The sequence below is a fragment of the Vulpes lagopus genome, chromosome 6 (assembly GCF_018345385.1).
Source record: "Vulpes lagopus strain Blue_001 chromosome 6, ASM1834538v1, whole genome shotgun sequence".
NCBI lineage: Eukaryota > Metazoa > Chordata > Mammalia > Carnivora > Canidae > Vulpes > Vulpes lagopus.
In genome coordinates this window covers 28634901-28867581 of record NC_054829.1, presented here as the reverse complement: position 1 = coordinate 28867581, position 232681 = coordinate 28634901, and the positions used below count along the sequence as shown (strand labels likewise).

At 37.9% G+C, this 232681-nt stretch overlaps 1 protein-coding gene across 9 annotated transcripts; it reads left to right on the top strand.

Moving 5' to 3' along the window:
• Window positions 1–37677: 37677 nt before the first annotated feature.
• On the top strand, window positions 37678–201328 carry PCNX1 (pecanex 1). Of its 9 annotated transcripts, none has more exons than XM_041759630.1 (37): window positions 37678–37843; window positions 72200–72408; window positions 83165–83270; window positions 90911–90956; window positions 91780–91869; window positions 98852–100558; window positions 105168–105218; window positions 110211–110340; window positions 115617–115801; window positions 127742–127832; window positions 129285–129342; window positions 131148–131365; window positions 137512–137665; window positions 140015–140047; window positions 142779–142950; window positions 143455–143565; window positions 146891–146982; window positions 153896–154005; window positions 154649–154754; window positions 156187–156279; window positions 157332–157482; window positions 160296–160437; window positions 161175–161352; window positions 164001–164109; window positions 164932–165061; window positions 168714–168772; window positions 170584–170799; window positions 176904–177157; window positions 179207–179437; window positions 180253–180353; window positions 181138–181288; window positions 187492–187722; window positions 188816–189090; window positions 190490–190695; window positions 194623–195065; window positions 195465–195605; window positions 195804–201328. In XM_041759630.1, the coding sequence occupies exons 1-37, from the start codon at window positions 37691–37693 to the stop codon at window positions 195942–195944; spliced, it is 7074 nt and encodes a 2357-aa protein (XP_041615564.1). In that variant the 5' UTR covers window positions 37678–37690; the 3' UTR covers window positions 195945–201328. The 9 variants fall into 9 exon arrangements, with proteins under 9 accessions (XP_041615564.1, XP_041615565.1, XP_041615563.1 ...); XM_041759631.1 differs by having other exon boundaries at window positions 110208–110340; window positions 131163–131365; XM_041759629.1 differs by having other exon boundaries at window positions 110208–110340.
• The last annotated feature ends 31353 nt before the right edge of the window (window positions 201329–232681 follow it).

The window sequence follows — 232681 nt, the reverse complement described above, 5'->3', positions numbered from 1 at the left end:
GTTAAATGCGTCCAACTCTCATTTAATCCTTTTAAGTACTCTATAAGCAGTATTGGTAGGACTGGGGCTTGAACCCAGAGACTTCAGCTCCACACCCCACACTGACACCCTTAATCAGAGAGAAAATAGTTGTCAGAGTATAAGGGATAGAGGTCTCTTCTCCCACTGGTCCGCCAGGCCAGAGCTTTAACCTCTGGGTGTTATCATGGCCTTGCCACACCTCTAAAGGGCCGGGCTCCTAGAGTTTCATCTGTGTGTCTCACATGTACACGTAGTTACTGTTTCTGAAGCTTATTCAAAGTCCCAGGTGACTAGGTCAGGCAAGGTTTTCAGGTGTATACACCTCACTGCCCACATGGGGCTTTCCAATATGACAATCTCTGCTGGTGCTGAGTACAAATTGCCATTCCAGGTTCCCCCACCACCACTGATTTAAGTTACCCTTTGGGGAGCCTTGGTGTCCCCTTCTGCCTGTTGACCTTAGCTGGGATCACCTGAGGCATCAAAAGTGTTGAATAATATTAAACCCCAAAGAAATGTTGTCTGAGTATTGGATCCCTTTCATTCAAGGAGGGTCCCTGGCCTCCAGTGCTTACTTCTCCAACCTCTCCCCAAAAGTCAACCACATACAAGGGATGAGACACAGCTCTAGCTGGGAAACTCATCTTGATTGCTTTCTTCCTCCAGGACAATTCCGTCATCCACTGGCTTTGTCTTAGGAAACTAAAAAAGACAACTCAGACAATTCTTGCATATCAAGATCTGCCCCAAATCCTTTGTTGTATCCATCCAAACATGGGTTTTGGTAGGTGCCTCTTTTAAAAGGCAGCTTCCCTCTATAATAAAATAATGAAGTTTTTACCTTCTTTGGGTCTTCCTACCCAAGCATTGGCAGTTTAACAGTGTTATCAGTCGAAATATAGTGAGCACCCATTACATTTAGGGCACTGTGCTAGGAGCAAGGGGTATTAATAAGATATATTCTGTCTAGGAGCACCTGGGTGGCACTGTTAGTTAAGCATCCAACCCTTGGTTTTGGTTCAGGCTATGATTTCAGCATCCTGGAATCCAACCCTGAGTTGGACTCCACACTCAGTGCAGAGTGTGCTTGCACTTCTCTTTCCCTCTCCCCTGCCCCTCCCCCCCCCATGCTTGCACATCACACACTCTCTCTCTTTCTCAAATAAATAAATAAGTCTTAAAAAAGATACAGTCTGTCCTAAATGAAAAGGATGAAAGGCTACAGCATCCACCCTGGATCTCCTGCCCCAAAGATGATGAAGAAGGACATGGGGTGGGGAGAAGGGGTGGGTAGATAAGAAGGAAGAGGCAGTAATCAGTAGTCTGAAGACTGTCTGTTAGTAAAACCAGAACAGCCTGACATTAATTCTATTTAAGGACAGCCTCAACAGAGAAGTCTTATTAGCCAAAGCTATCAAAACAGACCCACTTTCTAAATATGTGGCTAAACTTCACTCTCCAACAACTACGTACAGAAACATGCTACAAAAATAAATTTTTTCAACACACTCTCTATAATACATAATGATGTTCCTGTTTGAAGAGCAAAATAATTGAGGTGTAGATGGTGAGTGACTTGCCCACTATTATGATAAAAAATACTACTAAGTGGTTCTTAGGGGCTTACTGGCAACGGCCTTAGATTTCGCGTGTGGCTGGCCCTTGGGTGAGCATCGTAGGTATCTTATTACTACAAAACAAGCCACCCCCAAATTTAACCACTTACAATGACAATTATCTACTTGCTCATGATTCTGCAGTTGGGGCTGGGCTTATCCAGACTCACATGGGGTCACTCATGTGCTTGCAGTCTTCTGGTGGGTTGACTGGAACACAACGATCTAAGATGAGCTCACTTACGGCCTGGGACAGCTTGATGCTGTCAGACGTTCCTGTCCCCCTGATGTCATTCTGTAGCCTAATGCAAGCTTACATGGCTGCAAGAGTGTGCCAAGAGGGCCACTGGGGAGCTGTAAGAACTTTTAGGCCTAGGTTCTGAAACTTGCATATTGTGATTTTTGCCACATCACATCAGTTCAAGCAAGTCACAAGGCCAGCCCAAAGTCAAGAAGCAGGCACACAGACTCCACCTCCTGATGGCAGAAGCTGCAAAGTATTGTGACCATGTTTTTCATCCTGTGAGATAGCTGGGCCTCATTTCTTCTGCTCCAGACACCCTGGCTATTATTGTCACTGCTAGGGCATGGCCAACATCTACCAGCCCCTGCTGTCCATGGGAGAGGATAGATTCATTGGAGCTTCAGAGCTTGGGGACTTAATCTTAGCCCTTGGATGATACCCAAACATATTGGATGTTATTCCAAATATATATTGAAATGATCAATGAAGTTGCAGACTATCCATCACTATGTAGATGCATTAGTGGTAATTGCTGCCTATGCATCAACCCACAGGTGTACAGGTCAGACATCATCATACATTCAAAGGGCACGTGATTTCTCAGGTGATATCCTGGCATCCCCAGGCATGGCCTATCATTTCCCCAATGACCAGTTAATACACAGTGATAAATAAAGCCATATTAAATGTGTTTAGTAATTTTCTTCAGATTTCAAAATATGTTTTAGAAGAAAATTCTTTTCTACCCTTAATTGTTGTTTGTCTTGATAGGTAGGCAGACCTCTCAATATTTGGTGGAAAAGAAAGAAAAGAAAATCCTGGTTCAGACAAGGAGGCCAAGAGTGAGGGAAGAGCCAGAAATAGTTCTGTACAGGGTATGTAAGAGAGGTCAGCATTGCTACAAATGAATTAAACCCACCCAAGTGAGAGCTTATAAAATACAAATTGTTTTACAGCTTCAAGGTATGCTTTACAAGGTATGTTTTACAGCTTCAAGGTATGAGGTATGACTGAAATGGTAAGCTTCATGGGTTTCAAGCAGACAATATGATAATAACACCATTATCTATGAAGCCATCAGTATAATCAGGATAATGAACATAAAACTCTACAGATGCTCTTGTGCCACTTTGTAATCCTTCCCTCCTGTTCCACTCACCTTTCCCCATCCCCAGATCATCACAGTTCTGCTTTCTGTTGCTATTGATAGCTTTGCATTTCTAAGATTTTTTTTTTTAAGAGAGAGAGCATGTACCCAAGCAGGGAGAGGGGCAGAAAGAGAGGGAGAGAGAGAGAATCTTAAGCAGGTTCCATACTCAGTGGGAAGCCCAAAGCAGGGCTTAATCTCATGACCCTGAGATTGTGACCCAAGCCTAAAGTAAGAGTCAGATGCTTAACCAACTGAGCCACCCAGTGGCCTAAGATTTTATATAAATGAGATCACCTAGTATGTATTCTCTTTTTTGTCTAGCTTCTTTCACTCTGCATGATTATTTTGAGTTTTATCTATAGTGTTGAGTACATTGATAGTTCATTCTTTTGAATTGCTGAATAGTATACCATTGTGTGGACACAGCATAACTAGTTTAGCCATTCCTCTGTTGATGGATATTTGGGTTATGCTATGGACTGACATGTGACTCTTCCTTTCCCCAATTAATATGTTGAGACCCTAACCCCCAATGTGACTATATTTGGAAATAGGGTCTTTAGGAAGTAATCAAGGAAAAATGAAGTCAGAAGGGTGGGGCCCCGACTGGAGAGGATTAGTGTCCTTATAAGAAGAAATACTAGCAAACTCTCTTGCTTGCTTGTGCTCTTTATCTTTCCAAGCGCCTTCAGAGGAAAGGCCCCATGAGGACAGGGTGGCCATCTGTGGGCCAGACAGAGAACCCTTACGAAAATCTCAACCCTACTGGAACCCTGATCTTGGAGTTTCCAGCCTCCAGAACTGTGAGAAAATGAATTTCTGCTTTTAAAGCAGTGCAGTCTGTGGGTTCTTGTTATGGCAGCTCATATAGGATTAGATTCATATAGGTTGTTTATAGTTTGGGGCTGTTGTAATGAAGCTGCTATGAATGTTCGTGTACATAATTGTGTGGATATCTGCTTTCATTTATCTTGGGTGAATATCTAAAAGGGGAATATCTGGGTCATATGGAATATGTACATTTATTCTTTTAAGAAACTGTCAACACTTTTCCACAGTGGCTATATCATTTTGCATGTCCAGCAGCAGCATATGGGACTTCCAATTGCTCTACGTTCTTGCCAATACTTAGTATGTTTAATCTTTTTAATTTTAAAAAATTCAATTTTTTGATGGCAATTTAATTTGCCATTCCGGTGAATGTCTAGTGGTAGCTCACTGTGGATTCAGTATGTATCTCCCTAATGGCTAATAATGGAGCTCACCTTTTTCACGTACTTATTTGCCACCCTTATATCTTCCTTAGTGAAGTATCTTTTCAGATCTTTTGCCCTCTTAATCACTGAGAGCTAATTAAATGCAAATTCGAATAAGCAGAAGCATGGAATATTCAATTCTGAATCTTCCCAGCTGCCCAGGTTGGCAGGCTGGGAAAGGAGACCAGAATGTCCAGGAAGAGTATGTGGCATTGGAAACTTGGCAGAGGGGGGTGAGGGCTGTGAGGAGAGTGACAGGGCTGAGGATAAATTCTGCCAGCTTCACAGTTTTGTCTGAGTTTGGCCTTGTGACCTCCCTACCAGCCTTCTCACTGCGAGCACTGAATTTCAGCCCCCGGATCATCTGAGAACCCCAATTTCATGACACTTGCTGTGGGAGTTTCTTGTCACAGGAGTGCACCATCTGTGACTCTTGCCTGAAGACGCCAAGTCTGGAGGCAGAGACAGAGACACCCACAGAAGCACCTAGATAAGATCTGGCCCGGAGTCTTGTCTGGGGGCAGAGTTGAGCACAAAGTAGCATCTGACACACAAACACATTCCACTAGAGCACGGGCCTTGGAAAGGAGGGCCAAGGAGAAAGGACCGCGGGGATGATAGGAAGGAGAACTGGTGATAAGAGTCGGAGCCGTGCTCAAGCACACTGTGCTGGGTCCTGGCTCCCCCTGCGCCCGGAAAAGATAAGCAAGAGAGAATCCAGGAAAGAGCAGGATACATGATTAAAGAAAGAAGCAGCTGATTTATGAGGCCAACTTCACAGAGCTCGCTGAAGCTAGTTCATCTAATGAAATGTAACTGAAGTTAATTTTCCATCAGAGCCTGAAAAGCAATGGAAGCGCTCATATAAAAGATTAGGAAAACTGCAAATGTGAGAGTCAGCTTGTCTAGCAAACCCATTCAGTAAAATTAAAATAACATCTGTATGAATCAGACCAATTCCTGATCTAAACTTGTCTTCTCTGTATCCTGACAAGCCTCTTGTAGACCTTCTCTCATTCTCTTCCACCTCTCTCTCTTTATTCCCTCCCTTTCTTTTTTTCTGGCGAATGTCATAACTGTACACAAAACCTCAGCTCTGCAAGTTCTTATTGTTTCACTTGAGAGGAATCTTCCTGGTTGGCTGGCGTCAGTGGGTCTGTCCATCCATGGACGTATCTGTATTCATTTGGCTCCATCCAGCTCACTGGGGCTAAGGTTTACCCCTATCCCTTCTCTCACATCCCAATTGCTCTTTTTTTTAAAAAATATTTTATTTATTTATTCATGAGAGACACACAGAGAGAGGCAGAGACACAGGCAGAGGGAGAAGCAAGCTCCATGCAGGGAGCCCAATACGGGACTCAATCCTAGAACTCCAGGATCATGTCCTGGGCCAAAGGCAGGCACCAAACCACTGAGCCACCTAGGATTCCCCCAATTGCTCTTTGAATTAGGCCTTTCTTCAAGCCAGAAGCTTAGGAAAAGATAATAAATGACCCTTAATTCCACCATCCTGTTAAAAAGAAACAACTGGCCTCAAATGGAGTCACTTTTGCTAAGTCCCATCAACACCAAATACCTAACTGCAGTTTCTCAGAATGGAATTTTAAACCAATCAGTCTAAAATTTTCTGATTAGCACCACTGAGTCATGGCATAAGACCCTCTCTTGTCCCCACTCTGAGGGAAGGTGACCTTACCTGAAACAATTTTTTCTCTTGCTAATAACCTCCTTGTCTTGCCCCATTTCCGCCTATAAAATCTTTCCACTTTTTTCCCCCCTTTTTCCCCCAAGTTTTTATTTAAATTCCAGTCAGGGAACATAATAGTGTAATATTAGTTTCAGGAGTTGAATTTAGTGATTCATCACTTACAACACCCAATGCTCATCACAAGGGCTCTCCTACATGCCCATCACCATTTAACCCATCCCTCCTCCCAACATCTTTCCATTTTGTACAGCTGCTGGGAACTCCCTCTATTTGCTAGATGAGATGTTGCCGGGTTCAGGTATTGTTGAATAAAGGCAGCTTAGATGCTCAAATTTCCTCAGGTGAATTCTTGTTCAACAGGCCTCACTTTGCTCATAGCATCATGCTGTGTTGGCATCCAGAGAGTGAAAAAGCAAAAGGACTGACTCCCCTTGTCAGATGGGCACTTGGGGATGGGGCGCTGAGAGCACTGAGTAAAGGATCATCAGAGAGTCAAGTGTGGAGAGATTCATGGAGCCTCCCATCCCCCACCACCTAGGAAGAGCAGCACCAGGCAGGATGTTGGTGGCCCAGGAGAAGTTGAAGGGGAATAGGGCAGTCACGCTGTGCTCCTTCCTACTCTGTGAGTCTCACCATTCACAACTTTGCCTGGCTCAGGAACTCAAACAGCTTCCCCAGAGCCTTAGCTTCTTATAAGACAAGCCACCAGATGTAAGTGAAATTGTCCTTGACTTTCTCAAGAAGTGCCTCCCTAGTTATGGCAGCTCATATAGGATTAGACTCATATAGGTTGTTTATAGTTTGGGGCTGTTGTAATGAAGCTGCTATGAATGTTCGTGTACATCATTGTGTGGATATCTGCTTTCATTTATCTTGGGTGAAGATACGCCTCCTTTCATATATAGGCGTAATCTGGATATATAGCCCACTAACAATCTCTTCAAGCTTCTGTAGCTTTTTATTTTTTTATTTTTTAGATTTATTTATTTATTCATGATAGACACATAGAGAGAGAGGTGGAGACACAGGCAGAGGGAGAAGCAGGCTCCATGCAGGGAGCCCGACGTGGGACTCGATCCCGCGACTCCAGGATCGCGCCCTGGGCCGAAGGCAGGTGCTAAACCATTGAGCCACCCAGGGATCCCCTTCTGTAGCTTTTTAAATGATGAGTCAGTGAGCATTGAGTGAAATCCACTGACACTGAGAGTCGCAGAGTAAACATTTCTACTCCATGTTAATGATGCCAAAGTCTTGTTTCAACTGTTCAAGTCTAGTAGCATCTATATTAGAAGATAGGGATGTCATTTCTCCATTGTCTTGAGCAGCAGTGGAAGCCTGTTGTCATTTATCCAAATCAGCCCAGTTATAGCAATGGGTAGAGGGATGTTGTGGAAGTTTAGTGCTCTATCCCTGATTGGCTCTGTGACTCTAAGCCATTTTACTTTTTCAATTTCAATTTCTTCTTTGAAGAACTCAAAAGAGGGATCCCTGGGTGGCTCAGCAGTTTAGCACCTGCCTTCGGCCCAGGGTGCCAGATCAAGTTCCACATTGGGCTCCCTGCATGGAGCCTGCTTCTCCCTCTGCCTGCGTCTCCTTCTGCCTGTGTCTCTCCCTCTCTCTCTCTCTCTCTCTCTCTCTCTGTCTCTCATGAATAAATAAATAAAATCTGAAGAAATCAAAAGATTGCGTCAGAAGATTTCATCAGACCTAATCTGTATTGATTTCCTTGGGCTGCTGCAATGAAGCATCACAAAATGGGTGACTTATCAAGGAGCTGGAAAGGTTGGGGTTCTGAGGGAGAATCTCTCTTGTCTCTCTTCTAGCTTCTGGTAGTTACAGGTGTTCCTTGGCTTGTAGATGGCTTTCTCCTCCCTGAATCTTCACATTGTCTTCCTTTTAAATCTGTCTCTCTGTCCAAATTTGCCCTTTTCAGAAAGGAGGACACAAGACACGTTGGATTACCTCATCTTAACATGATCCTCTGCAAAGATCCTATTTCCAATAAGGTCACATTCATAGGTACTGAGGATTTAGGACTTCCGTGTGTTTTTAGGGATATACATTCAATACATAGCACTAACTTTGAAAAAAAAATCAGTAAGGAAGAATATATGCAAACCCAAAAGTAAACTGAAATATCTACCAAGAGAAGTCGGAATGAATGATGGGGTAAGTCTCCATTGCTGTCCACCTAGCCTGATCTTTGCCTAACTTAAAAAAGATTTTGCAGACTCCTTCCATAGGTTACAGGATCTATGGCAGCGATAGTACTCAGGAGGAAAATACAGTTTCAGAGGCTTCCTCAAATAATACCAGAAATACATACATATGAGTGCAAAGGTATATATGGATTGATTTGTCCTATATATCTATAGAACCAGTAACACACATATCAGTCTAGCCTTTCACACACAATGAAAAGCCAATGAATCTCTTATGTAAATATTCAAAAATCTGCCTCTGGACTATTTTCATTCATTCATTCATCAACTAGATCCACCTGCCTACATAAACTCCACCTTTATTTTTCCTGTGGGGTGAAAATGGAATTTTCATTGACTTACCCTAGCCCTTAAGTTCTTAGAAATAGTGAGGGGTGCCTGGGTGGCTCAGTCAGTTGAGCTTTGGACTCTTGCTTTCTGCTCAGGTCATGATTTCACCGGTTGCAGGATTGAGTCCAGTATGGGGCTCCCCACTCATCCAGGGAGGGGGGACCTGCTTGAAGATTCTGTCCGCCTGCCCCGTCCCCATTATCTTGCATGCATGTGCTCCCTCCCTCTCTCTCTCAAATGGATAAACAAGATCTTGAAAGAAAGGAAAGAAGGAAGGAAGAAATAGCAACACTTTCATCAGCCAGACATTTAAGCCAGAGCCTAGAGAATGGTTTGTACACTGACCAAAGGTCAGTTACTTTTTTGCCTTTGCCTTCTTTGCTCCTGTCATACTCTTTCCTTTCCCTCACCACACAGTTCTCTGTTGAAAGATGCAAAATCTTCGTTGAGTAGCAACCTCTGGAACAATGAGAAAACTCCTCCCCAGAAGACTTGGGACAGATTGGAGCCAAGCATTTCCTCCAGTCCCCGAGCACATTGTTCCCCTCCAGTGACTTCTGCAATCCAGAAACAGCTGCAAATTCCAGTAAAACAACATTCTGATCCGATCCTTCGAGCTATCCTTACCCTTTTGTTTTTCTCTAGGGAGGGAGGAAAGAGGAAAATCCTTGAAAAGCTGGCATGGTGCATTATTTCCAAGCATCTGTTGATAGAGGTGTGAGCCAAGCAGCCTTTTTTGTTAGAGGAAAGGAGAGGGCAAAAATGTAGGAAAGAAAAAGTTTTAAAATAATGGAGAAAAATCTGAGTGAATGAAAGAAAGTTGTACAATAGGAAAAGCATGGAGCACAAACATTGTTCATGCAACACAACTGAAATGTGCTCCTTCAGAAGGCTTAGGTTCACCTTGCCTTACACTTGGGATGAGCCAGGAAGTCAGTTAAGTTCAATATTTAACTTGAGCCATTCTTATTTGAAACTAACCTAACAGGAGAACAACAGGATATATAAAAATGGCACATAAAGGTGCATAAAGAATATATTCCTTCACAAAATAATTTACAGTAATACTTCTGTAATTAGCAACCTCTTTAAGACACTTAAATGGTATGCCGGTTTATGAAATTATCTTTCATTTCTCCTTTCAGATTCACTGTTTACCTTTTCTCATTCCTTTCTGTGCCTGGACTTTATGGGTCTTTATGAGTAGAATCAATGCCTGCCCTCTAGCCTCTGGTGGGGGTTGGCTAAGGGAAGCATCATCAGGATACTGAAGAGATTTATTAATGTGGCCCCCTCCCTGATGGATTTCCATAGGTTGGCTGCTTCTCCCTCCTGGAGATCACAGCTCCTGGTATAGGAGAATATCTTTTCCTCTTCACGCAGCTATGCTCTGCTCCATCACCTTGTCTTTGCATGTGTGTGTGTGTGGGGGGGGTGCGGGGAGTAGGTAACAGAATCCCACTGCTGATCCCAGGGCACTCACTGCATGTTCCTTCTCCAATTTCCTAAACCTCACCTGTACCATAAGAAATATATTAGTCTCTTAAACCCTTCTTAATTGTACAGTTTGAATATGTTCTCTGTTTCCAGGAGGTGCCCTGACTACTACAAGGCATAACTTTTTCTTGGAGCTAGACTGTCTCTTCAGTGCAGCCTTATAGGATGCCCTGTGTCTCCTTCAAAACATCTAGCTTGGTACTGTGTACAGAGTAAACATTGGTCATTCCTGCCATTGATGATTTGAGGAAAGCCTTCACTTCTCTGGTCCCTATTTCCAAGGTCACACTGCCAGACCCATTTAGTGAATCATATAATATTCTATCTGTTTACACAAAGACTGGCCATCATTGTTGCCCAAAACTTGCATTTAATGGGATTTTGCTGCCTCTGAAAACTGTGGTATACTGGAAACAGTAGGTGTTGTATAATGTGGTATAATGGAAACAGTAGGTATGTTGAAGCCTTACTGATCCAGGTTCAATTTTTGGCTCTGCTACTTACTAGTTGAGTAACATGAGGAAAGCTACTTACAGTCTCTGGGAACCACTGCCATCCTCTATAAATCTGAGACGCAGCATTGCCACATCTCTGCCTCCTCCCCCTTGCTCCTTTCCCATCTTCACTAGTGTGGCCAAGTAGAGTTCTTCATCCCTGGTTTGAGCACAATGTCTGGTGGTAGGATGAAGCCAGGTTCCTGAGGAAGAGGGGATAGAAAAGAAAGAAAGGGAAAATGATATAAATTTTAGATATATTGACAACATAGACCATATGGATGATTAATATGGAAAATGTTTTGGGGAGATGTGGAAGAAACTGAAGCTAAGGAAAAAACATAAGAAGAGGGATAAAAAATGAGCAAGGTGGAATATTCCAATGACGCCTGTCTGAAGCAATGCTGCTATATTAGTAGTCTTTTCATTGAACACAGATTGAAGAATAAATTTATCCAATATATAAAATAGGGCACTGAGTAGAGAACATGTTCAAAAGAGGAACATAGGAAGTGACCATAATTTTTTCCACCCCTCAAGTGAGTTGGTTTAGAAGTAACTGATAAATTCTGATCAAAATGGAATTTTTTTTTTCTTTTTCTAATCCCACCAATAAATTGAGCACCAAAATGCAGGACTCTTGGAACAAGTTGATTTACTCTTATATTATTATTTTTTAATAGATAATATCCCAGTTACTCTTTTTTTTTTTTTTTTTAAGTAGGCTCCATACCCAGCTCCCACACTGAGAGTAATGGAACACGACTCGGAACTTGAATTTATAACCTTGAGATCAAGACCTGAGATGAGATTAAGAGTCAGACGCTTAACCAACTGAGCCATCCAGGTGCCCCTACCCCAGTTACTTTTATGGAGTAGGGGAAGAGGTATCTAAGCGTCCCTATAAGGCAGCCTTGGTGTGGACTGAAAGACAATTCAAGAGAAAAGGATAGAACTGTTTGTATCATATCCAGGGCTCAGAGTGTCTCCATCACTGGCTACAGTTAAATGTGTTCTTTTGGGAATGGGCCAAGCCTGCATGCCTGCCTGGCTGTTACCAAGAATCATAGTAGGGTCACAGGGATTATAATACCTTCTTTAAAGGGTTGCTATGAGGCAGGTCAATTGAGACAATATACATAAAGAACCTAGTACCCAGCACATAGGAAGAACTTCATACCTGCTCTTTATTTTTTGTAGGGATTTAGACTCTGTATACAATTTAGATAAAAGACTTTTTTCTTTTTAATTTGGAAAATCATGATGGTTGACATTCTCCTATTGGTCATGCCAACTACTGCAACGCCTCCAAAGGGTTTTTTCCCACCTCCTTTACACACCTATCTCCGCAATAAACAATAAAGACATCTGATACCATCGAGGACCAAATAGTACAATGGAGTTAAGTACACAAGTATGTAAGTTGTTCAAAGTTGACTATATGTTCAATAAAAGAAAAATACAGATGAATATATACATACATGTCATTTCCTCCCCAACAATATGGCCCTTAAATCCACGCCAACTACTTCATCTGGTGCTTAACCAAAGAAACAGCCATGGCCATCTGTTCTAAATCTGGGGAAAAACTGGCTGTGTGGAACTTACTAAGAGATGGCACAGAATGCATGGAGCAGTGTAATCTGTACCGTAGGAGTGATTAAAGAGATTTTTAATGTAATTTTTCCATATATGATTTTAGAACCCCAACTCCAAGCAGTGGTGGTAGCCACATGCTAGTGTGTGTTATTTCAAGTTGTCGGACCCTAAGTATACAAGGAAAGTGACTCCTGACAATACCCAATATTACTTTCAGGTTAATTTGGAGACTGTTTAGGAAGCCTCATAGCTGTGAAGACATCTGCATGACCATGTTCCCTCCAATACATTCCTTCTGTCAATTCTGGCACTATTGGTATTTTTCAATTATTTATTTTAAAAATCTGTACTTAGTATCTACTACCTGCTAGGCCCTGTGATCATCTCTAGGAATATAGCAGTGAGAGAAACAAGCTTGGTCTCTGGTCTCACGAAACTCACATTCTAGGAGGGAAGTCAGATATACTGATCAATTAGTCACACAAATTCATTAAATCATTCATTCAACAAATATTCATTAAGAGCCAAGTATGTGCCAGGCATTATGTTAGGCACTGGGGATAATATAATCAACAAAAGAGACTCAAACCCCTCCTTCATGCCATTTATATTTTATTAGGGAAAATAGGAAATAAATAAGATAAATATGTGGGCAGCCCGGGGGGCTCAGCGGTTTAACGCTGCCTTCAGTCCAGGGCCTGATCCTGGAGACCCGGGATTGAGTCCCACATCAGGCTCCCTGCATGGAACCTGCTTCTCCCTCTGCCTCTCTGCCTCTCTCTCTCTCTGTCTCTCATGAATAAATAAATAAATCTTAAAAATATATATATAAATATGTAAACTATATTGTGGTGCTCGCTTCGGCAGCACATATACTAAACTATATTGTGTAGTAGATACTTGTAAAGCCCGAGGAGAAAAGAATAAAGTAGGGAAAGGGATCTTTAAATGTTGGAGGGTGGTAAATTTCAGATAGAATGGCTAGATAGCATCCCTGAGAAGGTGACTTTTGAGTAAAGCCTTGAAAGAAGTGATAGTTCTAGCCCTATGGGTATCTAGAGGAAGAATATTCTAGGCAGTGGAAACAATCAGTGGAGAAGCATTTGTGGCTGCTGTGGAGAGGAAATGTTAATAGTCTACAGCATTCTGGTCTCGAGGGATAGATGATCATTCTCCAAATGGTTTCTGGGCAGAGCTGGGGCATTGAAGACAAGGGACACAGGAGTGGTCTTTGCTGTGAGCTCTCAACTGCTGTAGAATCTGTGGCTTCAAACTGATTGGTCTTCTGTAACCTCTACAATGATGACGGTCTGTGTTCTCTTCATGTGCAATCATCACACTAACCTGCTACCATGATGGCATGTGCTTTCAATTGTGGTTATTGCTTTCTACCAAGATGATAGATCTGTACTGCTTTAATCAGACTCTTCCAATTGATCATCTTCTAAACAATGGATGTATTTACAGGCCAGGGTCAGGGGAGCAGTGTGCAGCTATAAAATAGATAAAGGAGGGTCACCATATTCTGGAAGTAAAGCCATGTTGAGCAAACTAGGCCTAGATTTTGAATTTGAACTTTTTGAATTTGAAATTGTCAGCTGGAAGATTCTTGTAGGAACTAGAACATTCTTCTCCTGCTCGCATATGTAGCACATATGTATGCCTTTCAACTGGTTTTGCACATGTTCATCTTTGCCTTAATTATATTCACTCTTTAAATACCCTGATTATAATGAAGAGACAGAAATGAAATGATTCCATTCTATTCCTCCCTAGAAAATTGATTCTGTGACTCTAACCTTGACTCTATTTCTGAACCATCTATCACTCTAGGATATAGCAAGGAAGAAGAGGATACAAAAACAAGGCACAATCAAAAAAGAATGAATGAAGAAGGAAATTAAAATAGTTAACCTTTATTAACCACTTTCCATGTGCATCATCCAAGGAAGTGTAATTATTAGGTATGATTCACCAATGAAACATGGAAGCTTGGAGCAATGATGTAATTGGCTAAAAAGTCACAGCTCAGGCTCAAAGTCAGAATTCCCAACCTGGAAGCCTGACTCCAGATTCTACACTCTTAATCTTTACTATGTTGCTTTCCTGAAATGAGCAAAGAGTAAAAGAACAAAAGTAGTAACAAGAAAAGGGTGGCTCAGTTGGTTAAGTGTTTGCCTTGGGCTTAGGTCATGATCCCAGGGTCTTGGGATAGAGAGTCAGGCTCCCTGTTCAGTGGGGAGTCTGCTTCTCCCCCTTCATTCCTGTTCTCTTTCACTCTGTCTCAAATAAATAAATAAAATCTTAAAAGGGAAAGAAAAGGGACAGTTAAACAAGAGAGAACAAAGAAAGGAAGAGACAAAGAAAGGAAAGGTAGATTCTACATTCTGGAAAGTAAATGAGTAGAATTAATGCTGCCTATAAAAGAGAACTACTTTTTCAACCTTCATTCTATTTTTTTAAAAAGTCATTGCATTCCATCCTTTTTCTAACTTTGCACAGTGCTTAGAATAATACTATCCAGACAGCATGTGTTCAATTAACCCTACTAACTAATCATGTATTTGCACAGGAAGCACTGAAGGACCCTTAGGCCAGCAGATACATTGTAATATCTGGGGCAATGAGATCTTTTGGATGACACATTTTCCACTGTTTAGTGCTTGTTTAAAATGGTAAGTTCAGGGCAGCCCTGGTGGCTCAGTGGTTTAGCGCCACCTTCAGCCCTGGACATGGATCGAGTCCCACGTCCGTGCTTCTCCCTCTGCCTGTGTCTCTGCCTCTCTCCCTCTGTTTCTCATAAATAAAAATTTTTAAAAATCTAAAAAAATAAAATAAAATGATAAGTTCATAAGAACAAACCCTTAATGGGAGTGGCCCGCATAAAACTGTCTGCTGTGTAATAAGTCTTGCATTGACTCTCCAATATGGGTTCTACCACAGTCCAGGTGGGGACAGATGGGGACAGGACAGTAGAGAAATGGAAAGAGGCTTTGAAGCCACCAATCCTGACCCCTCGCCTTATCTCTGACTTCCTGTATTCATTCCAATAAATGTATTGGCCATGGAAGCTAGGTTGAAGAGTTGGGTTTTCTTTTACTCATATTTTAAATTATCCTACTGATACAGCCTAGTAAACATTAAAAAAAAAAAAAACAACAACAACAACAGTGAACATGCCAGTCTGACTTTACCCCCAGCATGGTTAAGTTTTTCATCCTCTTCCATAATTGTGATGGCCTGTTTATCTGACAGACACAGCCTTTCTCCTGTCATAGCAGCCTGGTGAAAAACCCCAGCGAGAGTTTCAATACTTATAACCTCCCTTCCATGCATCCATCCACCCATTCATCTACTATCCAGCCGATAGATCAATAGATTTATAGCAAGCACTTATCAAGGCATTTCCTAGGCATTGTAATGCTACCCAAAAGGAAAAAGTCAGTCTAAAGGGGGAGAAAAATTATGTACATACTTACCTATGGTGAGATGTATAAAATTATTGTGTCACCAGAGAAGTACAAATAAAGTACCACAGCAGATCAACCAAAGGAAAGGATTATTTCCAGCTGGGGAGAGTAGAGCCATTTTTGTGCTGAAGATGGATTTTGAGCTAGATCTCGGATAATACAGAAATGGTGCAAAGAAAATGAACATTCCTGGCAGAGTGGAGAAGCAAAGGCTCAGCATTAAATGGCTGAGAATGGACAGGGAACAGTTGGCTGGAAAATAGGGCTGGTACTTGGATGTGTCATTGAGGCCAGATTGTGAAGAGACATGATTCCAGATCAAGGTGTTATTCTGTGAGCTGCAGAGTGGATTTTGAATCAGGTATGAACTGAACCATAAAATGTGGTTTTGAAAGAGAGAAAGAATGTTCAAGATATGGTAGAACAGGAGCAGAAACCAGAACCTAAGTGGAGTGATTTCCCTGTGTTAAGAGGTAAACTGAGGCACATTAAAAAATTTTTTTTCAAGGGTTTACTTGAGCATACATCCTCTCCAATTGGGAGCCAAACCAATGATGGTCAGGGCCACTCCACTGACAGGGGAAAGGTTTTTATAGAGAGGATAAAGAAGCAAAGCAAGGATACTATTTGGTTGGCTATAGCTTAAGCAGTTCCCTTATTTGGGAAAGCCTGGTTGGCTGTTTGGGATTGGTTGTTTCTTTTTCTCGGGTTTGAGTGCGTCTGCTTTGGCTTAGATTTTGGTTTCCTTATGTAGGCTGCCAAGGCATTAGAGCCACCTCAATCTAATGGCCTCCTTATTTAATTACTCTAACACCTGGAACATCCCGGAAACACTCTTCTGTAATCACAAGCCAGGCTAGAGGATATAGGAGACTCTACTTGTAAGGTGGGATCCCAGGGGAGGGACAGTTATCCAGAGTCTAGGAGTGTACATCTAGTTCTTTACTGGGCAGGCCCAGTCAGCACACCCATGAGCAGCGAGATGAGGAACCCCATAGATCACAACCACGTGGACAACAAGAAAGAGGTGTATGCTATATTTGTCCAGGGGCCAGACAGGTGGGCATCTGAGCAGAGAAGACAGGATCCAAAGGTGGTACACACCTGGGAAGGACAAGAGAAAGGCACTGTAGGAGCCTACTGGCAGTAGCATCAAAGATCCAAGGATGGGGTTCAGGAAGAAGGTCAGGAGCTTATTAAAGGAGTCAGGACAACAGCTATGTTGTGGACAAAGTGAAGAGACCACAGGCTTCTGAGCCAAGCATGCCCAGGTTTGAATCCAAGGGCAAGCATTTACCTGCTATGTAAACTTAGGCAAGCAACTTAACCTCTCTGAGTCTATTTCCTTGACTAGAAAGAAACATAATAATGTCTTCTCCACAGAGTTGTTATAAGGAGTATAAATAATTCATGAGAAGTGCTTGGCACTTGGAGCACTCAACAAATGAGGGCTATTATTATTATCAATACCATCCTCATTATTTATATTGAACCATAGAGATTTCTTCAGCTCAGGCTCAGAGGATAAAGCAAGGGAGAGGAGTGTTTGCCAAGAACAGAGAAACCAGGAGGAGGAGCCAGACTTCTCGTACCTCTCAGAGCCTAGGGCAGATGACTTCTCTCCTGTTCTGGCCATTTGTAATTGCCAGTATGTTCATTTGTCCTTATACTTGCTGCTGCGGTCATTGTCACCATTCCCTCCAGCAGAAAGGAAAAGAACCTTAGATTTATTTTAAACCAGCCACAGTAGCTCTGCTGCTGGCATATCCATTCATCTCTTCTGTGGGGTGAGCTGTCACTGATATCCAGGGACACCACCTGCTCGGGGGTTTCCAACACCCGTCTCCATGGTTTCTGGCCAGATCTCATTAGCTAAGTGAGGTGGAGCCCAATGGGGTTAATAGGTTAATGCTGGTAGGGGAGACCTCTCAGGGGTGGGGGGTGGGTGGGAGGCCAAGAGACACAGGTGGTTACAGGAGTCAGTGCTTGTGATGGGAGGGCATGACTGATCCTGCCTGGCGTCAGGGGATGCTTACTGAGGTAGAAAAGCAAGGTCATGACCTTCTGCAGCCTCTGAGGAATCTGTGACAATATATTTCTCAGAGGAGGATGTTCGTCACAGTGATCCTGCATGTTTCTAATTGAAGGGGTTTGCCCCTTTAGACTCAACTCACTCCACTCTTGGCGCTCAATCCTATAACGACCAACATTTATCAAGCCCTTATTGTGTGGCAGGAGGCACTGGGCTAATGTGTTTTACATACTGTTCCATTTAATCCGCACCATGACCCTGTGAAGTTGGTACTATTGTTTGCTCCATTTTACAGATTGATAGAGACTCAGAGAGGTTAAGCAACTTGTTCAAGGCCACAGTCAGTAAAACTATGGAGCCATGTGAAGAATCCAAGTTTTGCTGATTCCAGGTTTTCAGCTCTGAATTAGGATGCTAACCAGTGCCTCACACTTTAAAATGCATATGACTCATAGGGGATTTGTTAAAATGAAGATTGACTCAGAAAATCTGGATGGAGCCTGAGATGTTGCATTTGTAATCAGCTCCCAGGCCATGTGTATGCTGTTGGTCCATGAATCACACTTTGAGTAGCAAGGGGCTTGCATGATGGATGTCATTCACAGTAGCTGACAGGCTGATAGGTCTCTTGCCAGGGGAGGTTTAATTTTGGTCTTGGATAAAAAGCTTTAAAACCATTTGTGAGTATGCATTTGTTTTCTATGCTGAGTAACATATTATGACAAATTCAACACCTTAAAACAACAGTCAGTATTGCCTCACAGATTCCATGGGTCAGGTGTCTGGGAAAAGCATGATTCTCCATTCAGATTCTCACAAGGCTGGATCAAGGGGTCATCCAGGCTGTGTTCTCATCTGAACTCAGGGCTCTTGTCCAAGTACATTTGTGTTGTCATGAAATTCAGTGTCTTGCAGCTAGAGGACTGAGGTCCGCGTTTCCTGACTGGCTGTCACCTGGGGGGATGTGCTCTCAGCAGTCCTAGAGGCTGTTGCACTTCTTGCTCCCTTCCATCTTCAAAGCCAACAATGGAGTTGTTGAATCCTTCTCCCTTTTGTTGAATCCTCCTCAGACTTCAAATATCTTGGACTTTTTCTGTCTCTGACATCTAGATCCAGATATAAAGGGCCATGTGATTAGGTCAAGACCAGCCAGCCAAACTCCCTATCATAAGGTCAACTGATTTGGGAACTTAATTACATCTGCAAAATTTCTTCACAGCAGGAATGAGGTTAGTGTTTGACCAACCAGCTCAGAGAAGGCTTGAGCATGCCAGGGGCATCTTGGCATCCATGTTAGAATTCTGCCCATAACAAAGTGTTCTGGTTTTCCTGGTCGGGCTGTGCTGTTGATTGAGCAACATTTTTAGAGTCATGGAAATTGAGCTTGTGTGAACTGCCTTATTTCTGCTTTCATTTCTACTTATTTATTGTAAGCCTCTTCTCTAGCATTAACATTTACCAACACTTGTTTCAAAATAAAAATGAACTGTCATGAGGGAGATTCCAGCAAATTGAGCTCAGTCCTTTTTCTCGTTTGTGACATAAACTGAAAGTGCAGGAGAGCAAGTGATACATAGATCATTTGGGGCTTTTCGCTGACTCATAACCAATGTCCAGGAATAAGACTTCAGATGTGGTGATGTTTACATGCAAGCAGCAGCTTCTCACCAAGGAAGTCTAAGTTGCTCTGTAGATGCCGTGAGCTGAAAAACATTTTTAAGGAGAGTTTATAACACCCTGACAGCAAAGATCTCACTGAGGTCCCAGGACTCCTGCCCATCTTTTGTGAGTCTATCCTGTTTCCCTGCCAATGGCACTATCCTATAGTTACAGGGTTCTTAAAATGTTCACCCAGCATCATTTTCCTTATATGGGTCTAAAAGAAGACAAATCAAAGGAAGAAGTGAGGGGGAAAGCTATAGGAACCTGCAGGGGGAGGCAATTCATAAGGGTTTCCTACAGTAGGGAAAGCAGGGAGAGCTGCAATACCCCCTACCCCCATGGATTCTGGGTTTGGAGAATGTGGACAAAGGCAACCCCTTGTCAAGGTGTGGGGCTGGATGAGACCTAATCCTAAAGATGCTGCTTCCACTGCAATTCTCCTTAGTACCTCCAAAGCTGTTACCAGATCACCACCTAGGAAAAACTGCAATTTTCTTAGCCAGCTCCCAGCATAGAGAGAATAGTGAGGGAATGGTTGTAGGAAATCTGTTGTCCACTTGCAGTGAGGCAGGGATCGGGAGTGGTATTGCTTCCTCCAGAGGGTGAAAGGTTCAGTTGAGGTGACTGCCCTTAACTACATTTTTGCCAACACAAAACAAACTCTGATTTGCATTTTGGGTCTCATGGCATCATTTCTGAAATGTGAATCATAAAAGCAGTGCATTTCTGTTGTGCCTGCTGTGACTTGCTTTATCACTCTCCTATTTCAGTGTCAATAAAATGATGCTGTCATTCCAGCTGGGAGGTATTTTGATTGTTCCAGACGGAAAGCTGGCTGATCTCATTGAGGAAGAGAGAGAGACAGACAGACAGACAGACAAAGGGAGGGGGAGGGAGGGAGAGAGAATTTGTATGTGTCTCCTTTCAGGGGCCGTGAAGGAAATTATCTCATTTTAGCAATCAATGCATTTTGGTGGTAACTGATTACCACGTTGAGACCTCCTATAAAGTCTTCTAGTACCACAGTAATTTACTAACAGACAAAGAGAATTCCTTGCTAAAGTTATCATTAGCAAAAATCTTGTGCCACTGGCTTCTAAATAAGCATAAATGTAGGGTTGTAAAATAGAGACAGGGGATAAAATAAGAGGGTTGGAGTGAATGATCTCCTTTGATTTAAAGAAAATTCCAAGCTGGATGTTGGAAGACTTAGCAGTGATGAGAAATGTCAGAAGAGGGAGAGTATTAATTTAGGAAGGTAGTGGAAATCTTTTCAACTGATAAATGAATTTGTGAATATGGGTGTGTATGTGTGTTTGGTTCAAACTTTGAGGTATTTTTTTAGTCTCGGAATGATGGCTCAGTTGAGGGCAGAGTGGAAAGGACTCAGAGACCAGCCAGAAGCCCTGGAGCAAGACAGGCGTTTCCAGCAGGTCTTGGCAGAAAGAGTCAGATGGAGAGAGGAGACGGGCTAGCTGGTTAATGCCAGGGAGGGTGAGAGATGAGCTACAGGTGGGTGGAGCACACCCCACATGGTAGAGAGGTCTGGGAAGTCTGAAATTCTAATTAGTTGCTCTGGGTAGTGGGTAGCAGGGACTGAGTCTCAGAATGTGTGCTTCAGAGATGGGATTTGCGTTCTTGGGCAGGGAGGGTGGGGGGAGGATGGACAGATGAAGAGCACACACTCAATCCAGAACAAATAGGATACAGCATGGGTTGTGGGAAAGGGACTTGATTTCTAAGCATGCAGCCGGCTCTTAGAATCAGCAGAAAGGTTGGTAGAGGCCCAACAGCAAGGCTGATTTGATGCCATCCTCTTGAGAAACCAGCTTTGGGCTCCTTAATTCCCCAGGCCGCAGAGACACTGAGTACCCCAGCTGTTCCCAGCTGCATTAACTGCTAGGTCATAGAATCCGGTATGTGAGGGGATGCCTGGGTGGCTCAGCGGTTGGGCATCCTTCAGCTCAGGGCATGATCCTGGAGTCCCACATCGGGGTCCCATAGGGACCCTGCTTCTCCCTCTGCCTATGTCTCTGCCTCTCTCTCTCTCTGTGTCTCTCATGAATAAATAAATAAAATCTTTTAAAAAGTGGGGGAGGGCAGCCTGGGTGGCTCAGCGGTTTAGCGCCACCTTCAGCCCAGGGCCTGATCCTAGAGACACGCGATTGAGTCCCAAGTCAGGCTCCCTGCATGGAGCCTGCTTCTCCCTCTGCCTGTGTCTCTGCCTCTCTCTCTCTCTCTGTGTCATTCATGAATAAATAAAATCTTAAAAAAAAAAAAAAGAAGAAGAAGAAGAATCAGACATGTGATTTCAAGAAGTTTAAGATATGGTTCTGTCCTCCAGGAGTTTCTAAATCTATTTGGGGATAAAAGGTGAGCGCACATTAGATAGAAAAGAATATGTCTGTGTGCCCATTAGCTCTAGGTGTACAAGTTGCATGTGTTAGGAAAAAAGAAACGTCAAAGAAGCTTTCATGGGAGAAGCGAGCTTTCAGGGATGGCTTAAATTTTTTTAAGCAAGGAAGAACAGATTCTGGGCATGGGGGGGGCGGGTAAATGTTTATGGGGGTAGAGAGAAGAGGGTAAGAAATATCCTGAGATACTTTCCTCATCCTGTTCCTACCCGGGCAGGAATGGCTAAGCCACAAGGCGAAGAGCCAGTGGGCACTTAGAAAGTAGAACATAGAGAACGGAACTGGAGTTTGCCTGACAAGACAGGATGATCAGAATGACAGTGGAGATAGCTCCCAGATTCTGTGTCTGGGGCTGAGAGTCTATTTCAGACTCCAAGCTAACAGAGACTTGACTTGCACCTGCTCCCTGCCCTTATCGTGCCCACTCCTTATTTCCCTTCTATTGGTTTAGTGACTACTGTAGAATCACATTTTCCTTTTAACTAAAACCCTGGGGATCTTGGAGCCTCCATCCACTTTTCCCCCACATAGATGACATAATAAGACACACTGTGTTCCACTGGCTCTGAATCCCAGGGCTGACTGAATAGGCCACCTGCTTAGTATCATCAGGATGAGTGTCACCATCAAGATGACTCCTCTATATTGAGGGATATGAGTCAACTCAGCATATTTGTCTATCTTTGGGACTTTTACTGTAAAAAAAAAAATGAGTTTTAACATGTTTCTTTAACACTGGCAGTTGCGTTTCCCAGTCGGCTGCTGCTGAAGAAATTCCTAATGGCTCATGTCAGATCCCAGGATACCGGCCTATAATGCTGAGAAAGGAGTTGGTGTCAGAGTCTTGGCACTCAGCTATGGTTTTACTCTGTGGGAGCAGCCCCAAGTAGGAACTGGGATAATCCCTTTCCTTTAGCAGCTGCTTAAGCAGACCTGACATTTGGATTGGAAAAGTATTTCAACTCACCCCAAACTAGAGAAATTACTTTTTTCACCATCAGAAAATAACACGTGTACTGCATAACTAAGGAGGCTTTTCCTGGACCTGCAGCAGGAAAAAAGCCGGACACTGCAGGGCTACTGTGCGGGGTGTTGGTAGTACTAAGAGGCAAGGACAGGGATTGACACTTGTTTAGCCATTTATAGCAGATTGTTTTAAACCTCATTTAATCCTCTCAACAAGCCTGAGGTCATTTTATTATGTATTCTACAGGTGAGGAAACGGATGAACTTTCTTAAGCAAACACCAGTGAGTTGCAACCCAGAAATGAACCCAATCTCCTTGAATGCCATTCCCACATCCTTCCCAGTAAATTAGAGGTTCTATGCCACTGTGTGGCAATCAGCTGTGAGATGTGTCACACAATAGATATGTCAGTAACAACAACAACAACAAAATTAGATTAAATGTTGGGGCGCCTGGCTGGCTCAGTCAGTAGAGCACACAACTCTTGATCTTGGGGTTGTGAGTTCGAGCCCTATGTTGTGTGTAGATGTTACTGAAAAATAAAATTAAAACAAATTAGATTTAATGGAGTTAGACCATGTGGGATCTGAATCTTGGCTCCACCATCTTTTATCTGTGTGACCTTGGGCAAGTTACTTAACTTCCCTGTCTCTTAGTTTCCTCACTATTACAAGGGAGAAAAATAATAGTACCTACCTCATAGCACTGTTGTAAGAATTGAAAAAGGTAAAGCATGGGGAGTTCTGTAGTTCAGTGGCTGATACATAGCTGCTGAGCAAATAGCAAGTATTGACGTGTGGGCTCTATGAGTAGAGAAAGTATGCAATAAGCACATTCCTATAGAGAGGGATGTGTATACGAAGCTATAGGGATTCAAACAAGACAAAGAGCATCTGCCCTTAAAATAACTCCTGGTCTCCTGGGAAAGATAGAGATGTAAACAAATGACTATAATGCGATGTGACAGTGCTACAGCAGAAGTCTGTTTGTACTTGTCAAAGGATTTTTACTCAGCGGTGACCACGACATTCCATTGCTGTGGATAGATGTTAGTTTTTATTCCACTAGAGAATCACAATGCATATTCCATTCTCCTTGCAATAAAAGGGAGATGAGTAAGTGTCCCTGGGTATCTGGATTTGACCAATCTCCATAGCTTAGGAAACCAAGATATGTCTGCATTCTGTCTTTCCTGGCTGGGCTCCCCTCTCCCTAGGTATCATTGGAGGGGGGCTTCATACCCCTTGTGCTGCCTCTTGATTAAGACTCTGGGGACAGCATCTTAGAATGCACCCAGAAGTAAGCTACCCAGCCCAGGTAATCTATGGGAGATTAATCATTCCATGTCTAAAAAGAGCCTAAGTTAATAAAGAGAACTTACATTCAGTTTCAAGTGACTTAAATCACTTAAGCTATACTTTGTTGTTGTTGTTTTTTAAGATTTTATTTATTTGACAAAGCACAGGTGCAAGGGGATGGGCAGAGGGAGAGGGAGAAGTAGGCTCCCTGCTTAGCAGGGAGCTAGCCGATTGACTTGATCCTAGGACTCTGGGATCCTGACCTGAGCGGAAGGCAGACACTCAACCGACTGAGCCACCCAGGGGCCCTACTTTGTTATTTTCAATTGTTTATATTGTGAGTTCATGTCCTGAGCAAGGACATTTCCAAATAGTGATCATGATGAATATGCAACAAGCATTATTTCTTGTGTGATTTTAAGACCTTTTGATCCCACTGTCTCTCCAACCTCCAGCCTATATCATGGCCTAGGGTAAGTTATAGAAACTCTCAGAGTTACTGATTTGCTAATTAAAATCAATGAAAACTTAGATGTTTTAAAACATTTACAGAGAATACTGGCAATACCTACAGTGTCATAAAACAAGAAGGGGTATCATCATGAAACAGCATAAAATTAAAGTCAATCAAGTGGGGAAAAAAATCAAAATTGGTTTTATTCCTCATACTTGGCCAGGATAAATTCCAAGCGGATATATTTAAATGTATAAAAATGAAAACATCTTCTCTTTTAGAAGAAACTAAAATAGAGTTATTCACCAAAGAATAGGGGAAGGGCTTTTTAGTTATGACATTAAACACAGAACTATAAAAGATTGATATGTTCAATCTCATAACATTAAAATTTTCTCCCTGGGGGGATCCCTGGGTGGCTCAGCAGTTTAGCACCTGCCTTTGGCCCAGGGCGCGATCCTGGAGTCCCGGGATCGAGTCCCACGTTGGGCTCCCGGCGTGGAGCCTGCTTCTCCCTCCTCCTGTGTCTCTGCCTCTCTCTCTCTATCTATCATAAATAAATAATAAATCTTTAAAAAAAATAAAATAAAACTTTCTCCCTGGATAAAACCATGAGCTAAGTCAGAAGACAAACGGCAAATTGGATGGAAATATTTGCAGCTCTAATGCAGACCAAAGACTAATTTCCTTTATCATAGGAGCTCCTACAAATCAGAAAGCAAAAGACCAATGGTGCAATACAAACATGGGCAAATAATAAGAACAGGCCAGGCCTGGAAGAGCAAGAAATGGCTCTGAGGCACGTGAGAGTGGCTTAGCCTCACTCATAATAGAAGAGATTCAAATTAAAATTATGCTGAGATAATAGAGGCACCTGGGTGGCTCAGTTAAATGTCTGCCTTCAGTTCAGGTCATGATCTTGGGCTCCTGGGATTGAGGCAGGGACAGGCTCTCTGCTTCTGGGTCTCCATCTTCCTCTCCCCTCCCCCCTGATAGTGCTCTCTTTCTTTTTCTCAAATAAATAAAATCTTTTAAAAAAATTGTATTAACAATGTTCAGTGATCAGATTGCCAAAAATCCCAAAGTCTGATTACATGCTCTTTTGGTAAGGGTGCTCTGAAACAGGCACTTTCATGCCTTGCCAGTGGCAGTATAAATACATGTAATAGTAGGTAGGGCAATTTGGCATTAACTCCACTTTTAGGAATTTATGCTTTAGATATTTCCCAAATATGCACAATGAAATATATATGATATCATTCATCATAGCTGTATTTTAAAGGTGAAACATTATTAGCCACCTAAATGTCCCTGCATGGGTATTAAATAAATTGTGGTATATTCATACAGTATAATACAATGCAGTGAGAGAAGAATGGCAAAGCTCTTTAGGTGCTGATACAGTAATCTCCAGTATAAATTGCTCAGAAAAAAAAAAAAGGTGCAGTACAGTGTGTGTAGAATGCTATACTTTGTGTACAATGAGAGCTTATATGTATATACTCTTGATTTTTTCCTTGTATATACATAAAATATCTCTATGTGGCTGGGGATCAGCAATAGAAAGGATTTTTATTGTATATACTTTTTGTTTGGTTTTGTTTTTTCTTAAATATTGAACTATGTGAAGGTATCACCTCATAAAACTTTAAAAAATGAAATACTAGGGGACACCTGGGTGGCTCAATGGTTGAGCATCTGCCTTCAACTCAGGTCGTGATCCTGGAGTCTCAGGATAGAGTTCCACGTGGGATTCCCTGCATGGATGGAGCCTGCTTCTCCCTCTGCCTATCCTCTGCCTATGTCTCTGCCTCTCTCTCTGTGTCTCTCATGAATGAATGAATAAAAAATCTTAAGAAAAATAAAAATGAAATACTAAACAATAACAAGTCAAAATTTGCTGATTAATTAAACACAATTAATTTTATTAATAAATTAAATAAATAAATGGCCAAGTTTCTAAACCCATGTGTAGTTGTCCATCTGGTTAGTCTGCATTCATTCCCTCTGATTCTTAACATAATCCAGTTTTTATTTAGGGATCTACTGCTCTCAGTGTATGCCTTGTGTCTCAGTCCACACCTGGGACTGGCTGGTCTAACGGCAACTCCATTCTCATGGCCAGTAACTGGTTCAGGAACCCTGGCCAAAGTCAGTGTCTGGCATTGCCCTGAGAACAGGGCTTGACTCAAGAATGCTAGAGGCTCTTGGGAAAGAAGTTTCCTTGCTCCCAGATAAACTGCACACAGATGGATAGCATTTCTAGGTAAAACCAGTAACTGCTAACAGCCATGTTGCTCCATGAAGGGAGCAGCCTTAGGTGAAAGCCAACCCAGAAAGGAGGTCATCTCAGGGTACTGCAGAGCCGGAGATCCAGGGCCACTAAATTAAACTGCCCTTGAAGCCACCCTACCTCCTGGACTTATAGTTTTATGAAGCAATACTTTTCCTTATTGTTTACGTGAGTTCAAATTGAATTTTCTGTTACTTGAGGCTGTAGGCTAATACCCATGTCGCACAGAGGAATGTTTCCAAGAATCTAAGTGAAACACATGGGGAAGTCAGAAGGAAAAAATGCCTCCTGAAGTTTCTCAGACTTAGCAAACTGCCAAGGCACATGGCATGTGTTGACATAAAAACTTTCCCAATCAGGCTCTGAACTCCGATTAGAATATGGTACAGAAGTAGTTGGGGAGGGGGGAGGGATGGAATGAAGAGACAGTGTAGGTATAGGATACCAAGATTTTCAGTGGTTGTGGCTGGGTAGGGGTCTACTGGGTAAGTTTTAGCTCCTTTTTCTATATTTTATCTGGTAAAAAAAAATGCAAAAAAAAATTTTTTTTTGAAGATGATGAAAAACTAAAATAGCAGCCAAAAAGGCCACTTGGAAGCAGATTGGTAGAGAGGCTGTTAATGTCAGGTTTTCAAAATACAAGCCTGAGAGCTAAATAAATAAATAAATAAATAAATGCTTGTAAAAAGCTTTTCATAAATTAGAAATTAGGAAGTTTAAGAACTCCTAGTAACCTGAGGCTATCAGGAGTAAGGGATTTAAAGCAAACAAAACCCCAAAAGCAAATTTAGATCACAGCTGCAATATTTACAGCAGAGGTCATCTTGAGACACTAATTTTCACAAATACTTTCGAGGTGTTGTGTTTCTAATCACTCCTCCTCAGGACTTTGTTTTCATTTTCTAGTGCTTCACACTGGCTGAGGGTCACTAGAGGACTCAGGTTGGGAGGTGTTAGCATCTCCTGGAAGTGGATGATAGGAAGTTTCTTTCCTTCTTGATCCGCTGACAACCTTTGAGTAGTGGAAGAGGAGGACTCCATAAAGAAGACCAAGTCTAGGATAATCAGGGAAGGAGGTGAGAGGAAATCAGAAGAGAGAGTGATGACCTAGGAGCAAAAAATAGGCCCTGGACCATTACTTCCCCACGCTCTCAACCCATGAGTCCTGCTCTGGGCAAACACAGACCTCCTGAGCCCTCCACTGCCAAACCTCTCAAGCATTGTCTAGAAGTTTAAGCTCCTCTCCCGTCACTCACCTGACCTTAGACAGTATTGCAGTACAACCAGACTAATAGAATCAAACAGTGTACAGCATGTAGGAATTCTTGGGGAGCCAAGGCTGGAGCTGTGGGAGTGTGTAAGATGGCTCCAGACAGAATGTAGGGGAAGACAAAAAGAAAAAAAAATAGTTTAAATAGAGTAGGGACTGAAAAGTACCTGCTGGACTTCGCAACTAGGAAATCACAGGTGACTTGAGCTCAAGCGTAGCAGAGTCAAATTCAAGCAGGTGAAGAGCATCCTTCCACTCTTTTTTTTTTTTTTTAAAGATTTATTTAACAATTTGAGAGAGAGAGTTCACAAGCAGGAGGGGCAGAGGGAGAAGGATGGAGAGAAGCTGACTCTCCATTGAGTACGGAGCCCTACTCAGGGCTCAACACTGGGCTCAACTTTGGCTCAATCTCAGGACACTGAGATCATGACCTGGGCTGAAATCAAGAGTCAAACGCTTAAGGGACTGAGCCACCAAGGCGCCCCCATCATTCCACTCTTAATAAACTTGGCTGGAAAGGAGAGGAGAAAGGTGGATGTTGGAGCACATAGAAGGCTTGCAGAGGAGAGTGCTTGTTTGTAGCCTGAAGAAAAGAATCAGTAGAGAGAGAATGCTTTTTGTGCCCAAGGAGCCAAGGTTAACAGATTGAGTATGGTTCAGAGACTGTAGGAGAGGGGTCTAGAGAGTACAGATAGAATTCCTTAGGCAGAGTGACACCTGTTCCACTCAGAGAAGAAAAAAAAAGAGAAGGAAAGATGGATGAGTGTGTAGATAAATAAAGAAGTAGAAGGGCAAGAAATTGAGAGATGCCAATCTAATATCCTCTATTTTCTTTGTGATATGGGAGCAAGAGGGGTATATGAGAACATTGGTGAGCTTTTATTTTATTTTATTTTATTTTTTAAAGATTTTATTTATTTATTCATGAGACACACACACACAGAGAAAGAGAGAGAGAGAGAGAGGCAGAGACCCAGGCAGAGGGAGAAGCAGGCTCCATGCAGGGAGCCTGATGTGGGACTCCATCCTGGGTCTCCAGGATCATGTCCCATTGGTGAGCTTTTAAAAGTTGTGATGAGGCAGGGCACCTGGGTAGCTCAGTGGTTGAGCATCTGTCTTTGGCTCAGGTAGTGATCCCATGGTCCTGGGACCATGCAACTCTTGATCTTGGAATCATGGGTTTGAGCCCCACATCAGGTGTAGAGATTATTTAAATAAATAAAACTATTTTAAAAAAGACTATTTGTTCATTTATGAGGGACACAGAGAAAGGCAGAGATATAGGCAGAGGGGAGAAGCAGGCTCCCTGAGGGGAGCCTGATGTGGGATTTGATCCCAGGACCCTGGGATCATGACTTGAGCTGAAGGTAGATGCTCAACCACTGAGCCACCCAGGTGTCCCAAATAAACATTTCTTTTAAAAGCTCCTTCAGGGATCCCTGGGTGGCTCAGCGGTTTAGCGCCTGCCTTTGGCTCAGGGCGCGATCCTGGAGTCCCGGGATTGAGTCCTGCATGGGGCTCCTGGCATGGAGCCTGCTTCTCCCTCCTCCTGTGTCTCTGCTTCTCTCTCTCTATCAAAAATAAATAAATCTTAAAAAAAAAAAAAAAAAAGAGCTCCTTCAATGTTCTATTGGCTGCTTGGAATTCCACCTTTTAATAGCAAAAGAAGGAAAATAATAGATGCTTATATTAATTCTCTATTTTAGGGATTGCCAACCCTGGAGAAGTTTTTCAGTACCCTGTATATAGATGTATCAGAATTTGGAATTCTATGTTTTTAATAGATTGTGATGGGGGAGGGGGGTTCACGCACTACACATTGAAAAATATTTGTCACAGGATGTGAGAGCATAATGAGTTTAAAAGATGGAAATACTGAGAAAGAGAGTGAGAAAACTGGATGGACTGGGAGTTTTTACTTTGCATCATGATCTCTACTGATTTATTTGGGAGATTTTATTCTGAAGAGATCACTCCCCTGGAGTGATGCGCAAATATACTATTTGTGCATAATTAGGAAATGGTTATATATATTAACAGATGCTGAATCCCGGTGACAATAGGCAAAGTAAAAACAAAAATAAAAGACAAAAACCAAAAACCAAACCAAAGGAAAAAACAAAACTCATAAGAAACACATTCCCATATGCTGTCAAGTTTTCCATAAAGAAAGCTGTGAAAAATCTCCAAGGGAAGGATCATTTTATTACATCATTGTTTATTTTTGCATTAGAAAAAGTAACTGAGGGGTGTCTGGCTGGCTCAGTCAGTAGAACATGTGACTTTTGATCTCAGGGTCATAAGTTCAAGCCCCACATTGGGCGTGGCACCTCCTTAAAAAAATAATAAATAAAAAGCAATCGGAACTAACTGCAATGAGTTTGCAACATTGAATTCTCCAGGATTCTTCAATTCTGCTTGGATTTCACTTCTTTTGTTGTTTCTTTATGAGAGATACAAAGAGAGAGGCAGAGACATAGGCAGAGGGAGAAATAGGCTCTCTGTAGGGAGCCTGATGTAGAACTTGATTCCAGGATCCCAGGATTACAACGGGAGCCAAAGACAGACACTCAACCACTGAGCCACCCAGGCATCCCTGCTTGGATTTCTTGAGCTGGGGCTAGGACACATTTAGAAAGTAGAAAACTCTGGATTGAAACACAGGTTGATTCATGATATTCTACCACAACACCACTTTCCACCGAGAAATGTTCTTAGTGCTCCATACCAGAAGGGCCAGACATCTAGCTTCCAGAAGTGAAGCTCTCATTTCTGCATTACTACAGGCAGGTGCTCTGGATGACACTGGTAGCTACTAATCAGGTGAGCTCTTCAGAGAATCACCCAGCTAGATCACTTGGCCTAATAGGCCTTGCCAGAATTATGCTACCGTGACTGAGACAGAAAGGTAAGCAAGGTGTTTAATACAGTACAACTAAATGCATCAGACATCCGCTGGCATAGAAGAATCCTTTAAGGTGAAAAAAGATGGGAAATAATACATGTGTTTCTAATTTAGGGATTCCCAGCATTTGAGGAGTTTTACAATATCTTACACACTTCCCCTTTCCTTTCACTGCCCTGCCTCAAGAGTGTTGCATGTGAGCTTAAGAAAAGTGAATTGGGGGGGAGCCCGGGTGGCTCAGCCTTCAGCCCAGGGCATGATCCTGGAGACCCGGGATCGAGTCCCACGTCAGGCTCCCTGCATGTAGCCTGCTTCTCCCTCCGCCTGTGTTGTGTCTCTGCCTCTGTGTCTCTCTGTGTCTCTCATGAATAAATAAATAAAATCTTAAAAAAAAGAAAAGTGAATTGGGATTTTGAGATATAACAGAAGATACCCTCAAGATGACACAAAACCGGGGATCCCTGGGTGGCGCAGTGGTTTAGCGCCTGCCTTTGGCCCAGGGCGCGATCCTGGAGACCTGGGATCGAATCCCATGTCGGGCTCCCGGTGCATGGAGCCTGCTTCTCCCTCTGCCTGTGTCTCTGCCTCTCTCTCTCTCTCTCTCTCTCTGACTATCATAAAATAAATAAAAATTTAAAAAAATGACACAAAACCATAGCAAGAATTAAGGAACTAGTTACTGTCAATTAAAACATTTTCTAAAGTACTCCTCATATGGAATTGGCATTTAAAAATCCCAATAGAGGGGTACCTGGCTTGCTCAGTCAGATCATATGACTCTTGATCTCAGAGTGGTGAGGTCAAGCCCTATGGTGGCAATGGAGATTACTTAAATAAATGAGTAAATAAAAACTTAAAAAGAAAAGTTTTAAAAAACCTAGTAGATTGAGTTGAGATTTCCCAGAAGGATGAGCTACTTTACTTATTTAGCTACACATTCATTATATTTTATAATTATATAATGGAGGATTTGGGAAGTTCCCCTCCCCTGCTTTGACATTTACTTTCCTGATGTGATAAAAAGTGGTATATAGCAAATAACTATAAAGAGAACCAAGGAAGGATTCAAGGGCCCTTCCCTTCTCATCCAAATTATCCTCATCTTTATTCCAGACTCCTTCTGAGATGGCAATAATGTTTTTGAATGTTGAAGAATTACCAAATGAAACCTAAAATAGACAAGATCTTTAATGAAAAAGTCATTGTATTAAAAAAAAGGCGGGGGGGGGGGGGGGGGGAATCCCTGGGTGGCTCAGCAGTTTAGCGCCACCTTCAGCCCAGGGCATGATCCTGGAGTCCCCGGATTGAGTCCTGCGTCGGGCTCCCTGCATGGAGCCTGCTTCTCCCTCTGCCTGTGTCTCTGCTTCTCTCTCTCTCTGTCTCTCATGAATAAATAAATTTTTTAAAAAAGTCATTGCTTTCTGTAGTGGTTTATTTTTTCAACTTATATGGACGGAATGTCAATTGACTTTAACGGCTTTCTGCTAGGCATTATGGGACAGGCTGAGAAGTGCCTTGCCCTCAAGGAATGTACAGTTTGGTTGGAGGGATACAAAATAGTACCCATTTTAGTGCTAAATGAATGGAACATATGAGTTCTTTAGGCTATTCAAAAAATAGATGAACGGATTTGAAGTAGTCATAGTGGATTTTAGTAGGCAGATGGAGGAGTAAGTTTTTCTAGGTAAGGCAAATGTGTCAGTAGGAGCACAGAGGCAGAAATAAATGGATGGCCTGGTAAATAAAATTAAATAGGTATGCTGATATTTGCCAGTAAAATGGCTTATGCTTGGGAGTAGTGGGAGCTATGTTAGAGAAGACAGTATAATTCCCTTGTTGGGGACCTTGAATGTCTGGCTAAGGAGTATGCCCTGGGTACTGTAGGCACATGAAAAGAATTGGAAGCTTCTGAGGAGGGGCACAGAAAAAGTGGATTAGGGGGATTAATTTGTTGGTGGAATGTAGAATGATTTTTGAAGAGAGACTGGAGGCAATAGAGGCTATTTGGTATGAGTTGATGAGGGTATTCACCAGGATGGTTGATCGGCTTTGCGAAGGAAGGATTATGCAGGAGAGACTGCAGGAAACTAGACCGTGGGGGAGGGTATATTAGGTTTCAAGTCTGAGCTAGTTGGAAAATAGTGGTTTCACTAAGAGAAATAAATAAAAAGGGCTGGTTTGGGTTGAGGGAGAAAACAAGGATAACTGCTACATTTAGGTTGTTGGCAGGACGTGGGCTGTAATGTCCAAAGTACATAATTATTGCTGTATAAACTGACCAGAACTGCCAGTTTGTTCACCTCTTCTTCAAGGTGGGCTTGGGTGGGGGTTATTAGAAAGCTTTGCACAAGGGTGCCTGGGTAGCTCAGTCAGATAAGCGTCTACCTTTGGCTCAGGTGACCATCCTGGAGTCCCAGGATCAAGCCCTGTGGTTGGCTGCCTGCTCAGTAGGGAGTCTGCTTCTCCCTTTCCCTCTGCCCCTCGCCGTGCTCATTCTCTCTCTTCTCTATCAAATAAATAAAATCTTTTTTTTTTTTTTTTTTTTTTTTAACAAAAAGGCGGCTTTGCACACTCAGCTTTGTTCCTTTAAGGCAGGAGAGGAATACCTGCTGTTAGAGCATTCCCAGTCCTCAAGGGGCCCATGAAGTAGTCAGGAAGTATAATCTTAATAGAATTAGATGAAAGATGAGCAAATGTCAGGCGGTGGTTTGGTAGTATGTCATTGCTGCTAACTTTGACATGCTAAGTGTAACATTATTAATAGCTTTTATGCAGGGCTCAGAGGACTAACACTTAGCAAATTAGATTCCTTAGTTTTTGTCCTGTTCTTCTATTTTAAGGTATATTACCTTTGGGCAAACCATTTAACCTCTCGGTGCCTTGGCTTTCTGTCTATTAAATAGGAATCTTATTGTGGCAGCATTCATAAACATTTCGAAAGCTACAGATAAAAAGCATTGTAGGGTTCTCCCCTTTGGTCCCCACTCCAAAGACTGAGTCAGTCTTTCAAAAAGGTCATCCATTTTGTTGAATTCTTTCAATTAGCATTTTTCTAAAATGCACTTACCAATCCAGAGCCGAAAAAACATAGTCCATAGCTGCTTTTTCTACCTTTGGGGCCTGCTTATTCTGTTCACCCCCTTTTACTCAGTGGTTGGTATCACTGGACTCACATCTCTAGGCTCCTGGATCAGTCCCAGCCATATTAGAAGGGAATTAGAGTTCTGTATTAGCTCTATGGAACCTCAAAACAAGGCAACTGTGATCAATGTGAAATTGGGTCTCAGTTCTAGGCATTAAATTCCTGCTTTGTTTCTAAGTCTCCTCTGTCTATCAGATCTGCCCTTTGGATACTTGTGATTTAGCCCTGAGCCCAAGACCTTGCCCTGCAAACTTACCCAGCACATTATCTCAAGGACCTGAATTCTTTTATCAGTTCCATAGGGAGAGGAATCCAGACCTGGAAGACAGCACTGAAGCTGAGGCTTTGCTACAAGCAACATATTTTCTTAATGCTTGCCATGATTTCCTCATTTTTGTCTGCTCTTGGACTTCCCAAGGTTGTGTTCCAGCTGCCCACTGGCTTACAACATTTGCATTCTCTGTTTTGAACCAGCCTCGTGCTGGCTGCCTTCCTGGCTACTACCCATTCCACACCCTCCAGATACTGTCTTCTGGCTGCTTGCTCATCACGCCAGCTGGGTCTGCCTCCGATTCCATGAGGTATCTAGATCTGGTCTCCACTTCTTCCAGTCTACCTCACCCTTATTACAGTTAATCCTTTTACATTAAACTAAAGCAGATATTTGCTGGTGTGGAAACTGATGTGGTATTGGAATTTTATCCTTGTTTACATCTTTGTTTGGGTGGAAGAGCTTGGGATCACTTCCAAAACCTGCTCAGAGAGCTTTCCTGTCTCTTCTAGGTGGAACAAATGAACCCTTGACAATACCTTGTGTTTAAGACCAAGCCTCAAGGCCACTATTTTACTTTTTTTAAGTTTTTTTTAAAGATTTTATTTATTTATTCATGAGAGATACACACATACACACAGAGGCAGAGACATAGGCAGAGGGAGAAGCAGGCTCCATGCAGGGAGCCTGACATGGGACTCGACCCCAGGACTCCAGGATCACACCCTGGGCTGAAGACGGGGCTAAACCACTGAGCCATCCAGCTGCCCAAGGCCACTATTTTAATTATAAAGTTACATTATTTAAACTTGATTGTGCTTTCAGACATACTCATATATATATATTTTTTAAGATTTTTATTTTCTTTTATGAGAGAGAGAGCACATGCACAGGCACATTGGAGCAGAGGAAGAAGCAGACTCCCTGCTGAGCAGGGAGCCCCATGTGGAACTCATCCAGGACCCGGGACCCTGGGATCATGACCCTAGCTGAAGGCAGAGGCTTTACCCACTGAGCCATCCAGGGACCCCAGACATACTCACATATTTAAGTATATTTTGGCCAGTGTTAATTCGTGTCTCACAATTTGAAGGTACTTGGAATCTGTTGGCTTTGTGGTTATAAAGAAATAAACTAATCAAGGCTGGGGATAGTTTTCTACAATGGTATTTTCAACCTTTAAGGTACATTGGAGGGGCACCTGGGTAGATCAGTGGTTGAGCATTTGGCTTCAGCTCAGGTCATGATCCTGGGGCCTAGGATGGAGTCCTGCATCAGGTTCCCCATAGGGAGCCTGCTTCTCCCTCTATGTCTGCCTCTCTCAGTGTCTCTTGTGAATAAATAATCTTAAAAAAAAAAAAGGTACATTGGAATCTTCTGAAGGGCTTGTTAAAACAGATTGCTAGGTCCCACATCTGGAGTTGCGCTGGAGTGGCGCCTGAGAATTTGCATTTCTAACAAAGTTCTCAGGTGATGTTGACGCAATTGCTCGCGGTACTACACCTAGAGAACAACTGGTCATAACGTTTAAACTGGCACTGGTAACCAAAAGCTGCCGAGCAACGCGCTGATCAGTTCAGATTCTTGTCTGAATGGATAAGGTGGGGAGGATGCTAAGAAATTAACTAACTCCAGTCAATGCAGTTAGAATGACTATTGGTTTCAGAGGTCTTCTCAGCCACTATTACTTACGAGAACGTGTGCAATCACTTACTTCCTCTGCACTTCGGTTTCCTCAGCCATAAGATAAAATCGTCTATGCCGCCCTTACCTGAGTGGTGCGCGGGTCAAATGAAGAGGGTCTGAAAACGTTTGCGCTGTAAAGTGGGATGGCACTGGGAGGCACTGCATGGTTTTCCAATACCCCTTTTAAAATAGCACCAATTTCTTTTGGCTTTATAGCTTTTTTTTTTCTTCTTTCCATTAATTAATAGCAGCTTTCATCCAAGAAGATAGCATACTTTTATTGACATAATAAACTCAAACTTCAAAAGGAGAAAAAAAAAGAATTTCATTCGATGAGATCAGACATGCCTTCTAAACATGACAAAGAGCCAGCACCAATTCCCAGTCTTTACATCAGTATTAAAAAGAGAACCGTGAGACACTAATTGTGACTTGGGGTGGAGTCACAGTTAATCTTTTGAGGCTGATTGGTCCATTCATAAAGACAGCTACATGACAGCGCCTTACAATATAAAATCACCGTGTAAAATGCTACACCTGTCTACCCCATCCTGTTACATGTCTCCAAGTTGGCATTCATTTACCTTTGGGAGCAGTACATCCCTCCGATCCTGGCGATCCTGGCGATGCTAGGTTTCTCACCCTCCCTCCAAGGGCCAAGCCAATACGGTTCTCGGTCAGATTGGGCGCACTTGTCACTTTTCGTTAGTCACCGGCTGTGTCGGATTCTCCCGGGCTTTCCAGAAGCATCGCAGATATTAGGCTCGCCGTCCCCAGGTGTTTTGTGAAACCCCACAAAAGGTCAGGGGTCAGCCAGGGAGGCTGCTGATCAAGGTCGGCCTGGGAGGATGCTGCTCAAGGTTCACAAAAGGTCAGGGGTCATCCAGGGAGGATGCTGATCAAAGTTCACAAAAGGTCAGGGGTCATCCAGGGAGGATGCTGATCAAAGTTCACAAAAGGTCAGGGGTCAGCCAGGGAGGATGCTGATCAAAGTTCACAAAAGGTCAGGGGTCAGCCAGGGAGGATGCTGATCAAGGTTCTCAGGACAGGGTTCGGGCTGTCCCGGGGTTGGGGGCCGGTCAGGGCACGCGGCAGGCTGGTTTACTCGACTCAGAAAGGAGCGTCCCCGCCCCCGCCCCCCTCCCGCCGCCCCGTGCGGTCCGCGCGCGCTTCTCCAGGGCGGCGGCAGGAGGCGCTCGCGGGGTCCGAGGCGCTGCGCGCACCCGCGGGGGGAGGGGGAGGGGAGGGGAGGGGAGGGGCTGGAGAGGAGGGGCTGGAGGGGGCGCGGCCTGCTCCGGCTCGGTCGCGGGCGCCCGGCTTCCCTGTCCACCGGGCCCCGGGCTGGTGTCCGGCGGGGGTCGCGGCGGCGGCGGCGGCGGCGGCGGGCCGCGGGGCCCCGGCTCCGGCGCCGGGTGTTAGGAGACAAGATGGCGGCGGCGCTGTGGAGGCTGGTCTCCTCCTCTCCTCCGCTGTCCTCCGCCCTGCCGCTCGCCGCCTCCCCGGTCTCCTCCTCCTCCTCCTCCTCCTCCTGCAGCAGCCCTAGCGACCGCCGGAGCTCCGGAGGGGGATAGACGGGGCAGCTGCGGGCTCCCGCTCCGCGAGGCCGAGCTGGGGCCGGGGCGGGGACGGGGCCGGGGCCGGGGCCGGGGACGGCGGCGGGCGCGGCGGCGGCGGCGGCGGGTGGGGATGGGGTCGCAGACGCTGCAGATCCTCCGGCAGGGGGTGTGGGCCGCGCTCAGCGGGGGCTGGTACTACGACCCGCACCAGGCCACCTTCGTCAACGCGCTGCACCTCTACCTGTGGCTCTTTCTGCTCGGCCTGCCCTTCACCCTGTACATGGTGAGTGTGGGGGCGGGGAGGGCGCGGGCCGGGAAGCGCCCGCGCGGGGCTCCGGGGTCCGGCGGCCGCTCGAGCCTGCGGGGTCCGGGCCGGGGTCGCGCACGCGCCCTCGCTCCCCCTCCCCCCCTCCCCCTCCCCCCCGCGGGGCCCACCGCCCACCCCCCACCCGCTCCCCGCGCTCCCTCCCCACGCTCCCCTCGGGCGGGTGACGGCCCGCAGCAGCCCCCACCTACCTGGCGCCCCCGCGGGCCCCACCCTTTTACGGGGCGGCGGCGGGGGGGGGCTTGAACCCGCGGCGCCTCCAGCCCGTCCGGCCGGGGAGCGGGGAGCGGGGAGCGGGGAGCGGGGAGCAGAGCCCAGCGGCGGCTCCCTGCCCTCCAGGTTGCGGCAGGCGCCGCGCACTCGCTCCCGAGGCCCGCCGCGCTCATCCCGCGCCCCGTCCCCGGCGGCGCCCGGGCAGCCCTGCCCTCCCCGCCCCCCGCGCCCCCCGCGCCCCCCCGCGCCTCGCCTGCCCTCCGCCGCGTGCGGGCCCCGGAGCCCGGGGGGCGTGCGTGCTCGGCTCGGCCCCGGGAGGACGGGCGGGGGCAGGGGTGGGGGTGCGGGTGCGAATCCTGCCTCCTAACCCTCCTGCCTCGCAAACGCACTGGGGTTTGTTTTCTTGTTTTTTTTTTTTTTTTTTTCTTCTTCCCACTGGTTCTTTTCTGTTGGGCTGTGCGGGCAGTGGCTGCTGTGTTTGCAGGCCAGCTGGGGGGCCGGGGGGGTGGTGATACGGGGAATCTGGCTGGCATTTCAGATTTGTTTGGATTGGTTCAAGGCCGTGTACTGATAGGAAAAAAGGAAGTCCTGCCTGTTGCTGAATCCAGCGCGATCCGCTTCTCCGAATGATCTACGTTTTTACGCTGTATTTTCAGTGGAAGTTGTACTCACATTTTTTTTTTTTTTTTTGACACATTAGGTTAGGGTGGGGCATTCGGGGATGTGGAAGAAAGAGGATACTTAGACGCCGGTTAATTATTATTTTTTTATTTTTTTAAGCTTCAATTACATTTTTTAAGTAACCGCAAGGGAGGAAAGGATGATCACTTTTTTTATTTTAGGAGAATTCCTTCTAATTTGTTTCTGTTAACTTGGTGGTTCTTCATGGAGCTATATAGTAAGGGGGCTGGATTAGAAAGTCTGGGAGTACGCCTAAGAAGTGCCAACGTGAGGATGCCCAGTGCTTTCCCGTGTGCAGCTCGTTTTCACCGATTGGCAGGAAAAGTGCCAGCTTGGGGGAAGATGTGCGAAATTTCACATTCTCAAGCAGATTTTAGTTTTTCATTAAACTTGTTTGGAAGGGACTTCTTGCTGGAGGTAAAAAAAAAAAAAGACATTAAAAAATGCTGATGACTGATGACTTTTTTTTTTTTTTTTTTTTTAAGGGGACTTGTTCAGTCTTGTCCCATTCTGAAAATTTATCATGAAGTGTTAAAGTTTTCAATTAGTTCTGGCTTAGGTGGTTCTGTTTGTACTGCTCTACCTTCCAGGAACATGACATCATTTAAGGAACAGGTTAATTACTTCGGGTGTAAGAATCTTCAGGCTGTCCCAGAGCTTTCATAGCAGATTTCTCTTATATCCAGGAGGATTGTAAATTTAAAAGTGAAACTAGTACTTGATATGTCAGGATTACTTGTTGTGTGGTGGTGTAAGGTTTCCTTGCAAGCACGTGAACTGTGTTACTGGCTAAGTCCTTGTGTAATTAGCATACATTACTAAGGGAAATTAGAGCAAATAGAAAGCAATACATCGAGTTTACTGTTTCATTTTGGGAGTTCATTCAGTTAAATTTAATTCACAAATATTTGAGGGTCTACTATGTACTGGACAATTTGCTAGATTATAGGAAAATTGCTTCTCTGACTTTTCTTGTCTCAGTTAATGCCAAGTCTGCTCTTCCTAATCCTTTAAAATATCTCCTTGATTCATCTTCCTCTCTTTTCACATCCAGTTCATCAAATCTTGTGGTTTCTCTTTTCAAAACCTAACTAAAATCTAGCTAATCATTATCACTCATTTGTTTCAACCCACCATTATGGCTTCCCTGGATTATTGCAGGATTTTAATGAGATTCACTTCTTTTATTCTTTATTCTCTATTTCTCTTAGCAAAGTCTGAGTGATTCTTTAAAACAAGTCAGATCGGGGATCCCTGGGTGGCTCAGCGGTTTGGCGCCTGCCTTTGGCCTAGGGTGCGATCCTGGAGTCCCGGGATCGAATCCTGCGTCGGGCTCCCAGTGTAGAGCCTGCTTCTCCCTCTGCCTGTGTCTCTGCCTCTCTGTCTCTCTCTATCATAAATAAATAAATAAATCTTAAAAAAAAAATTAAAACAAGTCAGATCACGGCACTCTTCTGCTTTCAGAGCCTCCCCTCCCATGTATGTCTATTATGCCCCCTTCCTTGCCTTCTTAGAATCTTTCCCACATAGTAGCTAGTGTTTCTGCCTCAGGGCTTTGGCACTTGCTGCCCCCTCCCCCCAGCAACCCCCCCCCCCCCCCCCAGGTATCTATGTGACTTGCTCCATTTACTCAGATTTTAGTTTTATTTGAGGCTCTCCCTGATAACCCTATGTAACATAGCAACCCTCCAGCTCCTACAATATTTTCTAGCTCTTCTTCACTCCTTTTTTTTTAAAATCCCTTATCACTATAATTGTGTGTGTGTGTGTGTGTGTGTATATATATATATTAATATCTCTGTCTCATTAGAGTATTAGCTCTGAGGAGGGCGGAGACTTTATTGGGTTCTCTGCTCTGTTGTCGCAAAGACCTAGATCAGTTCCAGGTACATAGTAACTACTCAGATACTGACTGATTGGAAATGTGTAAGACACAGGTTTTGCCTTCAAAGGCAAAACTTTGCCACTGTAGCTTGGGGGTAAGGAACAATTTATAAGCATTAGAACTGTTATGAAAAGGTAAGTACAGAGTGACCCTGAATTTATAGTTAGGACCAATTCTAGTCTAGGGGCAGTCAGCAAAGATGATCTGTCAACATTTTCATTTATTTTATTTTTTAAAGATTTTATTCGTCTAAGAAAGCACGAGCAGGGGCGAGGAGTGGCAGAGGGAGAAGCAGACTTCTTGTTGAGCAGGGAGCTGGACATGGGACTTGATCCCAGGACGCCAGGATCATGACCTGAGCTGAAGGCAGATGCTTAACCAACTAAGCCACCCAGGCGCCCCCGATTTGTCAACATTTTCAGAAACATTACTACTTCTAGTACACTATTGAGGCAGAGAGTTGGAAGCATACACTTGAGGCAAAACCCAACATTCCATGTAAAAATAAAATCTCTGACAGTTATAGATTATTATTATGATTTTTTAGAAGATTTTATTTATTTATTCATGAGAGATACAGATTGTGAGAGGCAGAGACACAGGCAGAGGGAGAAACAGGCTCCCTACAAGGAGCCCGATGTGGGACTTGATCCTGGATCCTGGGATCACGACATGAGTTGAAGGTAGATGCTCAACCGCTGAGCCACCCAGGTGCCCCTATAGATTATTACTTGTATGTTCTTCCCATAATAACTGTCAAGGATAGTGACTATGAAGTATATAGGTTCTTTATCCCAAATGCTGTGTTCTCATTTTACTGAGGACACCTGAGGTCAGCCGCACATATGACTTGTTTTGTGACCTTCGGCAGAGAAATTGCCGGTAGCCACTGTATAGGTAGTGTTTGTTCTTAAATTAAAGACACACAGTCTGTGAAGAGGTAGTATGTTAGGTAGAGTCTCAGCGCTTTTTCTGTAGGAATAAAATGCTTTTGCTGTTAGTAGCTTTTGTGAATACTTTGAAAGGTAGAATTTATAGTTTCTGCAATTATAAAACATTTGAGTAGTGAAAAGTAATTTTTTCCTTCTTCCTTTCACTGTCCCTTCTGTTTCTCGTAGGGCACTCACCCCATTTTTTTCTTGCTGTACAGTTGACCCTTGAACAACATGGCAGTTAGGGGCACCAACCCTCACTCAATTGAAAATTCCACCTGCAACTTTTGACTCCCCCCAAAACTTGGCTACTAACAAGGCTACTATTGACTGTACATAAACAGTCAAGTAATACACATTTTAAATATGTATTGTATACTGTGTTATCATCAAGTGAGCTAGAGAAAAGAGTGTTAAAATCATAAGAGAGAATAGGGATCCCTGGGTGGCTCATGGTTTGGCAGCCTGCCTTTGGCCCAGGGCGCGATCCTGGAGTCCCAGGATCGAGTCCCATGTCGGGCTCCCAGCATGGAGTCTGCTTCTCCCTCCTCCTGTGTCTCTGCCTCTCTCTCTCTCTCTCTGTGTGTGTCTATCATAAATAAATAAATAAATAAATAAATAAATAAATAAATAAATAAATCTTAAAAAAAATAAAATCATAAGAGAGAATAAATACATTTATCGTTCTGTGCTGTATTATCAAGAAAAATCTGCCTATTAGTGGACCTGCGTACTTCAAGCCCGTGTTGTTCAAGGGTCAACTGTAATCATTTTTGCACATGACATGTGACAGATGGTAAGCTTTGTAGTCATGAGGTTTGTGGTATATTTGTGTTGTGGAAAGCAGATTGGAATTGGTGTCATTTTTGATTTGTGAATGTTGGCTCTTCTTGATTACAAGTTCTTTGGGCAGGACTACCTTTCTGAACCTTGATTTACTCATTTGTGAGTATTTCGTGTATATTTTGTAAGCAAATATTTATGAAGTTAAAAATTATTCACCTTCAGAATGGTCTTCAGTAAATGTCATTAGAAAGAATGGCTAATTAGAACAGTGTTTCCTCTATAATGCAGTATGACTGGAGTAGATTAGATAACTGTCAATTTATTAGTCAAACCATTTTCTTATTGCTTTTTTCAGAGTTCTTTCCCCTAGGTGATGAACTATATAACATTAAAATCTATTTACATAAGTGGTTCTCAGACTCCACTTGAAATCAGAATCACTTCAATTGTTAAAAATGTGCATGTGCACATGGTCATTCTGATGCAGAATATCTGGATGGTGGCTCTATTGTTTGTATTTTATAGACATCCAGGTCAGTTTAAGGAACTTGATTGATATGCCCCTAAATCCCATCCCCTAACCTAAGTCTAGCTGCCTAATCATCATATCCTCTTGGCTGTCCCACAAGGATCTCAGAGATACCATGTCTGAGAGGCACCTAACTCTGGGAAATGAACAAGGGGTGGTTGAAAGGGAGGTGGGTGGGGGGTTGGGGTGACTGGGTGATGGGCACTGAGGGGAGCACTTGGCGGGATGAGCACTGGGTATTATGCTATATGTTGGCAAATTGAACTCCAATAAAAAAATTAAAAAAAAAAAAAAGAGATACCATATCTACATTGTTCCTGATTCCCTGCTAAACCTTCCCCATACCACCATGACCAAACTTGTTTTACTCTTTGTCACCTTAATGGCACCATCCTGTATATAGTTGCTTGTACTGTCTCCCCCCCCCCTTGCCTTATGAGCAAATCTTACCAATTCTACTGTCAGAATATCTCAGACCTTTTCACTTCCTAGTTCACACTTTTTTTTCTTTTGTCTGTATTACTACTTTAGCTTCTATTCTTGCCCTTTACAACTCTTTCTCCACAAAGTAGAAGGTGTCCATCTGTTTGTGTCCTTCTCCCCCTTTTTAAAAAATATTTTATTTATTCATAGAGACACAGAGAGAGAGAGAGAGAGAGGCAGAGACACAGGCAGAGGGAGAAGCAGGCTCTATGCAGGGAGCCTGATGTGGGACTTGATCCTGGGTCTCCAGGGTCACACCCCCGGCTGCAGGCGGCGCTAAACCGCCGCGCCACCGGAGCTGCCGGTCCTTACCCCCTTTTAATACCCTTCAATGATCTTCTTTTATACTTAGAATGAAATCCAACGTTCTTACTAAGGCCTCGCTGAAACTAATTCTACCTTTGTCTTCAATTTGTGCCATAGTTACATCACTGGACTTTTGGTTACTTCTACCAACTGAACTTCTCTTCCTTCTGGGCCTTTTTACCTGCTATGACTTCTGAAGGGATGTTCTTCCCTCTGCTGTTTGCAAAGCTGGCTAGTGCTTGGTCATTAGAGCTGGGCTTAAATATCCTCTCCTCAGAGAGGTCTGTCCTGATAACCATAAGTGGGTTCTCTCTCTTTTCCCCAATTCCATCTTGTAACTTTCTTTCATAGTTCTGATCATAAACACATACTTAGATATTTGTTTGTTTACTTATTTGCTGTCTGTAATACCCCTCCACTACCAATATTTTGTAGGTTCTCTGAGGGCTGGGATCATGTGATTTATTTGGCATTGTATGTCCAGTGTCTGTTCTCATGCTTGGCTGATAAAAGCTTTGATAAATATTTGTTGAAGGAATTTTTTTACAATATATGTGAACCTTCCTTAGACTTCTCAATGTAAATGATAGAGAATATTTGGGGATAGGGAATTACTATGGTAGACTGTATTATATTGTGGAGTTACATCTTACTTGGGGGTAGGTTCAGTGTCTGTGCAAGACAAAAATTAAATATAGAATTATTAAAAAATCAAATGTAGAATGACTCTTGAAAAGTCCTTAAATCACTAAAGTGTAGTGTATATATATATATATATATATATATATTTTTTTTTATGTGCAACTTCATAAACATCGATACATATATAGTAATATGTACTATATAAATCTATGGAAAGATTATATTCAGAAAATAACTTACCCATATCAAATTTATGAAGTATTCAATTTTTTCTTGTAGGTTATTTTATTGTATTTTCTGTAGCTGATCTTTATCATCTATAGAATAGATGTTAGAAGGGATATACCCTTTATTAGTAAGGATTTCTCTGAGGCCCTCATGTCATTTTCTTTTGCAAAGATTTAAAAATATTTTGAAGATCAATATAAACAAGATTTTGTTATGATTAGAAGACTAAAACAATTTTCATAGTTTATGTTTCCTAAGAAGTTTTTAGTTAGGAAAGTTATTGTATTATAAATTAGCAATTAAACATGGTTATTATTTTCTGAGTCCTTTAGGAAAAAATTGATGAATATTTGGCTGTTTTGACCTATATCCTGTGCCTTTTCATACCACTATTTTCAATAGTTAGTATCAAGGTGTATGTAATTGTTTCCGTAATTGGCTATGACATAGATATAGTTCTTATCTCTTTATAATGTCACCTTTAATAAATTAAGGATACAGTGTGCAAAGATGGCATATAAATGAAGTTTCCAAGAAAGCAGCCATATTTGTCAACTTGTAGAAGTGCTTGTGAACTTACAAAAATGTCAACTGATTACTAAAAATCTTCTAGTGTCTTCTAGTGAAAGATGGAATGTTTTCTGCCATTTGAGAGATTACTTCCAAGTTGTTGAATCATTTGGTAATTGAAAAACTAGGAGAGTTAAATTTTTCCAACATTTTGTTATGAGGATTTTCGGACATAGAGAAAAGTTGAGGGAATTATGCCCACCATAATGCTTCTATAGTTTTTTAAGTTACATGGCATTCTCTGTCTATGCTTCTATTAAGACCTTTTTAATAGGGGGGGGGATCGATGCTTGTGGGGTGAGTTGCAGACATCAATAGAGATCACCCCTAGACATTTCAGCATGCATACCATCACCTAGAATTCTAATAGGCACAAGTCCTAGGGAACCATTGAATGAGTTTTGAATTTTGATAAATGCATGTACCTGTGTAGTGCAAACCCATCATGTTGTTGAACATTAATGTCATCCCAGAACTTCCTGCTTGCCCTTCCCAGTCAACTCTCTCACCCTTAATTCTGATTTTTTTCCTCATTGTATATTAGTTTATCCTGTTCTAGAACTTCATTTAAATGGAGTCATGTGGCATTTTCTTTGTGTAAGCCTTTTTCTTCAGCATGTTTTTGAGATCTATCCATATTGTATATATCAATAACTTGTTCCTTTTAACTGATGGGCAGTATTCCTTTATAGGACCAAATTAAAGTTTGTTCATCTTTATCTAGTCTCCTGTAGATGAGGACCTTATTTCACTTCTTGGCTTTATGTGAAAGTTGTCCCCCCTACATCAGGGTAGGTTTTTTTTTTTTTTTAAAGATATTATTTATTCATGAGAGAGGCAGAGACATAGGCAGAGGGAGAAGCAGGCTCCATGCAGGGAGCCTGATGCAGGACTCGATTCTGGTGCTCCAGTATTACACCCTGAGCCGAAGCAGACATGCTCAACCGGTGAGCCACCCAGGTGTCAATTTTTATTTTTATTTTTTATTTTTTTTATGATTCAAGGGTAGGTTTTATCACAACTCAAAAGAAATGCGAAAAGTTTATTAAATATCAAAAGCATTTTCTCTCCTCAAATAACGTTTTAAAGTAAATTAATGATAATTGCATATTTTATCCTCATTTCAATTTTTGTACTCCTCAATACTGTACTTCTCTTTGCTCAGTATTTAGATTTTTGTGTCAGTGCAATAGAGTCTTTGTTCAATTATATATGTGTGTGTGTGTGTGTATGTATTTGTGGGTGGGTTTTTTTTGTGTGTGTGTGTGTGTGCTAAATCTGAAATTATAGAGAAGTAAAAAGAAGAAAATAAAAACCACTTGTAATCCTGTTCACCCAGTCTGTTTAACGTTTTAGTAACCAGAGTGTTATTTGGAACTTATAAATATGTATTATGTTTCTTTCTTACAAAAATGTGCTCCTGAAATTTGTACTGTTTTGAAGCTGCCTATTTTTGCTTGACTATAAATTGTGAGTGTTTCCATGTGGGGAAAAAAGTTAACAGTTTTAATAGCTCTGTAGTAGGTCATAGTATAGATGTGTTACAGTGTGTCTAATCATTTTCTGTTATTAGTTTTATAGGTTGTAATTTTCAGCTATTTAGAAAATACTAGGGTGATTATTCTCACTGTTAAATCTTTGTACTAGTCTTTTGTATAAATTCCTATAAGTAGACTTGATGGATTAAAGGGATATGCCTATTTGTGTTTGATAATCATTCAGTTTACAATGAGAGAATCTTTCGTTATATTGAGAGAAAACAAGAATGAGAGAATGGTGGATAATAATGCAAGGTTCCTGAGAAGGCAAGAGAGGTTTGTGGTCCAGAGAGCACAGGTAGTAAGGCATCATCCTCAGAAAGGAGGAATGAGGAGAAAGAGGGGATGAACAATTGGTGGTGAAAGTTGAGGGAGGTCTTTTTAAATTTTTATTTCGATAGTCTCCTTGGAGTACAGAGTGTATTCTGTCGAGAATGAGTGGGGAGGTGAGGAGGATATTCAGGATTTGAGGAGGATTTCCAGAAGGTGAAATGCTGCCCTAATTTTTGGAGAGTGGGGAAGTGAACTGACTGGCAAGGGATGGTAAGGTTGCTGGGCAATTTTGAGAATACATGTGAAGATTGAGTTGAAGAGATGATGTCAGATTGTTGAGAATTTGGAGTAAAATTTACTCAGAAGTTATGACCTTTGTACAATTGTCACCTACCGGGGATAACTCCAAGCCACAAATAGATAAGATCTGGGGAGAAAGTGTAATTCATTAAAAAGAAAATGGGTCAGAGAACTCCACGCTTAAAAATCAGCTGCTAAGAATCAGCAAAGAAGACAAAAAAGGCAAGAGGAAAATGAAGAGAAGAGCTGGTTACAGAAGCCAAGGAAAGAGAGAGTATTTTGAAAAGAAGAAAATGATAAAAAACAAAACAAGTTGCCCTCTCAAAAGGCTGTACTAATTTAAATTTTCATCAATAACGTTGAGGGTACGTCCCACCTCCTCTCAACACCCCAAACGGGTGCTATTGTAAATTTCTTATTCAGTGGAACGGTAAATAAAACCATTTCAGTAATACTCTGTTTTTGATAATAGAGTTTCCCTGGAAGTAGTTTTTTTTTTTTTTTAAGATTTTATTTATTTATTTATGAGAGAGAGAGAGAGAGGCAGAGACACAGGCAGAGGGAGAAGCAGGCTCCATGCAGGGAGCCTGATGTGGGACTCGATCCCAGGTCTCCAGGATCACGCCCTGGGCTGAAGGTGGCGCTAAACCGCTGAGCCACCGGGCTACCCTCCCTGGAAGTACTTTTTAACTCAAACTTAGTACAAATTAAGGGTGTTTATGGTACTAATGTGTATCATGTAACATCTTTCTATCTAATCTTTTTTTCTATATTCTATACTCAGGTAATTTTCATGGCAGGCAACTGATAAATAAGCAGAAATGTGTCTTTGAGAAGAAATTGTTTCTCTCTGTTATCTAATTTAAGGTAAATCAAATAGTTTTCCTGTGTCTGCATAGCTGGGGAGAGCAGAGAGTTGTTTTGTGGGCTAGGACACCTGAGACACCTGGGAGTAGCAACAAGAATAACATTGACTAATGGTGTGGAAAAGGGCAGATTACAGCACATATTTTCCGACTGTTGTCTTTAATATATAGGTGCATTTTACCAGATCCTAGTAAAATTAGTAGCTAGTGAATCTCATTGCTCTGCTTATTTCCTAAAAAAGTTGGTTAAATGCTTCCTTTGGTAGGATTATAAAATGGTTCAGAATTTTCTTTTCTTCTTTTAGCATTAGAACCTGAGGGGTTGTTTCTTTTTTAACTTGCATTGCTGGTGCTAGTCTCTGTTGCTTTATGTTATGATAAGAAAGAAAAAACCTAGGGAAAGGCAAGCCATTTCCTTTTGAGGTTTTTAGGGGGAAAAAAAGTCCTATTCTGTAGAGCTTTGTACAAACCAAATAGAACCCTGAGTGCCAACTGTGCTGAGAATAGACAGGAAGATTAGTCACAGATTTGAGAAGCTTGAATTATGTATCTGGGTGTTTTCCTTTTCCTATACTCCCTGAGTGTTGTCTAGACATAAACTAAACAGATTTAACCACTAAAGTTCTTTAAAATTTTATATTTTGAAATAATTTTAGATTTACAGAAAAGTTACAAAAATAGTATAGTTTCCCCCAGCTTCCTCTAATACTGAAATGTTACATAACCATGGTGCATTTATTAAAAGGAAGAAATTAACATTGGTACAGTACTGTTAGCCAAGTATTGACTTTATTTGTATTTCACTAGTTTTCCCACTAGAGTCTCCTTTCTGTTTTAGGATCTAATCCAGAATACTTAATTCCATTTCGTATCATCATCATTAATATGGTTTTCTTAATGCTTTCCTTTACCATACTGGGATTCTATTTTTTTTTAAAGGAATTTTAGTTTATAACAACTTACCAAATTGTATAAGAAAAGTTAGTGAAAAGTTTTAGGTCTGGGATCGATACATTTGAGATGGACACAAGAGGAGTGTATTCTGAATGATTTTTGAATCCGGCATTGACCATTAACCGGTGTTATGCTATCTTAAAATTGAGATATTTCACGTATGAAAAATTGTGTGAAATGAAATAATCCTAATGGTGAAAATGACTTACTGTAGACATCATTCAAGTAAAATGCACAGCAGTATCTTAACTTCCTGTATAATGCTGTTCTTCCTAATTTATAAATTAGACGCCATGAGACAAATATACAACCATATTACAGGGTAGAATATGACTAATCCCTTATGTGTCATACAGTGTGCAGGAATTGGAAGGAGGATGCAGATATTTCCTAGAAGGCTTTATGCAAAGGATCATTCTACATTCAAACATTTACTGTATGCTGGGCACTGTAGTAGGCCTTGTGGTGGGGGGACCTTTATGAGATTTGTTATTTGAGTTGGAGCAGAGTTTTCTTTTCCATAATCTTCCCACCAGGGAAATGAATCTTTGTTCTGGAGAAAAGATTATTTATTAAAAGAAAATATGTTCTGAGATGTAGTGATTTGCTCTGCTAAGGAGTATTTTATTGTAATATGTCCAACATGTTAAGTCTTTCTCAGTGAATTATTTTTTTAACTTCTCACAATATCATTTATGCCCATAATATTACTGTCTCTGAATAAGTATCTGGAATGATTAAAGGAAAAGATATAAAAATAGTTAAGAAGAACCCAAAAAACCGATTATCATTTGCACTATCTTATTTATACCACAACATAACGTCACAGAGGAACCATTGCACATCCTTTCCACAAGCGTCATAGACCTTTAAGACAGAATCCAAGTGAACTTTGCAATGGAATAAAGAGGGCTTTTGGGGCATTTTAGTAAGGAAATCCTCAGTTTAAAGATTTTCAAAATGTGAGAATAAATTTAGTTGATCTAAAAAAATTATATCGTATTATCAAAAAATCTTTTTTCAGTCCTTTGTGCCATAGTAATATTAAAATATGCAGTATGTGCTATTGAAGAATAAGTTTAAAGTAATTTTTTCAATTTCTTAGTATGAAGAATTTTCATATGAACAAGAAAGTTGAAAGAGTAACGTATGATCTTCCATATGCTTAGATTCAACAATTATGAATCTTTTAAAAAAATCATATTTATGAGGAGCCTGGGTAGCTCAGTCAGTTGAGACTGACTCTTGATTTTAGGTTAAAAAGAGAACCTCAAACCCACCATCTAAAGATTCTAGTTGCCTAAGATTCTAGTTTGCTTCATTCCAACGAATCCGTACCTGTAGAGATTCTGGATGTGCATATTTTGAAAAACTGCTACTCCTAAAAGTACCAATAGAAAAAGCCCATAAGTGGCTCTGATAGATACTTCAAGTTAACAGTCACTAGCCTGAGAGGTTTTATTTTTTTTGTGAATGTGTGAAAATACCTTATTGTTTCCTGGTTAGGTTGTTGGTGTAGGTCATCTACATTTTTTAGCAGTGAATATATTACTGAATAACTTTAATTCAGGTTGTAGTGGAAACTTTAATAGTATCAATAATAGCAGTGCTTACATAGTGCTTTTTACCCAGTATAGTATATTCCTTGAGCATTTCACTTTCCAGGTAAAGAACCTCTATTAGATGTTTATCATGAAAATAATACTGTAGAAACCATATGAGTGTATACAGTCCATAATAAAAGGATAGATCAAAATAAGAGCAAACAATGCTGTGGTGCATATTTGTGTATATAAAATCTTGCTTGTGAGAGTATGCAGCATATGATTCTAGAAAAGAAATTGCCAAGTCAAAAAGTATGCATATTTAAAATTCACCTAGATGTTGCCAAATTACACCTCAAAAAAACCCTATATCAATTTATATGTTTACCAGTATGAAAGGATCTGTTTCCCTTTGTTCTTACCAATGTTGGTTATTAGGATTTATTTTAGTGTGATAGTGTAAAATGATATCTTTTTAAAATTTGTTTCCTTAATAAGTTCAAATATCTTTTCACATGCTTAGTAGACAATTATATTTTTAAAATTGCTTTCCGTATCCTTTATCTTTTTCTGTGAGTCATGTTGTCATGCTAAGTGGTTTTTTAAAGATTTTATTTATTCATGAGAGAGACACAGAGAGAGGCAGAGACATAGGTACAGGGAAGAGAAGCAGGCCATCTGTGAGGAGCCTGATGCAGGGACTTGATCCCCATCCCAGGACCTTGGGATCAAGCAAGCCCTGAGCCGAAGGCAGATGCTCATCTGCTGAGCCATCCAGGCATCCTCTAAGTGATTTTTGAGAACCCTTTTGTGTATCAAAACCAGTATTTGGTCATATATTCAATTTTCTCCTTACATTGTCATTTAATTTTATGATTGGGTTTTTTGAAAATAGAAATTTAACATTTTTAGTAGCCACATTTATTAGTTTTCTTCATGCTTATGAAGACCTTCCCTATTAAAAGTCTGTAAACAACAATAACAACATGTTTTCATTTAATTTTTTAAATTTGGGAATAAATTTGCATGGTTAGGTTAACACACACACACACACACACACACACACACACACTACTGTAAGGGTAGTAAAAAGTTGCCCTTTTATATCTGCCCACCATCTTCCCAGTTCTCCACCTGCACTACCTCCCATAAGAAACCACTCTGAATTTCACCACAACCTACAGATTCAAATTCCCCCACCTACAGTATTCTATATATTGTTCCCCCAACATTTGCTATATCTTAAAATTACTTAAACTTATCTTACGATATGTGCATCAATACCAAAAGTGCTTCTTCAGTGTTGTTTTTTTTTTTTTTTTGAGATATACTTGGCCTGTAGGATTATGTTATTTTCAGGTGTATAACATAATTTGGTATTTGTATATATTTTGAAATGCTCACAATAAGTCTAGTTAACATCTGTCACCATGCATAGTTATAATTTTTTTATGATGAAATCTTTTAAGATGTATTCTCTTAGCAACTTCCAAATATACAACAAAGTATTACTAACTGTACATTATATCCCCATGACTTATTTATTTTACAGCTGGAAGTTTTTGCCTTTTGACCTCCACCCATTTTGTCTTTTACCTCCCCCACCCCCCCAAATCTGGCAATCACCAGTCTGTTCTCTGTATCCATGAGCTCAGTTGTTTCAGTTTTGTTTTTAGATTTTATGTATACAGGAGATCATGTGGGGTTCCCCCCCCCCCCGTTTAACTTAATTCACTTAGCATACTGCCCTCAAGATTAATCCATGTTATGGCATATAGCAAGATTTCCTTCTCTTTTATGGTTCAATAACATTCAGTTGTTTCGTTATCCATTTCTTTATCCATTCATCCATTGATGGACCTTTAGATTTTTTCCGTGTCTTGGCCATTGTGGATATAATGCTGCAGCGAATGAAGGGTTGCATATATTTCTTCAGGGTAGTGTTTTGTTTCCTTTGGATAAATATCCAGAAGTAAAATTGCTACATTATATGTCAGTTCTATTTTCTACTTTATGAAGAACCTCCGTACTGTTTTCCATAGTACCAATTTGCATTCCCATCAACTGTACAAAAGTTGCCTTTTCTCTACATCCTTGCCAATACTTGTTATTTCCTGTCTTTTTGATAATAGCCATTCTAACAAGTGTGAGGTGATATCTCATTGTGGATTTTATTTGCATTTCCCTGGTAGTAATGTTAAACACCTTTTCCTGTACCTGTTGGCCATCTTTAGGTCTTTGGAAAAATGTGAATTCAGATCCTCCACCCATTTTTTAAATCTGGTTGATATTTTGCTATTCAGTTCTAGGCGTTCTCTATTTTAGATATTAGGCCCTTACAATAGATAGGATTTGCAAGTATTTTCTCCTATTTTCGTTTTTGTTGATGGTTTCCTTTGCTATGCAGAACTTTTTTAGTTTGGTATAGTTCCACTTGTTTATTTTGCTTCTGTTGCTTTTGCTTAAAGGTGTCAACCCCCCAAAATACCTTGCCAGGACTAATGTCAAGGAACTTACTTCCTGTGTTTTCTTCTAGCAGTTTTAGGGTTTCAGGGCTTAGGTTTCTAAGTCTTTAATCCATTTTGATTTACTTTTCCTGTGGTGTAAGCTAATGGTCCAGTTTTATTCTTTTGCACCTGATTGTCCAGTTTTCCCGAAACTATTTACTAAGGAGATTGTCCTTTCTCATTGTATATTTTGGATCCTTTATTGTAAATTAATTGACCATATAGGTGTATGTGTATTTCTGGGTTCTTTATTCTGTTCCACTGATCTGTTTTTAAACCGATATCATACTGTTTTAATTACTTCAGCTTTGTAATGTAGTTTGAAATCAGGGAGCATTATGCCTACAGCTTTATTCTTCTTTTTCAAGATTGCTTTGGCTCTTTTGTGGTCCCATACAAATTTTAGGATTGTTTCTTCTATTTCTGTGAATAGTGACTATTGGAATTTTGATAGGGATTGCATTGAATCTAATTGCTTTGGGTAGTATGGACATTTTAGCAATCATTTTTTAAAAAGATTTATTTGAGAGGAGGAGGGGCAGAGGCAGAGGCAGAGGGAGGAGAGAGAGACCTCTAACACGGAGCTCTGTCGTGGGACCTTGAAATCATGACCTGTGCTGAAACCAATAGACCCTTAACTGACTGTACCACCTAGGTGCCCCTAGACATTTTAGCAATATTAATTGTCTTAACCCATGAGCATAAAATATCTATTTATTTGTGGTTCAACTTCAGCTTCTTTAATCAGTGTTTAATAGTTTTCGGTGTACAGGTCTTTTACTTCCTTGGTTAAATTTATTTGTAGTTATTTTATTCTTTTTGATGCAGTTGTAAATGGGATTGTACTCTTAATTTCTCTGATAGTTTATTATTATTGTATAGAAACAACAGGGGCTCCTGAGTGGCTTAGTTGGTTGAGTGCCCAACTCTTGGTTTTGACTCCAGTCATGACCTCACAATTTATGGGGTCAAGCCCTCTGTTGGGCTCCATGCTCAGCAGGGAGTCTGCTTGAGGATTCTCTCCCTCTGTCCCTTTGTGTGTGCACTTTCTCTCTGTGTTTTTTTAAAAAAAAATCTTTTAAAAAAAGAAACAAATTTTTGCATACTGATTTTAAATCCTCAACTTTGTTGAATTCATTTATTTGTTCTAATAGCTTTTTTTGGTATTTTGGCTTAAACAGTCTTTGAAATTTTCTAAATATAATATGTCATTTGCAAATAGTTTTATTTCTTCCTTTGCAATTTGGATGCCTCTTAGTTACTTCTTTTTCTTACCTAATTGCTCTGGCTAGGACTTCCAATACTATGTTGAATAAAAGTGGGAAGAGTAGGCATCCTTGCCTTGTTTTTGATTTTAAGAGGAGAAGCTTTCAGCTTTTCACTGTTCAGTATATTAACTGTGTGCTTGTTATATAGGGCCTTTGCTATGTTGAGGTATGTTTCTTCTATACCCACTTTCTTGAGAATTTTATAAATGGATGTTAACTTTTATCAAATGCTTTTTCTGCATCTATTGAGCTGATCATATGATTTTTATCCTTCATTTTGTTAATGTGATCTATCACATTGATTTACAGATATTAAGCCATTCTTGTATCCCTGGAATAAATCTCACTTGATCATGTTGTAGGAGTCTTTTAATGTACTATTGAATTTGGTTTGTTAGTATTTTCTTGGGGATTTTTGCATCTATAACCGTCTAGGATATAGGCCTGTAATTTTCTTGTGGTGTCCTTGTCTGGTTTTGGCATCAGGGTAATGCTAGCCTCATAAAATGAATTTGTAACTGTTTCTTCCTTTTCTCTTTTTTGGAAGAGTTTGAGAAGGATTGGTATTCTTCTTTAAATGTTTGGTAGAATTCACTAGTGAAGCTGTCTAGTCCTGGATTCTTGTTTGTTGGGTTCAGTTTTTTTTTTTTTTAATAGTTGGATAGACTTCCATTGAATAGATATATAATTTACTGTCTCCTGCTGATAGACATTTAATTTGTTTGCCAACTTCTAACACAAACATACCAGGATAAATAATTTGTACAAATGTCATCCCCAGATGTGTCCAGGTATAGTATTAAGATAAATTCCTAGAAATGAGATTGCTTGTTCAGAGGATAAATTTTGAAAGATATGCCAAATTGCCCTTCAGAGGGGTTGTATTACTCACTTAGCATGCTTGGAAACAATATGTGAGGGTGTCTGTGTTCACATGTGCCACAGCCTCACATAGTTTTGCTATTTTCATGGGTAAGACTTAGTATCTTAGAGTGGTTTTGATTTACATATCTCCTACTTGGAGTGAGGTTGAGCGGCTTTTCATAAGCTTAAGAGTCCTTTTTTTTTTTTTTTTAATTTCTGTAAAAAGTTCATGTGCTTTATCCATTTTCTCGTAGCTTGTTTCTTACTGATATCTGAGCAGTTACATATTAAGGACATCAGTCTTTTGTAATATAAATGCAAACATCTAATAGTTTTATATTTTAACCCATTTGGAATTTATTTTGCTGTAAGCAATGTATGAGTGTCTAGTTAAAAAAATTTTTTTTGGTAGTTGTCCCAATCAACCTAATTTATTTAAACCATCTCATATTCTTCTTAGTAGTTTAAATGCCATCTTTTTCATAATCTAAGTTCTCATTGGGATATTTTTCTGTTTTATTAGCTCTTACATGAATACTATATTTTTTGGTAACCCTTTATATATATATAAAATCTTTTTTTTCTTTTGTAGTAGGAGTCTTGTTAAGACTTCTTAGTTTTGGGGGTTTGTTTTTACTATCCTTTTTTTTTTTTTTAGAAGTATTGTTTTTTTTTTTAAATTTTTATTTATTTATGATAGTCACACAGAGAGAGAGAGAGAGAGGCAGAGGGAGAGGGAGAAGCAGGCTCCATGCACCGGGAGCCTGACGTGGGATTCGATCCTGGGTCTCCAGGATCGCGCCCTGGTCCAAAGGCAGGCGCCAAACCGCTGCGCCACCCAGGGATCCCCGTTTTTACTATTCTTGAATGTTTATCCATTTTGTTCTTGAATGTTTATCCATGTTGTTCTTGAATGTTTATCTGTTTTGTTTATCCATTTGTTCAAAAATTTTTTGATAGTTGTTCCAATCAACCTAATTTATTAAACCATCTCATATTTTTCTTAGTAGTTTAAATGCCATCTTTTTCATAATCTAAGTTCTCATTGGGATATTTTTCTATTTTATCAGCTCTTACATGAATACTGTATTTTTTGGTAACTCTCTCTATATAAAATCCTTTTTTCTCTTTTGTAGTAGGAGTCTTGTTAGACTTCTTAGTTTTGGGGGGTTTGTTTTGTTTTTACTATTCTTGAATGTTTATCCATTTCAGTTCCCTAGGGATGCTATTGAATTTGTGATTGTAAGACATTGAATTTGTAGATTACTTCAGGGATGGAAATTTGACATGCTTATAATAGTGAGTTAAGGTGATCTCTTCCTTTCTTTTATGTCCCTAAAGAGAATTTTCTTTTTAAGTTTTTTTTTTTTCTGTTAACTTTGTACATTTTCCCTTAGGATTATTATTCTTAAATTTTAATTTCTGATATTGTGTAAAGAAACCATTTTCCCCCCACTGTTTCCAACTGGTCATTGCTTACATATGAGAAAATGATTGATTTAAAAAAAAAACAAAAAAACTTCTTTTAGAGTAGTAGAAAAGTTGCAGAGGTAGTACAGGAAATCCCGTATATCCTGCACTCATTTTCTACTGTTGATTACATCTTGGATTACAATGGCACATTTGTTACAACCAATGAGCAATATTTGATACATCATTATTAACTTAAAAGTCCATATTTTATTCAGATTTCTTTAGTTTTTACCTTATGTCCTTTTTCTGTTTCAGGATCCATCTAAAATAATTGATTTTAATGTATTGGTTTTGCAACCAGACACTTGGGAATTAGCTTATTTTTTTCTAATAATTTTTCTGCTTTTTTAAAAAAGATTTTCAGATATGCAATTATGCTTGAAAAAAATAATTTGAAGTTCTTTCCAATATTTATACTTTTTTCTCTTGTGTAATTATACATGGTACTTTATATATCTGTATTGGGTAATGCTGAAAATATAGACAGCCTTACCCTGTTCCCTACTTTAATAGGAATGCTAGTGTTTTACTATTAAGCATGATATATCTTTGTTTGAAGTATAGATTCTTTTTTCTTTATTGTGTTGTAGAAACTTTTTGCTATTTTTTAATGACTTTGTGCACTGTCCAACAAAATATTTACCTCTGGGCATTCTGTGGTCTCACAGGTCTTTATCTAGCTCATCTTTTTTGTAGCTCATCTTTAGTTCCTTTGAACCATTTCTATTCAGAGGTTTTTCTGTTTGCTTAGCTTAGTTTTACCACTACATTGCTTAAACATGATTAGAAACATCTCATAGTTATTGTGCTATGCATGCCATGCATGCCCATGCATGCCCATGCATCCACCGCTGTCAAATTTTACCCCATTAACCCTCTCAATAGCCCTGTGAAATGAAGTAAATGTTATTCCCCCTTACAGCTGAGGAAACTGGCTCAGGGTCCCGCACTTTGCCTGCTGCTTTTCCCCTTTGACCTCAGGACCACCACCACATTGCTCTTCACCATCCCCCTCCACACAGTGCACAAGATGCTTTCCTGATTCAGCTCTTGAAAGCCTACCTGTGATGGATGAATTTGAGATGAATTTAGCATCTCCTGATCTTTTTTTGCTATGTATTCTGAATATGAAACTCTCAGAGCTGCCCTTCCCATCACTATCTAATTATATCCTTCATCTTGGCTCCTCTTGACCAGCATATTGTGTGACTACAATGGAAGCCTATTATAAAACACAGTGTTCTCTGAGGGATTTCGTTATGGTTCTCATCTATACTTAAAGTGAGATAATTTGTCTCACTCATCATTTTGGAGGGAGGGGTTACTTAGCCTTATTCTGTGGCATTTATTATAAATGGATTTTATTAAAATTTAATGTCCTTTCACTTACTGGTCTAATGTGGAGTTCTTTCCCTGCTATGTTTATATGAAATACTATTTTTTTCTTGCTGCTGCTGCTGCTGCTGCTGCTGCTATTACACATGCTCCTTCATGACAGCTACAGAAATACAGCATTTGCAGTCTGCCTGCATCCCATCCATTCCAGTTTTTTTTGTGGTCAAGATCAGGAACTGTAGTTCTTATGACTGTGTAAAGTAAGGGCAGCAAGAGAAGCAGTTGGTGCTATTGCACATTTCTAGGGCCGAAAGATTTTAACCTAGCTTTGCTATAATTACCACTCAGTTTCTAGTTGGTGGAGGCCAGGGATGGTGCTAAACATCTTTTCATGCATAGGGCAGCAGCCACAACATACGATTACCGGGCCCCAAATGCCAGCATTGCTGAGGTTTAGAAACTTTGCTTTAGACATCATACTTTCTCAGTGGGTATGGTGTTGCCCTCAAGGGAGTGAAAATGAGTTACTTGATAGGGAAGTGTGGGTGGTGGTGGTGGTGGTGAAGAGATCTTTTTATGTGTAAAGTATACATGTACATATAGTACATACAGAGTTGATATATCTGGTGATAAAATTTCGTGAGGGGGAGTGTTTTGAAAACCTATATACTTCCATGTGTTTTTCTTTTACTCTTATGCTGCTACCACACTTAAACCATTTCTGATACCAGATGTGGGGGGTTTTCCCATAGCAAGTGATTCTCTGAGTAACCAGCTGAGTGTCCTACAATTTAATTCAATTCTGGGCAGCTGGGTGGCCCAGTGGTTTAGCACAGCCTTCAGCCCAGGGCGTGATCCTGGAGACCTGGGATGGAGTCCCACATCGGGCTCCCTGCATAGAGCCTGCTTCTCTGCCTGTGTCTCTGCTTCTCTCTCTCTCTCATGAATAAGTAAATGAAATCTTAAAAAAAAAATTCAATTCTCACACCACCTGGAGAGAGCATCAGATCCCAAAGGTTAAGGACTCATTCACCCAACCCAGATGCCAGTAACAGGGCCAGGATGTCACCTGTGCTTCTGACCCATTGTCTATAAATTGGATGTTCCCATGACCCCATTCTCAGATTCAATTAATTTGCTAGAGTGGCTCATAGTACTCAGGAAAACAGTTTACTTACTGTTTACCAGTTTATTGCAAAAGGATATGATAAAGCATACAGATGAACCTCCAGCTAGAAAGAATATGTAGGGCAGGGTATGTGGGAAGGGGTGCAGAGTTTTCATGTCTTCTCTGGGTGCACCATTGTCTAGTAGCTCCACATGTTCACCAGTCTGGAAGCTGTCCAAATGCCATACTCTTGGATTTTGTGAGGGCTCATCATGTAGGCATCATGAATTATTAACTCCATTTCTAGCCCCTCTCCATCTCTGGAAATCCCAAGTTTCTAATTATGGCTTGATCTTTCTGTTGACCAACGCCCATCCTAGAACCCACCAACAGCTACCTCTTTAGAACAAAGACATTTCTATCACCCAGGAGATTCCAGTGGACTTAGATATCAGGAACCAGAGTCAAAGGCCAATATTAGAACAAAAAATGCTCCTAGGGCTCTTATCACTTAGGAATTACAAAGGTTTTAGGAGCTCTGTGCCAGGGACCAGGTGCAAAACCAATATATTTATTTTCTATTATTTCACAGGAATGATTAGTAAAAAAATGTCTGAAAAGACTTCTTAGGGTGGTAATGAAAAAAAAAATAGTGAAACACTGCCTTGGAGGGAAGACTGCCTAGTGTAGTGGTTTAAAAATTGATTCTTGGGACACTTGACTGGCTCACTCAGGAGAGCCCACACCTCTTGATCTTGAGGTCGTGAGTTCAGGCCTCATGTTGGATGTAGAGATTACTAAATAAATAAACTTTAAAAACTCCACAAAACTCAGATTCTTAACCACTGGAGTTAGATTATTTTTTACCACTTACCAGCTGCAGGCAAATGACTTCATAGCCTCAAGTTTTTTTATCTATAAAATATATTTTATTCAAAGGATTGTTGTGAGATAATTCATTTAAAGTACCTGGTTCTGGGTAGAACACTAAATTAGTCATTCCTCTAAGAAGCTCAAAAAGAGTAAGGATCTTGTTTATTGCAATATTATCATTCTTTAGACATTAGTATAAATATATGTTGAATCAACGAATAAAGCTCATATTCACTGAGTTAAGTGTGTCAGAGTTGCCTTTATGGAAAATGAATAAATGGTGATATTAGATATGCTATATTTATTCATTAATTCATTTTTTTCTGTTAGGCATATTTATCTCATCTTAAATCTAGTGTGTATCATACCTTGCCTGATTTTAGCATTTACTTTTTTTTTTTTTTAAGAGAAAACATGTGCATATGAAAGTGGGGAGGAGGGGCAGAGGGCAAAGGGAGAGGGACAGAGAGAATCTTAAGCAGGCTCCATGCCCAGCACAGAGACTGATAGAAGTGGGGGTGGGGTGGTGAGCTTGATCTCATGACCCTGAGATCATGACCTGGGCTAAAATCAAGAGTTCAGTGCTTAACTGACTGAGCCACCCAGGCGCCCTTAGCATTTACTTTTAAAGCTAGAGATGGATTATACAGTGTGCGATACCATCTTTCTGTTTTAAGCAAATTTATTGAGCTTAAGCCAAAATGATATATGGGTTCTGTTAATATTCTTGAGAATATGCATTTAATTTATATATCTTACTGATTTACATTATTTTTATTTTTATTTTTTTTTGAGAGCTTGTGAGTCTGGGGTGGTGGGGGAAAGTAGTGGAAGGAGAGGCTTCATGCCCAGTGTGGAGCCCCATATGGGACTCCATCTTCACAACTCTGAGATCTTGACCTAAGCCGAAATCAAGAGTCAGGCACTTAACTGACTGAGTTACCCAGGCACCCCCTGATTTACAATCTTATATAAAGAATATACAGCTTGCAATTTGTTCCACTGACTTTTAGTGAAACAAAAGAATACAGATAACTTTTGATAACCTAATTTTTGGTGTATATTAATCTTTTATTTAAAAATATTTCTTTTTAGGGTGGCTCGGTGGCTCAGTCCTCTCTTTTCCCCCAGCATTCTCTGTTTGCCAGAAATGAAAGGTAATTTAGACAGGGAACTCTTCTACACATGGTAGGAATTAACTTACCATTTATATTCTTTATGTGAATAAACTGAAAGGGATTTTCCATCAGGGTAAGTAAGCAGAGGTGTGTCCCCTGGTGTTTTTTGTTTGTTTATGTGGGTTTTTGGTTTAAGAATTATTTATTTTAGAGAGAGAGAGGGAGAGAGCGCATTGGTGGGGAGGGGGAGAGGGAGAGAGAGTTCCAAGCAGACCCTGTGCCCAGCACTGAGCCGAATGTGGGGTTCAGTCTCATGACCTGAGCAGAAACCAAGAGTGGATTGCTTAACCAACTGTGCCACCCAGATACCACCCCCACTTTTGTCTTTTTACATATTTTAGGGATTGAAAAAAATCAAAAGAGTAATATTTCATGCTATGTGAAAATTATATGAAATTCAAATTCCAATGTCCATAAATAGTTTTATGGGAAAACACCATGCTTGTGTGTTCGTGTATTGTTTAGGGCCGCTTTCACACTGCTGACAGCAGAGTTGAATAGTTGTGACAGATCCTGTGATCGGTAAAGCATGAAATATTTTTTGTTTGGCCTTAAACAGGAAGTTTGCCAACCTTTGACTTAGAGGCCGTTAGGTGTCATGATTAATAGCAAGGACTCTGCAGTCAAACTGCTCTTTCCTTAATGCCTCAGTCTGAGACCTTAGGCAAGGAATTTAACTCCTTGTACCTCAGTTTCCCTATCTATAAAACTAGAAGAATCACAGTGCTGACTTCATTAGGTGATCATCACTTAGAAATGTGCCTGGTACATGGTAATCACTAAATATTAGATATCAGTTGATATCTAAGTATAAGATGTTAGTTGTCACTAAGTATTAGATAGCTGATAATCACTTTGTAACAGGGACTAGAAAATATGCATTGAAATCATTTCTGTTTGAGAATAGCTACAAATTTATTAAGGAAATACTTATTTGTTAACAGTATGCTTCCACATTTTGATTCAGTGGTGTTCAAAATGGTGAAATTTGAATTCAAAATATGAAATTAACACAAAGCATAGATAGTGAACATATGTTTTTATATTTTCGCACATAAAATGAGTATAAAAGATTGCTTTTTACCATGTAGTGTGCTAGCCATAGGGGAGAGTTACTCAATTTTTGACATGAAATATAAGTAAGATAAATTTATTTCATGACTGTGATAAAACTAGTATTATTTTTGTGATTCCAAGTGGCTTTCTCAAGAACCCTATTGGAAATATATTTGTCATGTTGAATAGCTTGAACCTATCAAAGTTTTTTTTTTTTTTTTTTTTTTTAGTGTTGAGGATAAACTATCAGAATTTAAGAGACTTAACTATGTATACAACATAAAATTTACCATTTTAACACATTTTTAAAGTGTATTATTTGGTAATGTTAAGTATATTCACATCATTGTGCATTGGATCTTCAGAACGTTTTCATACTATGAAACAAAATCTATACCTATTAACTCTGTTTCTTCCTCCTGCCAACCTCTGGTAACCACCATTCTGCTTTCTATTTCTACAAATCTGTTTTAGATACCTCATACACCTCAATCATCCAGTATTTTGTCTTTTTGTGATTGACTTATTTTACCTCAAGGTTCATCTCTGTTGTAGCATATTCCTTTTAAAGGCTGAGTAATATTCTGTGATATGTATAGACCACATTTTGTTTATCATCCACTGATGGACATTTGCATTGTTTCCACCTCTTGGCTATTGTGCACATTGTTGCTATGAACAAAGGTACACAAATATCTGAGAATCTGCTTTTAATTCTTTTGGATAAATATTCAGAAGTAGGATTGCTAGATCAAACATAGTAATTCTACATATATATATATATATATATATATATATATATATATATATATATAATTTTTATTTTTATTTATTCATGAGAGACACACAGAGAGGCAGAGACATAGGCAGAGGGAGAAGCAGCTCCCTGTGGGGATCTTGATGCGGGACTCAAGCCTGGGACCCCAGGATCACAACCTGAGCCAGAGGCAGACCACTGAGCCACCCAGGTGCCCCTACTTTTAATTTTTGAGGAGCCACTGTACTGTTTTCATAGAGGGGTACACCATTTTACATTCCTATCAACAGTGAGTGAAGCTGCGTTTCTCCACCTCCTTGTCAACACTTGTTATTTTCTCATTTTTCCTCCCTTCCTTTCTTGATAGTAGCCATCCTAATGATGTGTGGTAGTAGTTCATTGTAATTTTGATTGGCATTTCTGTCCATCCAACTTTTAAGAGAGATGATCTTATTAAAAGTATCTAACAGTATCTCAGTAAGGAGACTTACCATTGTTTTGGGGTCTATATATATTTTTAAAATATTAATTATTATTTTAGAGAGAGAGAGGGAGAGAGCGCATTGGTGGGGAGGGGGAGAGGGAGAGAGAGTTCCAAGCAGACCCTGTGCCCAGCACTGAGCCGAATGTGGGGTTCAGTCTCATGACCTGAGCAGAAACCAAGAGTGGATTGCTTAACCAACTGTGCCACCCAGATACCACCCCCACTTTTGTCTTTTTACATATTTTAGGGATTGAAAAAATCAAAAGAGTAATATTTCATGCTATGTGAAAATTATATGAAATTCAAATTCCAATGTCCATGAATAGTTTTATGGGAAAACACCATGCTTGTGTGTTCGTGTATTGTTTAGGGCCGCTTTCACACTGCTGACAGCAGAGTTGAATAGTTGTGACAGATCCTGTGATCGGTAAAGCATGAAATATTTTTTGTTTGGCCTTAAACAGGAAGTTTGCCAACCTTTGACTTAGAGGCCGTTAGGTGTCATGATTAATAGCAAGGACTCTGCAGTCAAACTGCTCTTTCCTTAATGCCTCAGTCTGAGACCTTAGGCAAGGAATTTAACTCCTTGTACCTCAGTTTCCCTATCTATAAAACTAGAAGAATCACAGTGCTGACTTCATTAGGTGATCATCACTTAGAAATGTGCCTGGTACATGGTAATCACTAAATATTAGATATCAGTTGATATCTAAGTATAAGATGTTAGTTGTCACTAAGTATTAGATAGCTGATAATCACTTTGTAACAGGGACTAGAAAATATGCATTGAAATCATTTCTGTTTGAGAATAGCTACAAATTTATTAAGGAAATACTTATTTGTTAACAGTATGCTTCCACATTTTGATTCAGTGGTGTTCAAAATGGTGAAATTTGAATTCAAAATATGAAATTAACACAAAGCATAGATAGTGAACATATGTTTTTATATTTTCGCACATAAAATGAGTATAAAAGATTGCTTTTTACCATGTAGTGTGCTAGCCATAGGGGAGAGTTACTCAATTTTTGACATGAAATATAAGTAAGATAAATTTATTTCATGACTGTGATAAAACTAGTATTATTTTTGTGATTCCAAGTGGCTTTCTCAAGAACCCTATTGGAAATATATTTGTCATGTTGAATAGCTTGAACCTATCAAAGTTTTTTTTTTTTTTTTTTTTTTTTAGTTTTGAGGATAAACTATCAGAATTTAAGAGACTTAACTATGTATACAACATAAAATTTACCATTTTAACACATTTTTAAAGTGTATTATTTGGTAATGTTAAGTATATTCACATCATTGTGCATTGGATCTTCAGAACGTTTTCATACTATGAAACAAAATCTATACCTATTAACTCTGTTTCTTCCTCCTGCCAACCTCTGGTAACCACCATTCTGCTTTCTATTTCTACAAATCTGTTTTAGATACCTCATACACCTCAATCATCCAGTATTTTGTCTTTTTGTGATTGACTTATTTTACCTCAAGGTTCATCTCTGTTGTAGCATATTCCTTTTAAAGGCTGAGTAATATTCTGTGATATGTATAGACCACATTTTGTTTATCATCCACTGATGGACATTTGCATTGTTTCCACCTCTTGGCTATTGTGCACATTGTTGCTATGAACAAAGGTACACAAATATCTGAGAATCTGCTTTTAATTCTTTTGGATAAATATTCAGAAGTAGGATTGCTAGATCAAACATAGTAATTCTACATATATATATATATATATATATATATATATATATATATATATAATTTTTATTTTTATTTATTCATGAGAGACACACAGAGAGGCAGAGACATAGGCAGAGGGAGAAGCAGCTCCCTGTGGGGATCTTGATGCGGGACTCAAGCCTGGGACCCCAGGATCACAACCTGAGCCAGAGGCAGACCACTGAGCCACCCAGGTGCCCCTACTTTTAATTTTTTGAGGAGCCACTGTACTGTTTTCATAGAGGGTACACCATTTTACATTCCTATCAACAGTGAGTGAAGCTGCGTTTCTCCACCTCCTTGTCAACACTTGTTATTTTCTCATTTTTCCTCCCTTCCTTTCTTGATAGTAGCCATCCTAATGATGTGTGGTAGTAGTTCATTGTAATTTTGATTGGCATTTCTGTCCATCCAACTTTTAAGAGAGATGATCTTATTAAAAGTATCTAACAGTATCTCAGTAAGGAGACTTACCATTGTTTTGGGGTCTATATATATTTTTAAAGATTTTATTTATTTATTTGAGAGGAGAGAGAGAGAGGGAACGCATGAGCACCAGTGTGGGGGACTAGGGGAGGGATATAGGGGAAAGGAGAAGGAGGCTCGATTTGGGGCTCAACTCCAGGAACCTGGGATCATGACCTGAGCCAAAGGCAGATGCTTAACTGACAGAGTCACCCAGGTGCCCCAGGGGGCATCTATATTTGATCTGAATGTCTAGATTAATACTTGGTGCCATTCTTAGGGATGTATATATAATTGAGAGTTAAGATATTTTTTTTAACTTTTTGCAAATAAAGAAGTAAGGTGAGAAACTGTCTTGATTGGCTCTTGATCTATTGCCAAGTCATGCGTTATTGAGATGAATATAGATCATCTCTGTAAAAGATGAAAGGTAATATGAAAACTTTTTTATCACTATTAAAATTTTAGCTCTTCTAATTATAAAAGAAATACATGCTCAGTACCAAAAAAGAAAAATCAAGAAAATACAGTAAAGCCTAAGTTTATGTTTAAAATGTAATATATACTATATTTGTACAGTTAATGTGGCTGCATTTGGTTGCAGTTTTCACTGTCATACTCCCCTAGTCTACAGTTTTCCATTTTCCCATTGATTTTCAGCTGACTTTTTGCTCCATTTTTTGTATGAAAGTCTTAGAGTGTTGCATATACACAAGAGTTTATATCAATTTTATACTTACAATAGGAATTGCTAGATTTTGGGTGATTTACCTATCAATTTGTATTTCTACCAGTAGTTTTTTTTTTTTTTTTTAAGAGTTCTGGTTCTCCATACTTAGTTTTTGTCTGTACAGATGGCTGTTAAATGATATATTGTGGTTTTCTTTTTTCTTTTTTTTTTTTTTTAAGTAGGCTCTACTCCCAACATGGGAGCTTGAACTCACAACCCTGAGATCAAGAGTCACATTCTCTACTAACTGAGCCAGCCAGGTGCCTATACTGGCACCTTTTAAATTCTGTGCTTTTAAATTCTATTTTGCTTATTACTGATAAAGTTGAACATGTTTTCTTTTTTTTTTTTTGAACATGTTTTCATATATTGTTTTTATTGGCTATTTATATATTTTTTTCTGTGTAAGATCTATTTATTGTCCTTTATTTTCATTGGTTTGTTTGCCTCTTTGTTACTGATTTCAAAAAAAAATTCTTCATACATATTTACTCTTTATGTATTATATCTATATACGTATATAAGTATACATATACCTACATAATAATACATGTTTTAATAGATTTAGTTTGTAGCTTGTTTTTTCACTCAGTTTATAGTGTCTCTTGAACAGAACTTAATTTTAATTCATCAATTCTTTCTAGTGTGTGCTTTGAAAACCATGGTTAAGAAATATCCTAAAGGTCAAAAAGATATTCTTTTACAATTCTTCTAAAATTTTAGAAGTTTTTCTCTTTACATTAAAGTATCTAATCCATCTGTCAGTTTAAGAAATTAGGATGTAATTAAAATGTGATGAATCTTATGTAAAATACATAGTTCACATGTTTGCTTGAATAGCCCTTCAGGCTGTGATGCCAAAAGTTTGCTAAACATTGCCTTAAATAATAAGGTAGTTTCAATAGTGGAAAAAACCCCAAAACGTATAAGGTATTTTACATTAATAATAGCTATTTTAAGAGATTTGTTAAATTTTTTTTCACAGCCTTGACTTCAGTTGTGGGTGTTAGTCAGTCATTCCGATAACCTTAAAGTTATAGACGACTGATTACTGACTAAACGGACCTGAATACTTGAGTGTGACTACATAGATAAGCAAATTCCCATATTAATAAGTAGATCATAGAATAATAGAGCTAAAAAGATACCCAGCTTGTCTTTTCATAACTTTTTGATACATAAGATGTGTAAGATGCATAGATGGTTAAGAACACTTGAAATCTGTGATGACTCTGCAGGTCTTTATTGTGAGTTTGCAGTGCTGTGACCTTTCTGGGTTTTCAATGAGGGCCTTATTTGTCCAACATCAGTAGTATGCCACCTGCTACCCCATCTTCATTTGCTGCTGTCCACTGTTTGTTGGTATTTTAGGGAAGAAGTAGAATCAACTTTTCAATATAAGCAATTTTTACCTGTAGATAGACCTTGGAGTGAAGATAAAATAGATTGGTTTTTATGATCAGAGAGCGGTTAATGTGCTTGGTTGCATCAGCATTAACTTTAAGATAATATCTTTGATAAAATATAATAACTAGGATGAAACATGACTTTTGGAAATATTAGTACTTTTTTTTAAAGTATTGTTTGTTATGGAACATAATTAACCTTAAATTGATAAGTACCTGCCAGGGGCACCTGGCTGGCTCAGTTGGTAGAGCATATTACTCTTGATCTCAGGATGATGAGTTCAAGCCCCATATTGGGTGTGGAGCCTACTTAAAAAACTAAAAAAAAAACTAAAAAAAAAAAAAAAAGCAAACTAAAATATTTAGAAAATATATAAATAGGTACCTGCCAAAACATTTCAAACTAAAAATTTTAATTTAGAGTTGGATTGTGGAATGGGATATAAAAGTTGTATTTTTACCAGAAAAGTAAGCAATTTTTCTTATACAAGTTTTTTCTTTAGAAAAAGAACCCGCTTTCTCACAAGATGCTGCTTGTTGATGAATAGAATTATGAATGTTTCTGAAAATCTTTCTTTGAAAACAGTATCAGTATATCTAATTTAATAAAATATAAAAGCAAATAGTAAATACTACTTGGTTTGCGCTTTGTGTATATAATCCAAAAACTGAAAAATAGGTGACCTAACTGGTCTTTAGTTGTTTGGTGTTTGATTTTAGGGAAACCACACTGAAATTATGTAAAGGCAGATACCATTTAAAATTTTCATGTAACCTTAGTAAGGTAGTTATAAGAAGGTTTATAATATATTTATGATCATACTAATATTTTCAGCTGTGCTGGATTTCAGCTGCGATCCCAGTGAACTAATGTAAGTAGAGAACAAGTTTGAATAAAATCACACAACAGCCCAGTTTGTGTCCATGCATTTTTATCCTTCCTGGGAAATGTAAAACTTACAGCACAGCTGTCCTCTGTCATCTAGTAATCTCCAGAGTAACCATTGACATGGCTTATACATTTAAACCACAGGGTGTGAAATAAGTAGATAGCTTCTATAGTTTGAGTAGAAAATACAAGGGTTCATCATTTGATACTAGTTTCTGGTCTGAAATGATCACTTGAATTTTTTTTTTTTTGTCACTTGAATTTTTATTTCTCTTTCAGTCTTTTCACTGTTCAATGTTTTAAGAAAAATTCTGTACTTACTGTATAGATTGTGTATATTTTGTATGTTTTATTTTTTAAAAGATTTTATTTATTCATGAGAGACAGAGAGAGAGAGAGAGGCAGAGGGAGAAGCAGGCTGCACATAGGGAGCCCAATGTGGGACTTGATCCCAGGATCCCAGGAACATGCTCTGGACCGAAGGCAGCGCTAAACTGCTGAGCCACCCAGGCATCCCAACATTTTGTATGTTTCTTAGCATTCAATAATCTACTATTAGCAATATAATAGTAGGGAGAGAGAGTTTATTTCAATCTGTTTTAAGCATTCATAATCTTTGACTTTTTTTGTAGAGACAGATACAGTAGACCATTCAATATCAAGTAGTCTCTTTTCTCTTTTCCCATTTGGAGGGGCCATTGACATTTCCATTGAATTTGTCTACCACTCTGAATAATAATGCTGAGGTTGTTCACTTCCTATCCGCTTAATTAATATAATCAATAATTTTTATTTTAATATTCACTATGGTGAATAATGATAGAACTCTGACATATTTTTCATTGATACTTTACATTTGAAAATGAAATTGGGATTGGTGTGTAGTAAAGCATTCAGTGACTTAGGCAGGATATTTAACCAATATTGGTTAATATTTAACCAATATTAAATATTGGTTAATTTTATCATTAAGATGGATAATCTTGGCTAAATCATTCAAAGTTAATAGGTCTTAATTGGTTAACCAATATTGGTTAATATTTAACCAATATTAAATATTGGTTAATTTTATCATTAAGATGGATAATCTTGGCTAAATCATTCAAAGTTAATAGGTCTTAATTTTCTGTCTGAAAATGAAGGTGTTGAACTAAATGATTACCAAGAATTCTAATTCTTATGTGAACATATTGTATAGAAACCAGCATCATGCTGAACTTCTGTAAATACACTAAGCAGTATATGTTTCTATATATATTTATGTGTGTATTTACTTTGAAATATTTATCAATGTAAGTGTGTGTGTATATGTGTGTTTTCTGTTCAGGAAAGGTTATTTGGGATGCTTTTTTTTTTTTTTTTTACAAAAAAATTATATTAAAGTTATAAATTAAAACAGTTTCAAACTCACATTGAACATATTTTTAACAGTTATGATTTAGAGGTTTGGTTTTTTTTTTTAAATATAGCTTAAGATCCCTTTAAATTGCACTTAAAATCTCTTTAGTTTAAATTACACTTATAAATTTAGTATTCATTTTTAAGTAAATTATCTAGTGAATCAAAGTACTTTTCTAAACCTGATATTTATGGATTTTCTAATTTTTTTTTTTTAAGATTTTATTTATTCATGAGAGACAGAGAGAGAAAGCGGCAGAGACACAGGCGAGGGAGAAGCAGGCTCCATGCAGGGAGCCCGATGCTGGACTCGATCCGGGCCTCCAGGATCATGCCCTGAGCTTGAGGCTGTGCTAAACCGCTGAGCCACCTGGGCTGCCCGGATTTTCTAAAATTTTAAATACATTTTTCAATTTGAAATCATAAGTCCAAATCAGTCATTCAGTGACAATTAAATTGGGATCACAGGGTTTCCGTTTTTAGATAAACTAACTTGAAGGATTTCTTAATCCCAGTTTTTAAAATACCACATGTATGCATATTATGCCCATATCCAACTCAAAAGTAGTAAACTGTGGGATAGACTTACTCCCCCCCACATTTCCAACCTACACTCTTTCCTTCTGTCTCCCCACCAAATAACTTTTTTTTTTTTTAACTTTTATCATATTTGTATTCTGAACTCCCCTAGTTCACTAGGATCTTTTAAGTTTTACCATCTCAAGCAATTCGAAGTAACCATTCCAAGCAAATTTGGAGCCATGTTATCAGATGACTGAGGTTCAATCTTACAAAATCTAGAGCTACAGACACCGGGAATGATTTGTGTCTCACGAAAGTGGGCATAAATTGACCCCAGTTTTATAATTTCTGCCAGCAGTGACTCTGAGGCCATGCCTTCCAAGTTCGCTGGTTGGTCTTCATACCTGTCACCCCTGGACTCAGGTCCACATCAGCAGATCCTCAGGTATGATGGATCTTCAATCCTCATGCCCAGGAAGCATCTGAGGTTCTTCAATTAACCTTTTTTTTTTTTTTTGATCAGGCTACAATTTTTAAGTATTTTAAAAGAAAATATATTTGGATTTCGCATGTCTCCCATGTCTCCCCTGCATTTTAAGTCATAATTCAAAGGTTATTCTTTTAACAGTTTTAACTAGAACCACTTTCTAGAACCCAAAGAATGTTTATATCCTGAAGAAAGTTACAGAGCACATAAACAGGGCTTATGTATATTTGGACCACAATCCTGTCTTACTCATGTATTACATAATGTGACATCTAACTCTTTAATTGTATCATAAGCTTTTAGGCATGGACTTTTTTTTTTTTTAATTTTTTTTATTATTATTTATGATAGTCACACATAGAGAGAGGCAGAGACACAGGCAGAGGGAGAAGCAGGCTCCACGCACCGGGAGCCCGACGTGGGATTCGATCCCGGGTCTCCAGGATCGCGCCCTGGGCCAAAGGCGGGCACTAAACCACTGCGCCACCCAGGGATCCCTAGGCATGGACTTTATACTGTGCTCTCCAGTGAAAACATAACACAAGCCACATATGTAATTTAAAATCTTCTAGTAAAAAAAATAAAAAATAAAAAAAATAAAATCTTCTAGTAGCCACATTAAAAATAAGTAAAAAGAAACAGGTGAAAATCAGTTTAATAATGTACGTTATTTAACCCAGTATAATCTAAACATTATTTCAACATGTAATCAATATAAAAATTATATTTTACATTCTTTTTTTCTCATACAGACTCTTCAAAATCCAGTGATACTTTATTCTTGTGTGTGTGTGTGTGTGTGTGTGTGTGTTACTTTATTCTTAGGGCACATCTCAGTTCACAGTAACCATACCTTACTTACTCAGTAGCTGCATGTAGCTAGTGGCTACTGTGTTGGGCAGTGCTGTCTTATACTTTTGCACTTTAGTGCCAGTAACATAATTGTTGCTTTGAGTGTGAATGTGTCTATCCTTTTAGTTACAGATTTCTCTACTTGAATTAAATCTAAAATATTTTTAAATGCCTGTCTTTATTTTCTTTCTCTTAAAGGCCCTTCCTTCTTCAATGATTATAGTGGCAGTTTATTGTCCTGTGATAGCTGCTGTATTCATTGTTCTGAAGATGGTCAACTATCGACTCCACAGAGCACTTGATGCTGGAGAAATTGTAGATAGGAATGCAAATGAGTTCCCAGATCAGCGAGCCAAAACTGAGCAAGGCAACTGTTCAACTAGAAGAAAAGACAGTAATGGACCGAGGTAAGGAAACCTATGCCGCTCAGTTTGTAATGATGTGGAACATGTGTGCGTATAATGATGTGTTTATTGTGTTCTGATTTTTTATGTTCTGATATATGGTTTTAAGACAGTGTTAGGTCTAGGTCTTACCATTAGAGATATGATAACAAGGACAGATTGTCACATTAGACCCCAACAAGGCTAACTGGCATATTTGGGATTAAATAAGTGCATTTGGTCTTATTACTAAGTAACATGCTATAACAATAACAGTTATAATTGTGGAATAGTTGTTCACACCAAAAACCAAAACTGGTGAAAAACAGTGTAAAGAAATAAGACATGGCTTATAAATTTTAGCATTTATATTTTATTTATATGTATAAGTAAAATGTGGCTATACCTTAAGCAAATTGTGATAATTTTTCCTTGATATTTATAATCCGCATTTTTTTCACTTAATCTGATGTAAATATTTTTCAATTATGTATTCTCACCTTAGAAACTTAGCTGTTCCTGCATAACTTACCTCTTAGCATTTAAGTTGGTGTAGATGTCCCCTCCTTTACTCTCTCAGCTGAATATTCTTCCTACCTCTCAGTCACATTTCCCTTCATTACCTTGGCTTCATCCCCTTTCTCTTGTTGACCAAAGGATTTACTTTATTCATAATCAGAAGTTTATTGTGATTTTATAGAGATGGCAGGTGCCACTAGAAACAGTTACTATATGAACTTCAAAAAAGTTACTATATGAAAACTTGTGTCTAATAGTCTTCACAACAGTTCTTTGAGATGGATGCTGTTTTTATTCCTGATTTATAGATGTGGAAACTAGGGTGAGAAAGATGAAATATTCCAGGGACTCTGATCTGGAGCCTATGTTTTTAACCACTCAGTATAATATGAAAAGTGGGTACTTATCTCTTATGATAGGTAATATTTCTATTTTCCAGTGCATCGAGTTTATCCCTTTTCAGTTATGTCTTTCTCCACCCTTAACATTAAACAAATGTTTGTTCATTGAGCAAATATTTTACCTCTGTAATAATTTTGTTTGTAGCATTAATCATTACCTGAAATTGTCTGTCTTAATTGTTTGTTTGCATTTATAAGCTTCTTGAAGGCAGGGGTCTTGTTTTTCCTGTGAACTATTTTATTCCCAGGATCTAAAACAGAGTCTGTCACTGATAGGTATTCAGAAAATATGTAAGGTAGTGAAAGCATTTTTTTCTGCAATACTATCTTTAATAACTGTGCAGTATTCCATTTTGTAGGTATGTCATAATTTAACTTTCTTGATTTTACTTCAGTTATTTTCAAATTTAATTTATATGTTAGATCACTGTGATGTTTAAATTTTTTTGTTTAAAAATTCAAGTAATCACCATTCCCAGTGGTGGGACTTGAACTCACAACCCCAAGATCAAGAATTGCTTGTTCCACTAACTGAGCCAGCCAGTTAATTAATTTAATAAAATTAAAATTTTAATTATAATTTAGCAGAGGCAGAGCACTAGAAAGCTACATGTATTTTTAAGTTTTTCAATATATATTGCCACGTCCCAAAGATTTTACCTTCTAATTACCATGACCAGCAATTTTAGGGTTTCTTTTTCTGTACTTCTGACAATATTGAGTATTTAGCCAAAACTGTGGTTGATCTCTTATTGTTTAATTTTTAAGTTTTTGGATTACTAAATAGGTGGTTTTTGCTATTGATTTGGAGAAGGTATTTATGAAGGATATTCTTTATATTTCGTGTCAAATACTTTTCCTCAGTTTATAGCATTTTATTTATTTATATACCACAGTTTATTTTTATGTGGTCTATTCTGTGAATGTTTATTAGTTCTGCCTTTGATACCAAGTTGTGTAAGATTCCCTTCATATTAAATAAATGTTCACATGTATCTACTTTCAGCATTTTTTGTAATTTTTCATTCTTAAATTGTAATCAAGCTAAAAACATTGTTTTTGTTTTTAGGTTAGTCCCAATGCTATTCAGTGAATAATGCATTTTTCCCCAGTAATTTTAAATGCTTTTCCTTTTTGGTTACATGTAGCATCCTCATATATACTTATGTCAATTTCTGGGCTTTGTTTTCTGCCCCACTGATCTCTTTCTCTTTTGTTTACACCATACTATGTTTTGTTTAGTTATTTTTTGTTTGTTTTTCATTTCATGCTGTTTTTATGATTTACTAATATGCTTAATATTTAGCATTGTGAATCCCTTTTCAGTATTTTTCTATTTCAGTATTATCTTGGTTCTTCTCATGTGTAAACAACTGACCCTGAACCACGAGGGGGTTAAGGGCACCAAACCCTCTTCCCAGTGCAGGTAGAAAACTATGGTATAGAGGTGCCTGGGTGGCTCAGGGGTTAAGCATCTGCCTTCGGCTCAGGTCATGATCCTAAGGTCCTGGGATTGAGTCCTACATTGGGTTCCCTGCTCTCAAGGAGCCTGTCTCTCCCTCTGCTGCTCCCCTTGCTTGTGTTCCTTCATTCTTGCTCCCCTCAAATAAATAAATAAAATCAAAAGAAAGAGAGAAAGAAGGAAAGAGAAGGAAAGAAAGAAAGAAATCCATGTATAACTTTTAACTCCCCCGGGCCCCCAAATTAACTACTAATAGCCTACTATTGACTGGAAGCCTTATTGAGAACATAGTCAACTAACAGGTATTTTGTGTGGTATATGTGTTATATATGTACTGTATTCCTAAAGTAAGCTGGAGAAAAGACATTGTTTTTAAGAAAAGCATAAGGAAAAGATGATACGTGTACAGCCCTGTAAAATATTAAAAAATCCACATATAAGTAGACCTGTTTATTTCAAACCTTGTTCAAGGGTCAACTGTACATAGTTTTTTGTGAGATGCCCCCTTTGTATGCTCATCCTCTAGAAAATTCCATTAGACTTTGATAAGTGTATTCAGTATGGAGAGAACTTGACCTTTAAAATATGAAGTCTCATCAGAAACATGGTGTATATATCCATTTTTTTTTACTTGCCTTTTATGTCTCATAAAACTTCATATTTTTTCTAATGGATTCTGTGTATTTTTTAAGTTTATTTTTTATTAGGAAATGCATATTCTTGTATTATGGGTAAACAAGCAGAATGTGGACTCTGTGCTTAATCTGCTAGGCCTTGAATCACTTCCTGACTGTATGACCTTGGGAGATTAAGCCTTCTTATGCCTTAGCTGCCTCATCTGAATGATAAGGCAAATAATAGTACTATATCCTATGGTATAAAATACAAAGCATGAGAAATAATTTATATAAAGCATTTAGGATCATTCCCTTTTACAAAAAAAATTTTTTTGAAGACTTTATTTATTCATGAGAGACACGGAGAGAGAGAGAGGCAGAGACACAGGCAGAGGAAGAAGCAGGCTCCACACAGGGAGCTCAGTGTGGGACTCGATCCCAGGTCTCCAGGATCACGCCCTGGGCCGAAGGCGGCGCTAAACCACTAAATTGCTGAGCCACCGGGCTGCCTGTTTTTTTTTAAAGGGGGCAGAGGGGCAAAGGGAGAGGGAAAGAGAATCCTCAAGTAGACTCCCTGCTGAGCACAAAGCCCAATGACAGGGCTTGATCCCAGACCTGAGATCATGACCTAAGTCAAAAGGAAGTGTCATATGCTTAACCAACTGAGCCACCCAGACACCCCTAAAACCATTCTTGATACAGTAATCACTTGGTAATTGTTAGCTCTTATTTTTTCTGGATATTATATTGCTTTTAATTCCTTTCGTTACTGAATTGTTTTTCCATTTTCTTTTAGTTAAAAAAAATTTATTGTGAAATATATGTATTTCAAAACAGCTTATCAATCATATCATTCAGTGTAATTTAGAGAATAATAATCAAGTGACTACTTGATTACCTACCACAAAACTTAAGAAATGAGATATTATACAAATATCATAGAAGCCTTTATGCACTTCTTTCCCATTTCATTCTATTTTTTCCTTCAAGAATGACCATTATCTTGAATTTTATGTTAATAATTCCCTTGCCTTTCTTTCTTGTTATACAATCTTAGTTCATATTACTAAACGTATATTAATTTTATCTGCCATAGGATATCCTGAAGAGAATAATACTGTATGTATTTTTCTGCAAGGGGCTTATTTGTACCAAATACTATATTTTTTAGGCTTATAGCTATCGTTTATTCATATTTACGTTGCATAGTCTACCACTGTAGGAGTAGACTACAATTTTATTTATCCATGTCTTCTGAAAACATATTATTGTGTTTCCTGATATACGTGTGTATATCTAGTGACTATAAACTGATTCATAGGGATTTTCACATTCAGTTTTATTAGGTAATTCTGGCCTATTTGCCCAAATGATTGAACCAGTTTACACTCCCACCATTATGTGAAAGTCTTTATTGTTCCATATCTTCATCAATATTTTATTTTGATAAGCTTTAAAACTTTGCCATGCAAATAAGTGTTAAATATGTCTCATTGGGACTTCAGTTAAACTTCCTGATTACTAATGAGGTTGAGCATCTTATCATACATATTTGGTCCATTTAGTTTTTCTCTTTTTTCCAGTGCCCATTCATGTCTTGTTTCATTTTTCTTTTTTTTTTCTCACTGAATAATAGGAATTTTAAAATTATATTCATGATACTACTACTTTATTGTTTATATACATTGCAGACATTTTCTCCTAGTTTGTGGTTTGTCATTTTGCTTTCCTTAAGGGGTTTTATGATTAGCATACATTCTTAAATTTAAGAATTACCATTTTTTGGTAATTAGCATTTTTATGTCTTATTTAATAAATTTTTTCCTACACAAAGATCAGAAATATATTCTCTTATATTTTCTTTCAAAAGTTTTCTCATTTCAATGCAAATTATTTTAATTTATAGTGTCAGGGATTTGAGACTTTAGTTTCTTATGAATAACTGGTTTAATCAGTATTTATTAAGTAGACTGTCTTTTCCTTGGTGATCTGTGGTACTCGTTCTGTCATTAGTTAAATTTCCATCTATAATGGGTGTGTTTCTGGGCTCTCTGTTCTATTAATCTGGTTGTCTGTGCCTGGGCCATTACCATACTATCCTAGTTACTGTAGCTTCATAACATGACTTTTGGGATCTGGTGGGAAGACCTCCTACTTTGTTCTTTTTCAGGAGTGACTATTACTCTTGGCTCTTTGTTCTTAGATATAAAACTTACAGCCTGTTGTACAAGAACTTAGGATTTTTATTGAAATTACATTGAATATGTAGATTCCTCTGTGAGAACTGAGATCTTTATTTTATTTATTTATTTGTTTGTTTGTTTGTTTGTTTGTTTATAGACACAGAGAGAGAGAGTCAGAGACACAGGCAGAGGGAGAGCAGGCTCCATGCAGGGAGCCTGATGTGGGACTCGATCCTTGGTCTCCAGGATCACACCCCAGGCTGCAGGCGGCGCCAAACCGCTGCGCCACCAGGGCTGCCCATGAGATCTTTATAATATTGAATCTCTCCCATTTATTTAGCCTTCTTTAATATCCTTCAGTAAAGATTTATCATTTCTTCATTAAAGTCTTGCATAGCTTTTGTTAAATTTGCCAAATTATTTTATAGCTTTTCTATTACAGAAATTTTTTTAAATTACCCTTTGGGATTTTTTTCCCCCTTTAAATATAACAATTTATTTTTTTCCTTGATTTTCTATAAATGATGATGGTTTTATTTCTTCCTTAGCCTCTACAATTGTTTAACTTTCATGGGCTATGATTTCTAGCACATGGTTAAAATAAAATAGTATTGGCTTACATCTTTGTCTTTTTCTAATATGAAAGTGTTTTGAAGTTTCACCATTAAATGAAATCTTTGTTATAGATTTCTGTTCTTGATATCTGTTTTCCCCCACCCTCCCATTTGGGACTCGCATTCTGTTCTGAGGAGAAGTGAACAAGAAAATACTTATTCTCAGAGCCTATCACTGTACTTGGTACAATGTAGTTGTCAGTTTGTTGCATGAATGATTGTATTAGAGCTACTTGAGCCTTATGGTTTTCATTGGTTCTGGTACAGCAGTTCAAAAATCCCTATTAAATCTGTTTCTTAGAGAGAGTGAAAGTCATTTATGTCTGTGTTACATTTCTGATGTTTCAGAAGAGGAAATTAACACATTGGATTTTAGAATTTGAATACAAGTATTTTGGAGACCATATTTTCTGTTTCTCATGGCGGTAATGCTTGGAATATTGTGAATTAAGACCCATTTAAGCTATATGTGGGTAAATTTTAGGCTGAATTTTTTGAAGAGGATTTGTTTAAAGACTTTGTTTTTACCTATTTATACTTTTATGAACATCATAGTGATCTAGATTAGATTTGTAAATTTAGTACTGTAATGGTACTGTGAAGTTTCTGATTAAAGCCTGAGCAGTTAATGATACTAATCAACAAATGAGTTTGTGAAGTGTCCTTTATAATTCAGATTAGACCCCTTCTGCTTTTCTGCCTCTTCGTGTACCTGGTATTTTTTTTTTTTAACAGATGGGGAAATTAAGGCATAAAGGTAGAGATTCCCTGAATTTGGTGTATTGCTTACTGCAGTAGACCACTTTGCTTCTGTGAGAATTGTAAACTACTATACTTTCCAGGTATGTGCTGAAATTGCCATTGCCAAAAATCTGCAAGTCTTGCTAATAAAGAAAACTCTTACTCAGCCATTTTGTGTGTTTAGCTATATTTAGGGCAGTGACAGCTGGCTAAAAGTTCTACTTCTGAATTCATAGAGAAGAGAGGGATAGTAATTTTGCTAGAGGATGATTTTGTTACAAAAGGAACTGTCCATTTTTTCATTCATCCTTTTTTGCTCTAATACCTCCTTCCCACTCAGTGTTGGCCACTGGGCTCTAGTTCTGGATCACTGTTTCTCAGCTGGGGGTGATTTTCCCCACAAGGAGACATTTGGCAATAATTGGAGACATTTTTATCACAACCAGGGGAAGTGCGGCTGGCATTTAGTGGGTACAAGTCAGAAATGCTGCTAACCATCCTACAATGCACAAGATAGTTCCCCACAGTCAGGAATGAAGTGGCCCCAAATGTCAGTAGTGCTGAGGTTAAGAAACCCTGTTTTAGACACTGGCATTTATTTTCGGTTCTGAAATGGAAAGAAAACTTGAATGCCAACTTTTTTGAAAGATAGGTGTTGGTGTTTTAGAGTGGACTTTAGAGCTGTACAGACAAGGTATTCAAATCTTGTCTCAGTTCTCATTGGCCATAAGTACCTACATTCAGATGTGTGTATGGGGGAAAAAAGATATAACAGATTGTAGACTACTGTGTAAATATTTGTATCCTTCCTTCCCACTTGAACTCCATTTACCAATGACCCAGTTTATGGTGTTCTCTCCTTTGAGACCTTAGATTTTTACACCTTTTGGTTTCAGCTTTTTCATTTGTAAAATGAGGTTAATAATATTTATTTCTTAGATTTTAGGAGAAAATTTCATGAGAAAATGCAAATAAAGCACATGCCCCTATGACTGGAATGTATTCAGTACTTAGTAAATATTTGCTTTTATTTGTTAATATAATAACTTTACCTTCAGATTATAATCCTTTGTACTTACTATCAGAAGTGATGTCTATAGCTAGGCAATATTGTCTATCAGCTGATGAATAGACAAAATGTGTTCTGTCCATGCAGTGCAGTATTATTTGGCTATAACAAAATATGAAGTACTGATAGTTGTTACAACATGTATCAACCTTGAAAACATTAGGCTAAGTGCAAGAAGCCATTCACAAAGACCACACATACTATGATTCCATTTATATGAAACATGCAAAACAGGAAAATCTATAAAGACAGAAAACAGATTTCTGGCTACTTACGGCTGAGGGTGGATGGGATGGCTAGGGGGTAATAGCTAAAGGGGTTTGTTATGGAGGTGATAAAAATTTCTAAAATTAACTATGGTGAGGGTTGCATGACTTTATAAATATATTAAAAACTTGATTTGCCAAGTTTAAATGGATAAATTGGATAATACATGAATTATATACCAATAAAGTTGATGTATATATATTAGGGAAGATGGGGCCTCTTTATCCTTTCTCTGGGCTTGAATATTTTATTCCTTAACCTTCACGTTGCTCTTCATCTTCTGATTTCCGTGGACTCTGACTTAGAGAATGCATTCTGGACAAGAGTGGAGACAACACTGATGTTGCTGGTTAGTACTCACCACTCATTCAGTGTGGTGATAGCTGTCTATACATACATACTCAAGATTTTGCCAGATTAGAAAAAGATTTCTCATTCTGGCCTACATATCCATATGAGTTAACACCAAACAGCTAACACACTTGAACATGTTTCACTTTTTTCACACATGGATATTTGTGCACTGAATTGCTACCAAATTTGTAACTGAGTTGCAGTATATTTTATTTGTATAAATGGATAGCAAGTTAGGAAGCTAATTTTTTTTATTGAACATAAATTAGCTAACTGCAGTCAGTGGCCTAGAGTTTAAAACCCATGAATTAAATAGGGACATAATAGGAGACCATTAATAATAAGTCACTAGAATTCAAACAGCTGTAGTGATAAATATTTATTAAATGGAAGGTTTATTTGTAAGCAAATTCTATTCTGCCCATACGTTTGTGTGTGTGTGTGTGTGTGTGTGTGTGTTTAAGATTTTATTTATTCACAAGAGACACACAGAGAGAGAGAGGCAGAGACACAGGCAGAGGGAGAAGCAGGCTCCCTGCAAGGAGCCTGATGCGGGACTCAATCCCAGGACCCCGGGATCACAACCTGAGCCAAAGGCAGCACTCAACCACTGAGCAACCCAGGTGTCCCCTGCCTATAGTTTTGATTGCAGCTGTCAGAACATTATTGAACTAGGCTTTGGGAATTTGTGGCACACACTACTGAGAAGTCTGTGTGTGAGGGATGTCTTCAAATTGGCAACATGCGGTTTCAGTTACTTCATGATCCAGCTTCCCTTGACCAGGCTGGGCTCCTTCATTTTCAGTTGACTTCTTAGACAGACAGTGTCCCCCCTTATGGTTGTAAAATGCCTACAGCAGCACCAGGCCTTAAATCTTCTCGGCATTTAGACTAGCAGATACAGAGAAATATCCTTTCAACAGTAGACCACTCCTGACCTGATTCATACTAGCCTGAGTTGGGTCCTATGCTTGTTCTAGAACTAAGTTTTGTGACCGAAAGAATGGAACATGCTAATTGGCTTTGGCCAGTGGTGCTCACCCCTGAACCTGACCATATGGTCAACATTACCCAAAACCATAAGGGAGTTTAGTATGAGGTGGCTCAACAGAATAATTTTGGATTGCTTTTTAGTGGTGGTATTAACCAGATGATTGAATTAGAGGCTGGATGGCAGGATAGTTTATATCTGCTCTAATTCTAGCCTGTATACTAGAACTTTTATCTTTGATAATAGTAACTTAATAGTTACCAAGTACTTTCTCTCTATAAACCAGGTAGAATGAGTAAAAATCTTTGGGTAAAAATAGGATTATGGTAACTTTTAGGCCTGGGTTGTTGTAAAAGTTATGTTCCTAAGGAAGCTTATTATAAACTTTCTATAAGTTTTTTGAAATTTCTGTGATCTTTTCCCCTAATTTTAGGATCCTCTTATCTTTATTTTTTTTTTTTTTTCCTCTCCATGGCTTCGAGGTCTGTGGTGTGACAACCTGGCTGTGGGAGGGTGGGCAGTAGAGTCCGGGGGAGAAGGGACTCCCCATGGGCTGGGCCACACTGACCCGAGGCTGATGGGTAACCCCAGAGAGTCTTTAAACCTCCCCACTGGGTCACCTGTGCTAGGTACCTGGACATGAGGTAGATCCTCTTATCTTTACTCTTTGTAGACTTCCTCACTTCTTTGAACTTAGTACGCTTCTCTCTTGTCTTTCTTTTTTTTTTTTTTTTAAATTTTTTATTTATTTATGATAGTCACAGAGAGAGAGAGAGAGAGAGGCAGAGACACAGGCGGAGGGAGAAGCAGGCTCCATGCACTGGGAGCCTGATGTGGGATTCGATCCCGGGTCTCCAGGATCGCGCCCTGGGCCAAAGGCAGGCGCCAAACCTCTGCGCCACCCAGGGATCCCCCTCTCTTGTCTTTCTAATGCCTGTTTTACTACATCATTTTGTTTTTGAAACTTAAGCCTTTCTAACTCATTACAAATCTAAAATCTTAGCTTTCTATTTTTGTAAAACAAGTTAGTATCCTAGTTAAATGCTATTAACATAAGAAATACAGGTGTAATTAGCTTGACAAGGTGGACTGTTGTTCTGAATGTCCATTATAGTGTCCTGCAGCTCAGTCAGCCTGTGCTCTTGGAGAGTTGGCAGTGGAAGATCTGATTGCTTTCTGTGTTTGCCATGGCCAATTTCTCTTTGCTCTTGAGAAACAAAAGGCAAATCATGTCTTTGCTAGAGTGGTTTTATGGCACATGTCATAAAAGATGTGCTATATTTAGCATCTATAATTGTAATTAAGGCTAGTTTCTAATGTTGGATTGAGTGTAGAGCGTTTGGGAGACTTTTAAATATTTTCAAGTAGTGATGTGGTTATAAAATAGTTTAGATTATAAGACTTACACATGAATAATGATCTTTTTAATTGCTATGTGCTCTATAGAAATTAGAACCTTTTAGTTTTATAGAGAAAGGTATTATAATTTAAAATTAATAAACAAAAAAACATTGGTGGCAGAATAATGACAATTACTCTCTTGTTCTCATTTTTTTCCACAGTGATCCTGGTGGAGGGATTGAAATGTCTGAGTTCATTCGAGAGGCCACACCCCCAGTTGGTTGCAGTTCAAGAAATTCTTATGCTGGCCTAGATCCAAGCAACCAGGTAGGAACCTGTAATTTTGTTTTGTCTTTTTCCCTCCTCCTGATGGTGGTCTCAGGTAATTCTGTCTGTAATAGTTGGTGTTTGGGGTCATCATGCTGATTAATAAGTTTTTGATTGTTTATTAATAATATCTTTTGCTAGTATTCTTATTTTTTTTTCAAATATTTTATTTATTTATTCATGATAGAGAGAGAGAGAGAGAGAGAGAGGGAGAGAGAGAGGCAGAGACACAGGCAGAGGGAGAAGCAGGCTCCATGCAGGGAGCCCGATGTGGGATTCGATGCTGGGACAACAGGATCATGCCCTTGGCTGAAGGCAGGCATTTAAACCGCTGAGCCACCCAGGCTGCCCTGGTATTATTATTTTTAACTAATTTTCACATTAAGTACATTTTTGCTATGCACACATTATGTGCTCATTGCCTAGGGTACTTTTGATCACAACAGTTGTGGTGAATGTCCTTGGGAAAATTAGGTCCTAACTTTCACTGTCTTATTTACCTTCACATTTTTGGTATTAGAGGGGGTAGGTGTCTGGGGCTATTCCTAGCTTAAGCATGGCAAAAAAAAGTAACTTCTTCAAAATCTACACTTATTGGGGTGAGCACTAAGTAATTTATAGAATTGTTGAATCAGTGCATTGTACACCTGAAACTAATATATGTTAATTATATATCATAAAACTTCCTCAAAATCATGCTCTTCAAGGTGTTCATGGTAGAGCTAGATGTAGAACACAGAACTGTTTTTGCCAATTTTAATGTCTTTTCTGTGGCTTTTAACTTTTTATTTTTATTTTTTAAGATTTTAGTTATTTATTAGAGAGAGAGAACAAGGTGGGTGAGGAGAAGGGAAGAGGGAGAGGAAGAGGAAGAAGCAGACCCTCCTGCTGAGCAGGGAGCCTGAAGCCAGGCTCCATCCCAGGACCCTGGGATTGTCACCTAAGCCCAAGGCAGACGCTTAACCGACTGAGCCACCCAGGCACCCCTATAACTTTTAACTTAAAATAGTAACTCTGGGGATCCCTGGGTGGCGCAGTGGTTTAGCGCCTGCCTTTAGCCCAGGGCGTGATCCTGGAGACCCGGGATCGAATCCCACGTCGGGCTCCCGGTGCATGGAGCCTGCTTCTCCCTCTGCCTGTGTCACTGCCTCTCTCTCTCTCTCTGTGACTATCATAAATAAATAAAAATTAAAAAAAAAATAGTAACTCTGAAAATACGTTCTCAAGACTTGGCTGACACCTGCTGTACTGTCATTCTGTCTAACCCTAGCTGGGCCTTCACTGCTGCATTTCTTTCTCTCATCCGGAGCCTCTCCCACACAAATCAAAGTCCCACTTATGCTTGCTTGCCTTCTCAGCAAAGTCTGATAGCTGGAGTAACGCTATAGAAGCCTAAGGGAGTAAACCTAGCCAGATGCTGAGAGCTCTTGTCATAGTGGAACTTTAGCTAACTTTGGGTTGTGTTGGGTTCCTCTGTCAGTCCTTACATTATATAGAAGAGGAAACCGCTGATTTTTATCAGGGTCTAGACCTCTGCTTCTTGATTTTCACTGCAGTCTTTCTACTGTTCTCCTGCACTGCTTGTGAGTTGAAATCATTCTTCCTCCTTTCTGAATCAGAGACTTCATTTTTTAAATTTTCTGGCCTAACTCTAACTTTTGTTATAACCATCCTGTTTCTCAAGATTTTCAGAGACCTGTGGTATTGCCTCTTTTCTGTTGCAGATGGAGTGCATATGTATGTATGTGTGTACGTATGTATATATTTATTTTAAAGTATTATTTATTTATTCATGAGAGACACAGAGAGAGAGAGGCAGAGAGATGAAGAGGGAGAAGCAGGCTCTTCTCAGGGAGCCCGATGTGGGACTCCTCCCTGGACCTGGGATCATACCCCGAGCCAAAGGCAGACACCGCCAAGCCACCCAGGCATCTCTTATGTATTTATTTTTTACTTGGTTTTTGTGTAATCACATGTAGCAATCTGTAAGCCTCTGCAGAATAAGTTTTCCTCTTTCCTCCATGGCCTAATAGACTGCCTTGTGCATAGTTGACTTTCAGTGAATGGGTGCTAATTGTCTTTATCTATATAGATAATATAACTTTAGAGGTAGAATCAGACCTGGCTCTTCATTTAACCAGTGATCAAGAAGCAGACCTAATTACCCTGACTGCCCCACAGTACTACTGTTCCACATTATTTTGCCCTATGCTGTCTCAGAAGAGTACTAGGGAAAACACCATGTTCTGTGAATCAAAATCTTGAATAGGGTCTTGTTTCCCCAATATATTTTGATAGAAGACTTGCCTCTGTTTGAATTGTGTTTCATGATTCAAATTTCCAAGGGGATGAATTTTTGGTAGCAGTTTCAGTTGTGATTAAGTATGGTATAGAATAAATAGGTCCTTAAATTTGTGTTCTTTCCGTAACAAACAGATGGGAAATGTTGGAGTTAAAAACAACAGCAACAATAGCAATGGGACACCTGGGTGGCTCAGTTGTTAAGTGTCAGTCTCTTCATTTCAGCTCAGGTCATGATCTCAAGGTTGTGAGATCAAGCCTAGTGCTCTGGATTCTCTCTCCCTTTTCCTGTGCCCCTCCCCTGTGCTCATGTATGTATTTTCTCTCTCTCTCTCAAAAATAAATAAAATAAAAAAGAACCATTATTGCAAAGGGTTATGACATTTTAATTAGATCCATACCTTTAAATTTTTAATTTTCACAATACTAGTTTAAAGAGAAGTGTTACTATCCTTGATCCTCTTTTGGTTGGCCTTGCTTTCTCATTCTCTTCATGAAGTGAATGAAATGGCTTAATCTTTAGATATGGCTGCATATTTTGTATGCTTAATTAACCCTGGCCTTTGTCCATACTGACAGATGTTGGCAATGTCAGATTACCAAGGGAATTAAGCCTATGTTTTTCCCACAATCTTTTGGAGAGCCAAACTACCCCCCCCCCTGCCTTTTTTTCAGTAAGACAGCTGAAAGGGTACAGCAGTGACCAGCCATCTTCAATAACTCGACCATAGCATTGTGTCTTTTGGAACTTGCCCTACTTCTTTAGGGAGGGACTCCCATCTTGAGTGTTATTAAAGCTTGCCTGCACATAAATGCGCAGCATACCTAATTTGGTTTTCCTTAAAATATTAACTCTTGGATAAAAATGGGCAAATATTGAAAGTTACTATGCTACTTAGATTTTGGTGTATTAGTTTTATCCTGTTTATAACAAAATAAATGGTTGACATAATTACTCTTCCCCCTTAGGGTAGTTGGAGTGAAGAAGTAGAGTCAGCCTTTCTGTATATTGGTGGAGATATTACCAGTAGACATACTGTGTTTCTTGTCCATATTTTATCATATAGCATTTGTTACACATTATCATAATTGTTTATGTAAGTGTTTTCTATACTAGATAATGAACTTGAGCATGGTGACTACGTCTTAATCATTGTGGTCATTCTTTCCTTCTTGCCACCTTTTCTCTTCTCCCTTCCATCTTCCACTCTCTATTTCCTTTACCTTTCTTTTTCCTTGTTTTTTTTGTCCTGTACCTCCCTCTCTTTCTTTTTGTCACTTGTCTTCCCTCTAACATTTCAGTGCCGGATAGTTTTCAAGTCAATTTAATGGGGAGTGGGTCTTAGCCTCAGAGAGTTTACAATGTCAGGGTAGATGTGCTATAAGTGACCAAAGTCATAAACATGATATATGCTACCAGGGAACTATAAATCTAAGATGCAAAGTAATCATTGTCATAGGAATTGTACAGAAAAGGGGTTAATGATTTTAGAGGTGAAAATAATTGTTTCCAGCCAGAGAAGGGGCAAAGCCTTCATGGAGGAGGTAGCCTTGCCTGATTGTTCTTTAGTTGGAAGAAATTTTTCTTCTCTGACACCTATAAGCCTTTCTGACCTTTCCTATGGCACTTACCAAGGAGAAGAAACAACCAAACCATTTTTGGTTTGTACAGACCACTTTTTTTTTCTTAAAATTTTCCTTTTCTAAATGTGCTCATTTTTAGAAAAATAGCTAGTGAAGGAAAGGAAACAGAAGGAAAAAAATCATCCATAATGTCATAATAAAAAACCATTTTTAAAAAAGTTGGGATTATAGTGTGCATGCTGTTTGGAATTTGATTTTCTTTGTTGAATATATCATGAGTGTTAATGTCACTTGGTGTTTTTCTGCAGTGACATTTTTGCGAATGCATTTTTTTATTTGGATGTACTCTAGTTTGTTTTTTTTTTTAAAAGTTTTTATTTTTTATTTTATTTTATTTTTTTTTAAAGATACATCACTCCAATCTCTTCACATTGTCTTGTTTGTATGTCTTCTTCTATCTTATTTATTTATTTATTTATTTATTTATTTATTTATTTATTTATTTATTTATTTAATGATAGTCACAAAGAAAGAGAGGCAGAGACAGAAGCAGGCAGAGGGAGAAGCAGGCTCCATGCACCGGGAGCCCGATGTGGGATTCGATCCCGGGTCTCCAGGATCGCGCCCTGGGCCAAAGGCAAGCACCAAACCGCTGCGCCACCCAGGGATCCCTAAAGATTTTATTTATTTATTCATGAGAGACAGAGAGAGAGAGACAGAGAGAGGCAGAGACACAGAGGAGAAGCAGACTCCATGCAGGAAGCCTGATGTGGGACTCGATCCCAGAACTCCAGGATCACGCCCTGGGCCAAAGGCAGGCGCTAAACCACTGAACCACCCAGGGATCCCTGTACTCTAGTTTGTATTCTGAGTCCTCTGTGTCTTTTTTTTAAGATTTTTTTTTTTTAAGATTTTATTTATTTATTTATTTATTTTTTAAGATTTTATTTATTTATTCATAGACACAGAGGGAGAGGGAGAAGCAGGCTCCATGCAGGGAGCCCGATGTGGGACTCGATATCCCTGGTCTCCAGGATCACACCCCAGGCTGCAGGCGGCGCCATACTGCTGTGCCACCGCCACCAGGGCTGCCCTGAGTCCTCTGTTTCATATGTAAATAGTCCCGACTCCTTTATATTAAAGGGGCATAAATTTAATAATACAGAAAAGCATGAAAAGTAAAATATAACCACCCATTGTATCCATTTCAAAGGCTTTTGTCAGCAAGTAATAGAACTCAACTAATTAAGTGACTTAAAGAAATAAGAGTTTATGTTTGTCCTCCAAGTCTGGAGGTGGATGTGTGGCATTTGTTCAGCATCTCAATTCATGTTAGGGCTTGGATCAGCTTTTCCCTCAGGATTGCAGGATGAGCATGGAATATTTTTCCATCTCTTTGTGTCTTCCTCAATTTCTTTCAGAAGTGTTCTGTAGTTTTTAAGGTATAGATCCTTTACCTCTTTGGTTAGGTTTATTCCTAGGTATCTTATGCTTTTCGGTGCAATTGTAAATGGGATTGACTCCTTAATTTCTCTTGCTTCAGTCTCAGTGTATAGAAATGCCACTGATTTCTGAGGGGGGCACTTGGCGGGATGAGCACTGGGTGTTGTGCCGAATGTTGGCAAATTGAACTCCAATAAAAAAAAAAAAAAAAAGGATTGCGGGATGAGCACAGTAGCTTCAGTCATGAATGACCCTGTTGAAAGATCAGAAGCAGGCAACAGTGCGGGCGGAGTTGTCCTTGATTGTCTCCTTTTCAGACATGCAAAGATCTTTCCCTGGAGCCCTCCAGCAGACTCTCACACATGTTCATTGACCAGAACCAGAACACATATCTAGACCGGGGACTGGGCCACTTCTCATAGATCAAAAGATAACCCAACATCTGAACAAAGTGGGAACCTTGTTAAGGAAAGAAAAGGGAACACTTTGCAGTGGCAAACAAGATAACTACTATACCCATATTCAAAAGTTGTTTCTTAAGCTTAAATTTCCAGAAGGATGTGCATATAAAGTTAGGGGTTTTTTGTTTGCTTGTTTGCTTACTTGTTTTTTTTTGTCTAGGAAGTTATGTATATTATTCTAGCTGAAAAATAACATATGTTCTATAACTTGTCTAGCAGGTGTGATGAGAATGAAACTTTATTTTGTAGTAAAATGCTTTTTGACCTTTTTCTGTCTAGTTGCAGTGCCTTTAAAGCTAATTGAAAGCAGGAATTAGGAAAAATCAAGCTTAATAGTTCAAAAAATGTTGCAAAGCTTATTTATTTATTTTTTTGGCCGCATGAAAATGTAGTAGTTCTAGCTTGTTTGTATATGCTTATTTTTTACTCACCTTTTCACTGACATATAACTATTATATAGCATAGTATGTACTACTTAAGTGTGTAGCACAGTGGGTTTTTGCATATATATACACCCTTTAATTGCTGTCCAGATCAAGAAAGTCTCTCATGCCCCTTCAAACTCAATATTAACTTATATTTTGAACAAATTTCTTACTTTATATTCCTCTATCAGTTGAATCAGTAAAAGGAAAGATTTGGGGGGGTACCTACTTGGCTCAGTCAGTAGAACATGCAGTTCTTTGATCTCGGGGTTGTGAGTTTGAGCCCTAGTTGGATGTAGAGATAACTTAAAAATAAAATCTTAAAGGAAGGAAAGATTTGGCAAAATACAAAATATTATATGAGTACTCTTAATTGTATTATAAAATATTAACTTTGCTTGACTGTGTTCTTAAATCCCTTGAAAACAGGTTCTAGAAAGTTAGTAAGATTTGTGGATTTAGTAACTATCATGTTATGTTTGGTTTCCTTAATGTGTTTGTGGAATCGTGGTATTTATTTTTATGATTTTTATGGTGGTATAGTGAATGATGGCTGAGATTTTAGGGAGGTGTTATATCATCTGGGAATATAAGCATTAAAAACTCAACAGATTTTAGTTTTCTTTTTACAGTTAGTGCCAATCATTTTTTGTGAATCCTTTAGTTTTTAAATTTTTTATATATATGTTATAGTAGTCTGCAAAGAAGTACTTTTTGTCTAGAAGTCAGGAAAGTGTATATTGATACACTAACGGTTTGACAGCAAGAGTTAGGTTGTTTTTTGTAACATATGTTTATGTTAATGTTTTGTCCCAAACCTTTTTTTTTTATGTGCCCTGATAAGTCTAAATTTGTTTCAGATAGACTCAACACCTAGTTTTGCTTTTTTTTTTTTTGTTAAGATTTTATTTATTTATTCATGAGAGACGCACAGAGAGAGGCAGAGACACAGGTAGAGAGAGAAGCAGGCTCCATGCAAGGGAGCCTGATGTGGGACTCGATCCTGGGACTCCAGGATCACACCCTGGGCCGAAGGCAGATGCTCAAAACCACTGAGCCACCCAGGTGTCCCTGCTTTTATTTATAATATGAACATGTCACAACACAATATAAAAAGTGATAGTAATTGCATGGCATGTATTGCTTGATGTTGGCGGCATCTTGCTCTGTGGGCTCCCCATCAATTCTAAACATGCAGAGGGATTCAGTGTCATCATTCATGCACATCGTAATGTATATGCAGAATGTGCGACAACAAACAGGTTAGGCAGCTCTGATACAACATGCCCAGCGGTGTCTTTTAATACTGGTACAAGTGACTGATAGCATGTTTTGATAATATGATAGTTTTGCTTGATAATCTTGCTAGTTTATGTTGATAATGACATAGCATTTTAATTTATTTTACTTCATATCTTATTTTCAGATTGGATCTGGTTCCTCTCGTCTTGGAACAGCAGCAACTATTAAAGGTAGACATTATCTAAGTTGAAAGTTGCCTGTGACTTTCCATTTCATTTTTGGATGTAATAAAGATAACTGAGTACTATATATTCACATGTAATTAAAAATCATTCTTGAAATTATTTTGTAGATGTAATATGTATCTTACACTAAGAGTTACTTGATTTAAATTTGGGTTCTCTTTTCATCATCCGGATTTCACAAATGTATTTGAACATTTGCATTACATTGCAATTCATAAGAAACTGCCTTGCCTTGAAGGAAAATACTTTGATGGGTTTTGGTGAAGTTTGCATATAACTGAGTAATTTAATGTGAAACCTTTAAATTGGAGTTCAAATGAAATAGTAAAAAAGAGGGAAAGTGGTTTTTTGTAAATCTTATATAGCCTTTTACATACACTATTTCAGATGAATTTTTTTACCATATACTTTTTTAGGGGAATTTTTATAATTTTCCCTGGGAAGGAAATTTATATTGCTGCAAGTTATTATAACATAATTTGTTTCTTTTTAAAAAATGCGTCTTTTTTTTTTAAAGTGTGTCTTTTTAAAGAAAGTTTTATTAGCTAACAGTATGAAGCTTTCTTTATTATTTGGTTTATAGTGCTGTGAGAATAAAGATGTGGTCTGATTGTCCATGATGCTTCCTATTAGTTCAGTGCATCATCCATTATTATAACGCCTGGTATACAAAAACTACTCTAGTAGGCATCATGTGGTAGTATAGTATATAGTACGCTAGAGCAGTTGCTATCCTTTCTTGTTATGCCACACTCTGCAGCCTTTACTTTTAATGTAATGCTTTTACATGTTTCTCTTAACTTTGTAGGAGATACAGACACCGCTAAGACTTCTGATGATATCAGTTTAAGTCTGGGCCAGAGCTCTAGTCTTTGTAAGGAAGGAAGTGAAGAACAAGGTAAGAATACTTCACACTGATGTTATATATTGTAGTGGCCAGGATAAGTTCGTAGAATATGCCACTCACGTTTTGGCAGAAGTTTATAATAATTCAATATGATATTTTTAAGAAATATTAAAATAAATTAACTAGGATAATAGTAAAACAATGTTATAAGTACTTTTAGCTTAATGGAATTCAGTTACACATGTTCTGCCAAGTAGACATGGAGAGAAAAATTTTATGAGTCTGTGCCTTGGAGTGAGTATGAGATAGGAGGTTATCTGCCAGTCTGTAGTGTGTCAGAGCATCTTGACTAGTTTAGTAACCTAGTAAAACTGTTATTTTCCATCTATTATGACCTCTAAATGCCAATTGCTCCATATCTTGCCCAACAGTATATTTTAGTAGAGAAATAAGTTGCTTTTGGACTTAAAAGAAACCATGTCTGCCTCCAACATGGTACTTCTTATAGCAGATTTTTAATAAAAATTTGGTTTTTAAATGTTTTTTTCCTCCTACGTATTCAATTCCATTATAAATGAGTATTTTGGATTTAATGGAGTTTTTTTTTTAAGACCTGCTACATTTTTATGTTTCATTTTTAATTTTCAGACATGAAAGGATGGATATGTTATCCCATTTCCAAATGGAGATTATCCCAAGTTACATAATCAGTGAGACAGAAACCCATTTCCCTATTTCTGACCTGTTGTTTATTAGCCGATGTGTGATTTTTGGAAGGCAGACAGGCTGATAAATTTTGTAATTAAGTACAGGAAATTTATGAAGTTACAAATAGATTACTGAATTATGATATTTTCTTATTAATTTAATATTTTATCCTGGTCCAGTTCTTATAAGCATGTTTTATTCCTGATACTTGGAATATAAGTTTATTGTGTTGTAACTCTGCTTTTTAGAATTGCAGTATCCTGTCCTTTATTTGCTTTTGTGGACAACTACTGCTGACATTGCCCTCTCCCTCTAAAAAAAACTTCTAAACATATACTGTATAATATAGAAATTATTTTCTTATAAAAGGCTAAGATGAATTGATTAGTTTGAGAATTACAGTGTCCCTTTCTGTGATATGTAATCATCAGAATGTCTCAAAAATTAGGTAATGATCTTGGGCTAGTGCCACTGCTTTTAGGGTCATATTTCTTTATTTTGTATCTGGAAAGTACTATACTTAAGAATTTTGTAGTACATTGGGTTGGGAATTACATGCACACAGACCTCCCATGCAGATACATATTGACATAGATAGTGATGTCTAACACTCACTGAGCACACACTATTATTTAGGCTAGAGGTCAGTAGACTTTTTCTATAAATGGTCAGATAACTTTGTAGGCCATATGGTCTCTCTCGCACCTACCCAGCTGCCATTGTAGAGTGCAAGGAACCATAAACAGCACATAAATGGGTAAGCGTGGTTGTGTTACACTAAAACCTTATTCAAGAGCAGGCAGAGGGCCAATTTGGCTCCATGGGTCTCAGTTTGTCAGCCACTAGTTTAGGTCTTCTTTTAAGCATTTTATATGCATTCACACCATTAATTGTCACTGTAAGCATTTGCTGTTAATAATATGATTCGCACATTACATATAAACATATTATGGCTTAGAAAGGAGTTATAAGAAACTTCCCCAAAGTCACACAGCTACAAAGTGGCAGTCCTATAATTGAAATCTAGTTTGGTTTTTTTAAAGATTTTATTTATTTATTCATGAAAGACACGGAGAGAGAGGCAGAGACACAGTCAGAGGGAGAAGCAGGTTCCCTGCAGGGAGCCCGATGTGGGACTTGATCCCAGGACTCTGGGATCACACCCTGAGCTAAAGATGGATGCTCAACCGCTGAGCCACCCAGGCGTCCCTGAAATCTAGTTTTGAATCATGCTTTTAATTGCTATGTTACACAACTTTTATACAGTTTAGGAACTTCTATCATTTTAATATGATAACATTTAACACATAGATAACATAGTTAACAATTAACAGATATTATTTAGTATTCATTATATGGTCTGAGCACCATTCTGAGTACCGGAAATAAATCAGTGAACAATCAAAAAATTCTATCTTTATGTGGCTTCCATACTACTGGTATGGAATCATACCAGTATAAATCAAATATATATGCAATAGAAGGGACAGAAGATAGGGAATGGTGGGGGCTGGGGAGTGTTAAAGTTTAAATAGAGTGGTCAAGGGAGGAAAACCTTGCAGAAAGCAAAGACCTGAAGGAGGTGAAGAAGTGAGCTATCAGGATATTCAAGGGGGTGGGGAGAGAGGCTGCCTCTAAGTAGAAGTAATACTATTGGCAAAAGTCTTAATGTAATAATATGCCTGTCAGATTTGAAAAATAGTGTGGTTGATGTGAAGTAAGTGAGGGGACAAATCGTATAGTCTTGTAAACCATTTTAAAGATTGTGGTTTGGGGTGCCTGGGTGGCTCAGTTGGTTGGGCATCTGCCTTCAGCTCAGGTCTTCATCCTGGGAGCCTGCTTCTGCCTCTCCCTTGCACCCTCTCTTTCTCAAATAGATTTTTTTTTTTTTTTTAAAGAAAGGTCATTGGGATGCCTGGGTGGCTCAGTGGTTGAGCATCTGCCTTTGGCTCAGGGCATAATCCCAGATTCCTGGGATCAAGTCCCACATTGGGCTTCCTGCATGGAGCCTGCTTCTCCCTCTGCCTACATCTCTGCCCCTCTCTCTCTCTCTCTCTCTGTCTCTCATGAATAAATAAATAAATATTTTTTTTAAAAAAAGATCATAGTTTTAATTGCCAGTCAGATGAGGAATTGCTAAAGGGATTTGAGCAGAAAGAGTGTCATGATCTCAATTACAGTTTTATAGAATCACTGTAGCTTCTATGTTGAGATTAAAAGGGGCAAAGGCTGAAGCAGTAAGCTCAGTTAGCAGATGATTGCAATAATACAGGGCACAGATCAGGGCAGAAGAAGTAGTCTGACTGTGGATAGAAGATAATCAATGAGAGGCTATGTTGATGTTGATGGCTTTGGATATATTATGTGAGAGAAATAGTACTCATGGATTACTGAAAGGTTTTGGGTTAAGTGATGGGGAGGATGGGAAGAGGGAAAACTGAGAAGGAGCAGATTTAGGAGCAGGGAGAGCAGGGAGGAGGGTAAGATAGGGAGTTCAGTTTTGAGCATCAGTATGAGATGCTGTTGGACTTCTAAGTAGCAATAATTAGTAGATAATTAGGTAAGTCTGGATTTCAGGTAAGAAGTCTGGGTTGAGGTGTTAAATTTAGGAGTTTTCAGTGTATAAATACCAAAAAAATCTAGTCTCTAGTCATGTCAGCTGTGGGTTGGCTTATGATGAAGTTCATAAACTAAGTGGGCAAGCCTGCATGGTTAGCCTAGGTTAGGTGTCCTTGCTAGGTGTCCTGGCTGCCCTGATCCAAATTTGTTGGTCGTGGCTATGATTTGGCACCACCTAGTGGCAGATGCTCATTCTCGCTTCATTATCAGTTAGGGCTCTTGGGGTCCTCTGGCTGGTTTGGGTTTACTGGACAGTGATATTTTACTTGATTGGCAGGCAGTTAGTGATTAGTTGGCACTCATCTTTGTATCAACATGATTCAGAGTGATTGAGAGTGAACCAACGATGTAGGGATGTATGCTCTGCTTTTTTACTTTTAAGAAGGGACTATCTATCATTTCCCTCTCCAGTTGCACTCATGTCTTCCCTACGCAAAATCAGTACTTCAGCCTATTCCCATATGAGTGTGGGGGCTGGGTAAAAGATGGAGGAACCTAGATACAAGTATTTCTGAATTTTAGTTATCATGGGACCAGAATACTGGATGAGAGAAAAGAGGGAGTGTAGATGTAAAAATGAGAAGCTGCTAGGATTGAACTTTGAACCACTTCAGTTTAATAGGTGCAGGAGACTGAGTAGGAACACCAGGTAGGGCGCAGACGACCTAGAGTGTTATATCCCAGTTTTTCAAGGAAAGTGCAGTGCTCAGCTTTGTCAAACGTTGGTCATAGACCAGGTGATACGACTTGACCATGGGATTAGCAGGGCAGAGGTTGTGGGTGACTTTGATGAGCATATTCATGATGGGGATCAGAATTAGAGGAGGAGAGCTGAAGAGAGTGAATACAGACTATTCTTGGTAAATTTGTGTAAAGGGGATCAGAGATGCAAGGTGTGAAAATCAGCAGGGAAAGTGAGGATAAAGGAGAGATTTGGATTTTGTAAGAATGCATAAGAGAACAGCTTGTTTTTTGTAATTGATGGAGATGATCCAGAAGAGAGGAGGAAAATGTGGTTTTTGTTTTTGTTTATGAAAGGAACATATGTTAATTTTAGAAAAGATGGTTAATTTGAGGAAAATAATTCATACTTTTGGCACTGAAATAACTTGGTTTTTTTGGTGTATCACTTTTTAAAATTATTTTTGTATTGTGCTATAATTCATGTACTGTAAAATTCACTCTTCTAAAGTGTACAACTCAGTGGGTTTTTTTTTCTTTGTAATTTTACACAGTTGTGCACTCATCACCACTGTCCAATTCCAGAAGATTTTTATCACCCCAACAAGAAACCCATACCCATTACACTCCCCATTTCTTCTTCCCCCAACCCCTGGCAACCACTGATCTATTTTCTGTTTCTATGCATTTGCCTACTCTGGATATTCCATATAAACGGGATTATAGAATATGTGACTTTTTGTGTCTGGCTTCCTTAGCGTGTTGTAGCATGTCAGGATTTTATTAATTTTTATAGCAAAATATATTGCTTTTAATATTCCTACAAACATATGCAAATATACTCTTAATATTCTTTTTAACTCTTATAGATTGGAACCATACATCTTATATAGTACTATCATTTTCACTTAAGTATTTTCTCATATGTAATCTTTGAAAACATTTTTAGTACCTTTGTGATATTTTAATAGATAATTTATTCAATCTTTTTTTTTTTGGACATTCTCATACTTAAAACTTTAGGTTTTAAGAAGTTTTCTAATAACCTGAAATGAACAATTTTTTGCTAAAACCTTATGTATATACCTGATTTTATCCTTTAGCAGCAATTTCTAAAAATAGATTACTGATCATGAGTGAGTATACTTTTGAAAGGCTTGTGGCCATATTGTTAGATTGCTTTATAGAAGTTACACCAGTTTGTACCATGATGAACATGCGTTTCTTATCCTAATCACTGGTAGCAGTCATTGAAAAAAGAAGTTTAATTGGATGAAAAAATAGTATCTCTGTGTTGATTTGAGCCTCTTTGACATTGTTATCAGTAAGAAAAATGTCTAAGCAAGCATAGTTACTTGAAAATTTCCTAAAACCACCTAAGGTTCTTCCTGACATGATTAAATCTTTATGGTATATTTAGCAACATTGAGTAAAGTACATATATTAAAGTTATTTTGGGTATGTCTTTTTAAATGAAAAACTTAGTTTCTGGTTTAGTAATGTCTTAGAAGGAAATCAGTTTTGATTATTAGCATTTTTTAAAAAAAGTCTTGTGTGTTAGAATTAGTGGTTTTTAGCTACTTGTTCAGTTAAGTTCTATAAAATTCATGACTTTGAAATTTGAATATCACACTTTTCATAATTTTTATGAAGGTTATAGAGTTTTTAGAAATAGCTTTACAATTTAATACTACAAAAAGTAAATACAATGCTAAATTTTAAATTTTGGTATTTAGAGATCTAAGAACTAAATACAGTGGCAGCTGTTTTGGAAATGATAAAGAACATGTATTTTACTTATAAAATTGAAGACTTTAAAACATAAGATAGAGCCTGGTAGGTCATTTATAAATCATTTATGTGATACATTCTAGAGTCTGTTTCTCAGTTTTTAATTATTTAAATTTAGTCCAGATTTAGATTTTTAAAAAGTTACACACACAGTTTTAATAATTCATTTTTATTGTATATTAATCTTCGGGAGAAAGATATACTTTTATTATTGAGATTCTCCTCGGAAGAGTCTTGCTTGACTACAGAATCTATCATTGTATTATTTCTATGCAGTTATAATAAATAAGATAGTAACTTTTCTTTTTATTGAACTAATAGCAAATTCAGCCATCCTTGTCTGTCAAAAAGTATATACAAAGTCAGCTATTATGCAGTTCAGTTGCCAAGCTGTATTTCATGATAAATTACCAATGTAGATAGGTAGGTGGATTTATTTATATCTGTATACATAGTACATACAGTAATTCAAGTCACTAATCACTGCCTTAAGTTGAGAGTTAAAGGAATAGTCTTATAGATATATAAGGATAATGTAGTTTTTCATGAGGCATTTTGTAATTGTTGCATCAATGATGAAAGAGAAAATGCAGTATTTTGCTCCACAACTATTTTAATCTTTCGGTCATTGTGAATAACAAGATCTTATCAGGTCTTCTTGGGGGACTGTTCAGTTGTCTGTCTTTCTTTAAAGATTTTATTTATTTATTTATTTATTTGAGAGAGAGAATGAATGAGAAAGAGCACAAGCAAGGAGTTGAGGGGTGTCAGGGGGAGAAGCAGACTCCCCAGGGAGCAGGGAGCCCAATGTAGGGCTCCATCCCAGGACCCTGGGATCATGACCCAAGCTAAAGATCGACACTTAATCAACTGAGCCATCCAGGTGCCCCCTGGAGAGATTACTTCTAATAAAATCTTTAAGAAAGAAAAAATCCAGGGCTATTTTAAATATAATCCTATGTTGCCTCTTATTGTTGATAGTCTATGGAACCTTTTCTTTGGCCATTCGAGAATTTGGAAGTTCAGTTCATTCTGTCAATAGAATGCTTTCTTTGTGCAGCTATGAAATAGAAATCAGCTCTTTGGAATGACAGGCCAACTTTTATTCAGTGAGCTACTTGGGAAATTGTTTTTCCTCGATTTATTGTATGCTGTGAGTTCTTTCGATGGTTAAACGGTAGGGAAAGCAGATGATAGATGTGTGTTAACATTTTCAAATGTGTGTTTGAAACAGATCTGGCAACTGATCGGAAGCTCTTTCGTCTGGTCTCCAATGATTCCTTCATCTCCATTCAGCCTTCCTTATCCTCCTGTGGACAGGACTTACCAAGGGACTTCAGTGACAAAGTGAGCTTGCCAAGTCACAGCCATCACCACCACATTGATCAGTCTCTGTCCAATGCCTGTGACACAGAAGTAGCTTCTCTTGTCCCTTTACACTCACACTCTTACAGGAAAGATCACCGGCCACGAGGTGTACCACGGACTTCTAGCTCTGCTGTGGCTTTTCCGGACACTTCACTGAATGACTTCCCTCTCTATCAGCAAAGACGAGGCTTAGATCCAGTTAGTGAGTTAGAATCTTCCAAACCTCATTCTGGATCCAAAGAATCCTTAGTGGAAAATTCTTGTTTATCTGGGGAATTTCAGCTCATTGGTGAGCTTAAAAGCAGTAATTCTCAGCCACCTACAAAAAGTGGGAAGAGCAAACCTCTGAAAGCAGACAAAAGCATGGATAGCCTGAGGAGCCTCAGTACACGGAGTAGTGGGTCAACAGAGAGCTATTGTAGTGGAACGGACCGCGACACCAACAGTACCGTCAGCAGCTACAAAAGTGAGCAGACCAGCTCGACTCACATAGAGAGCATCTTGTCAGAGCATGAGGAGTCTCCTAGAGTAGGAAAGAAAAGTGGTAGGAAGAAAGAGTGCTGTGCTGACCCCGAAGACAAGAGTAACTGTACCAGTGACAAAAGGACTAGCAGTGAAAAGACTGCCTTGGAAGTGAGTACAAATAGTGGAGTTCAAGAGGCCAAGGATTCCAGTACCTCTGATGATATGCACAATCAGAGACGGCTCAGCACCTCTGCATCTGAAGAAGCCAATAAAAACCCCCATGCAAATGAGTTTACTTCACAGGGGGACGGACCACTTGGCAAAACTGCTGAAAACAAAGAGGAACAGAGTGATAAGCCAGCTGTTTCAATGGACTCCAAAGTTGGGAAAGAGGGTGGTGGCAAACAGAAGGAAGGGGACGTACGACCTAAATCCTCTAGCTTGATCCACCGAACAGCCTCTGCCCATAAGTCGGGCCGGAGACGGACAGGAAAAAAGCGGGCCAGCAGTTTTGATTCAAGCCGGCATAGGGACTATGTTTCCTTTCGAGGTGTTGCTGGTACAAAGCCACATAGTGCTATATTCTGTCACGATGAGGACTCTAGCGACCAAAGTGACTTGAGTAGAGCATCAAGTGTTCAGTCTGCCCACCAGTTCAGCAGTGATAGCTCTTCTAGCACCACTTCTCATTCGTGTCAGTCTCCTGAGGGCAGATACAGTGCCCTAAAGACCAAACATGTCCCTAAAGAAAGGGGCACTGACTCTGAGCATGTACACAAAGCCCATTTGGGTCCTGAAGGAACTGGCAAAAAGCGGACAACACGTCGGACTTCCAGCACAAATAGTGCCAAGACTCGGGCCCGGGTGTTGAGCCTGGACAGTGGCACAGTGGCTTGTTTGAATGACTCCAATAGGCTGATGGCGCCCGAAAGTATAAAACCTTTAACCACTTCAAAATCAGATCTTGAGGCCAAAGAGGGAGAGGTGCTAGATGAGCTATCTTTATTGGGCCGGGCTTCCCAGTTAGAGACAGTCACTCGGTCTAGGAATAGCTTGCCAAGCCAGGTGGCATTTCCTGAAGGTGAAGAGCAAGATGCAGGCAGTGGAGGTAAGTAAATTATAGGAAGAGGTTTCCTCTTCAATCCATTCTTCTTGATTAGAGTAGTACTTACTCATATATGCTTTGTGCTACTACCCCTCCTTTCATGATGTTAAGAAAATAAACTTTCTTCCATGTAGAAGGAGATGGTAGTCTCAGAAAAGGTTTTGGTCTGCACACTAAGAAAGTTTTTTTTCAGGTGTATTATTTGAATATATCAATTTTTTCTTGGCCTGGAGTTTTCCTAAGTCAATTGCCACCACCTAATGTTTTACCAGGAATAATAAAAATCCATTCTCTTCTTGCCTTGTACAACAGTAGTGACAACAAAATGTAGAAATTTATTAGGTCACAAACCATTTATAGTCATCTCGTATGTGGCATGTGCCACTGAGCCTTCAGAATTAGATCACTTAATCTGTAATATAAGATTTTTCCAAATATTACTTTATCTCTGACTACACGCTTTGAAAACTTGTGCTTCTTTTTTGTCTCTTTGGTTTTTTTCCTTGCTTACTCAAGTATCAGGCATTAACTTTTTTTTTTTCTTTTAGCTTCACACTTAAAGTTTATTAGATTGATGTTTGTAGTTTATGTTGGCATTTAGTGTCCATCCGTGGATACATGATACTCCCTATGAAACAGTGATGGTGTTTTGTTTAAAGTAATAGTTTATTTATTTGAGATGTATGGGAAATTGTGTGAAATTTAGTGGGTGATTTTATGTTGTCAGTGTGTTTTGGCTATTTTATTTATTTCAGAGCTGTTTTTTGCTGTTTTCTCCTACCCAGAATAGTAAATTTATTCTGTTGTGCTTATTATGGAATCTGGTTCTTGAGAGGATTGAAAGAGTTCTGGCATCTTCTGTTGGTGCCATCATGAGCTTTTTTTTTTAATCCGCTGCCCCATTCCCTATATTCAAACTTATATCTTGTAAATATTCTCTTATTTCCTTTGGTATTGTTTCTAATAAAGATTAATTTGTAATTGGAATGTAAAAAAATGATCTTTAGTACCTAAAGAAGAAAATGTTCTATCACACTTAAATATAATTAATTATATCTGAAGTGATTATCACCATTTGGTGACAATATAGTAATTAGATTCCCTTGAACCTTTGATGATATAGCTATCATTTTGTTTTTTTATAAAAGTCTTGAAATGCTTTTAGTGATTTCTCACACAAATCATACCACAAATGTTCACGACATGGAAGAAACCATTGGGTTTTAAAATATCGTTTAATTTTTCAAGATGTCATTAAAATAAACTTTAAGAATGAACATGCTATGGCAGAAAAATACTGCTGTTCCAAATACTATGGAAATTTAAATACTAAAAAAAATATGTACAAGAGCCATAGTAAGTCCTTATGTCTTTGTATTTAAAATGTCATTTCCTTTCCACAGGGAATATGAGGTGTCCTGATTTGTAGGAAAAGTTACATAGAAGGTTTTATTTATTTCTTGGTGCAGATCTTTGACTAAATACAAGCCCTTATTTTTCCATATTCCAGGTTTTGTCATCTTCTGTGTTCTTGTATTTAAAAAAATAAAAACACGTCCTTGAATATTAATAAGAAGCAGATAACGAACTCAGAATTTCCACATACTTCGATGGAATAAACATGACTTTTTTTTTTCCAAAGGAAGAACATTGTAGGGGTGGTTTTTGAGTTTCATTGTGTTTAGAATGAAATAAGAGGAAAACTAAACTGCTTAAATGTGTGGAGAATTTATACTGAGTTGGTTTTTATCATTTATTAGGGTTTTTTTTTTTGGGCTTTGGGGAAGATTGAAGGTAGTGAGAGGGGACATGTTTTGGTTCTCATTTTAAAAATTACATAAACTGTCAAGTAATTGGTAAATATTTGTTTATATTAGAATTAATTGCTACAGTCCTTTCTGGAAATTTAGAAGAGATTTTTCTAGGCTGTTCTTACATACCATACTCCTAAAATGTATCAACCAAACAAGATACTGCTTGACCATTCATATGGCCATACATAAACTGTAAACAGATTTTATTCTCATGAACTTGGAGGTATTGATGAGTTTTCCAACGATTTGGTTTTATTTTTAAGCTGAACAATGTTGGCAGTGTGGCAGGATGAAATCTAGAAAGTGTACTTTAAAGTACTAAAATCAAATACTCTAAGACAAGAGGTGATCTAACATGATGATATGAACTCGGACACCCTTGCCCACATGTATGGGCTCCACTGTAGGAAAGCTGCTTCTCTTCTTGAAGCCTCAGCCTCCTCATCTCACAGAGTTATTGTGGGGATGGAAGGAATTGCTATATATAACATGCTTAGACACTGCCTGGCATGTGGGAAATGCTTAATAGTGCTACTCTTTCTATTATATAGACCAGTCTGTTATGCTCCTCAAATGTATCCTGTCCTTAAAGTAGAAATAAAAATGATTAAATAGACCTATATTAGAGATTTCGAATCAGGCCATTGTGAAACTCGACAACAGTAAAAGTAAGAATATCGGTATTCCTAATTTCTTATATAATACCAACAGAAAAACATTAACATCTAATCTGGTAATGTGGATTTTAATCTGATTTTGGCAACAGTATGTTGTATAACTTACCTATTGATATTCAGTCACAAGTGATTGTTTTCATAGGACTTTTCACCAATAGTCAAGTGCTTCAGTTAAAATTAGGTTTCATCAGTTTTCCTGTTTTGACAGGAAAAAAAGTTTCAGGTGCAGACTAAGACATTTTCTCTTGTTGATCTCTTTTGCATTTAGTTTTTCTTTTATAATTGTAAAGCATGGCTTCAGTAATTTGAATATTTCCTAATATTTAAAGGAAAAAATACAGATAGTTATATATGGTAGAAAAGTGTCTTGTTTTGTAGCCTACTTTTAAAAAACTATTTTCTTTTGCATTTTCCTTAATTTACTGCATGAATCAACAGATTAAAAAGAACAACCAGAATGGATGGGTTTATATTTGCTCTATTCTTTGTAATTTTTTTCTGAATTTCTTAACCTCTGTTTTTGTGTTCAAGAAAATTATTTTAAATATAATGTTTGGGCCCCTATTCTATAAGCATGTAATAGGATCCTATTATTATTACTTTTGTGTTGGGAACCAAAGATAATCTTTTGTCAAGGGAATATTAACTTTATTCAAAGAAAAACCAAATCTCAATAAATAATTTATGAGGGTTTGTGCCATTTGTGTAAATTGAAGGTCAGTTATTTGAACCCAGATATCATTGAACCTTAGAAATACCACTGAATAGGCAAGAACATAAGAATTAATGTTTTTGTACTTTACTAATTAGAGGGACTCTAAATTCTAATATATTAATTTTCTGATCCGTCAGTCCACATGGCAAGTTAGAAGCAACAAATTAGTAGAAAGGGATTGGTGCTTAGAAAGGCTGAAGTAACGACAGCAGCAGGAATGCACTAACATGAAAGGAGAAGCTAGAATGACCACACAAATAGGGTGGGTCATTAAAAGCAGGGGCAAATTGTCTTTTTAATTTGATAATGTTCAAAGGACAGTGTGGGATCATAACTGAATGCTGTATTGTAGTACAATGCTGTAACAAATGCATATGCAGCTGACCCTGATTCAGGGAAAGGTTATATTAGTTTATATGGAGAAGAAAGCTCAGGCATATAAAACAGAAAGATGCTCATTCAGTGTAGTAAACAGATTTGGATGCTTCACTTACTTGGAAAAATTATCTTCTCTTAAAGCACGATGAAGAAAAGATATTCTATTGATGTGGCAATTAAGATGTGGAATTATAGAATTCCCCAAACCAGCTCATGCCTGATTTTGTGTCATAGGAGCAGACATTACAGTATTTCTCTTTCTTAGCACCAAAAAAGTTCTGGATGAGGAATCAGTTACATTTTAATACCACCTCTAATTACTAACTGGATACTCTGGGAAGTCATTAAATATGGGCCTCAGTTTCCTCAGTTATAAAACAGGAATGATGACTGTCTAGGTCTGTCTCACCATTAACTGTCAGATTCTAGTGAGGTTATATCTGTAAAAGTACTCTGTAAATTGTAACTTTATTATAAAAAGTAAGATACTGATTTGTTAAGGAAATTTCCCTCTTCGGATGGATGTCACTTCAAATATATGTTCTTCGCTAATGAATTACCCCTTCTTAGATGAATCTCTAAAAATACATGCAAAATAGTTTGAATGCAGTTTTCTGGGAGGGGGTCTGTATCTTTCATCCCATTTACAAAGGATCAAAAACATTAGGAGACACCTCTGCAGGTAAGTGATCCTGAAACTAACTTTTAGGAACTGTTGTGTGTATATCATGACTCCAGAGTATCATTTGACTTCTTGAAATATTTTGCCTACCCATCTGTATTTGTTTGGGATTTTGGAAGATATCAGTGGGATGTGCAAATCTCTCTGACTCAAGACACAGCTAATCCTTTGTCATTGGTTGCTGTTGTTTGTTGACTTACTCAGAAAGTAGAGTAGTCCTTTAAAATGTATTCACAGTTTGAAATTGTTTTAATTCAGAACGAATCCTTCGATATGTTGCAGTAGATTCTCAGTGTTCTTTGGCCTCCCAGAAAATGACACTGATGAGTATTTGTTTTTATTTTAGAACAAAATCTTGGCATGCTGGTGTTAGCATCATCCTTGGCTGACATGGAAAGTAAGAAGGGGAAAGATATTTAGATCAAATGGGTTTCAAGCATAAACTTAAACTATATCTTTGAAAAAAAATTTTTTTGTAAAATCATTTGAATGTTTATTTCTTCATATAGTAACTTTATATTCTTAAATATAATAGTTTTTATCTTGAAGAATATTTCCATGTATTTCAGGATGTCTGCATATATATTTTATTTTTCTGAGAGATGTGTGTGTGTGTGTATATGTATATATATATGGGTATAAGTATAAAGATACTTTTCTCATATATATATATGCTTGTTTGTATTTTCATTTCTCTTTAAAGTCTCATTTCATAATAGCATTTGCTTCTAATATGTTTGAGGTACCAAAACCCAATTTTTAATTTTCACAATCGTTCCAAACTTTTTCCTATAATAAACACTTCCCACTGAAAATAACACCTTTCTTGAGTAGTTTCATCTAAATTTTTATTCATTTAATAGCAACTGAGCTATCACCAGAGGCCAGTCACGACTGTATACAGTGACTAGACAGTAACTTATTATATTTGAACCCTGGTACTAAGCAGTCAGCTGTATGATTTACATGTGGTGTCTTTTTCTGTACCTACCTACAACTTTCCAATTTTTCAAATAGAATATGGATAACCCTCACCTCCTACCTCCCTACATTTTGCTCTTTTATACTCCCCCATCCCAAAAGTACTCATTGCCTTTAATACTCTTCCTGTTTTCATTCACAGAGTAAAATGAACTGATAGTCTGTGGTTTCAGCATCCCCAGTATAAAAATAAAGAGTTGTACTAAAACAATTCAGTATAGAATTTAGAGAATTTTCCTAAACTCATTTAGGTAAGTGGGAAGTACCTTCTGAGGTGGGAGGTATGTATTGTGGATTTGGTTTTCTATTTGATCTTTAGGAATAGATCAGATCATGTAGCTAAAATGTCTTAGGATCTCTGTGCCTTGTGCATGAATTGCCCTTAGGCCCCCAGAAAATGTTTAAACTTAATCAAATGATTGTTTTAATTCCTCAAAAGTGAAGAGCTAAAAATGATCCAGGGTTCTCTCTCAAACTTGTTGTGCTTGTAATTTAGTCTCTTGAAGTTTCTAACACTAAGAAATGATTCGTAAATTTAAAAATTAAAAAAATTAAGAGTCAAAATTGTCAAAAAAATATATGTCCTTGAAAGTATTTTTAAATCTTTCTTGTTATTTAGGTTTTTTTAATCATTTAAATGTTTGTGGATTTTTTTCTTCCTTTACCTACACATGCTTTAAATTTAGTTGTACCCAGAGTGTTAGATTTTCGCTATTTGTATTTTATGCTCTTATTATTCTAGTTAATTTGATTATTTTGCCAGGAGGATACTGGGTTTTAAGCAATGTCAAAATGTCAGCTTCAAAACCAGGTTTTAAAGTGTTTTCTCTCTCCTGTCTGGTTCTTTAGTTCAAAGGTTTTTTGTGTGCTTTGTTTTCTTTCTCTTACAAAGTTAAAGGATTCAAAAAGTTTGTTATAATTGGGTTGTAGAAGTGAACTTTCATCAAGAGACTATAACTTATGTGACTATGTTTACAGCAAATTAAGTGTTAAAGACACTTTTCTTACAGCAAATTATTTTTATGAATTGCTTAGAGCAACTTATTTTAAGCTGTAAAGATACTTTTCTTTCCTTGGCACTAATAGAATTGGACCCCTCCTGGATCCTATTCCAAATAGAGATGTTTGGTATGAGTAGTATTCCTCAGGGGGTATGGTTTAGTCTTGTTTGTTGTGATCATAAACTATGGCATAGTGTTCTCAGTTGAATGTGAGATCCTAGCTGCTGTTAAAGTAGTTGCTTTGGTAAACATTGAAAATTCTTTTTTTTTTTTTTAAATTAATTTTTATTGGTGTTCAATTTACCAACATACAGAAAAACACCCAGTGCTCATCCTGTCAAGTGTCCACCTCAGTGCCCGTCACCCATTCCCCTCCAACACCCGCCCTCCTCCCCTTCCACCACCCCTAGTTCGAAACATTGAAAATTCTTTTAGCATTAGATATTTACACCCCTAATATTATAAGGACAACATAGGTAGTAATCATAACTCCATTTTAATACATTGTTCAGTAGATTATTATAAACTTTTGTCTTGAAATGTTTCCAAAACTATTGGATTAAGAGAGTAAGTAGTATTATGTAGTTCTTTTCCAGATGACAAAATGTAAATGGTGTGATAATAGCCTAAAAAAAAAAAAAGTTTCGTTCTGAAGTATCCAAAGAATATTTTGACTACAAATGGACACCTTAGTTTGTATTTTCATCTTATTATTATGGAATAACTGGCTTTTACTTAAAATTCACACCGTTAAGTCTTCAGTAGAAGGAAGATAGTAAAACTGTTCCTATTTCCCTTTTATTCTCAATATTCAATGATTACATATTGTTTCTATCCAAATCCTTCAGAGTAATTTTAGTTCATTTTATGGATTAAATTATTGTCCATACATTATATCTGGGTGAAGAATAAAAGTACCTAAACTAGATATCTAAAACTGGAGATAATGTATAAGTTTCTTAATGAAATGAATTGACCTGTAAATTTGAACAGTAGTTTCTTACACTAGAATAGAAATCTTCAATATAGGTTCATAAAATGTCTTGAGTTTTAAGAGTAATTTTAAATTCCATAACCTGAGTTAACCTTGCTGATGTCTAAGCCGTTAACAGGAATACCAGTCACTCATCTAAGTTTTGCTTGTCTTCCTGCAAGTCGCCTGTTTGCTTTGTTTTATCCTTTATCCAATCAATGACTGCCCTGCCAGTATGTTTTCTCCTTTGTGACAGTGCTGGTTGCAGTTTACTTCTGTTGAGGAGACAATGGTTAGGAGTAGGCTAAACACACAGTATGCTTTGTAGATTGTAGTGACAGAAAGATGTCCTTGAATTTCTACATCAGCATTGTCCAGTAGAACTTCCTATGATGATAGAAATACTCTGTATTGCCCCAATAATGGTAGCCACTAGATATGTAGTTTATTGAGCACTCGCAATGTAGTTCATGAATCTGATAAACTGAATTTTTAATTTTATTGAATTTTAATTAAGTTTTACAATTAAGTTTTAATTAAATAGCCACACATGACTAGTAGCTACCATGTTGGACAGCACAGGTCTAGATGACCAGGTTTAATGATCATTTGTTCTCACAGGCCATATGTAATTTTTGCATACGTGAGCTTTTGCATCACAAGTAACCTTTTTCACATTTTAAGTAATTTTCATTATATCGTAGTTAAACTGGAGGGAAAAAAACAAAAAAATATTAGCTCAAGGAGTCAAGTCTGATTTGGAGCCAAAGCCCCAACGCCTATTCTTATTTAGTTGCCTAACTTCAGAAGGTCACTGTAGCATATGAGCTGGGGGGAAAAAAAAACAATTGTCTTGTAATTTGTGACTTCTTACTGGCAGAAGCTTGCCAAATGAATAAAATAATTGTGTGCTTGTCATTAGTGCAATAAAAGGAAACGGTGCCTACATAGAAACACTGTGCCTTCTGGAGGTAGTGCGTACATTCCTAATCATAATAGATTCATTACACAAAGAATATTCCCTGGTGGAGTCAGGGAAAGAGATACAAAATGTAAACATTAAAAAGCATGCTTTATTAGAATCAACATTCACATTGGTAGAAATGGCTATTGCTAAGCAGAATAATGATTTGAGAATTAGTATCTATGCTTTTCAGATGTCCAGAAAGCTTGCAACAGAACTGAAATCTGAATACAACAACATTCTTGGATTTGTAATCCTCTTCATACTGAATAGAAAAAAATGTGTTTGGAAAGAATGTTTCTGTACTAAGTTGTTTTGTCTTTATTCATACTTAGTATGAAAATATCCTTTGTTAAAGTCAAAAATCATTCCTAAAATATTTAGATCACAGTGTTTAGATCACCAGGAAGCAATTGTTTTAAATTCAGATAAGCATGATCTTACATTTTGTGTAAGAAATTGAAATCAATTAGAATGGTTTTATAAAATTTTACATAATTCTGTTAAGCCATAGTGATTTTGTCATTGTTGTGTATTTTGTTTTCTTTTGTACTTTATAGTTTTTGGATTAAATCAAATGTCTGTGCTTGTCATCTTGGTGATACTTGCTCCTGATGTCGAGGGGACCTGTGCTGGGGCATAGAGTTGAATAAAATCTTATGGAAGCAAAATACCTTACCTTAAGATATATCCATGCTGTCTTGAATTAAACACTTAAAAAGCTGCCAGAGTTGTGGCATAGGGCAGTGTGGGATAGACTATTACTTTACTTCTCAGCATCAAAAATGAAGTACTATCATTGCTTGCTTGTACTGTCTTCTTTTTTTTTTTTTTTTTAAACTCAGGCATGTTTTTTTTTTTTTTAATTTTTATTTTATTTATGATAGTCACAGAGAGAGAGAGAGAGAGAGGCAGAGACATAGGCAGAGGGAGAAGCAGGCTCCATGCACCGGGAGCCCGATGTGGGATTCGATCCCGGGTCTCCAGGATCGCGCCCTAGGCCAAAGGCAGGCGCCAAACCGCTGCGCCACCCAGGGATCCCCATTGTACTGTCTTCTTGACAGGAAATAATGCTCCATTCCTATTAGTTGGAACTAACAAATACGGTACTTTTGAGGTTGACTTTATTAAAGGGGGGAATAGAGTATTATGGGACTAATTGAGGCTTTTAGAGAAAGATTTAAGGCAGCAGAGATAATAAAATAGGAAATTGAGTTTGAAGAGAAGATGGTGAGGCCAGATGCATCAAAAACATTTTTAAAGAAACTGTGATCCTTAAGTAATTTGACGTGTGTTTTGTGTATTCCTTGATACGATAGATTAACAGCATAGGTATGAAAACCATTTGGCTCAATTAGACAAATCCTCTTTACCTTTGAGGGTGGGAAGTCAGGGGAAAGGCAGGCTCAGCTGCTATTTACATCTCTGACCTAGGCTCCTATTTGACCTAAGTCTATCTTGATGCAGCAGCACAGGCCAGCGAGGAGGCAGTATCCTTTCGCCGTGAACGCAGCACATTTAGGCGCCAAGCAGTACGGCGCCGGCACAATGCAGGGAGTAACCCTACCCCTCCTACATTGCTCATCGGATCACCCCTAAGGTATGGTATTTTAAAATTCCACCAAGCTTAGCATGCATGTTAACAGACCTTCTAACCTGTTCTGTCAGTCTGAAGAAAGCATTCAAATAAGGCTTTTCTTTTCTCCCCGGTTTCTCTCCTATGGTTTTTAAGTTCTTGGAGCTTTCTCAGCATGTCATCATGAGTCTGTTGCATTATGCATGCCTTATGTTGCACTTTTTCAACAAAATGATCAGATTGGTGTAGCAAATTTTAAATAGCAAAATTACTTTAGGGTGGTTATATAAATGTAAATAGAGGCCTTAAGTCAGCTTTTCATTTTTTTCCTACTCCAAATTAATATTAATGCAGCATCTTTTCCCCAACATCTTGACAGGTTAATAAGAACAAATATGGACTGAGTGGTGAGCTTGTTGAGGAATATAGATAACTGACCTGAGCTTGATAAACTAGCTATTTTATTTCACTAAAATATGTATTTTGCATTGCTTAAAAATTGGTGTCCTTTATTTCATAATCACTAGGACCTGGTAAATTACATGGAACTAAATAAAATATTCCATTTATAGTAAAATATGGTCAATTGGATATATGTGTATGTATTTGTGTATATCTGTGTTGAATTTCTCAACTTCTGCATAGAACTGAAGAAAAAACATTTTTACTTTTCCCAATATTTCTAATTAAGAAGGCATCTATTTATAATATTGGGAATAGTTTTCCATTAAAATTTTAGTGTTTTATTCTCCAGTGTGTCTTAGGAGACAAAATATTTGTGCTCTATTTTAAGAATACAAATATGGACAAAAATGTTCTACTTGTGCTTGCTTAAGCAGCGCATGATGTCATATACTTTAATTCATCTCTGTGTTGAGAATCGCCATTACCAAATTATTTTCCTACATTTTAGTTTGACATTCAAAAGGAAGAGCACTTGATGACATAACTGCTGTTAATGCATGGTAGATTCCAAAAGCCAGACTTCTTCCCTTGATAAAATCTTGTTCTTGAGAGTAGCAAAATGTTTCCTTTTATATTCCCCTGGGATTTAAGACTTGCTTAAGACTTGCTTATTTTTCTGGATTTTACATTTTAATCAGGAACTTCATCTTTTGTAGGTCATGTTCCTAATTAATCCTACAGTAATACATAATTCTGTAAAAAGTAGTGTGGATTAGTTAAACTGACACTTAAAATATAAAAATGGGAAGGCAGCAGTTCAAAAAACATTTGGTCTAAAAACCTTTTCTGAACACTGTTGCTTTTTGTGAACCCTCCTTTTCTACGTGCCTTCTCCTCTTTTCCTTTGCTCCCTGAACTAATTTTTCCTTCTGCTACTGGATTGGGGGTGGAGTCCCAACCTACAGAAAGAGCTCAGCATTTCATTTTATTTTTTATTTTTTCTAACCGCTTCATTTTGCCTCTCGAATAATACTTGCCTTAAACATGTTTGCTTTCTTACTCCATGTTGATATTAATCGTTTTTTTAGCTTCCTCCTTTTAGTCTTTACAAATCCTTTCATTCTTTGCCACAAATAAGCCTGCTGGATCCTACTCACCAAACAAATGCAGACAAATTACTTTTTTTTCTTTGCCTGGTGGAATATTAAAGAACTCTAGCCAGTCATGTAGAATTTTGTAGGGTTTTAAATACATCACCATTTAAATGAGGATATGGTATGAAGCTTATTTGTAAAGGGCTAATGTTAGAAATTTCAGAAAGTCTAGTAGTCAGCATGTAGATTTCATTAAGGTTTCAGGATCTTTCCAGTATAAAGGTTGCATGTATCTTAAATAGGCTGACTTCATCATGGATGAGGTAAGATAAAATTTAGTGTAGAGAAATTAGAAGAAACACCAATTTGAGAAAATATTTTATTAATTGCAAAAATATTCAGGTAGAGAATACTGGTGTTAATTTTCAGTTTGACTTATGTAATAATCTCAACTTTAAGTAAATATAGGGTGGCAGGGTCATGGAAGAGTTGAAAACTTGTTTGTCTAAAGGAAATGGAATAGGAGTAATAATAATTATTTATGTAAATACCTGTAAAATATACTAACTTATTTTAAACTTTAATGAATAGTGTAAGTGATTGACAGTCAAAGCAACTTGGTAAAATATGTCTCCAAGGATTGTGAATGAATCATAAATTGCTTCACAAAGGGAATTTGCAAATATTTTTTATAATTGTTAGACTATCCTGTTCCATAATTATTTATAAATGTGGGGGTTTTTTTCATTAAGTTAGCTTTGTAGGTAGGTTTTATAGACCTTGACAGTTCGTCTCAGTTACTAGAGATAAAAGCAAAGATCAATATTAAAAATTTTATGATACTAATATTGAGTTAGTTCCGTATTTATCTATTTTTATCAACCCAGATATGGTATCTTTTAGAATAATTAATGAACTGGAATGAAAAGAAAGTAGTGCATTTTGGGGAAGGGAAAAAAGATTTACTATATTCCTAGGTTTATTTTTTAAAATATTACACGATTGAAAGATCTGGAGTCAAATAAGGTCATAGTAATAAAAACAGAATCCATGGTTAGAAATTTATAGGGACCATTTCGTGATGCTCAGGAATAAATCCACCAAATATTTGTGAACTGTGTTCAAGATACTCTTGAGTATTCTTTGGAATCTGGCAATTCATAAGAATAATGTGATCAAATTCTTAGAGTTTATTTTTTAGTTGTGGAGACACATACAAAAACAACCAACATATAGATAAGGCAGAATGTGCCAAATACTAAATAAGTGGTACAGAGGACGGAGACCAAGACCAGCTATATTTTTTCTACCATTTAAATTGGACATGTTAATTACTAAGATTGCATGTCAGTGATGCTATTAATAGGCAATAGTTAGACCTAAATTTCTACCTTTCCTTTTACTATGTTGTAAAATAGTACCTTTTCTCAAACTGGTAGTTTTGATATATAATTGGCACTGTAAAGAATATTAGTTCCTGTAAGTTATTGGTTAGATAAAGTACAACCTGCCCGGAGTAGTGTTCCTACCAACTTCTGCAAAAATGATGGACTTTGTTGTTGTTGAAGGATTTTGAAATCAGGAATTTAAGGGACGTAACATTTATGCCTAGCTTTTGATGTTCAGAAACTTGACAGCCACACAGATTTTCACTTGTTTCTTTGGTTTCTTTATTCTGGAGTTGATTTCTATGTGTTGCCTGTTATTTTGAAAACCTTTTTATATATTTGGATATGTTGAGGATTACTGTATTCTCAAATGTGCTCACAGTAAAATACATCTTTACTGTTATATACCACCTTTGACTTGAAGTGAAAAAAAAAAGTATAGGAAAATTTGTTTGTTGAGTACATATCGTATAAAGTTCTTCTGTCTTCTGAATCAGAAAGGACCTAGTACTTGAACTACTTAAAGGTTTTATTCATTAGAATTTTCTCCCTTGTGAAATTTGGTCATTTATGTAAGGTTTTGTGGATAACTTTAGATAGATTTTTGAGGAAGAATAGCAGACTTATTATGTATGTATAGAAGATACAACCATATTTAATTAGTTTCCAAGATCATCTCTTGATTTATGTTGATTGTACAAAGATTCTACTCCAAAGAAGTTAAAATACTTTCATCATTACTTGCTTTAAGAAAATAATACAAGTAAGCATCGACAAGTCAGCATTGTGTAGATTTCGTTTTTTTCATGGATTCTGTATATTCCTCTGCCCTACCTAGAATATATACTTTTCTTTGGCTCTAAAAGAAGCCTGAAATGTGAATGTTCCAGATAGTGATGGTTAATAGAACTTTCTGTGTGGTGGATATCTGTATAATTCACACTGTCCAGTGTGGTGGACACTTGTTACTAGCTCCTGCCCACTCTGGTAGGTTTTAGCTATGGCAGCCACAGGCTACTTTGTGTGGAGGAAAGGAACTAAGATTTGAGTTTAGGTAGTCACGTGTGGTTACTGTAGCAGATAGTGTAATTGCAGAGTATATTCTGTTGCCATAACCACAGGCTTTAGCAACATAAGCAATATTTTCTACTTAGTCTTTTATTATATGGTTACTTCAAATTACAGCTCTTTTCACAGTCTGTGCAGATAAGTTTGTTTTATAGGCATCATAGAAGCCATTGCATTGAATTCAAAACATTAGAAGTTGATACTCAAGAAAATGATAGAGTAATTGAATGAGGCTATCCTAAGCAGCATTCCTTTTTTTTCTAAAAGTCTAATTTAATAACAATGCAGAGTTACTTTGAACCTCATGTAGAGAATGACATATAAGTCATGAGTTTCATTACTTTAAATTGAGTATTATATGAAGAACATTAAAATTCATAATATTTTAAAATAAACATCTAAAATATAAAATGAGTTAATATAATAGTTTCTTAATCATAGATTTTTAGATGATTTTTATAATTTTAATAAATGACAAAACAAAATACTAAGTATTTTAAAAAACTCTAAGATTTTAAAAAGACCGTAATACACCCTGAGAAATTACTGGTTTTCAAATTACTTTTAAGATTTTCTAAAATGATGGGTCCTTGTTATTGAAACAATGAAATGGATCAGAGGAAGGTAGTAGCATGTATATAGAGCCTGTGGCCTTCTTTAAAAAATATGTAGGCTTTTCACAGAAAAAATGTTTAATAAATTCATCACTCTTCCAGCATCCCAGCATCATTTGTATTTCACTTGGTTGAGTCGGTGTTTGTTACTCTGCTTCTCTCGCATTAGTTTGTGATTTTCCTTTGATTCAAAATTGTCACTTTGGTTGCATATGATAAAGATTCTTTGGTTCTCAAGTGTATAAAACCTTTGTTTTATTGTGACTCCAAGATGCCAGGATATTTGAAAGAAGAATTCTAAAATTCTTATAAAGGTTATAAATAAAAGTACATATTTAAACTGAAAAAGAGGATTTATTTGTCAGGGACCAGCTACAACCCACATATATTTAACGTGCTTGTATTTCTTTGCTGCTTTCTTTGTCCTCGTACTAGAATTTTGTTGGCTTGCTGTGGGAAAAAGTCACAGATTGATTAGCTTACATGTACGTTAAATGTTTGCTGTGTTCATCACTATGAATCAGATTTCTAAGGACCAGAAGATTTAAGGGCCCAGTATAATCCCAGTATAATCTGTGTATTTTACAAAGTTTGTTAGCTCTTTCTTAGGTTATGTTGAAAAAAAAAATCAGGTTATGTTTCGAAATCAGTTTTCTATATTGACTTCATTCTAGCTGTTGTTTTTTTCTTTTCTTCCCTGTAATGTCTCCCCAATCCATGTTTTTTCCTAGCCTTCAAGATGGTCAGCAAGGCCAGCAGTCCACAGCCCAGGTCAGAGTCCAGCCCCGCCCCCCTTCCCAGGCTGCAGTGCTCAGTGCTAGTGCCTCCTTGCTGGTGAGAAATGGGAGTGTCCACTTAGAAGCCTCACATGACAATGCATCTGCTGTAGGCGGCAGCAGTTTGCACGATGAACTTGGTATGCAGGCCTTCTGTAATCTTGGTGGTAAAAAACTTGAATGCAGCAGATAATGGGTAACAATGATTGTTGTTCTTTTGTGAGATAGGTTTCTTTGGAACTATGCATAAGAGCACTTGTTATAGGATATGTCCTGTGTGTGAGGAAAATTTGACTTGCTTTCGCCTTTTTTGTTTCTCTCAACATTTATTCTACATTTTTTTTTAGCATATCTATTACTGATAGGTAGTTAAAAGGATTAACAAATGTTTATGCGTTAGTGTTCTCTTATAATGTGTCGGGCAATTCTGTTATTCTTTGGGACTTGTACCATGTAGGAAATGTTGATTTTTTTTAAAAAGTTATTTTGTTTAAACCTTAATTTCTTTGAATTCGCTGAACATGCTGCAGGAAAGGCAAAAGGCAAAAATACTTTCTAATGGTGTATTTCTAGAGAACCTTTCTTTTGGGTGTTCTATATTTCACTTCAGTGTCTGTCACCTAAAACAGACTTACTATACTCTTAAATGCAGTACTCAGAGGGTGCCATGGCTCTCTACTACTATCAATAACTATATCAAGTTTTTTCTTTTTCCTATTAATATATCTATAAATATAAGTTATTAAGTAGTTAATGCTCAGAGGAGGTGGTATAGTTTAAAATCTCATTAATGCATATCCACTTAAATAACTGTTTTGTCCCTTAAAGACAGTATTTATACTGTTTTGGTTTCTGTTTCTCTGTATAATCCATCTTTCTTGTGTTCAGAATGTAGATTAATAACATTTAAGTCAATACAATGAAGAAAATTTTGGTATTAAAAAACACACAGTTGAAAGCATTACATTTGCTCACTGTGATTTTGTTTATCCATGTTTAGAACTGCATTTCATTTATAAAGATGATAATCCACTTGACACTTTGGAAGGATGTGCAGTGTAATGGGCTCTTTATTGACTCTTCCTATTTTGTAAAAATCCTTATTAGTTCCAGAGAATTAACAAGTATTAGATATGCATATTGATGAAAATAATTATCTTTAGCAAATCTTAGGGAAACTTGAAAATGGTCACTAAAAGAGAAGGCAATAAAACATTTAGATTTTAGAGTGCTTTTGCTTTTGCATTTATAATTTGAAAAAGCAAAGGAGTTTATAAGGGTCCTTAGTTTTACTTGTGTTGAAATAGTGATACTTTTTTTGGTTGCAAATATATTCAATTAATGTCTTTCACTATTTCTCTCAGATTAACCCAAAGTCTTTAGGAACAGAGGATTTGTCAGTTTGTGCATATAAAATTATAGTGCCATCACTGTTGCCCTTTGGGTCTCTGGTAGTAGATTTGCTAAAAAAAAAAAAAAAAAAAGCTTAATTTTGATCCATTTTGGATTTTTTGACTTCTGTCAAATGGAACATAAAATGATGCAGTAGATGATTTTCCTCTATGAAACCTAGCTTACTTGAAAAACTTGATAAGAGAGCCTTCGTTGTAAAATATCATCCTTAATCCACTTGCAGATTATTGAGAATATGTGCATTCATGAACTCTACACAGTTCTGAAGATGAAGGTGACTTTAGCATCTGTGGGTGAATATTCAGAATGTTGTCTTGAAATTTGGATTTTTTTCTTATTGTTGGCCTGTGGTAGCTGGATGCTGCCAATTGAATGTATTGTGATAATTAGCACAAAACAAGCAATCGGTTGGACAGCGTATACCTGTTCCATAGTAAATGAAATTGGCCAAAAAAATCCTGAAAATGGGCTGAAGTTGAACTTAAAGGATTGGGTAGAGACGCTGATTTTTGTAATACATTCCACTAGAATATTTTTGTTGCAAGGTTTAATTTCTACATTATAATTAACAGTAGTAAGATAATTTTAGATAAATGAATTTGGATACTATATACTCAGATGTTAAAGTTAGTCTTAATATTCCCTAAAAAAATGAAGTATTCAGAAATAATTGTTTCCAAATTTAGCTGCTTCAGTTGAAAATTTTTAAGTGTATAATATTTACACGTGAAAATGTATATATACACAAAATATGTTTATATAAAACATTCAAACATATATATATATATACACACTTTTACATATATATGTTTGAGTGCATTTAAGTGTTTGCATCTGTACACATGTATAGGTAATAATTGGCTGTTTAAGCAGAGGCATAGCTTTGTGGATTAAAGGAAACTTGCAGTCAGGCACTGTTTAATTCTAAGCCTAGGTAGTTTTCCTTAACTATTTTCTACATCTTTACTTTGTGGTGCCATAGTAGATAACCACATTCATTTCCTATATGAAGCTCTGAGAATTCTTATTTCTCTTTTGAATTTTAACTAGTGCTTCAAGGCTACCAGGTAACATTAGACATGGTGGAAAAATTCACTGAAGATAGTATTTTATGGATTTTATTAGTAGCTTTTTCAGCAGATGAGACTGTGTTTTCAGCATACTTAACTCAGCAGGCATAATTGATAATCATAATTAATGTTAAAAACTGAATTATAAGTATATAATTTAGAACCTAGTTGGAAAAATTTGGGTGGTTTTCTTTCTTATTTATAGACTTCTGTGCAAAATAAAAAAGGTTCAAGTGATGTAAGTGACAGATAAGTTTTGAAGTTAACACTTGAAAAAGGCAATTACTATCTAAGAATTTCTCAAGTCTTCAGTGTAACCTGTTACTTTTTTTTTTTAAACCACATCTTAAAGGTTAATTTCCTTCTCAGTAGTCTTTTAGTGGACTCATTTTTTTGCAGTTGATTTCCTCCTATATTCTGAATTAGGTTGCAGTTACACTTAATAAAATAAGTTGTGCTTAGTGCCCAGATAAGTCACTTGGGAGACTGAATTCAGGTAGCCTTAAAGTTCTATATCTTATAAGCTTTTCCTATGAAACTTGACAATCCCTTCACAGTTTTTATGTTAATCTCAGCATCCTCTTATAAATTAAGACTAATAAATTGATATAATGATGCCTGTATTGTTGATAATTAAATTCTTTAATATGTAGCTCATCTCAGAGGAAATGTTCTAGATAAGATCTGGTAAAGCAGGAAAATTTATGTGGTTTTTTCTTTTTCCTGTGTATGAAATTAGCTGTGGTCAGTGGTGAGGATATGCTTTGAAAAAGTATATATAAAATTACATAAAATGCTCATGTAAAAAATAAACTGGTATAGACAAGAAATAAGGACAAATTTGTATCTATGTTTAAAATATAAAATATGTAAATATAGGTGATAGTCTTTTGATGAATTTAAGACTTTCTTAATTTCGTTAATGCATTAGAGGTTTAAAAAGTAATGTGTGAGTTGATTTTTCTAAGGTTTTCTTTTGTTTCATTGCTATGTAAGGATTGACAAAGAAGGTATTCTTTGAGATAATCTGCTTTACTACAGAATTTATTAACTTGAAAATGTGGTCAGCTCTAGAGAAAGTCTTAAATCTGGCTATACCCTATTGCCCTTTTTATTAAGCGGTTTATAACAGCTATGCATTATTAAGCAGAAAAATGATTTGGAGGCTTTTAAATTTTTTACTTTAAAAAACAGAGGCTTAGATGATACTTTCAGTGGTTTTTATTAGAGTTAGTCTTGGTGTTTAAAAAAGGTTATATATATTTATGTACTAGTCTTAGCATTTTGTGCTACATTATAGGCACTTTTCCTTGTTACTATAAATACAGTTATGAGGGTATAAGGGATCTGATTCTATACTTCAATGCCCTGTGTTATGGCAGATCATTTTCATTTATCTAAACAAAGAGTCTTTTTGTAGCAACCTTGACCTTGTTCTTTATTGTTCTTCATTGTTATTTTTAAGTACAAAAAAGAATACTGAATTCTATTTTATTTTTTGGGGGGAAGAGTGCAACACAAAGTATATATAAATGAAGGTAAATGTTTATTTTTATTGAAGCAGTAAAAATCCTTTATTATAGCTAAAAGGAAGAAGTGTTAATAAGTTTGGGGATATATTCTTCCTTTTGATAAAGTTAGAATGTGCTTTCCCCATTCTTAGGAATATAAGTTTAGAAATAGAAAATATAATGAAAGTGAAGTCATCTGTAATTTCATCACTTAGAGATATTCGCTTTGAAATTTTTAATTTTTTCCTTCCTGTCTTTTTTAATGCATACAATTATATACTTTTCTGAAATGTACTTGGGATCATGATGTGTGACTTTTGTGCTACTATATGAGTTTTGTATTTTGCTTTTTTCACTTAGCATGTGTGTAATATACCCATGTTATTAATTGTTCTTTAATTTGTTTGTGACAGCAAAATATTTTCTCTCTTAAATCTCCATGAAAGGCAGTGTAGCATAATAGACTCCAGAGTCAGACTTCATGGATTCCAATCTACACTCTGCTGCTTACTAGCTGTGTGACCTTTTTCAAGTTATTTTCTCTCCCTGTGTATCAGTTTCCTCATTTATCAAAGGGTCAGTAGAGGTTTATGGTGAGGATTATATCTATTAAAATGTGCAAAGCAATTAGAACAGTGCCTGGCAATAATAAGTCAATTACATAAATAATCATTGCTATCATTATTAACATTATTTAATCATAATATATGCTTTAGGCATTTTGTAGAAGATAACTGGAGAAGATAACTGAGTCTGGTTGAGATACCCAGTTTGTTTTTTGCTTGTCCATGTTGTGAAGAACTCACTAAAGTACTAGATTAGATTATCTACTTTTGAATATTAACATTTTTAAGATTCTAAGTTAAACCTGATTAATATATGCATTAACTGAAATCTAGGTTGGATTCTTCAGTGGAGGACACCATCCCCCTAGCCCCTCACCAGTCACTTACTGAAATAAAAGAGAAGTTTGCATGTCTCTCAGACAGTTTAATGGGAGCTATCCCTAGCAGATGGATTGGTTCTGTTATCTTCCACATGTGGCTTCCCTACTAGTCCATGGTAACTGTTCTAGTTATTGACTTTATCTGAAAAACAGGAAGGGAGGTATTGCTAAAAAATGTAAGAACAGTTAGCCTGTATCTTTCACATTGTGACTTGAGACATGTGCCTGTCACTTTCTCCCACCTCCTGTGGGCCTATACATAGTCATACGGCAACTTCTAGCTGCAGGACAAGCTAGCTAGCAAATGTCCCTAACTAGGTGGACATAAGCCCAGCTGAGATTCAGTGAGGAGAAGGTCATATGAAAAGGAAGAGGAAAGGATGAATACTAGAGGTCAGTCATCAGTCTTTGCCACAATAAGCACTTCAAATCAGTAAGATAAAGATTAATAACTAGAAAAGTTGAGAGTTTAAAAAATAAAATGGTTTGCAATCATAGGGAAATAGTTCCACTTTACTCAATTTTTTAAATTGCAAATTAAAAACAAGGTTGAGATATTTTTTTTCTTTGAATGTGTAGTATGTCTATTATTGGAAAAGGCCTGAAGATTAAATGTTTTTGGAGGGCAGTTTAGAACTATAGACTAAAAATGCCGACAGCTGTTAATCTACATATTTTACAAACTGGCAAAGATATATGTACATGGATATTCATTGTAGCATTGCTTGTAATTTTGAAAACCTTTAAGCAATCTAAATGTCTATTATTAGAGAACTCCTAAAAGAAATATTACATAAACATAGTATAATACTTAGAACTTGATGCATCTTTATTATTGATAGGAAAAGTTAAGCTAGTTAATAAACAAAAGAAGTAAATTTTAGAAAGTCTATATGAGGAGAGGGGTCCACTTGTCTTAGAAAAAACATACACAAAAATTATTCATGAGAACACAGTGGCTATCTCTAAAGAGTGGGGAACTTTTTTTCATTTTATATACTACTTTGAATCTGATGACACATAGTATTTTTAGAAATGAAATGCATAAACAAAAGAACAAATATCACTCTCCAAAATATTGATTTATATTTTGTAGGAATTCCATGTATTGTCTCATACTCTTCCATCTACTTAGACTTCTACCTGACCAGTCTTTTTTTCTTTGTTTTTAAATCAATTTTATTGATACATAATTTAGGTGTGATAAATTGCATCCATTTAACATCTACAATTGATGAGTTGTAACAGATGTGCACATCTGTGAAATACTACAATGGACATACATTTCTATCATCTTCAAAAGATTCTTTGTTGCCTCCATTGTAATCCATCCCTCCTCCACCCCTGCCACAGGCAGCTGCTGCATTCTTTGTCATTATTGTTTTCCCTGTTTTAGGAGTTCATATAAATGCAGTTGTAACATGGCCTTTTGCACCTGATGTGATACTTTTGAGTTCATCATGTTGCATGAGTTAGTTTATGAGTTTATTCTTTTTTGGGCTGAGTATTATTCCATTGTATAAGCATATGTGTATTGTATATCCATTCATCTGATAGGCGTTTGTGTTGTTTCCAGATTTGGGCCATTGTTAATAAAACTTAACTGTCTTCAGAAGTGGTTTTACATTCTCACCAGCAGTGTATATGAATTGTGCTTGTTCCCATTCTTGACCCCGTTTGTTATTGTTGGCCTTTAAAGTTTTGGACCCAGTGATTTTTTATCGTAATTGTAGTTTAAATTTACATTTCTCTTAGGACTAAGGAAGATGGGCATCTTTTGATGTGTTAACTGGTTATACATATATCTTCTTTGTGAAATGTGTCCAAATATTTTGTTCACTTTTAAAATTGGGTTGTTTTATTATTGAAGTGTCAGGTTTTTTGATAATTTAGATGTAACTAATTTGTCAGATACAAATTACAAATATTTTCTTCCATTCTGTAGCTTGCCTTTTTGTTTACCTGATTATTTGTAATGTCATCAGTATTTTTGTTGTGTTGTAGATTTTACCAAGATAAGAAGGATATTTCTTTGAAAAAAGATGTGAGCAGATGATGAAATCATAGCAGAATATGAATTTATCCATTCACTTTTAGAAGGTTCACCTGATCTGGGGATTAGGCAGTGAGAATGGAGACTTAAAGAACTGAGACTTGTGGTGTTAAGTCAGAATTAGAAGACAATGGCCATGTCAGTAAAACATATCAGTATATAAATCTACTTTACTGTTGCCAAGCGATAGAGACCTCAAAAACTCTCTTCTAAACCATTAGCCTCTTTCTTCTCATACCTGCTCTTTTCCTTATTCTTCTGTTTGAAGAACCTAGCGTAGTGTTGAACATCCGAGGAAGAAAGACTGATTCTCAGTATTTAAACTTTTAATTACAAGTAGCATAGTGATTTGATTACCATTGTAGTACAGTAGTTAAAGAGTTTTTAGAAGCCTACAGCTTTTTGTCCAGGACAGGGGTTAGCAATGGCCCATGGGGTAGATCCATTCAGCTTGATGCTTATTTTTATAAATGAAGTAAAATAAACATATGTGTGTTCTGTGGCTGCTTTCATGTTACAGTGGCAGTCATATTATTGCATCTGACCGTCTGGCCCACAAAGCCTAAAGTATTTCTTTTCTGGACTTCTATAGATTAAGTTTGCTAACCCCTGGTCTATGGAGGAACGAGTCCATTAACCTATAAGCAGAAATAAAATGAGCTATTTCTGTCAAAGTGAAAACTCATGTTTCCTGGGAGACTCCTAGGTACCGTTCATGAAGATAAGGATGGTGCTATCCAGGAAACTGGAACTAGTCTTAAAGGTCTTGTCTCTTAAAAATATAGTAATATATTCATTGAAAGAGCATTGTGAACACAATATGCCTCACATCAGAAATAAGCACTTTTTGTTGAATACATAAGTTAGTCATGTAGATGTGTGTGGTCCTCTAACAGCTTTCTAAAAAGCACTATATAAAGCTGCCTCCCTTGTGTCTGGCTTTGCTCTTATAGCAACTTCTAAGAGTTACTATAAGAAAAAAGAGAGATAGTTTAATAGCATACCAGGATTAGGCTTAGAGGATGCAGAATTAACAGAGGTGAGAAAGAAGGTCCAAAGAAAGAAATCAAGAAATGTAAGAAGCCTCCTTTGTTGTTGGTACTGAGAGGATTAGAAAAATCCTGCAGATGATCTGTCCTAGTCATTACCTCTTTCCAAGGGACATAAATGAAAGAAGTAACATCAAGAGTGCAATAGGGGTTTCCTAGCTGAGTGAGCAATCTTCATACAGTTTGTGCCAGGTAGTAAGGAATTTTATTGAAAGGATGAGTTAGAGAATCCCCTTGATTTCTCATGCTTTTTTATCAGTGTCATGCCAGTGTTTGAGTTTGTCTGCTGCACCATTCGTGATTTCAGGGAAGTGTTTCGAGTGTCCTTTTCTTTAAATCAGTATCTAATTTTGCTCATCTTCCTGTTGTTCATCACTTATTTATTGACTTAATGGTTGTTTGAAATTCTCCTACCTAAAAAAATGGTTTTGTGCAATGAAATGTAATTTTTTTAGGCATTAGCAATCTATTGAACATTCAAAACCAAGAAACACCAGATACCTTAACTTTTTTTTCTTTATCTGTAGAGGTGCTGTCTTGTGGCCAATACCATTAAGCCTGAAATTCCAGCCTCCAGTCTTGTTTATTTTGTCAGAAAGTAATTGTTTTCTTTTAAAATCATGACAGAGCTGTTCTGTCAGATATAATTAATTATGACCTGGGAGTTGACTATGATGAGATAACTTAGTTTTTAATCCTAATTCATGTGAGAAAGACACATTTCATTGATATTCTCCTCAATTTATATTACTTGTAGTACAGTAGTTAAACAGGTTTTAGAAGCCTAAGGCTTTTGGTCCAGGACAGGGGTTAACAATGGCCCATTGATTTTTTGAAAAAAATCAATACTTAGTCTTTTTCTTAATAGGGAGTAAAATAAAAATAGGATTATTAATTAAAGCCACATTTTACTTTGCACCTCAAGGATAACTACCTTATGGTTTTAATCCTAAATGAAATATATATAAAATTGTTACGTATGCTAAGGATATTTGTACAAATTTAGGATATTCTTAATCCTTTCTTAATCTTTTTAAACCAATAATAATATATGCTTCTTTATGTTTTGGTCATTTTTTAAGATGCTTTTAGTAGATAATTATACCTTAAAACATTACTAAGTTTTTCAGTGAAACCTTAGGCTCTTTTTAGTGTAATTTTTTCCTGAGTTGTTGATCCTCTGAATAAAATTTGCTGCTTTTGAAGTAGTACTGGTTGCCAAGCCCAAAGATATAAGGGGAGACAAAGAATCTGTTCTTTTGGTGGACTTACATTAGGAATATTATAGCATGAAGCCTTTATTAGCTTATTCTGACCTGAACATGTTCTTAAAGTTTGTAAGTAGACAGAAGCTTCTTAAGAAAAAAAAAAAAAACAAACACATTGCACATTTGTTAAAATTATAGCTGCCTTTTTCATATATATATATTTAATTTTATTATTTTAAAAAAGATTTTATTTATTTATTCATGAGAGACACACAGAGAGAGAGGCAGAGACATAGGCAGAGGGAGAAGCAGGCTTCAGCAGGGAGCCCAACATTGGACTTGATCCCAGGTCTCCAGGATCAGGCCCTGGGCTGAAGGTGGTGCTAAACTGCTGAACCACCTACGCTGCCCTCATAGATATACTTTATGCTTTGTTTAAATTTCTGAAATTTACAACTTTTTAGTCATTGGTTTGTAAAGCATTCAGGGTTCTAGATTTACATAATAATAAAACTACTCAGTTTCTCTAGCTTTCTTTGTCTAAAAAGCTTTTTTGGAGGGCATACTTTATTATGTTTCTATTTATTTAAAATGCAACTATGTTTCCTATGAGATATGTATACATAAAAGATAATACAGTTGTATAATGACTTAATGTTCTTTTAGTGTTTCATTTGAAAATTACAAAGAATAATATCTCTAGTCCATTTCAGTTGCATATAAATATTTATTATATTCATTATTCCCCAAACAGGACTTCTATTATTAAAAATCTGATACAATGTTTAATTACTTAATATATTTCAATAATTTAAATTCTATTGAATATAGTATTATTTCTAAAAATACACACAAATTAGGTGATATAAACACTTATATTTATCCATTCAGTTCTTACTGGATTTTACACATAGTAGCCAGGCCCTCCCAGCTCTTTGTTACTCTGTGATTTAGCCATTTACATGGGTTTATAATTCTGCATTTATGCAATCTGTGATTTTGATCAGATGTTTCTGTTTTCTATTAATATGAGCTAATTATAGTAGTACAGCTGATTTTTCATTTTCCATTGTAACTGAGGAAAGAGTACAGCATAAAAAAAATCACAATTTAAAAATAATTTTGAAATCTTGGTCAAGCCAGTATTTTTAATATTTTTCTTCACTAAAAATTTCAGCAATCACCTTATCACTTCAAAAGTTTCTCAATAATACACTTAAGAAGAAGCCAAACAGACAGCTATTATTATTTCATTTTAGTCCATGAATCTGGTGTGTTTAGAGGTGCTAAGAGCGAATGATTCATGACTAAAAAGATGAGGGCGGCACATGGGGGTGGTAAAAAGCAGAGTTTTAGATAATCCGCTTGCTGAATAATCCTCTGAAAAACAGCAAATGAAGAAAACATTTCACAGAATGCTTTTTTCCTCAATTTGTCACAGGAGTATATTATTCTGATTTGTAAAAAAAATGCTACTACAGAAAACATCATAATAAAATGTTTGCATATTTGACCCATAGAAAGTACTCAATCTTATTTAGTACTTTATAGATTCTAATCCTTTTAAAGAATGAAATTATTATTGAAATGTATTGCTATCCCTTAGTTACAGGATTAGTATATTATGGGGCCTATTATTGTTATTTTTCAAGGATTTCATTTAAATAATTCTTTATTTAAAGCATTTAAATAGTCTTTATTGTATACTGTGTTTGCATTGTAGTCATCTAAGGGAGATCTTTTAGCCCTGACATCCTGTTGAAATTGCCTTTAAGATTCACCATGTTTATAACATCAATAAAAAAATAATCAAAAGCAGCCTGAACTAGTCCTGGATGGTTGCAGTTATGTACCTCATCTCATTGCCCTACTGGAAACTTATATTCATTTATTTATGCTCCTTACCACTGATGATCTCCCATGGGTTGTTAAAGTGAAGAACTCATTACAATCTCCAGATTTTTAAAATTTCCCTATCAGAAATCATTTTATCTTAGAGTTCATTTTAAGAGTTTTTAAAGTCTATATTCCTTTGCAACCAATGTAATTTCTAAACTTTTTTTTCAGTTTTGTAGGGATATTTGGCTACAGCAAATGATATCCCTAAATTTTTTTCATAAAGTTCTTATAGGCTCATGCAACTAGTAATGTTCATTAAATACTGTGATTTAATTATCACCAAATTTATTATACTTCATTCATAGAACTTCCCTAGATCTATTTTGACACTTCATTTTTTTCTTAGAAAACTAAGCATGTTGACTATTAAGGAGGGCACTTGATGAGCATTAAGTGTTGTATATAAGTGATGACTCACTAAATTCTGCACCTGAAACTAATATTACACTGTGTTAGCTAAACAAGACGAAAATAAAAAATAAAACACAACAAAAAAAACCCCAAAACTCTGAAGGTAATCTCAGAAATTTGTTGTCTTGCAGTCTTTTAAGTCTTAAAACTTAAATAGCTTTTCAAATGGCCACGCACCAGTTGCAAAGTGGTCAGGTGCCTTTAAACATTAAATTAATTCATGTGATTACTTCAACTGAGAATGTCCTGGGAGGGGAAAAGAGGAGACTGGATTGCAAAGCTGACTTAAATCCCTTACTGTTAAAACCTGATTATGTATGTTGACATTTTGTCCTGCTGTTCAGCATTCCTTTTCAGTTCACATCATGCTGAATTACAGGCAGATCATTGTCTTAAAAATATTTTGGAGAAAGTTTATAGTACATTTTCTTAAATTGTAATAAGTTTGAAATGTAATGTTTCCAGATGGAAGAATTCTGAGTATTCTAATGGCTTTTTAAAAAAATCATTTATTTGCTAGGTAAGTTCTCTTCTACGCTTTATGAGACTGGTGGCTGTGATATGTCACTTGTGAATTTTGAACCAGCTGCAAGAAGAGCATCCAATATCTGGTATGTGTGAAGTCATATTAGGAGACATATATTTGCCATGTTTAAGGCTTTTAGGCCTTGAAATGGAAAAGTTATTTTGAAAACATTTGTTCATGTTGGCTTAAATAATTTGTCTCTGTGCATTTGTCTCCAAAGATTTAGGGTAGGACTTACTGCTCTGGAAAAAAGAAAACATTATTCTTAAAACAAAAGCTGTTCTGTATTTTAAATAATTAACTTAAAATTCCCTGTAGATTTTATAGTGGGGTGGTGGTTTCCCACAATTTCAAATTTAACTGTAAATTTCGTGCTACACACACACACTGCATGAGCAATAAAACTTATTTTAGAAAAGCTTATTAGAAAAATAATTATACAACTAAGTTCAAACTCATCAGTTCTCTTTGTGTAATTTAAAAGTTTTATTTCTATGTAAGGTTTTGGTCAAGTATCTTTTTACATAATCATTCTTATTTTGTTTTAAAATCTGTTTACTAGCTATAAGAAGAATTTCTTAAAATATGGGTCATATGTTACATTTAGTTTCTTTCTCTCCTTCCCTTATGAGGAAATGGCACTATAAGATAGGAGAAAAGCACGTAAGAAATAGAAATCTGGATCGTGCAATCAGTTACAACTTAGAATTTTAATCTTATTCACCTAATCAAGTTGTTGCCTTGAAATCCTTTATTAAGTGATTAGCTCACTTCTTTTACAGAGATTATTTAATTCCTATTTTGGGCCTTCTATTTAGTAATGAGACATATCTATTTATATGTTATACACCTGTGGGCAATTCACTTAGTTTTTAAAAGTTTTTAGGGGCCATTTAAAGCATTAAGATCTTGCAGTCACTTAGCTTGCTGGAAAGATAAAACATGCTGGCTAAGCTTTTTAGTCCAGTTTCAGAACTGACCCAGTTGAGAATGACCAAATTGGAGTGTTAGGTGATTTCTTAACAGTGGAAACAATAGAAAGATGGAGCAATGGAAACAGTTATGTGTAATATAATTTAAGGTAAGAAGAGTTCCTTACACCGTAAATGTGGTCAGGTCTCGGGTTCAGAATCTAAACTTGACTGTGGAAATGGAATGTTCACATTCTAAGCTGTTGTATTACAGCTTAAATTTGTTGTGGCTCCAGGCAATATGTTAATTGCTTTCTTAAGCACTTCTCTCAAGAACTTTGTGGCAAGGCATACTATTATCCTATGTTACTCATGTGGACACAGATATATAAAGGTTGGAAAACTTGTCCAAGATCTTTTTTAGCTAATGAAGAGATTTGAATGTAGGTACTGTGGCCCCAAGGTTATGCTCTTCATTACATCTGTAGGAAAATGATATTTTGCATTTTGAAGTACATGGAAAAGTGAAGACAGTATAAATATCATCTAATTGTTAAAAGATTTATTTTTCTTTCTGTTTCTCGACAAGCTATTTATTCCCTAAAGTTTTTTTTATTTTATTTTAGTGACACGGATTCTCATGTATCCAGTTCTACCTCAGTTCGATTTTATCCACATGATGTGGTAGGTTTTCCTTTATTTTTATAAAATGATGTGTGTTTGATTAGCTACACAAATCAGAAAAGTTGAAATTATAAAATAATAAATTTTGTTGAAAACTATGGCAGAATCACCTTTGCTTTTCCATAGTGGATCTCTTCTTGTAAGTTGTTGTTAGGAAACAAACATCAAACACCAGGAAGTTTCATTAGCTGTGTATGAATCAGTAATTACTCTTTTGAGAATATGTATAAGCCCTTTGTTCACTAGTGTCATAATCTGATTGTGCCATTTTAAAACTTAACTTTGAAAATTATGACTTTGAATATTATTTGTTAGCTGTAACTCATGTAGCAGTGTATATGGGAAGCTTAATGATGATATCACTGTGTAAAATATATACCATGTGAGACACAGTGGGAATATTTTAAAAAGATGACAGTGCTTTTGTCCTCAAGATGTAAATATTGTATTTAGAACAGACGAAATAAATGAAATTCTTATATGGAACACATAAGAGATACATATAAATAAATGTAGTGCCAAAGGGGTTGATTGTTAGTAGCTTCCTGCAGATGATTGGTTGTGAGCTGGGTTTTAAGACCATAGGCATGAGTTGGTACAGAATAATGGTTTTCAACATTTGGCAATGTTTGAAAACACTTCTACCTGTCACAGTTAGGGGAATGTTCCGTTATCTAGTGCATCAACAGAAGCCAGAGATACTATAAAATGACCTACAGTGGACAGTACAACCCCAAACAAAGGATTATCTATCTGGCTGAAAACATGTATGTGCCAAGATTGAGAGACCCTGGCATAGAGGATTAGGAAAAAGCTGTTTGGGGAGGTACCTATCAATGCTAAGGAGAAAATTACTATAGGAAGCAGATTTTCTTTACTATACCCACGTATGTGTTTGAAAAGTAAAGATTGTCTCTGCTTTTTTACTGGAGTGTATTCCTGGAAACTTCATAGGAAAGCAAAAAATAGGAAAATGATTATTTTTTTGTTTTCTACTGTTGAATGGTATGGGATAGTGAAATCCTGGCTAGGGCTGTGCTAGATAAGGGAAACTTTAGACTCTTTCAGCAGAAGGGGAAACTGGTGAACTGTTGAGTGGATGAATTAAAGCTAAAAGAAATGTAATGTGGTAACTTCCTGTGTAGCCTCTGAGGAGTAGCCTGCCAAAACAAAAGAAGAAAAGCGATGTTAGAGGGTCTTGAAAACAACTGTGATAAGAGACTATAGGAAGAAATGGGAGTTGAAGGCACTAGATCCAATTCAGGAGCTTAGACTTAGCATGATAATGAGGTTCAAACTTAATGAGAAAAGCCATAAATGTAACAGGAGAAGAGAAGCCACTAATGATTCACAGTAAATGATTTTAATGGATTCACAATCATACAGTGTTAAGATTTCAAATACATTTTCCAATACAACTCTTCCAAAACTATTAATTTGCTTTGTTTACTTCCTATTATCACCTTTTGTAGTTTATGATCATAAAATGTCTATAAGGAGGGATCCCTGGGTGGCGCAGCGGTTTGGCGCCTGCCTTTGGACCAGGGCGCGATCCTGGAGACTCGGGATCGAATCCCACATCGGGCTCCCGGTGCATGGAGCCTGCTTCTCCCTCTGCCTGTGTCTCTGCCTCTCTCTCTCACTGTGTGCCTATCATAAATAAATAAAATTAAATAAAAAAAAAATGTCTATAAGGAGTGTAGAGAATTAAGGGAGCTCAGATAATCTGCGAACTGATTGAATAGCCCCTGAATCATGACTTGATTAAAGATATTTTCAGCCTTTCAGTGCTGACTTTCTTTTAGCTCTCTCTTCCGCAGATTCGATTGAATAGACTATTGACCATCGATACAGATTTATTGGAGCAACAAGACATTGATCTAAGCCCTGACTTGGCAGCTACTTATGGTCCAACAGAAGAAGCTGCTCAAAAGGTTAAACACTATTATCGCTTTTGGATCTTACCCCAGCTATGGATCGGCATTAACTTTGACAGACTCACACTTTTGGCCCTGTTTGATAGGTGAGAATATAGTGTGATATTAAAGATACGCGTAGATTTTGTTTTTAACTTAAAATGTCTCTAATTAACCATTGAGGTTGTTACTTGGTTAACATGTTAGAAAATGTTTTCTGTTTTGGTCCTTTTGAGATAAAATTTAAGTATTTAAGGCTCCCAAACATTTAAAACTTTTTGGTGGCAATTTTAATATGTTTATACAAAAAAATCCTTTTTTTTTTAAATCATTGATAAGAATCATGGAACTGTGCTTAAAAGCCAAAGAATATGAAGTGTTAATAATCATAAGGTTATAGGTAATATAACTCTAAATATAAAAGGTATTAGAGGAAACTTCTGTTTCCCTATTTTGTAGTACTAGTCTTAATAGTTAAGAATATTAGTCCATTAAAACTTGGTGCTTCCTACTGAGAGGAGTAATAAAGATTGTATTTACTCTCCTATCTGAAACAATGAAAAAAAGAGACAAAATGCATGAAACATTTTAGGACATTGGATATAAGACAACAAAGGCATTAATTCCTGAGGGATGGGAAATACATTATAGGAGTCCTACAAGTGCCCCAGCTTACTACCATAAGAGAGTTCCCAGTTTTCCTTGTGGGCTCCAACACAGGGAGAAGGTATTGAAGTGGAGCCCAGCAGACTTTCTGAGTTGAGGAGATGGAGCTATGAGTCCAGGGAGACCCAGAGCAGATAGGACAGAATATCGGAGAGAGGACTGCTATTCACAGAGAGAACCTCAGAGTTCTGCATTGGGTCTCCACAACTGCTCAGCAGGGTGTACTGATCTATAAATGTATGTAAAGAAACTACTTGAGGTCAGAAATAGATGGACAGAAATGGACAAATAGATGTCCTGACACACAGGTACAGGAATAGTGCCTGTTCCCACCTGTCTGATTGAAGAAGTTCATAATTCATGTTTTATGGTTCATTGTATAGAGTACTCAAGAAAGTCTTGCCTTAAAAGTGGGGAGTAATTAGCCTTAACATGCATACTGCTCCAGACCCACCAAACAAATTATAAAAGCAAGACCTAAAATGATCAAACTGTTTCCAAGTAGCCTAACAAAGTTCAAGAAGATTTATAGAAATCTCAAAATTGTTACTTGGCATCCAGTGAAAGGATTCATGATGACATCTAGCCAAAAACGCCAAGAAGCAGTTATACATGATTTATGAGGAAAATAATGAATCAATTGAAACTAATCTGTAATTGTCACAGATGTTAGAATTAGCTATCAAAGACATTAAAACAAGTACAATTGTACTCCATATGTTAAAAGAAAGTTAAGTAGGAACATGAAAGATGGTTTAATTAATTAGAGAGACAGAGAGTGTGCAAGTAAGAGGAGGGGTAGAAAGAGAGAGGGGAAGCAGACCGCCATCTGAGTAGGGAGCCTGACACGAGGCCTCAGTCTAGGACCCTGAGATCATGACCTGAGCCAAAATCAACAGTTGGATGCTTAACTAACTGAGCCATCCAGGTACTCCGACATGAAAGATATTCTAAAACACCCAAGTCACACTTACTGAGATAGTTCTTTTATAGAGATGAAAACTGCAATGTCTGAGATGAAACACACAACAGATGGAATTAATGGTAAATTAGACATCACAGAAGAAAACATTAGTGAACTTGAAACCACAGCAATAGAAACTATGTAAAATGAAACAGAAAAAAGAATCCTCTCCCAGTCCTATCCCCCGGTGAAAACAACATATAAACAAGTGAAAGTAAGCTGTGGGACAACTTCAAGAGACAGGAAGAGAGAAAAAAATTTTGAAGAAATAATGGAAAACTTTTCAAATTTGATGAAAATTCTAAATCTACACAGTCAAGAATGTCCATGAACCCCAAGTACAAGAAGCATGAAGAATAACTACACCAAGGCACATAATTGCTCAAAATCGGTGGTAAAAATCTTAAAAACTGCAAGAGGAAAAAAAGACTTAGTTTGTACAGAGGAACAAGGATAAGTAAGACATTAGATTTATTGCTGGAAATAATGCAAGTAAGAAGAGAGTGGATCAGCATGTTGCAAGTATTGAAAGGGAGAGGTAAAAAACCTGTCAACTTAGAATTCTATACCCAGAAAAAATCTTTTAAAAACCAAGATGGAAAAAGACATTTTCAGACTACAAAAAAACTGAGAGAATTTTTCTCAGGCAGATCCTCACTACAAAATATTTTAAAGGGATGTCTTTCAGGCAAAAAGAATAATACAGTGGAAATATGGACCTACCCAAAGGAACAAAGATCACTGGAAATGGTAAGTTAACTACATGGACAAATATATAAGGCTTTTTTCTTGCTAATTAAATCTCTTTAAGAGATAAAAAAAGAATAACAATGTATCAGGTGATTTATAACAAATTAAAGTTCATGATAGTAGCATAAGGTTGGCAAGGGGCTTCCAGTACTATAAATTCTTATATTAAGTATGAATTGGTATAACATCACTTGAAGTAAACTGTCATAAAATGTATACTATAATCCTAAACTAACCACTAAAACGAAAGAAAGAGTTATAACTAGGATGTTAAAAAAGGAGATAAAATGGATTCATAAAAATGACTCTGTTAATCTAAAAGAAGGCAGAAAACAAGGGAAAAGAGATCAAGAACAGATCAACAGATAGAAAATGAATGACAAGATAGAAAAAGTCAAAAATTGAATTGGACAAAAAGCAAGACCCGACTTTGTTGTCTATAAGAAATGCTCTTCAAATATAAAGGCAGAAATAGGTTAAAAGTAAAAGGATTGGGAAAGGCATACCATGCTGATACTAATCAAAGTAATGCTGGAGTGGCTGTATTAATGTCAGACACAGTAGATTGATTGATTGATTTATATATTTATTTATTCATGAGAGACACAGAGAGAGAGAGAGAGAGAAGAGGTACAGACAGAAGCAGAGGGAGAAGCAGGCTCCATTCCATGCAGGGAGCCTGATGTGGGACTTGATCCTGGGTTTCCAGGACCACACCCTGGGCTGAAGGTGGCGCTAAACCGCTGAGCCACTGGAGCTGCCCAACAGTAGATTTTAGAGCCAAGAATATTACCAAGAATAAAGAAAGTCATTTTTTGTAATGATAAGGGGTCAGTTAACTCATAGGAGTCAACTATCCTGAATGTTTTTACACTTAAAGCAGAGCTTCAAAATAAAAACTAACAGAAATAGGAAAATAGAAAAATTCACAATTACAGTGGAATTCAGTACCCCTCTCTGAATAATTGATTAGAAAAAATATGTAGAAGATCAGCAAGGACATTGTAGACTTGAACAATCCTGGCAGCCAACCTAAGTTGACTGAACACTACTCAAAACAACAGACTACACATTCTTTTAAGTGCAGCTGAAACATTAACCAAGATAAACCATATTCTGGGCCATAATAACAGAGTCAAATTTTAAGGATTCAAGTCATACAAATGTGTTCTCTAACCATAGTGGAATTAACTATAAGGTAAAAACAAAAAGACTCAGGATCCCTGGGTGGCTCAGCAGTTTAGTGCCTGCCTTTGGCTCAGGGTGTGATCCTAGAGTCCTGGGATTGAGTCCCACATCGGGCTCCCTGCATGGAGCCTACTTCTCCCTCTGCCTGTGTTTCTGCCTCTCTCTCTCTCTCTCTCATGAATAAATAAATAAAATCTTTAAGAAAATTCAAAAAGACTCTTGGGAAATCTCTGAATATTTAAAGAAGCTAAATAATACTTCTACGTAACTCATGGATCAAAGAAAACATCAAGAGAGAAATTAAAAAGTATTTTGAACTGAATAAAAATGAACACAACATATCACAATTTTGGTGATACCAGTAACATACTACTCAGGAGAACTTACAGTACTAAATAAGAAGAAAAGTCAGTTCAATGGCTTTACCTTCCACCTTAAGAAACTAGAGAAAGAAGAGCACTGTGAGCCCAAATAAGCAGAAGAGAGAAAATAGTAAAGAATAAAACAAAAATCTGTGAGGAAACAGAAAAACAAAGAAAAATCAAGGAAACCAAAAGCTTGATTAAATTGATAAACCTTTAAAAAAAAAAAAAGATAAGCCTTTAGCCAGTCTAATTAAAGGGAAAAAAAGAGAAAAGATACAAATTGCTTTTAACAGGAATGAGATAAGATATCACCACAGATTCTACAGGTATTAAATGAATGAGAGTATTATGATCAGCTATATATAAATAAATTTGACAATAGACAAATTTCTTAAAAGCTAGAAATCATCATAGTTCATCATACATTACCTTAATGGTACTATATTAAATAAATGGGAATTGTGGCTAAACACCTGCCTATAAAGAAAACTCCAGGCCTAAGTGACATCAAAATAATATCCTAAATCAGTTAAGTAGAGAAATAGTAGTCTTTTCAATAAATGATCCTAGGACCATTGGATTTTGATATGAAAAACGCCTTTTATACTTACATTGTACCATATTATAAAATTATAAAAAGTAACTCAAAATGAATCATAGGTCTAAATGTAAAATCTAGAGCAATAAAATTCCAGATGCCTGGGTGGCTCAGTGGGTTAAGTGTCTGCCTTTAGCTCAGGTCATGATCTCAGGGTCCTTTAGAGCCCCTACTCAGCAAGGAGTCTGCTTCTCTCTTTCCCTCTACCCCTCCCCCCTCTTGTGTTCTCTCTTTCCCACACTCTCTCTCTTGCAAATAAGTAAATAAAATTTAAAAAATATAAAACACTAAAATTCCTGGAACAAAACAAAACACGGTAGGAGAAAATTTTTGTGACCTTGGGTTAGGCAAAATTTTGTAGATGACACCAAAAACAATAAATGAACAAGTTGATAAACTGGACTCATCAAAATTAAATACTAGCAAAAGCTGAAGGAGAGCACACCTACAGTGATGGGAACTATAGACAGTATGTAATACAGCAGAACTGCTGAAAGTCATTGGATTTGACAAATCTGCAATTCTATAATTGCTATGTAAAAATAAATGAAAATACCAGTGTTTATTGATTTGAAAATACTATCAAACTTGTTTTCATCTGAGAGAACTATAAAATGAATTAGTACAGAGATATTTGTGAATTTTTTAGGTCAATTGATTATAAATATGGCATTGACTTAATAAGAAACAAGTTAATAAAAAATTTTATGATTATAACAATAATTCTTTATCTTTTCTAGAAAATTTAAATATATATGAAGATTTTAAGATAGGAAAAGGACAACTATAATTCTTCTACCCAGAGAGAACCATTATTAATACTATCATTTTGATATATTGTTTATTAACCTATATGTGTATGCTTTTAAATAACAACTTGTATCTTTCTATACATACAGTTTTGTGTCGTTTTCTTTGTATAGCAGATATATTGAGCATGTTCCCATGTTGGTAAATGTTTTTTTAAAAACACGGCTTTTTACAAGTATTTAATATTTTATGAATAAAATGAGATAGATTCTTATTTTTCAGTACGACATATAAAAATCATCTTCATTGCTATGTTTAATAGCTGGGTCATCATATTATTTTGCAGTGTCAGTTAAATAAAATATAGAACTATCTCAGCAGCTTTGATAGAGGCAGCATTGATGGTTTTTACTACTGTCTTCATTTTCAATATATGTAAGTCTATTTTTAAGTAATCTAGTAAATAAGTTTTGAGGTTATTTCAGATGATTTCAGAATGCAGAAAATGAAATCACTTGGTATCAAAATTTGGTCACAAACTTTGTCATATAAAATAACTTTTCCATTTTAATTTTCTAGAAACCATTTTGAGTTTTTAAAAAATGTTTTCTTTGTATATCTCCTTTTATTTACTATTCAGGTTCCTTAGTTATTTGGCAACAGATGTTATAGAAAAGCAGATGTTAAAGAAGAGTAAACTTTTAAAATAGAAATTGAAACTAATATTATTATGTCTTATAATTAGAACTTTACTTACTGTGGCATGGTTAATCTGCACTTAGGGTTTTGTGTTAACTTTCCATATTACCTAGTTTCTTTTTCAGTATGCTCCAAAACCTTATTCAGAACCAGTACCAAAAAATCATGTCAGCAAGCGTAGTATGAACTTCTTCATGATGTCCTCCACTTTTTCACTCTTAATTTCTTATATTGATGATATACTTACTTACTCATAAATTTTTCTGTCTACAGAAATCGTGAGATTCTGGAAAATGTGTTAGCTGTCATCCTGGCTATCCTTGTGGCTTTTTTGGGATCTATTCTTCTCATACAAGGCTTCTTCAGAGATATCTGGGTCTTCCAGTTCTGCCTAGTGATAGCCAGCTGTCAATACTCACTACTTAAGGTACCAGCATCTCTCTTCTTTTCAGACTAGGGAATAATATTTGTGTTAAAAGGCAGAGGTTTTGTATCATTCATTGCATTATAGTAATATGTTAATTTTTAGATTTATTTTCCCTGGGTGATTACATTAGATTGGATAGAGAGCAAAAGGGACATATAAACTTCAGAAAAAAAAAAAAAAGATGTGTAAATGAAGCTTCCTAGGAACTATTGAAAGAAAATATTTGGGCATTTGTTTAAAATGAGAATTAACATTCTTGAAATTCATTTAAAAAATAACATCAACTCTCCTATCCCCATTCTGTAAGATGAAATTTATTCAAATCCATCAGTGGTTAGATATAATAATGTCAAGACTAGTATATAAATATTTTTGGGACACTGAAAGCCAGAAGATTGGTATTCCTTTAATTGGTATACTGTTTATAAACAGTAGCTTGAAAATACCAAATGTTAATAATTTTAAGCTTTCTAAAAATGGAAAAATCAAATACTTAATTTTTCACTTTCCATGCAAAATCGGTGTGGATTGTTAATGTGGATCATTTGCTTTTTTTCTGAGCTAGTAGAAATTCTTGCTTGTATTGGTTATTTGCCCAGTATATGCTAGCATGCAGAACTCTCCCCCATCCTGAAAACAATTTGTTTAGTTCCATTTATACTGTTAGCTGTCCTTTATAGATAGACATCCAGCAAAACTACCTGTGCCAACTTCATTTCTTCAAGTCTCATCTACACTTTTTTCTTCATTGATGTACTGAAGTTACAGTCTTTATGGGCTAATAATCTAATTGCCAAATCTGTGTCTTTTTTCATTCTTCATCCTTTTTGAGTGCTGTATCATTTAGTACCTATGAATACTATCTTCTATTTTTATATTATCCTCATTGTTCATCTGTGACTTTATCCTGCCCTGATGATTATCTTACTTTTCAGATAACTGTAATTTCCTTTGTTGATGCCTCTCTGGTCTTTGGACTACTCCATAGTTTATGAGAATTTTTTAGGGTTTTATTTGGCCCTCTTTTCAGCTTGCTACTCCTTGCCAGTGAAGTTACCCTCTTTTATTACTTTTTTGTTGTTCCTCCTATGTATGAATTATGTCCAGATTTTTTTTTATGTGTCCAGATTTATATCTCAAAGTCTTCATCTTTCTCAAAAGCTTTAGTCCTATATATCTAACAAGCAGTTCGGCACACTTTAAAAATAGCACATCATCATCTTCTGATTAATATTTCTCTTTCCCGATTCCTTTGCTTTTGACAGTAGTATACTGACTCAAAATCCTAAAACCTCTCTATTCCTTACTTCTCAATCCCTAATAACAAGTAATCAGGTTGATTTGATTAAATTTGATGATTCTCTGTCAAAATTTTTGGCCTCTATTCTTTCTATTCCAACTATTATAATCCATCTCTTTATTGCTATTTAAATTCATTCCTTTGCTTCAGTGTCTCTTGTCCTGTTAACTTTGTCCACTGTTTTCAGGTTAATCTGGTTAGATATAGGAAGATAAAGGATGATTGAGATTTAAAATTTTTTTTAGATTTAAAAAATCTAGTTGACTAGAAGAATAGTAATATAAAGAGAAGTAAGAAAGACTGGTCCAGAAGCTTTTAGAGGCCAGATGTTGAAATCGAAAGAGTTTAGTTTACCTGATCTCATACCCAGCCAAGAACCACATGCCAAACCTAGTGAGCTTGGCCTATTGTAGAGTTGTAGGGTGGTGATAGATCGTTTTAGTGAAATTGTTTGGTATGCTCTTAAAAATGAATTGGAACTTGGGAGAAAAGTCATGATTTGGGAAGTAGCTGTCAAATACGTTTTGAACATTTTTTTGGAAAGTTGATAAAATTTCTTACACGGAGACAACTTGATGATTTTGGTGTGAAAATGCAGATAATTTTTAAAAACAAATACTTTTGAATTATTTAGTAAGCTTGGAATTTGTGGGCTGAACTAAAATTCTTCTTATAAACTAACCTATATTTTGTGCATTTCCCGAATTGGAGTGGTATCATATAAGAAAGCTTCTACCTTAACTATACTTATGTGTAGTGATGAGCTAAGGAGTAAGATAGACTAGCTACCATATGCCATTTCAGAAATATTAAGCTAGATGCAAATCATTAATTAGTAATAATAAGCTTAAGAGTCAGGAAAGATTTGAGATCTCTTTGATATCATAGTGATTTGGAGTTTCATCTTCTGTTGATATTTCAACAAAATTAATATAGGTTATTTCTTAGCTGTGGAATATTTTACTTGAAATTATTCCAGGCATTTTGAAGGTTGCATATAAAGTTACCAGGATCTCAGTAGTATAATCTATCTTTTGTTTCATTTTTAGAGTGTTCAACCAGATTCTTCTTCTCCCAGACATGTAAGTTGTAATTCCCTAACATTCATCAAAACCTTCTTTTGGTCGTACGTCAGATTGAATTAAGATTTATGTTATTATTTTCTCATCTAAGTTTTGATGCTCTACTAAAAAGATAGATGATTTATTAGTGTGAAATAGCATTGTAATTGTAGACTCTAAATCTTAGTTGAAAATGAGCATAATTCATTTTTGGCAACCTTTTTTAGGAGGAGGTTATCAATTAGGTAGACATGGTTCATATAAACTCATAGTTATTTAATAACTTGTGTTTAATAAATTTTAAAGAATAAATCATGAGTAAGTATTAAAAAACAGAATTTTGAAGTAGGGAGAACTGTATATTATTTTGCTTAGGTAATTGTTAAGAGCAACAATAAAGAGGTAATAAGTTGATCTGGTGTTTAGACCTGTAGACCTGTGGACACTGAGGAGATTAAAAACTTTATTATTCACTTTGTGACTTTGGAAAAGAATATTAATTACTAAACAGTATTTTTTGTGAAGTGTGATCCAATTTTAGAACTGACCATAAAGTATTTAGCAGAAAGAATGCCAAAGGACATTCTCTTTAAAATAGTCCAAAAACAGACTCCCAAGAACAGTTTATGATGATGCCTTTTTTCTTGACCATAATTATTATTTTTACCCATACACTGGAATAGTGTAGATGAGCAAAACAGAACAAGAAAGCAAATGATTTCCTTTCAAGTGATTGTTTAATATTTTTTTAAGAATGCTTTTGAAGTGTAATGAATGATATATGGCAGCATTGTTTTCAACTTCAAATTTTTACATAATTTGAAATTTAGGGAAAAGTTATAAGGATTATACGAATAATTTTTTTTTCTTTAAGATATTTATTTGAGAGGGAGGGGGAGAGAGAGAGCATGTGCATGTACATGGGCACAAGTGGAATGAGGGGCAAAGGGAGAAGCAGACCCCGGGATCATGACTTGAGCCAAAGGCAGACGCTTAACCGACTGAGCCACCCAGGTGCTCCTGTGCAAAGAATTCTTGATGCCATCTACCCATATCCCTGTGTGAACATTTACCATATTTGCCTATTCCTTTATTAGTTTCTCTCCACCACTTCCCTCATCTATATTCACTCCACACACAGTTTTCTGAGAGTGAATTGTAGACACAGTGCCCTAGGACTTCCATGTATTTTCCTAGAAACAAAGGCATTCCTTTACATGATTAGTTTCAATATAATTATTAAAATCAGGACATTGAACATTGATAGAATACTATTTTCTAAACTACAGATCTTACTCAGGCATTTCCGTTGACTCAGTTGACAATAGAAAATCCCTGGTTTTGCATTTGTTCTTTTTAGCTTCCTTTAATCTGGAGTTCTTTAGTATGTATTTGTCTTTCATGCTTTTGACACTTTCGGTGGGTACCTGCCATTTATTTTGTAGGCCATCCCTTAATTTGAGTTTGTCTGATGTGTCTTCTTGATTAGATACAGGACATGCTTTTTTGGAAGGAAAATTATGTAAGTGTTGTGTTCTTTTCAGTGTGTCATACTGGGAAGCACATGATATTAATTTATCCTTTTGCTAGTCATATTAACTTTCACCTTTTGGCTAAGGGTAGTATCTGCAGGGTTTTCAGACGCTGCAGTACTAATATTTGGGCTGGATAATTCTTTGTTGAAAAACAGTGGGAGGGAGGAGAGCTGTCCTCTACGTTATAGGATGTCTAGCATTACCTCTGACCTCTACCCACTAGATGCCTGCTGGGAACACACTCCCCAGTGAAGACCACCAGAATGTCTTCAGACATTGCCAAATGTCCTCTAGGGGGCAAAATTACCTCCCAGTCCTTTGAGAACCACTAATTATTGTAATGTGAACTGTTTTTTTTCCAGTAGGTAATAAATGTCTCATAGCAAAATATTTGAGATTTTTATATTATGTCTCCTTGCCCCACAAACTTCCACCTGCTTGTTTTCAATAAATCTGTTGCTATTACTTGCCTGCATCATTTATCATTTGATGGTTGCCAAATAGTGATTTTCTAATCCCATCATTCCTTACACATTTATCAGTTGACTTTTTACTATAAGGGAGAATTTTTCCTTCTGTGCTTACTTATTTGTATTGCTATGGATTCATGTTTTATTCAGTGAACTATAATGTTATATTTATTTTGATGGACAAATTGTCCTTTGATTTGGCCATTGGAAGCCCACACTGCCCTTCCTGTCCTTTTGACTTATCCTTATCAGTCTTTAAGTACTTCTTTCCTTTTCACAATATGTTCCAGGCTAATCTATACTTTCCCTACCCTAGCCCAAAACCAGCCTTTTCTCTGTGAAGGCCTAGTTTTTTTAGTCAATATGTTATTTGTAAACTAAAATCTTGATGCTAGTAATGTTTATTACTAGAATGTCACTGCTTCTGGGCCCTCTGAATGGATAAAGCTAAGAAATATATTTGTGTATATACACATGCACACATATGTGTATACACACATCTTATAGCTATCTGTGCATTAAAAATAATAAGTTCATACTGATATGTCTGATTTCAGTCCTGTACCACAGGGTTCATTCTATTCTTCCTTCCTATATTTGTAATTTCCTTCTGCCACAGTCAGAAACTTTGCTTCCATGTGGATACATTTTGAATCCTTAGAATATAAGCTACCAAAGATTTCAATAGCTAGTTGTGATTCTTAAAATCAACTAACATTACTTTTTTTTTTTAAATATCATTTTCAGGGTCATAATCGTATCATTGCCTACAGTAGACCAGTTTATTTCTGTTTATGTTGTGGTCTTATTTGGCTCTTGGATTATGGTAGCAGAAACCTTACTACAACCAAGTTCAAATTATATGGAATAACTTTCACTAATCCACTGGTGCTTATATCAGCCAGGGATTTAGTTATAGGTGAGTTGTCTTTAAAGTATCTCAGATCTTAACATTAATTTATTTGTATACAAATAGTTCCCTGATAAATAGATCAGTTATATAGTTAAAAATGATTTTAATAGGCTTCCTTTGCTGTTTATTGTAATCCTCTCCACGAGGAACAAAACTATAGGGCTATTACAATGGAAAAAGTTAATGAAAAAGTTCTGTTCTTGAAGCAAATGTTCTTGAAGTTTTACTTTGATTCTACATCTCAGATAACTATTATACGAAAATGGTTGAAATAATTTTAAAAGCTGTTCTTTATCATTGAAAAATTTATTTAATACCCAAGCAGTCATGTAGAGATAAACAATTTAAAATGTTTTTTTAAAAATTGTTTTAATTTTTGTATTCATATACATTTTGTATTTTTTTAATCATTTATGATCTTAAATGATCTTAAGATCATTTATGATCTTAAAATGAACAAAAGGATGATTGTTATATATGTTTTTAACATGCTTTTCTTTTCTTCTGTAGTGTTTACACTCTGTTTCCCAATAGTATTTTTCATTGGTCTCCTGCCTCAAGTGAATACATTTGTAATGTACCTTTGTGAGCAATTGGATATTCATATCTTTGGTGGTAATGGTGAGTAGTTTCTTTTAAAAATTACAGATTATAGTTTTACAGATCATTAATAAAGTAACATTAAAATACCTTTCTAATTTTCATTTTAGAATTGAAATTAAAAAGAAAAAGGCATTTATTTAATAATTAAAGACTGAGCAGGAATTAATTTGTAGATAGAACAAAGTAGTCAGATCTGCCACTTTTTTGAAAGATCCAGGAATAATGGAATTACATTATAAGAAGTGATGAAGTACCATTATCTAAAACTAAAAGTTGTAGTGAGTTTAGATAAACTTATAAACTTATGAAATATTTGTGAAAGGCTATCCCAAATAAATTGACTTCTGACACATGACATTATATTTGGATTCTGTACTAGTTTATTTGGTATGTCTCTGAATATGGTTTCAGAGCTCTGTTATTTCTTTAGAATGGAAACACCAAAACCAGATGCTTTTAGTAAAATATTTTACTAGATAAGATTTTTAGAAGTATCTATGTGTTTAGAGTAAGATATATGGGTATGGATTGATACACTTAGAAATTTATTCCCCTCTTACATGTATATTTTACTTTGAAAATGAGAAAGACCATACCAGTATTACTCTGAAATGGATAATGGTTTGCAGAACTTGAAAATAGTTTTATGGACTCTGAGGTTAAAATACAATGTTATATAAATTAACCATTTAAAATTTTACTTGAAAGATGAGTGTACAACTAGAGAATAAATATGAAAGGGAAAGAATTACTATATAACTTTTGTGATCTGTTTCTCTTCATACTCCACATTTGTAGTCCATATCTTCCAAGCATATACATTGAAATCATCTCTGTTGATAAAATGTTATTATAGCTTAAATTTTAAGTAGAAACTAATCTCTTTCTGTGTTGCTATGAATCTAGGGCATTTTTAGTGTTTGAAAAATTTTTGAAGGGGTATGAATTAGGAGTAAGCAGGTCTTCATAGATTAATGGGTAGAAGACTGTTTCAGTATTTAGGGCATGGAGGGGGCTTCGGGTAGGTGATTTATAATAGTGGGCTTCATCATATTGTCATTTACAAACTTGTGCAAGGTGTTAGTTTTTTAATATTGCCTAAAGAAAATTTTTTCATGTAGATTTTTTTATGATTACCATATAAAATTACTATTAACAAAAATCTTGTATCCATATTTTAAAAATAAAGGGTAACTATCTTAGCCATCCCCTAGTCCTTATTATTAATAATCCCACTGAATCTATTTTTTTCCACTTATCAGAATAGAATTTAAGAAAAATTTCTTATTAAAATATAGTTGATGTTGACATACAATATTATATTAGTTTCAAGTATATGACATAGTGATTCAGTAATTATATACATTAAAAAAATGCTTACCACTGTAAGTGTAGTTATCACCTGTCACTCCACACAGTTATTACAGTATTCAGACTGTAATACAGACTGTATTCCCTATGCTATACTTTTCATTCTGTGATTTATTTATTTTATAACTGGAAGTTTGTCTCTTTATCCCTTTCACCTATTTTGCCCATCCCCTCCATTTGGCAACCACTAGTTTGTTACGTGTTCTTGAGTCTCTCTGTTTTTGTTTTTTGTTTTGTTTTTTAGATTCCACATGTGAGTGAATCATACAGTATTTGTCTTTTTTTGTCTGACTTAGTCTGACTTACTTCACTTAGAATAATGACCTGTAGGTCCATCCATGTTGTTGTTACAAATGGCAATATTTCATTCATGTTTGTGGCTAAGTCTTTATTCATTCATCTGTTGAAGGACACTTGTGTTGCTTCCGTATCTTGACTCTTGTAAATAATGCTGCAATAAATATAGTGGTGCATATATCTTTTTGAATTAGTGTTTTCACTCTCTTGGGTAAATAGCCAGAAATGGAGTCACTGGATCATATGGTAGTTCCACTTTTAATTTTTTAAAGAACCTCCATACTGTTTTCCTTAGAGGCTGTACCAATTTATATTCCCATCAACAGTTGCATGAGGGCTCCTTTTTCTCCACATTCTCGCCAGCACTTGTTATTTCTTGTCTTTTTGATGCTAGCCACTATGACTAGTTTGAGCTGACATTGATTGTGGTTTTGGTTTGCATTTCCCTGATGATTAGTGATGCTGAATGTCTTTCCATGTGTCTGTTGGCCAGCTGTGTGTCTTCCTTGGAAAAATGTCTATTCAAGTCCTCTGTATGTTTTAATTGGATTATTTATGTGTTTTGCCAATGTTGAGTTATATGAGGTTTTTTAAAAAATATATTTTGGATATTAACCCTTTATCGAACATGTCATTTGCAGATATCTTCTTCCCTTCAGTAGACTGCCTTTTTGTTTTTTTCTTAGATTCCTGCACTCTGCAAAGCTTTTTTAGTTTGATGTAGTCTAATTGTTTATTTTTGCTTTTGTTTCCTCTGCTTGAGGAGACAGATCCTGGGAAAATATTGCTAAGGCCAATGTCCAAGAGATTACTGTTTATGTTTATGTTTTCTTTTAGAGGTTTTATGGTTTCCTGTCTTATATTTAGATCTTTTATCCATTTTGAGCTTATTTTTGTGTATGGTGTAAGAAAGTGGTCTAGTTTCATTCTTTGGTGTGTAGCTGTCCAGTTTTCCCAAAGCCACTTATTGAAGAGATGGGTCTACTTTTTTTTTTTTTTTATTTATTTATGATAGTCATACAGAGAGAAAGAGAGAGAGGCAGAGACACAGGGAGAGGGAGAAGCAGGCTCCATGCACCGGGAGCCTGATGTGGGATTCGATCCCGGGTCCCCAGGATCGCGCCCTGGGCCAAAGGCAGGCGCCAAACCGCTGCGCCACCCAGGGATCCGAGATGGGTCTACTTTTTGTTGTTGGTAATTCGATCTGTACTTTTTTGTGAGAGTTAATTAACACATGGGAATATAAATGTACTTCTTTGGGTAATACTAGTTCTGCTTACAGAGACTAATATCTTTTGGTGAATACCTAATACATTGCCAGTTGTTTTAAGCCTCCACAAGCTTCATTTCCCCATACTTTTGTAAATAAGAAGATACATTCTTGAAGCATAATATAGGTACAGTTTTTTTCTGCTGTGTATAAACGTTTATTACTTATAAGGTGAATATATTTTGTCTTGTATCAAAAATTGTGGGTAGTAAACCTTTGTCACTTTAAAATCTTTTGAAAGGATAGGATAATGTAACTGAATTTAACTGAATTTTTAAAAATCAAATGAGTAGATATTTCATTGTAGTCAGTATTACAACATTTTACATACTTTTCAGTGGCCTTTTAAGATGTTTTTCCATAAATGTTTATAAAATGCTAAATTTTTTTCATTTCCTTGTCTAGCCACTACAAGTTTGCTTGCAGCACTTTACAGTTTTATCTGTAGCATTGTGGCAGTAGCCTTACTGTATGGATTGTGTTATGGCGCTTTAAAGGTGAGCAATACATGATAGTACAATTTTATGTTTAAGGCTATTTTTCTATGTGAAATTGTTTTTAATTGACTAATAATGATGTAAGCCCCCTTCCCTCTTTCTCCCTGGGGCCATTGTAGCATTGATTTCCATGATTTTTGTATTTTGAGCATTATTTTCATTCTTGTTTACTTTGAATTTGAAAGCAATTTCATGGTTAACGATTATTAAAAGTAAATCCTTTTTCAGGTAGTAATCATAGGTTAATATTAGAAACAGATTATTAAAACTAGGTTGGTGATAATAATAATATGAAATTAATTTTAGATCTTTAAAAATATATATATGTCTTATTCACATCAAGATTTCTTGAAGCTTCTGAGCACAAGTGCCAAGGACTGCAAGTTAAGATACATTCTAGTCAAAATTAATGCACTGAAATTTAACGTCATTATTGACTTACAAAGATCTGGATGAGCCTTAATTAGTTTCATTTTATTTATTTATTTATTTATTCATTCATTCATTCATTCATTCATTCATGAGAGACACAGAAAGAGAGAGGCAGGGACTTAGACAGAGGGAGAAGTAGGCTCCTTGCAGGTAGCCTGTTGGCAGGACTCGATCCTGGACCCCGGAATCATGCCCTGAGCTGAAGGCAGATGCTCAACCACTGAGCCACCCAGACATCCCAATTAGCTCTATTTTAAAAAGATTGTCACCAAGTTGTAAACATAAAAATCTTAAATTTCTTGTAAACAATTCTCAACCTCAAGTATTATTTTTTTTTAATCTTTAATGCAAGACAACCAGAGGACGATAGGGTTGAAAGGACTAAGAAAAGTGATCCATAGCATCCTTTTTTGCATCATTTATTCAGTAGCATTTAGGGAATGTTTACTGTGTGCCTGTTACTGTGCTAAACACCATTTCCTGCTTTTAAGTTGCTTGTCTGTTAGATGTGATTAATAAGTCAATCAACACTTTCAGTAGAGGATGATGAAGGCTATGAAAACAGAGTGATATAGGCATATAAGTTATCACCTTATTCAGCCAAAAGGAATTAAAGATAATTTTCCAAGGGAGTTAGCTTTTTAACCAATATTTGACAAACAGAAATTAGCTAGTTGAAATTAGGGATGAAGAGCCATGGAGCTCTCAAGAAAATGTGTTGTGTACAGGAAGCAGCAAATAATTTGAAATTGCTGGAGGTTTTTGGGTACACGAGGAAAGATGGCCTTTAGTAAGGCTGGAAACATAAGCAGTAGCTGGATTATGAAATATCTTACCCTGAACTTACTGGTGTGGAGATGGAAGGCCATCGTAATTTTTTTTTTTTTAAGAGACTATCAGAATATTTTAGGTAAGGTAAAGAAATGATCAGTGTTGCGTTTCAAAAAGATTACTTAGTCTCTGGTGTGAAAGGAGATTGAAATATAATCAAGAAAGATCAGAAATGGGGTGAGTCGTATTGCAATCTTGAAATTACGAGGGACCAAACTAAAATTAGATTCAGTGAATATATTTGGAGACTCTATGGATAAAGAGAAAAAAAGCCGAAAGAGAGTCCAGCATTACTTCTGGGTAGAGTCTGGCTTGAACAGCTGGTTAGATAGTGATACTAGTGCCTAAGATTGGAGATCTCTGAGTTTAGCGAGGGAGGTGGTTGTTTATAGATGGACACATTCATTTGATGACATCTATGGGGTATTTGAGAGATGCATACTGGGTAGTTTATGTAGAGAGGTTTGAGATAATGATGAAAAGATTTAGGATTCATCAACTCCGTGAAAATGTAAGTAAAAACTGCTAACCTGAGTTGACAAGAGGAAATGGATGCAGATGGAACCCTGGAAAATGCTGATATTTAAGTGATGGATAGAACAGAATCCCACAAAGGAAACTTCAGAGGCAGAATTGTCTGAAAAAAGTTTTTATTGAATTTGGCAGTTAACAGGTTATTGGTGACTTCAACAAACCACTTCTTTGTTTTTGCTGAGGAAGCTAGATGAATATAAAATTGGGTTTGAATAAATATTAAGGAAATGTAAGATACTCTTTCTAAAATATAGTTGGATAACGTGTACGTAATGGGGGTTGTTTTCAGGTTTTTATTTTTTAAAAAGATCTGAGACTTGATTTCATTTCAAGGTGGGGGGTACCCAATAGAGAGGGAAATACTTGATGGAGCTAAACCAAGGAAAGAATTGGAGGCAGCAAGATCCAAATGCAAACTTCTCCAAGGTGCACTGCCTGTAAACCATCCTACGGTACAGATTTTAGATCTGTGCTTTAAAACATGTTTTGGAAAGTGAATCATTATTTGGAAGTTGGAATCATAGAAGTTAACAGTGCAATAAGTTTTCTAGACCAGTGTACAATGGGCTATTTAACTCTAATTATCTAGCAGAAGAAGAGCAATTATAAAACTGCCAAAGAATCCTAAAAGTACACAGGAAGATAAATTATTTTCTTCTTTGTTGGATATGACGTTTCACTATACTGTTTTAGTTTTACATGTCACCCACTACAGTAAATCTGCAGATTTAGAACATTTTTATATGGTAATGTGGAGTGATTTTCAAGACAAGCCATTTGTTTTTTCAAGATTTATTGAAGTATAATCAACAAATAAAATGACAAGACATTAAAAGTGTATTTGATGATCTGAATCACTGTGAAAGGATTCCCCTCATCAAGTTAATACATTTATTACCTCATATTTATCTTATTTTGTTTTGTTTTGGTGAGAGCCTTTAAGTTCTACTCTTAGCAAATTTCGGTTATACAATACAGTGTTATCAACCATAGTCATTATGTTATACATTAGATCTTCAGACCTTATTCATCCTTGTAAAATATTTTTAAGTTTATTTAATTTTTTAATGACATATAATTGATATGTATCATTAGTTTCAGATGTACAACATAATTTAATTGTGTGTATTATGAAATAATCACAATAGGTAAGTATTGTTCATACAGTTACAAAGCTTTTTTGTGTGCATTCTAATGAGAACTTTTAAGATCTTTCTCCTAGCAACTTTCAAATATGCAGTGCTGTCTTATTAAATACTGTTGCCATGGTTTGCATTACATTTTTATGACTTAGTTATCCTATAACCTTCAGAAGTATTTGTACCTTTTGACCTTCACTTATTTCTCACCCCCACCCCCCCCACCCCCCGCCAGACCTTTATTGAAAGTTTATACTCCTTTACCAACCTTTCCCTATTTCCCCAACCTCCCAGTCTCTGGCAGCTATTTTCTATTCTGTTTCTATGAATTTGACTTATTCTTTGAAAAAAAAAATTTCACGTATACATAATACCATGAAGTATTTCTCTTTTCTCTGTCTGGCTTATTTCATTTAGCTAATGCCATCCAGTTTCATCCATGTTGTTGCAAATGACAAGATTTCCTTCCTTTTTAAGGTTGAATAATATTCCTGTATGGGTATGCTATATATATCACATTTGTGTGTGTATGTGTGTGTTTTAATAAAAAGGAAGGTAATATCCCCCCCCAGATGGATGTTTCCTTTGTGCTTTTTTTTTAAAAACATACCCAATGGCTTGTATATACATAGAATAATGATAGAAGAATATACAAGAAATTGATAACCATAGTTACTTCTGGGCAGTTGGATACATTGGGAAGCATTATTACATACCTTTAGGAATGGATTTTCTTTTTATCTATTAATACAGACTTTTATATTTGTTATTTCTGTTTATATTTGTTATATTTGATTCCTGTTTTCCTTATGTTTATACTTTCATTTTTCCTTAACTTTTTTAACTCATTAAAAGCTAAAAATTTTTTTCTAAAACAACTTTAGTGCATCCTAGTAATGTGTGTATACTTTCTAGATGCTTTCATATTTTTTATAAAGATTTTATTTATTCACGAGAGACACAAAGAGAGAGAGGCAGAGACACAAGCAGGGGGAGAAGCAGGCCCCATGCAGGGAGCCTGATGTGGGACTTGATCCAGGGTCCCCAGGATCACACCCTGGGCTGAAGGTGGCACTAAACCGTTGAGCCACCGGGGCTGCCTGATGCTTTCATATTTTTTTTCTTTTTTTTTTTTAATTTTTATTTATTTATGATAGTCACACACACACAGAGAGAGAGAGAGAGAGGCAGAGACATAGGCAGAAGGAGGAGCAGGCTCCATGCACTGGGAGCCCAACGTGGGATTCGATCCCGGGTCTCCAGGATCGCACCCTGGGCCAAAGGCAGGCACCAAACCACTGCGGCACCCAGGGATCCCTTTCATATTTTTTAAGAGATTGCTAGAATTTGGATGTTCAAACCCACTACAGTGGGTAGAACAAACCCATCTTTTAATCTGTCAAAGTAGGTCAACTTCTGTTTTGTTTTTTCATAGTTACTGAAATTTCTCCCACTTCTGACCAGAGTTCATTGAAAAATCAGGTGGTTTGGTTTGTTTTGCTATTTGTTTTTTTAGTTAGTGATTCAATAAAGGTTGTAGTTACTATCTATTTAAATATTCATGAATTATATTGAATGTATGAGTATTCTAAATTCTTGATATAAATAAGTGATTTTGAGATCAATTTAAGTATGCTTTTCTTTTGTCTGAGAGCAATAAAAAGTAGTGTCAAGAATTTGTCAGATGAAAGCAGAATTTTTAGTTTTCTCCAAACACTTGTTTTGCTTTAGTTGAGGAAGAATTTATATATTTCTTTATATAAGAAATTCATGTATCTTAGTTAGACAGCTTGATAAATTTTAACAAATACATATACCTTTATAATACACACCCTTACCAAGATGTAGTTCCATCACCATGAGAAATTTCCCTCATATTCCTTTTCATTCCCCCCCCTGCCCCCAACTACTTTTACTATAGCCTTGGCGTTCTTGAAATTCATACAAATGGAATCACACCTCTTTTGTAGCTGATATATTTTGTTCAATATAATGTTTTGAGATTCATCCAAATTATTCTGTTCCTTTTTCCTGCAGGAAAATACCCCATTTAGTTTTAAATCATCCCTACTCCCATTATATGTATATGTCAACTTCTCTGTTGCCTTAGAAGTGAACATCATTGTTGTTTAGACTTTAGGAATATTATGAATAAAGCTGCAATGAACACACACATGTTTTCATTTTTCTTGAGTAAATCCCTGAAATGGAATTGCCAGTTTTCTAAAGTAGATGTACTGGAAATCTTTTTTATTAGTTTTAATGTTTACTAAAGTTGTACATGTATATCTTTCAAAGAATCAGATATTTCTACAATACGTATTGCCAGGAATAACCATCCCCTCTCTATCCCTTCCTTAGAGTTGCCACTTTCAATTCTTTATGTTGATTGTTTTGGTATTTGCCCCCCTATGTCTAAGTAACTAACTTTACGCTTTGTGTATATTGTCAAGTTTTATGCATTATCCATGGACTGTGCTTTATGGAAGCTGTAGGCTAGCTTTCTTTCACCTCTCACTGCACATCTCGACCACACATGGTCTTCCTTGCCTCTCTCATATACCTGATATGTTTCCCTGATTATCACTGTGCAAATGCTATACCTACACACAGTTTCTCTTTTATTTCCTTATGTATTTATCTCCCTTTCATTCTCAAACTCCTATATTGCTTAACTTCCTTCTCAGTAAATCCAATCATCAGAAGGTTCAGTTCTTGACTTTATTTTACCACTTAACAAATTATTGAACCCTTTGTGCCTCAGTTTCTCATCTATAAATTGGGGAGCAGTGGTATATATCTCTAAGGATGGTCATAAGAATTGTTTAGGAAGGGGAACCCAGAGAGGCTCAGCGGTTGAGGGCCTGCCTTTAGCCTAGGGTGTGATTCTAGAGTCCCGGGATTGAGTCCCACATCAGGCTCCCTGCATGGAGCCTCCTTCTCCCCCTGCTTGTGTCTCTGCCTCTCTCTCTCTCTCTCTCTCTCTCTCTCTCTCTCATGAATAAATAAAATCTTAAAAAAAATTGTTCAGGAAATAGCAAAGATCTAAGAATGGGGCTTAATATATAGTGTTCAATGATGATAATGATGTTTTGATGTAGCCATTACAGAAAGATCTGTATGTTGTGATGTGTAACAATTTTCAAGACTTTATTATTAAATGGGAAAAAACCCAAGTACTATAATAAACCACCATTTAGATTCCCACTCCTACCATTCCTGCTTCTTGAGTCCCAGAGAAAGAAGGAATAGTATGCTGTTTACCTCACTGGCCATACTTAAGAATTTTTAACTATTCCTTTTGTCAGTATTATCTACTCTTTACCAGATATCTTGCTAGTAGACTCCAGAAATCTTGCAGTGAGCAGACATGACATGCATATGTACATCCACATGTTTGGTTGACTTTAGAAGCTAGCCTTTGCATTATTTATTTTGGGGAATATGGAGTTCATTATTCAAGAGCACTGAATGCCTACTCAGTTTTCTGGAAGATATAATGGCAGCATATTATGAGCAAAGGTATCAGGATAAAAGCACAGCGATGTCAGCATTCTGTTTTATCTAATGTGTTGTACTATGTGTTGCTTTTTCCCTCCTCTATTATATATAATCAAATGTGTGCACCAAGTTATTTCATTTTTCTAAAGGGAGAATGTAGTTTACCATAAGCTTAATACCACATGAAATATGAAAGAAATCAAGAGCGACATCTATCCAACGCAAATGTTTCATTCCTAGTGTATAAATAGAGCTTTAGTACCAAAAGAAACCTGAAGATGATCTAGTAAAGTTCTAGCTCATCAGAAAGTAATAAATCTAAATTTATCTAGAAAAGAATACAATTGATAATATGGCTAAAATTTTTTTGTTAAATTTAGTTATCTTCCTCCAAAATACTGACATGAAAGGATAATATAATAGATGATAAAGTAACAGCATATTGTTCTCTGAAACAGAACACTTTTTTCCAACAGGATTCTTGGGATGGCCAGCATATTCCAGTACTTTTCTCCATTTTTTGTGGTTTATTAGTGGCAATATCCTATCATCTCAGCCGACAAAGCAGTGATCCATCTGTACTTTTGTAAGTGCATTTGTTACTGAATTAAAGAAATTTAAATAAGTTTGGATTTCTTCCAGATTTAACTTAAGATCTGTTTTCCCACCACCTTGTCAAAGTGCTGTTGACTTAACTGTATTGGGTTTCAAATATATTAACTTTGGATCATTCTAATCAATTTAGCTGGGATTGTTTGTTAGCTTTTTCCCTTCTAAAAATTGTTTTAATAAAAATATTCTTATATGCTTATTTATAGTATTGTAAACTTTTTTAGAAATTATCAGTTACTAATGATAAAATATGCTTGGAATGCTTGATTTTTTTTATTTTTTTTTGTAAGATTTACTTATTTAGAGAGTGAGTGTGCCTGTGTGCATGAGTGGGAGGGGCAGAGGGAGAGAAAGAGAGAATCTCAAGCAGACAGAGCTGAATGTAGGAACCCAGCATGGAGCTCATTACCACCACCCTGAGGTCAGGACCTGAGCCCAAACCAAGAGTTGGATATGCTTACTCTATTGCACCACCCAGGCGCCCCGGAACACTTGTCATAAACTTCATTTGTCATTTGAAGTACTGGTTTTCACGTTATGAATTGATTTTTTATTCTTTTTCCTTCCTCCTTTCTTCCTTTCTTTTCTTTCTTTCTTTCTTTTTTTTTAATTTAAAGCTCTTTGGTACAATCCAAGATTTTTCCAAAAACAGAAGAGAAAAATCCAGAAGATCCTCTGTCTGAAGTAAAAGATCCACTGCCTGAAAAACTTAGAAATTCTGTTGTAAGTTTTAGCTTTTTACAATCATCTAAAGATGTAAATTTTAGACAGTTTGTCATGTTATATAATGAAGGCCTTTTGTAATTGGGGAAAATGTGTGTGCAAATAATATATTGTTGACTGCATTTATGTCAGATTTTAACCTGTTAAGAAATGCTCATTCTCAAAAGTTGTTACTGTATAAAAGAGTATGCTAAATATTCATTTTCAGATGAGGTGAAATGAAGCAATTTCATTGTTTATAGAATTCTTAATCCTATTCAGTTTAAATTAGGATTTGAAAGATCCATATATTAACATAAATTAGATTTTGTTGTTACTGTTCTTGTTGATAAAAACTGTCCTTGTAAATAACCTGCTAATCTTAGTGTGTTTTATTCCTCTACAGCAGTCTGAAAAGTGTATGTGTGTTTATTTTTTAGATAGAAGGAGATAGCAATTATCTCTACTAATTTTATTTATACTTAAGAAAATGTCATAATTTAAAAATTTTCTAATTTAGTAAATTCAATGTTGTCTATATTTTAGTAATTATTTGAAAAATGAATTTTATAGATGTGTATCTGTTTTATGAAGCAAAGCATATTTCTTAGTTATTTTAGATTATTTCCACTTGTGAAAAACTGAATTTATATAGGTCTTGAATTAGTCATGACATTTGCCTTAATGAACTTGAGCTGTTCATATGTTCTTCAAACTTGAGAAGTATAAAGCTGCCTCAGGATTTTTTCTGACTTCAGTTTCCATGTTAACAAAGCACATTTCGTGTTACATGTAATAACATATTTCTAAATTTAGTTTAAGGTTAGCATATACCTGTGGGTCAGTTGATGACTAGTTAAGATATTGAGAGGTTTCCGGTTTACTACAACCACTAAAAGAACCAAAATCCAGTAAGTAAAATAAGACATGCAGTTTCAACATTTTAAAAAACCAATGGGAAAGCATAACTTTGTTATCCAAAACAGTATTCCCCTATAACTGATATAGTGATTTAAGTACATCATTTCCTTTTGTGTAAAAATGAAACATACAGATCAATTGAGAGAAAGAAATCTTCATTCTAAAAGGCTTTGTTAGAGGAGCCCATGGTTGACTCAATTGGTAGAACACGCATCTCTTGATCTCAGGGTCATGACTTTAAGCTCCATTTTGCGTGTAGAGATTACTTAAAAAATAAAATATTTTAAAGTAAATAAATAAAAGACTTTGTTATGTTATACAGTGTGTAGAACTAGTTTCATTTCCTTGATATTTCCATTGTCAAACCAAAATATCAGGAAATTCAGGAAGAAAAAACTTATAGCTGATTATTATGTATAAGAATTATCTAGAAGAATAGGACCAATAAAATTAGTTTTTTTGACTGTGGGAATAAAAGAAATACATATTTTTGAATTTTGTGTAATTGTTGGATAATTCTGTTTTGTTCCAGAGTGAGCGTTTACAGTCTGACCTAGTAGTATGCATTGTAATTGGTGTGCTGTATTTTGCTATTCATGTAAGCACAGTGTTCACAGTATTGCAGGTAAAAAATCATTTTGATCTCTTGATTGGGGGAAGATAACGGTTTAGACTCATTTTTTATTTGATTGTAATATTTGTCCATAGTGCTGAAATATATGACTTTTCGTTCAGTTTTAAAAGTATTTATTTTCTTATGGTTTCTCTGGGTCATGACTCTGTAGCTTAGCTGGATGATCCCAGTTCAGGCTGTGTTATAATGCTACAGTCATATGGGGCTGGCATCAATCGAGGCTGTCAGCAGGCCTTAGTTCTTTCCTGACCATTGGCCTGAGCTCTGAGTTCTTCTCTATATGACCCTCACCATAGGCTGCTTGAGTATCCACACAAAATGGCAGTTGTGGTCTAGAGCCAGTGGTCTTAGAGTGAGAAAGCCTAAGACAGAAGCTGCAGTCTTTTATAATTGATATCTGGTGTGGCATACCACCACTTCTTTTGTACGTGTTGATCTACGGGGCAACCTTAGTATAAGTTTCAGAAAAACCACGTAAGAAAACAGTGTTAATACTGAAAGGGAATAAAGGGGAAAGGAGAAAAAACAAGTGGGAAATATCAGAAAGGGAGACAGAACATGAAAGACTCCTAATTCTGGGAAACGAACAAGGGATGGTAGAAAGGGAGGTGGGCGGGGGGTGGGGGTGACTGGGTGACGGGCACTGGGAGGGGCAGTTGATGGGATGAGCACTGGGTGTTATGCTATATGTTGGCAAATTGAACACCAATAAGAAAGGAAGGGAAGGGAAGGGAGGGGGAGGGAGGGAGGGAGGGAAAGAAAAGAGAGAGAGAGAGAGAAAGAAAGAAGGAAAGGAAAGGAAAGGAAAAGGGAAAGGAATGTGAGAAATTGAAAAAAAAAAAGAAAACAGTGTTAACTGTTTTTAACTTTTAACCACATAAGAAAACAGTGTTAACTGTCATCTTTGTTGACAGATGTTTGGTTTTTAGATTCGAAAATTGACTTTGCCATTTTCTGTTAATAAGTAGAAAATTGAATTGACAAATTAGAAGTTCTATGGATCTCAAAAAACACTTTTAATTTTCTCAATTTTATTCTTTTAGCCTGCTCTCAAGTATGTGTTGTATGCATTGGTCGGCTTTGTGGGGTTTGTAACCCATTACGTACTGCCTCAAGTCAGAAAACAGCTACCATGGCACTGCTTCTCTCACCCTCTGCTGAAGACAGTAGAGTACAGTCAGTACGAAGTTCGGAGTAAGTATTTTGTTAACATTGCTCTTTTTAATATTACGGACTTTTTTGTCGTTGGTTTTTGTTTTTGTTTTTTACTTTAGTAGATGACAAATAAGTATCATCAAGTAACACTTTGGCTTGTATTTGTTAGATTTGTTTTTTTGTTTTGTTTTTTTTAAAGATTTTAGTTACTCATTCATGAGAGACACAGAGAGAGGCAGAGACTCAGAGGGAGAAGCAAGCTCCTCGCAGGGAGCTGGATGCGGAACTCGATCCCCGGACCTGGGATCACACCCTGAGCCAAAGGCAGATGCTCAATTGCTGAGCCACTCAGGCATCCCTGTTATACTTAGATTTGAAGCTGTAATGAGTCAAGCCTTTTGCAGGATGCTTTAATTTCAGTTGAAGTATAAATGTCAGTGCCACAAGACTGACTTCCACAAAATAAGACTTCTTTCTATATTGTTCTTCATAGACCTCTCAATGACCAATCCTGTGCATGTCTACAGCTTCTCTCTCCAGTCCTTATCCTTTCCTTAAGTTTTCTTTTCTATGTACAGGCAATCCAGTCCTCCTTAAGATTTCTTTGAAATATTTTTAGCTCAAAGCATGGGGGAATAGAGAGAACTTTGTTCCTGTTTCTATCGATAACACTATGTCCCACTAGAGAAGGGTATAAAAGAGTTGATCAGATGAAAAGTTTAAAACACTTTTAATGTTCTTTCTTGTTCAGATTTGGAATAAAGTATAAAATGCCCCCCAAAAGAGGAAGAGGGCCAGTCTACTTTAAACTCTGACTTGACTTTCATGTTGTAAGTAGTTGGTCTTTGTTCATTGGCCCTATGACTTGTGATATACCATAATTCCTCATTTTAGAGAAATAATAGAAGTTCATAACTATGTAATCATTTATTATATATCTGTGATTAAACAAGCCAATAGTTTGACCTCAAACTTTTTCTTCAGTTAGTGCATTATGATAGAGGATTCCTCAGTTATTTGGAGATAAATTAACTCGTTTTGAGAACTCTGACGCTTTTTTTTTAAGATTTTTTATTTATTTATTCATAAGAGATAGACAGAGACACAGGCAGAGGGAGAAGCAGGCTCCATGCAGGGAGCCTGATGCAGGACTCGATTCCAGGACTGCAGGATCACACCGTGGGCCGAAGGCAGGCGCTAAACTGCTGAGCCACCCAGTGATCCCCAACTCTGATGCTTTTAAAAGCCTTCTATACCAAACTTGACTATTCATTCTCAAAGCAAATTTCCTTGGCCTTTTAGTAAAAGCTTAGAGCATCCTTTTGAAAGGAATCTCTTTTTCTGATCAATAGGCCTCAACAGTGGGCTTAAAAAAATCCAGTAAACCATGTCATAAATAGATGTGCTATCATCCAGACTTTGTTGTTTCATTTATAGTACCACGGGCAAAGTAGATTTAGCATTCTGAAGGGCCTGAGGATTTTTGGGATGGTCCATGAGCCCTGGTTTCCATTGAAAGTCACCAGCTGTGTTAGCCCCTAGCAAGATAGCGTGGCTTTCGAGGCTTTGAAGCCAAGCATTGACTTCTCCTCTCTAGCTGTGAAAGTCCCAGATGGCATCTCCTTCTAATAGAAAGCTGTTTAGTCTACACTGAAAATCTGTAGCCAGTTTCTTTAATGATCTTAGCTGGATCTTGTGGATAACTTGCTGCTTCTCCATCATTACTTGCTGTTTCACCTTACACTTTGATGTTATGGGGAGATGGCTTCTTTCTTTAAACTTCATTGAACTAGCTAGCCTCTGCTAGCTTCAGACTTTTTTTTCTGCAGCTTCCTCACCTGTCTCAGACTTCATAGAATTGAAGAGAATTAGGGATGTACCCTGGATTAGGCTTTGGTTTAAGGGAATATTGTGGCTGGTTTGGTCTTCTCTCCAGACCACTAACCTTTCTCCATATCCACAGTAAGGCTGTTTCACTTTCTTATCATTTGTGTGTTCACTGGAGTTGCACTTTTCATTTCCTTCAAAAACTTCCTGTACAGTCACAACTTGACTAGTATTTAGCACAAGAGCCCTAGCTTTTTGGCCTAGTTTGGCTTTTAACATGCCTTCCTCATTAAGCTTAATTATTTCCAGCTTTTGATTTAAAATGAGAAATATTCAATTCTTTCTTTCACTTGAACACTTAGAGGCCATTGTAGAGTCATTAATTGGCCTAATTTCAGTCCCAAGGAATAGGGAAGGCTGAGAGGAGGTAGGAGAATGGTAGAACAGCCAGTCAGCAGAGCAGTCAGAACACATGCATTTCTGGTTAAGTTTGCCATCTTATGTGGATAGAGTTCATATTATCCCAAAGATGATAAAACAGAAGCATTGAAGATCACTGATCAGGGACACCTGGGTGCCTCAGCGGTTGGGTACCTGCCTTCAGCCCAGGATGTGATCCTGGAGACCCGGGATTGAGTCCCGCATCAGGCTCCCTGCATGGAGCCTGCTTCTCCCTCTGCCTATGTCTGCCTCTCTCTCTCTGTGTGTCTCTCATGAATAAATAAATAAGATCTTAGAAAAAGAAAATCACTGATCATAGATAACCGTAACAAATATAATTATAGTGAAAAAGTTTTAAGTATTGTAAGAATTACCAAAATGTAACAGAGAAACATGAAGTGAGAAAATGCTGTTGTAAAATGGTGCCGATAGACTTAACACAGGGTTGCCATAAACCTTCATTTTGTTTAAAAAAAAAAAAAAAGGTAGTATCTGGAACGTGTAATAAAGTACAGCAAAATAAAATGAGGCACACCTGTATTTTATACATTAGATGATATGATCTTCTTGTATTACCTTGTTAGATGCAGCCACTATGATGTGGTTTGAGAAACTTCATGTGTGGCTTCTTTTTGTGGAGAAGAATATCATTTATCCATTGATTGTTCTCAATGAACTTAGTAGCAGTGCAGAGACAATTGCTAGTCCAAAAAAACTGGATACAGAGTAAGTACAATACTCGTCTCATCTATATTTAACTGCTAGGGGTTGTCATAAGCAATGTCTTAAGACATTGATCAAGTAGAAATAAATAATTTAGGGTATCTTTGGTGCAATACACTGTGAGATAAAAAAAATTCAGGTGAAATTGTGTCTTTAACTTCCCTTCCTGAACATCTGTTTCTGCTCTTGTGTATCATTACTCTGGACATCTTATTGTCAACTAATATTTTATGAGGAGTCATTTATTAATAAAGTTAATTTTTAATATTAGATGGTAAGTTTGAGAAATATGTTTTTGTGTACTGTGTAAGTCAAGCAATATAGGTGGTCATTTGCCTCTGCAATTATTCTATAGGCCTATCCACTGAGTAGACAAGGTAGATATTGTTGGGTAAGCCTTAATACCCGTTTTTTTATGTGCTAAATGCTATTAATATTAAAGAAATAAAAATATTCAGAAACTGGAGAACCATATGTTAGAATTACAATACTTACTTTTTAAAAACATTCTTATTTATATAAAAGAATAAGAATCAATTACATATTGTTAAAAGGAAATACTATAATAGTTTATTTTAGAATATGATTTGCCTAGCTATATAAATCATTTTTAGAAGTTTATATTTGATATATATATATTTTGTAAGCATAGTAAATGAAATAGTGATTTTTCTAAAGTTAGTATATTTTCTAAAGTTTTCAGTCATTGATTAATGAGTTGTGATTTCTTTATATTATAGATTAGGTGCTTTAATGATCACCATTGCTGGTCTGAAGTTGCTACGATCCTCTTTTAGCAGCCCTACATATCAGTATGTCACAGTCATCTTTACTGTGCTCTTCTTCAAAATTGACTATGAAGCATTTTCAGAGACCATGTTGTTGGATCTCTTCTTCATGTCCATACTCTTCAACAAGGTAATTATCACTCACTGAAAGGAATATCCCTATCTGTAAAAAGTATCGCCCTAGGTAATACTCTGTTTAGGGAGGGTTCTGCCTGCATATCATTTGCTTCATTATCTTTTAAGTAATATCTTTTTTCAGTCAATCAGTTATTTAGGAGCATATTAGAATCCCTAAGTAATGCTAAGTCACTATGATCCATGAAAGATATATTTCTTGCTATAGGTAGGAAGATAAGATTAAGCTATATAGAAAAATTAGAGAAGCACCATTAGCTATGTATTTTTATATATCTAGAATCTTCCAAAAGTGGGTGTGGTTTTGAATAATTCTGGAAATAGACATGGTAATAATGGAACTGGGCTGTGGGCTGCTGGATAGATGGAGGGAGGAAATAACCTGATAGCTAAGTGAAGATAGTACTGAGGCCAGGGAGGCCATGTGGGAGGAATCAGAAATTAGTTTGATGGTGACATTTGCAGAATACTCTGAAAATTACAGAATGCTTCTAAAGTTTATTATCCACTCTTCTAAGGTCCTTTTAGTCCTTTTACAAATGAGATGACAAAACCTGGGTCTTCTGCTTCCCTTTCTAACCATCTTTTTGCTGAACCCTACCACCTTTCTAAATGAAACAGATTGTGAAACAGTTGTGAGTCAGATTATTTATAAATTAAATAGAACTTAGATTTCATGTTAACGCTGACCACATACAAAGGACTTTGACATATATTATCCCATTTGATAGGTAACAGAGAGCTGAAGCATATGACAGCTACAAAACACAATGAAAGCCCAATTTTAGGCAAGTTAGCCTGGTCAGCCACATTTGGGATGAATTGGGGAAGAGAGAACCTAAAGGTATGGAGAACAGTTTAAGAGACTATGACAGTAATTTAGATGTGTTAGAAGTCTAACCTAGGATGGGAACAGTACATGGAAAACCATTAATTTGAACAAGGTTTTAGTAATAGTCAATTTCAAAATATTTTGTTAAACATTGTACTAAGTAGCTTCTAAAATACTGCAGTATTGTATTTGTTCAATCACTAATTTGTATGCATTTTTATCATTTATTTCCTCTTCTAGTGAGCATGGTTAACCAAAGAAGGAAGCCAGAAAGTTAATGAAAGAATTGTTTGTATAAAGAAGCATGTGGTTTCTCACAAATTTAAATATTTAGCTTGGAAATTTTATGGCATCTTATTTTACTGGTTGGGAAAAAAAGTGAAAATTTCAATAAAGTAGAAACAATATCTGAAATAGACTTAATTTGCATTAGTTCGGATATTCTTAATATTTTCATTTGCTAAGCAAATTGTTCTTGAAAGCATACAATGTTCTAGAACTGTTCTAGATGCTTAGGCTACATTAGTGAACAAATAGAGAGCGTTCTGCCCTTAAGGACTTTGTTTTTTTTTTTTGTTTTTTTTGTTTTTTTTAAGGACTTTGAATTATGTAAAGTTAGTTGACAGAACTTAACAGTGATAGTAAGTAATTTTCAAGGGATCTCTAGATATATTTTTTAAGATATCATTGTTAAGATGCACCAGCAATTTAAAAATCTTACAGGAAAAAACTACTACGAATGTATAAAAAGTGATTTTACCTACTAACCACTTGTCTGTAATTGCATATAATTTTTTCTTTAACATTAGAGTCAAAGTTTGAGTTCAATCTGACTCACATTTAGAATCTGAAGTTTTCTGAGTTACTGCTTTTAGGCAGTTATAATGACATCTTGATAATATACATGCTGCTTTTACTTCCTGTCATCCTGATCACATTGATAATCAAGGATTACCAGCATAATTTTGAATCATGGCAAAGAATGCAGAAGTTCATCTGCATTTTTTAATTGGTTGACATTGTAATTTCTTTTTTAAATTGGAAGTTAAACAGGTTCATTTGCAATTAGTTGAACAATTTAAATATGAGGTGTTTAGTGCCTGAATCACAGCACCGAATTAGTATGAACCTCTTGCCCCAAGATCCAGTGTCTGTTTTGTTGAGTTGGGCCTTGTATTGCCTGACATGCAGAGGCAGTTTTGGACAAACACAATAATTCTGTTTCAGTGTTGAAGATATATTCAACAACAAAACAAGCCCTAATTTATATAAAATTGTGTGTTGTTTTTGTACTGACAATAACAATTGAAGAGTATGAACAGATCCCTGATATGTTCTACTAAATCCTTAGGCAGACAAGCATGGACAACTGTATTACAACTTATTTCCTGCCTAGCTGCTTTCAGATTTCTTTTGACATTGCAGTTAAAACATACTCCGTTTTCAAAGCACTAAAATTTGATGAAAACGTGTCTTGGAATAAAAATATGTATGAATTACTTAAGCTTTATAAACGTCTAGATTTCCTACCTTTCTGTGTTTTGCTTGTAGTAGTAGTAATATAACCAAAAGAAGGCATTGAATTTTTTAAACAGATGAAACACAGGTCCATAAATCAACTAGCTGTCTTTATTTAAATATATGTTCAGTGTTTTGGCAGTTGATATGTCTTTTCATTTTATGCAAAGAAAAATAATTTTAATGCCATTTTCCTATTATGAAAAAAAATACATTTTAGAGGTCTTTCATTTTCTAATTCAAGTATCTAATGATAGGTTTTTTTACTGATTGTTTTTCTTTTCCTCCTACAGCTTTGGGAACTCCTTTATAAATTGCAGTTTGTATACACTTACATTGCCCCATGGCAAATTACATGGGGTTCTGCTTTTCATGCTTTTGCTCAGCCCTTTGCAGTGCCCCGTATCCTTCTAATAAAAATTGTGTAAGAAAGGGCAATCATATCCTTACTGTGAATGTGGTTTGTAGGCATAACCTTTCACAGGCATAGAATATAGGCTATTAATTGATAGATTATCAGATATTCTCAGTCCTTTGAGTCCACACCTGTACCAATTTTGATTGTTTAATTTGAATTTGTATCAGCATTGTTGACCTACAGATCATCTAAACATGAAGACAGTATTAAGGTTTTATAATTCAGTAATCTCATTTAAAATTTTTTTTTCATTTAAAAATTTATGTTTACATATATCAGTATTAAAGTCTAGGAAGTTTTAATAAATATGAAATCCTTAGAAATATTTTTAAATGAATGAAAATAAACATTCATAATCATTGTAATTGAACTATGTTTAAAATTTTATATTCTCATTTCTTTAAAAGTACTTTCTAAATAAAAGTAAAGGTTAGTGACCACATAGATGTTGAAATGCAGACTTTTTGTATACGTAAATTTTAGTTTGATCTTTTGGAAAATTAAACCCAAACGTATTTATTCAAGAATTAGTATATGGACTTTTACCAAATACATATTAGCAAATATTTATTCTGACTCCCCTCAAAGCATTATGCCAAGCTGTACTTTTCCTGGCTGTGTGTTTCTGCTTGTATCCCCTTGTATTGTCCAATGGCACCCCCTTCTTCACTCCACCGTTGAACCTCATTGTTCTCATTGCCGTAATCGCAGTGTGTTTGTGAGATGTATTTATGTGTGTATGTGTGTGCGTGCACACGTGCACTCACTCAGATGAGTGTTAAAATCCTTAACCAGTTTTTTCATAGATTCAGCTATGTTGTTTGTTCAGGCTGCTGTATCTGCCTTTTTTTCTACTCCACTAAATCCCTTTCTGGGAAGTGCAATATTCATCACTTCATATGTTCGACCTGTGAAATTCTGGGAGAGAGATTATAAGTGAGTACAATAAAACATTTGAAAGCCAATTTTATCTACTCTTTACTAAGAAAAACTGTCAACAGCATTATTATAGTAATACATGGCTAATAGTTTTTGTTGAAATATTTTGCTAAAACTATTGTATAAATACTCTTAAAGTTTTAAAGTCATATAAAATTAGAAGAGTTAGAATAACTACATCTTTCTCTGCCAGTTTTTCTAAGATTTCTTAAGACCAATTTTTTTAATAATATACTCATTTTTCTTTTTTAATGTTATTTCTTTGAGTTGGTTCCGTATTGCTACTACTCTGAATCTTTATGCCATATGATGTTATTTCATTATAGCAGTTGTTATTAGTTATAGCTTTCTTAGAAATAGCTATTTGCAGAGCTAAATTTTCTATAGATTATTTCTGTTTTTTCACAAGGATGACTTACTTTTTAATGACCATCTTTGTGCATAAAGTATTTTCTCCAAATAGATTTAGTTCCTTTGGCTAGCTGTTTCATCTGATGCCTGCTAACTATCCTTATATGTAATCTCTCCAAATTTCTTTTTTCTTTTTTTTAAATTTAAGAAAGATTATCCAGAAGGGGAATTACTGAGTCATGAAGCCTAAACATTTTAAGGCTTTTAACATGTATTAACCTAATGATTCAGAAAGAGCTTATATTAGTTTGTAATTGTACAGGCCATCTCCATGACTGCTTCTTTTCTGTCTATACTTTCACACATTAGTGTATATAATTGGTTAAAGTAGTAGTATCACCTGTTTAACAATGGACTAGCTTGGGGATATGAAACTTTTGCTCTGGTCTTTAATGTAAAACCACATATGGCATTGCTCTTTTAAAATGAATTTCAGTGTTATTTATATTCTGTTCTTCTCAGCTAACTTAAATTTAATCCAAAATAATCTCTGTGGCAGCAGTTTTGGTCTCAGGACCCCTTTATTCTTTTCACAGTTATTAAAGTCTCCAATGAGTTTTGTTGGTACAGGTTTTATCTACAGATAGCTACTGTATTAGAAATCAACACTCAGAAAAATTCAGATGTTTATTATTTCGTTTAAAAATAGCAACAATAAATCTATTATGTGTTAATATAAGTAATATTTTTGTAATGAAAATTACTATATTTTCCATCCCACCAAAAAAAAAAAAAATTCAGTGAGAAGAGTGTCACTGTTTTTGTAGTTCTATAAATCTCTTTAATGTCTGGCTCAGTAAAAGACAGCTGGATTCTCATATCTGCTTCTGCAGCCAATCTGTTCTTGCAATATGTTGTTTTAGTTGAAGTATATGAAGAAAATCTGGCCTCACACAGACACATAACTAGAAAAGAAAAGTATTTTAACAGCCTTTTTAGGCAATTGTGTATATTTTTCTTTGATCTTTCACTAGAAGTCGACACGTGATAGTTTTGTAAAGATCAGTTGCAATATAGAGTCTAAAACCATATCTGTTTTGGGGGAAGAAGAATTTCCTCTGCCCTTCAAGGTCCCTCTAGCTCAACTAAGAATCACATTGGCAGGAGACAGATAAACAGGAGAAAATCAAATTTAATAGTATACATGTGGGAAATCCACACAGATATGGAAATTCCAAAGACAGGTAACATGATGCTTCTGTGAACTCAGGAGAGGGGTAAGGGTCTTAGGAAAAGATGTTGGAGTTCGAAGCCAACAGCCAAGAAAGAATTCTTGAGACGTCTTTGGTGCAAAAAGGTGATTTATTAAAGCAGGAAGAAGGAGGACAGCACCCAGGGACAGAGCTGCACTGAGGTCTTGAGATGAGGGGGGGGTAGAGAGAGCATAAGTCTCTAAGGAATTTTGGAAGCAAGGTTTCCAAGACCTTGAGGGGGCTAGCTATTGTTGGGAAAAGTCACTTATCACTGTCTAGTTAACCCTTAGTCATGAGACCCTTCAGATATATATTGGTGGGTCATATGCTTGGAGGATGATTGCCAACATGTATTTTGAGGGGTTTAAAAAGAAAGGAATTTTTTTTTTAAAGAAAGGAAATTTCTAAAGGAATTTTAAATTTTTATATGTTAAAAGTAGGCTTAGAGGATCAGGGTGAAGGGGGAGGGGGAGCTGGCTAGGATTGCCCTTTTGCCCTTAGCCAAGTGTCAACATGGAGGCAGTTGAGGCCCTAGAGAAAGGTCACTCTGCCTGTCTCAAGGACTTGTCAGTGGGCTGTAGGTAGTAAGGAAATTTAATAATTTTTCTTCTGCCTTTGTTTCCCACATCATTAGCATGCAAAGGGGAGAAAGATCATTAACAAGAAAGTAAAAAGGTTGTTTGGAAAACAAAAGTTGCCCCATTATGTAGATAAGTTTCTTAGGTGAAGAAGAATCTCTGTTAATAGCTCTTTTGAGGATGGTAAAGATCTTTTCCTGAATCTGCTAGGTTTTGATTACTTTTAACTCAAAATACTGTTCATGTCAAAGTGGCCTATCTAGGGGCTTCCTGCCCTTGGACCTGTGAACTTTTGGAATTGTGTTGCATCAAAATCCACTTATATGTCTTACACTTTGAATGGATTTTTTTTTACCCATGTATAACCTTATAACAGCATTTATTGATCATCTAGAAAATATTGGTTTACTGGGTAATGTAGATCTTAGTAAGTAATACTAGTAAGCTATCAGGCTTGTTATGGTAAATATATATATTTTTTCCCAAATTCTAATTGTTGCTTAGAAACTTGAATTTTGTTATTGGTGATAGATAGGACAAGACTCACTTTCTTCATTTTTGAGAAGTATCTGTCAAGTATGCAAGTCTGAATAATCATAGTAAAAATGGTGTTCCATGAAAAAAGAATTGCTAGTGCAGCTTGCATTTCAAACAACTACACGAATGCTTGCCATTGAGACAGCCATCCTATTTCAAAATGCAGCAGACGTGCTTTATGTGTATTTTGCTACATGCAATATTGAAAAGACCTGTACTGAGGGGTGGATTGTGATTTAATAAAATTATTTTTTAATTGCTTTATTAAAAGGATTTTAAAGCAAAACTTGAATTTCTGTTCATTTTTTCTTGTTCGTGTTTGGCAGTGAAAAATACAGTTTGGTGCCACAGTCTTCATTCATGTTAAAGTGCAGTAGCCACATCCACTGTTTTTGCACTTTTGCACTATCCACGACATGGTGAAAAAAGTGAATAACAGCTCAGTATTATGAAAATCATTTTGATCTGGAAAACTCCCTAAAAGGGTCTTGAGTCTTCTGCTTTTGGGTTCTGTGGACCACATTTTGGAAACCACTGTTCTAGGAACACTGTACTACTGGACCTTAATAGATGGACCTTCCCCTAGCACAGAAGCACTATGTATTTCTGAGAACTGCATATAGTGTGCATGTTTCCTCCTGATCAATTTTTTTTTTTTTTTTTTGGCATTCAATTCATTAATGTCTTTCTACACCCTGTTCATTGAAACACCAGTTAGGAAATAACTCCTGTGTTTATGTATGATGGAGGTGGGAGAGTAAAAAACTTTACCCCTAAAAGTACACTAATGAGGAGTTTTATCAATATGCCAATCATAGATTTTTTTCTTAGAGATATTTGTGAAGCGATAATATTTATTTTATTTCTATTGCATAATTTCTTCCTTTTTAATTAAAGGTTACTAAAAATGTTCTGTTTTGCCTTCTTCAGCACAAAACGAGTGGATCATTCAAATACCAGATTGGCTTCCCAGCTTGATAGAAATCCAGGTAAAAGCTCTGTTTGTGAGTAAAGAAGCAAGTCTAAGGAATTTGTTTTATATATTTTAATCTTAACTTTTTGGGAATCCTGAATGAGTTCCAAGGTGTTCATTTTTTAAAGACTCTATATCCTTTGTTTTTTGTACTGCTTTAGCAAATGATATGTGAATTCAAGTATCTACAATGTATATACCCATCTTTTATAAAATGCATTTTAAGAATGCTCACAGGAATAAAAAAATGCCATTCAAAGATTTTTCTTACATAGGTTAAAAAGTAGAACAGTTAAATTAAAACTAGCCAAGTGTATCAAAGAGAATGCAATCTTCCCAATAGGTGTATTAATATATTTGCCTCCCCCACTTCCCAAAATATTTAGGTAAATATTCATTTAATTTTGTGTAGATTATTGTATATAGAGATATCATGTGGGGGGAACCAAATAACCACTCAAGATAGAGCTTCACTAGGTGACATTTTGGTGGTGATACCATTATCTAAAGTCTGATTCCTTAATTTTGTCGTTTGGGAAACATCTTTTGTCTGCCTACCTATTAGTAATCTGACACACAGAAGGTGAATCTCACTAACCCAACCATAAGAAATAAATCAGAATTCCAAAGTATTAATTTACTAAAAGAAATCTTACTCTCAGATAGATTGGAATATTTGTATCCATTTGACTCTCAAATTCCTTCAAATGCTGATTCCTTCAAATGCTGTACTTGAGAAACTAACAATAATCACATAGTTTTAGAATTATAAAATTGGTTTAAGTAGGACTAGTTCCTTGATGCCTGTCATTATCACATTCTGGTAGATAAAACAACTATCTCAGCCTTAGTATGCCCTTGTATATAAGGGGCTTAGAATTCTCACAATGCTAGTGATGCCATCTCACATATCAGAAAGACCGTGTCCTGAATGAATATGCACACTTCTGTAATGAATAGACAGGGCATTAGATATGACCATCTTACTGAATTTAGTGTCTGGAATGCCCTTTTCATTGTCTTACTGTTTAGGCTGAGTTTAAAATAAATATTAAGCTTTGTATATTTTGCTTTTCTCCACTATTATACTATGGGTACCTGTTTACAGATTACTGCTTTGCATGGGTTACTTATAAAGATGGTTAGTTTTATCCTATTTTTTTTCTTAAAGGATGACTAATAAGTTTTATAGGTTCTTTGCTGCTATTTATATATATGTATATAAATATGTATATAGTTTATAATATATAATATATATATATATAGTTTATTTCTATTAAACTAGTTTTAGCCATCTCAATATTCAGGGATTTGTTTTATGGGTTTTTGTTTTGTTCTTGGTTGTTTGGGGGTTTTTTTTTGGACCAGCTTCTGTTCATTTTGGATACTTTGTTCAAATTTTGTATTCCTTTACCCACTTTCTTTATTAATACATATTTTTGTTCTAGTCCTGAATTCCGTTTATCTTCCTCATTTCTCTTGTGTGGTTTTAATTGTAAATTGGAGTTCATTGAATAGTGATAGAGGAGGTTGTGGTTATTAAAGAGGTGAAAATCCTTAGATTTCATCTAATCTAGTTCCCACATTTTATGGATGGAAGCCAGAGACCCAGAGAAGTTATGTGACTTCTAACTCTAAATTTTGGAATTTTCTCATCACCCTGTGTTTCATTTTTATATAGTAATTGTATGGGTGTTAATATTAGTTTTCTTGTCAAAAAATATAGATACAATCCTAACTGAAAATTAGTTTTAATATTTTTAGTGATGTTGGTTGATATAATGAAGACTTAGGGTAAAACGTAACATATTTAATCTTTTCTTACAGGATCAGATGACAATAATCTGAATTCCATCTTTTATGAACATTTAACCAGATCCCTACAACACAGTCTCTGTGGTGATTTGCTCCTAGGACGATGGGGAAACTACAGTACAGGGGACTGTTTCATTCTTGCCTCTGACTACCTCAATGCATTAGTACATCTTATAGAGATAGGCAACGGGCTGGTCACTTTCCAGCTGCGGGGACTTGAATTCAGAGGTAAGATATTCACCTTCTATTTCTGTAACATATTCCTATGACATCTGAGTTTTATGTGTTTACATCTCAAATTAAAATTATCATGACACTAGATCCTTAGTCTTTGGAATTGTGAAATGAGAAGAGTTGTTAAAAGAGCAATTCTTAGATTTTTTTCCCCAAATTTCACATTCAAAGAAGAATCATTTTTATAGTATGCTAAAATATGTAAAGGTAGTATTCTTTTATAACTCACTATTTTCTTGGTGATGTTGAATTTTTTTTTTTTAATATTTTATTTATTTATTCATGAGAGACAGAGAGAGAGAGGCAGAGACATAGGCAGAGGGAGAAGCAGGCTCCATGCAGGGAGCCCAATGTGGGACTCGATCATGCCCTGGGCCAAAGGCAGGCACTAAACCCCTGAGCCACCCCGGGATCCCCTGAATTTCTGTTGTTTGTGGTTGCTCCCTTGCCATTCTCTTTATGAGAAGTTACCTGTATTTGTTTCGTGGCTGGTAGCATAGAATGCTGTGTTTTATGTGTGGCTTACCAAGTACTTTCATGTAGACACCATGCCTTTGTGTGCCAAACAAATTTTGGTTTTGAAAACGAAGTTCTCATAACATCAAAATAACAGTTTTAAAGTGAACAAGTCAGTGGCATTTAGTGCACAGTGTTATACAGCTGTGTTAGAATAGGCAATTGGTTAGGTTCTAACAGGATGCCTGGAAGTCAGTAAAGAGGAAGTCAGGGCCAGCTCTCAGGGAAGTTAGAGGCCTATCCTCACAGTACTCCAAAACAAAGAAGTCACAAGAAACCAGTTCAAATCAGATTGGCCCAAGATGGCTGATAGAACAGGCTAGCTAGAGGATTAAATCAGACGTATACCCCATAGGGTAGCCCGGATGGCTCAGCGGTTTAGCGCTGCCTTCAACCCAGGGCGTGATCCTGGAGACCCAGGATCGAATCCCACGTCAGGCTCCCTGCATGGATCCTGGAGCCTGCTTCTCCCTCTGCCTCTGTCTGTGCCTCTCTCTATGTGTCTCTCATGAATAAATAAATAAAAATCTTAAAAAAAAAAAAAAAAAAAAAAAAGACGTATACCCCATAGCTTTATTTTCACCCTGATGTTGAATCAGAAGGTTTGGACATTTTTTACGAAATACCTTTGTTAATGGAGCAAGTGCTTTTCTCAAATTACACACTGGAAATAAGATTGTACTTGTATGACACTCAAATTAAGGCAGTAAAAGTTGATGTTTGTTATTCATTTGTGATGTTTGTCATCCACTCCCTCTTTCAGAATGTCCTATTCCTGTTTGTTTCTGCCTCTCTCCCAAAGCCCAGGACCTTAATTCCATCCCACTAGTCTTACCTAATGTTCAAATCTAAACCAACTAGACTCATCCAAAAGTCAGTACCTCCTCACCACTACACCTATTACTGCCATGACTTTAACTTCTTTTTAAATTGTTGGTACCTGAAGATTTCATCTTTGTTTTTTAACTTTTTTTTTTTTAAACAAATTTGTGTGGGGAGGCCGTTTTATCTAGCATTTCTTTCTGTGTGAATTGGAAGAGGGCCCTTTCTAGGATTTGCTCATTTCACCATATTGGTCAGAAATTCTCCAAATTGGAAACTGATCCAAATACTCTCTCTCAGCTTTGACTCTCTGGTACCAAGTAGATTCGGGAAAATTTTGGACAAATTTTTTGCTACTCAAACTCTATCTGCCAAACAAAACTCAAACTGATTTGGGAACATAGTACATCTTACTATCTGAACCTGTGGTGGATTTGGATAGCAAGAGGTATCTCTTGCTATAAGAGTCTATAAGTCTTCACTCAGCCATAGACTTTTGTGTGTGTGTGTGTGTGTGTGTGTGTGTGTGTGTGTTTTGAGGCAAATTTGATCATATCCCTTTCATGCTTAAAATTGTCCGTGGCTTTCCATTGCTTTTAAAATAGAATTCATACTCCTTAACGTGCCCTACCACACTATAATCTAGTCTTTGCCAGTTTCTCCAACTCTACTATATACTTTCATCCTTACTCACTGTAGCCACACTGGCCTTCCTTCAGGTCCTAACTATGCTAAATTCTTTACTAAGGACTTCCTACTGCCTTTCTCTTTGCCCAGAAAGTACCAGCCATCTCCCCTTTTACCACCAGTCTTCCATCTGGCTAATTCTTTAATTATCTTTAAGCATTAGCCTAAATATCACTTTCTCAGAGAAGCCTTCTCTAACCATCTGTCCCACATGATTATCTCTTATACTGCCATTTTTACCTCCTTAGCACGTAGCATAATTATAATTTCATAATTTAATATTTATTTGTGTTTATTTGAAGCTTATTTTTTCTTTAGCCCAGGGGTTGGCAAACTTTTTCTATAAAGAACCAGATGGTAAAGAGTTTAGGCTTTTGGAGGCATGCACATTTTCTATTGCATATTTTTCTGTGATTTTTTTTTTTTTTTTAACAATGCTTTAAAAATATAAGAACCATTCTTAGCTTGGATTTGGCCTGAGAGTGTATTTTGCAAACCTTTAAGTTCTTCAAGGGCATGAATCCTACCTGCTTCATTCATTAATATGTATCTAGTTACTGTTCCATCAGTTAGCATATAATACACAATTAGTTAATTTTATAGTATGATTAAATGATGTAAGTAAATAGCTGTTTCTCCTTTCTCTGCATTCCAGAATTCTCATGAGATATGATTATATTCTTGTTCAAATCTTGTGATCTTTGGTTATTTTCTTTCCTTCAGGGTATTATTCCCTGTCCTATCTATCTCCTGCCTCTCAAAATATTAATCAAGAGTATCAGTATGTTGCAAGGCAGATATTTGGATCTCCTGAGCATTTTGATGTGTTTTCTGGGGTATTTGCCATTAAGCCAGTTTTTATTTTTAAGATTTTATTTATTTATTCATGAGAGACATAGAGAGGGAGAGAAAGAGGCAGAGACACAGGTAGAGGGAGAAGCAGGCTCCCTACAAGGAGCCCAGTGTGGGACTCAATCCTGGATCCTGGGATCCTGCCCTGAGCTGAAGGCAGACAGACACTCAACTGCTGAGCCACCCAAGCATCCCAAAGTCAGTTTAATTCCTTGATTTTATTGTGTCTTGTAGTGGATGCTAAATGCCATGTGACATTTAACTAAACAAATTTCTTGATCAGTTTCCTATATGTCTTGGTTAAATCCCTTTATATTTATTTCATTTCCATTTTTATTTCACTGATATTCTTAATATTCTTTTCCATGTAAATTTTATGTCATAGATTTGAGTTATCAATCATTTTTTGTGTATCAAAATTTTTTAACCATAGCTTCTATAGTGTTAACTTTCTGTTTGTAAATATTGCTTCTACCAAGTACGATTTTCCAGGTCAAAATTTATAGATCAATAATGTATTATGTTAATTGAATTCCTTTTAGTTTTTACTCAAATTACTTGTAACATGTCTAGTTTTCATAACTGCCAGTTTTTATTTTGTTTTACCAATAATATTCGCTATGGAGTGACTAAAAGAGCTAATCCAGGAAATAGTGATAATTCCTTACTAGTATTCTAGAATCCCTTTCCAAGTCTGAGTTCTTTTTTCAGTTGGTAATATTAATTCCTAAGTTTATTGTTGACTTCACTTCCTAAGAAAAATGTATTACTAGGGCATGTGGCAGTAGAAAATATTTTTGAGGATTTGTATGGTAGAGTAAAAAACGTCCCACATCAATTACTCTGTTTACTTTATTCTGGTGCTCTAAACAAGGATCTCATTCTGTCTTCTGAGTAAATGTCAAAATCTCCAAGTTCCCTCTTGCTGCATATCTTTTCTATACACTATTAACAAAGTGATCTGCATAAAATACAGGTATTATGTCATCTCCTTTACTTAAAAACCTTTGAGTGAACCTTTCAGAAAGGTGACAGAATGAATAAAATGAAGTAATAACACATAAAATCTAAGGAACAGATTCAGCCTCATGCCACAGTTTTAAAACCCCAATCTCATGATGATTTATTTATTTATTCATGACAGACACAGAGAGAGAGAAAGAGAGGCAGAGACATCAGAAGGAGAAGCAGGCTCCATGCAGGGAGCCAAGTGGGACTCCATCCTGGGACTCCAGGATCATGCCCTGAGCCAAAGGCAGATGCTCAACCACTGAGCCTCCCAGGCATTTCCAGGATGTTTCTTTTAGAAACTAAATCATTCTTATGCCCTCTTTAGCCTACTCTAGCACATGGGTAAAGAAGGAACATTTCTCCAGGCTTTTTATAAAGCCACTGTAATTCTGATGTCAAAATATGGCTAAACTGGCTAAAAACTAAGTGTAGTTTAACTCACTGTGACTCTAGATGCAAAAATCCTCAGAACCTAGAATAAGCAGAAATCAGTCCTTTTTTAAATATCTCTCCCTAGTTGAGCCATTTTTATTTCATTTTTGAAATTAAGTATTAGAAAGCAAATTAATAGAATTCATCTTTTAATAGGTTATAGGAGAAAAACAACAAAATATGCTCCTCTCAGAATATACCAAAAGATTTTATTGAATTTCATTTCCATTATTGGTTTGAAAAATACTTTATAAAATTACACATATCCTTATTCTAAAAAACTTTTGTGGATGTAGATCTGTAGTCATGACCCTGTGTGAGGGTCAGCTGCAGCAGGCAGCTGTTCATGTCAGGTTCAAGCCAGGGTTTTTCTTTTCACCACTGTGTGACATTGTCCTGGAAGTGCTCAGCAATGGAATTAAACAGAAAAGGAAATGATAGCATTGTTGAGAGTTTTAGAGCGCCAAACAATGCAGCTCAGTTAGCCCGGCCCTGCTTACCTCTTCTGCCTGTCTTTTATACCAGCACCACCTGAGGTAGGTTTCATGGCTCTTTTTTTTCTCTCAAAGCAGTGTTTTTCAAGCATGAATGATGTACATATTCTCTTTAAACGAAAAGATTATTGTGAAGTCCGTGTAAGTTACTATAACCTAAATATGTGCCTTTATAAAATTAAGTGTAATCCCCTTACAGTCCTTATAGAATATAAGGAATTTACTCATTAAGTGGAAGCAAGGCCACTAAGCAAAATAAAAATTAACACAAGTGTGACAGATGATATTTTGCTGGCACTAGATTGCTGTAGGTGTGATTCTGTATTTATTCTGGTTTTGTATTTTTACTTCAGTAACATTTATGCAGGAAACGCCTGTTTGGTGTCTTGTATAAAAAAGTGTAACTTCAAAGAATTGTTTGCTAGTGTTGAATAATCAGAGCTCATATCTAATTGAAACTTTATCAGCAGGTGAAGTTCAAATGCCAATGATGTAATTTTTTATCTTATTACTGTTGGACTTGGCAACAGAAAAAGCAATTATGGATTTAATTTTTTTTAAGATTTTATTTATTTATGACAGACACAGAGAGAGGCAGAGACACAGGCAGAGGGAGAAGCAGGCTCCTTGCAGGGAGCCCGACATGGGACTTGATCCCCGGTCTCCAGGATCACACCCCAGGCCGAAGGCAGCGCTAAACCACTGGGCCATCGGGGCTGCCCAGTGATGGATTTAGGATTAAATTATCATGAACCATTACAGTCTATATATCCAAACATATGTATATAACTTTCCTGCTTACCTTATGGACATGGTACTGATCAATAGAGCTCACAGTCCTTTAAGTTCTATATATCTGTCTATATTGTGTGCCCTGCAATGATTTACTTCTAATTCCATTCTTCCCTCACTGAACTAACTCAGACCATCATGACATGTCCCTTTACTCATCGGCCTTCATTTGATATGAATGCAGTTGTAAACTCAAAGTTTCGGATCAGGAAATGAAAATTAAGGTTACTGCATGTCAGAACCTTTCATGTGATAATACATATTGTAATTCTGCAGGAAGGGAATACATAATATGCCTAGTTTCTGGAGCTTCTTGCAGTCTACTAATGAACATGCCAAGGCAAATCAATCACATACTTTCAATTACTATAAAAGATGGTTTTTTTTTCCCCTAAATTTCTGTGTTTTTGAAGCATTCATTTTTCTACTTCATGTGGTTATTCTCTCCTATGTATGCAGTGGTCTCTCTCTCTCTCTCTCTCACTCTCGAAGGTACTTACTGTCAACAGCGGGAAGTGGAGGCCATTACTGAAGGCGTTGAAGAAGATGAAGGATTTTGCTGTTGTGAACCTGGCCATATTCCTCATGTGCTTTCATTTAATGCTGCATTTAGCCAGCGTTGGCTAGCTTGGGAAGTGATAGTCACTAAATATATTCTGGAGGGTTATAGTATCACTGACAATAGTGCTGCCTCTATGCTTCAAGTCTTTGATCTTCGGAAAGTACTTACCACTTACTATGTCAAGGTAAGGGTATGTGCCTCGCTGGATCTTCTGATAGTAGGAGGTTCTTGGGAAAGACTTTTTTTTTTTTTCTCACACTTGTGCTTTGCTTTCTAAGTAGTGGTGATTTAAATTCTCTAGTATTGGGGGACCTGGCCAGCTCAGTGGGTCGAGTGTCCTAGTCTTGATCTCAGCTCAGGTCTTGATCTCACAATCGTGAATTCAGGCCCGGCTTTGGGCTCCATGCCCAGAGTAGAGCCTACTTAATGGGTACTAGAGAACTTTTTTTTTTAAGTCAGTAAAGTATACCTTGCTATTTCTTTCTTTAGTGGAACTTGTTCATAAATAATAATAGCTACCATATGAAACTTATATTTTAGGCACTGGGCTAAGGAATATGCATATGTATATGTATCTGACCCAGTTCTCTGAAGGAATGTTATATCTCCGTTTTACAAATAAACAAGACTCAAAAGTTACCTGCCCAATGTCCTCTAATATCAATTGGAGTTAAGGATTTAAAATCTAGGCTTGTCCAACTCCTGAGCCCTTGCTGTTAACTACTGCCGTGCACTGCTTTCAATAACCTGAATAAAAGTGTTGCAAGATCTGGGAGATTCCCAATGCTACCCTCACTTGTAACACCAGCTACAATTTTGGGGTCTCCAAAAGCCACTCTCTGGTTCAGTAATTTGCCAGAAGGACTCATAAAACTCATCATACTTATGTTTAGGATTTATTACAGTAGAAGGATACAAATTAAAATCAGCCAGGGGAAGAAGCATATAGGGCAGAGTCTAGAGACACCAAGGCATGAGCTTCCAGTTGTCTTCTTTCAGTGCAGTTGTGCAAATAATGCCCATTTCTCCCAGCAACAACATATGACAGTACTCACAGACTGATGTCAACCAAATAAACTCACCTGAGCCTTGATGTGTAGAGTTTTTATTGGAGCATAGTCGCTTAGATGTGGTTGACTACCCACATGACCAGCCTTAGTTTCCAGCTCCTCTAGAGAGCATGGCTGTAAGCTCATAGGTGAACAAAGACTCTTAATCAGGTAAGACATTCCAAGGGAGTAGAAGTTACTTCCCAGGATCCAAGGGCAAAAACCAAACCTCTCTTTGGGCAAGGTTAGCTCTTTACAGGTGTTCTGTTTTTGCGAAATATTTTACAAGAATACAGCAAAGCTGTGCTTTGTCAGCTTGCTGGCAAAGCCACTATTTTAAAGAAGTAAATGTGTGCTAAATTTTAGTGACCCATATCTGGGTTTTTCCATAGCTGTGTTATTGCCTCTATGTACCACTTTATTTGCGCTGATTGCAATGAATGTTAAGCCTTTTTTTCTTTTAAGATTTTATCTACTTATTTATGAGAAACACAGAGAGGAAAGAGAGAGGCAGAGACACAGGCAGAGGGAGAAGCAGGCTCCAGGCAAGGAGCCTGACATGGGACTCGATCCCGGGTCTCTAGGATCACTCCCTGGGCTCAAGGTGGCACTAAACTGCTGAGCCACCCTGGCTGCCCGAATGTTAAGCCTTATAATTAATGGTTGGTTGAACACAGTCTCAGGACACTAAATAGATTGACTTTACATTTTTTACATGCTGTGCATGTGTGTGTGTATATATGGCATTTTCTATCTCTGGTTCTAAGTAGTTATATTTCCATTGCTTTACTATCAGTTTTGTTTCATAACTTGACCTAGAATCAAATGATTTAACAACTTTCTGGGAGAAATTTCTCAAAGTCAAATGCATAACATAAAGTTTTTCTATCTCTCTTAAAATATCCTAAATTTAAAAGCTCTAAAATCAATGGAAAGGAATTGTTTTGAATTTGTCTAGCTGAATTTATGGTTGGGACTTTTAAAGTATTAAATTAACTGTTCATTCAGACATTCAGAAAGGCCTGAGGTGTGTTTTTTACAGCATTCCTAAAGTGTATTCTTAGAGTTTTGAGTTAGAATAAAATAGTTTTTAGTTATACAATCAGTATAAACCATTGGAATTTATTTAATGAGGAATTGTAACTTAACTTGGGTTTTTTTTTTTTTAATCTTTTCCCCATTAGGGTATCATTTATTATGTTACAACTTCTTCTAAACTAGAGGAGTGGCTAGCCAATGAGACAATGCAGGAAGGACTACGTCTGTGTGCAGATCGAAATTATGTTGACGTGGACCCAACATTTAATCCAAACATTGATGAGGACTATGACCATCGACTAGCTGGCATATCCAGGGAGAGTTTCTGTGTGATTTACCTCAACTGGATAGAGTATTGCTCTTCCAGAAGAGCAAAGGTAGAGGTTGTTCACTTCATTTATAATTCTTTAAAAAAAAAAAAATTATTCATGAGAGACAGAGAGAGAGAGAGGCAGAGACATAGGCAGAGGGAGAAGCAGGCTCCATGCAGGAAGCGCAATGTGGAACTTGATCCTGGGGTCTCGGGATCATGCCCTGACCCAAAGGCAGATGCTCAACTGGTGACCACCCAGGTGTCCCTCATTTGTAATTCTTTGAGTCTATTTTTTCAGAGATGGAAAGAATATCTCCATTTATTATGAGATAGTTTTTCCAGATCTTCTTCTCTCTGACCATCTGAGGACGTTTAGTTGTTAAAAAGATTCAGAGGTTGAGGGGAAGCAGGAATCCACAGGTATCAATTTGATTTTCTTTACTCTAGTATAGTCATTCATAGGCTAATAGAGTTCTCACTAATAGCCTGCTTGCTGGACTATGTCCAGAAACAACTAATTGATAGTTAGAATATTGTATTTTCAGCAGAGGACGTTATTAGTAATGATGTATGCCATTAAGTACTTTGAGATGTTTTGCTAAGATCCTAATATTTTATAGAAGTCAGGTTTTTTTAAAAAAAATATGTTCCAGTATTGTTAAGCATTGGATTTTTCTTTAAAGGTTTCAAAGAAACTCCTCATATACATTCATACTTCATTTTATACTGATTTGTTAAGTTTCTTCTTGTTAGAACTATTTGAAGACCTAGAAATTATATGCTAGTTAAGTTCTTCATCCTCTGATTTATTAGCTGTCTTCTGATTTGTTAAATACCTTTTGCCTTTCTGATAACTATAATATTCTTTGTTTTTTAAAGCCACTGGATGTAGACAAAGATTCATCCCTGGTGACTCTTTGTTATGGACTCTGTGTTCTGGGACGGAGAGCTTTGGGAACTGCATCCCACCATATGTCCAGGTAAGGAAGGCATTTCTGTTTTCAGGAAGAGAGTAGGAAAAGCTGTATAACATAAATCTGAAAAATCTGAAATAGGTTTTTATGGAAGCATTCTGTGCTAGTTTATTACAAAAGTCTCTTCTCATACTGTTTTTTATAGATCTTTTGCTGAATACAATTGAGTTCTCCCAAGTGGTTAATAGCTGGCTTTTAAAATTCACATATGTGTGGGTAACTATTGATAATAAGAATTTAATGGATTTAAGACATTTTTAAAAGTAATTGCCCATAAAGTTTGATTGGTCTTCTCCCATTTTATATCTATTTTTCTAATGTTTTATCTCTTTTTCATTTTTCCATATTTCCTTGTAGTTTATTTTGGTCCAGAGCATTTATGCTTTTAATATAGTTAATATAGTACATTATATTTGGAAAGTATAAATATAAGCTGAATTTCTTAACATATACATCTGAATGAATTAGAGCTAAGAAATATTACATATTTTAGTTTCTTTTGTGATTACTACATGTTTTCCATTAGTCCCTCTATACATTTTTGTGGCTTATGTGCTCTATTGTTGATTTTCATGGACTTACTGTTATAGTTTTTCATAAACAGGGGTGTCAGGTCAAAGGGCCCCTCTTCCTTGTGATTCTGACTCAGAGGTGCTGACATTAGTATAATCATTGGAATCTGTATTTGCAAAACACTCCCAGATGATTCTGATGCACAACTACATGTAAGAATCAGTGTAATGGAAGTTCTTTGTCAAAATATGTAAACTTTTATCTCCAATCCTAACAGTAATTTAGAGTCATTCCTCTATGGATTGCATGCCCTATTTAAGGGAGATTTCCGTATCTCTTCAATTCGAGATGAATGGATCTTTGCTGACATGGAATTGCTAAGGAAAGTAGTAGTCCCAGGAATCCGCATGTCCATTAAACTTCATCAGGTAAGAAAAGGAGACTTATAATGCATTATTGGTATTTAATGGCACTTGTTCATTTGACTTCCAAATTACATTTCTTAGGAACCTTTTGAGAAATACTATGATTTGAAACACAGGGCAGCCCGGGTGGCTCAGCGGTTTAGCGCCACCTACAGCCCAGGGCATGATCCTGGAGACCTGGAATCGAGTCCCACGTCAGGCTCCCTGCATGGAGCCTGCTTCTCCCTCTGCCTGTGTCTCTGCCTCTGTCTCTCTCTCTCTCTCTTGATTAAATGAATAAAACCTTTAAAAAAAGAAAAGAAAAGAAAGAAAGAAACACAGAAAAACATGACTTAGGGCAAGATATTAGATCTTAGTAGCCTAAACCTGTGTTTCTAAGGGTGAATTTGCATATTAATAGCAGAGAGTGACTGATCTGGACATGCACTTGAAAGCTGTCAGCAGTGACAAACTGGAAATAAAGCTCTCTGGCTTGTATAATTCTTGTTTTGACTTCACATTTCACATGAGTGTAATTCAAACCTCTTCTGTAGGTGAATATCACTCTGTAGGTGAATGTTAGCCAACTCCCAGTGTAGTGCAGTAGCAACTCAGGAGGGTTGTTAGTGCTGCTGTTACTGAACTATGAGTTTCATGTAGCATGTTATATAGAATAATAGAGGATTAGGACAGATTTAGCCTCAGTTAAACTAGTAGGGTAATAAAATTAAAATGCGGACCCAAAATACATATCCAAAGCCCTGGATCATTTCAAGACTATATTAGGAAATTAAGTACTGGGACTTGCTACTCTAATCATTCCACTTGACAGTAGTCATCAGATCTGATGACAAAGACCACATGATAAACTTCACTAAAATGCATCTACTGTCCTCAAATGTTTGAATTTCTTTTCCTCTAAATAAAGGGTGAATTTACTCCTCAAGTGATTTTATTGTGATATAAACTGTTGGAATGAAGTCAATGTCCCATATTATTTAGGAAATTACTGATAAGGGATATATTATTAGAAAGGCTCTGTGGAAAATGGAGTACTATTTTGAGGATCATGGAGAACATACACATTTGGGAACAGAGTTTCCATCTTCAGACTAGCTTTATAGTTTTGAGCCTAATCAGTGTGTTTAAAAGAAAAAGATGACTAAATTAAAATGTTTTTAAAACTTCAGAATTTCTCAAAAGGCACTTGATCTATTAATATATCTGCTATATATATAAAAGATACAAAAGGCACTTAATCACTATTAATATATCTGCTATATATATAAAAGATAAATACTCTTTTATATAGCATGATTAACAGCTCTAGATAGACATCTTTAGTTAATTCTAAATAATATGACAGGTGTTTTCTCTGTCAGAGAAGAAGATGAGGCATAGGGAATCTGTATTTTGTGATACCTTAGGTCTTTGCCCCTATCTCTCCCTACAGTTGTTTTTACCTGTTGCTGCCAGATCCATTTCCTTACATGTTTCTTTGGGTATGGCATTATTAGTGTTTCTCACCTATATTTTGGCCCAACACACTTGGGCACAGCTCACTCTTAGTAGCCATGACTGACAGCAATGGTGGCAAACGGTGGGAGTTGGAATCAGGAACCCAGGAGCCACAGAAGGCTGGTGGGAAGGGGGAAGGTAGAGAACACAAATACAACCTGGAGAAATTCCATAATTCTGATTTACCTTTGAGGAGGATGAGATTGACCTATGCAGTAGCCAGAACAATATTTATTGAGCATCATTTTGAGCCAGATGCTGGGTTGTGGTAATCTCCAACATTCATATATTATACTCATATATTTCATATATTGTTCATAAAAGTGAACAATAGGCTTATATATCAAAAGAAAGGATATACATACACATTCCATACAACCCAGCAATTCTCCCTCTGATAATAACCTAAGAGAATGAAAGTCTATGTCTACACATGTGTGTGCCTAGCTGTTTTGGTTGTAATAGCCCCAAACTGGAAACAACTCAAATGTCCATCAACAGCCAAACATACTAATTATGGTGTATTTACATGATAGAATATTACTTAGCAATAAAAAGAAACTACTGTTAGATAACACAACATGAATGAATCTCAAACATTATGCACACAGGAGAAGCCAGACATAAAAAGTGTGTATGTATGTGTGTGTGTATATATATACATATATATATATATATATATATATATATATATATATATTAATATATTATCTGATTTTACTTATATAAAATCTAAAACAGGGATGCCTGGGTGGCTCAGTGGTTTAGCGCCTGCCTTTGGCCCAGGGCATGATCCTGGAAACCCAGGATCGAGTCCCACGTTGGACTCCCTACATGGAGCCTGCTTCTCCCTCTGCCTGTGTTTCTGCCTCTCTCTCTCTCATGAATGAATAAATAAAACCTTTAAAAAAAAAATTCTAAAGCCAAACTAGTCTATAGCCACAGAAAGCAGATTAGTGGTTCCTTAGGATGTGGAGATTGAATGCCAAAAGACAAGAAGGAATGTTTTGGGGTGATGGAAAAGTTTTATATTGTGGCAGTGATTATATGAGTGTGCATATTTGTCAAAATGGATCTAATTGCGCACTTAAGATGGTATAGTAAAATGAGGTATGTAAATTGTACCTCAAACTTGAAATGATCTTGTTCCCAGAAAGCTAGAAATATAAAATTTCATTTAACTCTTGCCTTGACAGTCATTATCAATGTGTATTTAGCACACTTTATAGGTGTTTTAATTTTTGCTTTTTCCTTTATAGTCTATTTTATTTTAAATTCTCCAATTGATTATATTATGCTTTTACTTTATAAATAAAAACTGCTCTAATCTGTGTGATATTTATAGTTGTACAGTGTTGTATAGCATATTAGTGCTTTCGTATACATCCAGAAGATTATTTTAGTCCAATTTGTAAATGAAGACTCAGAACTGGGATCCCTGGGTGGCGCAGCGGTTTGGCGCCTGCCTTTGGCCCAGGGCGCGATCCTAGAGACCCGGGATCGAATCCCACGTCAGGCTCCCAGTGCATGGAGCCTGCTTCTCCCTCTGCCTGTGTCTCTGCCTCTCTCTCTCTCTCTCTCTCTCTCTGTGTGACTATCATAAATAAATAAATAAATAAATAAATAAATAAAAGACTCAGAACTCAGGGAAATGAAGCAAAATTGCCTTTTTCATGTGTTCTCATGTTCTTGTCCTCTATTTAATCATGTTGTAAAATAGCTTACCTCCTTCTCTGTTTTACCTTTTTCATTAGTCTCTTTGAAGATTACATGGTTGTTAGAACTAAAATAAACTAATCAGAGTCTAGTTTGGCTTGTAAGTGATATATGATGAAAATCTTAAAATATGTGGTTGAAGACAGGGATCATTTTTTTACCACTCCTTGTCTTTCCATTGCTTAGCACAATGCTTGGTGGTCAGTGAATGAAAAATGAATGAGTTTTGTTATTTTCCTGTGCACTGGCTTATAACTTTTCAAGTATATTTTTTAAATGCCTTTGAAAACTTTTCTCAGAACTGGGAACATTTTTTCTGTATTTGAAAAATAATGAAAAACATTAAAAAGTGAGCTTCCCCCAAGAGTAAGTATTCTCATCACCCCATACCATTGTATAGCCCTTCCAAGAAGCAGTCACTACTAATAATTCGATGCACATCTTTTCTATTTCCCTGAGTTTATAGACATTTCCATCTATATATGCAAATATTTTCCTTTGTGCTACACAGAGCGATCTGTAACACATGATTTTTCCAACCCCTGTTTAATATAACACGGATACTTTCTAAATCAGCATATATAGAGGCACCTCATATTTTTAATGGCTCCATAGTATTCCAGAATGTAATTTTTAACTGTAGTATATTCAACCATTTCCCTATCCATGGACATTCTGCTTATTTCAAATACTTTGCCTCTAAAACAATACTCATGCAACCATCTTAAGCCAATGAAAAGAAATATTTGAACAAGATTAAACATATTCCATCTTGGCATGCCTAATAATTTCCAACTTTGTCCATTTATTAAGAGTATAACTATTGCCTATCTCTGCACTTTGATTTTTCCATTCAAAAGTTGCACCAACACTACTGTACAAAGATATGGTTCCTTTCCTAAAGGACTGTTTGTTGAAAGAGAGCACATCATCTGACATCTAGCTATCTGCTGGTATAAGAAAGTGAGCTCCGTATTTAAAAGAAAAGTCAGGATGGTTGGTGTATGATGTACAGAGGTACTGTAAGTGCTAGCTTAGGCCACGTTCTTTAGAAGCAGAGTTGAGAATCCAGGATTCCTGTGCAAGAGATTGACATGGTGCCTTTAGGGGAGTTTGAAAGGAAGGGAGAGAAGTAGGAAAGAATAGGGAAGGAGCTAACCAAAACTGTTTTGGCTGAATTCTAGCTCCTGCTGGATTTAGAGTGAGTTCTGGAGTGTCAGTGTCACCAAGAGTAACATTGTGTACCTTGAGCTCCCCCACAGTCAAGTGGTGACTTGATGTCAAATGCCAATGATGGCATTTCCTGCCCAGGCAGCTCCATCAACTGAAGGCAGTTCTAAGAGAAGGCAATGACTATAAGCTGTTAAGGGCCAGTGTGCAAAGCAGAGGAGAGGGGGGTGAGTGTACCAGCCCAGTAAAAGAAATCTAGACAAGGTACAAGGAAAGTGCTCTACAATCGGCTTAAAGCTAGTTTTCTAATTTTTTTTTAGTATTTTCTAACTAGACCCTGAGTTCCATGAGAACAGTGCTCGTATCTGTCTTACTACTTTTTCCCAATGTCTAGCACGGTGCCTGGCAACAACATGGAAACCCGGTTCCCACAGAGAGACTTCAGGTTATAATCACCCTTATCAGGTTCTTCCTTGACCTGTGCTTCTCCCCTGTAGAATGTCTTGACTGGAGCTCTCTCCCTTTCCTGCACGGTGCCTATCTCTCTATCCGCTGAAATTGTCTTCATTCTTTAAGATCCAGTTCAAAACCAGCTGCACTGTGTAACTTTCCCAAATCACATCAACTAGACTTGACAGGTTTTTCAATTAACATTTATAATCATATAATTTTTTAAAAGCAGAATGATACATTCTCTTTAAAAATGTGTTCAAGTTCTGGCTTAATCATTTACTAACTTTCTAAGAATTAGAAGCTAAGACTCTTTGAGCTTTAGATTTGATATTTGCAAAATGCTAGTATTATGTACTAAACCTACCTGGCAAGGTTTTAAGAGATGAAAAAATGTGTTACAGAACTTTTTACATTACATTATGAAGCATCATTTACGTATACAGAGAATACTTTCATTATTGTTATATAGGCCAGTTCCCAGACATGGAGGTGCATCGTTGGGGAGTTTGCCTTCTTACTCTCACCCATTTCCCCTCCAATATCACACAGCCTGGTCACTTGGCTTGAGTACAGATGAGTTTCTTTACCTGGATGTAAAAATCTATCAACCTCCCTACTATGAATATCTAAGATTGTGTATTCTTCATTTCAGAAGTTCAGATTTATGTTATGGTTATGTGGGTATATGTCCTGAAACCCTGTTAATTTGCAGGTTTCTGAAGGGCGGATATATTCCACATATTCCTTTTTCATCTTGTTCTCTGCCACAGGATCCTGCACATGATAGATATTAAGTAATGGCTTGTGGAATGCAAGAGTGGTTGTTACATAGACCAAGGGATTTCACAGGGAAGACTTGACTAGCTTCTTCAGGACAAGGACCTGTAATCTTATCATCTTCACTAGATGAGAGGCAGGGTAAAATGCTATATTGGAATCATTCTAGAGATGTGGCTTTATGTGAAAAGTGCCTTGTAAAGAAACACAACTTAGAGAACTTATGTGGTTTACTCTTCCTTAACTGATACCAGTGAGAGTCCTTTAACAGAAAAAATTATGTATGAATGAACACATGTAAAACCCCAGTTGAACGAGAAAAAATAAAAATTGGTAAAATATTTATATAAAGCTCAGAAATTAGGATTGGGTTGAAGAATTTTAAAATTCTTAAATGAGCTAACTCCTAACCTGGTTAAATTTAAGACTCTCTAATTTATCTCTAACAATAATATGTGGATATGAAATATTTATATTAAACCAGTATTTCAGAATTTTCATTTAGTAACTGATTAGTAACTCCAGAAGCTTTGATCATTCCACTGGAAGTCCTTCTTTTCCTATAAAATATATATTTTTATTTCTCTGTTTAGGATCATTTCACCTCTCCAGATGAATATGATGACCCTACTGTGCTCTATGAAGCCATCGTGTCTCATGAAAAGAATCTCGTAATAGCCCATGAAGGGGACCCTGCATGGCGGAGTGCAGTCCTTGCCAACTCTCCCTCCCTTCTTGCTCTGAGGCATGTCATGGATGACGGCACCAATGAATACAAGATCATCATGCTGAACAGACGTTACCTGAGCTTCAGAGTCATTAAGGTAAGTTTTTGAGGCATTTATTCATGTCTGGGGGAAAAAAATAGAACTTACATAACCTCATCCCAACTTTAAAAAGTGACTGGAACTCTTTTTATAGAAAAAAAAAAAGACCATACCACGTTAGCATTGATTGTTTATGAGCAGTCAATTTGATTTATTTTGTAATTTATTCTGCCCTCTGAAATTTTTACATGTGCCATAAAGCCTTGAAATTTTTACTTATTTCTGTTTTGTCAGTCTTTTATACTCTCTGGGCCACATTTCTTCTTAAAACATCAGCACTAATCTGATTTCCAAGTTGCAAAATAATATTATAGCTTGTACTTTTTGTGCGGTTTCTTGTTTTTTATTAGTTTTATTAATAGAATTTAGTGATTCATCAGTTGCATATAATACCCAGTGCTCATTACATCAAGTGCCCTCTTTTTTTTTTTCTCCTAGATTTTATTTATTTATTCATGAGAGACACACAGAGAGGCAGAAACATAGGCAGAGGGAGAAGCAGGCTCCCTGTGGGGAGCCCGATGCGGGTCTCAATCCCAGGATCCTGGGATCATGCACTGAGCCACGCAGGCCACCCCCATCAAGTGCCTTCCTTAATGCCCATCACCCAATTATCCCTTCTCCCCAGTCACCTCCCCTTGTTTGTTGCTTTTTTAAACATCTCATGGATTCAGGAGACATAATTTATGAAATTTTATTTTAATAGTTTTGTAACGATTCACTTTTTTCCACTTGATTTAATCAACATGCGAAGTCACATCTTTTTAACTCTGAATATTTGTTACTGCTCATTCCTATCAAAAATATTATCTCAGTTACAAAATTCAATGCATTATCAATTTGGAAAACTTGATATTTTTTACCAGACAGGCCAGAGAAAAGAGTTCTTTGTGTGCTTATTATTTAACAGTCCACTATGACAGTGGGAATTGATGAACTCCTATTCAAATATGACCTACTTGTATTTGTTAACAACTGCTTTTCATAGTTGGTTCCCGTATGTCTTTTGTATCCTTCCCTTTATACTCTTCTGTTGATGTGAATTTCATCCTTGGCCCTTAACCTACTTCCCATGTGTTCTGGTTTTTAGGTTAATAAGGAATGTGTCCGAGGTCTTTGGGCAGGGCAACAGCAAGAGCTTGTTTTTCTACGTAACCGCAACCCAGAGAGAGGTAGCATCCAAAATGCAAAACAAGCTCTGAGAAACATGATAAACTCATCTTGTGATCAACCTATTGGCTACCCAATCTTTGTCTCACCGCTGACAACTTCTTACTCTGACAGCCATGAACAGCTTAAAGAAATCCTTGGGGGACCTATCAGTTTGGGAAATATTAGAAACTTCATAGTGTCAACCTGGCACAGGTGAGCCATGCAGCTGCATATCATTGGTAGTGTGTCCTGACTCTCTTAATGGAGACAATTTACATGAGTATCACCTGGAAAGCTTATAGAAAAAAATGCAATTGCCATAACACAATATAAACCTATTATATCAGGAATTTCAGAAACTAGTCTGATGTCTTTAGACTCTTATTAGATAAATCTCATGTACAGCTCTGCTTAAGAGTCACTGATCCAGCATTTCGTAGAATCTTGAATAGTTCTCTTTTCTTTAATTTTTTTGGCTCTTTATTGCAGCACAGTGCCACTATTAGGATGTGTGGGCCAACAAACAGCAAATTAGAGAAAAACATAACCTTGTTTTGCTTACCTTCTGTTTTATTCCGTTCTAGCAGTAGGGGGAGCACGCTGTACTTACTGAAACTCCTAGTTAGGTGATACTATTGCCATTTTAACAATCCAGTCATCACTCAGATCTGAAATCTGTTGTGTCTTCAAGTAGGTAGATGAATTTTTTCTTTGCCCTTTTTCTAGTAAATTATGATGTTCAATATAGGAACATCATAGTTTGGTGGATGGTGAAGAAAAATTACAGAGTATCTTTTCAATTTCTTATGAGCTTTTGTTTAGATCCTTTAAATAACAGAACTTAAAAACAGAATGTGGGGTTAGGGTGGCAAACTCTAAAATAGGCATTTTCTGTTAGGCATACTCAAAAAAAAAAAAAAATCACCATTTTAACATCAGCCCCTATCCAAACAGAAAGAACATAAACCAGAGTGGTGTTCAAAGAAATTTCTTTTCAAAAATCATCTGTTATGCTGGAATTGCCTTAAAGAGATTGAGTTCTCTTTTCCCGAGAGAAATGATAACAGAGATTAGGATGCTCAACTGTCCTCGTTTGCCCAGGACTCAGAGGTCACCTGGGAAGTAGGTTTTCTAGTGCAAAACTGAGACAGTTGTGGGTAATCCAGGATAGTCAGTCACCCTAATTTAAAAAAAAAAAAAAAAAGGCAAAAATGATTAGAGCAACTCTCTTCCAAGTGTGCTACAGCAGAAATTAGGTTTTCAGGCACTGCACACTTCAGAGGCACCAACACACACTGGCAAGAATCCTATTTCCATCTTAATGTTACAATTTTGTTATGTGCAGTTTATTATGGTTAAGGAAAGATAATGGAGTATGTAAAAGTGAAGGTAGATTAGGAAGAATTGAAGCAATGAGTATAAGAGGGGGATTTTTAGGCCATGCTTTGAAAATGCAGCTGCCTTTTTTTGTTTCTAATATTGATTGCACTTTAAAGACTTTCAAAGATGAACATTAATAGCGTTAAACAGTCAGAATAGTTATAAATAGGATAAGACACCTATCTTGAAGTGATGGTGGGATAATGCTGTTTGCTCTGGTGTTTGTTCCCAGGTTAAGGAAAGGGTGTGGGGCTGGCTGTAACAGCGGTGGCAATATTGAAGATTCTGACACTGGAGGCGGAATGTCCTGCACTAGTAACAATGCGACAAGTGCCAGTGACCCTCATAGCAGTGTGTCCCAGGGAAGCACTGGAAATCCAGGGCAAGGGTCAGGAGCAGGACTCCATCCTCCAGTCACGTCTTATCCTCCAGCACTAGGTAATGTGAAAACAAAATTATGTGTCTAACCTTCTTAGAATGTGTGTATAAAGAGAATTATGTATTACCAGGGCTCCAGGGTGGCTCAGTCAGTTAAGCATCAGACTCTTGATTTCAGCTCAGGTCAGGATCTCAGGGTGATGGGATTGAGCTCCGAATTGGGCTTCACACTGGGCATGGAGCCTGTTGGGAGTCTCTTTCTCCTTCTCCCTCTGCCGCTCCCCATGCCTTTCTATACACTACTTGAGGGTACACACACGTTCTCTCTTATTCTCTCTCCCTCCTTCTTTATCAAAAAGAAAAAAGAGAGAAAGAATCCTATATTACCTAACTTGGAAATATGTAAAAATAACATTTTGATTGATTCTTGGTTGGACATTATCCTATTTATGTTAATTAAATATATTATTTAATTATAATATAATTCCAAATATATTATTTGGAATATCATTTCTTTGAAAATATCATTTTTAAAATTAATATTTAGTATAATGTATTTAACTTTTCTTTCATTGGACAGTGATTTGGTTTCTTCTGAATGTTATAATTAGCTTTTTTCTTTTTTTATAAAGATTTTATTTATTTATTCATGAGTGACAGAGAGGCAGAGGGAGAAGCAGGCTCCCCACAGAGTAGGGAGCCCAATGTGAGGCTCAATCCTAGGACCATGAAATCATAATCTGAGCTGAAGGCAGATATTCAACATGACAGAGCCACCCAGCACCCTATAATAAACTTTATTAACACTGTTTTCTTGGGTTAGAGACTTTAAAAAAATACAATAGCTATATCAAAGTTTATGAGAATATTTAAGATTCATGACATATAATGCCAAAACTATTTCTAGCAAGTTTTTGTTTTTGTTTTGTTTTTTTTACCAATTGGTACTCTGTCCAATCATACATTGGAATGCCCATCCTGAGTTCCCACCTCTGCTCCCTGCTTGCTCAGAGGGACAAGAGAAGGGTAGTCTTTAAGTCATTGTTTTAATTTGGATTGCTCTGATACCTAAGATTGGAAGATTTTATTTTATTAAAAGATTTTATTTATTCAAGAGAGACACACAGAGGGATCCCTGGGTGGCGCAGCGGTTTGGCGCCTGCCTTTGGCCCAGGGCAGGATCCTGGAGACCCGGGATCGAATCCCACGTTGGGCTCCCGGTGCATGGAGCCTGCTTCTCCCTCTGCCTATGTCTCTGCCTCTGTGTGTGTGTGTGTGTGTGTGTGTGTGAGACTATCATAAATAAAAATTAAAAAAAAAAAAAAAAGAGAGACACACAGAGAGGCAGAGACACAGGCAGAGGGAGAAGGCAGGCTCCCCGTGAGAAATCCTTGGATCGGGATCCCTGGGTGGCGCAGCGGTTTAGCGCCTGCCTTTGGCCCAGGGCGCGATCCTGGAGACCTGGGATCGAATCCCACGTCGGGCTCCCGGTGCATGGAGCCTGCTTCTCCCTCTGCCTATGTCTCTGCCTCTCTCTCTCTCTGTGACTATCATAAATAAATAAAAATTAAAAAAAAAAAAAAAAAAGAAATCCTTGGATCACAGCCTGAGCCAAAAGCAGATGCTCAACCACTGAGCCACCCATATTGGGGTCCCATATTGGAAGATTTTAAAATGAGTTTGGCCCCTTTTTCTTTTTTTGAAGTACCTATTAAGGCTCTTGCCCATTTTTCTCTTTGATTACCTTTTTTAAAAATCTCAAGTTAGTTAACATACAGTGCAGCACTGGTTTCAGTGCTTTATCAGTCACATACAACACCCAGTGCTCATCCCTACACATGCCTTCCTTAACGCCCACCATTCAGTTACCCCACCTCCCCACCCACCTACCCTATAGCAACCCTCAGTTTGTTTCCTAGAGTTGCCTCCCTATGGTTTGCCTCCCTCTCAATTTTCATCTTATTTTATCCTTCTTTCCCTTCTCCTATGTTCATCTGTTTTGTTTCTTAAATTCCATATATGAGTGAGATCACATGATATTTCTTTTTCTCTGACTCACTTATTTCACTTAGCATAATACATTCAGTTCCATGGTTATCTTATTCTTGTTTGTATATACTGTATTTGAATTATTTGTCAGTTTTCTGTATTACAAATACCTTTGCCCATTCTATCCCTTGGCTTTCCATTCTCTTCCTGAGAAGGGTGTCTCCTCCTCTTTTGACAAGAAGTTCTTTTTTTTTTTTTTTTTTTTTTTTTTTTTATGATAGTCACAGAGAGAGAGAGAGAGGCAGAGACACAGGCAGAGGGAGAAGCAGGCTCCATGCACTGGGAGCCCGACATGGGATTCGATCCCGGGTCTCCAGGATCGTGCCCTGGGCCAAAGGCAGGCACTAAACCGCTGCGCCACCCAGGGATCCCTGACAAGAAGTTCTTAATTTAGTGTAGAGCAATTTACTGATCTTTTCTTTTATGATTAGTGTTTTTTAATATCTTACTTAAGAAAATTTTTCCTATCCCAAGGCAAGAAGGTTTGGGGTTTGTTTGTTTGTTTGTTTTACTAATTTACCTTTTACACAAGATCTGTAATCCACCTGGTATGCAGTAGGAATCAGATTTCATCTATTTTCATATGGCTGGTTGGTTGATCCAGAACTGTCTTTTCTGCTCTGCTTCACATGAATTATATGAAGACTTAAGGCATTTAGTTAAATTAAGAAACAAAAAATCCAATAGCATTGGAATTAAGACTCTAAATAGGTGTATTACCAACATTTTATAACTTCTATTTTGACTTCTGAGTGAAAAGCTGAAACTTTCAGTGTGCTTTAAATGCTCTCATTTTGATCAGCTCTTTATTTTCAGATAGAAAGTATGTGAAGAATTTTTTAAAATATAATTAAAAACTATTTCCTAATCTTCACATTACTGTTATAAGTCAGGAAAAAGATGAACCTGATGAATCATATCAAGCCATTTGAAAAAGAACACAAAAGGACACACTATTCACTATCACTGATGATTCATATTTAGTAGTAATCCCTTAATGGGAAAATCACAGTGTGGCATCACCATCTCTCTGTAGACTGTGTAGTTTGTCATTGGAATGGATTGCAAGGACATTAGTTCTACGCTCTGAGAAATAGTAGTTACAGCTCTTGCTGCATACTAGACCCTTAATAAATATTTCTTGTCTTATTTCCATGAGATATTTCATTTCTGAAATATGAAAGAGGTGTTATTATCCTGAAACATTTCTGTGGAATATATTTTAGGATTTATCCCAATGTTAAATTCTGATAGCTGCTGAAATTATATTTTTTTTGTTCCAGAATTTTAATTTCATAAAGCTTTAGTAAATTATATTATCAAAACCACATAAGAAAAGAGATCTTAGATATTCGTTTCTTTTTGACAACATTAAAAGTTTTAGGTATAGGGTTGCTTGGATGGCACAGTCGATTAAGCATCCAATTCTTGGTTTTGGCCCAAGTCATGATCTTACAGTGGTGAGATCAAGCCCCGCATTGTGTTCCATGCATAGCAGGGAGTCTGCTGGAGATTTTCTCTCTCTCTTTCCCTCTCCCCCCACTTGTGCATGCACACTCTCTCCCTCTCTCAATAAATAAATAAATAAATTTTTTTAAAGTTATAGCTATATGGGCAGCCCCGGTGGCACAGTAATTTGGTGCTGCCTGCAGCTCAGGGTGTGATCCTGGGGACCCAGGTCGAGTCCCACGTCAGGCTCCCTGCATGGAGCCTGCTTCTCCCTCTGCCTGTGTCTCTGCCTCTCTCTGTGTGTGTCTTTCAGGAATAAATAAATACAATCTTTAAAAAAAAAAAAAAAGCTTTAGGTATAAATGTTAAATTCAGTGAATTCACTAAGTAATTACTTAAGGGAAAAACTCTTAGAAACTACCAAAAAAAAAAAAAGTGTTTGAATGATTCCAGTTAGAATGAGTGCTGTTGTTGTTTATCCTTCGCTAGGCACGAGCCACAGCTCCCATTCCGTACAGTCAAGCCTGGTCAGACAGTCCCCTGCTCGAGCCTCAGTGGCCAGCCAGTCTTCTTACTGCTACAGCAGCCGGCACTCGTCTCTCCGGATGTCCACCACAGGATTTGTACCTTGCCGGCGCTCTTCCACAAGTCAGATATCCCTTCGAAACTTACCATCCTCCATCCAGTCCCGCCTCTCTATGGTGAACCAGATGGAGCCCTCTGGTCAGAGCGGCCTGGCCTGTGTGCAGCATGGCCTACCTTCTTCCAGCAGCTCTAGCCAGAGCATCCCAGCCTGCAAACATCATACTCTGGTGGGCTTTCTTGGGACAGAGGGAGGTCAGGCCAGTGCCACTGATGCCCAGCCAGGCAACATCTCAAGTCCTGCCAATAACTCACACGCCAAAAGGGGGGAAGTGATTTACAGAGTCCAGGTGAGTAAGCACACCATTCTGGTGCTGTATGTGTCACTCGTTTGTCCTTATTTTTTGTCAAGTGAAGGATTCTGGTGAGAACACACCTTCATATTACTTAATGTGAAGATTAGAACATTTTTAATATTGAAAAAGTTTCTGCCAGCGTGAGAACTGAAAGCAAGTAGCTCTTCAGTGGTGATTTTTGTTCCCACTCAGCTTTTGTGTGGCCATTGAAGTAAGGTCTGCCAGTGGGCTAAAAAGAATTCAGGAGGTGCCCTTTAGATTGCTTTTTGTTCAGTTATAGGCAGTGGAAAGCTTGAGACACAGAGTCTAAAAGAAATTTTGTTTGAGATTATGTAATTGTCATCAGCAAGAAAAAATTGAATTGGAAATGACCCCTATTTATTTGTGATTTAGATTGTAGATCCCAGTCAAATTCTGGATGGGATCAACCTGTCAAAAAGGAAAGAGCTGCAGTGGCCTGATGAGGGTATTCGGTTGAAAGCTGGGAGAAACAGCTGGAAAGACTGGAGTCCTCAGGAGGGCATGGAAGGCCATGTAAGTTCTCTTATGAAGCTGACCTATGGTCTCACTTTTTTGTAGCCTGACTTGTGTGTTTTTAGCTAATTTTATGTGCTTGCTTTTTTAAATGTACCTTTTGCTAAATTACCAAAAGATACTACCTCTAATTTTAAGTGAATTTTGTCAATATTTTCAAGGTCTTTGCCACTAATCTATTGTATTCTGAATCATTAGGTGATTCACCGATGGGTGCCTTGCAGCAGAGATCCAGGTACTAGATCCCACATTGACAAGACAGTACTTCTGGTCCAGATTGATGATAAATATGTGACTGTCATTGAAACTGGGGTACTAGAACTTGGGGCCGAAGTGTGAGCCAGTGTTTTATAACTACATTTATTTTCCCTCTCCATTCCAAGATGTTGGAAAAAGAGAGGCGAGCGTGGAAGATGCCTGCAGGTATTCTTTGCTCCTGTATGGGAGAGACTTGGATGGAGAGCAGCCTTGGTTAAGCGCCTCTCCTTTGCCCTTCACCTTGACTCCTGTCACTGTCTCCATCCCCAAATAAAGCTGAAATATTTTTTTAAGTTAGCTGCTGAGAAAACATTTTGCATGAAGGATAAAGTTCTGTTACAATACATCTTTAAAAAAAGTTTTTTCCTATGTATTGCCTATGCTTTACATCAACAAACTCTTTATTTCTAAACTACGATCTCATATTTTTCTAATTTCTTTGCCAAAAATAATTGCCATGTTTGGTCACAGAACATGAAATACATTTACCTTGATTTTTAAGAACAGACCAGTATAGAAAACCTTCAGTTCGACGTTTAGCAGTATGAACGTTTAATGTACAGTGAAAGAGACTATGAACATAGATTTATCTTATTCCTTGAGCGCTAAAAACTTTAATGAGAAAACTGCACTAATTTTTTACAACAATGCACTAAAGTCTGAGATTTCTCAGAACATTTATTTATATATAAAAAAATAAAATACCATTATTTAAATTGCCTTTGGGATTAACCCCTTCCCTTTCCTTACACATACATAGCAGAACTGTGCTGCTTCTTTTCTGTTAGTAATCTGCACTTCATGCCAGTACATTGGGTGTTTTCTTTAAAATGAACACTAAATCTCAAGATATACTTAACTTCACTATTGGCATTTCCCGGAGACCATAGTCAGTGCATCGGTCCTGTGAACACCACTGCCAGCTCCTGTGTCCACATGTCAGATGAGCTCTAGCAACAGGTGTGCCCCAGGCAGTCTGCTTCTCTCCACTTGGGGCAAGCCCTGCTGGGGTCGATTCTGGGAAGAAAATATTTTCGTTTTTCAAAGAAGAAGATGAACATCCAAGAATTTAAAGAGAGAATCAATTGCTTTTCTTTTAAGAGTTATTAGCTCTTGATGTTACTCACGTGCAGTTCAGTTAATCAAGTAAAATTTTTTCAAACAAGATTATCCAAATGGTGCAGTTCTTATTGTTATATCCCTCTTGAATAACCTCACCTTTTGTTTTGCTCCTCTCTTCTTTTTTCTATTACTTGAATTTTTTTCCTGTAATTTATAGTGTGTAGGTGTAATTTGAAATATTTATAACTGTGAAATTGACTTCATATGTTGTCTCATAAATTTTATTGGTTTTTTAAAAAATATGCGTGTATTCAGGGAAATATATAATTCAGATTTACAATTGGGTTTGGTGGAAACTGCAGTTTAGATTTCATTTTCAACTCTTGGCATTTTTTAAACCCTTCAGAGAACTTTCCCCTTTTGTGTGAAACTCCAAAGACGACTGTGTATCTCCTCTGAGCATTTAGGAGCAGCCATCTTTCTACCCCTCTGTAAATGTGATGTGAAAAGAAGCAGGTGAAATTGACTTAAATCATATAATTTAGTTATCCAGTGCATCCAAAGTGTTACTAATTCAAACATGGCACGAGCCCTATTTCCAGTACTCACTGGCCACATGTGCCTGACCACATGTGTCTTGGATGGTAATAGGTTTAAGGTGTCTTGATCAGGTGATGGGGAGAGAAGCTGCCGCCTTCCTTGCTCCCTACTGCTGCTCCTACAGTATAGTGTAACGCTTCAGTAGAAGGAAGGGAAATTAAGGAAATCAGTAGCTAATATATGCCACCCAAATGCATTTTTATCCCAAAATCTATTTGGCCCTTTTCTAATTTAAAATTTCTATAGTAATTCAGGACTCAGTGTGCCACACACAGAGGTTTCCATACTTCACACTTTGCAAAATTTACTGTTTAAGAACATTTGTCGAATGATTTACTGAACCTTGACACAAAGGATATCCTTTCTAAATTGACCAGTTAAAAAGTATTTTCCTGATACTTTTGTGACATTCTGTATTTGCCTCATTTTGGCATATCTACAGTATGTCATTAAGGTTTAGGCTTTTGTTTTTCTCTTCTCAAACAGTATCTGATCTGTCTAACCATCTACATTTATTTAAAATATTCTCAAAGGAATTGTGATTCCTGCTGCTTGTTTTCTTTCTAAAGTGAGTATGATCTTTTCATGGTCATTACCTAAATGGAAAGATAGTGGAGCCCTTTCAGTCTTAAATGGAGGATAATTCATTTTCCTCCATGGGGGAAAAAATCAGAGCTTCAGGAGGGCTAGAATTATTTTTATTTCTAGCCTCCCACTCCCAATGTGTTAAACACATTATACACTCTAAAAACACAAGACTAGATTTTATACAGAATATATATATTGGGTCTTGATTTGGGGTGGTAACTATGGACATTCTTCTCAAAACAAGTTGAATTTTATTATCAAGTAGCCCTGTAGTGAAGTTATGAATTAGGAACCCTAACAGGATCCTTGTTCGTATTTTTTAAGTCTAAAACTGATAGTCTTTTTAAAGTCAAAATAGTTTTCTAATAATTACGTTGGAGGAAACAGTAATTATTGAAGGAAAGATTCACTTTTAATAATTGGACCTAAATCACTACATAGAAACATATGTGCTTCCATTAAGTAGAATGATCATCCTTAGTCTACCTTCTCCACCCCACCTTGGAGAGTAGTGAGCTGTTTGTTTAGGTTCCCTGATTAACTTTCTTCATCAGTGTACAAAAGCTAGTGTCTTTCATTCACAATTGCCAAAACTTTCAGAGTTCCATCATTTGAAAATAAGAATATGTAATTAAAATACTAGCTTTTTATGCATTTCCCTTAAACAGAGTTTCATTGATAGCTTTCTGGTCTTTTTCTTATTTGATTTTGGTTTTTCCTTCCTTTGAGAGTCCTGGAGTGAATTATAAATTGCTAGCTGTTTTTCTTATTTCCTCATTCAGTGGCAAAAATCTTTTTTTTTTTTTTTTTTTTGGCAAAAATCATTTTATAACTCAAATTTAAACTTTTGGTTAATTTTCCAGCTTGTAACGTGTGTGTGAGCCCTCTTTTTACACCATTTTCAGTACTTGATAAAACTTTAAATATTCACTTTTTTTCTAGAGAATTCTAAATTTTCCAAGAGTCTAGATTAACATAAGCTGTTGATATTTAAGGGGCTTGGGAGAGTAGGTGGTGAGACTGTATATTTTTAAGGTAAGAGGAGATTAATTACCTTTCAGGAAATTAATGAATAAACTTCATCAGTGTTCTGCCTTTTTGGGTTTCTATTATTGGAAGATGAGCTTCCATTAGATTTGAAGTAGTTTTAAAAATATTTCAAGTATATCTGAGATACTTCTACTAATCCTTGAAACAGAAGTAGACAATGTTTCTATCCTGAGTGAGGTGTGGAAAATCACTCTGTGCACCAAATATCAGGCAATGAAAATGTTAAGTTTTTATGTAGAGACTAAGCTTATTAGGAAGATGTGTTTTTCTTCCTGTGTTGCTTTATTTTTTTATCCTCTATCAACATATAAAAAACAGCCTCAAATCTAAGCAAGGGTAGCTTAGCCTTAATAAATTCCACTTTGCTTCTGCCTCTGCTTAGAAATTCTTCATTTGGTGGATTGCTGCACTGAGTCATTCATCCAGAACGAGGTCTTTTAAACTTATGATTTGCCCAGAGTCTAAAATTATCTTCTTTAACTTTCAAAAATCTTTCCTCCTAAATATATGACTTGAAAAAAAGATACCTTAGTAATTTTGCTTGAGAAGTCCTTGAATTTATGTTTACTAGCGATTAAGTTATAAACTGCTGTCCAGATTAATTACCTTTTTGTTTATCTTCCTTATTCTTTCATTAATATAGACAATCCCCCACCCCTTTGTTTAAGCCCTCAGGATTCATTCTTGTTTTCTGTAGTGTATAATGTAATCATGCAAATTACTTTGCCTAGACTTAGACCCAGTCCAGTTTTTCCTTTGATATGATAAATTGTTCAGATAAGGTATCCAACATCAATTTTTATTCCAGAGGCTTTTTCTTTAATTCTAAAATGAGTGGAAAGAATAATGTCAATCAAGGCTAAAATGATACTGGGAACTTGTTAGTGGACTGTGAACTTTTTGGTTTCAGTCTTATGTAGAAATTGAGTTTTATTGATCTAGAGAAAGAGAAAAGTCAGATATGACCATGTGTTTGTGCAGCGTAAGTTTGACTATTACATTGGGTATCTGTAGGGGTTTTTAAGTATTTAAAAACCAGCTTCTCTCTTCTTCATTTTTCTATTTAAAAAATCTGGTTGGTATACACCTAGGCCTTCTCATTTTTAGCTTGTGAAATGTTTAGTAAGAATTGTGACTGGAAAGGAATTAATTATTATACAAATAGATCTGGTAGGTATGTGAGTGGAGCATTAATTTTGCTTGAAACAAATATATTTTCTGCTTTGAATCACCTCACCAGGGTCATCTCAAGAATTACGTATAAGAATTTCTCTTTATTGCCTATCAGCTACATATTCTTTCTGAAGTAGAGTAAATAAGTTCTATTTACGAGCTGAACTTTTTTATCTGTCATTTTATGGAAGCAACACAACAACATTCTTTGGGGGAACCAGAACCGATTGTCATCGCAAGGTTACATGACAACGCTTTCGTAAGACATACCTATTATATAGGGTCAGACCTTTTTTCCTATGCCCCAGCTCTGCACCTGACAATTTGTGATTCAGTGGAGCCATGCTAGAAGGAACAATGATCATGGAAGATGATGGTAAGGATGTATACCTGCGTGTTACTTGCACATCTGATGTGATGCCTTGGTATTCAGAACAGAGTAGTAGGTAGAAAATGAGATGGCTGCTCCAGATGACTCTTGGGTTTAGTGTGACTGTGGTTGAACAAGATTTTTTATACCTGAAGCTTGATTCTGCAACCAAAATAACAGAAATGTGGGGGAAATCATGTCTGCTTATGCTTTTTAAAGCTTATAGTTTAAGTAAAAATAAATTGTAAAAACTGGTTACCTTAACCTTCTACAATGAGCTCTGCATGAGGAAATGGAAGGAAGAATACTAAAAATGGTTCAGGAAGATCTGTGTGAGGAAGGAAAATGGGTTTCCCTTTTCTGATCATGGGCTCTGAAAGCATTCATTGCCTTTACCAGCATTCAGTATAAACCAGAGATAAGAATATATGTACTCGCGTGGGTCCGTGAGTGTGTGTGTGTGTCTGGATGTTTGTTATTCTAAATAGCTTGTAAATATTGTAGTTGTTTAAAATGGAAAATAAAGCTGAGATTGTTTTTTTTCTTTGCAAATATATTGCATCAAAAATACAGTATTGACGGTGGATAAAAACACTGAGGAAATAAATTTTTTTTTCATTTTGCCTTCTGTCCATTTTTGTCAAATTAAGAAAAATTCAAGTGTTAAGCTCTGCATAGCATATTTTAAAACATGTACTTGGTTCTGAAATCATTTTAATCAGAAGCTTTGGCCTGTAAACATGAATCAGCTGACATGTACATATTTCATATTAAAAGGATATCTTTTCATACTTGGTAGAAAGGTGGTAGTTTATGTCTTTTATCTCAATGTGTCATATTAATGATATTAGATGGAACATGTAGGATAATAGTGTACATGTGTTCACCACATTACACTAAGTTACTATATAAAAAAGGAAGTGAACATTTGGATTATGGTCATCAAAATCAGGCAAACGCTAACCTGAGGCATGTTCTTAACCCACTTTTTATCTGTATAATACTTAGAGAAAGTACAAGCTGACCTAACAATGAGAATAGATACACTCGTGATCAAATCACTTAAGCCATTAGTGAGTCATTTTAACTATTAGTAACAACCCAAACCACCAGGCTGCAGATTATGTGCCATCTATATCAGAGTCCCAGACAGTTTGCTGTCTTCCCACCCAGGATCACAGTGGCACAACTGGAAATGTGGTATTTAGTCTTTTTTCTAGTGACAGGAAACCTGCTGGGTTAAACGAAACACATTTTCAAAGAAAGAAATTATTCATATATGTGAGCTGTATCAACCTTAAGAGCCAGAGACTCAAGGAGAGGGGGTAATATGTGAGTCCCATAAAACCTTTTCATCGTTCTTAAAGTACAGTTTACTGGATTTTTCCTCCTAAAGGATCCAGAAGTTTTGCTGATGGGTAGCCACTGAATCTCACCAGATTAGATGCATTTTCCTGTGGGGAAGGTGAAAACGGCCTTGTGAAGTAGGGGCATGACCAAATGGTGGTTTCTTGGGTATTCAGGCTGCATTCATTATACAAAATACGTGTTTCATTCCCCCTTATTGTGCTAATATGTGCTTATTAAAGGAAATTAAGTATAACTAAACTTCATAAGAGAATACCTGGATTGCTTTGTAACTTCTTAGGATACACAGAAACAGCAAGTGGCTAGAGATGAATCCATCTTGTCTGGCAGCCTTTTAAGAAAACATTCAATTTCAATGTGCAGTATAAACTGTGCCCAAAGGAAGAGTCCTTCTTTGGTCCAGGGCTCCCTATTGCTGCCCAGAATCTTGTGTGAATACATAATAATTGGCCTACATAAGAATACTCTAGGTCTCCAGTCCAATTCTAAAGCACATACTCTTGACCTTTTTTTTTTTTTTTTTTTTAAGATTTACTTATTTATTCATGAGAGACAAGGACTGATAAAGGCAGAGACACAGGCAGAAGGAGACACAGGGAGCCCGATGTGGGACCCAATCCCAAATCGCAGGATCGTGGCCTGAGCCAAACAAAGGCAGGTACCCCAACCACTGAGCCACCCAGGCGTTCCAACCATGTGTTTATCAGATAAAAACATCCCAGGACAATGATGAATTTGAGCTGACACCAAGTAGTGCCTCTGTGTTCATTATACTCTTTTTTTTTTTTTTTTTTTTAATTTTTATTTATTTATGATAGTCACAGAGAGAGAGAGAGAGAGGCAGAGACACAGGCAGAGGGAGAAGCAGGCTCCATGCACCGGGAGCCCGATGTGGGATTCGATCCCGGGTCTCCAGGATCGCGCCCTGGGCCAAAGACAAGCGCCAAACCGCTGCGCCACCCAGGGATCCCGTGTTCATTATACTCTTAATGGTTAATCGGTTTGTTCTCACACACCACCACAACTTCTTGGTTTTCTACCAATACAGTGTAACATAAATGGAGGGTGTACCTTTCTTCAGACAGAAGCAGGTTTGTCTAGCTTATAAATTTGGGAGTGACTACTTTTGTACAATTGCAATATAAAACTATTCATTTAAATAGTTTCAAAATACTAATTTATTTGGGATGCTTATAGTTGCAAGAAAGAAAACTCATTTCAAAGTTGCTGAATATAGGAAATTGGCTCACTGCAAAATTAAGGGCAGACTGGGCTTTCAGGATTGGTTTGTTCATGTTACTCCAACTCTGTATCTGTGATTTTTTTCCCTCTACCTCCTATGTATGCTGGCTTCCTTTCAGATTTTGGCTCTCTGTAGGTCTGGACCCCATTCTATACACATCAGAAAGAAAAAAACTAACAGTTACCTCTCTTACATGAGAAAATTTCCTAGAAGCCTCAGCATAGTTCTTGCACCTTTTTTTTTTTTTTTGTAAAGATTTTATTTATTTATTTATTCATGAGAGACAGAAAGAGAGAGAGAGAGGCAGAGACACAGGCAGAGGGAGATGCCAGCTCCATGCAGGGAGACTGAATCAGGACTCGATCCCAGGTCTCCAGGATCATGCCCTGGGCTGAAGGCAGTGCTAAACCGCTGAACCACCAGGGCTGCCCTCCTTGCATCTTTTTAATGTAAGATTTGACATAGGTAAGATCCGTAACTTGTCCCAATGCCCTGATCTTCTAAACTAGTCATGGACAAAAACAGAAGTGCCATGATTGGCTCAGACAAGTCAGAGCTAGCCTCAAAGCTGGAGTCCTTTCCCCAAACAGTGTGGTTGCTACACAGTGCATGCAAAAGCATTGACTACAATGTCCACAACAGATTTGTATATAGTTCTCCAAAACTTAAGTATTGTTTTCAAGAAACAGGGACTCAGACTACCTGAAAATTAGGTGTTTCTTCTAGCATGCATCTGTAGCAGATCTAGAGCAGAAAATCAGCAGATACTTAGGGAGACACAGGTCCAGGTGTTTGCTCTCCTTTTCTCAGGGGTTGCCTTACATCTCATGTCAATTTTGCTTTTCTCTGTGTAAATTATTTCCTTCCTTAGATTATTGTGTGTTGGGGAGCGGGGGAGTTCCCTGTGAAACCAACTGGACCTGGAACAATTTTTTGGCAAATGCTTCTAATTATGGATTAAGATTTTTCTGTATTGTTAGTTTGGGCAAGTTGTTTTTTTCTAGGACTGCAGTTCTCAAACTTTTGGGTCTCTGAATACTTGGAAAAAAAATTACCAAGCACTCACCACATCCCAAAGAGCTTTTTTTTTTATTAAAGATTTTATTTATTTATTCATGAGAGACACAGAGAAAGAGAGGCAGAGACACAGGCAGAAGGAGAAGCAGGCTCCATGCTGGGAGCCTGACGTGGGACTGGATCCTGGGACTACAGGGTCACACCCTGGACCAAAGGGCAGGCGCCAAACCACTGAGCCACCCAGGTATCCCCAAGAGCTTTTGTCTATGTGGTTTATATCAGTATTTGCATTAGAAATTAAAACCTGTTTTAAAAATACTATTTCTAAATGAATAAACTCAAAGAATTAATAAACTCATTACGTGTTAACATTTTTTATTTGAAATTATGCTTCTAACTTAAATGTGTAACATCTGAACTCTTGTCTGCTTCTACATACAGCATGTTGCATTATATTATTTTGGTTGAAGCATATGAGGAAAACCTGGCCTCATATATATATATTTGGAAGAGAGAAGTTATTTTAATAATAATAGTCTTTTCAGAAAATTGTGGATACTCTGTTTTAATACTTCACTAAAATTAGACAAGTGGTACTTTCTTAAAGGTCAGTTGTGATATAGAATCCCATTTGTCTGGATTATTTTAAAATCTGTTGCCTTACCTAACTTGGAATGGATCTTTTACCTGGGTGTGATTTTGTAACACCATTTATTTATAAAGTAATGGTTCCCTGAGTTATGCAGATCTTCCAAATGTTAACACATTTCATTATGCATTATTTTTAAAATCACCTTTTTTCATATCAACATCAGTCAGATACACCTATATTGGGGAGCTAGAAAGCTCATAGTAGCGGATACAAGTGTTCTAAAATTGTTTTTATCAAGAGTTCAAATTTTATCGTTGGTGACAAATATTCTCAGTTTTTAAAGCCACAGACTCGCTTCACTTTTTAGAAAAATCTTTCAAATACTCAAATCTAAACAATGTAGTTTGTCTCTCAGTCTTTCAAGTAAAAATGGCATTCCACGAAAAATAATTGGCTAGCTTAGCCCGTAACACAAAAGGACTATTCTTTGAGAAAATCATATTTTGGTATGCTGAAGAAATGCTTTGTGCATACTTCCCATTTTGCCACATAGACTTTTAAAAAGATATATTTTGAAGGAACAAGATAAAATAAATTGACAAATTTTATTGCTTCGTCAGGGACATCTTCGGTGAAATTGAAATCCCTTCTGTGAATGCATGGTGGTAAAGAGTACAAGGGCTAGCAGTATAGCTGGGTGCCATTGCCTTGACTCCTTCTAAGGTATCTGTAGTTTGACTCATCACATCTTCTGCACAATTATTATAAATGTGAGCACAGTGAAAAAAGGCAGATGATATCTTAGTATTAGGAAAATAATTTTGATCTCATAGATTCCCTGAGTCTTGGGCACTCTCAATGGTGAGAGTCACTATTGCAGGAATATGTCTATCCAATTTTCATTTTCAAATTTATTGGCATAAAGTAATTCATAATATTCTTTCACCTTTGTAATGTCTGTAACATCTGTATGTTTGTCCTCTTTCTCATTCATAATACTGATTATTTTTGCCTTTAGGCTCAATAAGGGATTATTTTGTCAAAGAACCAACTTTGGGGTTTGCTCATCCTTTGTATTGTTTTTTGCTTTAACTTTATTTCCACATTTATATTCCATTTTCTGGTTTTCTGGTTTTTTTCTAACTTGTTGAGATTGACACTCAGCTTTTTGGTTTTAAACCTTTGCTCTTACTATATATACTTCAAGGCTCTACTTTTTTTTAAATTATTTTTAAAAGACAGAGCTTGTGCGTGCAAGTAGGGAAGGGAGGTGCAGAAGGAGAGGGAGAGAGAGTTTCCATACCCATTCCATACCCATTGCCAACACAGGGCTTGATCTCACAGCCCTGATGTCATAACCTGGGCTGAAACCAAGAGTTGGATGCTTAACTGAGACAACTGTGCCCCCAAGACTGTACATTTCTCTTTAAGCATGGCTCTAATTCGTCCAACAAGATTTGACATGTCATATTTCCATTACCAATCATTATTACAATTATAATTTCTAATTTCCATTGTGATTTTTTTCTTTTACCCATGGGTTAATTAGGCTCATATTGGTTAATTTTCAAATATTTGGGATTTTCTAGTTATTGCTTAATAACCATGGCCAAAAAAACTCTAATAATCCTTTGAAATTTGCTTAGCTTTGCTTTGTGGCTCTGTATTTTGTCAATTTTGGTAAATGTTCCAGTGGGCATTCAGGAGAGAAACCTGTATTCTACAGTTATGAGAGCCTTCTATACTAAATATACAAATTAAGCCAATGTTGTTAAGTTACTGAGATCCTGTGTATTCCTACCGATTTTTTTTGTTGTTGTTGGGGGGTAGGGGTCCTGTGGTTTTGGATTTATTTCTTTTAGTTCTGTCAGTTTGGGTTTATATATTTTGAGGCTATATTATTAGGTGCCATGAATTTGGAAGATTTATGTTGGCCAATTGATGACTTTAATCATTATGAAATGCCCTTTTCCTGTCTAGTGATACCCATTGCCCTAAAATTTACTTTATCTGATGTTAGTATCTCTAAAACTTGTATCCATCCTTTCACTTTCAACGTTTCTAGCTCTTTCGAGTGTGCACTTATAAACACCATATAGTTAAGATTTTTTTATTCAATTTTATAACCTTTGTCTTTTAAAAAAAAAAACTGTTTTTAAGCAATCTCTACACCCGACATAAGGCTTGAACTCACAACCCTGAAATCAAGAATTACACATTCTATTGACTAAACCATCTGGGCACCCGTACAATCTCTGTTTTTTAAATGGAATGTGTAGTCCATTTACATTTAAGATAATTATTGATTTTTTGGCTTAAATTTATCATCTTACTATTTGTTTCCTTTTTGCCTACTGGTTTTCATGTATCTTTTCTCCCTCTTTGCCACATTGTAGAATAAGTCATTTGCATTATTATACTCCTCCTTTTGCTTTTACCTATATATCCTTTTAAATTATTCTTTTAGTGGTTATTGAAATTAATACTTACCTAGTTAGTACCCAACCACCTCGTGGACTGACTCTATTTCTACCTTTGCATCTTTTTGCTCTTTTGTCATACATTTTTAACTCTGTGTGTATTTTAAACTTTGAGGGCATTATTATTTGATATAACTTAATTTAGATTTATCCACATATTTACTCTTTCCATTGTTCCTTATTGCTCCCTATATTTTTGTGATTTCTTTTAGTATAATATTCCTTCTGCCTAAAGAACTCCCTTTACAGTTTTTTGGTCCACTAGTAACAAATTCCTTGTTTTTATTTTTCTTGTATGAAAATGTTTCTTAGGTTTTTTTGAGGAGGAAGATACAGAGTACTGAATTGGCAGTTATTTTCTTTCTGTACTTGAAAAGTATTATCCCATTGTTTTCTGACTTCCTTGATTTCTTTTAGTCTTAACTTCTCTTTTAAGAGGCAATACCTTTTTATTTCTTTGGTTATTTTTAAACTTTCATTTTTGCCTGTGAATTTTAGTTTTTCCATATTTAGCTTCTGTAGTTTTCTTTGTATTTATCTTGCCAAAGCTTTGTTATTGTCCTTTGAATCTCGGCCATTATCTCCTCAAACATTCCTTTTGGCATCTTGCCTTTCTCTCTTCACACTGCAATTACAAAATATATTAAACATTTTTGTTGTATTTTTATCTCTTATACTTTTTTTGAATTTCCTATCTTAAGGTTCTCTCCATGCTTCAAACTGAATATTTTTCTCTATATATCCTTGTTTATTTATTTCTTCTTTCAGCTATATCTAGTCTTCTGTTAAACTGATCTGTTGAGTTCTCAGTTTTAGTAATCCTATTTTTCAGTTCCACAATTCCCATTTTTAATATAGTTTTCAATTAACTCTTGATATTTTCACTTGTTATTTGATTTATTAAACATATTAGCTACCATTACTTTAAAGTTCATGTCTAGTAATTTGATTTATTAAACATATTAACTACCATTATTTTAAAGTTCATGTCTAGTAATTTTAATACCTGGACCTCTTTTACTTTTTTACTTTACTTCCTCAGTTTATATCTTTTTTTGCATACTTCTGACATGAACTTGTAAATGAGAATTATAGATAATCGAGGCTCTGGATGTTCACATCTTCATTTCAAGAAGGTTTACTTTTATTGTTGGCAGACAAGGTAGGAAGTTAGCTTTTGGAAGGTAGCTTTTGGAAGATGGACTTCAGTCACCTGAAGACTAGTCTATTATTTCTAGTTCACCTTTACTCCTATGCCATAGCCCTGAGATATCCAAACTTCAAAGTCTGAGGTTTCATCCGTGGTGTTCCCTGAATTATAATTATTGACATCACAGTCTTGGAAGGTTCAGAAGCTCTGTTCAGCTTCTCAGCCTCTCAGCCATTGTTTTCAAATTGGCAGATGTGGCACCAAATACTTAAGCTTTGGCTAGCTTTCACCTTGACTTTACCTGGTATTCTTTCAAGTTCAGCCATGTCTTCAGTTACTAGCTAACCTTAAGTTCAGCCCTGTCTTAAGTTGCAGATATATTCACCTATGATAGGGTTTGAGGTGTTGAGCAGAATGCATAGGGTCTCATTGTATAAACTAAGTCCACTGAGGTGGCAGGAGCTAAGAGAAAACAGGGTCAATGACCTCAGAAATAAGTGTGGGTGTGGCAGCTGTTCTGAAGTTTGTGTCCCGTCCTGTACAAAGTGTATCCTAGAGATAGACCAGACACCTTAGATAAAACAGGCAGACCAATGAAAAATACATGGGGTTTAATTAACATCTTGCATATCTGCAGGCACTGATTAAATTATATGTCACATTATTTTTTATTTAGAAATCAGTGTTTTCAGTCACAACACAGTGGGTTTTTCCATGTTCTCAGTTATTTTCTTGGCCCGAGGTCCTTATTGACTCTCCTGTATTAGAACACACCGGGGTGATATAGTGGCAGTAACAACAGAGAAAGGATAGCCAAAGTCCTTTTCCAGCCCTGAGTTTAACTTTTCAATTCATTTTAAATGGAACAAAATCTCCAGTGATAACCTAAGCACTGAAATGTGCTTCAGGCAAAAATTAAAGGAACTTTATCTGTCTTTTTTCTGAGCTGGCTGGGATGAGTGGAGAGTAAAGTGGTTTAATTATTGAAAACTATTCTGTCTAGAGGCTTATGATTCATTTTGTGTGACCTTAGACTTACTTTTTCTTTGGCCATATGGGGCCAGAGGACAAGAGGTAAAAAGTAACTTCACTTGAATAATAACTTTTCCTTTCTGGAAACCAGAAAACTATCCACTTCCACAAGTTCCAACATGTCCCTAGTTAATATCTGTATTTCTCAACGTAATTAGGTCACCCTCGAGAATGCAGGTCAGAGAGAAAACACAGAGGTGATCTGGGCCATGGGTGAGAAGGCCGAAGAAATGACAAGTACTGAAACTGAGAGAGCTTCTGTGTCTCTGGTAATTAGATGGTATGGCATAACCGCCAAGCCATGCACTGGCTCATCTGCCCATGGCCAGTACAGCAAGTCTCATGGAAATTAGACATTTGGCCTAAAAAAATACAAGATCCTCAGCCCCCACTTTCTGGATAACATGGAGAATTAAGCCAAATTCAGGATGCATTTGTTTTCATAAAGAAATTTTCATTAGCATCACTTTATAGCTAAAGTCACACAAGGTGTGTTTTAGTTAAAGGAGTAAGATGGCAGGAGAGCTAAAATTAACGTGGAGAGAGATTCTAGGAAGGGGTAGATTAGCTATCCAAATATGGTTGGCTTTATAACTCATTAAGAGTTATTAATAAACTTGGTTTTGTGAGAACCTAAGTTTTGTAGAAACTTGGGGTTTTTTTTTTCAGAACCTCATTTAACTTCAGAACCAACTGGTGATAATAAAGGTAAAAGATAAATATGTTGATCAAAATGCCAGTTTACTAACTTAACAGTTCTCAAGTTTAGGGTATTCCCTGCCTCATTGGAAGATAAATAATGGGCAACATTGGCCATCAGAACTAGTTAGTTTATGGACATAGGGGTTAGAACACAAGGAAGCTCCTTTTTTTTTTTCTTCCTGGCTTGGAAAATGTACTTTATAATTTTTCTCCTTTTCTAGTGACAGTATATTTATGTCTGTTAGTTTTAGATTTTTTTATTCTGTAGCGGTAAACACTATCAAACTTTGGGTTTTGGCTTTCTTGTTCCAGACACCCAAGCAGACCACATTTCTCCTATTGCCACATTCTTCAGCTATGTGAATACAACTATGTTAGGCTCAAGCTTTCCCACACAATCAGCTTCCGCTTCTGCCTGGACACTTTAACTGGATCACTGTAACACCTTGCCCTTCCTGTTTTGACTGGGGAGGATTGGTCCTACTACCAGTGTGAATTTTACTATTTAAATTTGGGGAAGTCTCTTTATCTTACAGGTCAGAGGTCATTAATTTACTAGACCTCCTGCTTTATTACATTTCCAACTAAAAACAATTTAGTTTCTCCAAATACACCATCAATTTGGGGGAAAAGGGGACTTTTTCAAAGAATTTCTCCTAACATTAAGAGCAGATCTTTTAGGAGATTAAAAGTCTCTTTTGAAAAAGAACATTTAAAATGGTCTTACTCCTTTCTAGAATCTCTCTCCATGTTAATTTTAGCTCTCCAGCCATCTTATTCCTTTAACTAAAATATACCTCATGTAACTTTAGCTATGAAATGATGTTAATGTAAATTTCTTTATGAAAACAGATGCATCTGAAATTTGATTTCATTCTTCATGTTATCTGTTTAGCCTGAAAAAGATTGTTGTAAGTAAATTGATCTTGGAAATACTCCATGTTCAAGGACAGACGATAAGTTACAATGACAGGCTGATTTGATAATGGATCTATTAGTGAAAAGAAAATAAAAGTCTGACGTGTCTGTGGCAAAGGGCTGGTATATGGTAACTCTTGCCAGATTAAAGATTCTGGAAAATAGGTTCTATTTCCATTGCAGGTTCTGGCAAAAGGACTCTCTAGAATGCTGTAATGCTTTTCTTCGAAAAGGGTTGACTGCAGTAAGATCTGTAATGCCGGATAGATGTACAACAAACCTGCCAGATGTTTTTACTGTTCCCTTACATATTTGGAAATTAAGGGGTAAAAGGAAATTTTCGGGAAAAGGTAAAATTATGACTCAGACATAAAAACGTACACATGTTCAGAAATTTATTTGATGCATTAATCCAGATGACTAACTACATGTTATGATGGGTTCAAATTTAAGTTTTCTGAAAAAGCACAGTTACATGGAGTAAAGGAATACTGAAATGAATTGTAAATTGAAGATAAATGTTTTGTTGTTTCAGAGAGTCTAGTAGACTCTAGTAGAGGGGATAGAATTTATAGGTTTTAGCAGTTCCCTACAACCTACAAAGGTATAAAATAGCTCCCAGAGAATCAGAATCTAAGACAAAAGGGTACGCTATAGACCATCCCTAGTTTTCCATTGACATACAAGTTTTTTCTACCTGATGTTCAGTAATTCACCTGAGATAATACACATTGATGGAGGTAAAATGGAGGCAAATTCCTCTTGGCAACAGGTTGTTTGCATTGCAAGGGAATCCTGGAGGAGGTCATTGAAGACTATTGCCTGAAGCAGTTGGCCTGAACCAAGTTGTTGCCTCTAGTGGGTTAGCTTCTGTGGAAGCAGACTCTGAGTCTGAAATTTTTGCACAAGAAGTTGACTGGGGAGTGCTCTCCCATGCATATTCTTAGGAACAATATGCATGAGGGAGCACAAGAAGCTTAGTGTGGGGGTGGGGATCTGGAGCTGGGTGGCTCTTCTGAGATACTCTGAATCAAAACAAGAAGCTGCAGGCACTTCCTGGGGAGGACAGTGCTCCCAGCAGCTTGGGGGAGTGATGGTGCCCATCCTGAAGTGGAATTTGAGCAGAGCACAACAACATCCACTACATTTCCCCAGATCTCCCTCTTCTGCTGCCCTTTTGAGTTTTCCTCTGGACTAGCACTTCTCCTAGTCTAGGCACTTACCTGCTATTACCCCTAGGCTTACCTGTTGGGGTGACCCAGACTCCCTCATCTTTGAGAACTCTAACCCCCTGGTCACCATGCCCTACTGAAGCAGTACTGAAGTACTACTGTACTTCACTATTTTCCACTTGAATTGGGCAAAAGATTACCAGGAGACACCACAGTGTATCACCTGGATGGCAGGTGTGTTCTTTCCTGCCCTCATAATGTGACAGCAGCCCTGCCTCCTGATGATCTGGGTCAGTTACCTCCATCATGGTGGTAACTTCTTTCTTTGCCCACTGGTCTGTTAGCACAAGGAAACCAAAGTGACAAGGTCATAGACAAAGCCTAAAGTTGAATGGGGCTCTTGCCCCTGTAGCCCCTGGTAGAAGTTACCCCACTTTGGAAAAAAAAAAGGGATCCCTGGGTGGCGCAGTGGTTTGGCACCTGCCTTTGGCCCAGGGCGCGATCCTGGAGACCCGGGATCAAATCCCACATCGGGCTCCCCGCATAGAGTCTGCTTCTCCCTCTGCCTGTGTCTCTGCCTCCCTCTCTCTCTCTTTCTCTCTCTCTCTCTGTGTGTGACTATCATAAATAAATAAAAATTAAAAAAAAAAAGTTACCCCACTTTGGAAATCAAGTTCTTTAGACAAACAGAGCCTAAAGTGCAAATTCCACAAGTGGGTCATTGATAAAGATGGTAAGTGGGGCCATTCCCATTTCTACCTGTTGGTTCCCAGTCTTGTGTATTCCACCTATTGGGGTCTCAGAACCACTAGAATGGCCATTGAAGATATATCCTGCATCCTAAAAGATGGTATCCCAGCCTTACAGGATATCATTTCCAAGTTAGTACCTAAGCTGCACCTTTGAAAGCCCATTCAATTGTTGGATCAGGCCAGCAGCTTCTACAGTACATATGACCAGTGGATCCCATCCCCACATGCCCACTATTCTACCCTTTTTGCTATAAAGTCCCTTAATCTGATTCAGTGCTACATGCGATCCTGTGTCAATGGGTCCAATATTAAACCCTCATATGATCATAGTGCTAAACCTCTGCAAACAGGGAAGGCAAGACCCATACTTATAACATGTGTCAATTCTAGTCAAGATAAATGCCCTATCTGGAGTGGAAGAGGTCCTTCCAAGGGTCCTTCCCTCCCAAGACAGCTTGCCATCAAGTGGATGGTTGTTCTCCTCGAGGGATGGGTATTATATCAAGGGCTCAGCAGTGATCTCTGTGGCACTCAGGTTAAAGGTTTGGCAGCATCTGTAGTTTCATCAGTCCTAGTAAATGTAATCCTATTGTATATCTTCCATTGCTGCCGCAGTGGCCACTCCTTTCTTGCACCCATTTTTCCAGCACAGGAGTGGCTAATGAAGAAGATGGCAGATATCAACCAGCCAAATAATTTGGACTGTTTGGATGTAGTACTTCTTCCGTAGTGGATGCCTCTGGTGGCTATTAACACACATTCAAAGATCTTTTTAATCCATGCCCACTTCCATCCATCCGTGTGCCTCTACCCTTGTCTGTGACCTACTTTCTCCTTTTAGGCCCCTGGCCAACCAGCCAAGCCATTTGCTACTTTCATAAGTTGTTGGGTTTTTTTTTCCCCCCTGGGCTCGGGCCTGTTCTATTTCTACAGAAAGTGGGTGGATGGATAGCCTGATTTTTGCCTTGCAAGGATTTCCCTTCACCACTGTCTTAAAGGGCCACCTGAGTGGAGCTATCTTGCAGCAGCAGTTTATTTCTGTTTTGCATCTACATACCAAACCAATCTATCTGTGAACCAAACTTAGCTTTTTTTCCTCTCTTCTATAAGTTCGTTATATGGGACACATGCCCACCTTCTTGGTCATAGGTATGAGCAGGTGAGGGAGAGGCACCTGTGCAACAGTAGTGAATGGCATGGCAGGCAGTCTGGGCCACCTGGTCACATCCAGTGCCCTAACTACCACATGCCTTAGAATGGATTGCTGCTGGGACTACTCAGATTTATGACTTAATATCTGTTGAGTCACATTGCAAGCACTCTACAAGGTCCAGCAGCAAACCAGGAGCTATCTTCAAGTGACCGATAGTTCTTTGTGCCAAATGCCTTACTCCAGAGCCCTATGTTGTAGGGATATATTGTAATTCTCCAGTTAGGTTTACTATATACTCTATACAGCATCTTTGCCCATCATATATGCCTTAAATATCATAAGATCTACCAGGTTTTATGGACCAAGGGGCAAGGTTGCTTACACCACATGCTGGACTGGCTGCAGTCATTCCTGCTCTGAGCCCTATTTAAAGCTTTCCACGTGGCTTGGCAAATGGGTTAGAGCAGGATTCCCGTTAGTGGACTTTGCTAACCTTAAAATCCATACAGACCTATGGAGTATATGATCGCTTTATAGTGATGAGAAATTAGCCCTTTATTTTGAAGATGTCCCAGCAGTTTCCTGAATCTTTATAGGCTTTATCTCCCATCATACGTGTACTTTTGCTCATCCAGTTTGATTCACACAAGGCCATCAATGTATTGGACTAATGTCCACAAGGTCAGGCTTCCTCAGACTATATTTTGACAGCAGAAGAATTAATATATAGCCCTGGGGCAAGACCATGAATGTATAGTGTTCTCAATCTTCTGTGAATGTTAACTGCTTCTGGCCCTTACTCTCAGTAGAGATGGATAAGGATACATTTGCCAAGGTGGCAAATGTATGAGGAATCACCATGTGCCTAAAGCAGCATTTTTCTGACAAAGATACCACATCTGTCTGGTTTTTTAGTGACCTGACTGGTGAATCAGTTGGGAATAAGCAGGCTATCACCTTTATATCTTTTCCTTTGCATCTCTTTTATATCTTTGGATCTCTTATATTTAAAAAAAAAACAACTAGATCTCTTTTAATCTCCTTGATAGCTCCTCTCAGACTCACAGGATATAGAATTGTTTATGAGTTACTTTCTTTGCTGGTAGGGGCAGGAGGGTAGTTTCGTAGACTTCCACTTGGCCTTCTGCAATGTGATTAAGCAGATGGCTTACCTAACTATGCATTCTGATTACACATTCTGGGACTAGGCAAATAACCAATGGGTAGGTCTGTGGACCCAGTGGGCCCATTCTAAGTCAAACCTACACATACCTCCACTCACTTTCTAACACAGGTCATGATGACACTTTGGGTGCTCAATAGCAATGTCAGCTCAGATCCTGTTTCTGTGTCCAACTACTCCTTTGAATCTCTGGATCTTCCCGTTGGCCCATATATCTCTTGGAAAAGGACAGAGAAGGTAACCATCCCATATATGTTGTGTGGAATTGCAGGATACTTCCTTTTGAGGGCCCAGCTTTACCTTCAAGTCACTAAGTTCTAGGTATAAACTGGGCAACAGATTATAATTTTTTTTTAATTAGGATACTTCCCCTCAGCCTCCTTGGTTTCTTTTGATTGTGTATAGATTGCGTGATACCCTTGTTGGCTGCTCATCTAACTTGCCCTTCAGAATGCCATGTTCTATTAACCATTTCTATGTTCTTTTTTTAAAAAAATAGTTAGAGAGAGTGGGGGAAGGAGCAGAGGGAGAGGGACAAGCTGACTCCCCACCGAGAATGGAGCTCGATGCAGGGTTCAATTTCAAGACTCTGAGACCATGACCTGAGCTGAAGTCAAGAGTCATACACTTAACCAACTAGCCAACCAGGTGCCCCAAACCATTTCTATGTTCTCTCTGGGTTAGGCTATCTTAGCTGCCATGCTGACTTTGCTCCTTATTACAATAAATACATCCACCTTGCTTCTGATGCCATATGCTTCTCAGCCTCTCTTAATTTGAGCATCATCCCATTGTAGTCAGGGAAGCTAGTTCTATAGCAGCATCTCCTAGTCTCAGCCCTCACCCACAGGAGACAGCTACCAGAGAGCTTCTTCAGTAGTGCTTGTGCCCTCTCACCAACACATTTCTTATTGTTTTGTTAAACAAAATGTCCTCATGGCCCTCCCTCCCATGGAACATAGTTGGTGGGTTTTCTGATCTTAGGTAGTATACCCATTTTAACACATCTACTTCTCTGGCCCTGGGATCCCTTTCTGTACCACTTACCTTGGCAATTCTGGCATTTCTGTTGTACTTAGTATGGACTGTTGCTTTTTCTAAGCTCATAGGAAACAACATAGCAGCATAGTTGCATAATTTTTAGGGTCTTTGCCAGGGTGTCAACCTTCTACCATAGGAGAGTGTCCTCATATCAATAAACTCTCTTATCTAACTTTATATTCTGTTTCTGTCAACTCAGCATCCTCCAGATCCTGTCCCACATCTATTCTCCTTGTTTCTGCCAGTACGCACTGATGGGGTCTTACAGCTCCTTCAACACAAGCCTCTTTCCTCCCAGCAGATCCAGCACTTCCCCTGGCCAGGTGACGGTGTGGCTTGACCTGTTATTGACCAAGCAGCCAGGAGAGGAGGTGGGAGCATACTCAAGAGGATGAGCAGACTTCGAGTGCTCTGCAGGCAGCAGCGGGGGGCGGGGGGGGATCACATCTGCTCTGGGTTCCAAGGTTCTCAAGAGCATCGGGTTGGACTGCAGTGCAGTTATAACAGAAGCATTGGCCAGTTCTCCAAGAGCTCTAGAACTGCCATGATCTGCCATTTCAAGTCTCAGTCCTTCCCCACTGGGGACCTGCCCTGGGCATGGCGGACTTGCCTGAGAATTTAGTCTTCTCTGGAGCTCTGCTCCCTTAGCATTATGTCTCGGCCCAAGCGTCATCTGCTTCTGTCCTCTGATTACAATGAGAGGTTCTTTCTATGCTTCCAAGCTGGCCCCTTTGACACTTTGCCTTGAATAGGTAATTGTCCTCAGCCTGTTGCTGTCATTACCCAGTGCATTGATAGCCCTCCACCTGTAAGGGTGGAGGAAGCCTACTGGGGCAGGGAGAGATGGTGAACTGCAATGTAGCCACAACAAAGGCCTCAGCCCATCTAGAGACCGTCCCAGCTCTAGAGCTTCTGTGATCCCTCAGAGGTATCTCAATTTGGGGATAGCTGGAGCTATTCCTGGCAGCACTGACCAGTTACTGGATGTGGGGTATGCCCAGAGGAGGCTTAGCCTTGGGTTAGTAGTTTCCTTTTGAAGGAGGGTAACCCCTGGGAAGAGACAGCTTTGAGTGGTCAAGGGGAAGGAGTGTCTCATCATGAAGGGACATCTGGGTGGCACACAGCATGTATTGCCTTGACCTTGGGAAAAAAGAAGGCTAAGATAAGAGAATGACTTCTGGAAGAAGAATTGACAGGATATGCTGACCAGATAGCCTAGAGTTCTTTCACTCAAGGACAGTTACTACTTTTTTTGTGCTAGATACAGGCTATGAATACAGAGTCCTTGATCTCAAGGAGCTCACAGTTGGAAACCATACATCCACAGAAAAGTCAGGACAGTGCCAAGATGTCAGCAACAAGGTGTATACAACATGAACCAGGTGGCGGGAGGTGGGGACAGGATGTGACTAAGAAGAGAAGACAATTCTTGATATAGTGGAGGCTTTTTTTTTAGCTTTGGGACTCATATTTTCCCTTCCTCAAGAGACATTCAAATCTCTGACTCAAAAGGAGAAATCTTCCTAAGGGACCCTGAGGTACAGAGCTAGTATTAGTGCCATTCCTGCTGGTACCTGCTCAGTCAACAAGGATACCGCCACCCCACCCCCCACGTGCGTCCCATCTCACTGAATTGTGCACAGGAGGACGGGAGACCTGGACTATGGACTGTTGAGAGTCCCATGGCAGGAGCAGGGTGCTCCATCAGAGGTGAGACCCTCACAAGTGCAATTGGTGTCAAGAGTCTGCTTATGAATCAAGAAAGGTCCCAGTCTACAAATAAAAAAGCATAGTAGTGGGGAGCAGTGGCTCTGCCTGTCTGATGTCCCTCATAAAAACTGCCACAAGATGGCAGCAGGAGCTCAGTCCATAGGGAGCAGGAGGGGGGTTGGTATTGGGGTGGAGTTGGTACCCCTGACATACGCATGTTCCAGAAGAGGTGTGAGGAACAAAAAAACTGAATGACAAGGCTCTTGGAACCCATTTATTTATTTATTTGGGGTAGAGTGAGGAAGAGAGAGAGCAAGCATGAGTGGGGGGAGAGGCAGAGGGAGAAGCAGGCTCCCCGCTGAGCAGGAAGACCAATGTGGGCTCAATCCCAGAACCCCAGGATCATGACCTGAGCTGAAGGCAGATGCTTAAACGACTGGCCACCCAGGCGCCCACAGGAACCTGTTTAAATCAGGGATTTACACACTGGTAGCTCCCCAGGCCATGTGCCGCTACTTAGCCCGCTCAAGATTCACAGGTGTTGCTTGTCTCCTGTACCTATTGCCATTTGCCCCATTTGAGTTCCTTCCTCCGGCGCACATTTAATGTGGGCCCTGTCATCACAAACCTCAATAGCCTGACTGCCCCTTCCGTCGGGGGGTTGTGCAAAGTCCTCTCCTTCCACTGTTCCACTGCCCCTCACAAGAGACTTGCCTTGGAGGCGTAACACCAGTGCTTTTCACAGGAGCCAGGAGAACACCGTCTGCAGGCCGTCGGCCTTTGCTCTCAGGAGAAAGCAAGTGGTAGCCCTTGGAGGACAAACTGCAAACGGTGACTGAGTTGAATGTACTGCAGTGAAGGAAGCCAAGCGTCTGCGATTCTTCTGAACCCATCATTCTGGTGCTGGGCACTTTCGGATGACAAGTCAGCACTTGGGTGCTATCTACACAGGTGCTGGAGGGGAGTACGTGCAGGCAGGGACCCCTCCACACACACCACCTAACTAGAAACCTCACTGGGCAGCCCAGTGTAGACTGTCATCTGAGGGGTTAACCATGAGGTGAGGGAAAATAGAGCAGAAAGGGCCCCAAGAAACAGTACTGGTGATTCCGTCAGGAGCTCTGCCTCAGGACCAGGAGCCAAGGAAAGAGGTGAGTGCTCTCACAGTCCGCACTGGGTTGGAGGGAAGAAGGGCCTGGCTGGGCTATGACTCCAGCTCTGAGGAGGGCCCTGCCCACAGCTGCAGGTACCCTTGAGGGGCATGTCCCCCATGCTGGGAACAGGCAGACAGGTGAGTCGTGTGACAGGCTCCCCTCCTGCTCCTTTCCAGGCTCCCTCAGCCCTTTGGGTCCACCCTGCTGCCAAGGGAGGAAGGTCACGTGGGCAGTATGGAAGGGGGCCTGGGCACTGAGGGGGGACAGAGCAGCCCCTGGCCTGGCAGCTCTGCCCTGAGCTGCCTCAAGGGAAGGCCTGTGCTGAAGGGTAGAGTTGCCACCCAGCTGGAAAAGGAATTATGCTGGGAGAGAGGGGAGGAGGGGGAGAAGAGGAGGAGGAGGGGACTGAACCCCCAACCATGCAACTCCTCATCACAGCTTCCTGGGTGGTGCTTGAGCCTCCCAGGGACTGCCAGGCTAGCTCCAGCAACTTGCAGACCAGCAGAGCTCCCTGGAAGTCTGGCCCCATAGAAGACCCCAGAGCCTGTGCCCATCTTTGGGGGGGTGTGCGGGAGGAGGGGCCCCCAATTTCCCAGAGGGCTGAGGGTTTATGGTCCAAATCAACTTGATTTAAAGGAACCAATATAGGGGCATCTGGGTAGCTTAGACGGTTAAGGGACTGCCTTTAACTCAGGTCATGATCCTGTGGTCCTGGGTTGGAGCTCCCTGCTCAGTGGGGAGTCGGCCTCTTCCTCTGACCACCACCCCCACCCCTGCACCGGTCATGCTCTATCTTAAATAAATGAATAAAATATTTCAAAAAAATAATATAAACAACCTGAGTTTGTAGAGAAAGTCCCTTCTGGTTGCACTGATGACCCACATTGCCATGTGCCCTTGGGCACTTGGGCCTCACCCTCAAGCCCTTTTTTTGTCAGAGGACCACCCGGGTGCTTCTACGTCAGTACCTGGCTCCTCTGGATTGTAGGGACATGGTAAAGTCCTTTCATGTAAACTAAATAAAAGTCACAGCTGCTGTTTACTGTGAGCTGTTCTGTGCCAGGTGCTTTCTTACCAGGGCTCTTTGACCGGTTGACATTCTGGGCCTGACAGATCACTATTGGGGGATCCGGGTGGGAGGCACCCTGGTAGAGAACCCTAATTTACACGACATAACTCATTCAATCCTCACAACCCTAGGCTGTTACCCTCCCTGATTTATGTTTTAATTGAATGTTTTCTTTTCTTTCCTTTTCTTTTTTAGAGAGGTGGGTATAGGGGGAGAGGGAGGAAGAAAATCTTAAGCAGGCTCCATGTCCAGCTCGGAGTCTGACTCAGGGGTCCATCTCATGACCCCGAGACCATGATCTGAGCCAAAATCAAGAGTCGGACGCTTAACCCACGGAGCCACCCAGGGGCCCCATATTTTTTTTATTTAAAAAAATTGTGAAATAAAAAAAAAATGTGAAATACACTTAACATAGAATTTACTGTCTTACCCATTTTTAAATGTGCAGTTCAGTGGCATGAAGTGCATTCCTGCTGTTGCACAGCCATCACCCCTGTCCATGTCTAGAACTCTTTTCATCTTGCAAAACTGAACCTCTGTACCCATTGGACAACTCTGCATTACCCGCCCCCCAGCCCCTGGCAGCCACCATTCTGCTTTGTCTTTATGAACCTGACTACCCTAGGCGCCTCATGCGAATGGGATCATACAGTGTTTGCCCTTGCACTTAGTGTGAGATCTTCAGGGTTCGTCCACGTGGTAGCATGTGTCAGGAGTTCTTCCCATTTAAGGCTGATAGCCCACTGCATGGATATGCCACATTCTGTTTATCCAGGCACCCGCTGGTAGCCCCCTGGGCTGCTTTCACCTTTTGGCTCTTGTGAGTAATGCTGCTCCTTAGAACCCTTTGAGAGAGGCAAACCCTGAGGCCCACAGCTAGTAAGCGGCAGAACTGGTATTCCAGCGAGCAGTCAGCTTCAGGGATTGCGCTGTTGACCACCGGGAGCCCCTCTGAATGCATGCAGGCGGGCACCAGGAAAGCGAACCCCCTCCTTTGCCATCTGTTCAACTCAGAACCCATTACTGCTTTGCTGCGAGCTGAGTCAGATTGAAAATGTGGAGAGATGGGGAGAAATGTTGGGAATTAGAAAATGATTACTTTTTTTGTTTCCCCATCAAACCTTGACTCTTGGGGATCCTTGGATGGCTCAACAGTTAAGTATCTGCCTTCGGTCCAGGGCATGATCCTGGAGACCCGGGATCGAGTCCCGCATCAGGCTCCCTGCATGGAGCCTGCTTCTCCCTCTGCCTGTGTCTCTCCCTCTCTCTCTCTCTCTCTCTCTCTCATGAATAAATAAAATCTTAAACAAACAAACCTTGACTCTTATTTTATCCCTGAAGAACCTGGGTCCAATGAGGAGGTAGACAGATTTCTTCAGTGATGGGTCCTTCACAGGAAAGCCCCGCTATTTCTGTTCTGCCCCCACCAGTAACCACAGCATCCTCAGCCAGTTGCCTGTTTGGGGGTGAGGACAGGAGCTCACCTACTTCCGTGTATACTACAAGAACATCTACTCTGCATTCTTATAAGGTCTTCCATTCGAAAAATCCCTAAATAGACTCATTAATAAATTCTTCTTTGCAAGCTGATTCCCGTGGCATAGGCATATTATAAAAGATGTATGTGACCACTGTGTGGTGGGGAAAGAAACCAGAAATCCCATTGTTTCACGCAGCGCTTAACAAAAATGTATCTAATGAAGTCTACAAAATTCAGATGGGAAACATTCGTGATTTGGGGCTTTAAGTAAAGGCCCACCACACCTAATGAATCAGCTCTTTGTCCGGATAGCACTTGTGTATCAGGTTTTCATAAGAAGACCCTTCAGGTCTGCAGGTTTCCAAATATCAGATTTCTAAGCAGATATCACCGCTTCCCTTTGTTCATGGATTCCTTCCTGTGGGACTTAGCCCTTAACCAGTGGTGTCTGTGTTAACTCCAGCTTGGTGGTGTCAGAATTGAATGGAATTTTTGCACACCCTGTTGATGTCAGAGAATTGGTTGTTGGTGTGGAAAGAACTCCACAGATGTGGTGTCAGAAAAAAAGATACTGTTTTCTCACCAAATAGCGGAATCCTCAAACTACAGTCTGTTCCTGCTACATGTTTTTCCCCTCTTGCAATTCCACTTTTCCTGGAGGTTTGGGTGATTAGCCTAGATTGTCGCCTACACACCCTGACAGCCAACCAAATTGACATCTTGGGCATGACAAATATTTGTTGTGGGAGCTTCTAATAATGCATCAGCAACTCATTCAGCAACATCCTTGATCTCTACCCACTAGATGCCAGTAGCACCAACCTAAAAGTTCCTGGCTGAACAAAGTGTGATAATCCCATTGTGACAAAAGGTAGACCTTAAAAAAGAAAAAGCGTAGTGTAGTCATGAAGGAGACCTAGGTTCTGGTCCTGCCTCTGCTCCAAACTCCCTCAATGACTTTGGGCACAGCTAACTTAGCCTCTTGGTGTCCTCAGACCAGATCAACCTAGTTCGTTCGGCAACAAAATGCTCTGCTGCTGCACGTGTTTTACCTCCCTAACTGGAAATTAAAGGCAGTAACTTGAGGTTTTCCCTGTTTCTTATTCTTTAAAGGCCTGAATTCCCATCTGTCTGAATGATTTGACCCTGAATCTCCTATTTCACATAGTGAGGTCTGCAGGGGCCTGGAAAGGGGTCCGTGCTAGGGACAGATGCTGCTGACAACCTGGAAGAGTTGTGACCCTGTGACCCTGGAGATGACCGTGTGAAGGAGTCTCATGGGCTTAATGAGAGCACCTATCCCATGGGAACCTTCATGGAGAGCCCCAGCCCAGGTGTGTGTGTGTGTGTGTGTGTGTGTGTGTGTGAGAGAGAGAGAGAGAGTATGTGAGATGTGTGTGTGTGGGGGGCAGGGTGGGAATCCAGAGGGTCCATTAGGCCCCAGTCTAAGGGTGCATGTGTGTGTGTGTGTGTGTGTGTGTGTGTGTGTGTGGTGTATAGTGTGTAGTGCACGTGTGTATGGTGTGGTGTGTCGTGTGTGTGTATGTGTGTGTGCGTGTGTGTGCATGTAGAGCAGGCAGGGTGGGAATCCGGAGCGTGCCTTGGGCAGAATTGGCCTGGGCTCTGAAGCCTGACCTTGCTGCCTGCTAGGTCCCTCCGGGGTCCGCAGTCCCACAGTCCAGCTGCACTGGGCTGACCACGTTCCGGAGGCAGCCGTCCCCAGCCACTCACCCTGCTGGGCTCTGTCCTTCAAAGACAGGTGTCTGTCCTTCTCAAAGACAGAGAACCTGAGCTCAGCAGCCAAGAGCAGTACTGGGCGGAAGTTCCATCCTCTCACATAACACAGAAAGTAGAAGGAATTAAAATCCATCGAAATGGTGTCTTGTGTTAGCAGTCATAACAGCCGTCACGGTGCTCCCATGATTAAGAGCTCACCAGGCGCTCTGAACTAGGCTCAGTAAAAACTTATTAACTGCCCAGTGTGTGATGTATGGCACAAAAGGCTAGGGATCCAAAAAAAGAGTCCTACTGCATGCCTGTCCCCAAAGCATCCCCGGTCCAATGCTGTTGGCTGGAAGTTGAGGCCAAAGTCCCAGAAACAAGTTCTCCTTCTGGGCCTGTCCTCTTCCCCGGGCCCACCTGGAAATCTACCTGGATTCACATCAGGCAAAAACCTCACAACTTGGTGATTTCGTCAGACTGGAATTCCCTGGACATTTCCTTTTTTGTATTGAATTGGTTGATGTTCTGGACATACACCAGGTAGGCGTGTGGGCCACCTGCGGTCATGAGGCCCCAGGAACTCTATTCCCAGCTTCTCCGGTCCCAGGACATGATCTGTGGGAAGCATCTCCCCGGACACGAAGTGCAAAACAGGGCAGGTGGGGGCAGCTTAGCTGAGCCTGGAGAAAATAGCTGAGGGATCCGTTTGCTGCCTATTGCCTTTGGGGTTTTGCGGCCAGACAGTGGGCCCAGATGCTGTCTCTTCCCATCCTACAAGCCCACGCTTCCTCCCCTTCCTCCTCGTCTACCCAGTCTTCACCAGGGGCCGCAGGGAGCGGTTGTTGCTCCCACAGCCTTTGCAGTCAGATGGAAAGTGGGGTCTTCCCTCTGATGCAGGAGGCTTCTGAAAGGCAGATCTTCTCCCTGTTTCTAGGAGGTTTCCTGGCTCTCTGGTTGCTGTGGTACCAGCCCTTCTGTCCCATCTTTGGGGCCACCACCTAAAGAATCCAGACACCATGGCAGAAATCTTCTCTAGCCCTCTTGACCTGGAAGTTCATCACCCTATTCCCAGAGCAGGGAGAAACTTGCACCATTGTGCCCCCGTCACCCCTGCTGCACCCCTGCCTGCACCCTCATCCTCACACGGGGTCGGCCTCTGCTTCCCTGAGCACTCCAGCACTCCACCAGGCCCTGGGCTAGAGACCTTCAGGGCCCACCCTACAGCGCAATGGGCTCCCAGGCTGGCCCCCGAAAACCCTTTCTTCCTCTCTCCTACTCTTGAGAGCGTGAGCTCCTTCTGCAGCAGGCTCATGCCAGGAGCATGAACGGAGCACTGTGCTCCCCCCCCCCCCCCCCCCAGTTTCAGCCTTTCTATCCCCAGTCTTGGTTTGTCCTGAACTAGACGACTAGACTAGACCAAGGCCCAGATGCCCAGATGAATCAGACACATCCCTGCCTTCAGGGAGCTCACAGCACTGGTGGTAGGGTTGTCGGGTCTTAGTGAATTTGGAGACAGACCCAGGAATGGAGAAGACAGAGCTGGAGGAGAGGGGGAAGCAAGGAGAAGGGGATGCTGGAAGCAGCCCTGGGAGGGAAGGTAAATGGGGACTTCTCTGTGGGAGGAGCACCTGGGAACAGCAGTCTGAGAACGGAGAGAAGCCGGCCGTGGCTAGAGGAGCCTAAGAGGTCCACCCAGACTGTCGGGATTATCACCATCACTGCGTCCTACCTCTGTAGAGGGGGTGCTGCTCACTAGAACCTCTGAATTCAGACTCCCTGGCTGTACAGTGCGGATCTCGGGCTTAGAGCTTTGGTTGTAACTCAGTCGGTACAAGGAAAGGACAGAGCGTGCTAGCCTTATGTCATGCCCAAAGATGTCAAAACTGAGCAACAATTTTCTGAACGAATAAGTAAATGAGACTGGAAATAGAGGACGAATATTACTGCATGCTTCCCAGGTGTGTGAGCTGCTAGGGTGTATGAAATGGAGCGGAGCCTAATAATGGGCTCTGGGTACAGTTTCTGCAGTTTCTACTATATGCAAAGCACTTTACATTTATTATTTCTCTCTCCTCTCCCTCTCTCTCTCTCTCTCTCTCTCTCTCTCACACACACACACACACACACACACCAGTGATAAAAAGCTATAATTATTCTTGAAATAATGATAAAGAACTTGAACTCAAAGGCCGCCTCTCCCTTTGGTCAAGATGCTGTTCTCTTTGCCTAGAATGTAGGCTATTGATGCTCCCCAGCCTTTGCCTGGAAGACAGTCTCCACTCTAATGAGTTATAGGAAACAAAACCAAAGGTAAAAACTTTTCGAAGGTGCTTATGAGATGGTCAGGCGTGGGACCTTTCTGCTCCCTGGGAAAGGCAGGAGAAGACCGCATAGCTACCTTTGTGTTATGCAGGAGATCATGAGTCCCAGCTATCGGAAGTTGAAGCTGATAATACCAATTTATGGGCTCTCCTTTGGGCCCCATTGGACCTGGCTTTGGAGGCCAGTTAGCCTGTATGAGCCCCAGGTCCTTGTTCAGTAAATATCCAGCTGGTCAGTGGGGAGGTGGAAGCCCTGGCAAAGTCAAAGGGGTCGTTCTGGTACCTGGTCTGGAGCGAGTCCAACCTGGATTCAAAGTTGGCTCCATCACTTACCGGCTGTGCCATGGCGGACAAAGGACTCAATATTTTAGAGGTACACTGAATGGAGACAATGATAATATGCCATAGAATTCTGGTAAAGACTGAAGATAATGTATAAAAAGGATAATAAAGACAGGCAAAGACTGTGACTTCCCAGTGTCATTAAATTAATGCAAATTTTAAAGTTATGAGATATTTTTCAGCTCATGGGCAAACATTTTAAGTTTGATAATGGACATTGTTGGCAAGGGTATGAGAAAGCAGGCACTTCACATATTGTTGGTGGGAGTATGAATTAGTATAATAGCTGTGAAAGGTGATTTAGCATTAAAGATCAATTTTTTAAATGCATATAATTTTTGAAATAGCAATTCCACTGTTCTGAATTTATCTTGTGAATATATTAATTTTAATTAGGATATTGGATTGATTTCTATAGTACCCAAAGTAACAGTGGTTTGAACACAATAGAGATATATTTCTTTCTGGAACATCACAGCACAGATTAATTAATCTAGGGCTGAGTGGTGTGTGTGTGTGTGTGTGTGTGTGTGTGTGTGTGTGTGTGTGTGTTGAGGGGGATGATCCCATGGCACTGGGGGACTAGGTTCCATGTTTCTTTGCTCTTCTAGAGTGCTTCCCCGCATGGTGGAAGACAGCTCCCCACCATAGCCACATTCCATCTAGGACCAATCAGGAAAGGGATGAGGGGGCACATCTTTTCCCTTTAAGGCAACAATCCCAAAGTTGCACACATCACTGCTGCTATATCGTGTTGACTAGGACTTAGTCATATGCCTATACCTAAATGCAGGCATGCCGGGAAATGTCATCTCTATTCTGGGCAGCCATGTATCTACTAAAATTCAGGGACTCTATATCAAAGGGTCTTGGTTAACAGAGACCATTGAGCAATCTCCAATAGAACACACTTGCACACAGAGTAAGGGTATTCATTGCAGCATCTTTATAATGGGAAACCCCCTAGCAACAATCTGAATGACATTTACAAGTACAAGGCTGACTAAATAGAGGATAATACATTTGTTCCATGGAATACTATGCAGTAGTCAAAATGAAGGTGGTCGATGTTTATCTGCTAATAAGATGTGTATCTGCTTGGCATGCTAAAAAGAGGCAGACACATAGGAGGTGGGCTTCCAAAGACAATTAGCCTTTTCCTAGGCAGACTTAATGATCAGTCCCAATCCTTTACCCCTCCCCTGCATCCAGACCCTTGCCATAGCCTTAACATGGGCAAAGCATGCCCCCTTGGCAATGACTTTGGCCAAGGAGGTGGATTGAATTAGTGATGTGAAGTTCTGAGACTGAGAGGCTTCATATGCCTCTACTTGTCCTCTTGCATAGGTAACTGCCACCCCTTTAGCCCGGGCCCCAGGCCGAACACAGGGTGGGGCAGAGTGGCCCACAGAACTGCAGTGAGGAATGGAGTCATGCCAGCTGAGCTCAGCCCGGATAGCCAGAGGCGTCCAGCCAACCCACAGATCCAGGATAATGAGTGATTGTTATTTTATGCCAGTGAGTGTGAACTAGTTTGTCATGTGGCAAAGTGAAACATAGTTCCATCCTAGCCTCCAAGTTCTGTTCTGTGGGCTGATCCAAGAGGCCACTGGAGCACTCTCATGCTCTCTGAAGCTTGCCTTTCCTCCCTGCAGAACAGACTTTTCCAAATTTTTCCTTTTTCAGCTATGGATTTTTATTTTAAAGAGAAATTCTTAAGTATCCTCATGTGTATATAATTGGTGAGACTTGGTTTACCAGTTTGTGGCACAAATATATATATATATATTTGATATATATATATATATCACTCACATGCCTCCTTGCAGAAAGTCCAACACCCTTCTCTTGAGGCCTTGAATTGTCCTTTGGACAAAGGGCTCAGCCCAAAGGGCTCACCTCTTTCCAAATGTCAGGCAGAGAGAAGCCAGGGTGGCATGTCACTAGCAGTACTAAGGTCTCCATTTTCATTGCCTCTGTTGCTACCACATGGTATCTTAATGAAAACTGGTCCCATAAGGCCCAATGTGACCTGGCCCCTGCCCCGCTGGAATGACAATCTGGCCCATATCCTAAGCATGGCTATCACAGCAATGTTTACAAGTCTGAGGGGGTTTCTAGCCCAAGCTGCACTTCCCGAGAGAAACAATACCAACCTCACTGAGGCACAGACTGAACTCTCCAGCAAGCTCTTCCTTCTGAGGCATCTCCCCTTGGCGTCTCTGGTTCCTTTTGTTGACATTGGACCTGGGGAGGCAGCATCTTAATCTATCAGGAAGTTCTAATACCATTAGTGGTATCAATTCCCATTCTTTTGTCTCTCATAATTCATAGAATCCTTGATTTCCAACTGGGCAATGATGTTCGAAAGTCAAGAGCATGACTTTCTTACAAATATAGGATGAACACAAGTCAAAAATTTTATTTAATTCAGCTATTAATGAGGCAAACAGTAAAACAGGCTGGTTCAAAGAGCAATGGCGGCATTGAGGGCTACATAATCCTATAAAACAAAGAATATTGGATACATAGGTTAGATACAAAAGTGCTTTGTGTCCTACAGGACAATGAACCCTAACCTTTGAGGTTGTCTTTTCTACCAGACAGGAACCATTTGCATCCACACAGCTCTACGAGCTAACAGCTAATTTCACAAAGTCTGAGCCCTTAACCAATAGTCAATTGTGTAGTCAAACAAATGGACACATTCTCTGGGAAGGTGAGTAATCCTTGGGGAAACCTGTTCAGCAATATTTCAGCATGACATTGAAAGGACACGCAGATACCCTTTTGACCTCGTTTCCAGGCTCTGGATAGTTTTTCTGAACGCTTGTCAGGTAAGCTTCACGGCCAAAGCAGCTGGTCGTGGTGGCCATGGCTCCCTGGACAGATTCTTCTCTGTCAGGCAAGGGAGGGAGAGGTTGCTAAAAGTGGACATAGAATGCCAATGAGAAATGGCCAAATTTTCCCATTCTGTCAACAAGCTCCAGAGCTTTGAGCAAAAGATCAGGCCCTGATTAACTGGCTAGTCGGCCTATCTGTGTCCTGTGCAATCACAGTCGTCTGACGACCGGGTGTGGATGAGTATGTTCCTTGTCTGAACCCCTACACTGCTCTGGACTTTCCTCAGGGCCCCTCTCTGTCACTGCTGAAATGCCCCAGAGTGTATTTTAGAATGCCCAAATACGCTAGCTTTTGAAAAGTATTTGCTTTTTTTTTTTTTTTTTTGTGGCTTCCTGCAGCCCCTACAGTGTCTACAGTGACCCACCACATAGTAAATGCTTCATGTACACAATTAGCCACCTATCTCTGTGCCTCATCAGATGTGGTCATAGGTCTTAGAGCTCAGGCCCCACTTGTTCAGCTCCAAGCTACTCTCTGTGGCTTCCCCCGACCCAAGGCTGGACCCTCTTCTATGCTCACCCTCACCCTACCCAGCCTTTGAGACTCAATTCTGATGCCGCATCCTTCAAGCAGGGGAGTTTGTCTCCCTGCTCACAATGATTCCCCCTTTCCCACGCAGCTTTTCTCTATACTAGGGCCCTTCATCCAGCTGTGTGTCACAAGTCATTCACATTTTACACTGCCCGGGTAGTGGGCTTCCAGAGTCAGGACCGGATCTCAATCACCTTGATGTTCGTCAGCAGCACTTTGCACCTAGTGATGCTAACAAATGTTCTCTGACGCAGAGAATAGCCATGTGAGGTCAGGGCTGGCTGTTTCTGGCTTTGGCAGCAAATTCTTTCTTATTCTTGTTGGCAGCGCTCCAGGGCCCATCGATCACCTGCAGGATTCCGGCCTCTGAGGTGCCGAGCAGGAGACACACGGCGCCTGTCCTCTGCCACACTAAGGGGGTCCGTGGCAAGCAGCTGATAACTGCAGCAGGTCCCTTCGTGCTTAATCAGCAGCTCATCGCTTTCTCCACTGGGGGAGGAGGGAGGCCGCTGCCGCCTTTGCTGTTGTCCTAGCCTGCAGCCCACTCAGGGCGTGGAGCCGGACCTGATGCAGGGGCAAGCGCCCCTCGGCTTATGCCCAGAAAGCCCAGCGGCTCCCGGGAGCTCCTGCTAGGCAAAGGCCTCCCCGTCCCTGGCGGTCGTCGGATGCTCCAGGGGAAGCAGCTGGGGCTTTGCAGCTCTAGGTGCAAGGCACTCAACGTGTGGTGTGTGGTGCGGGCCCTGCAGCATGGCTAGCACCTGAGTTCATGAGAGCCGCAGGCTCTAGGGCGCGCCCCGCACCTTCTGCATCAGGACCTGCATTTAGGGAGATGCCCTGAGCCGTGCGTATGCACAGCGCGGGAGAGAAGCAACGCTCTAGTTAATCCAGGCTCCTCGGCACGAGATCAGCCGCACTGCTCAGGCCCAGGGGCTGAGCTCGGAGCACCTGCAACGGACACCCTGATAATTCAGCCAGGGGTGCTCGAAGGAGGGGTCACTGGGGGTCGGTGAGAGACCGGAAATGCTCAAATGCAGACTTGTTTTTTACACACATGAGTGACAGGTGCAGAGCAGGAATCAATACCTCCGCTCTATTAATAGCTGAGCTGTAACAACCCAGTAATGTCTTTGTAGAAGGGGGGTGGAGGCTGGGTAGGAGGCTGAAGCCCGAGGCTCTTACCCCACTCCTCGCTCTCGGGGTCAGGCTGCCAGCACGTTGAAGCTGAGGACAGAGCTGGGTGCCAGGGCCCGCTAGGGCTGCCCCGTAGGCCGCGGGCCCTCCAGGCCACCCGGGGCAGAGGCAGAGCCCGTGGGGCCCGGCAAGGAGTGGTGCCTGGGGTTCGGGGAGCTCCCCGCCCGCAGACGGAGGGTGTGGCGGGCGCAAGAGCCCAGCCCAGCTGACCATGAACGACGGCGGACTCTGTGCCTGCAGCACAGTCCCCGGTGGACATCTTGTCCTTATCTGCTCAGATGTCCATAAACACTTTCTTTGAGATGCTTTCATTTTTTAAAACTGCTTCATTGTGGTATAATTTACCTACAAATCCACCTTAAAATCCACCATTACCTTAAAATCCACCCATTTTAAGTGCACCATTCAGTGATTGTTAGTATATTTACAGAGTTGTGCCGCGTCCCCACAATCTAATTTCAGAACGTTCCCATTACCCCGAAAAGGAACCTCGCCCCCCCTTGCAGTCACTCCCCGTTCCCAGCCCCACCCCCCGCAGCCACCAATCTACCTCCCGTCTCTCTAGCTTATTTTCCTAACTGTCCAGAAAATTGGGAGTTCCAGCACTTTCCTGATCCAGCTCTCCCAATTACCCTCCCACGGCTCCTGGGCTGCTGTTTTCCCCTGCCAGGGGCAAGGAATGATGTAGAAACACACATAGTAGGCATATAGTAAGTATTTTAGAATGAAAACAAATTTGCTACCTTTTGGGGGGGATTTGTATTTTGTAAGAGGAAGGGGGAGGACCTCAAAGGAATGAGCCCTTACTGGGGATGTTCAGACGCTGAGGCCCTCAGGAGCTGCGGCGTTCCTGGAGAACCGGGGTGCGGCATCTCCTAGAACGAGATGCTCCCTGTTGGTGAGTCCAGTTGTCAGAGCCCGAAACGTTGCAGCCAGCACCGACCTTGGACGCCAGGCAGGGGGAATAGCAGGAGCTCCTGGCCTGCCCTTATTCCTGGTGTCACCCATTACTCTAGCTCCCCCCGTGTTTTTGCAGCTGAGCGCCTGTCCTATCTCTCCAGCCTCCGGGCCCTCAGCTGTGGACATTTGTTGTTCTCATTGCCTCCAGCCCTTTCTGGAACCAGAAACCTCCCTCCTTAGGGAACAGTCACCTCCCTAGAACACTCATTAATTGTCTTTCTGCCTCCAGCTCAACCCCTGTCCGGGGCTGGGACGCCACGGACACTACTACGCTACCTGCAAAACTTCCTTACTTGGCTCTGCAGAGAGGGGACTTTGGAGAGTCCCTCAGAGGCAGGAGTGAGTGGAGGAACGTGCCCCTGCTTATGGTGTTTTGGCTACAGTAGTTGCTTTCCCCTTCTCTCAGCTTTATTGAGATACAACTGACATATTGTGTAAACTTAAGGTCTACAACGCATTGATTTGATACACTTAGTATTGCAGAGTGATTAGCACCAGAGGGTCGGCTAGCACCTGCATCATACTTGCTTTTCTTGGGATATAATTCACAAACCATAAAACTCACCCTCTTAAGTGCTTACATATTGGCAGTCGTGCAACCATCACTACAATCTTCTCTTATAACATGCTGGTCAGCCCAGAAAGAAACCCCAAGAGCAGTCACTCCCCATCCCCACCCCCACCCAAAGCAACCACCAATCTCCTTTCCATTTCTATAATATCTGCCCTTTCTGGATGTCTCATAAAAGCAGAAGCACACAATCTGTCCCCTTGTGGCTAGCTTCTTT

Excerpts from the sequence above, each read along its gene's own strand:
- PCNX1 (XM_041759629.1), top strand. The coding sequence starts at position 37,691 with ATGGGGTCGCAGACGCTGCAGATCCTCCGGCAGGGGGTGTGGGCCGCG. Across the intron at positions 140,048-142,778 it reads ATTCTTCTTCTCCCAGACAT|GGTCATAATCGTATCATTGC; the intron begins GTAAGTTGTAAT and ends TATCATTTTCAG. Across the intron at positions 187,723-188,815 it reads TGAGCTTCAGAGTCATTAAG|GTTAATAAGGAATGTGTCCG; the intron begins GTAAGTTTTTGA and ends TCTGGTTTTTAG.